The sequence below is a fragment of the Myxine glutinosa genome, chromosome 12 (assembly GCF_964187855.1).
Source record: "Myxine glutinosa chromosome 12, kmMyxGlut1.1, whole genome shotgun sequence".
Lineage (NCBI taxonomy): Eukaryota > Metazoa > Chordata > Myxini > Myxiniformes > Myxinidae > Myxine > Myxine glutinosa.
This window is the reverse complement of record NC_136272.1, coordinates 24394385-24682742: the sequence shown is the minus strand read 5'-3', so window position 1 is coordinate 24682742 and position 288358 is coordinate 24394385. Positions and strand designations below refer to the sequence as shown.

At 46.3% G+C, this 288358-nt stretch overlaps 2 protein-coding genes and 2 long non-coding RNA genes across 8 annotated transcripts in view; 3 read left to right on the top strand and 1 right to left on the bottom strand.

The window, feature by feature from the left end:
- The window catches only part of LOC137438094 (uncharacterized), a 39759-nt gene extending 16714 nt beyond the window's left edge, over positions 1–23045 (top strand). Inside the window, exons 1-4 of one of the 4 annotated variants that reach the window (XM_078766583.1) lie at positions 6128–6342; positions 19361–19469; positions 19578–19704; positions 21880–23045. In XM_078766583.1, the coding sequence (XP_078622709.1) occupies positions 19462–19469; positions 19578–19704; positions 21880–22248 (504 nt within the window). In that variant the 5' untranslated portion in view covers positions 6128–6342; positions 19361–19461 and the 3' untranslated portion in view covers positions 22249–23045. Of the gene's footprint in view, positions 1–6127; positions 6343–19204; positions 19470–19577; positions 19705–21879 lie in introns of those variants that run through there. The other 3 variants (XM_078766581.1, XM_078766582.1, XR_013621058.1) reach the window with 3 other exon arrangements.
- A 41424-nt stretch (positions 23046–64469) lies between these two features.
- LOC144888421 (uncharacterized) lies at positions 64470–65980 on the top strand. Its single transcript, XR_013620997.1, has 2 exons — positions 64470–64669; positions 64782–65980. It is a non-coding gene; the product is annotated as an uncharacterized LOC144888421 (long non-coding RNA).
- A 60896-nt stretch (positions 65981–126876) lies between these two features.
- Positions 126877–128275, top strand: LOC144888420 (uncharacterized). The gene is made up of 2 exons (XR_013620996.1): positions 126877–126951; positions 127064–128275. It is a non-coding gene; the product is annotated as an uncharacterized LOC144888420 (long non-coding RNA).
- A 47-nt stretch (positions 128276–128322) lies between these two features.
- On the bottom strand, positions 128323–272493 carry LOC137438099 (uncharacterized). Of its 2 annotated transcripts, XM_078766580.1 has the most exons (8): positions 272414–272493; positions 267244–267288; positions 267075–267144; positions 256457–256500; positions 253692–253839; positions 226433–226478; positions 216545–216755; positions 215211–216451 (listed from the first exon to the last, which is right to left on the bottom strand). In XM_078766580.1, the coding sequence occupies exons 1-8, from the start codon at positions 272423–272425 to the stop codon at positions 216176–216178; spliced, it is 852 nt and encodes a 283-aa protein (XP_078622706.1). In that variant the 5' UTR covers positions 272426–272493; the 3' UTR covers positions 215211–216175. The 2 variants fall into 2 exon arrangements, with proteins under 2 accessions (XP_078622705.1, XP_078622706.1); XM_078766579.1 differs by lacking the exons at positions 215211–216451; positions 216545–216755; positions 226433–226478 and adding exons at positions 128323–129539; positions 129638–129913.
- Between the last annotated feature and the right edge of the window lie 15865 nt (positions 272494–288358).

The following is a 288358-nucleotide window of genomic DNA, read 5'->3' as shown; positions in this document are numbered from 1 at the left end:
AAGCCGGAGTGAACCATGGTTGGGAATGGACCTTCACTTGATAGGTATGTGAGGGAATATAAATGCCCATACCAGTGCAAATCCATTGGGATATTTCCTCCACAGCCATATCAGGACCAAGACTAAAAGCTGAGGTCCAAGGCACATCAGCAAAAAATGAATGGAATCCATCTCAATCAGCTTTTCCAAACTGAAACACAGTGCAGTGAAAAGGTTGCACTGCAGTTGATAATGAGGAGTAGGAGACACAAACAGAAACAGTGGAATGATCCGAGTTCCCGATTGGAGGCAGAACATCGGCAACACAATCACCGGGGTTAGAACACAGAAAGAGATCAAGCAGGTATCTTCCATCAGAAGCACGGTCAGGAATATGAGTGGGAGAGGAAACAATTTGGGTGAGGTTTTGAGAGATTGAGAAATTATAGGCATTGATACCAGGAGGGTCGGTATTGCGAGAGTGTACCAACCAATCCTTGTGGTGAATGTTGAAGTCACCAAATACCATGATGTGTGCAGAAGGGTGGAGTAAAATAGACCTGTCAATGCTGTCTGAGATTACATCAAGCACGGCACAAGAGGGAAAGGAAGGTGAGCGATACAGAGATATGTTGTTGAATGCAGGAGAGCAAGGCGGAAACACAGAGCACGGCAGAAACACAAACTCGTGGGAGCCACTTTCAAGAGAGTTTTCACGAGCTAAAGGTTTTTTAAGAGATAAATCCTCAACATAGATGCCAAGACCATGAGAAGGAGGGTGATCAAGTCGGTGAAAAATGTAACCAGGTAGCTTGAAAGAAATGGAAGAGATACTACTGTTCAACCGACACTCAGATAGAGTCAGCAGGTCAGGTGAGTTAAGCTGAACAAAATATTGCACAGAAGAAAAGTTTGAGCCACTGACATTGGAAAGTAAATATTAAAAGGATTTGAGCGTCGCTGCGCATGGGCTGGTGGATTAGCATATGCAGGTAGAGATCTGTTATTCTTAAATTGTAGAGCCATATTCATATTCCTAGTGATAGAAATACATAAAACATTGAAAGGGAGTGGACAGGCCAACCAAGGAAGAAGAAGAAAACGAAGAAGGAGAGGACAGTCAAAGTTCCCTCAACAAATTTACAGACCAGTCCAAGACACTCAATAGGGTCCCACAAACTCATGCGAACACATTGTTATAACAATGCCACTCTGATGGCCTCAGTAATGCAACCGAAAATGGCTGCACGGACCACCCCCATGCATGTCCATGGCAGCACAGCCATTTCGACATTTTACACCTGTTGATAGATCGGCCTCTCAGAGTATTACCAAAGAGTTTGGGATCCTTTACTACCAGGCGACCATGACCTGTGTGGAAGTGTAACTCAGTGTAACTTATTGATTGGGACTGGTAACTCATTGATTAGGACTGGTAACGAAGCAGATAGACGATTTCGTAAATGAATGCCAAGAATGTGCACGAACATGGTAATCTCTTGTCCACCTGGTCACAGCCCCAGGCTGGAGCACCCCCCTATTGTTTGGTAAATGGAACTCGCAGCAGGAGGGGAGCGAGCTGGTGCCAGTGGGGCGAGCATGTATGGCCTCGGGGCATTTGCGGAGAAGGGATTAGCGCAACAAGGCCCATATAAACCAGAGCAAACTATGAGTCAGGAGACTTGTCATCAGAACCTCTGCCTGACGGAACGAACGAGTACCAACGAGAAACAGCACCAGGAGATCACCGGCGAACGAAGAGGAACCAACGACTTGAATTACTAGATTCGTTATAGTATTGTGGTTCTTTAATATATTGAAACAAGTGAATTATTAGTTAATAAATCCTTACTTTGTAAAAACTGTCTCAGTCATCGGCGTCTTGTAGATTGTCCATTATTCCCGGACAACTTGGTGGCTACCGTACGTGGATCAAGTGGACATCGCCAAGGTAAGCATGGCTTCTTGTGGATTGACCATTATGATATACGAACCTGTGTATAGTTATTTTGTATGTATATGGAGAAAGTGGTGTTTGGGGCTTCTCCACGCGCTATTGGTGCAGGAGAGCCCTCAGAAGGAAGATATAGATGAGACCTTTTGGCTCCGGTGATGTGCTCGCGACACAGAGATCCATTTGAGTTGGTCTAGGGTGCTGGGTAGTGGATCACAAAGAACCATTGCTGAGCTGGTACTCCCGGGTGCTGTGGCTACTACCCAAAGAACCATTTTTTGTATGATTAAGATGTAACGATCTTAACGATCGTCCGAGGTAACGTCCTACAAAATGTCTGCTCGTTCTTTTTCCTTTGAGTCGTAATCCTGTTGAAATCTCATTTACAAAAGCGGAAGTTAGTACGCCGGGGAATGATCGAGGTCCTTGATGGCAAATCAGGAATAGTGAATAAGCGGACAAAGTCACGGATGGAACGTTTTAAACGATTGTAGCTATTATTCGTGTTTTTTCTCATGATTTCTGTAAAATACGTATTTTTTCTGCGCTGTGTAATTCTTCTGACACGCGCCACTGATGTGCGCGAAGCGAACGAATGTCTGCCTGCATTCGCCTGTGTGATTGAGACTGCGTCTTTGCGAAGATTAGTGCATAGTCACACAAATACGCTGGTTATTAAGGGCCTTGCTGTGAACTGGGAGCGGATGGCCCGTGAGTGCACCATGAGACCATCTGCTTCCAAGTCGTGTAAGGCCGGTACACTCGTTTACACACCCGTACACGTGTAAAGTAGTTTACACTTGTTTTTTTTTGCAATTGCTCAAAGCACGCGACTTGCTCGGCGTGCGACAGGGAGCCGGGAAATGGAGTTATATTTATATATATATATATTTTACCTCATTCCAATTTATGGTATTGCGACAAAACGGCTTATATCTTTGGAACGACTTGTCGGATTTAGACAAATTAAACGGAATTGTGTAGGACGAAAGCCGTGGGTCCAAAGTAAGAAGGAAAAAAAAAAAAAAAAAAAAGGGTGGAGGAGAGGAAAAATTTTTTTTTCAGTTTTCCCGCCATGTCTAAAACTCGTTTGATTACAATATAAATTAATGACAGACAACGCCATCTCATGCCGGTCCAGAATTATTGTGAAAGATGGCGATTGGATGAAAATTGCATACCGACACGCCCTCACTGTCCCTCATTGTCCCTCATGTTCATTCCGGCTACCTGTCTCTTGCTCCCGCTCCTTCCCCTCCCTCTAGTTCCCATTGGTGAACGTTTTGCTCCAACGTTTTGGGAACATTCAAATGTTGGGTTTTGCTAACGTTTCCACAACGTCGCCACAACGTTTCACTTTCGTTGTTGCAACGTTTTGCTCCAACGTTTTGGGAACATTCAAATGTTGGGTTTTGCTAACGTTTCCACAACGTCGCCACAACGTTTCACTTTCGTTGTTGCAACGTTTTGCTCCAACGTTTTGGGAACATTCAAATGTTGGGTTTTGCTGACGTTTCCACAACGTCGCTACAACGTTTCACTTTCGTTGTTGCAACGTTTTGCTCCAACGTTTTGGGGACACTCAAATGTTAAGTAAATCGGATAAGAATTCACGAGTTATTTAATTATTAGCGATTAAGGAAGTACTTATTTAATTAATTACATTTCGTATTACATTACAGTAATTACATTACAGTAATTACCTGAGGTAATTACAGTAATTACAGTTCCGGTAATTACAGTAATTACAGTAATCATTACAGTAATTGCAGTAATCTTATTACAGTAATTACATTACATTAACTCAGGCACCTTTTGAGTAAGGAAGCTGATATTTGGACATGACACTGACCAAGTGATGTGGCTGTCAAGGAAAATTTTGATTTATTGATTAATCATTTAATAAATTAACTCGTTGATTTATAAATGACTTATTTAATTAAAATTCCTCAGAGATACATCTTCGGATGAGATACTTGCAGATTGGTTATGCTATGAGCCAATTGATTAAGGAAAATATTTTGTGATGGCCATATTGGCAATTTCGTGGCCATATTCGTGGCAACTCAGTTAGTGCCACGGCACCTTTAAAATGCATCCCTGCGTTCATTTTTCGATCGATTGAGTTGAAATTTTGAACAATCGGATCTGGACTGTCGTTGTTAACGACTCTAGCACGCACTCGTCCAATCAGGATGGAGCGGTATGGTCTCCGGATCATCACTGCCCGCAGTTTTTAATTAGTTTTACTTTTTCTCTTGGTCATATAATTTTGAAGACATGCATGTCATGATATAGGAAATGTTTGTTCTGTTGAACGGAATAAATGTTGTTTATTTTTTGTGGGTGTGTATTTTTGTGTATTTTGGATATATTTTCACGACTAATTCCAGTTAACATCCTGCAAAATTTGCTCGTTTTCTGGCCGAGTCGAAATTGCGTTGAGTTCCTATGGCATGCGCCATTAAAAGCGCTGTGTAATGGTTGAGCTCCCTTTATTTCGTTTTGGTCATGCGGATGAGCAGACAAAGTGACGAATGCTGCGGCTGGAGCAGTAGAAGCGATGTTTTTTTTAATTGAAATGATGTCATTTAATTCAACGTGGTAGGTGGGCAACACCGCAAAGCATACCTCTTTTAAGGTGTGTTCAAACCCATGAACATTTCAGCAATCAATACGATGCTGAAATGATGTAATTTAATTCAACGTGGTAGGTGGGCAACACCGCAAAGCATACCTCTTTTAAGGTGTGTTCAAACCCATGAACATTTCAGCAATCAATACGATGCTGAAATGATGTAATTTAATTAAACGTGGTAGGTGGGCAACACCACAAAGCATACCTCTTTTAAGGTGTGTTTAAACCCATGAACATTTCAGCAATCAATACGATGCTGAAATGGTGTAATTTAATGAGTAATTTAATGAATAATTTAAGGTGTAATTTAATTGTGTAATATGGTCGACCTTGGGTTTGTTTGGGTTTTGTTGTTTATTTTTTGTGGGTGTGTATTTTTGTGTATTTTGGATATATTTTCACGACTAATTCCAGTTAACATCCTGCAAAATTTGCTCGTTTTCTGGCCGAGTCGAAATTGCGTTGAGTTCCTATGGCATGCGCCATTAAAAGCGCTGTGTAATGGTTGAGCTCCCTTTATTTCGTTTTGGTCATGCGGACGAGCAGACAAAATGACGAATGCTGCGGCTGGAGCAGTGGAAGCGATTTTTTAATTGTTCAATGATTATTCGATATTGTTATGACTTATTGTCAATAGGTATACTAAGTGGCCATGAGGTAGCCTGTTGCTATGTACAGTCTTATTCTATTGTTGATTATACCACATAGCTGTGGTGATAAAGGAAATGTTCGTTTTAAATAGATGATGGTGATAGGACCATGACTATAAAATCATGATGATTATTATGAATGATATCATAGGGTTCAAATGCAGAATGATTGCATGAACTTGGGAAAGAACTTTCAAGCCCTATGGGATAAATTGGGTGTTACAAGCGATGGAGTTTCAAAATTTAGCATGATTGAAAGAATTTTACAGTCTTATTTCAGGAGTTTTACGAAATTTATATTGCCAAGAGATTTTGGGTACTATTAAAAGAAAAATGATGAGATATTTTTCCCAATGAACTTTAATATCTGCCATCCATTTTGGCTGTCTCACGAATGAAGGATGAGTTGCCTTTAGTGGTTGCAAAGAAAATTTGTGGAGACCAGGCAAAATGGGGAAATATGTCAGATATGACCCTAGGACAGGACGGTGATTCATCAATTGACATGAGGTATGAACCAGAGGTGACGACCGATGAGATTCGATCTCAGTCAATGGATGGACCTGTCCTGACATCATTGGGGAAAGGGCTTATGCAAGGAGTCATCCAAAATGATTAATTTGATTTATTGATGAATATTGATGAATTAATTGAAATTGAATAATTGATTGAATTGTTGAGTGATTGAATTTAATTGAATAAATTTAACTGGATAAATTGAATTGAATAAATTAAATTGAATATATTGATCGTTTGATTGATGAAAATGCGGTCTCAAGAAAGAAGCTTTAATATCTTTGTGAGATATTATCAATGTGAAGACAACCTGAGAAAATTGAGCAAGGTGGTGAGTTTATATATAGATATATATGTGCGGTTACCATTGTATGATTTCCCCTTCAACAGAGCGGACACCTGAGGAGTCACCCATTTCATACTGACCCTTTGGCTCATCTGCAAATACTGATCTGTGAGATTGGATTGTGCAAAAGCCACAGGTGAGAGAGATTCTCTGGAAATCACCGTGTGAACAGGTGGAGAGATCCTTCCTGGAAGTACGAGTGAAGCTTTGGAGGAACCTGGAGCAAGCTACAACGCATCCAACGCTACTTTGATAAAAGGTGGAACAAACTCCAGTAGATTTTATTTATAGGACATATAGTACAGGTGTGTACAGGTGCATTCCAAAGCGCAGATCCTAGTAATCTACCTGGTACATTGAGTGAATATTGAGTGTTATTCACATACAGGCAAAATGGGAAATGGAGTCTGCAAGGGTAAACAAGGTCAGCTGGACTTGTCCCAAAGAGGTGCATGCGTCAACCACATGTATCAGCAATATGGTCCACATTCACTTAAAGATTTGGAATCTTGGCATGAATGGACAAAAGGGAGAAAGAAGGAATTCCCCAAGGATGGCACGTTTGACAGGAACACATTGGAAACACTCAGAGAAGAATTAGAAGCAAGAGACAGACAGAAGTTGAAGGTGGATTGGAAACCATTTTATTACTGGGACATCGAGTCTAGAGACAGGGAGACCAAAACGAAAATGGGGGGTGTGAAGAAAGAAATGAAGCAGATACAACATAGGTTGGAAAAGGTATCCACTCAAATGCCTCTTGAAGTTAGCAATGGAAAGCGATCCCAGTCCAGATTGTACCCAGACGCAAGGTCATATGAGATAAATGAACTAGAAGAGGAAACTCCTCCACCCTATCGGCGAAATATTGTATATCAGCCACAGGAAGTACAGGTACCTGTACCTCTACCTGCCGAAGGGCCAGTACAGAGTGAAACGATTGGCTCTAGCCGACAGAAGACAGGTGAAAGCAGTGCCCCAGTTGAGGTAACTACCCCAGAGGGTGCAACTGGAGGACAGGAACCGACTCAAAGTGGGCAAGCAATACAACCAGCTGCAACAACTTCAACATACGTCCCATACCACCATACAAGGAGTAAGGGTTCTGTGATGAATGCCAATCTATCCAACGATCAATATGATCTGCCAATGAACATTCAAAACTTGACTCTCCCACAGGGAGGTTTTGAACAATGTGGCGTTATGAATTTCCCGCAACGGCAATTTCCAGGGGCAAATGAGGAACGCCCAGATTTGATGTATAGACCTTGGCAAATACACCAATTGAAGGCATTACAGAGCCATCAATCAAAACAGATCCACTTCAATTCGCAGAAGAGCTACGATTGATTGTGGAGACGCAATTGCCGACTGTAAGAGACATGGAAATACTCTTAAAGTGGGTAATTCCTAATACCACCACTTTGAAGACATTAATGAGTGAGGCAAACTGGGTACATGCAGTAAATGGAGAATTAGACATACCCACAGAGGCTAAAATGGCACAGATAAATAAATTAATAGAGGCCATACAAAAATTGCCGCCCGTGACTGATTGGAATAAAGTGGTTACGTGCAAACAGAGAACAGGAGAGGATGCTAGTGATTGTTTAGACAGATTGCGAGATGTTTTTCGACTATATTCGGGAATAGACCGGGCACAAATCGACAATGCCCTGAAACCCCTTTTTATTAATGGTCTGTTGCCGAAATTGAAGAGTGAAGTGGAAAGACAGTGTATTATTGCTTGGGAAGGCAAGCCGATGCAAGAAATATTGAATTATGCTTTGCATCATCAGCGAATTCAGGCCAGGAACAGTGCGATAAATGCCGAAAAATTGATGCAACTACAGACACAAGCCCTGATGACTACGAACCAACGCAATAGGTTTTCTATGCAACAACGTAACAATGCAACAGACAACAACTATGAATCAGGAGAAAACCAGAGGTCAGAATGGCAACCCAGAGACCCAGACATGCAACCCAGCAAGACAAGTCAACGAGTGGACATACCAGGTAACGACAGAAACCGGTGTTTCAATTGTAGGAAGATGGGACATTGGAAAAGGGCATGCCCATACCTCAACAGAAGACAATTTCGACAGGGAAACCAAGGACAGGGATACTACCAACTACCACCGCCTCAGCCAACACATAGGGCCCCATTGAGGAACGCCCCAATTAAGGGAGGACCTCAGCAGAATAAATGGTCTGCAACGCCCTTCTGACTAGATCAGAATGACCAAGTGGCAGCACTTCCTTTAATTTCAAGGTCGGCTGCACAGGAACCAAATGTTAATCTGACAGTAGGCGGATGCAAGGCTCCTTTCTTAGTCGATACGGGGGCCACGCGTTCCACGTTGCGACGAGCAGACTTTCCCAATATACCATTGTCAAAACACTATATGACGGTGGTAGGAGTATCAGGGGTTCCCATACATACGCCTGTCACAAAGGAATTACGTGTCCAACTTGGCCCGTTGACTGCACAACATGCCTTTCTTGTGGCATCTGGCGTTCCAGTAAATTTGATGGGAAGAGATTTATTGTGCAAATTGAACTGTACTGTCATATGTAAGAAAAACGGAGTGTATCTAGAAATGCCAGAACATTCCCACGACTTCGTCATTGATATGCTACAAAGCGCAATAGAACCAAGAACACATCGATGGGAAATCAATGATACACAAATGGCAGAACTTTTGTACGATAGTTTTATGACATTGAAGGTTGCAATGCCCAAAGTACAGGAGTGGGTAGACAGCTACTTGATGGACTCTCTGAAATGGCAGACTGATCTTCACTGTACGACATGTCATGACCCTATAGGGAAGGAGGTGTCCTATGCAGAGAAGGTTTCTAGATACCTGGACACAAGGTATGATGTACATATAACATCACTGTGGGTAGGAGAACAGGGAATTGGCATGTCAGTGTCTTTGACGCCAGATCAACAACTCCTGTGGAATCGACCAGAAACAACAACCCCACACGTCACCTTAGCGGTGGCACAAGGATATGAAGCAAAAGATGTTGGAACAATGATTGCAACTTTGAAAGATTGCAAAAACATGAGATACATGGGAGAAATTCAACAAGCCCCACTTTATGACTTAGATGGAGACGGATTTTGCTGGCAGCTTGTAGAGCAGGCGCTTTCTTCAACCTTCATCATGATTGATGAACCAATTAACACTAAAAATGTTGGGCTATACCTACTCAGCTCCGACACCAACGGGGATCCGGACCCACTCGATCAAATACCAACATGCTTGTGGACAACGCATCCGAATGATGTGAGACGGATCAAGAGTGTGGCACCGGTAAGGATCACAGTAGATGATTCTAAGCCACTGCCTAGAAAGCGCCAATATCCATTGAGACCAGAGGCAAAAGCTGGTATTGCACAAGTGATTCGATCATTGGCGGATCAGGGAGTTATAGTTCGCACCGTGAGCATGTGCAACACTCCTATTTTACCTGTGAAGAAGCCAGGCAAGACTACCTGGAGATTTGTACAGGATCTTCGAGCAATTAATGATTGTGTCATCCCAGCCTATCCGGTGGTCCCTAATCCCATCACTGTACTGTCAAGTATTCCAAGCAATACAAAGTTCTACTCCGTGGTGGACTTATGTTCGGCGTTCTTTAGTGTACCCATTCATGAGGATTCGCGTTATTTGTTCGCGTTCACGTACGAAGGCTCACAGTTCACTTGGACTGTTCTACCACAAGGGTACACAGAGAGCCCAACTTTGTTTTCACGTGCTCTACATGAAGACCTCAGCGACATTGAGTTTCCTGGAGGCTCAGTGATGGTACAATATGTTGACGACCTTCTCATATGCTCGACTTCAAAGGAAGCATGTAAACAGGACACTGTTGTGCTACTGACAGCATTAGCAGACAAAGGCCACAAGGCCTCGAGAGATAAGTTGCAATTCTGTAAGGAAGAGGTGAAATACTTAGGACATATTCTGAAAGGAGATACGAGACGACTTTGCCCTGAACGTGTAAAGGCGATCAGGGCACTCCCAAAACCTACAACTGTCAAGCAGATGAAATCTTTCCTGGGGACAACAGGGTTTTGCCATCAGTGTATTGCTGATTATGCATCACTGACTCACCCTCTGCTGGACATCAGCTTACCAAACAGTCCAATTCCTTTGAAATGGACCCCGGAGGCTGAACGAGCTTTTACGACATTGAAAGATACCTTAGCATCAGCTCCTGCTTTAGGACTGCCGGATTATGAAAAAAATTTCTTTCTCTACTCACATGAGAAAGGAGGATTTGCCCAATCGGTGTTGGCGCAAAAACATGGGGGAAAACTGCGCCCTATAGCGTATCACAGCACTCGATTGGATCCAGTAGCACGAGGGTTTCCACAGTGCTTGCGAGCAGTGGCAGCAGCATCATATGCAGTAGAAGCCACAGCTACAATAGTCCTGGGGTGCCCCTTAATTCTCCTTGTTGAGCATGCCGTGGCGACGGTTTTGCTGAAGGCAGGAACACAGCACCTTTCAGCATCAAAGGCTACAACGTATGAACTAGGATTGTTGGCACCGTCAAACCTCACCATTCAGCGTTGCCCAACGCTGAACCCAGCATCTATGTTGCCAACAGAGGAAGATGGTGAGCCCCATGATTGTGCAGAGGTATTGGCACATGCACTAGTGCCTCGCATTGACTTGAAGGACATTCCCATCCCAGACGCAGATCTGGTACTGTATGTTGACGGATCATCATCAAGAGCATTGGACGGTACACTACTGACGGGATATGCAGTATGCACAGATGCTGAGACATGGGAGAGTGGGAAATTACCAAACACTTACTCGGCTCAACAGGCAGAACTGTATGCATTAACTAGAGCCTGTCATTTAGCGGAAAACCAGAGTAACCATTTATACAGACTCCAGGTATGCGCATGGGGTCGTTCATGATTATGGTGCTCTCTGGAAACAGAGGATTTTTGACATCTTCGGGAAGCCAAATAAAAAACGGGAGGTTGATTGCTAGCCTCTTGGAAGCAATCCTTCTACCATCGGCCATTGCAGTGGTAAAATGTGAGGCCCATACACAAGGAAGAGATGAGGTCTCACAGGGAAATGCAAGGGCGGATGAAGCAGCGAAGCTTGCGGCACATTTGGAACAAGACCCGGTGATCATACAGGGACCTGTAAGGGTTCCTGAAAATACCCCGACGCTGCAAGACATCAGCGCTATGCAAGAAGTGGTGGAAGACCGGGAAAAAGAGGTGTGGGTACAGACTGGATGCACATTTGACAAAGAATCTAAATTATGGACTACTCCCGATGGACGTGTTGTCGCCCCTCGCCAATTGTTGCCATGGCTGGTCGTCTGGCTCATGGAGTGAGTCATACAGGTAAAGGAGGAATGTGTGCATCAGTGTTAAAACAATGGTATGCACCTGGGTTTACACTTGTGGCAGAGCAATGTTGTGCTACATGTCAGGTGTGTCAGACGTATAATCCAGGCAAAGGTGAAAAGACTACACCAGGAGCTCATCCCGCACCGTCAGGTCCGTTTGTACATTTACAGATGGATTTTATCCAAATGGAAAAGTGCGCTGGATTTCAGTTTGTCTTAGTGATTGTAGACATGTTTACAAAATGGGTAGAAGCTTACCCTTGTCGACATGCAGATGCCAAAACAGTGGTGAAGATTCTGTTGAAGGACTTCATATGTCGCTTTGGAGTTCCTTGCAGGATTTCTTCTGATCAGGGTATGCATTTCACAGCAGATGTTATTAAGGAATTGGGTAAGACAATGCAGATAAACCTTCATCTTCACTGTCCTTATCACCCCCAATCGGCGGGAGCAGTGGAACGACATAACGGAGTAATAAAGAACAAGCTGGCCAAAATCTGTGCGGACACCAACTTGAAATGGCCAGATGCCATTCCACTTGCACTCCTCGCAATGAGGGCTACTCCCAATAGGAGAACGGGATTATCCCCGCATGAAATCTTGATGGGGAGACCAATGCGGGTACCTCATTCACCTCCCCTGATGATCAAGGAGATGGATATTCACCAGATGGATGATTTGCTGTACTCTTTCTGTATTGAATTGACCAAAATCGTGAAGATGTTTCATTCCCAGGTGAAGGAAGCTTTACCAGAACCTGCAGAGAATGAGTGTCATTCTTTTCAACCTGGAGATTATGTGTACATCAAAATTTTCAAACGAAAAACTGCGTTGACACCACGATGGTCAGGACCACATCAGGTGCTGTTGACAACGCATACTGCAGTAAAATGCCAAGGTAGACCAAGTTGGATTCATGCCTCTCATTGCAAGCGAGCACATGGTGCTAAAGTGGATGGCCCCACAGAAAATGAGGCTGCACCTAGCAGCCCAGCAGAACATTCAGTGGCGGATAAATGATACTCGTGATTTACATTCATTTGAATTACATTTTAACGCCCCTTGTAGTGATTGATTATTTCATCATGTAGTAGTCCTACTTGAGATAGCGACATTTATTTGCCTACATGACATACAATTACCTACTGATATTAGTACAGCATGAGTGATAATGTAGCACAATTACACTCATGATCAAGGGAGTTAGGTGGACCCCGGGATATAAGGGAATCAGGGAAAGGCAAATAATCAGATTGATGTTAAATAATAAGGAATTTTTAGGGATTTTCTTTCATTAACCTGTTAGGAAGTTTATTAGTTATGATGTTGAATTTTATTGACATGTAATTATGTTATAGGTACGGACATATACAAGGGGTAGCTCACATGTTTTACAGATGGATACAGGTGGGACAAAGGGAAACACCTTATCAAGACAAGCCGACCAATCAAGGGAAACCAGAGACTTCTACTTCAGATACTCCTTGAAAATGGTGATATTTATCCTAGGAATGGGTTCTCTAGTAGTGGGGACTCTGTGTTGTATGGATTATTTTGGGGTAATGAGGGAACAAAACGCAACACCAGCAAATGATATACAGATATATGATCATGCGGAACGACAAAAGCAGAAGAGAAGTTTGATGAAGGATAAAGACACACCTTTAGAACCCGATGGATTACACGGGATTAATACTTTTTTACATTTAGCCCATACAAGGGCTGCTATAGCAAATGAAAGTAATTGTTGGATATGTACACAAATGCCGCATTCTAGTGAGATCGGAGTACCATTGGAGGCAGTTCCTTTTGGTTGGGCGGAGTTATGTAGCCGCTTCCCTCACACCCTGATAGCATCAGATTTTAACGGCCAACTGTCCGGGGAAGTGGGATGGCAAAAAGGGGGATATAATTGTAACCAATTTAAGGACAGTTATAGACCTACATATGATAAGAACAAAATGCCCTCTTACATGACCGTCCAGCAGCAAATGACAGGATTAATGTGTATCACCAGACCCCAAACGCCTACGCATAACAGGTCTATGGGAACCTCTAAATGCCACAATTATGGTCACGAAGAAGGCTGGATGAGAACACCTGTCCCACTAGGACCAAATGGCACGAAGGGTTTAGCTTTATATTGGGAAGGCATGTGGGGAATGGACAACACATGGACATATAATAATTTCGTATTTTATATGTGGACACAAGGCATATCCGTATCTTCCCTCGGGATGGTTCGGAACATGTTTTCTGGGGTTTGTGCTTCCACACATGCGCCTGTTAACAAAGTCACCAACGCATATCCTGCATTCTAGGCAGAAAAGAACTATTAGCATGGGGGAATGGATTGGAATGGTAATATTTCCATTTTATGGAACCTGGAAGGCAGGGCGAGAACTCAGGCACATGGCATTGGCTATGGAGAAGTTGGCAAATAAAACAGCTAGTGGATTGGAAAAACTTACAAGAGAGCTGGCAGCAACAAGAACGATGGCATTACAAAATCGTATGGCATTAGATATGCTGTTAGCAGAAAAAGGAGGTACATGTGCAGTCCTTGGTACAGATTGCTGTACGTACATACCTGATGAGTCAGAAGAAATTTATAACATAGCCGATACAATCAGACAAGAGGGAGCAAGATACCATGATTATATAAAAGGGGGTGCCTTTGCATGGTTGGGAAACACATTTGGAGGGGTGGTAGCTAAGATACTCCAATATTTGTTTGTTGGTTTAGTAGTTATATTGGCAATTGTTTTAGTGGTGGCTTGCTTGAAAGCCTTAGTGACGGTGTGTCTGAATAAGGCAACCAACAACACGATGATAACGCATGAAGTGACAAATGAGGAAAGAAATGTGGAACCAGAAAAGGAAGACTTATATGGCGACATAAATACTGAGATTAAAAGATTAAATCAAGTGATGTTGCAAATGAATACAGTAGAATTAAGATAATGGCATAACGACAATGTTATGAGTTGTGTCAATTACAATATCGGTGAACTCATATCACCACGAGTGACACACTGTTAGGGGGAAAAAAAAAAAAAAAAAAAGTGGAGAGGAACAATTTATTTCCTTAGAGTAGTGCTAAAATACCTGCATGAGTTAATTTTTGAACTATATTAACCTGAAAGCAATTGTGGATGCTATTCTTACTTTAGTAGTAAAATACATACCTGATTGAATATTATTTGTGTGACGCATATAAATGAATATAACTTTTTGAATGTTGTAAGGGAAAACAACAAATTGTTGAATGTGAAACTGTCGGAAGATATACATGATTATGCTGATTTCATGGTAAGATGTACCCTATCTGATTCAGTGTGTGTGGAAAGCAGATTCAGATGTGACTGAGCATAAGGATAAGACGAGATCACATTTTGAAGGGAGTGCTAACGGAATTGGGAAGAAGTTCGAGAAAGAAAATTTGTGGCTAAAAAATGAAGTTAATCGTGGCATACACCCTCTTCCTCAAAGAATGATGAAGACATTCTCCCGTGTAACTTGGAGATGAATGCTTACCTTCACCAAGGAAATTTATGTCACCATTTGCCTGGATCACACTGCAACATATGAAAGAAAGGCGATCACTTACTCTTGTTCGAAGGCTTCGAACATTCATCACATCAGAAGTTGCAGGACAACGACATTTTACCTGCAACCTCTGTGAAATGCGGGGACATATGTTATTACTTCACCAACTTCCGGGGAGCCAGCATGGAGCTGCAAACCAATGGCTGTGCCTTTTTACAACAGCTGTGCACGATTCTGCGGGCCACTCCTGGTATGGACCATGGATGACCTGAACACCATGGTCCCAACATCATTGTGGATGCATCCGGCATCCCTGTTCCACATCTTGCTGGCCAATCAACGTCACACCAATACTTGCTGCCCACTCACAATGAGGGAGGAGGCAAGTCGACTACAACTGGGTGAAGGCCTTGTTCAGGAATTACTATGGTTTACAGCAAAAAGTGGCAAGAATGCTACAAGGAGAGCAGGGTCAGTCTATGACTCCGCAATGTTACCACAACAGCGAAATCCTACACGAAGTAGTGCAGGAGCTATGAAGACATTAGGAGAAAATGCTTCATACCTGGATTCAAACACAAGTGATCAGCCCTTCCTTTCAAACAAAGTCAACATTTGTGTGGAGGCAAACGTTTTTGCCAGATGGTGCAGATGCTTTACAAAACTTGAAAATGAAGTGAAATTGTTGTATCTTGGTGATGGTGAAGTGTTGTTTTGAAAAGATATTTGTGATGCAAATGCAATACATTGAACAATATGGAAGGAGCCATGACCAACGAAATGTTTTGTGATTCTTGCAGGATGACGGTGTATGCCTAAGGGAATTTGATTACCAAAGTTATGATTATTTACTTATACTTGTAATGATGTTTACTTGCAGTGATTGATTATTTACTTATACTTGTATTGATGTTTACTTGTAGTGATTGATTGTTTACTTATATTGATGTTTAGATTAATGGTTAATATAAACAAAAACAAAAAGATGAGGGAATTGTGGAAGTGTAACTCAGTGTAACTTATTGATTGGGACTGGTAACTCATTGATTAGGACTGGTAACGAAGCAGATAGACGATTTCGTAAATGAATGCCAAGAATGTGCACGAACATGGTAATCTCTTGTCCACCTGGTCACAGCCCCAGGCTGGAGCACCCCCCTATTGTTTGGCAAATGGAACTCGCAGCAGGAGGGGAGCGAGCTGGTGCCAGTGGGGCGAGCATGCATGACCTCGGGGCATTTGCGGAGAAGGGATTAGCGCGACAAGGCCCATATAAACCAGAGCAAACTATGAGTCAGGAGACTTGTCATCAGAACCTCTGCCCGACGGAACGAACGAGTACCAACGAGAAACAGCACCAGGAGATCACCGGCGAACGAAGAGGAACCAACGACTTGAATTACTAGATTCGTTATAGTATTGTGGTTCTTTAATATATTGAAACAAGTGAATTATTAGTTAATAAATCCTTACTTTGTAAAAACTGTCTCAGTCATCGGCGTCTTGTAGATTGTCCATTATTCCCGGACAACTGCGACATGTTTATTTCCGGTACCCTTCAGAGGCAGAATTCATCAGATCCCACAGGGAGTCACGGACAAGAAAGATGCAAAATAAGTAAGACTAGAAATGATAGAATAGAAGAAAAGAAAGAAGACTAGGATGAAAACAAAGAAGAAAATGAAGACGACTGGCTGGTACCATTCACCTTTTTTTTTTTTTTGTACACTGAATCGAGGCTCGTGAAAGAGCTAACATTTACTTCACAACCAAATCAACCAGACAAACTAGTCCTGCAACAAGGAAAACCCTCTTCACAGGACCACTGAGAAGGTGGGGTGACTAGGCCAGGTGGAAAAATGTATTTTCCTACCCCCAAAAATGTGGGACTACTCTTAGTGTGGCTCCTACCCATTGACCTGCCTGGCTAGGTAAGACCTACCAGGAGCAAAGCTCCCGCCAGTAAAGCCCAAAGGGTCACAGCAGCATGCAAGCCTCCCCACTACGATCAAAGTGATAGTCACAATCGGGGAGGAAAATCCTCATCCTTGCCCGCCTCCTCCTCCTCGGAAACTGTTATAATGGCCTCCAACTCCTCCTCTGGTGTAATACGTTTTAAATGTTGAAATCACACCTTGGTCGAGTGGCTGGATGAGGAAGGTGGTGTTGGGCGGCAGGAAGATCACCTCGACATTCAGGTGAGCCACATCCAGCTCCGCGGGGTGTCCAGGAGTGTTGTCTAGGGGCAAGAGAACCTTGAATGCAAGGTTTTTTTCTGCCATGCACCTCGCCACCTGAGCGATGAAACAATTATGGAACCAGTCCAGTAAGATTGCTGCCGTCACCCAGGCTTTCCTGTTGGCCCTCCAAAACATGGGGCAGAGTTTGCTTGTTCTTGCCCTTGAGAGCACGCAGGTTCAGGGAACTGTACAATGTCATGGATTTCAGCATGTGATCCCCTTTTGCGTTTGCACAGAGGAGAAGAAATACCCGGTGCTTGGCAGCCTTGAATCCCGCTGCTGTCTCCTCGCACTTTGAGATGAAAGTTCTGGAAAAATATGCCAATGAGAAGAGGCCAGTCTTGTCAGTGTTGAACACCTGCTCTGGGAGGTATCCCTTCTTTTCAATCAGCCTTGCGAGTTGAACAGGGAACGCTTTTGCCACCTCGTGGTCTGCGGAGGCACACTCCCCTGAGAGCTTCACATTTTTGAGAATATACCGCTCCTTGAAACGATGGAACCATCCCCTGCTTGCAGTGAATGAAGTCGCTCTACTTATACCATCATCACTCGCCGCATCACTCGTGCTGGCACCACCACGCCAGCACCAGACAGATTATCATAAATTTGTTTGGCCTTTTTGCGAATGAGAGGTCCACTCAAAGTCATATTCTTCTGCATGTTGTCCTCGATCCATATGCTGAGAGCCTTCTCCATCCTTTCTATGTGGACATCCTGGACATGGGTGACCACCTCCGTACTCGATACAGCACTCGCTGAAATATTCACGAATCGCCTTCTCGTTTTTCCGTATGTAGCGAACGTTGGAATCGTTGACGCCATAATGCCTGCCCATAGAGGCTGCACTCTCTCCTCTCAAAAGCCAGTCGAGCAGCTCCACTTTCTTGCTCAGGCTCATCACTTTCTTCTGCCTCATGGTAGTCGATGCATCTCCGGCACTGGTTTTGCACTTGGGAGCCATGGTTGAACGATGAGCAGAGCGAGAGTCAAAAATGCAGGTCAAAGCAACGGGGCGAGAAGAATGATCGAGATCCAGGACACAGTCTGTATGTGTAGGATTGCGAGCATTGTGGGTAGCTGCGGGAGGGGTGAATACCCTGCCCATTTTTTGTGGGGGATGTTATCTGATGATGCCGCATTGAGCCTATCTGCTAATTTCAATAATAGATTTAATGAAGCATTTGCGTTCTATAATTCGTGGGGTTGACATGTTTATGCAGCTGGTGGAACATCCCTCGAAGTGTTTTCATTGTGTAAGATCTATGATGATGATTTACTAGGAATTGCAAACTGTAATAGATTTAATGAAGAGTTTGCATTCTATAATTCGTGGGGTTGACTCTGGTGGGATATCCCGCGAAGCTTGCTTATAGTGCAGCTAAAATTTTCGGCCGCGAAAGCCATGAAAACGCAAAGGACACAGCAGCGAATGTATAAGCAGGTCATGCTCGCGCCTTGTAGATGTTTTTTTTTGCGTATGTCGAGCTGCTTTATGCATGGCTGGTGAAAGATGGGTTTTATAAATACCATATGTCAAGCTCACGACTCGTGAAAAATAATTTTTGCGCCCCTGAAAAACCGCTAATTTGCAGACCATGGCCCTTCTACATATCCGAATAGGACAAAAAACAACCTTGATTTCATGAAGCCGGCCGCGAATAGTGATGTTCACTGTTTATAAACAAACCCACCATATCCGCGCATGCACAGCAGCCTGGTTGGCAAAAGCGCAGTGTTTTCGTTTTGCACAATGGCGTCGCTTGACACACATGTGATCGTTTCGGAGTATTTTAATAGACTTGACACTGTTGCAAAATCTCGGTACAAATCGAAGTTCAGTTAAAGGAATGGTGAGGATATTCTTCTGGGTCCATTTGCATTGAAAGGATGGCAAAACAATCCATCTTGCTGGCCAGATTTGAACTACGGCGATGTGTACACGTACTTGATCGACACACCGGGTATCTACACAAGGGAGTCACTGAAGGCATTCAGGTCACCAGAGGCATACAATTTTTTATTTAAGTGGTCATGTGAAGCCACTGTGGTATCATGCGATCGGGAATGATGTACCATTCTGCTTTATCAAAGGCAAAGTCATACCATCACAGCATCTCAACAACAAACCTCATGAGGCCTGGGTGTGTGTGGGGAAGAAGGAAGCTTCTGTCTACTGTGCACATTGTACATGTATGGCTGGGTGAGTGATAAATATTGCCTTTTGACGTTTGTCAATTACATACATTGTGCAATATTTATGAGTTTTAATTAAACAAAGAATGATGTTGTTATTGTGTGCCCACTCCAGGTTGGGAGAAGTTTGCAGCCACATCGCTGCAGTGCTTTTCAAAATAGAAGCCGCAGTGAAGCTGGGATTAACACAGTCGTCTTGCACAAGTGAAGCATGTCAGTGGAGCAAGACATTCAGAGAAAAGGTACCTGTCCAATATTTTAAAACATTCGTGTTTCAGAGATTTTTTTTTTTTTTTTTTTTTTTTTTTTTGTATACAATATCGAGGCTCGTGAAAGAGCGAACATTAATCACATGAACACACAGAAAGACAAACCGACACATAAAACATATAACATAGGGAGCGGTAGACAAGATGGGGAGAGAGGGGGAAGGACACAAACACAACATGTGAGAGCAGGGACCGAGAGACATGGAGACATCGAGAGATCTGAGAGAGGGCGAGGGCTTTGGGGGGGGGGGGCGTGGGAAGGGGGCAGTGGGAGAGGTATAAAACATATGGACACTGCCAGGACTTCCAGGAAAGAAGTTGGAATTTCAAACAAGGTGGATCTGGGGTGAATTAGCGGGGGTAGAAAAGATCAAGGTTTTGGATGGGGGAAGATAAGAGATGGTGGTGAACAGCTGTTTTAAAGACCTGGAGGGAGGAGTGGGATTGAAGGGAGTGAGGGAGTTTGTTCCAGAGGCGGGAGAAAAGAGGAATGAAAGAGTGAAGGTGAGCCGAGAGCCGAGATTTCGGCAGTTTAACCATCAGAGGGTTGCTGGCAGATCTTGTGCGACCTGTAGGAATATTTGGGGGACAGAGCACAGAGAGAGCTGGGGGTGCAAGGCCGGAGAGGAGTCGGTAGAAGACAGAAAGACCACCTACCTGCCTGCGGTGAGTGAGTGAAAGGCCCTCAGAGATAGCTTCATCGCGGGAGATTCCAATAATTCTGAAAGCTTTGGTTTCAACAGCGTGAAGCCGAGCTAGGTGTGAGGCAGGAGCACCGGCCCATAGGGGAGAACAGTATTCCATTGAGCTGCGGATGAAAGCCTTGTATGTGGTGAGGAGCTCAGGTGTGCCGAGGAAGGACTTCGCACGACGCAGGATGCCCAGTCGGCGACTGGCTTTGGAGGCCAGCTTGGAAATGTGGTTTTCCCAAGAAAGATCATGGCAGATAGTGAGACCCAAAATCTTGAGCGACAGAACTTCTTGGAGAGGATTGTTGAGAAAGTAGATGGGAGGGTTGTCCAGTCGATCTTTTCGGAGAGACATAGTAAGAGTGTGAGATTTGTCAGGATTGAAAGACATGTTCCACTTGTTTGACCAGTCTGTGATTTTGTCCAGGTCTTCAGAGAGTGAGGAGGCAGCAGACTGCCGATCTGAGGGAAGAGGAATGGAGCGGCAGAGAGTGGAGTCATCAGCAAAGAGATAGAGAGGATTTTCGAGAGAGTCAGAGAGATCATTGATGAAGACCAGAAAAAGCACGGGGCCCAGAACACTGCCTTGGGGAACTCCAGCCTGAACAGGAAGAGGAGATGAGAGAAACCCATTCAGGGCCACACGTTGACGACGACTAGAGAGGAAGTCCGCCAGCCATGCGTGGAGATTTCCATGGATACCAAAGGAGGAGAGTTTGGTGAGCAGAGCGGGGTGCCAGACCGTGTCAAAGGCACGTGATATGTCGAGGGAGACAGCTCTAATTTCCTGTTTGGCATTGAGGACCTCCATCCATTGTTGAGACAGCAGAAGCAGCATGTCCAGAGTAGAGTGACCTGGTCTGAAACCAAATTGATGATCAGAGATCAAGCCATTGGAGAAGAGGAAAGATTTCATATCAGAAGCAATGATGGATTCCATGACTTTGCTGATAATTGGGAGAAGGCTGATTGGTCTGTAGTTGCTAGGATCTGTTTTTGCACCTTTTTTGTGCAAAGCGGTGATGTTGGCTGATTTCCAAGCAGATGGCAGTTGACCTTGAGCAAAAGAGAGGGTGAAGAGAACAGAGAGAGGGTGAGATAGAGCAGCAGAGCAGGATTTTAGGACCCGTGGGCTGATGCCGTCGGGTCCAGTTGCAGAATCAGAGTCGAGGGTTGACAGAAACTTTTCCACCTTGTCAGGAGGAAAGGACACGGAGTCCAGGAGCAGCAGGGTACGACTGGGTGTGGTGGGTACAGAGAGGGATGGGTTTGGGACACAAGATTTAGAGGCAAACACAGAGTTGAGGCATTCAGCTTTATATTGTATATTGTTGTATTGTAGATATTGTAGATTATTGTAGATTGTAGATTATTTTATATTGTAGATTATTTTATATTGTTGTATTTTGATCACAGTTTGTTTGACCCTCGTACTATTTGTTTGTACATATTTTTTCAGTTGAACCCCAAGTCTGTGGTTGACTGCAAGGATTTGCTCAAACGTAACCGCCAGAAAGAAGTCAAAACTGTTGTATGCCAGCCCAGACAAACACTCCCTGATTTGGATATGCTAAAATATCTTACAGCTATCTGTCCAAATGCAGCATTTTTTAGCCTCATTCCAAAACTGGACGCCGAAGAGACAGACTCCGCTACTGAAGAGGAAGACGAGATGTATCTACCTGAGCCCCTAACCTCACTGTGCAGGGAGGAGTTTTCCTCTTGGTCACAGTCTGATCTCCAGGCTCCAGATATTCCTTCTCCAGGCTTCTCCAGGCTTCCAGATCCAGATCTCCAGATATTGCAGGTTGACCTCAATAACCTGTGACCAGATTGCACAACTGGAGAAAGTTACCAGGGGTCAGGCTGTGTGTCCTCTCTGGATGGAGCAGAGGAGGGGTCGCATTACTGCGAGTATTGCACATGAAGTTTTCACAAGGAAGTCAACGACTGCACCTGGTCTGCTTGTGAAAAGAATCATGGGCTATGATTCGAGAAATCTAGAGAAAGTGCCTGCTATAAAATGGGGATTAGCCCACGAGTCAAAAGCGAGGGAGGCTTATGTCTGCACAAAGTCAGGGGCTCAGCACAAGAACATGAGTTGCCGACTCTCTGGGCTGGTTCTGGATAAGGACCGGCCATATATTGGAGCGTCTGCGGATGGGATTGTGACATGTGATTGCTGCCAACCAAGGGTGCTTGAAATAAAATGCCCTTACAAACACAGAGATGTCTCTATGCTTGAGGCCGCAAGAAATGATCAACAGTTCTGTCTGGATGTTGATGGCACTCTCAAAGAGTCCCATCCTTATTACACACAGGTGCAACTCCAGATGTTAGTCAATGAATTGCAAGTTGCAGATTTGTGCGTTTTCACAAGCAAGTCATTACATGTTGTGGAAAATATTCCTTTCAATGCACTGTATTTGAATTCTGTTGTGGAAAAATGCCAATCATTCTTTTTGTGTGAACTGCTTCCTGAATGCCTAACACAGAGCTTGGAAGAGAAGGAAGATTAGAACGAGGCAATTCAAAGCACAGAGGAACAGCTATATTGCATTTGATTATTGTGCATGTACATGTTTACCAGTTTTGTATTTATTAAAGTTCCGTTGTCGATCTCAAGTTTGTCATATGAGCTTCCATGCAATAACAAAGCAACATATTTTGTTCAATATAAAATAATTTTTTATTTAAAAAAAATACCAAAAAGGTTCACTGATATGCAAGTGAATACAAGGTCATGCAACAAAGCAAACAGTCTGTCACTGAAATTACAAACATACCATTCATAGATGAATACAATTTTGTACAAACATCAGAAGAGGCTGAATAATCTTGTTTTGTGACCAGTCAACAAATAACAGTGTGATATCTGACTAATCTGGGGTGCAAATTGGTTATCGCTGCTGCTATCATAACCATGTTATCAATGTGTAGCACAAGAGACAGGGGTACAATATTTGCAATTACTTTTAAAAAATTTATTCTCTCCATCACGCGTTCGATGTGTATCCTCACTCCAGCCAACCTTCGAGACATTTCCACCTCCTTCATTGCGAGTTGCTTTTTGCCCCTGGTAAAACTTGGAATGGCTAGACGAGCATCTCTTATTGCCAGTTCTTCTTCGATAAGAAAACCTCTGTCAGCTAAGACTTGGTCGTCATATTCAATGAGATCCAAAAACCCTGACATTTGAGTTATCATTTTGTCTGACACCCTCCCTCCAAATGCTTTCGATATAAATGATACACCCCCAGCTGGATTTATGCCAACTAATATTTTCAGAGTATTGTGATGCTTGTAGTTTGACCAAGTATGTGCCCGCATTGTCAGATTACGAGCCCTCTCACAAAAGATCTCGGTACAATCGATTATTATCACTACATTTCGAATATGATGGTTTAAATACAGAGGGGAGTGTCCGAATAACATCATCCTTTTCAGGCCATCTGACTAGGAAGCATAACTTTTGGGCTATTTCTGGCAATCCATCATTAATCAATTTAGACACCAACGAAGTAGATACATTAAACCTAAAAGCCAAATCTTGAGTGAGTAGACCAAGTCTAAGTTTCATCAATATCGTGAGAAAAATGCATGGTTGTGACAAGACTTTGGACGTGGGTAGCACAGGTGCACAAAGAGCAAGAGCCCACGAAAATACTCCAAAATTTGGGAACACTGTGAAAAAATTTGTTTTCAACTCCGAATTGCCAGTGACAAGAAATTGTTCATTGAATTGTGCTTGTTGCAGTTTAAGCTTCAGTTCTCTGTTTTCCTCTTGGAGCCTCTCAAGTTCCTTGTATAGCATTTTGTTCTCCTTCTGAAGCTCATCACATCGGTCAGGTTCTTTCTGCTGGTCATCACCTGATTGCACAAACAACAAATGGAACGTATGAAAATATTCAAATATTATTAATCAGAAGGGGTTGTTGACACTCAAGGTTGATGATAATTGTACAAACCGTCCCCATTTATTTCTTCAATTGGAGGACTGGTCTCTTCACAAGGGGCAGCTAGAATACTCATGGATAGTTCCAGGAGGATCTCAGCTCCTTGCAACTGATCTGTTCTTGCTCGCTCCCTCTCTTCTTCCACCTTGTTTTTTGTTTCAGCATGCTGCTTAGTACGTAAGTGCCTTTTTTTCTTCTTCACTGAACGCTCCAGCTCTCCATTCTCCATGTACCCCATCAACAAATTAGGAACGAAATCTGGGTCATTGGAGATGTCGTTGGGTTTACCTGAAAGCCAACGAAGCTCTGTTAGAAAACTAAACAAACAAAACAAACCAAAATGACATGCAACTTCTTTTCTTCCGAAAATCAACACAAAGTTAATAACAAAAAAAACTGTAAATGTCACAAACCTGACAAGAAATGTGTACTACAAACACGAGTGTGCGCTGTTGGGTTCCATTGTTTTCTCCGAATGGCATTTATCCAAGCCGATCGTTTGGGTTCTTTCTCTGGAATTCTATAGAAACTTATTCCCGAGTTCTTTTCAAATCTATTTGTGCAATTAACAACACAGCAGCTCACAGGCATTGTCCTTGAAATGGTGTCACACCAATGATCGTACAACTTCACCACTTAGAGACGGCCAGCACGGTTGGTGTTTTGCCAACCAAAACAAAGAGCGTGGTCACGTGATCGGGTACGTGACGTCACGGTAAACATCGCTATACAAAAAAACCCCGCGAATACAAAAAAATCCCGCGAATTGGCAGAACACTTTTCCGCGAATAGAGAAACAGGTTACATTTTATCACCCGTGAATACGTGGATTCCGCGAATAGCGGGGTCCGACTGTACTTGCATTTCCTTAGTATGTAATTAATAGACGTACTTCCATTGCATGAGTACGTAATTAATTGACATAGTTCCAAAAGAACGTAATTATTAGACGTACTGCACTCCTGAACTCCTGAACTCCTTGCTGGTCAGAGTTGTTTTTTTTTACACCTTTCTCAATTTGACTCGTAGTTTTGCCACAATTAGTTCATTAGTCAGGTTCACTATGTTAACAAATATAATTTCGTTCAAAATTTTGGGAGATTAGCAAACCTGTACATTTTTGGAATCACCAGAGCATGGAGAATCCGAAAATCAATGTTGGCATTTGTACAGACACCTGCATGGCCGCCATTTTGGATTTTCAAAATGGCCGCCATAAAATACATATTTTGCGCTATCTCGGCTTCTAGTCAACCGAGAAACTTAATTAAATATGCTAGACCTATGTTTTCTGGGTCAAGGAATCCAACAAAGGCCTCAAAATAGTGCTCAGGATTATAGAAAAGCAACAAACAAAGGTAATTGAAAACCATTGTCTTTATATTTGTGATATAACTGTATTACGTAATACATGATATTGCAAGTCCTTTAAAGTTATAGGTATGGGTTTATAAAGCAAGAGAGCAGCCTTGTTAGTATCAGATTGAACTATAAGTCCTATACACAGGATCGACTCGGTCGATACCGTTCAGCAATATGCTTTTACAGATCTTCATCACTGTCCTGAGTGTCATTTTCGCAAAGGTGTCTATGCAAATGCCAACATTAATTTTTGGATTCCTCATACTCTGAATATTCCAAAAATGTATAGTTTTGCTAATCTCCCAAAAAAATGAACGAAAAAACATAGTGTACCTGACTACATGATCTGTCCCTCAGTCTGTTCCTGGCAGAGTATTGGCAGATTGCACAGCACTTCTCATTTTCTGTCAATTATAATGTAGTCAATCTGATTTTTATGTTGCCCATCAGTTAGGTTCGTGTTTACAGTCTGTACTTGGGTTGTTGAACCAGGTGTTTGCAATTACAAGCTGTCTCTGCATAGAACTCCAGCATTCGCCCCCCTGGCAAATTTTGGATACCAATTCCATGCTTTCTTGCAATCCCTGGTGCTCCTGCTTCTCCAACTTTTGTATTCCAGTCTCCCATAATAATTAAAATGTCAAATTTAGGCACATGGTCTTGCAATCCCTGGTGCTCCTGCTTCTCCAACTTTTGTATTCCAGTCTCCCATAATAATTAAAATGTCAAATTTAGGCACATGGTCTACCATTTCCTGCAACTTTCCATAAAACTCCTCCACATTTTCTTCATCTGCTGCAGAAGCTGGAGTATATACATTGCCTTCAGAAAGTATTCACACCACTTGACGTTTTTCACATTTTGTTGTATTACAGCCAGGGGCGTCGATCGCTATTGAAAAGTCGAGGGACATTTTCTGGGAAAATAATTTTGAAGTGGCTATGAAGAAGATGATTATGTTTTTTTGTCATTTTCATGAATTTGATAAAATCGCATAAATAGTGACCAATTTGAAATCTGATATCAAGTTGAGTTGATGATATATCAGGAAGTCGGAGGACTTCCTATGTAAGAATGACACACAATTCCTCAAAAAAGATAATCTCCCAAGATACAAACTTGTAAACCGAAAAAAGTACCAACCAATCAGTCGTCTGTGGAGGATTTCACATTAAAATAACACTCATTAACCCTTTGTGTGCTGCAACATTTTTTTTTCAAAACTTTCATGAAAACCACATCTTTTTGTCATTTTCAAAAAAATAAATTTCATTTTGTGACAAATCTGCGACAGGAGATTGTGACATAAGTGATTGTGTCATAAGTCGCAAAGGGTTAAACTTTTCGACAGCATGGCTGAACTACAAAATTGACAGAACAAAAATGTCCCGTTTGTAATTCCTCTTTTTAGACAGTGACTCAAAAGTGTGTTAAGCTCAGTACTTTGTTAAAACCTAATTTACTGTATTGTCCTGTCAGCCCGGCAGTTAACGCCGCTGGATGACGAATAGCCGTAACGGTCCTCAATTCCGAGACGTGTAGCCGAAACTGGCGGTTGGTCCGTCACGCTCAAGTGAGGGAACCAAAGCGCTTACCTCAGACAAAAGCCACACAGGTTTATTATCGGGCCCACGGACAAATAAACACACAACAAATTAAATAAACGCCACAATAATTAATGTCATGAAATAAAGCACGGCAATAAAATGAATGTTGGGGTAAAATAAATCCTACTTCGAGACGTCTCCATTCAGACACAAATACATAACAGGGGAATGATAAGATAAAATAAATTGTTTTCTCTGGTCGGCCAGCACTCAGCTTGCTCAACGGGATCATTGAATGAAGTCGGCAGTACAATGTGGCCCGAAGCCACTCGTGTGGGAAACGCACTAGCAATGGCGCAGAGTCGCTCTCCACAGCCCCATGTACGTGAGGTAACTCGTGCGGGCGGTCCTCTTTTGGTCACCACTCCATCCGAAGCACCAAGAGCCCCACAAACCGCCACTAATACCTCTTCCTCACGATCGCAAAAGTTCCACACTACTCTCTCTCAGCACCAGCGCACTGAGCCAGAAGAGCCAGCACCAAAAGCGACCGACCGAGAATAAAGACCAGACTGAGAGAGAGTCTTCCTCTTCCTGCTCTCGAACCTTCGAGCTCTGACATCACTCTGTCCAATCGCCGAGCTCTCTCAAAACACCTGATGGTCTTGCTTGACCAATGACGAAGCTCAGGGCGTGGCCTACCAGTTACGATTCCTTTGGAGGTGGGGTTTAGCCCGATCAGGAATGTTCTGGGTTCTGTCGGCAATTATGCCGGTTATGGTTGGCTCATGGATGGTTGTTGTTATTGTTGACGTGAGTTGTATGACCGGCCTTGTTGAAGTTGTAAAAAAAACCCCCGTCTGACGACACATAAACAACATGAGGCTCCAGTTTCCCGACTTACTACATAGAGTTGTGCCCTACGTGTCCACGGTCCATGATATCCCCATACAATCCTACCTGTGCTATGGTAATTCATCCTCTACTCCACAAACGTAACAGTATTTTACAGTGAGAACGTCCATGACACCTCAACATTTTCATAACATGAGATGATTTCACGAAAGGTAGCTGCAACTGCATATTTACGCTTTGGGAAATGAAGTAATAAAGAGGGGTGGGTGGAACAACGGCTGTCAATCAGCCTGATAGAGGCGGGGCCACAAAACACATTAAACCTTGTGTACGAACTAGAATGTTAGATCGTCTATAAAGTATGTATAGTGCTGTACCATTGCAATGTGAGTACGTCTATAAAGTTTGGACTAGACCATTTACAAACTAGAATGTCACTTATAAACCAGAGAGCATACCTCGGCCAAGGTGAACAGTTTACGTTTTGCATCCCTCCGATAGGTCAGATCTGGATCCGGACCTGACCCAACATCGAATCAGCTTGTTCTTGTCGCCTAACCAACTCATCCAACAAGTTTTGTCATAAGTCGTCCACAACTTTTTGAAACATCATGTTATATATACAGGGTGATCAAAAGGACCCTGTGCACCTACAAGTAACTAGAGAAATACAGGTGCACAGTGACTTTTTGATCACCCTGTACAACACATTTCGGCCGATCTCTCAATGGTGAAGAATCACTTTAAAATTAAATAATACTCATATCTGAATCCAAATTCAGATCGTCACCAAAATCGAATATATTTGTCCTTGTCAGACACCCAACCTGTCCTCCAAGTTTCATCCAAATCCATCCACAACTTTTTGAGATATTTTGTTCACAAACAAACAAACAGGGGTGAAAACATCACCTCATGTGAACATGATCCACCTTCGGTGGCAGAGGGAAAAAAAAAAAAAGGTAGAGAGCTGACAGCTAAAAATGCAAAAGACATAAACATACAAAATTAGAAATCGGGTAAATACCACATGGATGCTCACCTTCCTGCATCTCCCGCACACTCCACCACAACAACCAGATTGTCCGCATACAATATCCTCCCCACAATATCTTTCATGTTGTCCTGCTTTGCAGCTCCATCACCATGATAAACATGAATGGGTGGAGAACTTGCCTCAAACTCATGTTCACACTTAACTCCTCCAACATCCCAGTACCAACCTGAACTCTTCCCTTCATTCCCTTGGACATCCCCCTTCCCCTTCCATATCGGCACAATTAACCCTGTCCTCCACTCCTCTGGAATTGACCCATCTCTTCGTTCACTTCGTTCAACAACTTCATTCACCTGACGCCGACATCTCCTGCTGCAACAATCATCTGAGTACTCACCTCATCACTGTCTGGCGCTCTTCCCTTTTTCAGCCTCTTCAATGCCATCTGCACTTCTTCTTCCATGATCTCCACCAACGCCACTTTTCCCTCCACATAACTCAGTAGCTCCAGCTCCCTGTTTCTTCCTTCCCAGTTCAACAGCTGTTTGAAATATCCTCCCCACACCTTCAATAGTGCACACCTATATGTCACTGGCCTCCCACCTCCATCAGTAATCACTGCCCCCCTTCATGTCCTTGCTATCCTCACCGCTATCACAAGCCACTTTATAGGCCATCTTCCTCCCACCATCCTCTTCCAACTTGTTGTACAGTGTACACCTCCTCTTCCATATCATTGTCAACTTATTCACAGCTCTCTTATTGCTACTTTCTTTTTCTGCCCATACAAGTGCAGCAACCCCACATCCGGTTGCCTCCTTCTATTCTTGATCTTCTCTATCCTCTTCCAAATCTCCTTCTTTTCACCAACTACCTTCACCATTTCCTGTGTCCACCATACCTGGTTTCTATCCCTGGAAGATGCCCCCTTTCCTGGCGTCCTTCCACACAACACTTCTGCAATTCCCTTAAACGCCTCTCCATACTTCAACTCCTCTGAACCTTCCACTTCTTCACCAATTTGCTCAAACCTGACCCCCACGCTCTTCTTGTACTCCCTGCACTTCCCCCACCTAATAACCTTCCGACCCCTGCTCGTAACCTCCCTCTTTTTCTTCATCATCATCATCTTGTCTGGGGAAGTGAAGGTAGTCCTGCAGATCTTCTGGTCTGCACAATGGATAGTACTTGGTTAATTTGGTGGTTGGTGCAGGATGGAGTGCTCATGATTGGTGGACGATCAGTGTAATTGAAAACGCTCATCCCACCAAACCTTGTCTGGGCCCTGTTTGAAAGCTTCAACAAATTGAGCATCCACAACATTCCGGGGAAGAGGGAAAACATATTGAAATGTCGGAGCCTCTCCGGACAGGAAAGTTCACGGAGGGTGGGAATCATCCTTGTACTTGTAGCTCGTCTCTGGACCTTCTCGACTTAATCAATGTCCATCAGGAATCTCGAATCCAGGGAATGTTGCCATACTCCAACAGATTCCTCCATCCAGACTCACAAAGGATCGTTTGATTAGCCCAAATGTTTGGTTGAACTGCCACATTCTCATGGAAGCTCTATTCCCTATCCATGATATTTCAAGGTCGATCTCCTCAATCACTTCCCGCGACTCGACATTCCCCACATGGCACGACTTCCTGATTTTACTGACCAAACACAAGTTTGAAGGAACTGCGCTCCAACGCGAGTCGAAAGAATTTACGCGACCAAAGACGGAATTCGTCCGAGTTGCTTTATTGAAACAAAACAGCTCAGGTATTCTCACAAGCCCGTTTATCGGGCAACAATATATATACACATTTATGTCGGGAAGTTTGCCCGGCAAAAGCTATACCGGGCATGCCCGGGTATCAAGGGCGAGCCTTGGAAAGGCGAGTCTGGACCTGCCCGGGCGTGTTTGGCTGCGGCCTGGCAAGTCGAGGCTGGGCGTGCCCGGGCGCTCTGGGCGAGCACTGGAAAGGCGATAGCGGGCATGCCCGGACGCTCTGGGCGAGCCCTGGAAAGGCGATAGCGGGCATGCCCGGGAAAGACGAGACCGGGCGTGCCCGGGAGGTTCGGGCGTGCCCGGGAACAGTGAGTCCGGGCATGCCCGGGAGAGGCGCGTCTGGCCGTGTTCTGGCCGGTGCAAGGCGATTATGTACATCCAGCGGTAACCGCTACAAGTTGACAATTTATGTTGATTTTGATTGATGTTGACAATTTATGTTGATTTTGATTGATGTTGACACGTTATTTTCTTCATTCTTCACCCTGTTTACGAATGAAACAAATCAGAATCGAATCCTACATTTCAAAATACTCTAAAGTACCGATAAATATCACAACAAGAAGTCGAAGACCGAATTGGAAAACAAATACATCCGCTGACAGGTTCGGGGTGACGACAAATGGGCAACGGGACGGGAGCCGGGAGGAGAGGAAGTGACGTAGCCTACGGATGAGGATTGAGGGGATTGGTCGGTTTGGGTAAAACTCATGACGTTAAATTACGAGTACATTTACACTGTTCCTGATCAGCAACATATAAAAGAACCTGTAAAAAGTGTGCACACAACCCTTCCGGACACTATTGGAGCGGTGTATAAGCTTTAGAGAGTAGCATATTCACAGAGCATTCCGTTTGAGATTCAGACTTTTCGAGCTAAGTTCTTCGGAAGGAAACTGAAATTTTATTTTATTTTTACCTTCCCGGATTCTCCATCGATTATATAACCGAAAAGATAATTCCTGAAGGATTAATAATATTCTTTAAAGGCTCTTTTAAAAAAACATTGACGACGAGGGGAAGCTGACGTCACAGCAATGAACGCATGAGTGGAAGAATTAAAATGTATTAATGCGGTTTCCAGTGAAAAATTAAAAATGGTGGGAACCTTACGTGGGCTAATCTTAGCGCATTTGCTGTAACTGAACAATTATCCGAAAGGCCTCATCTCACCACTGAAGCCCACGGTGCCTCATGTCCAGTCTCGGCAACGGCGGGGATCGAACCCCACACGGGACCAGGTTCTTTCGAATCTGACCGTGCAACTACCGGCTTAGACCATTCGACCACGTCTCCACCGAGTTTAATTGGCGTTTTGATCGGTTTTAACCCCCAGAGGATGTGGGTTTGACTCGGACAGGGGTTTTAGCCCTTTTAACCCCCAGGGGATGTGGGTTTGACTCGGACACGGGTTTTGAACAATGTTTTAGCCCTTTTGTCCCCCGGGAGGGGTGTGGCTTTGACTCAGACATGGATTTTCAACAGGATTTTAGCCCTTTTAACCCCCAGCGGACGTTGGTTTGACTCGGACATGGATTTTGATAGGGTTTTTAACCCCCAGGGAGTGTGGCTGTCGGAGGAATTATAAGCAATATATTGAAGGAGTCCAGACTCCAGCAGAATACGAATAAAGGATGGCAAGGCACAAACTCGTCCGAGAAGATGTTTATTCGTAAAACCAATTCGGGAACACTAAAAAGCCCGTTTATCGGGCTGCCTTATAAAGCAAAACCAGAAAACGAAACCGAAAGCCACGCCTCTCAAGCGAGGCGCGCTTCGGTGGTCACGTGATCCACAGGTGTAGCTCATTATATCCGCACGCGCCGCACGCTTTGGCGGTCACGTGACCAGCCACTCTGGCGCCGTGGATCCCCGCAGGTGACGTCACCGGCTGGAGCAAGGAGATTCTGATGCCGGTCTTGCTTGGGGGACCCATGGGTCGCTACACACGCCCCCCCCCCCCCCCCCCCCAGAATGGACTTGGTCCAGGGAGGTCAACCTGAGAGGGGTCCGGATGACCCGACCAAAACGACCCCTGGCCGGTCGCGGGGGGTGGGGGGGGGTCCGGTGTGGTGCTGGATGGTCGGACGGGGGGTGTAGTGGATGGGGGGCGGCCGCGCCTCGGTGGCAGAGCCAGCCATGGCGGCTGGCCAACGTCCATGTGGGCCGGTTTGAGGCGGTCCAGCGAGATCCGGTCCGCCCGGCCGCCTATGCTGACGATGAAGGACTTGTTGTCCCGGCGTAGGCCCCGGAAGGGTCCGTCGTAAGGTGGCCGGAGCGGCCCCCGGTGCGCGTCGTGGCGCACAAAGACGTACTCCGCCGTGCGGAGTGCTGGGGGGACGTAGGAGTGGGGGTCGCCGTGGCGGGACGTTGGCACCGGGGCGAAATGTTGGGCGGCCTCCTGGAAATCCGTGCGCTGGCGCGCGGCGGACCAGGGGCTGGTGGCGTCGGGCACGAACTCGCCCGGGACGTGGACAGTCTGGCCGTACACCAGCTCGGCGGTGGACGCCTGGAGGTCCTCCTTGGGGGCCGTGCAGAGGCCCAAAAGGACCCACGGGAGCCGGTCGGCCCACATGTCGTCCTGGAGGCCGGCCATGAGTGCGGCCTTCATGGAGCGGTGAAACCGCTCACACAACCCGTTGGCTTGGGGGTGGTAGGCCGTGGTGCGGTGCAGAGTGACTCCCAACGAGCGGGCGACCGCGCCCCAAAGTTCGGACGTGAACTGTGGGCCGCGGTCGGACGAGATGTCCGCCGGTGTGCCGAAGCGCGCGACCCAGGTGGCGATGAACGCCTGCGCCACGTCGGCGGTGGTGGTGGAGGTGAGGGGCACGGCCTCCGGCCACCTGGTGGTCCTGTCCTCCATGGTGAGCAGTTGGGTGAACCCCCGCGATGGGGGCAGGGGACCCACCAGGTCCACGTGGACGTGGTCGAAACGCCGCTCGGGCACGGTGAAAGGAGCCAACGGAGCCAGGGTGTGACGGTGGACCTTGGCCCGCTGGCAGGCTGTGCAGGCGTTGGCCCAGTCGCGGACGTCTCGTCGCAACCCGTGCCAGACGAAGCGTGCCGACACCAGCTTCTGGGACGCCTTCCGGCCTGGGTGCGAGAGGTCGTGGAGGGAAGCGAAAATGCAGCGCCGCCAGGAGACCGGCACGACGGGGCGCGGTCGGCCCTGGGAAACGTCGCAAAGCAGGACCGTGCCCGCGAAGGGGACGTCAGCCAAGCGGAGGCCCGTGTCTGCCACCCTGAGTGCCTGCACCGTGCCGTCGGTGGTCTGGTCCGTCGCCATCAGGGCGAAATCCACGCCGAGGTGGACGGCGTTGGCGCCGGCCCGAGAAAGGCAGTCGGCCACGGTGTTGTCTTTCCCGGCGCCGTGCCGGATGTCCGTGGTGTATTCCGACACGGCGGAGAGGTGGCGCTGCTGGCGGGCCGACCACGGCTCCGTGACCCTGGCCATTGCGAAAATCAATGGCTTGTGGTCGACAAAGGCCGTGAATGGGCGGCCCTCCAGGAGGTGGCGAAAATGGCGGACGGCCAGGTACAGCCCGAGGAGCTCGCGGTCGAACGTGCTGTACTTCAGCTCGTTGGGCAGGAGTTGCCGGCTGAAGAACGCGAGCGGCTGCCAGGCCCCGTTCACCCATTGCTCATGGACCGCGCCCACGGCGTAGTCGGAGGCGTCTGTGGTGAGGGCGATGGGGGCATGGGGTACCGGGTGGGCCAGCAGCGTGGGGTTGGCGAGGGCCCGTTTCGCGCCGGCAAAAGCCACGTCCATATCCGTGGACCAGACGACGTCGTGCTTCGCCGGCTGGCCTCGGAGGGCGGCGTACAAGGGCCGCATGAGTTGCGCCGCTCAGGGCACGAAGCGGTGGTAGAAGTTCACCATCCCGAGGAACTCCTGCAGCGCCTTGACGGAGCGGGGGCGTGGGAAAGCGGCGATGGCCTCGACTTTGGCCGGCAGCGGCACAGCGCCGTGCCGGGTGATGCGGTGGCCCAAAAGGTCGATCGTCGCCGCACCAAAGTGACATTTGGCCGGGTTGACAATCAAGCCCTGCTCGCTGAGGCGGCCGAAGAGCGTCCGGAGGTGGAGGAGGTGCTCGGCTCTGGACGTGCTGGCGACGAGGATGTCGTCCAGGTAGGTGAAGAGGAACGGCAGGTTGCGCAGCACGCCGTCCATCAGGCGCTGGAACGCCTGCGCCGCGTTTTTGAGGCCGAAGGGCATCCGGAGGAACTCAAAGAGGCCGAAAGGTGTGATCAGGGCCGTCTTCGGGATGTCGGCCGGGCGGACGGGCACCTGGTGGTACCCCCGAATCAGGTCCACTTTGGAAAAAATGGTCCGCCCCGCCAACCGGGCGGAAAAATCCTGGATGTGCGGGACAGGGTACCTGTCGGGGGTAGTGGCGTCGTTGAGGCGGCGGTAGTCGCCGCATGGCCGCCATCCGCCCCGCGGTTTCGGGAGCAACGGTGAGGCCCAGGCGCTGCCGGGGCGCCGTACGATGCCGAGGCGCTCCAGCGCCGTGAACTCGGCCTTGGCGACGGCGAGTTTGGCGGGGTCGAGACGGCGAGCCCGGGCGTACACCGGCGGGCCCGTAGTGGGGATGTGATGCTCGATGCCGTGCCTCACCGCGATGGCCGAAAATGTCGGGGTCACCAGTGAAGGAGTCCGCACTCCAGCAGAATACGGATAAAAGGATGGCAAGGCACAAACTCGTCCGAGAAGATGTTTATTCGTAAAACCAACTCGGGAACACTAAAAAGCCCGTTTATCGGGCTGCCTTATAAAGCAAAACCAAAACCAAAACCGAAAGCCACGCCTCTCAAGCGAGGCGTGCTTCGGTGGTCACGTGATCCACAGGTGTAGCTCATTATACCCACACGCGCGGCACGCTTTGGTGGTCACGTGACCAGCCACTCTGGCGCCGTGGATCCCCGCCGGTGACGTCACCGGCTGGAGCAAGGAGATTCTGATGCCGGTCTTGCTTGGGGGACCCATGGGTCGCTACAATATATTATTATACGGTGTTTTCTGAGAAGGAGAGACAGTGGGCGAATTATCGCTTGGTGTCCTTGTGTTTTATACTTCTCCCACCCCCCTTCCCACGCCTCCTCCCCCCAAGCCCTCTCCCTCCCACACATCTGCCTGCTCTCAAATGTTATGTTTGTGTGCTTCCCCTTCTCTCCCCATCTTGTCTTCCGCTCCCTCTTTTTATATATTTTGTTTGTCTGGTTGATTTGTTTGTGAAATAAATGTTAGCTCTTTCACGAGCCTCGATTCAGCATACAAAATTTTTATTTATTTATTTATTTATGTCTCACTGACTCAAGATAGAAATGGTGCACTGTTGTGCTCTTGCAGAAACAATGTCATGGTTCCTTACAAACCAAGCAATGGTAAATTAATTTGTAAAATAAGGGGACATGCAGTCACGTGAAAAAGTAAGTACACCACATGTAAAGTTTTGACTTTTTCAACATATTTTAAACATACAGCTATTTGATCTTCATTTCAACAATATTGATAGATGAAGGTGATATAATATAACAAATATCATAAAACATTTACATTTTGTAGTCCATTGCACAATTTATAATAAACATAAATGCAAATTTCGCATGTGGAAAAAGTAAGTACACCCCTACATTTATCACTACTTCAAATACCTAAAATTAGAATCAGGTGCACCAGCTCAGGTGCAAATGATTAGAGCATCGTCAGAGAGGATCTTGGAGGAACCTGTCTTATTTAAACCTCAGACATTTAGTTTGGTTTGCTCTTTGTTGTTGAAGTGTGTGGCGTCACCATGCCTAGATCAAAAGAGCTCTCTGAGGCCTTCAGAAAGAAGGTTATAGATGCCCACGAGTCTGGGCAGGGATTTAAAAAGATCTCCAAACAATTTGAAATCAATCATTCGACTGTCCGGAAGATCATCTACAAGTGGAGAAGATTCCAAACAAATGCCAACTTGTTCTGGCCAGGCCGCCCCAGCAAGTTCAACCCGAGAGCAGACCGCAAGATGCTGAAAGAAGTTTCTAAGAACCCCAGAATGTCATCACGGGACCCACAGGTAGCTCTTGCCACTGTTGATGTCAAAGTGCGTGAGTCTACCATTAGAAAGAGGCTGCACAAATTTGATCTACATGGGAGGTGTGCCAGGAGGAAACCTTTGCTGTCCAAAAAGAACATCAGGGCAAGAATAAAGTTTGCCAATGAACACCTCGGCAAAGACCAGCACTTCTGGAACAATGTGCTCTGGACAGATGAGTCAAAGGTAGAGCTATTTGGCCACAGCCAAACATGTCTTCATGTCCAGAAGACATGTTTGGCGAAAACCAAAGACAGCATTTGACCACAAGAACCTGATACGAACTCTAAAGCATGGTGGTGGAAATATTATGGTTTGGGGCAGCTTTGCTGCATCAGGGCCTGGGCAGCTCACCATCATAGAATCCACTATGAATTCTTCATTGTACCAGAGGGTGCTTGAGGATAATGTGAGGCCATCTGTCGGAAAGTTGAAGCTCAACCGAAGGTGGACCTTGCAACATGACAATGACCCAAAACATACCAGTAAATCCACCAAGGAATGGCTGGAAAGAAATAAATGGAGGGTTCTGGAACGCCAAGTCAAAGCCCGGATCTAAATCCCATTGAGATGTTGTAGGAGGATTTGAAACGAGCTGTGCATGCAAGAAACCCCTCAAACATCGCACAGCTGAAAGAATTCTGCATGGAGGAGTGGGCAAAAATTTCTCCCAGTCGATGTCAGAGACTGGTAGGCAGTTATAAGAAACGCCTACTTGAGGTTGTTTCTGCCAAAGGGGACAATACCACCTATGGGAGCCAAGGGTGTACTTACTTTTTCCACATGCGAAATTAGCATTTTTGTTTATTTAAATGATACAATGGACTACAAAATGTAAATGATTCATGATATTTGTTATATTATATCGCCTTTATCTATCAATATTGTTGAAATGAAGATCAAATAGCTGTATGTTGAAATATGTTGAAAAAGTCAAAACTTTACATGGGGTGTACTTACTTTTTCATGTGACTGTAGATATAGATATATATTGTTGTGTTATTATGTATTGCCACTGTTGAATTCATAGATATGACTCATTTGTACCGTGTGATGTGTTGTTATTTGAAATCCACTCCTGAAACAGAAGCCACTCCAACCACCCCCACCTTACTGATATTCCTCCTCACACAATCCTCCCATCTCAACCATGGTCTCCCACTTTTCGTGCTGCCTTGTTCCCTCAACGTGTCCGCTCTCTTTGCCATTGTCTCTTCCCCGATCTGCACCAAACGTCCAGCCCATCTCAGCCGTCATTCCATCAATCTCCCCGTCAAGTTCATCTGCACATCAATCTCCTCCCTCTGTTCACCGATCCTCTTTCTATCCACCCTCTTCACTCCCATAATCCTCTTGACTCAGTTGTTCTCGCAAACCTGCAGGCTCTGTTGTTGTCTATCATGCAACTCAACCACCTTGTTTTGTTCAAATACGCCCACAACTTTTTGAGATATCGTACTGTATATCGGCTTTAGCCCGAGCACTCAATGGTAAAGAATCACAAAAAAATTGTCATATCCGGATCCAGATATTCACCAAAATCTAATAATTTCGTCCTTGTCACATTCCCGACCTCTCACCAAATTCCATCCGAATCCGTCCACAACATTTTGTGATATCCTGCTCACAGACAGACAAACAAACAGACAGACAGGTATGAAAACATAACCTCTGACCACCTTTGGTGGAGGAGGTAAAATGTGTTTGGCTTTGCACCACTGCCTTGTGGAAGCCATTATCAGTTTGAACTATGATGGACAGGGGTTAACCGACTCTTGTCTGAAAGGTTCTTTTGGACAAAAAGTGTCCACTCCTTCAAATCATTTTGCCTTTGATCCCTAATTGATGGATTTTTAAAAGGAGACCTTCCTTCCATATTTGTCATAACCTTTTGGATGCCAGAAATACTCCAAATAACGACTCGTGGTTGGTTTGAAGCTTTCCTGATATCATTAGCTAAGCTGATATGGTGAAGAGTACCACGTCCTTTCCTAAACCCACTTCGAAATTTACACAAAAGGTCATTTCTTCCGGAGAAATAAACCAGATGTTCATGACCATCTTCTCCATAATTTAACAGAGGACGGAGGTGAGAGCAACAGGACGATGAGAGGTCGAATTTTTATGGTCTTTTCAAAACTTTAAGGATTGGGTTGATGATGGAATGATTCCAGTCAGGGGGGAGCTTTCCTGTTGACCAAACCTTGTTATATAGTTCGAGAATGACTTTCAACACTATCCTTCAAGTGTTCAAACATTACATCGATTAAGCCTAAGTCACACATCGGTGGATTTGTCGGCGACTACTGGCGACTGGAAAAATCACCACCACCCGCCGACAATCGTAATGAAACCGTAATGGACGGTCTTCTGTAGTCGTGGTTATCCTCCCCAGGTCGGCTGCAGTCGGCAAGAGCCGCAAAGGGGCCAAATATATATTTAAATGTTTAAAAACGGCGCGCTCAGTCGTCCTCAAAAAAGATCCGCCATGCTGTCGTGATGGAACCGCCATGCTGTTGTCGGTATCCGTAATAAGACCGTAAAGCGGCCGCAACCCAGTCGCTCATAGTCTTCCGCAATCGCCCCACCAGCTAGCACGGCAGAGATGCGAATGCCATACGGCCTTCCTGCGGCATCTTCCCGACTACGGGCCGACACTGTTGCGGCTGCATATCGAGTACAGAAGAACTGCCACGTCTCCCCTGCGGCTATGGGAGACTGACGACGACAGCAGTAGGACTAGTGGCGGCCGAGTTACGACTGCCTGGCGACTGCATTACGACATACCACGATTCCATGGCAAGACAGGATGGTGTGAGGGTCTCCGTGGAGTGAGGTCCTGTGGTGCCGACAAGGATATGGCTTTATTGTTTGGACTTGGGACTTTTGGGAACTTTATTTTTGGGACTTTGGTCCTTTGGAAACTTTATTTATGGGACTTGGGACCAGTGGAAATAATTTGTTGGACTTTATTTCCATTCTCTCTCCCTGCAGAAAAGTTTGATTATTACATTACAATGATACATCTTTATTAACTTTCTTATTGTATATCAAACATCTGTATGCTTCATGTCATACATCATTGAAATGAATAAAGTGAAATGTAAAATAGAGAAATAAAGATTAAAAAAGTTGTGTGAATCGTCTCCAATCGCCGGCGGTCTTATTGCAGTCTTGCGGACGTCGGAGTAAACCGCCATCCGGCCCCAATGCAGTCGCCGCGATCCGCCATCGGTCGTAATCTAGCCGCCAGACTGTCGCCACGCTGCCGCCGTGCATCCGCAATGCAGTCGTCGTCGATCTTCAACAGTCGCCATCCCACTCGGGGCATCGTCGCAATGCAGTCGCAATGTGGCCGCCTGCAGTCGCCATACTGCCGCCTGACCATATTTGACCGCCCGAAATCGCCAGTAGTCGCCGAAAAATCTTGATCGCCGGCAGTCGCCAGTAGTCGCCAAAATATCCGCCTATGTGTGACTTAGGCTTTACCTCATCTGTATCAGCGACACTTTTATTTACTTTCTGAATAACTTGTTCTGAACCTCCACAGATGAGGATTGTCTTGTGAGCAATAGTATTTCTAGTATGATTCGTGGACCATCCAATCAAATCTATGACCTAATGACGAAGAGACAACAGTTAGATTGACGGAAGACACCTGACCTCAGGATGGGTTGATACAAGTCCCCTTCGCTTTGCAATGAAATAAAATTCATGGATATCTTCAAGACACTCCATTTTTATCTGTACCTCCGCAGCCCCACAGGATGCCATGGCTATTGAAGTCACCACACCAGAAGAGGACCTCTTTGCACATATTCAGGACCCCCTGGGTCACATTGTAATTTTGTGGTTGACTGGGGCTATGAAAAATTGATAACTGTCATATCTCAATCCAAGCCAAAATTGTTCAAGATATTCAGTTGAAGCCTTCAATTTGAATCCATTTCTCTGAAAGTAATGCCATTGTCGTGGAAATCAACAGGTCCACAACTTTGTCCCACAGGTTGGTTTAATCACAATTAGATCTCTGACATCATCCTGTATAAAATACAATCATGCAATAGATATCAGGATCTTGGCATCATTGTTACGTGGTCCCCTTGGTGACTACCTGGTCTCGGTGACCCCCGGACCGTGAGAGGACCTTCGCCAGAAAGTAGTATTATATATGCGCTTTCGCAACGCAATCCCTATGAATTCCACCCAAGAGAAACTGATGTTCAATGATATATTTCAAGGGTAAGGATATCATACAATTTCAAGGATACAATCACGGATATATTCCCCGAGCAATCAACAACAAACAACCATCAACAATTCCCAATCCACAATCAATTCCCTATATGATTAAGATGGCCATCTTATATATGTGTGTCCCCGTTGGTACTCACGACCCCCTTTTGGTCTCGGTCCCGCACAATGTCTCTGGGCCCCTCCTGACCAAGATGATGGTCGGTGTCGCCGCACTCGGGCGGTTGAACGAACCCCGGGTGGACGTGTTTCCACCGGGCAGGTATCGTACCAGGCACCATGGCTGCAGCCCCTCGTGGCCACCCGACGCGGGTACGGTAAAGCAAGCCAAAAGCCCCACGCCGCTTGCAACGCGTGTTAGGCCCCAACGTGCGACCCGTACGCGTCTTTTTAGACGGTGTCGCGAACGGTGCCAGACGCTGGGTCGGTGCACGGCCACACGACAGTTTGACGTCCACCGGGCAGGTATCCGTCCCGGTAACTCCTCTCGCCAGACGGGCTCGGGAACGCCGCTTTTCCACACGGCTCAATATCAATCCCACCTTTCGTCGGAGCGGGGCGAAGGAAGAAGAATCCTCGTCGCTTTTCTTCCTCGTGTCTTTTCCTCTTCCGTTTCCTGTCTCTTTTTCAGAAGGGCTCCTGACCCTCCAACCACAACAACCCTTAATCTACTACACATTGATAAGCAAAGACCTGAATGGTAATTCACATACATTCACATAAATATGTAACACTCCCCCCCTTCAAGAAAGAAAGTTTGGACCCAGCGAAAACTTTCTTTGCCGGCCAATTTGGATAAACAAACCAGATAACTCAACCCCCCCCCCCCCCCCCACATTATCAGTTCCCCCCGGGCACAGTTATCACTTAAAAATAAAGCAACCACAATTTCACCACAACCCCCCCCCCCAGATTAACTCACTCTGGACTAAGCACCAGCAACGACATTGTCCCTGCCCTTTACATGTTCAATTTCCCGTTGGACTCCTGCCAAGCCAAACTCATCTCATGACCCTCTGACTTTGACTGTCAGTTTCTTGTGAATGAAGGTTAAGGGGTTGATCAAAGATCCAAAGTTAAGCAACTCGATAGCACTTTTTCCGGGAGGCCAAGCCGAGTATTCACTACATGGATGCCTTTAGGAACGTGGAGTTCACGGTTAGTCCGTGCAGGAAAGTTCTCTACATGGGCGCCTTGAGGAACGTGGTGTTCACGGTTAGTCCGTGCATGAAAGTTCACTACATGGACGCCTTTAGGAACGGCGTTCACGGTTAATCCGTGTAGGAATCTTGGCTCGGCGGCTCCGCCGCATTCAGTGCTTCAACTTCTCAGAACTTCCCTAATAATTATGGTGGGACCGCTTGTCCCTGTAGTCCCATGAATAGCGGTCTCCTTCTTGGCCACTACTTTGACAATCCTTCCTTCGGGAGCTGCCGTAACTCAGGGAGCCTCCATAATAATATTGATTGCGGCCACCACCAAAACTACCGCCCAGTTGTCCTCTCCTGTAGACCTCTCGACGCCTACGAAATGCCTTCCCTACTGTTATGGTCCGACCCTCCAAATCCTTGCCATTCCAATTCTTCTCTGCCTCTCTGGCGTCTTTTGTGTTGCAAACGTGACAAAGCCGAACCCTCTTGACTGTTGCGTTTCCCTGTCTCTTACCAACCGCACTTCCACCAGCGGCCCATATCTGTTGAAGACAGAGGTCAGAACTTCTTCCTCTGTTTTGAAGTTCAGTCCCCCTACAAATAACTTGGTACTTTTGTCGCCATCCCGAGCTGGTGTGGTGTTATTTCCCCTGCTGGGCTCTTTACCAACCCTCCGGTTACCATAAACTTGACCCCCGGCCAAATCATTCCCGATAACCACAGATACACCCTCTACAGGAAGCGTGGCTTGTAAACCGACGGTGACCGGTCCTGACACCAAATCGGACTCCAAATGGATGACATGAAGTGGAGCACTAACACCGCCCCCGATCCCCTGTAAACGAACACTACCCCCCCGTTGCCGTCTCCTCAGACCATGGCAAATTGCCTTCAAGCATTAAAGATTGATGTGCTCCTGTGTCCCTCAATATCCTAACCGGTCTCCGGTTAGTCGAGGCTCCATCCAGTGACACAAACCCCTCTGAAATAAATGGTTGGTAACCCTTTTGATGGCGATTTCTCACAATGGCCATTGCATTTGGAGTCGTAATAGTCGGACTCCGCTCTGGGTCTTCCCTTTTCATGCGGTAACAACTGGACATCAAGTGTCCAGGTTTCTTGCAAAAAGCGCAAGTAGGCCCGGAGGAAAAACTCGTGGTCTGCCTCGGGCCCCCCGAAATATAAGTTTGTCTTGGGCCCGCATCCCTCTGATTTCGAACAGGTGGGGTATCCGCGTTGTCCCCATAATCCTCTCGAGGCCACCACCATGTATGGTCGTTCTCCGCGCCTGCTGTTCCCCACCTCCCCTGTGGAGATCTAGGCGAGGGGTTAGGTTCGTGGACCCCTATTCGGTGGGTTAAGGCATAATCATCTGCCATGGTGGCTGCGTCCCACAACTTTGGTACTTTCTTTTCCTGCAGGTACACTTTGATGTCCTCGTGGACACACTGCTGGAATTCCTCCACCAGGATCAAGTCACGCAATGTTTCGAAGTCTTTCCCGACTCCTTTTGACTCACACCACCGATCAAACATGTTTTCTTTCACTCTGGCAAACTCCACATGGGTCTCACTCTCCCTCTTCCTGGCATTCCTGAATTTTTGCCTGTAAGCTTCCGGAACCAACTCATAGGCTTTGAGGATGTGCTTCTTCAGTACCTCATAATCTGCACATTGGTCCATTGGTAGCGCCAAATAAATCTCTTGAGCTTTCCCCACCAGCACACTTTGCACTAGTATGGTCCAGGCCTCCTCCGGCCAGTTTAATTGTCGAGCCACTTTCTCAAAGTGTGGAAAAAATTTCGCGACTTCCTTTTCACTGAACGGTGGAACCAGCCTCACATGTCTGCCCACATCCCAGGTTTTCTGGTTAGGTGTCGACCCCGTCAGCAAGGGTGGTGCCTCTCCCCGTTCTCTCATTAACTCCAGCTCCTTGAATTTAATTTCCTGCCGAAGCTCCATGTCACGTTCCTTTAATTCCCTTTCTGCTTTTCTCTCCTCTGCTTCGAGTTCACTTGCAGCTCTCCTCTCCTCTGCTTGTTTCTCTTCTCTCCTCTCTTCTGCTTTCCTTTCTTCTTCTGCTCTTTCCTTTTCTGCTTTCCTTTCCTCTTCTTTTAACCTTTCCTGGAGTTCTCGTTCCACTCTCCTCTCCTCTGCTTGTTTCTCTTCTCTCCTCTCTTCTGCTTTCCTTTCTTCTTCTGCTCTTTCCTTTTCTGCTTTCCTTTCCTCTTCTTTTAACCTTTCCTGGAGTTCTCGTTCCACTCTCCTTTCCTCTGCTTGTTTCTCTTCTCTCCTCGCTTCTGCTTTCCTTTCTTCTTCTTTTAACCTTTCCTGGAGTTCTCGTTCCACTCTCCTTTCCTCTGCTTGTTTCTCTTCTCTCCTCTCTTCTGCTTTCCTTTCCTCTTCTGATCTTTCCTTTTCTGCTTTCCTTTCTTCTTCTTTGATCCGTTCCTGGCTCCGTAATTGCAACTCCAGTTTCCGGAGCTCAACGTCTTCTGGTTCTTCGGGTAGCCACTCCCAGGCTAACTCGTCCCATGTTCCTAATCCCACCATAGATTGTATCACCGTGGCCTGCAACTCTGCTTTCCTCAAATTAGTTCGGACCTCCAAGTTAAAATATTTGGCCAATTTCAAGAGGTCCGACTTTAGTAACGTTCGGAACTGTGCCTCACTCGGTGTTACCGCAAAGTTCTGTGCCACAAACGCCATGGTGACTATCGTTAACACCTGTTAACCTTCACCCAAGACTTTACCCCAATTTCCCCAAAAATTTTCCAATTAATACTTAATTAATAAATTTTAATTTATAAAAATATTATTTTATTATTTTATACAATTTTAGATCCCGGACGTAGACCCAATTGCGAATCCGCAAATCGTAATTTGGACGAGCCCCCAATTCTGTTACGTGGTCCCCTCGGTGACTACCTGGTCTCGGTGACCCCCGGACCGTGAGAGGACCTTCGCCAGAAAGTAGTATTATATATGCGCTTTCGCAACGCAATCCCTATGAATTCCACCCAAGAGAAACTGATGTTCAATGATATATTTCAAGGGTAAGGATATCATACAATTTCAAGGATACAATCACGGATATATTCCCCGAGCAATCAACAACAAACAACCATCAACAATTCCCAATCCACAATCAATTCCCTATATGATTAAGATGGCCATCTTATATATGTGTGTCCCCGTTGGTACTCACGACCCCCTTTTGGTCTCGGTCCCGCACAATGTCTCTGGGCCCCTCCTGACCAAGATGATGGTCGGCGTCGCCGCACTCGGGCGGTTGAATGAACCCCGGGTGGACGTGTTTCCACCGGGCAGGTATCGTACCAGGCACCACGGCTGCAGCTCCTCGTGGCCACGCGAAGCGGGTACGGTAAAGCAAGCCAAAAGCCCCACGCCGCTTGCAATGCGTGTTAGGCCCCAACGTGCGACCCATACGCGTTTTTTTAGACGGTGTCGCGAACGGTGCCAGACGCTGGGTCGGTGCACGGCCACACGACAGTTTGACGTCCACCAGGCAGGTATCCGTCCCGGTAACTCCTCTCGCCAGACGGGCTCGGGAACGCCGCTTTTCCACACGGCTCAATATCAATCCCACCTTTCGTCGGAGCGGGGCGAGGAAGAAGAATCCTCGTCGCTTTTCTTCCTCGTGTCTTTTCCTCTTCCGTTTCCTGTCTCTTTTTCAGAAGGGCTCCTGACCCTCCAACCACAACAACCCTTAATCTACTACACATTGATAAGCAAAGACCTGAATGGTAATTCACATACATTCACATAAATATGTAACAATCATATAGAAAGGACCGATAATAATAGTCAAAGCAAGCGAGTCTAGCATATAGGTGCGGGTACGTACCATTCAAGACTACGGACTACATGTCATAGTAAATGTCACAGGAGTGGCCACGCGTCGCGGATGTCTCGGGTCTTATAAACGCCCCTCAGTGGCTTAAGCGAGTATCACTCCTGGGTTCAACTTTGGTATAATTTCACTACATTCTCCCCGCCTTTAGAACTATACTGCCGCTAGACAGATTCCAAGCGCGCGTCAGCATTAATTGATTGGGGACGTCATTCCATGTCAGTCGGTCCACCCGTAACGGTCGGGGTGGCGAACTACCCTGCCAGCTCGTGTCCGTAAACTACCGGGTACGGCGTCCCCAAGCCCAGAGTCCACTGCATCGGAGTAGCCGCTGGAGGCAGGTGTCGGAGGGGGCACCTCAGAGCCTTCAGGCAGGGGTGTAGGTGACGACAGAAGTGTCGGCATAAGTTCCATAGAGGATGCTTCGGTAGAGTCCATAGACTCATAGATCGGTTCGTCGATATCTCTATAAGGGTCGATGACCCCACAAGGGGCGAGTTGGCGTACGGAGACAGTGGACTTGCGTCCATCTGCCGTCATCACACGAGCATGCTCGGGATTAGCCTGGAGTACCTGCACCTTATCTACTAAGAGGTCATACTTGCTTGTGCGCACCGCTCGTTTGAGATAGGCCGGCCCCGGCTCAGCGAGCCAGCTGGGTAAAGATCGGATACTACCCGAGCTTCTAGGGTGGTGGAACAGTCTTTCGTGAGGAGTCTGGTTGGTGGCCGTACATAGGAGAGCCCTGATCGAGTTCAGAGCTGCAGGTAGCGACCAAGCCCATTTATCGAGACCCCGGCCGAGGGTCCGGAGGCTTAGCATGACGGCCCTCCATATAATCCCATTGAAGCGTTCGATCTGCCCATTTGCCTGGGGTCTGTACGGTGTGGTGTAACTCGAAGCAACATTATTTTGCAGCAAAAAACCTCTCACCTCCTGAGACAGGAACACCGCACCCCGATCGGTATGCACGTAGGCTGGATACCCAAACATAGAAAACAAATTCTGCAGGCACCGTATGACCGTGGCAGCCGTCATATCCCTGCACATGTAAGCAAAACGGAATCGCGAGTAGTCATCAACGATAGTGAGCAGATAACGAGAGTTGCTCGACTCCGGCAGCGGTCCTTTGAAATCCATTGCCAATCTCTCCCACGGTCTAGTAGCCCTAACCAGCGTCCCCATGGGAGGGTTGTAAAAACGCGGTTTGAGTTCCGCACATATAGCGCAGTCACGGCAGATCCGGCGGATGTCCTCAATCAAGTATGGCATATTACCCCTACGCACAAAATGAGCGAAACGTGCCACCCCTGGATGACACATAGTGTCGTGCAAAGCGCGCAGTCCCTCCAAAGTTACGATCCCGGCGCACGTAGCTGGCCTTGATAAGGCGTCGGCGACCAGGTTATCCTTCCCCGGGCGGTATTTGATGGTGTAGCAGAAGTCGGCGAGTTCGATACGCCAGCGGGTGATTTTCTCATTCTTAATACGTTGAGCATGTAAGGTGTCGTACATGAACGCAACGCTTTGTTGGTCCGTGATGATTTGGAAGCATCGCCCGAGTAAGTACGGTCGCCATCGCCGAATCGACTCGACGATCGCGTACGCTTCCTTTTCGACAGACGAATGCCTCCGCTCAGCGGAGGTGAGAGTCCGCGAAAAGAAAGCCACAGGGCGCACCCCTTGGGAGAGAGTCGCCGCTATCGCATGATCCGAGGCATCACTTTCTAAGACGAAAGATTCGCTCTCGTTGATCGTCGCCACAGCGGCGCCAGCGATGTCGGCCTTAAGGCCCCCGAAGGCCGCCAAGGCCGCCGGGTTCATGGGGAACGTGTCGCAGGCCACGAGGGGGCGGAGCTTCGCGGAGAAATTTTGCACCCACTTCGAATAGTGGGCGAACAGCCAGAGAGCGTGCTTCAGTGAAGCCCGATCGCTAGGCGGAGCCATATCGAGCAAAGGTCACAGACGCTCCTTATCCGGAGAGACTGAGCCATGGGTCACGATGTACCCCAGAAGATCTATCATGCGTGGAGAGTAACGACACTTAGCCTCATTCATGGTTAGGCGATACCTCTGCGCGACCTCGAGGAAGCGCTTCAGATTAGCATCGTGATGCCCCTGGTCATACCCACAAACCGTAAGATTGTCCAGATATACAAAGACATCGGTCAGGTTCTCCTTAGTAACGAGGTCGTCCATAGCCCTCCGAAAACAGGCGACCCCGATCGTTACCCCAAAAGGTAGTCGGGTGAACTGGTATAACCTTTGACCCGATTCAAAGGCAGTATAGATGCGATCAGCCCTAGAGATGGGGATCTGATGATACGCACTACGCAGATCGAGAGTGCTGTAGACGGAGTACTGGGCAACCTGTCGTACTAGCGCGTCCATCCCCGGTAAGGGGTAGGCATCCAGCTGTGTAAAGCGATTAACCGTCTGTGAGTAGTCGATTACCATGCGCCGGCGATGGGCCTCACTTCGCACCACTAAGACCTGGGCCCGCCACGGCGACCGGCTAGGTTCGATAACACCGTCCTTTAAGAGCTGGGCCGTTTCTTCCGCAATGAATTGCGCGTCTGCCCGGGAGTAGCGCCACGATTTTACCGCTACAGGAGTGCAGTCAGTGGTCAGGTTGGGGAACAGCAAAAGAGGCTCAATTTCCATTTTCGCGAGCGCACACACAGCAAGCGTGTCCGTCCCTCCGAACTCCACTTCCAAACGTCCATATCGCTTAATAAAATCGTGTCCTAACAGAATGTCAGCACATAACGCAGGCAAGACCATGAGATGTACATCGGAAAACATGCGTCCGTTTATCACAAGTTTCAATCGACATTCCCCCTTCGTGCTGAGCCTAAGTCCTTGGGAGGCCATGAAGATCCGTCGTGTAGTCCCGAGGACCGGCCACCCATGGTGACGCACCAGCCGCTGATCGACAAAACTATCCGTAGATCCCGTGTCGACTAGGACCCGCGCAAAAATGCCTTCCACCAAGAGCGGAACAATGGCCTGATCAAGGCCGGAAGATCCGGCAGGTATTGTGCCGTCCGAGCGAGAAGATCGCGCCTCTCATGTGGATCCCACACCGGCTGCAGTTTTCTGGGCGTTTGAGTAGCCCGCGGAGGGCCCCGTGCCAAACGCATAGTTGGTCGTGCCGGACCAAGAGCGTGTAGTTCGTACGAGCCGCCGTCAGATGGCGCTCGTGTCACGTGCGAAAGATCACAGTCAATTGTACTTTCATGTGCTCGATCAAGAGCGTGTAGTTCATACGAGCCACCATCAGATGGCGCTTGTGTCACGGGCAGCGTTTGCTGCATAACAGGAGGAGCTTTCAAAGCAGAAACTTGTCGTCTGTTTGAGGAGGGCGTTCGAACGCCAGTCAAGGTCGGTCGCTCCACGGCCGGTCGCGTTCGCGCCATTTGTTTAGGCGGCCCGATGTATCTCACCAAGGACGTGCAAAAAATGCAGCCAGGGGCCCGCGAGGAGGAGGACAGCTCATCAAAGCCGGGTGAGGCGCCCCGCTCTGTGCTCGGTCCGTTGGCTCAGCGATAAGCCCATTCAAGGTCGCGCGAGCTCGTGCGCCCTGCGCAGTCTTCTTGCAGACTTTTGCAAAATGTCCTTTAGTAGAACACAATGGCATATGGCTTCCCGAGCCGGACACGCCGACCTGGGGTGCTGTCGATTGCCACAGAAGTAACACGTCGCGTTTCGTTCAGGCCTTGGCCTGGCTGCGGTAGCTGCTGCCAGGCCGGAATCCGAGTCCACCTCGGGAGCGGCCAGGGGCTCGGCCGTAGTCGAGTCCGCACCCGTATCCTCAGTGGTAGCCCTCTCCGGTCGCGTGAGTTGAGAAGTCCCCGCAATGACCCGTGCGTGGTCATAAGCGGTAGATTGTTCCCAGGCCTCGGTGTAAACGTTGGCCACCCGTAGGGCCTCCGCGAACGTCAGGTCAGCTGTCTCCAAGAGTCTGAGCCTCAGATTTGTAGAGCTGATCCCAAAGACGAAAGCGTCTCGGACAAGATCGTCCTGGAGTTGCTCGTGTGTCCGTACCTCTTGAGCACTGTCCGCGAGAAGGTGTAGCAGCTCCTGGGCGAAGCGATCGATCGACTCGGTCGGCTGTTGACGCCGCGTTGCGAGCAGATGCCTGTTGTACACCACGCTCCGTTTCTTAATGTAAAGTCACTTTAGTTCTGCCATGGCGGCATCGTACGTCGTACATCGTGCGATGCTCCTGTAGACGTGGTGGTCGACTTTGGTCTGCAACACAGACAGCTTCGTTTCAGCGGTGGGAACGGTATCCTGGGCTCCGAACTGGTTCTCCAGCGTTTTGAGCCAGTGAGTGAACTCCGAGCCCGAATCCTCAGCTTGCGGGTCGGCGGCGAGCGTCGGTACATTGATCATCTTGTGCCCCGCCATTTCCGTAGATCTTAATTGTGATTAAATGTCGTGGAAATCAATCAGGTCCACAACTTTGTCCCACAGGTTGGTTTAATCACAATTAGATCTCTGACATCATCCTGTATAAAATACAATCATGCAATAGATATCAGGATCTTGGCATCATATAGAAAGGACCGATAATAATAGTCAAAGCAAGCGAGTCTAGCATATAGGTGCGGGTACGTACCATTCAAGACGATGGACTACATGTCATAGTAAATGTCACAGGAGTGGCCACGCGTCGCGGATGTCCCGGGTCTTATAAACGCCCCTCAGTGGCTTAAGCGAGTATCACTCCTGGGTTCAACTTTGGTATAATTTCACTACAGCCATGTTTAATAAAAACACCACATTCACTTCCATTCCCACAGATTCTATCCCTAACAGGAAGTCGTGAGACTTCCTATGTCGGGATGCCACGGATACCCCATGACGACACAAATCCCAAAGCCTGGTGTTGGCTTAATGGTTAAGGTGGCTGGCTTGAGATCTTATAGTTTGAGCCCCTGTCGTCCCTTGAATCAACACCAGGTGGGTTGACTCAGCCTTCAGCCTGTCATCCTTTCCGAGGTAAAGCAAAGGGTTCCAAACCCAGGTTTGCGACCCAAACTTGAAAAACCCTCTTAAAAATCCCAGTCTTTGGAAAAAGTTTTCTCCGACAAGTCGGACCTCGCTTCTGAACCGCTGTCCTAATTCATCGTGTTTCTAAAGCACAGGTAATGGCTACCTCCTGTGTCCGAGTGCCTTGTATAGTGTATACCTTACCATTCATTCTGACTTCACCAAACTCCTGAACATTTATTGATTTATGTCATGGCTTCGTTGCACTTCCAGCTATTGTCGTTAGGTGTCCTAGCAGCCTTGCTTCAGTGCGACTTATTCCCACTGCTCCGGAGGTCTCTTTCCCAGACGAAGCTGAGAATTTGATGTTATTAAAAAATTATCCGGATTTACGAACTGTCACCCCAAGAAAATGATGCTCCAATGCTTTAAAAATGAGAACGAACTGCTGTTCATTTAACAATGTGTTAGGGTGCCGGGTTGGGATCCTAGGATCCTGGGCTCAAATCCAGGTCATCGCTAAATTAACGCCAGGGAGGTTGACTCAGCCTGTCTTTCTTCTGAGGTCGACAAATTGAGTACCAGCTCACTGGTAATTCCCTATGTGTCGCAAGAGGCGACTAACAAGGTTGGCGACAGGAAGGGCATCCGGCCATAAAACATTGCTTCATAAAGGGGACTACGGTGCCCGAAAAAGGCCAACCCCTGCTCTGCGGGGGGAAATGGCCTCTAAAGGTGGTTCTTCTTTTGGTTCTTCTGTTCATTTAACAATGTATCAGCTTGTTAAGAACCTCAGAACAAGCGTATTTCAGCCTGCTTGGAGGACGAAGACCTTCTTCAACTCAGGGTGCCGGGTATTCATGCTCACAACACTTGCCAAATGAGGGCAGGTGAGAGTGAGCAACCATGGTAGTGGAACCCACAAGAGTCAGTGGAAAACTAAACAAGTCTTTAACCACTCAACCAAACAGCTAACTTGTACATGCAGTGTATCGTTGGATAAAGACAACCTTATTACCCCCATACACCTTTATTCGAACTTGTCAACAGTGACAATCCCAGGTTTCCTTTCAAAATATTATTGTCAATTAATGTAGTGGTACAGAACAACTTGGTCATTTCAAATTATACTAGAACGGCACTCAGTAGAGAGCAAACCTCCGCCACGTTGGCCATATCACTCAATGGTGAAGAATCACTTAAAATAATTAAATAATTCTCATATCCGAATCCATATTCAGACCTTCACCAAAATCGAATCGATTTGTCCTTGTCTGACACCCAACCAGTCCACCAAGTTTCACCCAAATCCGTACACAACTTTTTGAGATATCCTGCTATGTATCGTTTTTGGCCCTATCTCCCAATGGTGAAGAATCACTTAATAATTCTAGTAGCCGGATCCGAATCCGGATATTCACCAAAATCTAATCATTTCGTCCTCGTCACATACGCTACATCTCTGCCAAATTTAGTCTGAATTCGTCCACAACATTTTGAGATATTTTGATCACAAACAAACAGACAGCGGGTGAAAACATAAACTCCATCCACCTTTGGTGGTGGAGGACATATTGTGCTATACTGTATATCATTTTTGGCCCTATCACTCAATGGTGAAGAATCATTGAGAAAAATTATAGTATTTGGATCTTCACCAAAATCGAATTAATTCGTCCTTGTCACAAACTATTTTTTGGTCGGAATCCATCCATAACTTTTTGAGACATCCTGCTCACAGACAGTCAGACAGACACACAGACAGACAGGGTTGAATACATAACCTCCGTCCAGCTTCGATGGTGGAGATAAAGAAGCCAAATAACCAAACTTCTCCATCACAGTCATCTCATTGTTACCCCGAGGGGGCTCATTGCAATGTTCTTTTTACAGCCTAAATGGAGGTTTCATGGCACTACAGAAATAAACTATATGGAGCAATCAGGGATTGTGCACCATCGTCAAGACTTGTTTTGTGTGGTTTATTTTGTGTGGAAAATAAATGGAAGGATTTACTAAATGAACGGTCTAAAATCTAAATAGTCTAAAGGGCAAAGGTCGGAAAAGGTGTGAAAGTGTCTAAAGGGTCTTAAAAGGTCTAAAGGGTGTAATGTCCAGTCTAAAGTTTCTGAATTGCCTCAAATGTATTAAAGGATCAAGTGTGAAGGTCTAAAGGGATCTAACGGGTCTGAAGGGTATAAAGCACAGGCTCCCAAACGTTTTTATCGACGACCCAAAATTTGAAATCGCATTCGCCTCGTGACCCAAATGGTACCGGTACCTCCGATACAAATTGTCAGAGAAAACTCTTTCGACGTGATAAAAATCCCTCACAAATCCAGGTTTTTGTAGGGAAGTTGATAAAGCTGCCAACATTTGAATATGGTATATCGCTGTAATATCAAGCGGCTCATAGTCATCCAAAACCCATCAGAAGGCCCTCGTGACCTAAGTTCAGGTCACGACCCTGGGTTTGGGAACCCCTGGTATAAAACGTCTAAAGGTCCAAAAGGCAAGTTCCAATAGTACATATGTATTTAATAGACATAGACACGGTCGAATAATATGTAATTAATTGATTACTCACGTTCAACATTATGTAATTAATAGACATACTCACATTTCAATAGTATGTAATTGATGGACATGCATTGCTATATTACGTAATTAATAGATAGACTCTCGTTCCAACAAAACTTAATTAATGGACGTAGTACCGTGGGACCCCGCTATTCGCAGGGGATACGTTCCTGGAAAATCCACGAATAGCGAAACCCACAAATAGTGGGGTATTGTTTCAATGGAAAAAGGGGGGATACGTTCCCGAGTCACGAAAATCAGTGAATAGAGAGAACCAAACCGCGAATGGTGAGGCAAAATCCATGAATGGTGAGGCAAAATCCGCGAATGGTGAGGCAAAATCCGCGAATGGTGAGGCAAATCTAGAGAATGTCAACGATAATCCGCGAAGGTCGATGAAAATCCCGTGAATGTATGCCACGGCATTGTTTCAATGGGTAAAAGAGGGATACGTCATAGGTTCCCGGCAGTTCCAGATTCATAGAGCAAACTTTTTAAAGTCTAAAATGTTTTTGACCGCAAATGCACATGATTACAGTTTCACAAAAAATGCTTACAAATAAAAAAACACACAACAACACCAGGTACCATTTCCAGTTTATTGAAGGAATGCGCTTACAGTTAAGTGTTTAACCCTACCGTACCATGAAACTTAAAAAAACCAACAACGCCATCATGTACCAAATTTTTATTTTACAAACACACTCAACTTTCAAATGATGGTGATGGTGATGAATAAAAATCCCATGAATTCCTCGAACTCTGAAGATGACCCAAATGATGGTGCAGCAAAATCGTGCACTGAGGGAGAGGCAGGAGAGGGAGCAGTCGAGGGTGTTGGTGAGGACACTGAGAGGATGGCAGGAGAGGGTGCTGGTGGTGTTGAGGTGGAGGGAGCAGGGTGAAAGAAATGGGTAATGGAGAGCTGCCTGGCAGATTGCCACAGGTTTCGATGCAGCCCTTTGTAGGGGAGAAGCAAATCATCCAAGCTCCTCTTGAACTTGAGGTACCTCTCCATGACTGGGTCAGCATCTTCCAACTTGTCGACAAGCGCCCGCGTGTTATGCAGCAACTCACCCAGGAACTGGACTGTGGGGTTATCCCTCGGCACCTTTTTTTAAAAAAAAAAAAAATTTTTTATGGATATCGCCCCAGACAAGGCATACAGCCACTCCAGGTAAGGGGCTAAGAGAAAGTTAGAAAAATATGAGGATAAAGCAAGACAAAATAATAAAAGTAAATAAAAAAGAACAAGAAAACATCCAAAGACACTGGAAGTAGCAGAGGTCGAGTAAAATGCGATTAAACCTCAAAGATGTAGGAAGTATGAATTGACATTCCTCTCAAAGCAGAATAAATCGTAGGATGATGGCATTCCATTACCATTACATTTACAGGTAGTGAGCGAGACAGCACGAGGGATAAAACTATCTACATATAGTCTAGTAGGAAGACTAGGTCCCCCTGCACCCCCCGGAGATATACTTCTAATCAGTGTTTCTAGATTGGAAAAAATGTGTAGAAAATGACTAGCTATGGCCCCAAGCTGAAAAAATGTCCCACATACCATTTTTATGCAAATTACTGCTGCAAATTTTATGCAAAATTATGCAAATTTTATGCAAATTTTTGATGAGGAGTAGAGTTGAGGGGTCTTTGAGGGCTTCATCGAGGTGCTCTCGGTTGCAAGACTGGGTCATTCTGAGAAGCACAGCAGGGTCAGAGATCATGATGTTCTCCTCCTCAGTGAATCTCTCCATCAACAGCCTCTCCATTGCCTCACACACTGTTTTGAGGCAAAAGAGGGACTTTGCGTAGGCCTTTCCACTGAGAACACCTTTGAGAGATCCACTTGTTACTAGTTGTGCCTCAAAGAGAATCTCTGCATATCCAGAACCACGCATCTTGTGTCCAGTGAGCATCCCGATGTAGTTCATGGATGTGTGGAAGGGTCCAATCGTTACTACATGACTAGCAAATTCATTTGGCCAGCGCCAGATGATGGGAAGGGCTTTCATGCAGACACCCAGATCAAATGTATTCAGGACCCATCTCTGACCCACCTCAGCAGTTGCTGCCTCGGAACGCTTCAGTAGCTCACGAACAACTGCGTTGTCTGTGATCGGTCTGTGCCTGGTGCCTGCATGGCATGGCAATGGCCTGCAGCCTGTGCCTGGGCTAGGGGGTTTCACCTCTGCAACTGGTTCTCCCCCACCCAGCAAATCAACAGTCGACTACTGCACGCCTATCCACCAACCGATCACAGACAACGCAGTTGTTCGTGAGCTACTGAAGCGTTCCGAGGCAGCAACTGCTGAGGTGGGTCAGAGATGGGTCCTGAATACATTTGATCTGGGTGTCTGCATGAAAGCCCTTCCCATCATCTGGCGCTGGCCAAATGAATTTGCTAGTCATGTAGTAACGATTGGACCCTTCCACACATCCATGAACTACATCGGGATGCTCACTGGACACAAGATGCGTGGTTCTGGATATGCAGAGATTCTCTTTGAGGCACAACTAGTAACAAGTGGATCTCTCAAAGGTGTTCTCAGTGGAAAGGCCTACGCAAAGTCCCTCTTTTGCCTCAAAACAGTGTGTGAGGCAATGGAGAGGCTGTTGATGGAGAGATTCACTGAGGAGGAGAACATCATGATCTCTGACCCTGCTGTGCTTCTCAGAATGACCCAGTCTTGCAACCGAGAGCACCTCGATGAAGCCCTCAAAGACCCCTCAACTCTACTCCTCATCAAAAATTTGCATAAAATTTGCATAATTTTGCATAAAATTTGCAGCAGTAATTTGCATAAAAATGGTATGTGGGACATTTTTTCAGCTTGGGGCCATAGCTAGTCATTTTCTACACATTTTTTCCAATCTAGAAACACTGATTAGAAGTATATCTCCGGGGGGTGCAGGGGGACCTAGTCTTCCTACTAGACTAATAGCCTTTCATTCTGCATCTTGGATCAGCTATCGTGTAGGGGGTGCACAGATGGCAAACTGAGTCTTGTGTTGAAACACTCGTACGGGAGGAACCAAGTTAGAAAGTCCAACAGAACATTTGCCATGAAAATATCTGTAGAACAAACCAAGAGTGGCAATCGACCTACGGTGAGAGAGTGGTTGAAAAGTTGAACCCATTTCCACACCAAACAGGTTGACTATGTGTTTCTGGAGCCTATAAAGTAAAGATAAGTGGCAAGCTGGTGCTCCAGCCCAAATGTGACAACAGTACTCCATGAGGGGACATATAGTTGCCCTATACAGGTACAAAATGGCCTCAGGAGGTAAATACCTCTGCGCTCGATAAAGACAACCAACTCGCTTGGAAGCAGTTTTAGCAATACCAGAAATGTAATTATCCCAACAGAGGTTAGAAGACATGTGCAAATCAAGAAGCCGAAGCTCTGATGATTCTGTTAAGGTTGAAGATCCCACGTACACAGAAGGGAAAGACCTGTTTCTAGAACGAGATATGGACAACAGTTTAGTTTTCTTTGCATTGAAGGTTATCGGCCAGTCGTGCCCCCACTTCAACACATTCTCCAAATCATTGTCCAGCGAAACTCCGACCTCATTACGAGTGGCATTGAGGGAATCAGCAGATGTACAGTAGAGTGAGGAATCATCAGCATACATGGCTAGCTGAGACAGAACATTATTAGGAAGATCATTGATATAAACAAGGAACAATGTGGGACCAAGGACAGAACCCTGTGGAACACCAGAATTGATGGAGCAAATAGGAGAAGATTGACCCTCAAGTGCCATCTTCATCTTACGATTTGTAAGGAAAACTGAGATGATTGAATGCATCACTCCAGATACACCATATGACTGAAGCTTGTGGAGCAGACCCCTGTGCCAAACTTTATCAAAGGCTTTTGAGATATACAAAGCAACTAATCGAGCTTTACCCTTGAGTTCCAATGCCCTGTTGATATGATCCGTAATTAAGAATAGCAGCTCACCAGTAGAGCAAGAATAGCGAAAGCCATACTGGCGGTCAGTGAGAAGTTCATTGTCCTCCAGATGGCTGAGGAGTTGTTCATTGATGAAGCATTCAAATACCTTACTTATAACAGGGAGCAGGCTGATGGGGCGATAGTTACTTGGTTCAGAATGCTCATCGGCACCCTTAAAAACAGGGACAACAGAAGCCACTTTCCATGATGAAGGAAACACAGACGCAGACAGGTACAGGTTGAATAGCTTGTCAATAATCGGTGACAGTTCGGGACAACACATCTTCAATACAATCACAGGGATTCCATCAGGACCAGTTGCTTTTGAGGCATCTAGGGTACGAATAATTCTGGCAACCTTAGGAGTGATAAATGGAACAGAAATATCAGAGTCTGTACGAGATGGAAAATCAAGAAGAGGGTATCCCTGATCATTGAGTGTTGAATTAGAAATAAAGTGGTTAGAAAAAGGGTTAGCGTTATCCAGAGGTGAAGTAACAACCTCTGGTCCATGAGAAAGAGGAGGTATAGAAGATTTATTGCGGTTGAGTACACTGTTGGCAATCCGCCAAGTCCCGAGAGCCAAGCCGCTGAGTCGCAATGTTATCGGCTACAGAAGCAGCACATGGCATCCTCAATAACTCTTTTATCGTGGTTACTTGCTTTGTGGAAGAGACATTTGGACTCCAGAGACCCTTGCACATGGTACTGCTTGTAATAGTGGTTGTGATGAGCAATTGCTGATGCACAAGCCGGAGTGAACCATGGTTGGGAATGGACCTTCACTTGATAGGTATGTGAGGGAATATAAATGCCCATACCAGTGCAAATCCATTGGGATATTTCCTCCGCAGCCATATCAGGACCAAGACTAAAAGCTGAGGTCCAAGGCACATCAGCAAAAAATGAATGGAATCCATCCCAATCAGCTTTTCCAAACTGAAACACAGTGCAGTGAAAAGGTTGCACTGCAGTTGATAATGAGGAGTAGGAGACACAAACAGAAACAGTGGAATGATCCGAGTTCCCGATTGGAGGCAGAACATCGGCAACACAATCACCGGGGTTAGAACACAGAAAGAGATCAAGCAGGTATCTTCCATCAGAAGCACGGTCAGGAATATGAGTGGGAGAGGAAACAATTTGGGTGAGGTTTTGAGAGATTGAGAAATTATAGGCATTGATACCAGGAGGGTCGGTATTGCGAGAGTGTACCAACCAATCCTTGTGGTGAATGTTGAAGTCACCAAATACCATGATGTGTGCAGAAGGGTGGAGTAAAATAGACCTGTCAATGCTGTCTGAGATTACATCAAGCACGGCACAAGAGGGAAAGGAAGGTGAGCGATACAGAGATATGTTGTTGAATGCAGGAGAGCAAGGTGGAAACACAGAGCAAGGCAGAAACACAAACTCGTGGGAGCCACTTTCAAGAGAGTTTTCACGAGCTAAAGGTTTTTTAAGAGATAAATCCTCAACATAGATGCCAAGACCATGAGAAGGAGGGTGATCAAGTCAGTGAAAAATGTAACCAGGTAGCTTGAAAGAAATGGAAGAGATACTACTGTTCAACCGACACTCAGATAGAGTCAGCAGGTCAGGTGAGTTAAGCTGAACAAAATATTGCACAGAAGAAAAGTTTGAGCCCCTGACATTGGAAAGTAAATATTAAAAGGATTTGAGCGTCGCTGAGCATGGGCTGGTGGATTAGCATAGGCAGGGAGAGATCTGTTATTCTTAAATTGTAGAGCCATATTCATATTCATAGTGATAGAAATACATAAAACATTGAAAGGGAGTGGACAGGCCAACCAAGGAAGAAGAAGAAAACGAAGAAGGAGAGGACAGTCAAAGTTCCCTCAACAAATTTACAGACCAGTCCAAGACACTCAATAGGGTCCCACGAACTCATGCGAACACATTGTTATAACAATGCCACTCTGATGGCCTCAGTAATGCAACCGAAAATGGCTGCACGGACCACCCCCATGCATGTCCATGGCAGCACAACCATTTCGACATTTTACACCTGTTGATAGATCGGCCTCTCAGAGTATTACCAAAGAGTTTGGGATCCTTTACTACCAGGCGACCATCACCTGCGACATGTTTATTTCCGGTACCCTTCAGAGGCAGAATTCATCAGATCCCACAGGGAGTCACGGACAAGAAAGATGCAAAATAAGTAAGAATAGAAATGATAGAATAGAAGAAAAGAAAGAAGACTAGGATGAAAACAAAGAAGAAAATGAAGACGACTGGCTGGTACCATTCACCTTCTTTTTTTTTTTTGTACACTGAATCGAGGCTCGTGAAAGAGCTAACATTTACTTCACAACCAAATCAACCAGACAAACTAGTCCTGCAACAAGGAAAACCCTCTTCACAGGACCACTGAGAAGGTGGGGTGACTAGGCCAGGTGGAAAAATGTATTTTCCTACCCCCAAAAATGTGGGACTACTCTTAGTCTGGCTCCTACCCATTGACCTGCCTGGCTAGGTAAGACCTACCAGGAGCAAAGCTCCCGCCAGTAAAGCCCAAAGGGTCACAGCAGCACGCAAGCCTCCCCACTACGATCAAAGTGATAGTCACAATCGGGGAGGAAAATCCTCATCCTTGCCCGCCTCCTCCTCCTCGGAAACTGTTATAATGGCCTCCAACTCCTCCTCTGGTGTAATACGTTTTAAATGTTGAAATCACACCTTGGTCGAGTGGCTGGATGAGGAAGGTGGTGTTGGGTGGCAGGAAGATCACCTCGACATTCAGGTGAGCCACGTCCAGGTTCGCGGGGTGTCCAGGAGTGTTGTCTAGGGGCAAGAGAACCTTGAATGCAAGGTTTTTTTTCTGCCATGCACCTCGCCACCCGAGCGATGAAACAATTATTGAACCAGTCCAGTAAGATTGCTGCCGTCACCCAGGCTTTCCTGTTGGCCCTCCAAAACATGGGGCAGAGTTTGCTTGTTCTTGCCCTTGAGAGCACGCAGGTTCAGGGAACAGTACAATGTCATGGATTTCAGCATGTGATCCCCTTTTGCGTTTGCACAGAGGAGAAGAAATACCCGGTGCTTGGCAGCCTTGAATCCCGCTGCTGTCTCCTCGCACTTTGAGATGAAAGTTCTGGAAAAATATGCCAATGAGAAGAGGCCAGTCTTGTCAGTGTTGAACACCTGCTCTGGGAGGTATCCCTTCTTTTCAATCAGCCTTGCGAGTTGAGCAGGGAACGCTTTTGCCACCTCGTGGTCTGCAGAGGCACACTCCCCTGAGAGCTTCACATTTTTGAGAATATACCGCTCCTTGAAAGGATGGAACCATCCCCTGCTTGCAGTGAATGAAGTCGCTCTACTTATACCATCATCACTCGCCGCATCACTCGTGCTGGCACCACCACGCCAGCACCAGACAGATTATCATAAATTTGTTTGGCCTTTTTGCGAATGAGAGGTCCACTCAAAGGCATATTCTTCTGCATGTTGTCCTCGATCCATATGCTGAGAGCCTTCTCCATCCTTTCTATGTGGACATCCTGGACATGGGTGACCACCTCCGTACTCGATACAGCGCTCGCTGAAATACTCACGAATCGCCTTCTCGTTTTTCCGTATGTAGCGAACGTTGGTCGTTGACGCCATTATGCCTGCCCATAGAGGCTGCACTCTCTCCTCTCAAAAGCCAGTCGAGCAGCTCCACTTTCTTGCTCGGGCTCATCACTTTCTTCTGCCTCATGGTAGTCGATGCATCTCCGGCACTGGTTTTGCACTTGGGAGCCATGGTTGAACGATGAGCAGAGCGAGAGTCAAAAATAGAGGTCAAAGCAACGGGGCGAGAAGAATGATCGAGATCCAGGACACAGTCTGTATGTGTAGGATTGCGAGCATTGTGGGTAGCTGCGGGGGGGTGGGGGGGGAATACCCTGCCCATTTTTTGTGGGGGATGTTATCTGATGATGCCGCATTGAGCCTATCTGCTAATTTCAATAATAGATTTAATGAAGCATTTGCATTCTATAATTCGTGGGGTTGACATGTTTATGCAGCTGGTGGAACATCCCTCGAAGCGTTTTCATTGTGTAAGATCTATCATGATGATTTACTAGGAATTGCAAACTGTTTTATTTTTATTTATTTTTTTTTTGTATTTTTTTTTTTATTTTTTTTTTATTTTTTTGTTTTGTATACAAGATCGAGGCTCGTGAAAGAGCGAACATTAATCACACAGAAAGACAAACAGACACACAAAACAAATAACATCGGGAGCGGTAGACAAGATGGGGAGAGAGGGAGAAGGACACAAACACAACATTTGAGAGCAGGGACCGAGAGACATGGAGACATCGAGAGAACTGTGGGAGGGAGAGGGCTTTGGGGGGGAGGCATGAGAAGGGGGGGGGGGGGGGGGGTGGGAGAGGTATAAAACATATGGACACTGCCAAGACTTCCAGGAAAGAAGTTGGAATTTCAAACAAGGTGGATCTGGGGTGAATTAGTGGGGGTAGAAAAGATCAAGGTTTTGGATGGGGGAAGATAAGAGATGGTGGTGAACAGCTGTTTTGAAGACCTGGAGGGAGGAGTGTGAATGAAGTGAGTGTGGGAGTTTGTTCCAGAGGCGGGAGAAAAGAGGATTGAAAGAGTGAAGGTGAGCAGAGAGCCGAGATTTCGGCAGTTTAACCATCAGAGGGTGGCTGGCAGATCTTGTGCGACCTGTAGGAATATTTGGGCAACAAAGCACAGAGAGAGCTGGGGGAGCAAGGCCGGAGAGGAGTCGGTAGAAGACAGAAAAACCACCTACCTGCCTGCGGTGAGTGAGTGAAAGGCCCTCAGAGATAACTTCATCGCGGGAGATTCCAATGATTCTGAAAGCTTTGGATTCAACAGCGTGAAGCCGAGCCAGGTGTGAAGCAGGAGCACCAGCCCATAGGGGAGAACAGTATTCCATTGAGCTGCGGATGAAAGCCTTGTATGTGGTGAGGAGCTCAGGTGTGCCTAGGAAGGACTTCGCACGACGGAGGATGCCCAGTCGGCGACTGGCTTTGGAGGCCAGCTTGGAAATGTGGTTTTCCCAAGAAAGATCATGGCAGATGGTGAGACCCAAAAGCTTGAGCGACAGAACTTCTTGGAGAGGATTGTTGAGAAAGTAGATGGGAGGGTTGTCCAGTCGATCTTTTCGGAGATACATAGTAAGAGTGTGAGATTTGTCAGGATTGAAAGACATGTTCCACATGTTTGACCAGTCTGTGATTTTGTCCAGGTCTTCAGAGAGTGAGGAGGCTGCAGACTGCCGATCTGAGGGAAGAGGAATTGGAGCGGCAGAGAGTGGAGTCATCAGCAAAGAGATACAGAGGATTTTCCAGAGAGTCAGAGAGATCATTGATAAAGACCAGAAAAAGCACAGGGCCCAGCACACTGCCTTGGGGAACTCCAGCCTGAACGGGAAGGGGAGATGAGAGAAATCCATTCAGGGCCACACGTTGACTACGACCAGAGAGGAAGTCCGCAAGCCATGCATGGAGATTTCCATGGATACCATAGGAGGAGAGTTTGGTGAGCAGAGCTGGGTGCCAGACCGTATCGAAGGCACGTGATATGTCAAGGGAGACAGCTCTGATTTCCTGTTTGGCATTGAGGACCTCCATCCATTGTTGAGACAGCAGAAGCAGCATGTCCAGAGTAGAGTGACCTGGTCTGAAACCAAATTGATGATCAGAGATCAAGTGTAATAGATTTAATGAAGCGTTTGCATTCTATAATTCGTTGGGTTGACTCTAGTGGGATATCCCGCGAAGCTCGCTGATAGTGCAGCTAAAATTTTCGGCCGCGAAAGCCATGAAAACGCAAAGGACACAGCAGCGAATGTATAAGCAGGTGTGTATAAGCATGCTCGCGCCTTGTAGATGTTTTTTTGCGTATGTCGAGCTGCTTTATGCATGGCTGGTGAAAGATGGGTTTTATAAATACCATATGTCAAGCTCACGACTCGTGAAAAATAATTTTTGCGCCCCTGAAAAACCGCTAATTTGCAGAACATGGCCCTTCTACATATTCGAATAGGAAAAAAAACAACCTTGATTTCATGAAGCCGGCCGCAAATAGCGATGTTCACTGTTTATAAACAAACCCACCATATCCGCGCATGCGCAGCAGCCTGGTTGACAAAAGCGCAGTGTTTTCGTTTTGCACAATGGCGTCGCTTGACACACATGTGATCGTTTCGGAGTATTTTAATAGTCTTGACACTGTTGCAAAATCTCGGTACAAATCGAAGTTGAGTTATAGGAATGGTGAGGATATTCTTCTGGATCCATTTGCATTGAAAGGATGGCAAAACAATCCATCTTGCTGGCCAGATTTGAACTACGGCGATGTGTACACGTATTTGATCGACACTCCGGGTATCTACACAAGGGAGTCACTGAAGGCATTCAGGTCACTCGAGGCATACAATTTTATTTAAGTGGTCATGTGAAGCCACTGTGGTATCATGCAATCGGGAATGATGTACCATTCTGCTTTATCAAAGGCAAAGTCATACCATCACAGCATCTCAACAACAAACCTCATGAGGCCTGGGTGTGTGTGGGGAAGAAGGAAGCTTCTGTCTACTGTGCACATTGACATGTATGGCTGGGTGAGTGATAAATATTGCCTTTTGACGTTTGTCAATTACATACATTGTGCAATATTTATGAGTTTTGATTAAACAAAGAATTATGTTGTTATTGTGTGCCCACTCCAGGTTGGGAGAAGTTTGCAGCCACGTCGCTGCAGTGCATTTCAAAATAGAAGCCGCAGTGAAGCTAGGATTAACACAGTCTTGCACAAGTGAAGCATGTCAGTGGAACAAGACATTCAGAGAAAAGGTACCTGTCCAATATTTTAAAACATTCGTGTTTCAGAGATTATTTTATATTGTTGTATTTTGATCACAATTTGTTTGACCCTCATACTATTTGTTTGTACATATTTTTTCAGTTGAACCCCAAGTCTGTGGTTGACTGCAAGGATTTGCTCAAACGTAACCGCCAGAAAGAAGTCAAAACTGTTGTATGCCAGACCACAAAAAAATGTCTGGTTGATTTGTTTGTGAAATAAATGTTAGCTCTTTCACGAGCCTCGATTCAGTATACAAAAAAAAAAGAAAAGACAAACACTCCCTGATTTGGATATGCTAAAAGATCTTAAAGCTGTCTGTCCAAATGCAGCATTTTTTTGCCTCATTCCAAACCTGGACGCCGAAGAGACAGACCGCTACTGAAGAGGAAGACGAGATGTATCTACCTGAGCCCCTAACCTCACTGTGCAGGGAGGAGTATTCCTCTTGGTCACAGTCTGATCTCCGGGCAGAGTGTGACCAGCTATATTGCAGGTTGACCTCAATAACCTGTGACCAGATTGCACAACTGGAGAAAGTTACCAGGGGTCAGGCTGTGTGTCCTCTCTGGACGGAGCAGAGGAGGGGTCGCATTACTGCGAGTATTGCACATGAAGTTTTCACAAGGAAGTCAACGACTGCACCTGGTCTGCTTGTGAAAAGAATCATGGGCTATGATTCGAGAAATCTAGAGAAAGTGCCTGCTATAAAATGGGGATTAGCCCACGAGTCAAAAGCGAGGGATGCTTATGTCTGCACAAAATCAGGGGCTCAGCACAAGAACATGAGTTGCCGACTCTCTGGGCTGGTTCTGGATAAGGACCGGCCATATATTGGAGCGTCTGCGAATGGGATTGTGACATGTGATTGCTGCCAACCAAGGGTGCTTGAAATAAAATGCCCTTATAAACACAGAGATGTCTCTACGCTTGAGGCCGCAATAAATGATCAACAGTTCTGTCTGGATGTTGATGGCACTCTCAAAGAGTCCCATCCTTATTACACACAGGTGCAACTCCAGATGTTAGTCAATGAATTGACTGCGTTATCACAAGCAAATCATTACATGTTGTGGAAAATATTCCTTTCAATGCACTGTATTTGAATTCTGTTGTGGAAAAATGCCAATCATTCTTTTTGTGTGAACTGCTTCCTGAATGCCTAACACGGAGCTTGGAAGAGAAGGAAGATTAGAACGAGGCAATTCAAAGCACAGAGGAACAGCTACATTGCATTTGATTATTGTGCATGTACATGTTTACCAGTTTTGTATTTATTAAAGTTCCGTTGTCGATCTCAAGTTTGTCATGTGAGCTTCCGTGCAATAACAAAGCAACATATTTTGTTCAATATAAAATAATTTTTTATTTAAAAAAAATACCAAAAAGGTTCCCTGATACGCAAGTGAATACAAGGTCATGCAACAAAGCAAACAGTCTGTCACTGAAATTACAAACATACCATTCATAGATGAATACAATTTTGTACAAACATCAGAAGAGGCTGAATAATCTTGTTTTGTGACCAGTCAACAAATAACAGTGTGATATCTGACTAATCTGGGCATCTATCTGACTAATCTGGGGTGCAAATTGGTTATCGCTGCTGCTATCATAACCATGTTATCAATGTGTAGCACAAGAGACAGGGGTACAATATTTGCAATTAGTTTAAAAAAATTTATTCTCTCCATCACGCGTTCGATGTGTATCCTCACTCAAGCCAACCTTCGAGACATTTCCACCTCCTTCATTGCGAGTTGCTTTTTGCCCCTGGTAAAACTTGGAATGGCTAGACGAGCACCTCTTATTGCCAGTTCTTCTTCGATAAGAAAACCTCTGTCAGCTAAGACTTGGTCGTCATATTCAATGAGATCCAAAAACCCTGACATTTGAGTTATCATTTTGTCTGACACCCTCCCTCCAAATGCTTTCGATATAAATGATACACCCCCAGCTGGATTTATGCCAACTAATATTTTCAGAGTATTGTGATGCTTGTAGTTTGACCAAGTATGTGCCCGCATTGTCAGATTACGAGCCCTCTCACAAAAGATCTCGGTACAATCGATTATTATCACTACATTTCGAATATGATGGTTTAAATACAGAGGGGAGTGTCCGAATAACATCATCCTTTTCAGGCCATCTGACTAGGAAGCATAACTTTTGGGCTATTTCTGGCAACCCATCATTAATCAATTTAGACACCAACGAAGTAGATACATTAAACCTAAAAGCCAAATCTTGATTGAGTAGACCAAGTCTAAGTTTCATCAATATCGTGAGAAAAATGCATGGTTGTGACAAGACTTTGGACGTGGGTAGCACAGGTGCACAAAGAGCAAGAGCCCACGAAAATACTCCAAAATTTGGGAACCTGTGAAAAAATTTGTTTTGAACTCCGAATTGCCAGTGACAAGAAATTGTTCATTGAAGTGTGCTTGTTGCAGTTTAAGCTTCAGTTCTCTGTTTTCCTCTTGGAGCCTCTCAAGTTCCTTGTATAGCATTTTGTTCTCCTTCTGAAGCTCATCACATCGGTCAGGTTCTTTCTGCTGGTCATCACCTGATTGCACAAACAACAAATGGAACGTATGAAAATATTCAAATATTATTAATCAGAAGGGGTTGCTGACACTCAAGGTTGATGATAATTGGACAAACCGTCCCCATTTATTTCTTCAATTGGAGGACTGGTCTCTTCACAAGGGGCAGCTAGAATACTCATGGATAGTTCCAGGAGGATCTCAGCTCCTTGCAACTGATCTGTTCTTGCTCTCTCCCTCTCTTCTTCCACCTTGTTTTTTGTTTCAGCATGCTGCTTAGTACGTAAGTGCCTTTTTTTCTTCTTCACTGAACGCTCCAGCTCTCCATTCTCCATGTACCCCATCAACAAATTAGGAACGAAATCTGGGTCATTGGAGATGTCGTTGGGTTTACCTGAAAGCCAACGAAGCTCTGTTAGAAAACTAAAGAAACAAAACAAACCAAAATGACATGCAACTTCTTTTCTTCCTAAAATCAACACAAAGTTAATAACAAAAAAAACTGTAAATGTCACAAACCTGACAAGAAATGTGTACTACAAACACGAGTGTGCGCTGTTGGGTTCCATTATTTTCTCCGAATGGCATTTATCCAAGCCGATCGTTTGGGTTCTTTCTCTGGAATTCTATAGAAACTTATTCCCGAGTTCTTTTCAAATCTATTTGTGCAATTAACAACACAGCAGCTCACAGGCATTGTCCTTGAAATGGTGTCACACCAATGATCGTACAACTTCACCACTTAGAGACGGCCAGCATGGTTGGTGTTTTGCCAACCAAAACAAAGAGCGCGGTCACGTGATCGGGTACGTGACGTCACGGTAAACATCGCGATACAAAAAAACCCCGCGAATACAAAAAAAATCCCGCGAATTGGCAGAACACTTTTCCGCGAATAGAGAAACAGGTTACATTTTATCACCCGCGAATACGTGGATTCCGCGAATAGCGGGGTCCGACTGTACTTGCATTTCCTTAGTATGTAATTAATAGACATACTTCCATTGCATGAGTACGTAATTAATTGACATAGTTCCAAAAGAACGTAATTATTAGACGTACTGCACTCCTGAACTCCTGAACTCCTTGGTGGTCAGAGTTTTTGATTTTTTACACCTTTCTCAATTTGACTCGTAGTTTTGCCACAATTAGTTCATTAGTCAGGTTCACTATGTTAACAAATATAATTTCGTTCAAAATTTTGGGAGATTAGCAAACCTGTACATTTTTGGAATCATCAGAGCATGGAGAATCCGAAAATCAATGTTGGCATTTGCACAGACACCTGCATGGCCGCCATTTTGGATTTTCAAAATGGCCGCCATACAATACATATTTTGTGCTATCTCGGCTTCTAGTCAACCGAGAAACTTAATTAAATATGCTAGACCTATGTTTTCTGGGTCATGGAATCCAACAAAGGCCTCAAAATAGTGCTCAGGATTATAGAAAAGCAACAAACAAAGGTAATTGAAAACCATTGTCTTTATATTTGTGATATAACTGTATTACGTAATACATGATATTGCAAGTCCTTTGAAGTTATAGGTATGGGTTTATAAAGCAAGAGAGCAGCCTTGTTAGTATCAGATTGAACTATAAGTCCTATACACAGGATCGACTCGGTCGATACCGTTCAGGAATATGCTTTTACAGATCTTTATCACTGTCCTGAGTGTCATTTTCGCAAAGGTGTCTATGCAAATGCCAACATAAATTTTTGGATTCCTTATACTCTGAATATTCCAAAAATGTATAGTTTTGCTAATCTCCAAAAAAATTGAACGAAAAAACATAGTGTACCTGACTACATGATCTGTCCCTCAGTCTGTTCCTGGCAGAGTATTGGCAGATTGCACAGCACTTCTCATTTTCTGTCAATTATAATGTAGTCAATCTGATTTTGATGTTGCCCATCAGTTAGGTTCATGTTTACAGTCTGTACTTGGGTTGTTGAACCAGGTGTTTGCAATTACAAGCTGTCTCTGCATAGAACTCCAGCATTCGCCCCCCTGGCAAATTTTGGATACCAAGTCCATGCTTTCTTGCAATCCCTGGTGCTCCTGCTTCTCCAACTTTTGTATTCCAGTCTCCCATAATAATTAAAATGTCAAATTTAGGCACATGGTCTACCATTTCCTGCAACTTTCCATAAAACTCATCCACATTTTCTTCATCTGCTGCAGAAGCTGGAGTATATACTGTTACGGATCGCGGTTTAGATGTTATGATGGGCCGAGAGGATGGTCCAACCGCGACCGTTACAGGATCCCCAATTGGCCCGATTCCACCCGACGTTGACCAGATCGCACCACGGATATTCAATTAGGAAACCTCTAAAGCGACCGAAAGAGAAGGAAAAAGAGAAGAAGACAGAGTACGGAGGAAGAACAGATTTATTATACACACACAAGCAAAAAGGAGCAATCAAGTTTATTTACAACACATAAGACGCAGGTGACACAGTGCAAATACTAGCTTATACAGACTTAATTAAAGACCCAGGGACAAGACACACAGAACAAACTCACGTACACAAGAAGGGTGGAGGAAAGGAATGAATGCTGGAAGGAGGAATGGGAAGGTTCAGCTGGGGCAGATGGTTCGGGCTTGATCCCGCACGGGACGTCGGCTGGACCTCGACGGCCACCGATGCCACCGCTATCTGGTCCCCGCGGGGTAACGGGTTGAAGCTGCCTGGTGGAGTCAACGCTGCTTGTGGAGCCAAAGCTGCTTCCCTGGCTCACCTCAGGGCGCGTCTGCCGTCTCTGGCGCAACTGCTGGTAATTAACCTTGAACCTTCTCTCTCTTGGCCCTGGTGTCTCCTCACCACCGACAACTCAACGCAACCAACGCAACCACTGACCCTCCACTGACGACCAACTCACGACTCAATCTCTTGCTTCTTGCGTGCGCGCCTTTTATAGCGCCTCCAGCGATCAAGCCGCCGGCCTTCAGGACACGCCCCTCGGTGTGCTCACCTCGGCCCTGGTTGGTCACGCGACCCTCTGGCTCCGCCCTTGATGACGACGGGCGGGCACGCCTTTCTTCTCCGACCCGAGCGCTTGTTCAATGGTGGTTTTGGAGGGGAGGTAATTGGCAATCGAGGCCCGGCAATGACGGAAGGGGATGTAAAAGGAAATGGAGATTTTGGGGATGGGAATGAAAGGGGATCTATTCTTTTTCACTGGTGCAATGGAGTACTTTACTTAATGGGAGACACAGCCTTACCCTAAAACACAGAATAAGAGATAACTATCAAACAGGGGTATTCTATTATTTGGCTGACGTGTATGCTTGTGGACTAATTATGGGATGCCCTTTCACCTTTACACAGCTCCGGAGGTAGGGGGCCGCAGAATAAACAATAATAATAATAATACAGCACACAATAAAAAAAATACAGTCCTCATCTCCGCAACAATACATTGCCTTCAGAAAGTATTCACACCACTTGACGTTTTTCACATTTTGTTGTATTACAGCCAGGGGCGTCGATCGCTATTGAAAAGTCGAGGGACATTTTCTGGGAAAATAATTTTGAAGTGGCTATGAAGAAGATGATTATGTTTTTTTGTCATTTTCATGAATTTGATAAAATCGCATAAATAGTGACCAATTTAAAATCTGATATCAAGTTGAGTTGATGATATATCAGGAAGTCGGAGGACTTCCTATGTAAGAATGACACACAATTCCTCAAAAAAGATAATCTCCCAAGATACAAACTTGTAAACCGAAAAAAGTACCAACCAATCAGTCGTCTGTGGAGGATTTCACATTAAAATAACACTCATTAACCCTTTGTGTGCTGCAACATTTTTTTTTCAAAACTTTCATGAAAACCACATCTTTTTGTCATTTTCAAAAATATATATTTCATTTTGTGACAAATCTGCGACAGAAGCACACAAAGGGTTAAACTTTTCGACAGCATGGCTGAACTACAAAATTGACGGAACAAAAATGTCCTGTTTGCAATTCTTCTTTTTAGACAGTAACTCAAAAGTGTGTTAACCTCAGTACTTTGTTCAAACCTAATTTACTGTATTGTCCTGTCAGCCCGGCAGTTAACGCCGCTGGATGACGAATAGCCGTAACGGTCCTTAATTCCGAGACGTGTAGCCGAAACTGGCGGTTGGTCCATCACGCTCAAGTGAGGGAACCAAAGCGCTTACCTCAGACAAAAGCCACACAGGTTTATTATCGGGCCCACGGACAAATAAACACACAACAAATTAAATAAACGCCACAATAATTAATGTCATGAAATAAAGCACGGCAATAAAATGAATGTTGGGGTAAAATAAATCCTACTTCGAGGCGTCTCCATTCAGACACAAATACATAACAGGGGAATGATAAGATAAAATAAATTGTTTTCTCTGGTCGGCCAGCACTCAGCTTGCTCAACGGGATCATTGAATGAAGTCGGCAGTACAATGTGGCCCGAAGCCACTCGTGTGGGAAACGCACTAGCAATGGCGCAGAGTCGCTCTCCACAGCCCCATGTACGTGAGGTAACTCGTGCGGGCGGTCCTCTTTTGGTCACCACTCCATCCGAAGCACCAAGAGCCCCACAAACCGCTACTAATACCTCTTCCTCACGATCGCAAAAGTTCCACACTACTCTCTCTCAGCACCAGCGCACTGAGCCAGAAGAGCCAGCACCAAAAGCGACCGACCGAGAATAAAGACCAGACTGAGAGAGAGTCTTCTTCTTCCTGCTCTCGAACCTTCGAGCTCTGACATCACTCTGTCCAATCGCTGAGCTCTCTCAAAACACCTGATGGTCTTGCTTTACCAATGACGAAGCTCAGGGCGTGGCCTACCAGTTACGATTCCTTTGGAGGTGGGGTTTAGCCCGATCGGGAATGTTCTGGGTTCTGTCGGCAGTTATGCCGGTTATGGTTGGCTCATGGATGGTTGTTGTTGTTGTTGACGTGAGTTTTATGACCGGCCTTGTTGTAGTTGTAAAAAACCCCCGTGTGAGGACACATAAACAACATGAGGCTCCAGTTTCCCGACTTACTACATCGAGTTGTGCCCTACGTGTCCACGGTCCATGCTATCCCCACACAATCCTACCTGTGCTATGGTAATTCATCCTCTACTCCACAAACGTAACAGTATTTTACAGTGAGAACGTCCATGACACCTCAACATTTTCATAACATGAGATGATTTCACGAAAGGTAGCTGCAACTGCATATTTACGCTTTGGGAAATGAAGTAATAAAGAGGGGTGGGTGGAACAACGGCTGTCAATCAGCCTGATAGAGGCGGGGCCACAAAACACATTAAACCTTGTGTACGAACTAGAATGTTAGATCGTCTATAAAGTATGTATAGTGCTGTACCATTGCAATGTGAGTACGTCTATAAAGTTTGGACTACACCATTTACAAACTAGAATGTCACTTATAAACCAGAGAGCATACCTCGGCCAAGGTGAACAGTTTACGTTTTGCATCCCTCCGATAGGTCAGATCTGGATCCGGACCTGACCCAACATCGAATCAGCTTGTTCTTGTCGCCTAACCAACTCATCCAACAAGTTTTGTCATAAGTCGTCCACAACTTTTTGAAACATCATGTTATATAGGGTGATCAAAAGGTCCCTGTGCACCTACAAGTAACTAGAGAAATACAGGTGCACAGTGACTTTTTCATCACCCTGTACAACACATTTCGGCCGATCTCTCAATGGTGAAGAATCACTTTAAAATTAAATAATACTCATATCTGAATCCAAATTCAGATCTTCACCAAAATCGAATATATTTGTCCTTGTCAGACACCCAACCTGTCCTCCAAGTTTCATCCAAATCCATCCACAACTTTTTGAGATATTTTGTTCACAAACAAACAAACAGGGGTGAAAACATCACCTCATGTGAACATGATCCACCTTCGGTGGCGGAGGTAAAAAAAAAAAAAAGGTAGAGAGCTGATAGTTAAAAATGCAAAAGTCATAAACATACAAAATTAGAAATCGGGTAAATACCACATGGATGCTCACCTTCCTGCATCTCTCGCACACTCCACCACAACAACCAGATTGTCCGCAAACAATATCCTCCCCACAATATCTTTCATGTTGTCCTGCTTTGCAGCTCCATCACCATGATAAACATGAATGGGTGGAGAACTTGCGTCAAACTCATGTTCACACTTAACTCCTCCAACATCCCAGTACCAACCTGAACTCTTCCCTTCATTCCCTTGGACATCCCTCTTCCCCTTCCATATCGGCACAATTAACCCTGTCCTCCACTCCTCTGGAATTGACCCATCTCTTCGTTCACCTGATGCCGACTTCTCCTGCTGCAACAATCATCTGAGTACTCACCTCATCACTGTCTGGCGCTCTTCCCTTTTTCAGCCTCTTCAATGCCATCTGCACTTCTTCTTCCATGATCTCCACCAACTCCACTTTTCCCTCCACATAACTCAGTAGCTCCAGCTCCCTGTTTCTTCCTTCCCAGTTCAACAGCTGTTTGAAATATCCTCCCCACACCTTCAATAGTGCACACCTCGATGTCACTGGCCTCCCACCTCCATCAGTAATCACTGCCCCCCTTCATGTCCTTGCTATCCTCACCGCTATCACAAGCCACTTTATAGACCATCTTCCTCCCACCATCCTCTTCCAACTTGTTGTACAGTGTACACCTCCTCTTCCATATCATTGTCACCTTATTCACAGCTCTCTTATTGCTACTTTCTTTTTCTGCCCATACAAGTGCAGCAACCCCACATCCGGTTGCCTCCTTCTATTCTTGATCTTCTCTATCCTCTTCCAAATCTCCTTCTTTTCACCAACTACCTTCACCACTTCCTGTGTCCACCATACCTGGTTTCTATCCCTGGAAGATGCCCCCTTTCCTGGCGTCCTTCCACACAACACTTCTGCAATTCCCTTAAACGCCTCTCCATACTTCAACTCCTCTAAACCTTCCACTTCTTCACCAATTTGCTCAAACCTGACCCCCACGCTCTTCTTGTACTCCCTGCACTTCCCCCACCTAATAACCTTCCGACCCCTGCTCGTAACCTCCCTCTTTTTCTTCATCATCATCATCTTGTCTGGGGAAGTGAAGGTCGTCCTGCAGATCTTCTGGTCTGCACAATGGATAGTACTTGGTTAATTTGGTGGTTGGTGCAGGATGGAGTGCTCATGATTGGTGGACGATCAGTGCAATTGAAAACGCTCATCCCACCAAACCTTGTCTGGGCCCTGTTTGAAAGCTTCAACAAATTGAGCATCGACAACATTCCGGGGAAGAGGGAAAACATATTGAAATGTCGGAGTCTCTCCGGACAGGAAAGTTCACGGAGGGTGGGAATCATCCTTGTACTTATAGCTCGTCTCTGGACCTTCTCGACTTCATCAATGTCCCAAATCCAGGGAATGTTGCCATACTCCAACAGATTCCTCCATCCAGACTCACAAAGTATCGTTTGATTAGCCCAAGTGTTTGGTTGAACTGCCACATTCTCATGGAAGCTCTATTCCCTATCCATGATATTTCAAGGTCGATCTCCTCAATCACTTCCCGCGACTCGACATTCCCCACATGGCACGACTTCCTGATTTTACTGACCAAACACAAGTTGACAATTTATGTTGATTTTGATTGATGTTGACAATTTATGTTGATTTTGATTGATGTTGACAAGTTATTTTCTTCATTCTTCACCCTGTTTACGAATGAAACAAATCAGAATCGAATCCTACATTTCAAAATACTATAAAGTACCGATAAATATCACAACAAGAAGTCGAAGAGCGAATTGGAAAACAAATACATCCGCCGACAGGTTCGGGGTGACGACAAATGGGCAACGGGAGCCGGGAGGAGAGGAAGTGACGTAGCCTACGGATGAGGCTTGAGGGGATTGGTCGGTTTGGGTAAAACTCATGACGTTAAATTACGAGTACATTTACACTGTTCCTGATCAGCAACATATAAAAGAACCTGTAAAAAGTGTGCACACAACCCTTCCGGACACTATTGGAGCGGTGTATAAGCTTTACAAAGTGGCATATTCACAGAGCATTCCGTTTGAGATTCAGACTTTTCGTTCTAAGTTCTTCGGAAGGAAACTGATATTTTATTTTATTTTTACCTTCCCGGATTCTCCATCGATTATATAACCGAAAAGATAATTCCTGAAGGATTAATAATATTCTTTAAAGGCTCTTTTAAAAAAACATTGACGACGAGGGGAAGCTGACGTCACAGCAATGAACGCATGAGTGGAAGAATTAAAATGTATTAATGCGGTTTCCAGTGAAAAATTTAAAATGGTGGGAACCTTACGTGGGCTAATCTTAGCGCATTTGCTGTAACTGAACAATTATCCGAAAGGCCTCATCTCACCACTGAAGCCCACGGTGCCTCATGTCCAGTCTCGGCAACGGCGGGGATCGAACCCCACACGGGACCAGGTTCTCTTCGTTCTCTTCGAATCTGACCGTGCAACTACCGGCTTAGACCATTCAACCACGTCTCCACCGAGTTTAATTGGCGTTTTGATCGGTTTTAACCCCCAGGGGATGTGGGTTTGACTCGGACATGGATTTTCAACAGGATTTTAGCCCTTTTAACCCCCAGCGGACGTTGGTTTGACTCGGACATGGATTTTGATCGGGTTTTTAACCCCCAGGGAGTGTGGCTGTCGGAGGAATTATAAGCAATATATTGAAGTTTGAAGGAGTCCGGACTCCAGCAGAATACGAATAAAGGATGGCAAGGCACAAACTCGTCCGAGAAGATGTTTATTCGTAAAACCAATTCGGGAACACTAAAAAGCCCGTTTATCGGGCTGCCTTATAAAGCAAAACCAGAAACCGAAAGCGAAACCCACGCCTCTCAAGCGAGGCGCGCTTCGGTGGTCACGTGATCCACAGGTGTAGCTCATTCTATCCGCACGCGCCGCACGCTTTGGCGGTCACGTGACCAGCCACTCTGGCGCCGTGGAATCCCCGCCGGTGCCGTCACCGGCTGGAGCAAGGAGATTCTGATGCCGGTCTTGCTTGGGGGACCCATGGGTCGCTACACACGCCCCCCCAGAATGGACTTGGTCCAGGGAGGTCAACCTGAGGGGGGTCCGGATGACCCGACCGAAACGACCCCTGGCCGGTCGCGGGGGGTGGGGGGGGGGGGGTCCGGTGTGGTGCTGGATGGTCGGACGGGGGGTGTAGTGGATGGGGGGCGGCCGCGCCGCGGTGGCAGAGCCGGCCGTGGCGGCTGGCCGACGTCCATGTGGGCCGGTTTGAGGCGGTCCAGCGAGATCCGGTCCGCCCGGCCGCCTATGCTGACGATGAAGGACTTGTCCCGGCGTAGGACCCGGAAGGGTCCGTCGTAAGGTGGCCGGAGCGGCCCCCGGTGCGCGTCGTGGCGCACAAAGACGTACTCCGCCGTGCGGAGTGCTGGGGGGACGTAGGAGTGGGGGTCGCCGTGGCGGGACGTTGGCACTGGGGCGAAACGTTGGGCGGCCTCCTGGAAATCCGTGCGCTCGCGCGCGGCGGACCAGGGGCTGGTGGCGTCGGGCACGAACTCGCCCGGGACGCGGAGAGTCTGGCCGTACACCAGCTCGGCGGTGGACGCCTGGAGGTCCTCCTTGGGGGCCGTGCGGAGGCCCAAAAGGACCCACGGGAGCCGGTCGGCCCACCCGTAGTCCTGGAGGCCGGCCATGAGTGCGGCCTTCATGGAGCGGTGAAACCGCTCACACAACCCGTTGGCTTGGGGGTGGTAGGCCGTGGTGCGGTGCAGAGTGACTCCCAACGAGCGGGCGACCGCGCCCCAAAGTTCGGACGTGAACTGTGGGCCGCGGTCGGACGAGATGTCCGCCGGTGTGCCGAAGCGTGCGACCCAGGTGGCGATGAACGCCTGCGCCACGTCGGCGGTGGTGGTGGAGGTGAGGGGCATGGCCTCCGGCCACCTGGTGGTCCTGTCCTCCATGGTGAGCAGGTGGGTGAACCCCCGCGATGGGGGCAGGGGACCCACCAGGTCCACGTGGACGTGGTCGAAACGCCGCTCGGGCACGGTGAAAGGAGCCAACGGAGCCAGGGTGTGACAGTGGACCTTGGCCTGCTGGCAGGCTGTGCAGGCATTGGCCCAGTCACGGACGTCTCGTCGCAACCCGTGCCAGACGAAGCGTGCCGACACCAGCTTCTGGGACGCCTTCCGGCCTGGGTGCGAGAGGTCGTGGAGGGAAGCGAAAATGCGGCGCTGCCAGGAGACCGGCACGACGGGGCGCGGTCGGCCCTGTGAGACGTCGCAAAGCAGGACCGTGCCCGCGAAGGGGACGTCAGCCAAGCGGAGGCCCGTGTCTGCCACCCTGAGCGCCTGCACTGTGCCGTCGGTGGTCTGGTCCGTCGCCATCAGGGCGAAATCCACGCCGAGGTGGACCGCGTTGGCGCCGGCCCGAGAAAGGCAGTCGGCCACGGTGTTGTCTTTCCCGGCGCCGTGCCGGATGTCCGTGGTGTATTCCGACACGGCGGAGAGGTGGCGCTGCTGGCGGGCCGACCACGGCTCCGTGACCTTGGCCATTGCGAAAATCAATGGCTTGTGGTCGACAAAGGCCGTGAATGGGCGGCCCTCCAGGAGGTGGCGAAAATGGCGGACGGCCAGGTACAGCCCGAGGAGCTCGCGGTCGAACGTGCTGTACTTCAGCTCGTTGGGCAGGAGTTGCCGGCTGAAGAACGCGAGCGGCTGCCAGGCCCCGTTCACCCATTGCTCATGGACCGCGCCCACGGCGTAGTCGGAGGCGTCCGTGGTGAGGGCGATGGGGGCATGGGGTACCGGGTGGGCCAGCAGCGTGGCGTTGGCGAGGGCCCGTTTCGCGCCGGCAAAAGCCGCGTCCATGTCCGTGGACCAGACGACGTCGTGCTTCGCCGGCTGGCCTCGGAGGGCGGCATACAAGGGCCGCATGAGTTGCGCCGCTCAGGGCACGAAGCGGTGGTAGAAGTTCACCATCCCGAGGAACTCCTGCAGCGCCTTGACGGAGCGGGGGCGCGGGAAAGCGGCGATGGCCTCGACTTTGGCCGGCAGCGGCACAGCGCCGTGCCGGGTGATGCGGTGGCCCAAAAGGTCGATCGTCGCCGCACCAAAGTGACATTTGGCCGGGTTGACAATCAAGCCGTGCTCGCTGAGGCGGCCGAAGAGCGTCCGGAGGTGGAGGAGGTGCTCGGCTCTGGACGTGCTGGCGACGAGGATGTCGTCCAGGTAGGTGAAGAGGAACGGCAGGTTGCGCAGCACGCCGTCCATCAGGCGCTGGAACGCCTGCGTCGCGTTTCTGAGGCCGAAGGGCATCCGGAGGAACTCAAAGAGGCCGAAAGGTGTGATCACGGCCGTCTTCAGGATGTCGGCCGGGCGGACGGGCACCTGGTGGTACCCCCGAATCAGGTCCACTTTGGAAAAAATGGTCCGCCCCGCCAACCGGGCGGAAAAATCCTGGATGTGCGGGACGGGGAACCTGTCGGGGGTAGTGGCGTCGTTGAGGCGGCGGTAGTCGTCGCATGGCCGCCATCCGCCCCCCGGCTTCGGGAGCAACGGCGAGGCCCAGGCGCTGCCGGAGCGCCGTACGATGCCGAGGCGCTCCAGCGCCGTGAACTCGGCCTTGGCGACGGCGAGTTTGGTGGGGTCGAGACGGCGAGCCCGGGCGTACACCGGCGGGCCCGTAGTGGGGATGTGATGCTCGATGCCGTGCCTCACCGCGATGGCCAAAAACGTCAGGGTCACCAGTGAAGGAGTCCGCACTCCAGCAGAATACGGATAAAAGGATGGCAAGGCACAAACTCGTCCGAGAAGATGTTTATTCGTAAAACCAACTCGGGAACACTAAAAAGCCCGTTTATCGGGCTGCCTTATAAAGCAAAACCAAAAACCGAAACCAAAACCGAAAGCCACGCCTCTCAAGCGAGGCGTGCTTCGGTGGTCACGTGATCCACAGGTGTAGCTCATTATACCCGCACGCGCGGCACGCTTTGGCGCTCACGTGACCAGCCGCTCTGGCGCCGTGGATCCCCGCCGGTGACGTCACCGGCTGGAGCAAGGAGATTCTGATGCCGGTCTTGCTTGGGGGACCCATGGGTCGCTACAATATATTATTATACGGTGTTTTCTGAGAAGGAGAGACAGTGGGCGAATTATCGCTTGGTGTCCTTGTGTTTTATACTTCTCCCACCCCCCTTCCCACGCCTCCTCCCCCCAAGCCCTCTCCCTCCCACTGCCTGCTCTCAAATGTTATGTTTGTGTGCTTCCCCTTCTCTCCCCATCTTGTCTTCCGCTCCCTCTTTTTATATATTTTGTTTGTCTGGTTGATTTGTTTGTGAAATAAATGTTAGCTCTTTCACGAGCCTCGATTCAGCATACAAAATTTTTATTTATTTATTTATTTATGTCTCACTGACTCAAGATAGAAATGGTGCACTGTTGTGCTCTTGCAGAAACAATGTCATGGTTCCTTACAAACCAAGCAATGGTAAATTAATTTGTAAAATAAGGGGACATGCAGTCACGTGAAAAAGTAAGTACACCCCATGTAAAGTTTTGATTTTTTCAACATATTTTAAACATACAGCTATTTGATCTTCATTTCAACAATATTGATAGATGAAGGTGATATAATATAACAAATATCATGAAACATTTACATTTTGTAGTCCATTGTACAATTTATAATAAACATAAATGCAAATTTCGCATGTGGAAAAAGTAAGTACACCCCTACATTTATCACTACTTCAAATACCTAAAATTAGAATCAGGTGCACCAGCTCAGGTGCAAATGATTAGAGCATCGTCAGAGAGGATCTTGGAGGAACCTGTCTTATTTAAACCTCAGACATTTAGTTTGGTTTGCTCTTTGTTGTTGAAGTGTGTGGCGTCACCATGCCTAGATCAAAAGAGCTCTCTGAGGCCTTCAGAAAGAAGGTTATAGATGCCCACGAGTCTGGGCAGGGATTTAAAAAGATCTCCAAACAATTTGAAATCAATCATTCGACTGTCCGGAAGATCATCTACAAGTGGAGAAGATTCCAAACAACTGCCAACTTGTTCTGGCCAGGCCGCCCCAGCAAGTTCAACCCGAGAGCAGACCGCAAGATGCCGAAAGACGTTTCTAAGAACCCCAGAATGTCATCACGGGACCTACAGGTAGCCCTTGCCACTGTTGATGTCAAAGTGCGTGAGTCTACCATTAGAAAGAGGCTGCACAAATTTGATCTACATGGGAGGTGTGCCAGAAACCTTTGCTGTCCAAAAAGAACATCAGGGCAAGAATAAAGTTTGCCAATGAACACCGAGGCAAAGACCAGCACTTCTGGAACAATGTGCTCTGGACAGATGAGTCAAAGGTAGAGCTATTTGGCCACAGTACCAGAAGACATGTTTGGCGAAAACCAAAGACAGCATTTGACCACAAGAACCTGATACCAACTGTAAAGCATGGTGGTGGAAATATTATGGTTTGGGGCAGCTTTGCTGTATCAGGGCCTGGGCAGCTCACCATCATAGAATCCACTATGAATTCTTCATTGTACCAGAGGGTGCTTGAGGATAATGTGAGGCCATCTGTCGGAAAGTTGAAGCTCAACCGAAGGTGGACCTTACAACATGAAAATGACCCTAAACATACCAGTAAATCCACCAAGGAATGGCTGGAAAGAAAGAAATGGAGGGTTCTGGAACGCCCAAGTCAAAGCCCGGATCTAAATCCCATTGAGATGTTGTGGGGGGATTTGAAACGAGCTGTGCATGCAAGAAACCCCTCAAACATCGCACAGCTGAAAGAATTCTGCATGGAGGAGTGGGCAAATATTTCTCCCAGTCGATGTCAGAGACTGGTAGGCAGTTATAAGAAACGCCTACTTGAGGTTGTTTCTGCCAAAGGGGGCAATACCACCTATGGGAGCCAAGGGTGTACTTACTTTTTCCACATGCGAAATTAGCATTTTTGTTTATTTAAATGATACAATGGACTACAAAATGTAAATGTTTCATGATATTTGTTATATTATATCACCTTTATCTATCAATATTGTTGAAATGAAGATCAAATAGCTGTATGTTGAAATATGTTGAAAAAGTCAAAACTTTACATGGGGTGTACTTACTTTTTCATGTGACTGTAGATATAGATATATATTGTTGTGTTATTATGTATTTCCACTGTTGAATTCATAGATATGACTCATTTGTACCATGTGATGTGTTGTTATTTGAAATCCACTCCTGAAACAGAAGCCACTCCAACCACCCCCACCTTACTGATATTCCTCCTCACACAATCCTCCCATCTCAACCATGGTCTCCCACTTTTCGTGCTGCCTTGTTCCCTCAACGTGTCCGCTCTCTTTGCCATTGGCTTTTCCCCGATCTGCACCAAACGTCCAGCCCATCTCAGCCGTCATTCCATCAATCTCCCCGTCAAGTTCATCTGCACATCAATCTCCTCCCTCTGTTCACCGATCCTCTTTCTATCCACCCTCTTCACTCCCATAATCCTCTTGACTCAGTTGTTCTCGCAAACCTGCAGGCTCTGGTATGAAAACATAATAAAAAAACATATAAAAACATATAAAAAAACAGGTATGAAAACATAACCTCTGACCACCTTTGGTGGAGGAGGTAAAATGTGTTTGGCTTTGCACCACTGCCTTGTGGAAGCCATTATCAGTTTGAACTATGATGGACAGGGGTTAACCGACTCTTGTCTGAAAGGTTCCTTTGGACAAAAAGTGTCCACTCCTTCAAATCATTTTGCCTTTGATCCCTAATTGATGGATTTTTAAAAGGAGACCTTCCTTCCATATTTGTCATAACCTTTTGGATGCCAGAAATACTCCATATAACGACTCGTGGTTGGTTTGAAGCTTTCCTGATATCATTAGCTAAGCTGATATGGTGAAGAGTACCACGTGTTTCTTAAACCCACTTCGAAATTTACACAAAAGGTCATTTCTTCCGGAGAAATAAACCAGATGTTCATGACCATCTTATCCATAATTTAACAGAGGACGGAGGTGAGAGCAACAGGACGATGAGAGGTCGAATTTTTATGGTCTTTTCAAAACTTTAAGGATTGGGTTGATGATGGAATGATTCCAGTCAGGGGGGAGCTTTCCTGTTGACCAAACCTTGTTATATAGTTCGAGAATGACTTTCAACACTATCCTTCAAGTGTTCAAACATTACATCGATTAAGCCTAAGTCACACATAGGTGGATTTGTCGGCGACTACTGGCGACTGGAAAAATCGCCACCACCCGCCGACAATCGTAATGAAACCGTAATGGACGGTCTTCTGTAGTCGGGGTTATCCTCCCCAGGTCGGCTGCAGTCGGCAAGAGCCGCAAAGGGGCCAAATATATTTTTAAATGTTTAAAAACGGCGCGCTCAGTCGTCCTCAAAAAAGATCCGCCATGCTGTCGTGATGGAACCGCCATGCTGTCGTCGGTATCCGTAATAAGACCGTAAAGCGGCCGCAACCCAGTCGCTCATAGTCTTCCGCAATCGCCCCACCAGCTAGCACGGCAGAGATGCGAATGCCATACGGCCTTCCTGCGGCATCTTCCCGACTACGGGCCGACACTGTTGCGGCTGCATATCGAGTACAGAAGAACTACCACGTCTCCCCTGCGGCTATGGGAGACTGACGACAACAGCAGTAGGACTAGTGGCAGCCGAGTTACGACTGCCTGGCGACTGCATTACGACATACCACGATTCCATGGCAAGACAGGATGGTGTGAGGGTCTCCGTGGAGTGAGGTCCTGTGGTGCCGACAAGGATATGGCTTTATTGTTTGGACTTGGGACTTTAGGGAACTTTATTTTTGGGACTTTGGTCCATTGGAAACTTTATTTATGGGACTTGGGACCAGTGGAAATAATTTGTTGGACTTTATTTCCATTCTCTCTCCCTGCAGAAAAGTTTGATTATTACATTACAATGATACATCTTTATTAACTTTCTTATTGTACATCAAACATCTTTATGCTTCATGTCATACATCATTGAAATGAATAAAGTGAAATGTAAAATAGAGAAATAAAGATTTAAAAAGTTGTGTGAATCGTCTCCAATCGCCGGCGGTCTTATTGCAGTCTTGCGGACGTCGGAGTAAACCACCATCCGGCCCCAATGCAGTCGCCGCGATCCGCCATCGGTCGTAATCTAGCCGCCAGACTGTCGCCACGCTGCCCCCATGCATCCGCAATGCAGTCGTCGTCGATCTTCAACAGTCGCCATCCCACTCGGGGCATCGTCGCAATGCAGTCGCAATGTGGCCGCCTGCAGTCGCCATACTGCCGCTTGACCATATTTGACCACCCGAAATCGCCAGTAGTCGCCGAAAAATCTTGATCGCCGGCAGTCGCCAGTCGTCGCCAAAATATCCGCCTATGTGTGACTTAGGCTTTACCTCATCTGTATCAGCGACACTTTTATTTACTTTCTGAATAACTTGTTCTGAACCTCCACAGATGAGGATTGTTTTGTGAGCAATAGTATTTACAGTATGATTCGTGGACCATCCAATCAAATCTATGACCTAATGATGAAGAGACAACAGTTAGATTGACGTAAGACACCTGACCTCAGGATGGGTTGATACAAGTCCCCTTCGCTTTGCAATGAAATAAAATTCATGGATATCTTCAAGACACTCCATTTTTATGTGTACCTCCGCAGCCCCGCAGGATGCCATGGCTATTGAAGTCACCACACCAGAAGAGGACCTCTTTGCACATATTCAGGACCCCCTGGGTCACATTGTAATTTTGTGGTTGACTGGGGCTATGAAAAATTGATAACTGTCATATCTCAATCGAAGCCAAAATTGTTCAAGATATTCAGTTGGAGCCTTCAATGTGAATCCATTTCTCTGAAAGTAATGCCATTGTCGTGGAAATCAACAGGTCCACAACTTTGTCCCACAGGTTGGTTTAATCACAATTAGATCTCTGACATCATCCTGTATAAAATACAATCATGCAATAGATATCAGGATCTTGGCATCATATAGAAAGGACCGATAATAATAGTCAAAGCAAGCGAGTCTAGCATATAGGTGCGGGTACGTACCATTCAAGACTACGGACTACATGTCATAGTAAAGGTCACAGGAGTGGCCACGCGTCGCGGATGTCCCGGGTCTTATAAACGCCCCTCAGTGGCTTAAGCGAGTATCACTCCTGGGTTCAACTTTGGTATAATTTCACTACATTCTCCCCGCCTTTAGAACTATACTGCCGCTAGGCAGATTCCAAGCGCGCGTCAGCATTAATTGATTGGGGACGTCATTCCATGTCAGTCGGTCCACCCGTAACGGTCGGGGTGGCGAACTACCCTGCCAGCTCGTGTCCGGAAACTACCGGGTACGGCGTCCCCAAGCCCAGAGTCCCCTGCATCGGAGTAGCCGCTGGAGGCAGGTGTCGGAGGGGGCACCTCAGAGCCTTCAGGCAGGGGTGTAGGTGCCGACAGAAGTGTCGGCATAAGTTCCATAGAGGAAGCTTCGGTAGAGTCCATAGACTCGTAGATCGGTTCGTCGATATCTCTATAAGGGTCGATGACCCCACAAGGGGCGAGATGGCGTACGGAGACAGTGGACTCGCGGCCATCTGCTGTCATCACACGAGCATGCTCGGGATTAGCCTGGAGTACCTGCACCTTATCTACTAAGGGGTCGTACTTGCTTGTGCGCACCGCTCGTTTGAGATAGGCCGGCCCCGGCTCAGCGAGCCAGCTGGGTAAAGATCGGATACTACCCGAGCTTCTAGGGTGGTGGAACAGTCTTTCGTGAGGAGTCTGGTTGGTGGCCGTACATAGGAGAGCCCTGATCGAGTCCAGAGCCGCAGGTAGCGACCAAGCCCATTTATCGAGACCCCGGCCGAGGGTCTGGAGGCTTAGCATGATGGCCCTCCATATAATCCCATTGAAGCGTTCGATCTGCCCATTCGCCTGGGGTCTGTACGGTGTGGTGTAACTCGAAGCAACATTATTTTGGAGCAAATAACCTCTCACCTCCTGAGACAGGAACACCGCACCCCGATCGGTATGCACGTAGGCCGGATACCCAAACATATAAAACAAATTCTGCAGGCACCGTATGACCGTGGCAGCCGTCATATCCCCGCACATGTAAGCAAAAGGGAATCGCGAGTAGTCATCAACGATAGTGAGCAGATAACGAGAGTTGCTTGACTCCGGCAGCGGTCCTTTGAAATCCATTGCCAATCTCTCCCACGGTCTAGTAGCCCTAACCAGCGTCCCCATGGGAGGGTTGTAAAAACGCGGTTTGAGTTCCGCACATATAGCGCAGTCACGGCAGATCCGGCGTATGTCCTCAATCGAGTATGGCATATTACCCCTACGCACAAAATGAGCGAAACGTGCCACCCCTGGATGACACATAGTGTCGTGCAAAGCGCGGTCCCTCCAAAGTTATGATCCCCGCGCACGTAGCCGGCCTTGATAAGGCGTCGGCGACCAGGTTATCCTTCCCCGTGCGGTTTTTGATGGTGTAGCAGAAGTCGGTGAGTCCGATATGCCAGCGGGTGATTTTCTCATTCTTAATACGTTGAGCATGTAAGGTGTCGTACATGAACGCAACGCTTTGTTGGTCCGTGATGATTTGGAAGCATCGCCCGAGTAAGTACGGTCGCCATCGCCGAATCGACTCGACGATCGCGTACGCTTCCTTTTCGACAGACGAATGCCTCCGCTCAGCGGAGGTGAGAGTCCGCGAAAAGAAAGCCACAGGGCGCCCCCCTTGGGAGAGAGTCGCCACTATCGCATGATCTGAGGCATCACTTTCTAAGACGAAAGATTCGCTCTCGTTGATCGTCGCCACAGCGGCGCCAGCGATGTCGGCCTTAAGGCCCCCGAAGGCCGCCGGGTTCATGGGGAACGTGTCGCAGGCCACGAGGGGGCGGAGCTTCGCGGAGAAATTTTGCACCCACTTCGAATAGTGGGCGAACAGCCCGAGAGCGCGCTTCAGCGAAGCCCGATCGCTAGGCGGAGCCATATCGAGCAAAGGTCACAGACGCTCCTTATCCGGAGAGACTGAGCCATGGGTCACGGTGTACCCCAGAAGATCTATCGTGCGTGGAGAGTAACGACACTTAGACTCATTCATGGTTAGGCGATACCTCTGCGCGACCTCGAGGAAGCGCTTCAGATTAGCATCGTGATGCCCCTGGTCATACCCACAAACCGTAAGATTGTCCAGATATACAAAGACATCGGTCAGGTTCTCCTTAGTAACGAGGTCGCCCATAGCCCTCCGAAAACAGGTGACCCCGTTCGTTACCCCAAAAGGTAGTCGGGTGAACTGGTATAACCTTTGACCCGATTCAAAGGCAGTATAGATGCGATCAGCCCTAGAGATGGGGATCTGATGATACGCACTACGCAGATCGAGAGTGCTGTAGACGGAGTACTGGGCAACCTGTCGTACTAGCGCGTCCATCCCCGGTAAGGGGTAGGCATCCAGCTGTGTAAAGCGATTAACCGTCTGTGAGTAGTCGATTACCATGCGCCGGCGATGGGCCTCACTTCGCACCACTAAGACCTGGGGCCGCCACGGCGACCGGCTAGGTTCGATAACACCGTCCTTTAAGAGCTGGGCCGTTTCTTCTGCAATGAATTGCGCGTCTGCCCGGGAGTAGCGCCGCGATTTTACCGCTACAGGAGCGCAGTCAGTGGTCAGGTTGGGGAACAGCAAAAGAGGCTCAATTTCCATTTTCGCGAGCGCACACACAGCAAGCGTGTCCGTCCCTCCGAACTCCATTTCCAAACGTCCATGTCGCTTAAGAAAATCGTGTCCTAACAGAATGTCAGCACATAACGCAGGCAAGACCATGAGATGTACATCGGAAAACATGCGTCCGTTTATCACAAGTTTCAATCGACATTCCCCCTTCGTGCTGAGCCTAAGTCCTTGGGAGGCCATGAAGATCCGTCGTGTAGTCCCGAGGACCGGCCACCCATGGTGACGCACCAGCCGCTGATCGACAAAACTATCCGTAGATCCCGTGTCGACTAGGACCCGTGCAAAAATGCCTTCCACCAAGAGCGGAACAATGGCCTGATCAAGGCCGGAAGATCCGGCAGGTATTGTGCCGTCCGAGCGAGAAGATCGCGCCTCTCGTGTGGATCCCACACCGGCTGCAGTTTTCTGGGCGTTTGAGTAGCCCGCGGAGGGCCCCGTGCCAAACGCATAGTTGGTCGTGCCGGACCAAGAGCGTGTAGTTCGTACGAGCCGCCGTCAGATGGCGCTCGTGTCACGTGCGAAAGATCGCAGTCAATTGTACTTTCATGTGCTCGATCAAGAGCGTGTAGTTCATACGAGCCGCCATCAGATGGTGCTCGTGTCACGTGCAGCGTTTGCTGCATAACAGGAGGAGCTTTCAAAGCAGAAACTTGTCGTCTGTTTGAGGAGGGCGTTCGAACGCCAGTCAAGGTCGGTCGCTCCACGGCCGGTCGTGTTTGCGCCATTTGTTTAGGCGGCCCAATGTATCTCACCAAGGACGTGCATGCAGCCAGGGGCCCGCTAGGAGGAGGACAGCTCATCAAAGCCGGGTGAGGCGCCCCGCTCTGTGCTCGGTCCGTTGGCTCAGCGATAAGCCCATTCAAGGTCGCGCGAGCTCGTGCGCCCCGCGCGGTCTTCTTGCAGACTTTTGCAAAATGTCCTTTAGTAGAACACAAATGGCATATGGCTTCCCGAGCCGGACACGCCGACCTGGGGTGCTGTCGATTGCCACAGAAGTAACACGTCGCGTTTCGTTCAGGCCTTGGCCTGGCTGCGGTAGCTGCTGCCAGGCCGGAATCCGAGTCCACCTCGGGAGCGGCCAGGGGCTCGGCTGTAGTCGAGTCCGCACCCGTATCCTCGGCGGTAGCCCTCTCCGGTCGCGTGAGTTGAGAAGTCCCCGCAACGACCCGTGCGTGGTCATAAGCGGTAGATTGTTCCCGGGCCTCGGTGTAAACGTTGGCCACCCGTAGGGCCTCCGCGAACGTCAGGTCAGCTGTCTCCAAGAGTCTGAGCCTCAGATTTGTAGAGCTGATCCCAGAGACGAAAGCGTCTCGGACAAGATCGTCCTGGACTTGCTCGTGTGTCCGTACCTCTTGAGCACTGTCCGCGAGAAGTTGTAGCAGCTCCTGGGCGAAGCGATCAATCGACTCGGTCGGCTGTTGACGCCGTGTTGCGAGCAGATGCCTGTTGTACACCACGCTCCGTTTCTTAATGTAAAGTCGCTTTAGTTCTGCCATGGCGGCATCGTACGTCGTACATCGTGCGATGCTCCTGTAGACGTGGTGGTCGACTTTGGTCTGCAACACAGACAGCTTCGTTTCAGTGGTGGGAACGGTATCCTGGGCTCCGAACTGGTTCTCCAGCGTTTTGAGCCAGTGATTGAACTCCGAGCCCGAATCCTCAGCTTGCGGGTCGGCGCCGAGCGTCGGTACATTGATCATCTTGTGCCCCGCCATTTCCGTAGATCTTAATTGTGATTAAATGTCGTGGAAATCAATCAGGTCCACAACTTTGTCCCACAGGTTGGTTTAATCACAATTCGATCTCTGACATCATCCTGTATAAAATACAATCATGCAATAGATATCCGGATCTTGGCATCATATAGAAAGGACCGATAATAATAGTCAAAGCAAGCGAGTCTAGCATATAGGTGCGGGTACGTACCATTCAAGACGACGGACTACATGTCATAGTAAATGTCACAGGAGTGGCCACGCGTCGCGGATGTCCCGGTTTTATAAACGCCCCTCAGTGGCTTAAGCGAGTATCACTCCTGGGTTCAACTTTGGTATAATTTCACTACAGCCATGTTTAATAAAAACACCACATTCACTTCCATTCCCACAGATTCTATCCCTAACAGGAAGTCGTGAGACTTCCTATGTCGGGATGCCACGGATATCCCATGACAACACAAATCCCAAAGCCTGGTGTTGGCTTAACGGTTAAGGTGGCTGGCTTGAGATCTTATAGTTTGAGCCCCTGTCGTCCCTTGAATGGTGGGTTGACTCAGCCTTCAGCCTGTCATCCTTTCCGAGGTAAAGCAAAGGGTTCCAAACCCAGGTTTGCGACCCAAACTTGAAAACCCCTCTTAAAAATCCCAGTCTTTGGAAAAAGTTTTCTCCGACAAGTCGGACCTCGCTTCTGAACCGCTGTCCTAATTCATCGTGTTTCTAAAGCACAGGTAATGGCTACCTCCTGTGTCCGAGTGCCTTGTATAGTGTATACCTTACCATTCATTCTGACCACCAAACTCCTGAACATTTATTGATTTATGTCATGGCTTCGTTGCACTTCCAGCTATTGTCGTTAGGTGTCCTAGCAGCCTTGCTTAAGTGCGACTTATTCCCACTGCTCCGGAGGTCTCTTTCCCAGACGAAGCTGAGAATTTGATGTTATTAAAAAATTATCCGGATTTACGAACTGTCACCCCAAGAAAATGATGCTCCAATGCTTTAAAAATGAGAACGAACTGCTGTTCATTTAACAATGTGTTAGGGTGCCGGCTTGGGATCCTAGGATCCTGGGCTCGAATCCAGGTCATCGCTAAATTAACGCCAGGGAGGTTGACTCAGCCTGTCTTTCTTCTGAGGTCGACAAATTGAGTACCAGCTCACTGGTAATTCCCTATGTGTCGCAAGAGGCGACGAACAGGGTTGGCGACAGGAAGGGCATCCGGCTATAAAACATTGCTTCATAAAGGGGACTACGGTGCCCGAAAAAGGCCAACCCCTGCTCTGCGGGGGAAAATGGCCTCTAGAGGTGGTTCTTCTTTGGGTTCTTCTGTTCATTTAACAATGTATCAGCTTGTTAAGAACCTCAGAACAAGCGTATTTCAGCCTGCTTGGAGGACGAAGACCTTCTTCAACTCAGGGTGCCGGGTATTCATGCTCACAACACTTGCCAAATGAGGGCAGGTGAGAGTGAGGCACCATGGTAGTGGAACCCACAAGAGTCAGTGGAAAACTAAACAAGTCTTTAACCACTCAACCAAACAGCTAACTTGTACATGCAGTATATCCTTGGATAAAGACAACCTTATTACCCCCATACACCTTTATTCGAACTTGTCAACAGTGACAATCCCAGGTTTCCTTTCAAAATATTATTGTCAATTAATGTAGTGGTACAGAACAACTTGGTCATTTCAAATTATACTAGAACGGCACTCAGTAGAGAGCATACCTCCGCCACGTTGGCCATATCACTCAATGGTGAAGAATCACTTAAAATAATTAAATAATTCTCATATCCGAATCCATATTCAGACCTTCACCAAAATCGAATCGATTTGTCCTTGTCTGACACCCAACCGGTCCACCGAGTTTCACCCAAATCCGGACATAACTTTTTGAGATATCCTGCTATGTATCGTTTTTGGCCCAATCTCCCAATGGTGAAGAATCACTTAATAATTCTAGTAGCCGGATCCGAATCCGGATATTCACCAAAATCTAATCATTTCGTCCTCGTCACATACGCTACATCTCTGCCAAATTTAGTCTGAATTCGTCCACAACATTTTGAGATATTTTGATCACAAACAAACAGACAGCGGGTGAAAACATAAACTCCATCCACCTTTGGTGGTGGAGGACATATTGTGCTATACTGTATATCATTTTTGGCCCTATCACTCAATGGTGAAGAATCATTGAGAAAAATTATAGTATTTGGATCTTCACCAAAATCGAATTAATTCGTCCTTGTCACACACTATTTTATGGTCGGAATCCATCCATAACTTTTTGAGACATCCTGCTCACAGACAGTCAGACAGACACACAGACAGACAGGGTTGAATACATAACCTCCGTCCAGCTTCGACGGTGGAGATAAAGAAGCCAAATCACCAAACTTCTCCATCACAGTCATCTCATTGTTACCCCTAGGGGCCTCATTGCAATGTTCTTTTTACAGCCTAAATGGAAGTTTCATGGCACTACAGAAATAAACTATATGGAGCAATCAGGGATTGTGCACCATCGTCAAGACTTGTTTTGTGTGGTTTATTTTGTGTGGAAAATAAATGGAAGGATTTACTAAATGAACGGTCTAAAATTTAAATAGTCTAAAGGGCAAAGGTCGGAAAAGGTGTGAAAGTGTCTAAAGGGTCTTAAAAGGTCTAAAGGGTGTAATGTGCAGTCTAAAGTTTCTGAATTGCCTCAAATGTATTAAAGGATCAAGTGTGAAGGTCTAAAGGGATCTAACGGGTCTGAAGGGTATAAAGCACAGGCTCCCAAACGTTTTTATCGACGACCCAAAATTTGAAATCGCATTCGCCTCGTGACCCAAATGGTACCGGTACCTCCGATACAAATTGTCAGAGAAAACTCTTTCAACGTGATAAAAATCCCTCACAAATCCAGGTTTTTGTAGGGAAGTTGATAAAGCTGCCAACATTTGAATACGGTATATCGCTGTAATATCAAGCGGCTCATAGTCATCCAAAACCCATCAGAAGGCCCTCGTGACCTAAGTTCAGGTCACGACCCTGGGTTTGGGAACCCCTGGTATAAAAGGTCTAAAGGTCCAAAAGGCAAGTTCCAATAGTACATATGTATTTAATAGACGTAGACACGGTCGAATAATATGTAATTAATTGATTACTCACGTTCAACAGTATGTAATTAATAGACATACTCACATTTCAATAGTATGTAATTGATGGACATGCATTGCTATATTACGTAATTAATAGATATACTCTCGTTCCAACAAAACTTAATTAATGGACGTAGTACCGTGGGACCCCGCTATTCGCATGGGATACGTTCCTGGAAAATCCACGAATAGCAAAGCCCACAAATAGTGGGGTATTGTTTCAATGGAAAAAGGGGGGATACGTTCCCGAGTCACGAAAATCAGTGAATAGAGAGAACCAAACCGCGAATGGTGAGGCAAAATCCATGAATGGTGAGGCAAAATCCACGAATGGTGAGGCAAAATCCACGAATGGTGAGGCAAAATCCATGAATGGTGAGGCAAAATCCGCGAATGGTGAGGCAAAATCCACGAATAGCGAAACCCACAAATAGTGGGGCATTGTTTCAATGGAAAAAGGGGGGATAGGTTCCCGAGTCACGAAAATCCGTGAATAGAGAGGACCAAACCGCGAATGGCGAGGCAAAATCCATGAATGGTGAGGCAAAATCCGCGAATGGTGAGGCAAAATCCGCGAATGGTGAGGCAAAATCCGCGAATGGTGAGGCAAATCTAGAGAATGTCAACGATAATCCGCGAAGGTCGATGAAAATCCCGTGAATGTATGCCACGGCATTGTTTCAATGGGTAAAAGAGGGATACGTTATAGGTTCCCGGCGGTTCCAGATTCATAGAGCAAACTTTTTAAAGTCTAAAATGTTTTTGACCGCAAATGCACATGATTACAGTTTCACAAAAAATGCTTACAAATAAAAAAACACACAACAACACCAGGTACCATTTCCAGTTTATTGAAGGAATGCGCTTACAGTTAAGTGTTTAACCCTACGGTACCATGAAACTTTAAAAAACCAACAACGCCATCATGTACCAAATTTTTATTTTACAAACACACTCAACTTTCAAATGATGGTGATGGTGATGAATAAAAATCCCATGAATTCCTCGAACTCTGAAGATGACCCAAATGATGGTGCAGCAAAATCGTGCACTGAGGGAGAGGCAGGAGAGGGAGCAGTCGAGGGTGTTGGTGAGGACACTGAGAGGATGGCAGGAGAGGGTGCTGGTGGTGTTGAGGTGGAGGGAACAGGGTGAAAGAAATGGGTAATGGAGAGCTGCCTGGCAGATTGCCGCAGGTTTCGATGCAGCCCTTTGTAGGGGAGAAGCAAATCATCCAAGCTCCTCTTGAACTTGAGGTACCTCTCCATGACTGGGTCAGCATCTTCCAACTTGTCGACAAGCGCCCGCGTGTTATGCAGCAACTCACCCAGGAACTGGACTGTGAGGTTATCCCTCGGCACCTTATTTTTTTTGAAAAAAATTGTTTTTATGGATATCGCCCCAGACAAGGCATACAGCCACTCCAGGTAAGGGGCTAAGAGAAAGTTAGAAAAATATGAGGATAAAGCAAGACAAAATAATAAAAGTAAATAAAAAAGAACAAGAAAACATCCAAGACACTGGAAGTAGCAGAGGTCGAGTAAAATGGGATTAAACCTCAAAGATGTAGGAAGTATGAATTGACATTCTTCTTAAAGCAGAATAAATCGTAGGATAATAGCATTCCATTACCATTACATTTACATTACATTTACAGGTAGTAAATTCCAGAGCGAGACAGCACGAGGGATAAAACTATCTGCATAGCCTTTCATTCTGCATCTTGGATCAGCTGTCGTGTATGGGGCTGCACAGATGGCAAACTGAGTCTTGTGTTGAAACACTCGTATGGGAGGAACCAAGTTAGAAAGTCCAACAGAACATTTGCCATGAAAATATCTGTAGAACAAACCAAGAGTGGCAATCGACCTACGGTGAGAGAGTGGTTGAAGAGTTGAACCCATTTCCACACCAAACAGGTTGACTATGTGTTTCTGGAGCCTATAAAGTAAAGATAAGTGGCAAGCTGGTGCTCCAGCCCAAATGTGACAACAGTACTCCATGAGGGGACGTATAGTTGCCCTATACAGGTACAAAATGGCCTCAGGAGGTAAATACCTCTGCGCTCGATAAAGACAACCAACTCGCTTGGAAGCAGTTTTAGCAATACCAGAAATGTAATTATCCCAACGGAGGTTAGAAGACATGTGCAGATCAAGAAGCCGAAGCTCTGATGATTCTGTTAAGGTTGAAGATCCCACGTACACAGAAGGGAAAGACCTGTTTCTAGAACGAGATATGGACAACAGGTTAGTTTTCTTTGCATTGAAGGTTATCGCCCAGTCGTGTCCCCACTTCAACACATTCTCCAAATCATTGTCCAGAGAAACTCCGACCTCATTACGAGTGGCATTGAGGGAATCAGCAGATGTACAGTAGAGTGAGGAATCATCAGCATACATGGCTAGCTGAGACAGAACATTATCAGGAAGATCATTGATATAAACAAGGAACAATGTGGGACCAAGGACAGAACCCTGTGGAACACCAGAATTGATGGAGCAAATAGCAGAAGATTGACCCTCAAGTGCCATCTTCATCTTACGATTTGTAAGGAAAGCTGAGATGATTGAATGTATCACTCCAGATACACCATATGACTGAAGCTTGTGGGGCAGACCCCTGTGCCAAACTTTATCAAAGGCTTTTGAGATATCCAAAGCAACTAATCGAGCTTCACCCTTGAGTTCCAATGCCCTGTTGATATGATCCGTAATTAAGAATAGCAGCTCACCAGTAGAGCAAGAATAGCGAAAGCCATACTGGCGGTCAGTGAGAAGTTCATTGTCCTCCAGATGGCTGAGGAGTTGTTCATTGATGAAGCATTCAAATACCTTACTTATAACAGGGAGCAGGCTGATGGGGCGATAGTTACTTGGTTCAGAATGCTCATCGGCACCCGTAAAAACAGGGACAACAGAAGCCACTTTCCATGATGAAGGAAACACAGACGCAGACAGGTACAGGTTGAATAGCTTGTCAAGAATCGGTGACAGTTCGGGACAACACATCTTCAATACAATCACAGGGATTCCATCAGGACCAGTTGCTTTTGAGGCATCTAGGGTACGAATAATTCTGGCAACCTTAGGAGTTATAAATGGAACAGAAATATCAGAGTCTGTACGAGATGGAAAATCAAGAAGAGGGTATCTCTGATCATTGAGTGTTGAATTAGAAATAAAGTGGTTAGAAAAAGGGTTAGCGTTATCCAGAGGTGAAGTAACAACCTCTGGTCCATGAGAAAGAGGAGGAGTAGGAGACACAAACAGAAACAGTGGAATGATCCGAGTTCCCGATTGGAGGCAGAACATCGGCAACACAATCACCGGGATTAGAACACAGAAAGAGATCGAGCAGGTATCTTCCATCAGAAGCACGGTCAGGAATATGAGTGGGAGAGGAAACAATTTGGGTGAGGTTTTGAGAGATTGAGAAATTATAGGCATTGATACCAGGAGGGTCGGTATTGCAAGAGTGTACCAACCAATCCTTGTGGTGAATGTTGAAGTCACCAAATACCATGATGTGTGCAGAAGGGTGGAGTAAAATAGACCTGTCAATGCTGTCTGAGATTACATCAAGCACGGCACAAGAGGGAAAGGAAGGTGAGCGATACAGAGATATGTTGTTGAATGCAGGAGAGCAAGGCGGAAACACAGAGCAAGGCGGAAACACAAACTCGGGTCATTCCATGTCAAATCATCAAAGAATCTGCCGTCATCTCTCAGATTTTTGTAAAACTTTGGGAACCAATTGGGACCCATGAAAAACAGCTAGAACTCAAATATTTTTGCTAACAGCCTTTTAATTAGTGAGATACAGGTTAACGAACTTTGGACTAATTAGCGCGATGTCGCAAATTCAAATGGCCATATCTCTAAAAGTATAACACCTAGAGAGCTGGTTTTGGTGTCATTTTAAAGGTATTTTCATGCCCTATAAATTTGTCTGGGCAACATTTTCCTACCTCCAATCACAAAAAAGTTATCACAAAATATAAACTTCAATGTCAGCCATGATTGTCAGCCAATCATTCTTTTTGTGTGAACTGCTTCCTGAATGCCTAATACGGAGCTTGGAAGAGAAGGAAGATTAGAACGAGGCAATTCAAAGCACAGAGGAATAGCTATATTGCATTTGATTATTGTGCATGTACATGTTTACCAGTTTTGTATTTATTAAAGTTCCGTTGTCGATCTCAAGTTTGTCATATGAGCTTCCATGCAATAACAAAGCAACATATTTTGTTCAATATAAAATAATTTTTTATTTAAAAAAAATACCAAAAAGCTTCACTGATACGCAAGTGAATACAAGGTCATGCAACAAAGCAAACAGTCTGTCACTGAAATTAAAAACATACCATTCATAGATGAATACAAATTTGTACAAACATGAGAAGAGGCTGAATAATCTTGTTTTGTGACCAGTCAACAAATAACAGTGTGATATCTGACTAATCTGGGCATCTATCTGACTAATCTGGGGTGCAAATTGGTTATCGCTGCTGCTATCATAACCATGTTATCAATGTGTAGCACAAGAGACAGGGGTACAATATTTGCAATTAGTTTAAAAAAATTTATTCTCTCCATCACGCGTTCGATGTGTATCCTCACTCGAGCCAACCTTCGAGACATTTCCACCTCCTTCATTGCGAGTTGCTTTTTGCCCCTGGTAAAACTTGGAATGGCTAGACGAGCATCTCTTATTGCCAGTTCTTCTTCGATAAGAAAACCTCTGTCAGCTAAGACTTGGTCGTCATATTCAATGAGATCCAAAAACCCTGACATTTGAGTTATCATTTTGTCTGACACCCTCCCTCCAAATGCTTTCGATATAAATGATACACCCCCAGCTGGATTTATGCCAACTAATATTTTCAGAGTATTGTGATGCTTGTAGTTTGACCAAGTATGTGCCCGCATTGTCAGATTACGAGCCCTCTCACAAAAGATCTCGGTACAATCGATTATTATCACTACATTTCGAATATGATGGTTTAAATACAGAGGGGAGTGTCCGAATAACATCATCCTTTTCAGGCCATCTGACTAGGAAGCATAACTTTTGGGCTATTTCTGGCAACCCATCATTAATCAATTTAGACACCAACGAAGTAGATACATTAAACCTAAAAGCCAAATCTTGATTGAGTAGACCAAGTCTAAGTTTAATCAATATCATGAGAAAAATGCATGGTTGTGACAAGACTTTGGACGTGGGTAGCACAGGTGCACAAAGAGCAAGAGCCCACGAAAATACTCCAAAATTTGGGAACCTGTGAAAAAATTTGTTTTGAACTCCGAATTGCCAGTGACAAGAAATTGTTCATTGAAGTGTGCTTGTTGCAGTTTAAGCTTCAGTTCTCTGTTTTCCTCTTGGAGCCTCTCAAGTTCCTTGTATAGCATTTTGTTCTCCTTCTGAAGCTCATCACATCGGTCAGGTTCTTTCTGCTGGTCATCACCTGATTGCACAAACAACAAATGGAACGTATGAAAATATTCAAATATTATTAATCAGAAGGGGTTGCTGACACTCAAGGTTGATGATAATTGGACTAACCGTCCCCATTTATTTCTTCAATTGGAGGACTGGTCTCTTCACAAGGGGCAGCTAGAATACTCATGGATAGTTCCAGGAGGATCTCAGCTCCTTGCAACTGATCTGTTCTTGCTCTCTCCCTCTCTTCTTCCACCTTGTTTTTTGTTTCAGCATGCTGCTTAGTACGTAAGTGCCTTTTTTTCTTCTTCACTGAACGCTCCAGCTCTCCATTCTCCATGTACCCCATCAACAAATTAGGAACGAAATCTGGGTCATTGGAGATGTCGTTGGGTTTACCTGAAAGCCAACGAAGCTCTGTTAGAAAACTAAAGAAACAAAACAAACCAAAATGACATGCAACTTCTTTTCTTCCTAAAATCAACACAAAGTTAATAACAAAAAAAACTGTAAATGTCACAAACCTGACAAGAAATGTGTACTACAAACACGAGTGTGCGCTGTTGGGGTCCATTGTTTTCTCCGAATGGCATTTATCCAAGCCGATCGTTTGGGTTCTTTCTCTGGAATTCTATAGAAACTTATTCCCGAGTTCTTTTCAAATCTATTTGTGCATTTAACAACACAGCAGCTCACAGGCATTGTCCTTGAAATGGTGTCACACCAATGATCGTACAACTTCACCACTTAGAGACGGCCAGCATGGTTGGTGTTTTGCCAACCAAAACAAAGAGTGCGGTCACGTGATCAGGTACGTGACGTCACGGTAAACATCGCGATACAAAAAAACCCCGCGAATACAAAAAAATCCCGCGAATTGGCAGAACACTTTTCCGCGAATAGAGAAACAGGTTACATTTTATCACCCGCGAATACGTGGATTCCGCGAATAGCGGGGTCCGACTGCACTTGCATTTCCTTAGTATGTAATTAATAGACGTACTTCCATTGCATGAGTACGTAATTAATTGACATAGTTCCAAAAGAACATAATTATTAGACGTACTGCACTCCTGAACTCCTTGCTGGTCAGAGTTTTTGATTTTTTACACCTTTCTCAATTTGACTCGTAGTTTTGCCACAATTAGTTCATTAGTCAGGTTCACTATGTTAACAAATATAATTTCGTTCAAAATTTTGGGAGATTAGCAAACCTGTACATTTTTGGAATCATCAGAGCATGGAGAATCCGAAAATCAATGTTGGCATTTGTACAGACACCTGCATGGCCGCCATTTTGGATTTTCAAAATGGCCGCCATAAAATACATATTTTGCGCTATCTCGGCTTCTAGTCAACCGAGAAACTTAATTAAATATGCTAGACCTATGTTTTCTGGGTCAAGGAATCCACCAAAGGCCTCAAAATAGTGCTCAGGATTATAGAAAAGCAACAAACAAAGGTCATTGAAAACCATTGTCTTTATATTTGTGATATAACTGTATTACGTAATACAAGATATTGCAAGTCCTTTGAAGTTATAGGTATGGGTTTGTAAAGCAAGAGAGCAGCCTTGTTAGTATCAGATTGAACTATAAGTCCTATACACAGGATCTACTAGGTCTATACCGTTCAGGAATATGCTTTTACAGATCTTCATCACTGTCCTGAGTGTCATTTTCGCAAAGGTGTCTATGCAAATGCCAACATTAATTTTTGGATTCCTCATACTCTGAATATTCCAAAAATGTATAGTTTTGCTAATCTCCAAAAAAATTGAACGAAAAAACATAGTGAACCTGACTCCATGATCTGTCCCTCAGTCTGTTCCTGGCAGAGTATTGGCAGATTGCACAGCACTTCTCATTTTCTGTCAATTATAATGTAGTCAATCTGATTTTGATGTTGCCCATCAGTTAGGTTCATGTTTACAGTCTGTACTTGGGTTGTTGAACCAGGTGTTTGCAATTACAAGCTGTCTCTGCATAGAACTCCAGCATTCGCCCCCCTGGCAAATTTTGGATACCAAGTCCATGCTTTCTTGCAATCCCTGGTGCTCCTGCTTCTCCAACTTTTGTATTCCAGTCTCCCATAATAATTAAAATGTCAAATTTAGGCACATGGTCTACCATTTCCTGCAACTTTCCATAAAACTCCTCCACATTTTCTTCATCTGCTGCAGAAGCTGGAGTATATACATTGCCTTCAGAAAGTATTCACACCACTTGACGTTTTTCACATTTTGTTGTATTACAGCCAGGGGCGTCGATCGCTATTGAAAAGTTGAGGGACATTTTCTGGGAAAATAATTTGGAAGTGGCTATGAAGAAGATGATTATGTTTTTTTGTCATTTTCATGAATTTGATAAAATCGCATAAATAGTGACCAATTTAAAATCTGATATCAAGTTGAGTTGATGATATATCAGGAAGTCGGAGGACTTCCTATGTAAGAATGACACACAATTCCTCAAAAAAGATAATCTCCCAAGATACAAACTTGTAAACCGAAAAAAGTACCAACCAATCAGTCGTCTGTGGAGGATTTCACATCAAATAACACTCATTAACCCTTTGTGTGCTGCAACATTTTTTTTTCAAAACTTTCATGAAAACATCACATCTTTTTGTCATTTTCAAAAATATATATTTCATTTTGTGACAAATCTGCGACAGGAGCACGCAAAGGGTTAAACTTTTCGACAGCATGGCTGAACTACAAAATTGACAGAACAAAAATGTCCCGTTTGTAATTCCTCTTTTTAGACAGTAACTCAAAAGTGTGTTAAGCTCAGTACTTTGTTCAAACCTAATTTACTGTATTGTCCTGTCAGCCCGGCAGTTAACGCCGCTGGATGACGAATAGCCGTAACGGTCCTCAATTCCGAGACGTGTAGCCGAAACTGGCGGTTGGTCCGTCACGCTCAAGTGAGGGAACCAAAGCGCTTACCTCAGACAAAAGCCACACAGGTTTATTATCGGGCCCACGGACAAATAAACACACAACAAATTAAATAAACGCCACAATAATTAATTTAATGAAATAAAGCACGGCAATAAAATGAATGTTGGGGTAAAATAAATCCTACTTCGAGACGTCTCCATTCAGACACAAATACATAACAGGGGAATGATAAGATAAAACAAATTGTTTTCTCTGGTCGGCCAGCACTCAGCTTGCTCAACGAGATCATTGAATGAAGTCGGCAGGACAATGTGGCCCGAAGCCACTCGTGTGGGAAACGCACTAGCAATGGCGCCGAGTCGCTCTCCACAGCCACATGTACGTGAGGTAACTCGTGCGGGCGGTCCTCTTTTGGTCCCCACTCCATCCGAAGCACCAAGAGCCCCACAAACCGCCACTAATATCTCTTCCTCACGATCGCAAAAGTTCCACAACGCTCTCTCTCAGCACCAGCGCACCAAGCCAGAAGAGCCAGCACCAAAAGCGACCGACCGAGAATAAAGCCCAGACTGAGAGAGAGTCTTCTTCTTCCTGCTCTCGAACCTTCGAGCTCTGACATCACTCTGTCCAATCGCCGAGCTCTCTCAAAACACCTGATGGTCTTGCTTGACCAATGACGAAGCTCAGGGCGTGGCCTACCAGTTACGATTCCTTTGGAGGCGGGGTTTAGCCCGATCGGGAATGTTCTGGGTTCTGTCGGCAGTTATGCCGGTTATGGTTGGCTCATGGATGGTTGTTGTTACTGTTGACGTGAGTTGTATGACCGGCCTTGTTGAAGTTGTAAAAAAAACCCCCGTCTGACGACACATAAACAACATGAGGCTCCAGTTTGCCTACTTAATACATCGAGTTGTGCCCTACGTGTCCACAGTCCATGCTATCCCCATACAATCCTACCTGTGCTATGGTAATTCATCCTCTACTCCACAAACGTAACAGTATTTTACAGTGAGAACGTCCATGACACCTCAACATTTTCATAACATGAAATGATTTCATGAAAGGTAGCTGTAACTGCATATTTACGCTTTGGGCAATGAAGTAATAAAGAGGGGTGGGTGGAACAACGGCTGTCAATCAGCCTGATAGAGGCGGGGCCACAAAACACATTAAACCTTGTGTACGAAGTAGTATGTGAGATCGTCTATAAAGTATGTACAGTGCTGTACCATTGCAATGTGAGTACGTCTATAAAGTTTGGACTACACCATTTATAAACTAGAATGTCACTTAAAACCAGAGAGCATACCTCGGCCAAGGTGAACAGTTTACGTTTTGCATCCCTCCGATAGGTCAGATCTGGATCCGGACCTGACCCAACATCGAATCAGCTTGTTCTTGTCGCCTAACCAACTCATCCAACAAGTTTTGTCATAAGTCGTCCACAACTTTTTGAAACATCATGTTATACAGGGTGATCAAAAGGTCCCTGTGCACCTACAAGTAACTAGAGAAATACAGGTGCACAGTGACTTTTTGATCACCCTGTATAACACATTTCGGCCGATCTCTCAATGGTGAAGAATCACTTTAAAATTAAATAATACTCATATCTGAATCCAAATTCAGATCTTCACCAAAATCGAATATATTTGTCCTTGTCAGACACCCAACCTGTCCTCCAGGTTTCATCCAAATCCATCCACAACTTTTTGAGATATTTTGTTCACAAACAAACAAACAGGGGTGAAAACATCACCTCATGTGAACATGATCCACCTTCGGTGGCGGAGGTAACAAAAAAAAAAAGGTAGAGAGCTGATAGTTAAAAATGCAAAAGTCATAAACATACAAAATTAGAAATCGGGTAAATACCACATGGATGCTCACCTTCCTGCATCTCCCGCACACTCCACCACAACAACCAGATTGTCCGCAAACAATATCCTCCCCACAATATCTTTCATGTTGTCCTGCTTTGCAGCTCCATCACCATGATAAACATGAGTGGGTGGAGAACTTGCCTCAAACTCATGTTCACACATAACTCCTCCAACATCCCAGTACCAACCTGAACTCTTCCCTTCATTCCCTTGGACATCCCCCTTCCCCTTCCATATCGGCACAATTAACCCTGTCCTCCACTCCTCTGGAATTGACCCATCTCTTCGTTCACTTCGTTCAACAACTTCGTTCACCTGATGCCGACTTCTCCTGCTGCAACAATCATCTGAGTACTCACGTCATCACTGTCTGGCGCTCTTCCCTTTTTCAGCCTCTTCAATGCCATCTGCACTTCTTCTTCCATGATCTCCACCAACTCCACTTTCCCCTCCACATAACTCAGTAGCTCCAGCTCCCTGTTTCTTCCTTCCCACTTCAACAGCTGTTTGAAATATCCTCCGCACACCTTCAATAGTGCACACCTCTATGTCACTGGCCTCCCACCTCCATCAGTAATCACTGCCCCCCTTCATGTCCTTGCTATCCTCACCGCTATCACAAGCCACTTTATAGACCATCTTCCTCCCACCATCCTCTTCCAACTTGTTGTACAGTGTACACCTCCTCTTCCATATCATTGTCAACTTATTCACAGCTCTCTTATTGCTACTTTCTTTTTCTGCCCATACAAGTGCAGCAACCCCATATCCGGTTGCCTCCTTCTATTCTTGATCTTCTCTATCCTCTTCCAAATCTCCTTCTTTTCAACAACTACCTTCACCACTTCCTGTGTCCACCATACCTGGTTTCTATCCCTGGAATATGCCCCCTTTCCTGGCGTCCTTCCACACAACACTTCTTCAATTCCCTTAAACGCCTCTCCATACTTCAACTCCTCTGAACCTTCCACTTCTTCACCAAGTTGCTCAAACCTGACCCCCACGCTCTTCTTGTACTCCCTGCACTTCCCCCACCTAATAACCTTCCGACCCCTGCTCGTAACCTCCCTCTTTTTCTTCTTCATCATCATCTTGTCTGGGGAAGTGAAGGTCGTCCTGCAGATCTTCTGGTCTGCACAATGGATAGTACTTGGTTAATTTGGTGGTTGGTGCAGGATGGAGTGCTCATGATTGGTTGACGATCAGTGCAATTGAAAACGCTCATCCCACCAAACCTTGTCTGGACCCTGTTTGAAAGCTTCAACAAATTGAGCATCCACAACATTCCGGGGAAGAGGGAAAACATATTGAAATGTCGGAGTCTCTCCGGACAGGAAAGTTCACGGAGGGTGGGAATCATCCTTGTACTTGTAGCTCGTCTCTGGACCTTCTCGACTTCATCAATGTCCATCAGGAATCTCGAATCCAGGGAATGTTGCCATACTCCAACAGATTCCTCCATCCAGACTCACAAAGTATCGTTTGATTAGCCCAAGTGTTTGGTTGAATTGCCACATTCTCATGGAAGCTCTATTCCCTATCCATGATATTTCAAGGTCGATCTCCTCAATCACTTCCCGCGACTCGACATTCCCCATATGGCACGACTTCCTGATTTTACTGCCCAAACACAAGTTGACAATTTATGTTGATTTTGATTGATGTTGACAATTTATGTTGATTTTGATTGATGTTGACACGTTATTTTCTTCATTCTTCACCCTGTTTACGAATGAATCAAATCCGAATCGAATCCTACATTTCAAAATACTCTAAAGTACCGATAAATATCACAACAAGAGGTCGAAGAGCGAATTGGAAAACAAATACATCCGCCGATAGGTTCGGGGTGACGACAAATGGGCAACGGGAGCCGGCAGGAGAGGAAGTGACGTAGGGTACGGATGAGGCTTGAGGGGATTGGTCGGTTTGGGTAAAACTCATGACGTTACATTACGAGTACATTTACACTGTTCCTGCTCAGCAACATATAAAAGAACCTGTAAAAAGTGTGCACGCAACCCTTCCGTACACTATTGGAGCGGTGTATAAGCTTTACAAAGTGGCATATTCACAGAGCATTCCGTTTGAGATTCAAACTTTTCCTTTGAAGTTATTCGGAAGGAAACTGATATTTGATTTTATTTTTATTTTCCCGGATTCTCCATCGATTATACAACCGAAAAGATAATTCCTGAAGGATTAATAATATTCTTTAAAGGCTCTTTTAAAAAAACATTGACGACGAGGGGAAGCTGACGTCACAACAATGAACGCATGAGTGGAAGAATTAAAATGTATTAATGCGGTTTCCAGTGAAAAATTTAAAATGGTGGGAACCTTACGTGGGCTAATCTTAGGTCATTTGCTGTAGCTGAACAATTATCCGAAGGGCCTCATCTCACCACTGAAGCCCACGGTGCCTCATGTCCAGTCTCGGCAACGGCGGGGATCGAACCCCACACGGGACCAGGTTTCTTTTAGAATCTGACCGTGCAACTACCGGCTTAGACCATTCGACCACGTCTCCACCGAGTTTAATTGGCGTTTTGATCGGTTTTAACCCCCAGAGGATGTGGGGTTGACTCGAACACGGGGTTTGACTGGATTTTTAACCCCAGGGTATGTGGGGTTGACTCGAACACGGGGTTTGACTGGAATTTTAACCCCAGGGTATGTGGGTTTGACCGAACACGGGTTTTGATCGGGGTTTTTTTTAGCACTTTTAACCCCCAGGGGATGTGGGTTTGATTCGGACATGGGTTTTGATCGGGGGGGCTTTTTTTTTTTAGCCCTTTTAACCCCCAGGGGATGTGGGTTTGACTCGAACACGGGTTTTGACTGCTTTTTAACCCCAGGTGGATGTGGCTTTGACTCGGACACGGGTTTTGATCGGGGTTCTTTTTTAGCCCTTTTAACCCCCAGGAGGGGTGTGGCTTTGACTCGGACATGGATTTTGAACAATGTTTTAGCCCTTTTATCCCCCAGGAGGGGTGTGGCTTTGACTCGGACATGGATTTTGAACAATGTTTTAGCCCTTTTATCCCTCAGGAGGGGTGTGGCTTTGACTCGGACATGGATTTTGAACAGGCTTTTAGCCCTTTTAACCCCCAGGAGGGGTGTGGCTTTGACTCGGACATGGATTTTGAACAATGTTTTAGCCCTTTTAACCCCCAGGAGGGGTGTAGCTTTGACTCGGACATGGATTTTGAACAATGTTTTAGCCCTTTTATCCCCCAGGAGGGGTGTGGCTTTGACTCGGACATGGATTTTGAACAATGTTTTAGCCCTTTTATCCCCCAGGAGGGGTGTGGCTTTGACTCGGACATGGATTTTGAACAGGCTTTTAGCCCTTTTAACCCCCAGGAGGGGTGTGGCTTTGACTCGGACATGGATTTTGAACAATGTTTTAGCCCTTTTAACCCCCAGGAGGGGTGTAGCTTTGACTCGGACATGGATTTTGAACAATGTTTTAGCCCTTTTATCCCCCAGGAGGGGTGTGGCTTTGACTCGGACATGGATTTTGAACAATGTTTTAGCCCTTTTAACCCCCAGGAGGGGTGTAGCTTTGACTCGGACATGGATTTTGAACAATGTTTTAGCCCTTTTATCCCCCAGGAGGGGTGTGGCTTTGACTCGGACATGGATTTTGAACAGGCTTTTAGCCCTTTTAACCCCCAGGAGGGGTGTGGCTTTGACTCGGACATGGATTTTGAACAATGTTTTAGCCCTTTTAACCCCCAGGAGGGGTGTAGCTTTGACTCGGACATGGATTTTGAACAATGTTTTAGCCCTTTTATCCCCCAGGAGAGGTGTGGCTTTGACTCGGACATGGATTTTGAACAACGTTTTAGCCCTTTTATCCCCCAGGAGGGGTGTGGCTTTGACTCGGACATGGATTTTGAACAATGTTTTAGCCCTTTTAACCCCCAGGAGGGGTGTAGCTTTGACTCGGACATGGATTTTGAACAGGCTTTTAGCCCTTTTAACCCCCAGGAGGGGTGTGGCTTTGACTCGGACATGGATTTTGAACAATGTTTTAGCCCTTTTAACCCCCAGGAGGGGTGTAGCTTTGACTCGGACATGGATTTTGAACAATGTTTTAGCCCTTTTATCCCCCAGGAGAGGTGTGGCTTTGACTCGGACATGGATTTTGAACAATGTTTTAGCCCTTTTATCCCCCAGGAGGGGTGTGGCTTTGACTCGGACATGGATTTTGAACAGGCTTTTAGCCCTTTTAACCCCCAGGAGGGGTGTGGCTTTGACTCGGACATGGATTTTGAACAATGTTTTAGCCCTTTTATCCCCCAGGAGGGGTGTGGCTTTGACTCGGACATGGATTTTGAACAATGTTTTAGCCCTTTTATCCCCCAGGAGGGGTGTGGCTTTGACTCGGACATGGATTTTGAACAATGTTTTAGCCCTTTTATCCCCCAGGAGGGGTGTGGCTTTGACTCGGACATGGATTTTGAACAGGCGTTTAGCCCTTTTAACCCCCAGGAGGGGTGTGGCTTTGACTCGGACATGGATTTTGAACAATGTTTTAGCTCTTTTATCCCCCAGGAGGGGTGTGGCTTTGACTCGGACATGGATTTTGAACAATGTTTTAGCCCTTTTATCCCCCAGGAGGGGTGTGGCTTTGACTCAGACATCGATTTTGAACAGGATTTTAGCCCTTTTAACCCCCAGCGGACGTTGGTTTGACTCAGACATGGATTTTGATCGGGTTTTTAACCCCCAGGGAGTGTGGCTGTCGGAGGAATTATCAGCAATATATATTATTATACGGTGTTTTCTGAGAAGGAGAGAGTGGGCGAATTATCGCTTGGTGTCCTTGTGTTTTATAGTTCTCCCACCCCCCCTCCCCCTTCCCACACCTCCTCCCCCTTCCCACGCCTCCTCCCCCTTCCCACGCCTCCTCCCCCCAAGCCCTCACCCACACATCTCCCTGCTCTCAAATGTTATGTTTGTGTGCTTCCCCTTCTCTCCCCATCTTGTCTTCCGCTCCCTCTTTTTATATATTTTGTTTGTCTGGTTGATTTGTTTGTGAAATAAATGTTAGCTCTTTCAAGAGCCTCGATTCAGTATACAAAAAAATATATATATATTTTATTTCTCACTGACTCAAGATAGAAATCGTGCACTGTTGTGCTCTTGCAGAAACAATGTCATGGTTCCTTACAAACCAGGAAATGGTAAATTAATTTGTAAAATAAGGGGACGTACAGTCACGTGAAAAAGTAAGGACACCCCACGTAAAGCTTGGACTTTTTGAACATATTTCAACATACAGCTATTTGATCTTCATTTCAACAATATTGATAGATGAAGGTGATATAATATAACAAATATCATAAAACATTTACATTTTGTAGTCCACTGCACAATTTATAATAAACATAAATGCAAATTTCGCATGTGGAAAAAGTAAGTACACCCCGACATTTATCACTACTTCAAATACCTAAAATTAGAATCAGGTGCTCCAGCTCAGGTGCAAATGATTAGAGCATCGTCAGAGAGGATCTTGGAGGAACCTGTCTTATTTAAACCTCAGACATTTCGTTTGGTTTGCGCTTTGTTGTTGAAGTGTGTGGCATCACCATGCCTAGATCAAAAGAGCTCTCTGAGGCCTTCAGAAAGAAGGTGAAAGATGCCCACGAGTCTGGGCAGGGATTTAAAAAGATCTCCAAACAATTTGAAATCAATCATTCGACTGTCCGGAAGATCATCTACAAGTGGAGACGATTCCAAACAACTGCCAACTTGTTCAGGCCAGGCCGCCCCAGCAAGTTCAGCCCGAGAGCAGACTGCAAGATGCTGAAAGAAGTTTCTAAGAACCCCAGAATGTCACCACGGGACCTACAGGTAGCTCTTGCCACTGTTGATGTCAAAGTGCACGAGTCGGCCATTAGAAAGAGGCTGCACAAATTTGATCTTCATGGGAGGTGTGCCAGGAGGAAACCTTTGCTGCCCAAAAAGAACATCAGGGCAAGACTAAAGTTTGCCAATGAACACCGAGGCAAAGACCAGCACTTCTGGAACAATGTGCTCTGGACAGATGAGTCAAAGGTAGAGCTATTTGGCCACAGTACCAGAAGACATGTTTGGCGAAAACCAAAGACAGCATTTGACCACAAGAACCTGATACCAACTGTAAAGCATGGTGGTGGAAATATTATGGTTTGGGGCAGCTTTGCTGCATCTGGGCCTGGGCAGCTCACCATCATAGAATCCACTATGAATTCTTCATTGTACCAGAGGGTGCTTGAGGATAATGTGAGGCCATCTGTCGGAAAGTTGAAGCTCAACCGAAGGTCGATCTTGCAACATGACAATGACCCTAAACATCTATCTATAATTCCACTAATCTCTGTGTGTGTGTGTGTGTGTGTGTGTGTGTGTGTGTGTGTGTGTGTGTGTGTGTGTGTGTGTGTGTGTGTGTGTGTGTGTGTGTGTGTGTGTGTGTGTGTGTGTGTGTGCGCGTGCGCGCGCGACCGCTGTTTCTCGACAACTACCGGTCCGATATACTTGAAACTTGCCAGGTATATTGCTGGGGACCCGAGGATGTGCCTTTTCAAGGTTTCATATTAATCGGACAATTACTTACCGAGCTATGTCCAAAAAACGATTCAACCAATCAGAGCAGCGAGCTATCGCGTGTGCCGAACGTGGCGAACACACTCTGCCTCGGATGGCACATTTGAGAGCGTATTCATTTATTTCCCGTCGGCAAACTATGTTGGCGCTATGTTGGCGTTAAACTATGTTTTAAAACTAATTACAACTAATTTGCGATTCTTTCGCTTTGCGATGCGATTGCGTTAAACTCGCTCGGGCGTTAAACTATGTTTTTAAACTAATTTGCGATTCATTCGCTTTCCTGCGCATTTGTGCACGCGATGGCGATTTCTTTACCAAACTCCGCAAGCCGTTAGCTTTGGACCAAACCATTTCATGTAAATAGAGGGGGGGGATTGTCACCGTACTCGCAAGCCGTTCGCTTTGGACCAAACCATTTCATGTAAATAGAGGGGGGGGGGGGGGGGGGGGATTGTCACCGTACTCGCAAGCCGTTCGCTTTGGACCAAACCATTTCATGTAAATAGAGGGGGGGGGATTGTCACCGTACTCGCAAGCCGTTCGCTTTGGACCAAACCATTGCATGTAAATAGAGGGGGGGGGGATATACTTTTAGATATATATATAGTACGGGCATGCCCTAGTACCAGTAAATCCACCAAGGAATGGCTGGAAAGAAAGAAATGGAGGGTTCTGGAATGGCCAAGTCAAAGCCCGGATCTAAATCCCATCGAGATGTTGTGGGGGGATTTGAAACGAGCTGTGCATGCAAGAAACCCCTCAAACATCGCACAGCTAAAATAATTCTGCATGGAGGAGTGGGCAAAAATTTCTCCCAGTCGATGTCAGAGACTGGTAGACAGTTATAAGAAACGCCGACTTGAGGTTGTTTCTGCCAAAAGGGGCAATACCACCTATTAGAGCCAAGGGTGTACTTACTTTTTCCACATGCGAAATTTGCATTTTTGTTTATTTAAATTATTCAATAGACTACAAAATGTAAATGTTTCATGATATTTGTTATATTATATCACCTTTATCTATCAATATTGTTGAAATGATGATCAAATAGCTGTATGTTGAAATATGTTGAAAAAGTCAAAACTTTACATGGGGTGTACTTACTTTTTCACGTGACTGTAGATATAGATATATATTGTTGTGTTATTATGTATTTCCACTGTTGAATTCATATATATGACTCATTTGTACCGTGTGATGTGTTGTTATTTGAAATTCACTGCTGAAACAGAAGCCACTCCAACCACCCCCACCTTACTGATATTCCTCCTCACACAATCCTCCCATCTCAACCCTGGTCTCCCACTTTTCGTCCTGCCTTGTTCCCTCAACGTGTCCGCTCTCTTTGCCATTGTCTCTTCCCAGATCTGCACCAAACGTCCAGCCCATCTCAGCCGCCATTCCACCAATCTCCCCGTCAAGTTCATCTGCACATCAATCTCCTCCCTCTGTTCACCGATCCTCTTTCTATCCACCCTCTTCACTCCCATAATCCTTTTTTTTTCTTCTTCTTCTTCTTTTTTTTTTTTTCTTCTTTTTTTTTGTATACAAGATCGAGGCTCGTGAAAGAGCGAACATTAATCACACAGAAAGACAAACCGACACATAAAACATCGGGAGCGGTAGACAAGATGGGGAGAGAGGGGGAAGGACACAAACACAACATTTGAGAGCAGGGACCGAGAGACATGGAGACATCGAGAGATCTGAGAGAGGGCGAGGGCTTTGGGGGGGGGGGGGGCATGGGAAGGGGGCGGTGGGAGAGGTATAAAACATATGGACACTGCCAGGACTTCCAGGAAAGAAGTTGGAATTTCAAACAAGGTGGATCTGGGGTGAATTAGCGGGGGTAGAAAAGATCAAGGTTTTGGATGGGGGAAGATAAGAGATGGTGGTGAACAGCTGTTTTAAAGACCTGGAGGGAGGAGTGGGATTGAAGGGAGTGAGGGAGTTTGTTCCAGAGGTGGGAGAAAAGAGGAATGAAAGAGTGAAGGTGAGCAGAGAGCCGAGATTTCGGCAGTTTAACCATCAGAGGGTTGCTGGCAGTTCTTGTGCGACCTGTAGGAATATTTGGGGGACAGAGCACAGAGAGAGCTGGGGGTGCAAGGCCGGAGAGGAGTCGGTAGAAGACAGAAAGACCACCTACCTGCCTGCGGTGAGTGAGTAAAAGGCCCTCAGAGATAGCTTCATCGCAGGAGATTCCAATAATTCTGAAAGCTTTGGTTTCAACAGCATGAAGCCGAGCTAGGTGTGAGGCAGGAGCACCGGCCCATAGGGGAGAACAGTATTCCATTGAGCTGCGGATGAAAGCCTTGTATGTGGTGAGGAGCTCAGGTGTGCCGAGGAAGGACTTCGCACGACGGAGGATGCCCAGTCGGCGACTGGCTTTGGAGGCCAGCTTGGAAATGTGGTTTTCCCAAGAAAGATCATGGCAGATAGTGAGACCCAAAAGCTTGAGCGACAGAACTTCTTGGAGAGGATTGTTGAGAAAGTAGATGGGAGGGTTGTCCAGTCGATCTTTTTGGAGAGACATAGTAAGAGTGTGAGATTTGTCAGGATTGAAAGACATGTTCCACTTGTTTGACAAGTCTGTGATTTTGTCCAAGTCTTCAGAGAGTGAGGAGGCTGCAGACTGCCGATCTGAGGGAAGAGGAATGGAGCGGCAGAGAGTGGAGTCATCAGCAAAGAGATAGAGAGGATTTTCAAGAGAGTCAGAGAGATCATTGATGAAGACCAGAAAAAGCACGGGGCCCAGAACACTGCCTTGGGGAACTCCAGCCTGAACAGGAAGAGGAGATGAGAGAAACCCATTCAGGGCCACACGTTGACGACGACTAGAGAGGAAGTCCGCCAGCCATGCGTGGAGATTTCCATGGATACCAAAGGAGGAGAGTTTGGTGAGCAGAGCGGGGTGCCAGACCGTGTAGAAGGCACGTGATATGTCGAGGGAGACAGCTCTAATTTCCTGTTTGGCATTGAGGACCTCCATCCATTGTTGAGACAGCAGAAGCAGCATGTCCAGAGTAGAGTGACCTGGTCTGAAACCAAATTGATGATCAGAGATCAAGCCATTGGAGAAGAGGAAAGATTTCATATCCGAAGCAATGATGGATTCCATGACTTTGCTGATAATTGTGAGAAGGCCGATTGGTCTGTAGTTGCTAGGATCTGTTTTTGCACCTTTTTTGTGCAAAGCGGTGATGTTGGCTGATTTCCAAGCAGATGGCAGTTGACCTTGAGCAAAAGAGAGGGTGAAGAGAACAGAGAGAGGGTGAGATAGAGCAGCAGAGCAGGATTTTAGGACCCGTGGGCTGATGCCGTCGGGTCCAGTTGCAGAATCAGAGTCGAGGGTTGACAGAAACTTTTCCACCTTGTCAGGAGGAAAGGACACGGAGTCCAGGAGCAGCAGGGTACGACTGGGTATGGTGGGTACAGAGAGGGATGGGTTTGGGACACAAGATTTAGAGGCAAACACAGAGTTGAGGCATTCAGCTTTTTCACGTGCGGAGTCAGCTGTGTAGCCGTTTGAGGTAAGGGAGGGGATGGAGGGGGAACAAACACCAGAAACTGATTTGACCAGACGTCACCAGGATTTGGAAGAGGGAGACAGATAAGAGAGTTCGGTCTTGAGAACGGAGAGATATTGTTTCCTGGCACTCCTGAGGGTGGACACACACTTGTTTCGGGCTTTGTGAAAGGAAATGAGATTTCCTTCCGTTGGATTTGCTTTCCAGGAGACTAAGGCAAGTTGTTTCTGGGCAACAGCCTCACCACAAGATTCCGTGTACCATGGACGGGAGGAAGGGTATGACAACTGAAGACGAGATGGGATAAATCTGTGCATGAGAGAGAGCAATTTACTTTGGAAGAATTCCCAGGATGAGTTGATGTCAGAGGTGGTAGAGATGGGAGACCAGTCCAGATGATTGATGGCTGCTTGAAGACCGTGCCAGTTGGCCTGAGTGAAATGCCAGACTCGTCGACGCTGAGCAGGCTCCCTGAGGATGGTCAGAGGGATGTCCACTTTAACAAGGACATGATCAGATGATCCGATTGGAGCAGAAGAAGAGCAGCAGACATTTTCAGGGAAGTTAGTCATAACCAAGTCCAGAAGAGAAGATGTTCCGTTGACTGAGATCCGGGTCGGGAAATTGACAGATTGTGTCAGTCCCAGTGAGTCGCAGAAGTCCTTTGCTGAGGAGCCATGGCTGGTGAGAGAGGTACCCACACCCAGCCAACTGGCATGATGACAGTTGAAATCACCACATATGAGGAAGAGGGAGTTGGGATGAGTAGATGGAAGTTGGTCCATATTTATCAGACAGCGAGATGTAGATGGAGTCATCACTGTTTGGTGGACGGTACAACACACATATGAACAAGAGGTGGGAGCGAAGGGGAAGCCGTAGCCAGAGGTATTCCTGGGGGTGAGGTGGAGAGAGTGCAGTGCAGGGCGAGTGAGGAAGAGAGTTTTTGATAAAGATAGCAACCCCGCCTCCAGGACGAGGCTCAGGTCTATCATACCGGAGGAGGGAGTAGCCCGGGAGAGATACTAAGGAATCAGAGACATCATAAAGGAGGAAAGTTTCTGTTAAGCAGATCACGTCAGGTTTGACAGAAGCAACCTGTATGGAGAGATCAGTTAAGTTTGAACGAAGGCCCCGGATGTTTGAGGTCCATACCGTTAATGAAGAGGAAGGGGGAGCATCAGATACAGAACAGGGGGGAGGAGGGGTAGGGTAAGATGTGGAAGAGGTGGAAGAGGTAGGGAGAGCTGTTGAAGGTGTGTCAGAGATTTCAGAATAGCTCGGAGAAAGGGAAGGATGGGGCGGACAAAAGGTTTGATGGTGATTGGGTGAGGCACAATGAGGTGTTATTTGAGGAGGGGGAAGAGCGAGGCAGAAGGTTGGGGGAGATGGAGGTGAGAGTTGGAAGGGGGAAGAAACGGGGAGGACGCTTTGAGGAGGGGGAGTGAGAGGGGGGAAATTGAGAAGCAATAAGGGTGGGGAGATTTGAAGGGGAGGGGTGAGGGGGGAGTTTGGGAGGGAAGGGACAAGGGGAGGGATTTGAAAGGGATGGGATATGGGGGAGATTTGGAGGGGAGGGGTGAGGCAGGAGTCTAGGAGGGGAGGGGTGAGGGGGCGTCTTGGCGGGGAGGGGTGAGGGGGTAGTTTAGGAGGGAGGGGGCAAGGGGGGAGATTTGAAAGGGATGGGTGATGGGGAAGATTTGGAGGGGAGGGGTGATGGGGAAGATTTGGAGGGGAGGGGTTATGGGGAAGATTTGGAGGGGAGGGGTGAGATTGGATTTTAGAAAGTGTACGATTTATGGGAAACGAACATTTATTGCAAAATGAGTTTCTTGTGACCTTCGAGTTAAAAATACATTTAAGGACGCTGGATGGAGGATGGAGTGCAGGAGAGTTTAGGGAATGTAGAAAAAAGGCACTATAGGAGATGGATATTTTTTTTGGGATGAATTGATTTGGTGAGCAAGTCGAAAGCAGCCTTTTAAAGAAGAAGAAGAAAAAGGTGTTATAAAATATGACGGAATACATAACTTGAGGGGAAAGTGTAAACATTGAAGGTTAATAACTGTGAAAACTATCTGGGGAAATGGGGGAGAAACACGTGGTCGAAGAACGAACGAACGAATAAGAATGAATAAACGAATGAGAACAGAGAAGGAAATGTTTTTTTTTTTTGTTTTTTTTTGAGTTGAGATTTACACAAGGAAGTAGGCTATGGGTGAAAAGACTGGGAATACAGAGAACGAAAGTTATTGGATCACAAACGACGGGCCGCTGAGAGAAAAAAAAGCCTCAAGGTTGTACAGTGTACACTGTACAAGGCCTCAAGACACGACACGAATTAACACGATTTTCAATACAGGTGTGAAAGATTTGCACCGAAAAATCTTCGTCGGGACACAATATACGTACAACACCATAAATAAATACAGTTTTAACGAAAATACAAATGGGAACAATCACTTAAGTTCGATTTCAAATCGTTCGCGACGCGGCAAAGGCCTTGCTCGCGACACGGCAAACAGACGATCAATTTATGAAAGATAAACACCGAGAAACAACCAAAGTTGCACACAATAACTTCACACACCGAAAGATAAATACAGTTTCGACAAAATACAATTGTCTTGACTCAGTTGTTCTCGCAAACCTGCAGGCTCTGTTGTTGTCTATCATACAACTCAACCACCTTGTTTTGTTCAAATCCGCCCACAACTTTTTGAGATATTGTACTGTATATCGGCTTTAGCCCAAGCACTCAATGGTAAAGAATCACAAAAAAATTCTCATATCCAGATCCAGATATTCACCAAAATCTAATAATTTCGTCCTTGTCACATTCCCAACCTCTCACTAAATTCCATCCGAATCCGGCTACAACATTTTGTGATATCCTGCTCACAGACAGACAAACAAACAGACAGACAGGTATGAAAACATAACCTCCGACCACCTTCGGTGGAGGAGGTAAAAACTGTTTGGATTTGCACCACTGCCTTGTGGAAGCCATTATCAGTTTGAACTATGATGGACAGGGGTTGGCCGACTCTTGTCTGAAAGGTTCTATTGGACAAAAAGTGTCCACTCCTTCAAATCATTTTGTCTTTGATCCCTAATTGATGGATCTTTAAAAGGAGACCTTCCTTCCATATTTGTCATAACCTTTTGGATGCCAGAAATACTCCAAATAACGACTCGTGGTTGGTTTGAAGCTTTCCTGATATCATTAGCTAAGCTGATATGGTGAAGAGTACCACGTCCTTTCCTAAACCCACTTCGAAATTTCCACAAAAGGTCATTTCTTCCGGAGAAATAAACCAGATGTTCATGACCATCTTCTCCATAATTTAACAGAGGACGGAGGTGAGAGCAACAGGACGATGAGAGGTCGAATTTTTATGGTCTTTTCAAAACTTTAAGGATTGGGTTGATGATGGAATGATTCTAGTCAGGGGGGAGCTTTCCTGTTGACCAAACCTTGTTATATAGTTCGAGAATGATTTTCAACACACCATCCTTCAAGTGTTCAAACATTACATCGATTACCTCATCTGTATCAGGGACACTTTTATTTACTTTCTGAATAACTTGTTCTGAACCTCCACAGATGAGGATTGTTTTGTGAGCAATGGTATTTATAGTATGATTCGTGGACCATCCAATCAAATCTATGACCTAATGATGAAGAGACAACAGTTAGATTGACGGAAGACACCTGACCTCAGGATGGGTTGATACAAGTCCCCTTCGCTTTGCAATGAAATAAAATTCATGGATATCTTCAAGGCACTCCATTTTTATCTGTACCTCCGCAGCCCCACAGGATGCCATGGCTATTGAAGTCACCACACCAGAAGAGGACCTCCTGGGTCACATTGTAATTTTGTGGTTGACTGGGGCTATGAAAAATTGATAACTGTCATATCTTAATCCAAGCCAAAATTGTTCAAGATATTCAATTGAAGCCTTCAATTTGAATCCATTTCTCTGAAAGTAATGCCATGTTTAATAAAAACACCACATTCACTTCCATTCCCACAGATTCTATCCCTAACAGGAAGTCGTGAGACTTCCTATGTCGGGATGGCACGGATACCCCATGACAACACAAATCCAAAAGCCTGGTGTTGGCTTAACGGTTAAGGTGGCTGGCTTGAGATCTTATAGTTTGAGCCCCTGTCGTCCCTTGAATCAACACCAGGTGGGTTGACTCAGCCTTCAGCCTGTCATCCTTTCCGAGGTAAAGCAAAGGGTTCCAAACCCAGGTTTGCGACCCAAACTTGAAAAAACCCTCTTAAAAATCCCAGTCTTTGGAAAAGGTTTTCTCCGACAAGTCGGACCTCGCTTCTGAACCGCTGTCCTAATTCATCGTGTTTCGAAAGCACAGGTAATGGCTACCTCCTGTGTCCGAGTGCCTTGTATAGTGTATACCTTACCATTCATTCTGACTTCACCAAACTCCTGAACATTTATTGATTTATATCATGGCTTCGTTGCACTTCCAGCTATTGTCGTGAGGTGTCCTAGCAGCCTTGCTTCAGTGCGACTTATTCCCACTGCTCCGGAGGTCTCTTTCCCAGACGAAGCTGAGAATTTGATGTTATTAAAAAATTATCCGGATTTACGAACTGTCACCCCAAGAAAATGATGCTCCAATGCTTTAAAAATGAGAACGAACTGCTGTTCATTTAACAATGTGTTAGGGTGCCGGCTTGGGATCCGAGGATCCTGGGCTCGAATCCAGGTCATCGCTAAATTAACGCCAGGTAGGTTGACTCAGCCTGTCTTTCTTCTGAGGTCGACAAATTGAGTACCAGCTCACTGGTAATTCCCTATGTGTCGCAACAGGCGACTAACAGGGTTGGCGACAGGAAGGGCATCCGGCCATAAAACATTGCTTCATAAAGGGGACCACGGTGCCCGAAAAAGGCCAACCCCTGCTCTGCGGGGGAAAATGGCCTCTGAAGGTAGTTCTTCTTTTGGTTCTTCTGTTCATTTAACAATGTATCAGCTTGTTAAGAACCTCAGAACAAGCGTATTTCAGCCTGCTTGGAGGACGAAGACCTTCTTCAACTCAGGGTGCCGGGTATTCATGCTCACAACACTTGCCAAATGAGGGCAGGTGAGAGTGAGGCACCATGGTAGTGGAACCCACAAGAGTCAGTGGAAAACTAAACAAGTCTTTAACCACTCAACCAAACAGCTAACTTGTACATGCAGTATATCCTTGGATAAAGACATCCTTATTACCCCCATACACCTTTATTCGAACTTGTCAACAGTGACAATCCCAGGTTTCCTTTCAAAATATTATTGTCAATTAATGTAGTGGTACAGAACAACTTGGTCATTTCAAATTATACTAGAACGGCACTCAGTAGAGAGCATACCTCCGCCACGTTGGCCATATCACTCAATGGTGAAGAATCACTTAAAATAATTAAATAATTCTCATATCCGAATCCATATTCAGATCTTCACCAAAATCTAACCATTTCGTCCTCGTCACATACGCTACATCTCTGCCAAATTTAGTCTGAATTCGTCCACAACTTTTTGAGATATTTTGTTCACAAACAAACAAACAGACAGGGGGTGAAAACATAACCTCCATCCACCTTTGGTGGTGGAGGACATATTGTGCTATATATCATTTTTGGCCCTATCACTCAATGGTGAAGAATCATTGAGAAAAATTATAGGATCTGGATCTTCACCAAAATCTAATCATTTCGTCCTTGTCACACACTATTTTTTGGTCGGAATCCATCCATAACTTTTTGAGACATCCTGCTCACAGACAGTCAGACAGACACACAGACAGACAGGGTTGAATACATAATCTCCATCCAGCTTCGATGGTGGTTTTTCCCCCCCTTTTTTAAGGCCATTTTCCTTGCTGGAGCACGGATTAGCCTTGCGGGCCCCATCACGATCATCATGGTTTCCTTTTTGAGGCAATGTTTTTATGGCCGGATGCCCTTCCTGACGCCAACCCTTTAGTCGCCTCTTAGGACACGCAGGGATACTGTGTACCTATTCTAAACCGGGGCACACACCGGCAGATTCAAGGGAGATAAAGAAGCCAAATCACCAAACTTCTCCATCACAGTCATCTCATTGTTACCCCTAGGGGGCTCATTGCAATGTTATTTTTACAGCCGAAATGGAGGTTTCATTACACTACAGAAATAAACTATATGGAGCAATCAGGGATTGTGGACCATCGTCAAGACTTGTTTTGCGTGGTTTATTTTGTGTGGAAAATAAATGGAAGGATTTACTAAATGAACGGTCTAAAATCTAAATAGTCTATGGGGGAAAGGTCGGAAAAGGTGGAAAGGTCTGAAAGGAGTGAAAGTGTCTAAAGGGTCTTAAAAGGCCGAAAGGGTGTAATGTCCAGTCTAAAGTTTCTGAATTGCCTCAAATGTATTAAAGGATCAAGTGTGAAGGTCTAAAGGGATCTAACGGGTCTGAAGGGTATAAAGCACAGGCTCCCAAACGTTTTTATCCACGACCCAAAATTTAAAAACACTTTCGCCTCGTGACCCAAATGGTACCAGTACCTCCGATACAAATTGTCAGAGAAAACTCTTTCGACGTGATAAAAATCCCTCACAAATCCAGGTTTTTGTAGGGAAGTTGATAAAGCTGCCAACATTTGAATACGGTGTATCGCTGTAATATCAAGCGGCTTATGGTCATCCGAAACCCATCAGATGGCCCTCGTGACCTATGTTCAGGTCACGACCCTGGGTTTGGGAACCCCTGGTATAAAAGGTCTAAAGGTCCAAAAGGCAAGTTCCAATAGTACATATGTATTTAATAGACGCAGACACGGTCGAATAATAGGTAATTAATTGATTACTCACGTTCAACAGCATGTAAGAAATACACATATGTACTCACATTTTAATAGTACGTAATTGATGGACATGCATTGCTATATTACGTAATTAATAGATATACTCTCGTTCCAACAAAACTTAATCAATGGACGTAGTACCGTGGGATCCCGCTATTCGCGGGGGATACGTTCCTGGAAAATCCACGAATAGCGAAACCCACAAATAGTGGGGATACGTTCCCGTTTCCGATATGTTTCAATGGAAAAAGGGGGGATACGTTCCCGAGTCATGAAAATCAGTGAATCGAGAGAACCAAACCGCGAATGGTGAGGCAAAATCCATGAATGGTGAGGCAAAATCCACGAATGGTGAGGCAAAATCCACGAATAGCGAAACCCTCAAATAGTGCGGCATTGTTTCAATGCAAAAAGGGGGGATAGGTTCCCGAGTCACGAAAATCCGTAAATAGAGAGGACCAAACCGCGAATGGCGAGGCAAAATCCATGAATGGTGAGGCAAAATCCGCGAATGGTGAGGCAAAATCCATGAATGGTGAGGCAAATCGAGAGAATGTCAACGATAATCCGCGAAGGTCGATGAAAATCCCGTGAATGTATGCCACGGCATTGTTTCACTGGGTAAAAGAGGGATACGTTGTAGTTTCCCGGCGGTTCCAGATTCATAGAGGAAAATTTTTAAAGTCTAAAATGTTTTCGACCGCATATGCACATGATTACAGTTTCACAAAAAATGCTTACAAATAAAAAAACACAACACCAGGTACCATTTCCAGTTTATTGAAGGAATGCGCTTACAGTTAAGTGTTTAACCCTACCGTACCATGAAACTAAAAAAAACAAACAACGCCATCATGTACCAAATTTTTATTTTACAAACATACGCAACTTTCAAATGATGGTGATGGTGATGAATAAAAATCCCATGAATTCCTCAAACTCTGAAGATGACCCAAATGATGGTGCAGCAAAATCATGCACTGAGGGAGAGGCAGGAGAGAGAGCAGTCGAGGGTGTAGGTGAGGACACTGAGATGGTGGCAGGAGAGGGTGCTGGTGGTGTTGAGGTGGAGGGAGCAGGGTGAAAGAAATGGGTCATGGAGAGCTGCCTGGCAGATTGCCGCAGGTTTCGATGCAGCCCTTTGTAGGGGAGAAGCAAATCATCCAAGCTCCTCTTGAACTTGAGGTACCTCTCCATGACTGGGTCAGCATCTTCCAACTTGTCGAGAAGCGCCCGCGTGTTATGCAGCAACTCACCCAGGAACTGGACTGAGGTTAGACCTCAGCACCTTTAAAAAATTTTTTTTAATGGAAATCGTCCTAGACAAGGCATACAGCCACTCCAGGTAAGGGGCTAAGAGAAAGTTAGAAAAATATGAGGATAAAGCAACACAAAATAATAAAAGTAAATAAAAAATAACAAGAAAACATCCAAGACACTGGAAGTAGCAGAGGTCGAGTAAAATGCGATTAAATCTCAAAGATGCAGGAAGTATGAATTGACATTACCATTGACATTACCATTGACATTATGAATTAGGAAGTATGAATATCTTCAAGCAGAATAAGTCGTAGGATAATGGGATTCCATTCCCATTACATTTACATGACATTTACAGGTAGTGAATTCCAGAGCGAGACAGCATGAGGGATAAAACTATCTGCATAGCCTTTCATTCTGCATCTTGGATCAGCTATAGTGTATGGGGCTGCACAGATGGCAAACTGAGTCTTGTGTTGAAACACTCGTATGGGAGGAACCAAGTTAGAAAGTCCAACAGAACATTTGCCATGAAAATATCTGTAGAACAAACCAAGAGTGGAAATCGACCTACGGTGAAAGAGTGGTTGAAAAGTTGAACCCATTTCCACACCAACCAGGTTGACTATGTGTTTCTGGAGCCTATAAAGTAAAGATAAGTGGCAAGCTGGTGCTCCAGCCCAAATGTGACAACAGTACTCCATGAGGGGACGTATAGTTGCCCTATACAGGTACAAAATGGCCTCAGGAGGTAAATACCTCTGCGCTCGATAAAGACAACGAACTCGCTTGGAAGCAGTTTTAGCAATACCAGAAATGTAATTATCCCAACGGAGGTTAGAAGACATGTGCAGATCAAGAAGCCGAACCTCTGATGATTCTGTTAAGGTTGAAGATCCCACGTACACAGAAGGGAAAGACCTGTTTCTAGAATGAGATATGGACAACAGTTTAGTTTTCTTTGCATTGAAGGTTATCAGCCAGTCGTGCCCCCACTTCAACACATTCTCCAAATCATTGTCCAGAGAAACTCCGACCTCATTACGAGTGGCATTGAGGGAATCAGCAGATGTACAGTAGAGTGAGGAATCATCAGCATACATGGCTAGCTGAGACAGAACATTATCAGGAAGATCATTGATATAAACAAGGAACAATGTGGGACCAAGGACAGAACCCTGTGGAACACCAGAATTGATGGAGCAAATAGGAGAAGATTGACCCTCAAGTGCCATCTTCATCTTACAATTTGTAAGGAAAGCTGAGATGATTGAATGCATCACTCCAGATACACCATATGACTGAAGCTGGTGGAGCAGTCTCCTGTGCCAAACTTTATCAAAGGCTTTTGAGATATCCAAAGCAACTAATCGAGCTTCACCCTTGAGTTCCAATGCCCTGTTGATATGATCCGTAATTAAGAATGGCAGACCACCAGTAGAGCAAGAATAGCGAAAGCCATACTGGCGGTCAGTGAGAAGTTCATTGTCCTCCAGATGGCTGAGCAGTTGTTCATTGATGAAGCATTCAAATACCTTACTTATAACAGGAAGCAGGCTGATGCGGCGATAGTTACTTGGTTCAGAATGCTCACCGGCACGCTTAAAAACAGGGACAACAGAAGCCACTTTCCATGATGAAGGAAACACAGACGCAGACAGGTACAGGTTGAATAGCTTGTCAAGAATCGGTGACAGTTCGGGACAACACATCTTCAATACAATCACAGGGATTCCATCAGGACCAGTCGCTTTTGAGGCATCTCGGGTACGAATAATTCTGGCAACCTTCTCAGGAGTGGTAAATGGCACAGAAATATCAGAGTCTCTACGAGACGGAAAATCAAGAAGAGGGTATCCCTGATCATTGAGTGTTGAATTAGAAACAAAGTGGTTAGAAAAAAGGTTAGCCTTATCCAGAGGTGAAGTAACAACCTCTGGTCCATGAAAATGAGGAGGTATAGAAGATTTATTGCGGTTGAGTACACTGTTGGCAACCTGCCAAGTCCTGAGAGCCAAGCCGCTGAGTCGCAATGTTATCGGCTACAGAAGCAGAATATGGCATCCTCAATAACTCTTTTATCATGGTTACTTGCTTTGTGGAAGAGACATTTGGACTCCAGAGACCCTTGCACATGGTACTGCTTGAAATAGTGGTGGTGATGAGCAATTGCTGATGCACAAGCCGGAGTGAACCATGGTTGGGAATGCACCTTCACTTGATAGGTACGTGAGGGAATATAAATGCCCATACCAGTGCAAATCCATTGGGATATTTCCTCCGCAGCCATATCAGGACCAAGGCTAAAAGCTGAGGTCCAAGGCACATCAGCAAGAAATGAATGGAATCCATCCCAATCAGCTTTTCCAAACTGAAACACAGTGCGGTGAAAAGGTTGCACTGCAGTTGCTAATGAGGAGTAGGAGACACAAACAGAAACAGTGGAATGATCCGAGTTCCCGATTGGAGGCAGAACATCGGTAACACAATCACCGGGGTTAGAACACAGAAAGAGATCAAGCAGGTATCTTCCATCAGAAGCACGGTCAGGAATATGCGTGGGAGAGGAAACAATTTGGGTGATGTTTTGAGAGATTGAGATATTATAGGCATTGATACCAGGAGGGTCGGTATTGCGAGCGTGTACCAACCAATCCTTGTGGTGAATGTTGAAGTCACCAAATACCATAATGTGTGCAGAAGGGTGGAGTAAAATAGACCTGTCAATGCTGTCTGAGATTACATCAAGCATGGCACAAGAGGGAAAGGAAGGTGAGCGATACAGAGATATGTTGTTGAATGCAGGAGAGCAAGGCGGAAACACAGAGCAAGGCGGAAACACAAACTCGTGAGAGCCACTTTCAAGAGAGTTTTCACGAGCTAAAGGTTTTTTAAGAGCTAAATCCTTAACATAGATTCCAAGACCATGAGAAGGAGGGTGATCAAGTCGGTGAAAAATGTAACCAGGTAGCTTGAAAGAAATGGAAGAGATACTACTGTCCAACCGACACTCAGATAGAGCCAGCAAGTCAGGTGAGTTAAGCTGAATAAAATATTGCACAGAAGAAAAGTTTGAGCCCCTGACATTGGAAAATAAATATTAAAAGGATTTGAGCGTCGCTGCGCACGGGCTGGTGGATTAGCATAGGCAGGGAGAGATCTGTTATTCTCAAATTGGAGAGCCATATTCATATTCATGGTGATAGAAATACATAAAACATTGAAAGGGAGTGTTCAGGCCACCCAAGGAAGAAGAAGAAAACGAAGAAGGAGAGGACAGTCAAAGTTACCTCAACAAATTTACACACCAGTCCAAGACACTCAATAGGGTCCCACGAACTCATTGTTATAACAATGCCACTCTGATGGCCTCAGTAATGCAACCGAAAATGGCTGCACGGACCACCCCCATGCATGTCCATGGCAGCACAACCATTTCGACATTTTACACCTGTTGATAGATCGGCCTCTCAGAGTATTACCAAAGAGTTTGGGATCCTTTACTACCAGGCGACCATGAACTGCGACATGTTTATTTCCGGTACCCTTCAGAGAGGCAGAATTCATCAGATCCCACAGGGAGTCACAGACAAGAAAGATGCAAAATAAGTAAGACTAGAAATGATAGAATAGAAGAAAAGAAAGAAGACTAGGATGAAAACAAAGAAGAAAAAGAAGACGACTGGCTGGTACCATTCACCTAGTCCTGAAACAAGGAAAACCCTCTTCACAGGACCACTGAGAAGGTGGGGTGACTCGGCCAGGTGGAAAAATGTCTTTTCCTACCCCCAAAAATGTGTGACTACTCTTAGTCTGGCTCCTACCCATTGACCTGCCTGGCTAGGTAAGACCTACCAGGAGCAAAGCTCCCGCCAGTAAAGCCCAAAGGGTCACAGCAGCACGCAAGCCTCCCCACTACGATCAAAGTGACAGTCACAATCGGGGAGGAAAATCCTCATCCTTGCCCGCCTCCTCCTCCTCCTCGGAAACTGTTATAATGGCCTCCAACTCCTCCTCTGGTGTAATACGTTTTAAATGTTGAAATCGCACCTTGGTCGAGTGGCTGGATGAGGAAGGTGGTGTTGGGCGGCGGCAGGAAGATCACCTCGACATTCGGGTGAGCCACGTCCAGGTTCGTGGGGTGTCCAGGAGTGTTGTCGAGGAGCAAGAGAACCTTGAATGCAAGGTTTTTTTCTGCCATGCACCTCTCCACCTGAGCGATGAAACAATTATTGAACCAGTCCAGTAAGATTGCTGCCATCACCCAGGATTTCCTGTTGGCCCTCCAAAACATGGGGCAGAGTTTGCTTGTTCTTGCCCTTGAGAGCACGCAGGTTCAGGGAACAGTACAATGTCATGGATTTCAGCATGAGATCCCCTTTTGCGTTTGCACAGAGGAGAAGAAATACCCGGTCCTTGGCAGCCTTGAATCCCGCTGCTGTCTCCTCGCACTTTGAGATGAAAGTTCTGGAAAAATATGCCAACGAGAAGAGGCCAGTCTTGTCAGTGTTGAACACCTGCTCTGGGAGGTATCCCTTCTTTTCAATCAGCCTTGCGAGTTGAGCAGGGAATGCTTTTGCCGCCTCATGGTCTGCGGAGGCACACTCCCCTGAGAGCTTCACATTTTTGAGAATATACCGCTCCTTGAAACGATGGAACCATCCCCTGCTTGCAGTGAATGAAGTCGCTCAACTTATACCATCATCACTCGGCGCATCACTCGTGCTGGCACCACCACGCCAGCACCAGACAGATTATCATGAATTTGTTTGGCCTTTTTGCGAATGAGAGGTCCACTCAAAGGCATATTCTTCTGCATGTTGTCCTCGATCCATATGCTGAGAGCCTTCTCCATCCTTTCTATGTGGACATCCTGGACATGGGTGACCACCTCCGTACTCGATACAGCGCTCGCTGAAATACTCACGAATCGCCTTCTCGTTTTTCCGTATGTAGCGAACGTTGGTCGTTGACGCCATTATGCCTGCCCATAGAGGCTGCACTCTCTCCTCTCAAAAGCCAGTCGAGCAGCTCCACTTTCTTGCTCGGGCTCATCACTTTCTTCTGCCTCATGGTAGTCGATGCATCTCCGGCACTGGTTTTGCACTTAGGAGCCATGGTTGAACGATGAGCAGAGCGAGAGTCAAAAATGCAGGTCAAAGCAACGGGGCGAGAAGAATGATCGAGATCCAGGACACAGTCTGTATGTGTAGGATTGCGAGCATTGTGGGTAGCTGCGGGAGGGGTGAATACCCTGCCCATTTTTTGTGGGGGATGTTATCTGATGATGCCACATTGAGCCTATCTGCTAATTTCAATAATAGATTTAATGAAGCATTTGCATTCTATAATTCGTGGGGTTGACATGTTTATGCAGCTGGTGGAACATCCCTCGAAGCGTTTTCATTGTGTAAGATCTATGATGATGATTTACTAGGAATTGCAAACTGTAATAGATTTAATGAAGCATTTGCATTCTATAATTCGTTGGGTTGACTAGTGGGATATCCCGCAAAGCTCGCTGATAGTGCAGCTAAAATTTTCGGCCGCGAAAGCCATGAAAACGCAAAGGACACAGCAGCGAATGTATAAGCAGGTCATGCTCACGCCTTGTAGATGTTTTTTTTGCATATGTCGAGCTGCTTTATGCATGGCTGGTGAAAGATGGGTTTTATAAATACCATATGTCAAGCTCACGACTCGTGAAAAATAATTTTTGCGCCCCTGAAAAACCGCTAATTTGCAGAACATGGCCCTTCTACATATTCGAATAGGAAAAAAAACAACCTTGATTTCATGAAGCCGGCCGCGAATAGCGATGTTCACTGTTTATAAACAAACCCACCATATCCGCGCATGCGCAGCAGCCTGGTTGACAAAAGCGCAGTGTTTTCGTTTTGCACAATGGCGTCGCTTGACACACATGTGATCGTTTCGGAGTATTTTAATAGTCTTGACACTGTTGCAAAATCTCGGTACAAATCGAAGTTGAGTTATAGGAATGGTGAGGATATTCTTCTGGATCCATTTGCATTGAAAGGATGGCAAAACAATCCATCTTGCTGGCCAGATTTGAACTACGGCGATGTGTACACGTATTTGATCGACACACCGGGTATCTACACAAGGGAGTCACTGAAGGCATTCAGGTCACTCGAGGCATACAATTTTTTTTAAAGTGGTCATGTGAAGCCACTGTGGTATCATGCAATCGGGAATGATGTACCATTCTGCTTTATCAAAGGCAAAGTCATACCATCACAGCATCTCAACAACAAACCTCATGAGGCCTGGGTGTGTGTGGGGAAGAAGGAAGCTTCTGTCTACTGTGCACATTGACATGTATGGCTGGGTGAGCGATAAATATTGCCTTTTGACGTTTGTCAATTACATACATTGTGCAATATTTATGAGTTTTGATTAAACAAAGATTTATGTTGTTATTGTGTGCCCACTCCAGGTTGGGAGAAGTTTGCAGCCACGTCGCTGCAGTGCATTTCAAAATAGAAGCCGCAGTGAAGCTAGGATTAACACAGTCTTGCACAAGTGAAGCATGTCAGTGGAACAAGACATTCAGAGAAAAGGTACCTGTCCAATATTTTAAAACATTCGTGTTTCAGAGATTATTTTATATTGTTGTATTTTGATCACAATTTGTTTGACCCTCATACTATTTGTTTGTACATATTTTTTCAGTTGAACCCCAAGTCTGTGGTTGACTGCAAGGATTTGCTCAAACGTAACCGCCAGAAAGAAGTCAAAACTGTTGTATGCCAGACCACAAAAAAATGTCTGGTTGATTTGTTTGTGAAATAAATGTTAGCTCTTTCACGAGCCTCGATTCAGTATACAAAAAAAAAAGAAAAGACAAACACTCCCTGATTTGGATATGCTAAAAGATCTTAAAGCTGTCTGTCCAAATGCAGCATTTTTTAGCCTCATTCCAAAACTGGACGCCGAAGAGACAGACCGCTACTGAAGAGGAAGACGAGATGTATCTACCTGAGCCCCTAACCTCACTGTGCAGGGAGGAGTATTCCTCTTGGTCACAGTCTGATCTCCGGGCAGAGTGTGACCAGCTATATTGCAGGTTGACCTCAATAACCTGTGACCAGATTGCACAACTGGAGAAAGTTACCAGGGGTCAGGCTGTGTGTCCTCTCTGGACGGAGCAGAGGAGGGGTCGCATTACTGCGAGTATTGCACATGAAGTTTTCACAAGGAAGTCAACGACTGCACCTGGTCTGCTTGTGAAAAGAATCATGGGCTATGATTCGAGAAATCTAGAGATAGTGCCTGCTATAAAATGGGGATTAGCCAACGAGTCAAAAGCGAGGGATGCTTATGTCTGCACAAAATCAGGGGCTCAGCACAAGAACATTAGTTGCCGACTCTCTGGGTTGGTTCTGGATAAGGACCGGCCATACATTGGAGCGTCTGCGGATGGGATTGTGACATGTGATTGCTGCCAACCAAGAGTGCTTGAAATAAAATGCCCTTACAAACACAGAGATGTCTCTACGCTTGAGGCCGCAATAAATGATCAACAGTTCTATCTGGATGTTGATGGCACTCTCAAAGAGTCCCATCCTTATTACACACAGGTGCAACTCCAGATGTTAGTCAATGAATTGCAAGTTGCAGATTTGTGCGTTTTCACAAGCAAGTCATTACATGTTGTGGAAAATATTCCTTTCAATGCACTGTATGTGAATTCTGTTGTGGAAAAATGCCAATCATTCTTTTTGTGTGAACTGCTTCCTGAATGCCTAACACGGAGCTTGGAAGAGAAGGAAGATTAGAACGAGGCAATTCAAAGCACAGAGGAACAGCTATATTGCATTTGATTATTGTGCATGCACATGTTTACCAGTTTTGTATTTATTAAAGTTCCGTTGTCGATCTCAAGTTTGTCATGTGAGCTTCCGTGCAATAACAAAGCAACATATTTTGTTCAATATAAAATAATTTTTTATTTAAAAAAAATACCAAAAAGGTTCCCTGATACGCAAGTGAATACAAGGTCATGCAACAGAGCAAACAGTCTGTCACTGAAATTAAAAACATACCATTCATAGATGAATACAATTTTGTACAAACATGAGAAGAGGCTGAATAATCTTGTTTTGTGACCAGTCAACAAATAACAGTGTGATATCTGACTAATCTGGGCATCTATCTGACTAATCTGGGGTGCAAATTGGTTATCGCTGCTGCTATCATAACCATGTTATCAATGTGTAGCACAAGAGACAGGGGTACAATATTTGCAATTAGATTTAAAATTTTCAATTTCTCCATCACGCGTTCGATGTGTATCCTCACTCTAGCCAAACTTCGAGACATTTCCACCTCCTTCATTGTGAGCTGCTTTTTGCCCCTGGTAAAACTTGGAATGGCTAGACGAGCACCTCTTATTGCCAGTTCTTCTTCGATAAGAAAACCTCTGTCAGCTAAGACTTGGTCGTCATTTTCGATGAGATCCAAAAACCCTGACATTTGAGTTATCATTTTGTCTGACACCCTCCCTCCAAATGCTTTCGATATAAATGATACACCCCCAGCTGGATTTATGCCAACTAATATTTTCAGAGTATTGTGATGCTTGTAGTTTGACCAAGTATGTGCCCGCATTGTCAGATTACGAGCCCTCTCACAAAAGATCTCGGTACAATCGATTATCACTCTACATTTCGAATATGATGGTTTAAATACAGAGGGGAGTGTCCGAATAACATCATCCTTTTCAGGCCATCTGACTAGGAAGCATAACTTTTGGGCTATTTCTGGCAACCCATCATTAATCAATTTAGACACCAATGAAGTAGATACATTAAACCTAAAAGCCAAATCTTGATTGAGTAGACCAAGTCTAAGTTTCATCAATATCATGAGAAAAATGCATGGTTGTGACAAGACTTTGGACGTGGGTAGCACAGGTGCACAAAGAGCAAGAGCCCACGAAAATACTCCAAAATTTGGGAACCTGTGAAAAAATTTGTTTTGAACTCCGAATTGCCAGTGACAAGAAATTGTTCATTGAATTGTGCTTGTTGCAATTTAAGCTTCAGTTCTCTGTTTTCCTCTTGGAGCCTCTCAAGTTCCTTGTATAGCATTTTGTTCTCCTTCTGAAGCTCATCACATCGGTCAGGTTCTTTCTGCTGGTCATCACCTGATTGCACAAACAACAAATGGAACGTATGAAAATATTCAAATATTATTAATCAGAAGGGGTTGCTGACACTCAAGGTTGATGATAATTGGACTAACCGTCCCCATTTATTTCTTCAATTGGAGGACTGGTCTCTTCACAAGGGGCAGCTAGAATACTCATGGATAGTTCCAGGAGGATCTCAGCTCCTTGCAACTGATCTGTTCTTGCTCTCTCCCTCTCTTCTTCCACCTTGTTTTTTGTTTCAGCATGCTGCTTAATACGTAAGTGCCTTTTTTTCTTCTTCACTGAACGCTCCAGCTCTCCATTCTCCATGTACCCCATCAACAAATTAGGAACGAAATCTGGGTCATTGGAGATGTCGTTGGGTTTACCTGAAAGCCAACGAAGCTCTGTTAGAAAACTAAAGAAACAAAACAAACCAAAATGACATGCAACTTCTTTTCTTCCTAAAATCAACACAAAGTTAATAACAAAAAAAACTGTAAATTTCACAAACCTGACAAGAAATGTGTACTACAAACACGAGTGTGCGCTGTTGGGTTCCATTGTTTTCTCCGAATGGCATTTATCCAAGCCGATCGTTTGGGTTCTTTCTCTGGAATTCTATAGAAACTTATTCCCGAGTTCTTTTCAAATCTATTTGTGCAATTAACAACACAGCAGCTCACAGGCATTGTCCTTGAAATGGTGTCACACCAATGATCGTACAACTTCACCACTTAGAGACGGCCAGCATGGTTGGTGTTTTGCCAACCAAAACAAAGAGCGCGGTCACGTGATCAGGTACGTGACGTCACGGTAAACATCGCGATACAAAAAAACCCCGCGAATACAAAAAAATCCCGCGAATTGGCAGAACACTTTTCCGCGAATAGAGAAACAGGTTACATTTTATCACCCGCGAATACGTGGATTCCGCGAATAGCGGGGTCCAACTGCACTTGCATTTCCTTAGTATGTAATTAATAGACGTACTTCCATTGCATGAGTACGTAATTAATTGACATAGTTCCAAAAGAACGTAATTATTAGACGTACTGCACTCCTGAACTCCTGAACTCCTTGCTGGTCAGAGTTTTTGATTTTTTACACCTTTCTCAATTTGACTGGTAGTTTTGCCACAATTAGTTCATTAGTCAGGTTCACTATGTTAACAAATATAATTTCGTTCAAAATTTTGGGAGATGAGCAAACCTGTACATTTTTGGAATCATCAGAGCATGGAGAATCCGAAAATCAATGTTGGCATTTGCACAGACACCTGCATGGCCGCCATTTTGGATTTTCAAAATGGCCGCCATACAATACATATTTTGCGCTATCTCGGCTTCGAGTCAACCGAGAAACTTAATTAAATATGCTAGACCTATGTTTTCTGGGTCAAGGAATCCAACAAAGGCCTCAAAATAGTGCTCAGGATTATAGAAAAGCAACAAACAAAGGTAATTGAAAACCATTGTCTTTATATTTGTGATATAACTGTATTACGTAATACATGATATTGCAAGTCCTTTGAAGTTATAGGTATGGGTTTGTAAAGCAAGAGAGCAGCCTTGTTAGTATCAGATTGAACTATAAGTCCTATACACAGGATCGACTCGGTCGATACCGTTCAGGAATATGCTTTTACAGATCTTCATCACTGTCCTGAGTGTCATTTTCGCAAAGGTGTCTATGCAAATGCCAACATTAATTTTTGGATTCCTCATACTCTGAATATTCCAAAAATGTATAGTTTTGCTAATCTCCAAAAAAATTTGAACGAAAAAACATAGTGTACCTGACTACATGATCTGTCCCTCAGTCTGTTCCTGGCAGAGTATTGGCAGATTGCACAGCACTTCTCATTTTCTGTCAATTATAATGTAGTCAATCTGATTTTGATGTTGCCCATCAGTTAGGTTCATGTTTACAGTCTGTACTTGGGTTGTTGAACCAGGTGTTTGCAATTACAAGCTGTCTCTGCATAGAACTCCAGCATTCGCCCCCCTGGCAAATTTTGGATACCAAGTCCATGCTTTCTTGCAATCCCTGGTGCTCCTGCTTCTCCAACTTTTGTATTCCAGTCTCCCATAATAATTAAAATGTCAAATTTAGGCACATGGTCTACCATTTCCTGCAACTTTCCATAAAACTCCTCCACATTTTCTTCATCTGCTGCAGAAGCTGGAGTATATACATTGCCTTCAGAAAGTATTCACACCACTTGACGTTTTTCACATTTTGTTGTATTACAGCCAGGGGCGTCGATCGCTATTGAAAAGTCGAGGGACATTTTCTGGGAAAATAATTTTGAAGTGGCTATGAAGAAGATGATTATGTTTTTTTGTCATTTTCATGAATTTGATAAAATCGCATAAATAGTGACCAATTTAAAATCTGATATCAAGTTGAGTTGATGATATATCAGGAAGTCGGAGGACTTCCTATGTAAGAATGACACACAATTCCTCAAAAAAGATAATCTCCCAAGATACAAACTTGTAAACCGAAAAAAGTACCAACCAATCAGTTGTCTGTGGAGGATTTCACATTAAAATAACACTCATTAACCCTTTGTGTGCTGCAACATTTTTTTTTCAAAACTTTCATGAAAACCACATCTTTTTGTCATTTTCAAAAATATATATTTCATTTTGTGACAAATCTGCGACAGAAGCACGCAAAGGGTTAAACTTTTCGACAGCATGGCTGAACTACAAAATTGACAGAACAAAAATGTCCCGTTTGTAATTCCTCTTTTTAGACAGTGACTCAAAAGTGTGTTAAGCTCAGTACTTTGTTCAAACCTAATTTACTGTATTGTCCTGTCAGCCCGGCAGTTAACGCCGCTGGATGACGAATAGCCGTAACGGTCCTTAATTCCTAGACGTGTAGCCGAAACTGGCGGTTGGTCCGTCACGCTCAAGTGAGGGAACCAAAGCGCTTACCTCAGACAAAAGCCACACAGGTTTATTATCGGGCCCACGGACAAATAAACACACAACAAATTAAATAAACGCCACAATAATTAATGTAATGAAATAAAGCACGGCAATAAAATGAATGTTGGGGTAAAATAAATCCTACTTCGAGACATCTCCATTCAGACACAAATACATAACAGGGGAATGATAAGATAAAAATAAATTGTTTTCTCTGGTCGGCCAGCACTCAGCTTGCTCAACGAGATCATTGAATGAAGTCGGCAGTACAATGTGGCCCGAAGCCACTCGTGTGGGAAACGCACTAGCAATGGCGCTGAGTCGCTCTCCACAGCCCCATGTACATGAGCTAACTCGTGCGGGCGGTCCTCTTTTGGTCACCACTCCATCCGAAGCACCAAGAGCCCCACAAACCGCCACTAATACCTCTTCCTCACGATCGCAAAAGTTCCACACTACTCTCTCTCAGCACCAGCGCACTGAGCCAGAAGAGCCAGCATCAAAAGCGACCGACCGAGAATAAAGACCAGACTGAGAGAGTCTTCTTCTTCCTGCTCTCGAACCTTCGAGCTCTGACATCACTCTGTCCAATCGCCGAGCTCTCTCAAAACACCTGATGGTCTTGCTTGACCAATGACGAAGCTCAGGGCGTGGCCTACCAGTTACGATTCCTTTGGAGGCGGGGTTTAGCCCGATCGGGAATGTTCTGGGTTCTGTCGGCAGTTATGCCGGTTATGGTTGGCTCATGGATGGTTGTTATTATTCTTGACGTGAGTTGTATGACCGGCCTTGTTGAAGTTGTAAAAAAAACCCCCGTCTGATGACACATAAACAACATGAGGCTCCAGTTTCCCGACTTACTACATCGAGTTGTGCCCTACGTGTCCACGGTCCATGCCATCCCCATACAATCCTACCTGTGCTATGGTAATTCACCCTCTACTCCACAAACGTAACAGTATTTTACAGTGAGAACGTCCATGACACCTCAACATTTTCATAACATGAGATGATTTCACGAAAGGTAGCTGCAACTGCATATTTACGCTTTGGGAAATGAAGTAATAAAGAGGGGTGGGTGGAACAACGGCTGTCAATCAGCCTGATAGAGGCGGGGCCACAAAACACATTAAACCTAGTGTACTAACTAGAATGTTAGATCGTCTATAAAGTATGTACAGTGCTGTACCATTGCAATATGAGTACGTCTATAAAGTTTGGACTACAACATTTATAAACTAGAATGTCACTTATAAACCAGAGAGCATACCTCGGCCAAGGTGAACAGTTTACGTTTTGCATCCCTCCGATAGGTCAGATCTGGATCCGGACCTGACCCAACATCGAATGAGCTTGTTCTTGTCGCCTAACCAACTCATCCAACAAGTTTTGTCATAAGTCGTGCACAACTTTTTGAAACATCATGTTATACAGGGTGATCAAAAGGTCCCTGTGCACCTACAAGTAACTAGAGAAATACAGGTGCACAGTGACTTTTTGATCACCCTGTATAACACATTTCGGCCGATCTCTCAATGGTGAAGAATCACTTTAAAATTAAATAATACTCATATCTGAATCCAAATTCAGATCTTCACCAAAATCGAATATATTTGTCCTTGTCAGACACCCAACCTGTCCTCCAAGTTTCATCCAAATCCATCCACAACTTTTTGAGATATTTTGTTCACAAACAAACAAACAGGGGTGAAAACATCACCTCATGTGAACATGATCCACCTTCGGTGGCGGAGGTAAAAAAAAAAAAAGGTAGAGAGCTGACAGCTAAAAATGCAAAAGACATAAACATACAAAATTAGAAATCGGGTAAATACCACATGGATGCTCACCTTCCTGCATCTCCCGCACACTCCACCACAACAACCAGATTGTCCGCAAACAATATCCTCCCCACAATATCTTTCATGTTGTCCTGCTTTGCAGCTCCAACACCATGATAAACATGAATGGGTGGAGAACTTGCGTCAAACTCATGTTCACACTGAACTCCTCCAACATCCCAGTACCAACCTGAACTCTTCCCTTCATTCCCTTGGACATCCCCCTTCCCCTTCCATATCGGCACAATTAACCCTGTCCTCCACTCCTCTGGAATTGACCCATCTCTTCGTTCACTTCGTTCAACAACTTCGTTCACCTGATGCCGACTTCTCCTGCTGCAACAATCATATGAGTACTCACCTCATCACTGTCTGGCGCTCTTCCCCTTTTCAGCCTCTTCAATGCCATCTGCACTTCTTCTTCCATGATCTCCACCAACTCCACTTTTCCCTCCACATAACTCAGTAGCTCCAGCTCCATTTTTCTTCCTTCCCACTTCAACAGCTGTTTGAAATATCCTCCGCACACCTTCAAAAGTGCACACCTCTCTGTCACTGGCCTCCCACCTCCATCAGTAATCACTGCCCCCCTTCATGTCCTTGCTATCCTCATCGCTATCACAAGCCACTTTATAGACCATCTTCCTCCCACCATCCTCTTCCAACTTGTTGTACAGTGTACACCTCCTCTTCCATATCATTCTCACCTTATTCACAGCTCTCTTATTGCTACTTTCTTTTTCTGCCCATACAAGTGCAGCAACCCCACATCCGGTTGCCTCCTTCTATTCTTGATCTTCTCTATCCTCTTCCAAATCTCCTTCTTTTCACCAACTGCCTTCACCACTTCCTGTGTCCACCATACCTGGTTTCTATCCCTGGAAGATGCCCCCTTTCTTGGCGTCCTTCCACACAACACTTCTGCAATTCCCTTAAACGCCTCTCCATACTTCAACTCCTCTAAACCTTCCACTTCTTCACCAATTTGCTCAAACCTGACCCCCACGCTCTTCTTGTACTCCCTGCACTTCCCCCACCTAATAACCTTCCGACCCCTGCTCATAACCTCCCTCTTTTTCTTCATCATCATCATCTTGTCTGGGGAAGTGAAGGTAGTCCTGCAGATCTTCTGGTCTGCACAATGGATAGTACTTGGTTAATTTGGTGGTTGGTGCAGGATGGAGTGCTCATGATTGGTTGACGATCAGTGCAACTGAAAACGCTCATCCCACCAAACCTTGTCTGGGCCCTGTTTGAAAGCTTCAACAAATTGAGCATCGACAATATTCCGGGGAAGAGGGAAAACATATTGAAATGTCGGAGTCTCTCCGGACAGGAAAGTTCACGGAGGGTGGGAATCATCCTTGTACTTGTAGCTCGTCTCTGGACCTTCTCGACTTCATCAATGTCCCGAATCCAGGGAATGTTGCCAGACTCCAACAGATTCCTCCATCCAGACTCACAAAGGATCGTTTGATTAGCCCAAATGTTTGGTTGAACTGCCACATTCTCATGGAAGCTCTATTCCCTATCCATGATATTTCAAGGTCGATCTCCTCAATCACTTCCCGCGACTCGACATTCCCCACATGGCACGACTTCCTGATTTTACTAACCAAACACAAGTTGACAATTTATGTTGATTTTGATTGATGTTGACAAGTTATTTTCTTCATTCTTCACCCTGTTTACGAATGAAACAAATCCGAATCGAATCCTACATTTCAAAATACTCTAAAGTACCGATAAATATCACAACAAGAAGTCGAAGAGCGAATTGGAAAACAAATCCATCCGCCGATTGGGTCGTGGTGACGACAAATGGGCGACGGCAGGAGAGGAAGTGACGTAGGGTACTGATGAGGATTGAGGGGATTGGTCGGTTTGGGTAAAACTCATGACGTTAAATTACGAGTACATTTACACTATTCCTGCTCAGCAACATATAAAATAACCTGTAAAAAGTGTGCACGCAACCCTTCCGTACACTATTGGAGCGGTGTATAAGCTTTAGAAAGTGGCATATTCACAGAGCATTTCGTTTGAGATTCAAACTTTTCCTTTGAGGTTCTTCGGAAGGAAACTGATATATTTATTTTTTTCCCCGGATTCTCCATCGATTATATAACCGAAAAGATAATTCCTCAAGGATTAATAATATTCTTTAAAGGCTCTTTTTAAAAAACATTGATGAGAAGGGGAAGCTGACGTCACAGCAATGAACGCATGAGTGGAAGAATTAAAATGTATTAATGCGGTTTCCAGTGAAAAATTAAAAATGGTGGGAACCTTACGTGGGCTAATCTTAGCGCATTTGCTGTAACTGAACAATTATCCGCAAGGCCTCATCTCACCACTGAAGCCCACGGTGCCTCATGTCCAGTCTCGGCAACGGCGGGGATCGAACCCCACACGGGACCAGGTTCTTTCGAATTCTGACCGTGCAACTACCGGCTTAGACCATTCAACCACGTCTCCACCGAGTTTAATTGGCGTTTTGATCGGTTTTAACCCGCAGGGGATGTGGCTTTGACTCGGACATGGGTTTTGACTGTGTTTTTAACCCCCAGGGGATGTGGGTTTGACCGAACATGGGTTTTGACTGCTTTTTAACCCTAGGTGGATGTGGCTTTGACTCGGACACAGGTTTTGATCGGGGTGAAGGAGCTGTGGCTCCCACGTCGATCGAAAGAATGGACGCGACAAAAAGCTTGAATTCATCTGAGCTGCTTTATTCGAATCAAACACTCAGGCACTCTGGGAAAAACGTTTTACGGTCAGCAATATATATCTATTCCGCCAGGGGGTTTGCCCAGGCCTGGCGCCAGGGGGCGTGGCCCCGCGTCCCGGCTGCGGCCTGGCAAGTTGAGGGCGAGCCTGCCCGGGCGTCCCGACCGAGGCCTGGCAAGTCGAGCGCGGGCCTGCCCGGGCGTCCTGGACGAGCCCGGCCTGGTGATCGCTCCGCGTCCTTGATAGGTGCAAAGCGATTGTGTAATCCCAGCGGCAGCCGCTACACACGTCCCCCCAGAATCGACTTGCACCGGCAGGGTCAACTTGAGGGGGGTCCTGATGACCCGGCCGAAGCGACCCCTGGCGGGTCGTGGGAGGGGGTCCGGTGAGGTGGTGGGCGGTCGAGTGGGGGGCACCGTGGACGGGGGGCGGCCTCGCCGCGGCGGGAGGGCCACCCGTGGTGGGTGGTCGACGTCCACGTGCGCCGGCTTGAGGCGGTCCACTGCAATCCGGTCCGACCTGCCGCCGATGTCGATGACGAACGACTTGTCGTCCCGTCGCAGCACCCGGAAGGGCCCGTCGTACGGCGGCTGGAGTGGCCGCCGATGTGCGTCGTGACGCACAAAAACATACTCCGCGGTGCGGAGTGCTGGGGGGACGTAGGACTGGGGGTCACCGTGGTGGGATGTCGGCACGGGGGCAAACCGTCGGGCGGCCTCCTGGAGGTCCGAGCGCTGGCGAGCTGCGGACCAGGGGCTGGTAGCGTCGGGCACGAATTCGCCCGGGACGCGTAGCACCTGGCCATAGACCAGCTCGGCGGTGGATGCCTGGAGGTCCTCCTTGGGGGCCGTGCGAAGGCCCAAAAGGACCCACGGCAGCCGGTCGGCCCAACCGCCGTCTTGAAGGCCGGACATGAGCGCGGCCTTCATGGAGCGGTGGAATCGCTCGCACAACCCGTTTGCTTGGGGGTGGTAGGCCGTAGTACGGTGGAGCTTGACCCCCAGGTTGCGGGCGACCGCGCCCCACAGCTCGGAGGTGAACTGTGGTCCGCGGTCTGACGAGATGTCCGCCGGTGCGCCGAAGCGGGCGACCCAGGTGGCGATGAAGGCCTGCGCCACGTCGGCGGTGGTGGTGGAGACGAGGGGAACGGCCTCCGGCCACCTGGTGGTCCTGTCCACCATGGTGAGCAGGTGTGTGAACCCTCGTGATGGGGGAAGGGGGCCCACCAGATCCACGTTGACGTGGTCGAAACGTCGTTCGGGCACGGTGAAAGGTGCCAGCGGGGCCTGGGTGTGTCGGTGGACCTTGGCCCGTTGGCAGGCGGTGCAGGCGCTGGTCCAATCGCGGACGTCCCGACGAAGGCCGTGCCAGACGAAACGCGCCGACACCAGCTTCTGGGAAGCTTTCCGGCCCGGGTGGGAAAGGCCGTGGAGGGAGGCGAAGATGCGGCGTTGCCAGGTGACGGGCACGATGGGGCGAGGCCGGCCTTGGGAGACGTCGCAGAGCAGGACAGTGTCCGCGCAGGGGATGTCGGCCAGGCGGAGGCCCGTGTCCGCCGCCCGGAGGGCTTGCACCGTGGTGTCGGTGGTTTGGTCCGCCGCCATAAGCGCAAAATCCACGCCCAGGTGGACCGCGTTCGCGCTGGCCCGGGAAAGACAGTCGGCCACGGCGTTGTTTTTGCCGGCGACGTGCCGGATGTCCGTGGTAAACTCCGACACGGCGGAGAGGTGGCGCTGTTGGCGGGCCGACCATGGCTCCGTGACCTTGGCCATGGCGTAAACCAACGGCTTGTGGTCGACGAACGCCGTGAAAGGTCGGCCCTCCAGGAGGTGGCGGAAATGGCGGACGGCCAGGTGTAGACCGAGGAGCTCCCGGTCAAACGTGCTGTATTTGAGCTCGTTCGGCCGGAGCTGCCGGCTGAAAAAAGCGAGTGGCTGCCAAACCCCGTTCACCCATTGCTCATGTACGGCGCCCACCGCGTAGTCGGAGGCATCCGTGGTGAGGGCGATGGGAGCGTTGAGCACCGGGTGAGCGAGCAGTGTTGCGTCGGCGAGGGCCCGCTTTGAGCTTTGGAAGGCCGCATCCATTGCTGCGGACCAGGCGATGTCGTGCTTGGCCGGCTTGCCCCGGAGGGCTTCGTAGAGGGGCCGCATGAGTTGAGCAGCGCGGGGCACGAAGCGGTGATAAAAATTCACCATTCCCAGGAATTCCTGCAGGGCCTTTATGGTGCGGGGACGCGGGAAAGTGGTGATGGCCTCGACCTTGGTTGGCAGCGGCACAGCCCCGTTCTTGGTGATGTGGTGGCCCAAAAAATCAACGGCCGTCGTGCCGAAGTGGCATTTGGCCGGGTTGACGATGAGGCCGTGCTCGCTGAGGCGCCCGAACAGTGTTCGGAGGTGGAGGAGGTGCTCGGCCCGGGACGTGCTGGCGACGAGGATGTCGTCCAGGTAAACGAAAAGGAACGGCAGGTCACGCAGCACGCCGTCCATCAAGCGCTGGAACGCCTGAGCCGCGTTCTTGAGACCAAACGGCATCCGCAAGAACTCGAATAAGCCGAACGGCGTGATGACTGCCGTTTTAGGGACGTCGGCCGCCCTGACAGGTACCTGGTGATATCCCCGTATGAGATCAATTTTCGAAAAAATGACCCGTCCCGCCAGGCGGGCGGAGAAGTCTTGGATATGCGGGATCGGGTACCTGTCGGGTGTTGTAGCGTCATTAAGACGGCGGTAGTCGCCACACGGGCGCCATCCACCCCCCGGCTTTGGCACGATGTGCAGTGGCGAGGCCCACGCGCTATCGGAGCGCCGCACGATGCCGAGGTGCTCCAACGCGTCGAATTCGGCCTTCGCAACGGCAAGCTTGGCTGGGTCGAGGCGGCGGGCCCTGGCGTAGACCGGCGGGCCCGTGGTTGGTATGTGGTGCTCGATCCCATGCCGTACTGCGACGGCCGAAAACGTCGGCCGCGTGAGGGCCGGGAACTCCGCGAGCAGGCGAGCAAACTCGTTCGCCGCCGGGACGGTGCATGCCAGCTCGGTCGGCGCGGAGCTGCTCAATGTGCATACCAGGGAGCTGAAGGTTTCAGCGTTGATTAAACGACGCCGTTGGACGTCCACCAGCAGTCCGTGTGCGCAGAGGAAGTCGGCGCCTAGCAGAGCCATGGGCACGTTGGCGGTTACAAACGTCCAAGCAAAGCGTTGGCCGCCGAAGCAGAGGGTGACGTTGCGCGGGCCGAAGGTGCGGATAGTCGATCCGTTGGCCGCAACCAAGGAGGGGCCGCAAACCGCGGATTGCCTGTCCTGGTCAGAGGCGGGCATGACGCTCACTTGGGCGCCGGTGTCGCACAGGAAGCGCCGTCCGGACGCTTTATCCGTGATGAACAGTAAGTTGCCCGTGTGACTGTGGCCGGCGCTCATGGCAGGTAGTGAACGCCGGCCTGGCCGTTTCCCGACCCGCCGAAGGTGCACGGGGGTCGGCATGTCCGGGCCTTCTGTCCGAACCTGGCATGATAGGAACACCACGCTTGGTCGGGTGGAGGCTTCGGACGTCGTGCTGGACGTGGTCGGCTCGGTATAGCGGCCGCCAATTGCGTCGGCAGTTCGGCCGTCGAACGCGCCGGGTGCTCGGGCGCCATGGATGGTGCATCAGGCGGCGGCGGGTCCCATGTCGCCGCTGCGATGCGCTGTCCCGCGGCGGAGATTTTGTCGGCTTCTCTGGCAAGGGCCCGGGGATCTGTGATCGTCGTGCTTGCCAGGGCGAGGCGTACCGGGTTAGGCAGCTGACGGAGGAACAGCTCCCGGAACAGGAATGCCGGAGAGTGCTCGCCGAGCAGCGAAAGCATGTAGTCCATTCGCTCGGAAGGGCGCGTGTCGCCGAGCTCAGGCAAATCGAGCAGGCGCCGTGCGCGTTCCGCCGCTGGGAGGGCGAAAGCATCGAGGAGAAGCTTCTTAATCGCGCCGTATTTGTCAGCGGCTGGCGGGCTCTCGAGGAGGCTCAGGGCGCGGGCTGCGGTGGCCGACCCGAGCGCAGCGACCACGTGGTGGAAGCGGGTGTCGTCCGCCGTGATGCCCCGCAGGGCGAACAGGGACTCCGCTTGTGCGAACCAAACCGCCGCGTGAGCCTCCCAGAAGGTAGGCAGTTTAAGGGCGACTGCCGTGTCCATGTCGGTAGGTCACCAATGAAGGAGCTGTGGCTCCCACGTCGATCGAAAGAATGGACGCGACAAAAAGCTTGAATTCATCTGAGCTGCTTTATTCGAATCAAACACTCAGGCACTCTGGGAAAAACGTTTTACGGTCAGCAATATATATCTATTCTGCCAGGGGGTTTGCCCAGGCCTGGCGCCAGGGGGCGTGGCCCCGCGTCCCGGCTGCGGCCTGGCAAGTTGAGGGCGAGCCTGCCCGGGCGTCCCGACCGAGGCCTGGCAAGTCGAGCGCGGGCCTGCCCGGGCGTCCTGGACGAGCCCGGCCTGGTGATCGCTCCGCGTCCTTGATAGGTGCAAAGCGATTGTGTAATCCCAGCGGCAGCCGCTACAGGGGTCCTTTTTTAGCCCTTTTATCCCCCAGGAGGGGTGTGGCTTTGACTCAGACATCGATTTTGAACAGGATTTTAGCCCTTTTAACCCCCAGCGGACGTTGGTTTGACTCAGACATGGATTTTGATCGGGTTTTTAACCCCCAGGGAGTGTGGCTGTCGGAGGAATTATAAGCAATATATATTATTATACGGTGTTTTCTGAGAAGGAGAGAGAGTGGGCGAATTATCGCTTGGTGTCCTTGTGTTTTTATCGTTCTCCAACCCCCCCCCCCCCTCGCTTGGTGTCCTTGTGTTTTATAGTTCTCCCACCCCCCCCCCTCCCCCTTCCCACGCCTCCTCCCCCCAAGCCCTCACCCACACATCTCCCTGCTCTCAAATGTTATGTTTGTGTGCTTCCCCTTCTCTCCCCATCTTGTCTTCCGCTCCCTCTTTTTATATATTTTGTTTGTCTGGTTGATTTGTTTGTGAAATAAATGTTAGCTCTTTCACGAGCCTCGATTCAGTATACAAAAAAAAAAAAAATTTATTTTATTTCTCACTGACTCAAGATAGAAATCGTGCACTGTTGTGCTCTTGCAGAAACAATGTCATGGTTCCTTACAAACCAGGCAATGTTAAATTAATTTGTAAAATTAGGGGACCTACAGTCACGTGAAAAAGTAAGGACACCCCATGTAAAGCGTTGACTTTTTCAACATATTTCAACATACAGCTATTTGATCTTCATTTCAACAATATTGATAGATGAAGGTGATATAATATTGTTGCGGATATGGGATTTGCATCCATCCATATCCGCTTGTAAATAATCCCCTATTTCCTCAATACTTCCCAACTATCCCCAATCCCCCATTCCCTAGTCCCATTTTCTGTAAACAACACTCTGTAGACCGGACCTCCCCCTATTTCCCCCATTAAATGTCGTGCCCAGGTTCACCGCATCTCATGTAAGACAACTATAGGACATCTTGCTAGTTATTCTTAATCTATGTCAGTTAAGGACTCGTTTCCATTCATTCTGACCCTTCGTTGCACCAGAATGTGATTGTATGGCACCGTTAGGAAGTTTAGGACCTCCCAATACCTCCCCGCAGCTCTTCCTCACGGTTCAGCAACAACAACAACAACAGCAACGGCAGCGGTGTGCACAGGGAGTGCGCGTCCTCACTCCGGCTTGGTTGGTAGGGGGTGTTGGGAGGGCACGAGGCCTTCCCAACGAGCCGCCATCGAACATGTGCTCGACGGGGTTACCAAATAGGGGCTCCCTGTCAGCTCCTCGTCAAGGGCGGAGCCCGGTAACCCCCGCACCCAATGGAAGCGGCGGACCGGCCCCAGGGGGGCGGAGCCAACCAGCCGAGGGCGTGTCACTCCCCGCTGAGCATGCGCAGGAAGAGGGAGGTGACGTCAGATGCGCGCTGAGCTTGGAGCAAGCAAGACGTACCCTCCGAGCGCTGTGAAGCCTCCCCGCATCTCTGGACTGGACCGTGCTTTATCCTGTCCCCGAGCCAAGGTGCACCTTGTGCTATCGACTACCTGTCCCTTCCTGCCATCAATCCCTGTATAAGTCAGCCTTGTTCCGTTTGTCTGTGGTCTGTCTGGGATAAGATAAGACTGTAATTAAGTGCCCATCTCTTCTGTGTCTTTTACCTCACCCTGCCGTGTAATCTACCCCCTTTTCTCCACCACTGTAATTATACCCTCCTCCGGAGGTCTTGAGAACTGTACCCCTTGCGTCGTTTCATCTATCCCAGTCGTTGTGTCCTTTCCATCATTGATTTAGCATAGCGCGATGTGGTCAACGTCTGGGTGGAATCGGGGTCTAGTCGGGGAATAACTGTTCGGTCGCGGTCATACCAACCGCTCGGTCAAAATAACATCTAAACCGCGTCCGTAACAATATAACAAATATCATGAAACATTTACATTTTGTAGTCCATTGCACAATTTATAATAAACATAAATGCAAATTTCGCATGTGGAAAAAGTAAGTACACCACCCCGACATTTATCACTACTTCAAATACCTAAAATTAGAATCAGGTGCACCAGCTCAGGTGCAAATTATTAGAGCATCGTCAGAGAGGATCTTGGAGGAACCTGTCTTATTTAAACCTCAGACATTTAGTTTGGTTTGCTCTTTGTTGTTGAGGTGTGTGGTGTCACCATGCCTAGATCAAAAGAGCTCTCTGAGGCCTTCAGAAAGAAGGTTATAGATGCCCACGAGTCTGGGAAGGGATTTAAAAAGATCTCCAAAGAATTTGAAATCAATCATTCGACTGTCCGGAAGATCATCTACAAGTGGAGACGATTCCAAACAACTGCCAACTTGTTCAGGCCAGGCCGCCCCAGCAGGTTCAGCCCGAGAGCAGACCGCAAGATGCTGAAAGAAGTTTCTAAGAACCCCAGAATGTCATCACGGGACCTACAGGTAGCTCTTGCCACTGTTGATGTCAAAGTGCACGAGTCTACCATTAGAAAGAGGCTGCACAAATTTGATCGACATGGGAGGTGTGCCAGGAGGAAACCTTTGCTGCCCAAAAAGAACATCAGGGAAATACTAAAGTTTGCCAATGAACACCGAGGCAAAGACCAGCACTTCTGGAACAATGTGCTCTGGACAGATGAGTCAAAGGTAGAGCTATTTGGCCACAGTACCAGAAGACATGTTTGGCGAAAACCAAAGACAGCATTTGACCACAAGAACCTGATACCAACTGTAAAGCATGGTGGTGGAAATATCATGGTTTGGGGCAGCTTTGCTGCATCTGGGCCTGGGCAGCTCACCATCATAGAATCCACTATGAATTCTTCATTGTACCAGAGGGTGCTTGAGGATAATGTGAGGCCATCTGTCGGAAAGTTGAAGCTCAACCGAAGGTGGATCTTGCAACATGACAATGACCCTAAACATACCAGTAAATCCACCAAGGAATGGCTGAAAAGAAAGAAATGGAGGGTTCTGGAACGGCCAAGTCAAAGCCCGGATCTAAATCCCATTGAGATGTTGTGGGGGGATTTGAAACGAGCTGTGCATGCAAGAAACCCCTCAAACATCGCACAGCTGAAAGAATTCTGCATGGAGGAGTGGGTAAAAATTTCTCCCAGTCGATGTCAGAGACTGGTAGACAGTTACAAGAAACGCCTACTTGAGGTTGTTTCTGCCAAAGGGGGCAATACCACCTATGGGAGCCAAGGGTGTACTTACTTTTTCCACATGCGAAATTAGCATTTTTGTTTATTTAAATGATACAATGGACTACAAAATGTAAATGATTCATGATATTTGTTATATTATATCACCTTTATCTATCAATATTGTTGAAATGAAGATCAAATAGCTGTATGTTGAAATATGTTGAAAAAGTCAAAACTTTACATGGGGTGTACTTACTTTTTCATGTGACTGTAGATATAGATATATATTGTTGTGTTATTATGTATTGCCACTGTTGAATTCATAGATATGACTCATTTGTACCATGTGATGTGTTGTTATTTGAAATCCACTCCTGAAACAGAAGCCACTCCAACCACCCCCACCTTACTGATATTCCTCCTCACACAATCCTCCCATCTCAACCATGGTCTCCCACTTTTCGTGCTGCCTTGTTCCCTCAACGTGTCCGCTCTCTTTGCCATTGTCTCTTCCCCGATCTGCACCAAACGTCCAGCCCATCTCAGCCGTCATTCCATCAATCTCCCCATCAAGTTCATCTGCACATCAATCTCCTCCCTCTGTTCACCGATCCTCTTTCTATCCACCCTCTTCACTCCCATAATCCTCTTGACTCAGTTGTTCTCGCAAACCTGCAGGCTCTGTTGTTGTCTATCATGCAACTCAACCACCTTGTTTTGTTCAAATACGCCCACAACTTTTTGAGATATCGTACTGTATATCGGCTTTAGCCCGAGCACTCAATGGTAAAGAATCACAAAAAAATTGTCATATCCGGATCCAGATATTCACCAAAATCTAATAATTTCGTCCTTGTCACATTCCCGACCTCTCACCAAATTCCATCCGAATCCGTCCACAACATTTTGTGATATCCTGCTCACAGACAGACAAACAAACAGACAGACAGGTATGAAAACATAACCTCTGACCACCTTTGGTGGAGGAGGTAAAATGTGTTTGGCTTTGCACCACTGCCTTGTGGAAGCCATTATCAGTTTGAACTATGATGGACAGGGGTTAACCGACTCTTGTCTGAAAGGTTCTTTTGGACAAAAAGTGTCCACTCCTTCAAATCATTTTGCCTTTGATCCCTAATTGATGGATTTTTAAAAGGAGACCTTCCTTCCATATTTTGTCATAACCTTTTGGATGCCAGAAATGCTCCAAATAACGACTCGTGGTTGGTTTGAAGCTTTCCTGATATCATTAGCTAAGCTGATATGGTGAAGAGTACCACGTCCTTTCCTAAAGCCACTTCGAAATTTACACAAAAGGTCATTTCTTCCGGAGAAATAAACCAGATGTTCATGACCATCTTCTCCATAATTTAACAGAGGACGGAGGTGAGAGCAACAGGACGATGAGAGGTCGAATTTTTATGGTCTTTTCAAAACTTTAAGGATTGGGTTGATGATGGAATGATTCCAGTCAGGGGGGAGCTTTCCTGTTGACCAAACCTTGTTATATAGTTCGAGAATGACTTTCAACACTATCCTTCAAGTGTTCAAACATTACATCGATTAAGCCTAAGTCACACATAGGCGGATTTGTCGGCGACTACTGGCGACTGGAAAAATCGCCACCACCCGCCGACAATCGTAATGAAACCGTAATGGACGGTCTTCTGTAGTCGTGGTTATCCTCCCCAGGTCGGCTGCAGTCGGCAAGAGCCGCAAAGGGGCCAAATATATATTTAAATGTTTAAAAACGGCGCGCTCAGTCGTCCTCAAAAAAGATCCGCCATGCTGTCGTGATGGAACCGCCATGCTGTTGTCGGTATCCATAATAAGACCGAAAAAGCGGCCGCAACCCAGTCGCTCATAGTCTTCTGCAATCGCCCCACCAGCTAGCACGGCAGAGCGAAGGATGGATGGTGGGTCGCACCCTTATGGACACTCATGGGCCATGTTGGCGTTTCGACTGCTCGGCTTTTCCCGATGACCCGATTACCGGAGGTGCGGAGCTGTCGTGGCCACAGGTAGTTGTGTAGTGATACTCACCGTCGATGAGGACCCACATACCTGCCAGTATAGTGGGGAGAAAAGTGAAATTTGGTGAAATTTGGTAGGCCCAATGATAAATTTTGGGATTGTGAAGGGTGGATGGCACTTTTGGACCTGACCAACCGGTAATTACCTGCACATCAAGGTTGGGGTGAGGCCTTGATGTTTACTGTCCCAGGCTCCAGGACTTGCTATGTAAATTGGGGGACATGTAATTTGGAGTTGGGGGCGGGTGAGAGTGATGACATGGCCGGTGAGGGGATTGGAATGAATGCCACAAAAGTGTCTTGTGGGTGGCGTTTGTTTATGTGTTGAGGTGATGTGTTTTTATGTGGTCGTGAGGTTGGAGATAATGTATGAGTGATTATTGTGTTTTGGAAATATGTGGTTAACTGTGAATAGGATTTCACATGAGGCAGGTCATGGCACAACTTTTTGTTGCATCTGCTCGGAATTGTGTTGGAGAATTGAATGGCAGCGGGGGAGTAAATGTGTTTTTGCGATTTTGTGGGTGGGGAAGGTGTGTGTGTGTCTGCAGGTGCAGATCAAGCTCTGAGGAGCTATGCCTGCGGCCCCCCTCTGCGGCAATTACCCCTGGCAGCCAGTGGTATCTGGAAATTCTAGCTTGTCAGTGGAGGGTCTGTTTGGGCGCCGTGAGGTAAGGGAGACTCCCGATGACCCGTGTAGCTGCGCTGAAGCAGGAGGCCACGGAGGAGCCTGGGGCGTGGAGACCCTCACCGGTGGGGTAACGCCGAAAGGGCTGTTTGGCTGTCATGGGGCCAAGAGGTAAAGGGGGGGACGGGGGGGGGGGGGGGACAAACTTGTGAGTCAAGTGACTTGTTTTTGGGACTGCGGGCACCACAGCCTGAAGCGCCCCCACCATCTTACTTGTGCGGTACCTCCCCGCTGCCTAGTTGAGAGAAATGATGCACACACATGAATATGACATCTGTGCCATGGTCCTGCAGCTGGGTGTAATAAGTACGTGCTGGTAATGATTTTTGTGTAATGATGAGTTTTGGAATGAGTATGAGTGGTTAAGGGTTTGTGTTGTATGAATGAGGGTGAAATCCACCGAGCTATGTCACTCACCTGTAACACCTGGACAGGGCCCGCAGAAATTTAGGGGTGTATTGGGATGGCCCAACAGATAAGGTTGCGTCTTATGGGATCCATAGGGGGACGCGGTCTGTAGAGTGGGGTTGTACAAATGTTTATTGGAGTTTTGAATTTTTTGGTTAAGGTTAATGTTGGTGGTTAAGGAAGATTTTGAGTGTTGTTTGTTCCTTCCCTCTGCAGGAACGACGAATTCTAATGAAATGTACATAACTACATATTTGATTGCATGGTTGTTAAGGGGATTAGCATGTTAAGGAGAACAGGTCGGAAGCTCCGGCTCACTTCCCACAGCCCTCCTGATTTGTTTCATAGGTTAATTAAGTGTGAGACAGTAAGTGTTAAGACTGGAATGGTAGCGCCTGCAGTGAACCGAGCAGGAGCTATGGTTCCGGGCTGTGTTATGAATTTGGGCTGTGTTATGAATTTGGGGAGAGGAATATCTAGAGCCAGATAGATCTGTACAGGTAATTATCTGACTGTCGTGATAGGGAATCTACCTGTAATAAGTTCTATGTTTAGTCCGGTTTGTCGGGATAAGCTGTATTGGTGTCCCCGCTACGAGGGAGCAGGGCGTGCTAAATAGTGCAGGGATTATGAATAAGATAAGATTCCTTTGTTCGTCTTTTTCCCCTTGTCGCCAAACCTTTGTCCCTGATGGCAACGCACTCACATAAACACTTAGATAGGTCCTCAGTGCCCAACAGTAATTAAATTCCCTTCCCTTACAAAGACTGTGGAAGACAAACAGGCAACGGCCACGTACAACACCGGCATGGACGTCAGACACCGGGCAGGCTGGGAGCCACGCCCAGGAGGACTGTGATTGGTTGGCGCGGAAGGCGCGAACCTTGAGCGAATCAGTGCGGAAGGCACGAGGAGGTTCGGCAGATGACGGGAAGCTAAGAGGCTCTGGTTGGTAGCGCCAGAACTGACGTGACATGCCAGGTTTCAAAAGGACTCGCTGGCGGGCTTCTCTCTTCGCTTCGCTCTGGGGGATTTGTCGTGCTAACGGTTCGTGCTTGGTATTTGGTCGTGCTGAGACTTGGCGCTTGGTATTGAGTTGTGCTGGCCCTTCGCTTGTCGATGTTCGTCCTTGGCCCTTGGCTCTTCATCTTGAGAGGTCCTGGTGGTCGTGGGTTCGCCATCTTCATGGTGCTTGGAGCGGTGCTCGGTCCTTTTGGTGCTGTGAGCGAACGGACCTCTTGGGCGGTCGACGAGGAGCCTGGAGTGGGGCGTTGGCTCGGGGCCGAGCAGAGCGTGGGTGAAGCAGACGGAGGGTTCCCTCACGCCGGAGACCGGGGGGCCGCGGTCAGACGACTGCGATCTAACTCGGACGACACACTGCAGACTACCTACAAATAAGCTCGCATTCACCATTACATGACGAGACATTTCTTTTCATAATCCATTTTCCTTTGTGGCGTGTTTTTTTTTTTTGTATACAGAATCGAGGCTCGTGAAAGAGCTAACATTTATTTCACAAACAAATCAAACAGACAAACAAAATATATAAAAGGAGGGAGCGGTAGACAAGATGAGGAGAGAAAGGGGAGGCACACAAACACAACATTTCAGAACAGGGACATCGGGAGATGAGTGGGAGGGAGAGGGCTTGGGGGCGGGATGGGTGGGAAGGGGGGGGGGGGAGGGTCGGAGAAGTATAAAACACAAGGACACCAAGGACTTCCAGGACAGAAGTTGGTATGGATTTGGGGTGAAACTAGCGGGGGTAGAAAAGATCATGGTTTTGCATGGGGGAAGATAAGAGATGGTGGTGAACAGCTGTTTTAAAGACCTGCACGGAGGAGTGGGATTGAAGAGAGTGAGGGAGTTTGTTCCAGAGGCGGAGAAAAGAGGAATGAAGAAGTGAAGGTGAGCAGAGAGTCTTGATTTTGGCAGTTTAACCATAAGAGTTTTGGCAGATGACTCGTGGTGGTCCCTCTCGGCTCTCCCCCCGTTGGTATTTTTGTGCACATAAGATTGTTCACGGTTCTGTTTAAATATTATTTAAATATGTATAACCTTTCCCCTTCAGTGTTTTACTCAGTGGTATTTTACAACACGCTGTTTTTCTTCCTATTTAAAAGGCTTTTCTCAATTTCCTCTCCAACTCATTCCACCTCAAAAAAAAGAAATTCAATATCTTATACGTCTCCCTCACTACATGGTCTAAATTCACATTCATTCCATCCCTCCTCCATCATTCTGAACCGGATTGCTAACTTGAAAATCACAACAAACCCAATTTGTTTTCAATGTTCGTCTTTCATTAATCATCCACTTTCTAAACTCCCTCTTGCATCTCCCATCCAAATCCCTCCCCTTGCACCTACACTCCTAAACTCCCCCCTTGCCCCGCCACTCTTAAACTCCCCCCCTGCCCCTCCACTCCAGAACTCCCCCCTTGCCCTTCCACTCCTGAACTCCCCCCTTGCCCTTCCCCTCCTAAACTCCCCCCTCACTCCTCCCCTTCAAAACTCCCCCCCAACCCCTCCCATTCAAATCTCCCCCCATACCATTCCTCTCCAATTCTCCCTCCTCCCCCCTCCTCCTCAAAGCTGCCTCCTCCCCACTTCGTCTCCCTTCTATCTCATACCTCCACCCCCCCAACCTTCTTCTTTCCTCTGCCCCCCCCCCCAAACAACCCCTCACTGTGCCTCATCCCTTCACCTTCAAACCTTTCATCCTCCTCATCCTTCCCTTTCTTGGAACTCTTCTGCAATCGCTGACACACTAACAACTGCTCTCCCTACCTCCCCCTCTCATCCTTCATCTTACCCTACTCCTCCCCTCCCCTGTCCTGTACCCGATGCTCCCCCTCTCTCTTCATTAACGGTATGGACCTCAAACATCCGGGGCCTTCGCTCAAACCTGACTGATCTCTCCATACAGGTTGCTTCTGACAATCCAGACTTGATCTGCTTAACAGAGACTTTCCTCCTTCAAGATGTCTCTGATTCCTTAATATCTCTTCCTGGTTACTCCCTCCTCCGGTATGATAGACCTGAGCCTCGGCCTGGTGGTGGGGTGGCTATCTTTATCAAAAACTCTCTTCCTCACTCTCCTTGCACTGCCCTCTCTCCTCCTCACCCCCAGGAGTACCTCTGGCTACGGCTTCCTCTCCGCTCCCACCTTTTGTTCATATGTGTTCTGTACCGTCCCCCAAACAGTGATGACTCCATCTACATTTCACTGTCTGACAACATGGACCAACTTCTATCCACTCATCCCAACTCTCTCTTCCTCATATGTGGTGACTTCAATTGTCATCATGCCACCTGGTTGGGTGTGGGTTCCTCTCTCACCAGTCATGGCACCTCAGCAAAGGACTTCTGTGACTCACTGGGATTGACACAATCTGTCAATTTCCCGACCCGGATCTCAGCCAATGGAGTATCTTCACTTCTAGACTTGGTTATGACTAACTTCCCTGCTAATGTCTGCTGCTCTTCTTCTGCTCCAATCGGTTCTTCTGATCGTGCTTGTCAAAGTGGACATCTCTCTGGCCATTCTCAGAGAGCCTCCTCCGCGTCGACGAGTCTGGCATTTCACTCAGGCCGACTGGGACGGTCTTCAAGCAGCCATCAATCGTCTGGATTGGTCTCCCATCTCCACTGCCTCTGACATCAATTCTTCCTGGGAATTCTTCCAAAGCAAACTGATCTCTCTCATGCACAGATTTATCCCATCTCGCCTTCAGTTGTCTTACCCTTCCTCCCGTCCATGGTACACTGAATCTTGTGGTGAGGCAGTTGCCCTGAAACAACTTGCCTTTGCCTCTTGGAAGGCTAATCCAACTGAAGGAAATCTCAGTTCCTTCCACCAAGCTCGGAACAAGTGTGTGTCTACCCTCAGGAGTGCCAGGAAGCACTATCTCTCCTCACTCAAGAATGAACTCTCAAACCTGTCTCCTTCCTCCAAATCTTGGTGGCGTCTGGTCAAATCCGTTTCTGGTGTTTGTTCCCCCTCCATCCCGTCCCTTACCTCAAATGGCCACACAGTTGACATCGCACGAGACAAAGCCGAATGCCTCAACTCTGTGTTTGCCTCAAAATCCTTAGTCCCAAACCCATCTCTCTCTGTTCCCACCTTTCCCAGTCGAACCAAACTGCTCCTGGACTCTGTGACCTTCTCTCCTGACAAGGTGGAGGAGTTTTTGTCAAACCTCGACTCTGATTCTGCAACTGGACCAGATGGCATCAGCCCACGGGTCCTAAAATCCTGCTCTGCCGCTCTATCTCACCCTCTCTCTGTTCTTTTCACCCTATCTTTTGCTCAAGGTCATCTGCCAGCATCCTGGAAATCAGCAAACATTACCGCTTTACACAAAAAAGGTGCAAAAACAGATCCTTGCAACTACAGACCAATCAGCCTGCTCCCAATTATCAGCAAACTCATGGAATCCATCATTGCTTCAGATATCAAATCTTTCCTCTTCTCCAATGGCTTGATCTCTGACCATCAATTTGGTTTCAGACCAGGTCACTCTACTCTGGACATGCTGCTTCTGCTGTCTCAACAATGGATGGAGGTCCTCAATGCCAAACAGGAAATCAGAGCTGTCTCCCTTGACATATCACGGGCCTTTGATACGGTCTGGCACCCAGCTCTGCTCACCAAACTCTCCTCCTAAGGTATCCATGGAAATCTCCATGCATGGCTTGCGGACTTCCTCTCTGGTCGTAGTCAACGTGTGGCCCTGAATGGATTTCTCTCATCTCCCCTTCCTGTTCAGGCTGGAGTTCCCCAAGGAAGTGTGCTGGGCCCTGTGCTTTTTCTGGTCTTTATCAATGATCTCTCCGACTCTCTGGAAAATCCTCTCTATCTCTTTGCTGATGACTCCACTCTCTGCCGCTCCATTCCTCTTCCCTCAGATCGGCAGTCTGCAGCCTCCTCACTCTCTGAAGACCTGGACAAAATCACAGACTGGTCAAACAAGTGGAACATGTCTTTCAATCCTGACAAATCTCACTCTCTTACTATGTCTCTCCGAAAAGATCGACTGGACAACCCTCCCATCTACTTTCGCAACAATCCTCTCCAAGAAGTTCTGTCGCTCAAGCTTTTGGGTCTCACTATCTGCCATGATCTTTCTTGGGAAAACCACATTTCCAAGCTGGCCTCCAAAGCCAGTCGCCGACTGGGCATCCTCCGTCGTGCGAAGTCCTTCCTCGGCACACCTGAGCTCCTCACCACATACAAGGCTTTCATCCGCAGCTCAATGGAATACTGTTGTCCCCTCTGGGCTGTTGCTCCTGCCTCACACCTGGCTCGGCTTCACGCTGTTGAATCCAAAGCTTTCAAAATCATTGGAATCTCCCGCGATGAAGCTATCTCTGAGGGCCTTTCACTCACTCACCGCAGGCAGGTAGGGGGTCTTTCTGTCTTCTACCGACTCCTCTCCAGCCTTGCTCCCCCAGCTCTCTCTGTGCTCTGTCCCCCAAATATTCCTACAGGTCGCACAAGATCTGCCAGCAACCCTCTGATGGTTAAACTGCCGAAATCTCGGCTCTCTGCTCAGCTTCACTCTTTCATTCCTCTTTTCTCCCGCCTCTGGAACAAACTCCCACACTCCCTTCAATCCCTCTCCTCCCTCCAGGTCTTTAAAACAGCTGTTCACCACCATCTCTTATCTTCCCCCATCCAAAACCTTGATCTTTTCTACCCCCACTAATTCACCCCAGATCCACCTTGTTTGAAATTCCAACTTCTTTCCTGGAAATCCTGGCAGTGTCCATATGTTTATACCTCTCCCACCCCCCCCCCCCCCCCCCTTCACATGCCTCCCCCCCAAAGCCCGCTCCCTCCCACTGATCTCTCGATGTCTCCATGTCTCTCGGTCCCTGCTCTCAAATGTTGTGTTTGTGTACTTCCCCCTCTCTCCCCATCTTGTCTACCGCTCCCGATGTTATTTGTTTTATGTGTCTGTTTGTCTTTCTGTGTGATTCATGTTCGCTCTTTCACGAGCCTCGATCTTGTATACACAAAAAAAAAAAAAGAAAAAAAAAAAAGAGGGTTGCAGCCAGATCTTGTGCGACCTGTAGGAGCTGGGGACAGAGGGGACAGAGCCCAGAGAGAGCTGGGGGGGCAAGGCCGGAGAGGAGTCTGTAGAAGACGGAAAGACCACCAAACTGCCTGCGGTGAGTGAGTGAATGGCCCTTCGAGTTAGCTTCATCGTGGGAGATTCCAATGATTCTGAACGCTTTGGTTTCAACAGCGTGAAGACGAGCTAGGTGTGAGGCAGGAGCACCAGCCCAGAGGGGAGAGCAGTATTCCATTGAGCTGCGGATGAAAACCTTGTATGTGGTGAGGAGCTCAGGTGTGCCAAGGAAGGACTTCACACGACGGAGGATGCCCAGTCGGCGACTGGCTTTGGAGGCCAGATTTGAAATGTGGTTTTCCCAGGAAAGATAATTTTCCCATAGTTAAGATGTGAATAGATAAATGGGGGTATGATATGCCTGATTTAGGGTATAATTGATCTTTTTCAATAAACTTAGAAGACCTACATGATTTTAAAGTCTCGTAAAGAAGGATATTATCCGCTTGGTGAGGATAAGGAGTTATGTGGAAGTACAATTAGCAAACAACAAATACATGATTTCAAGAATAGAAAATTATATGATGGCAAAACAATAGTTTATATGACAAAGAAGGAAGGCAATGAGATAAATATAGAAAGCCGAGGAATACAAACCGATTTGGTAGTGGGAAGATGGGGTGGTATTACCTGTCATAATATTGTTATGAATTTGGGTAGAGGAATATCTAGAGCCAGATAGATCTGTATAGGTAGGTAACTCGACTGTCGTGATAGGGAATCTATATGTAATAAGTTCTATGTTTAGCCGGATGTCGGTATAAGCTGTATTGGTGTCAACGTAGGTGTACAACGTAGGGGCACCACTTGAGCGGGTGGCAGTAGATGTGGTGGTGCTCCTGCCAGCCACCCGCCGAGGGAACCGGTACATTATGGTGGCAATGGACTACTTCACCAAGTGGCCAGAAGCCTACCCATTGCCCAACCAGGAGGCCCGGCCGGTAGCTTAAGTTTTAGTTGAGGGATTCTTCTCCCAATTTGGCGTTCCAAGGGAGCTACACACCGGCCAGGGCCGGAACTTTGAATCCACTCTCCTGCGGTCGGTGTGCGAGCTCCTCCAAATTCATAAGACCAGGACGACCCCCATTAGGCCTCAATCGGATGGGATGGTAGAGAGATTTAACCGAACATTGTTTACCCAATTGGCCCTCTTTATATCCGAGAACCAACATGATTGGGATGAGCACCTCCCCTTTATACTGATGGCACACCGGACCGCACAGCATGCGACCACTCGGTGCACCCCCGCCTTGTTGATGTTCGGTAGGGAGATGCGAGTCCTCACAGATTTGTTGATGGGACCGTCACCAGAGGAACCGGGTGAAGCATCTGTGGAAAGTTATGCAACCAATTTGAAAAAGAGCATGGAAAAGGCTCACGAATTTGTGAGGAAGCAAATTGGCTTGGCTTCTTCGCATATGAAAACACGGTATGACGCTTGGGCATACACACCTCGGTTCCTTCCCGGAGACCTTATTTGGCTCTACTGGCCCCGGAGGTGGAAGGGGCTGTGCCCAAAACTCACCTCACCCTGAAAGGGCCCCGGGGTGGTTATTCAGCAGGTGACTGATGTGGTGTTCAAAATTCAGATGGACCCGCATACCCTTCCACAGATAGTTCACGGGGATAGATTGAGCTCCTCCATGGGTCGGGAGGCTCCCGGGTGGATTGGAAGGGTGAGGGGGAAATTAGGTATGGTGGATGGCACTCTTGGACCCGACCAACCTGCAATTACCTGCACATCAAGGTAGTGGTAAGGCCTTGATGTTTACTGTCCCAGGCTACAGGACTTGCTTATTAAATTGGGGACATGTAATTTGGAGTTGGGGGCGGGTGAGAGTGATGACATGGCCGGTGAGGGGGGATGGAATGTGTGCCAGAGAGTCTTGTGGGTGGCGTTTGTTTTTGTGTTGTGGTTATGTATTTTTATGTGGTCGTGAGGTTGGAGATACTGGATTGAGTGATGATTATTGTGTTTTGAGAAATATGTGATTCAAATGTGAACCGGGATTTCACACAATGGCAGGTCATGGCAACTCTTGTAACACCTTTTGAACCATCTCTGGAAACGTGTTGAGAATTGAATAGCAGCGGGGGAGGAAATGTGTTTTGGGGATTTTGTGGGTGGGGAAGGTGTGTGTGTGTCCGCAGGTGCAGATCAAGCTCTGAGGAGCGATGCCTGCGGCCCCGCTCTGCGGCAATTACCCCTGGCAGCCAGTGGTATCTGGAAATTCTAGCTTGTCGGTGGAGGGTCTGTTTGGGTGCCGTGGGGTAAGGGAGACTCCCGATGACCCCTGTAGCTGCGCTGAAGCAGGAGGAGACGGAGGAGCCTGGGGCGTGGAGACCGTCACCGGTGGGGTAACGCTGAAAGGGCTGTTTGGCTGTCATGGGGCCAAGAGGTAAAGGGGGGAGGGGGGGGGCAAACTTGCGAGTCAAGTGACTTGTTTTTGGGACTGCGGGCACCACAGCCTGAAGCGCCCCCACCATCTTGATTGTGCGGTACCTCCACGCTGCCTAGTAGAAATGAATGCACACACGTATATGACATCCATGCCATGGTACTGCAGGGGGGGGGGGGGGGGGGGTGAAACAAGTAAGTGCTCCATTGATTTAAGTGTTGTGATGACTTATGGAATGTGTATGAGTGGTTAAGGGGTTGTGTTGTATGAATGTGGGCGAAATCCACCGAGCCATGTCACTTACCTGTAACACCTGGACAGGGCCCGCAAAAATTTAGGGGTGCATTGGGATGGCCCCACAGGTAAGGTTGCGTCTTGTGGCATCCACCGGGGGATGTGGTCTGTAGACTGGGTTTGTACAAATGTTTATTAGAGTTTTTAATTTTTTAATTTTTGGTTTAGGTTAAGGTTTGTGGTTAAGGTAGGGTTTTTTGCGTGTTGTGTGTTTCTTCCTTCCACAGGAACAACGAATTATAATCATTGTACATAGTTGTTAAGGGGATTAGCATGTTCAGGAGAACAGGTAAGTTGCTCCGGCTCACTTCCCAAAGCCCTCCTGATTTTTTTCATAGGTTCATTAAGTGTGAGACAGTAAGTGTTAAGACTGGAATGGTAGCGCCTGCAGTGAACCTTGCAGGATCTATGGTTCCAGGGGGGTGGCGGGGGGGGGGGGGGTGGGAGCTGGGTTTTGAATTTGGGTGGAGGAATATCCAGAGCCAGATAGATCTGTATAGGTAGGTAACTCAACTGTTGTGATCGGGAATCTATATGTAATAAGTTATATGTTTAGCCGGATGTCGGTATAAGCTGTATTGGTGTCCTCGCCACGAGGGGGCGGGGCGTGCTAAGTAGTACAGGGATTATGGATAAGATTCCTTCGTTTGTAGTTCCCTCTGTCGCCAATCCAGTGTCCATTATGGCAACGCACTCATATAAACACTTGGATAGGTCCTTAGTGTACACATTAAATAATTCCCCTCCCTTATCACAACGACTTTGGGAAACAGGGAGGAAGCCAGATCGAGGCACCGCCGCATAGGCCGCAGCCAGCCACACCACCAGCTGGCCTAGCAACGAGTCTCGTGGCAAGCAATAGCCATGCCCAGGGAATGGGTGATTGGTTGGGGCAAAGCACTCGGCGAATGGGAGAAAGCCAGCGGAGTGCGAACATTCTAGAGGGCGAGGGCTGCCGCGCTGGTTGGAGGAAGGAAAGACTGACGTCACCGGGCGGGTGATAAAACTGCCGACTCACCGGCATTGAGCCCTCTTCCCTGGCCCTTTCCGTTTCTGTCTCTCTCTGTGCTTCCCTGAAGTTCTCTTCGTGCTTCGTGTTGGAGATCGGCCCCTTCGTGTGGAGATCGCTAGCCCTGCATTGGACTTTTGGTGCTTTTGGTTTGTCGTGGTGCTCAGTGCTTTTTGGTGCTTTTGGTGCTACGAGCGAGGCTGGCAGGTGCAGCGAGGCGCTCGGTGAAGCCTGACAGCACGCGAATGAGGGGCGCATCAAGGCCTACTTCCCGCTGACTGGAGCCGCGGTCGGATGACTGCGCTCGAAGCCGGACCCACCTTGACTGCAGACTACAGACAGATAAGCACGCACCACATCTTACACAAATCAAAGACGGACAGTTATTTTATTAATTAATTCCATTGTCTCGTTTCTGAAGTGAGTTGTGAGGACGTCCCAATTTAGAATTTGATTTTATCGGCGCGTTCCTTGTTCTCAGGTTCCGTTCAATAAATCATTATTTTTGTACATTTTAACCCAGATTTTCTCTTGGAGACGGCATGAAGCTGGAAGGTGTGAAAACATTTTGCTACCTCGGAGACATGCTGAATGGAGAAGGTGGATCAGACTCGGCAACGGTTGCTAGAGTGAGATGTGCATGGAAGAAGTTTCGGGAACTGAGTGGCGTGCTGATGAGGAGGGGAGTGTCGTTGAAGCTGAAGGGAAAGGTGTATGCTGCATGTGTGAGAAGTGTTTTGATTTATGGGAGCGAGACATGGGTCATGAATGTAGAGCAGCATCATAGGGTGGAAATGCGAATGGTTCGGTGGATGTACGGAGTATCGTTGAGAGAGAGGAAGACAAATGATGAATTGCGAAAGATGATGGGAATAGAGCCTGTGATTGATGCTGTGAAGAGGAACAGGTTGAGATGGTTTGGTCATGTGTTGAGGAAGGATGAAAGTGACTGGTTGAGAAGAGTGATGGAAATGAATGTAGAAGGAAGTAGAGGACGGGGAAGACCGAGAAAGACTTGGCTAAAGATGGTGGAAGAAGAAATGCGGGCAAGGGGGTTAACAAGGAGAGAAAAAAAAAAAACACCTTTAGAGGCCATTTTTCCCTGCAAAGCGGGGGTTGGCCTTTTTCGGGCACCGTGGTTGTTGTTGTTTTTGTTGGGCCCCTTTTTGAAGCAATGTTTTACGGCCGGATGCCCTTCCTGCCGCCAACCCTGTTTGTCGCCTTTTTACGACAAACAGGGAATGACCAGTGAACTGGTACTCAATTTGCCGACCTCGGAAGGATGACAGGCTGAGTCAACCCCCCTGGCGTTAATTCAGCGATCGACCGGGATTCGAACCCAGGATCCTAGGATCCTAAGCTGGCACCCTAGCCGCGAGCCCAACACGAGGCTCAGGGTCCGAGAAGATTGTAAGTTTATTAAGCCCCGAAGAGCAGGAATGGCCTGTATGCCGATCCAGGGGTTAACAAGGAGAGATGGAGAAAATAGGGCAAAATGTAGAAGATTGTCATGGGGACCGCAAGGCTAACCCCCGCTCTAGCAGGGAAAATGGCCTTAAAATGCATGTTGTTGTTGTTGTTGTTAACCCGGATTTTCGTTTGAGTTAATTTCCTCCAGGATCGGAGCTGCGGTCGGATCTACAGGTACGCGCTTGCTGCTTCTCCCTCTTCATTCTTCCTCCCGTGCTTTTATAGCCGAATCCGTATGTGATCGTCGCCTCCATTAAAGCCGTTCGGTCCTCCGCGGTCCTACGGTGTTAACTGAAGGGATCGCGCGACAATATTAATCTCACATATTTTTCTGATACATAAATGGCAGGGAGAAGACTATAAGAGAATTCTAATTTTTGTATTCAGGGATACCTATAAGAAAAGGGTGCTCGGTTTTACATACCTTATGAATTGAAACATATACATGGGAATTTTGTAATTAAGAACTGGCCTTATACTGATATTGCTGAACCCACAAATGGAGACTTCATTAAAATATTAAATAAAAATGAACTTCTCAAAGTTATGAAATATAAAACTCTTTTAGAAATCATCAACAAATCTTATTGGTATCCTATTATGAGAAAAATAATTACAGATACAAGAATATCTCAAAATCCAGATGAATATATGTATGATATTATTTGGGGCTCAAACTCAAGGGTAGCAAGGGATGAGGAAGGAGTTGAAGAAGAGAGGGAGAAAAGAGAGAAGGAGGAAAGAGAGAAAAAAGAGAAGGAAGAGAGTGGGAAAAAGGAGAGGGGAAAAAGAGAGAAGGAGGAGTGGAAGGAAAGAGAGAGAGAGGAAAAATATAAAAAGATGGAATTCAGTGAGATTTATAAAAGATTGAAGGTATTACAGCAAATAAATCAAACTCAACGCACTGAGGAGGAAAATATAGAAATGAAAAGTCCAATGGAAATATTAGTTTCAAGAAAAACTGTTCCATCACTTTCAGGGGAGGAGATTTAAATGAGAAATTGGCGATAAAGAAGAAGAAGGAAAAGATTATGTGGTTGATGATGTTGGTGTTATTGACTTTAGTTAGTTTTATCTATCTATAATTCCAGTAATCTCTGTCTGTACGTCTGTACGTCTGTACGTTTGTTTGTTTGTCTGTGACCGCTGTTTCTCGACAACCACGGGTCCGATATACTTTTAACTTGCCAGGTATATTGCTGGGGACCCGAGGATGTGCCTTTTCAAGGTTTCATATTAATCGGACAATTACTTACCGAGCTATGTCCAAAAAACGATTCAACCAATCAGAGAGCAGCGAACGATCGCGTGTGCCGAACGTGGCGGGCACACTCTGCCTCGGATGGCACATTTGAGAGCGTATTCATTTATTTCACGTTTGCAAACTATGTTGGCGTTAAACTATGTTTTACAACTAATAAAAACGAATTTGCGATTCATTCGCTTTCCTGCGCGTTTGTGTACGCGATGGCGATTTCTTTACCAAACTCCGGAAGCCGTTCGCTTTGGACCGAACCATTGCATGTAAATAGAGGGGGGGGATTGTCACCACTCGCAAGCCGTTCGCTTTGGACCAAACCATTTCATGTAAATAGAGGGGGGGGATATAATTTTAGATATATATATATAGTACGGGCATGCCCTAGTCTATCTATAATTCCAGTAATCTCTGTGTGTTTGTTTGTTTGTACGTTTGTACGTTTGTTTGTCTGTGACCGCTGTTTCTCGACAACCACGGGTCCGATATACTTGCAACTTGCCAGGTATATTGCTGGGGACCCGAGGATGTGCCTTTTCAAGGTTTGAAATTAATCGGACAAGTACTTACCGAGCTATGGCGATTTAGCCGTTCGCCGTTCGCTTTGGCGTTGCGAATGGACCAAACCATTGCATGTAAATAGAGGGGGGGGTTCTGTGGTCGTTGCGAATGGACCAAACCATTCATGTAAATAGAGGGGGGGGGGGGTTCTGTGGTCGTTACTGCCACGTGGTTTCAAAGTTTTTTTTTGTTGTTGTTGTTTGCACGCATGTTTTTTTGCACCCACGTACGGGCACGCCCTAGGATGTTTACACACACACACCCCTACACAAATTTTTTTTTTTTTTTTTTTTTGGCAAGGAACGGGCACCCACGTACGGGCACGTCCTAGCTTATATATAGTACGGGCATGCCCTAGTCTATCTATAATTCCAGTAATCTCTGTCTGTCTGTCTGTACGTTTGTTTGTCTGTGACCGCTGTTTCTCGACAACCACGGGTCCGATATACTTTTAACTTGCCAGGTATATTGCTGGGGACCCGAGGATGTGCCTTTTCAAGGTTTCATATTAATCGGACAATTACTTACCGAGCTATGTCCAAAAAACGATTCAACCAATCAGAGAGCAGCGAACGATCGCGTGTGCCGAACGTGGAGGACACACTCTGCCTCGGATGGCACATTTGAGAGCGTATTCATTTATTTCACGTTTGCAAACTATGTTGGCGTTAAACTATGTTTTACAACTAATAAAAACGAATTTGCGATTCATTCGCTTTCCTGCGCGTTTGTGCACGCGATGGCGATTTCTTTACCAAACTCCGGAAGCCGTTCGCTTTGGACCAAACCATTGCATGTAAATAGAGGGGGGGGATTGTCACCACTCGCAAGCCGTTCGCTTTGGACCAAACCATTTCATGTAAATAGAGGGGGGGGATATAATTTTAGATATAGATATAGTACGGGCATGCCCTAGTTTGTAAATAAATGGAGGAGAGAGTGAAGGCATTCCTAAGGATTCTTTATGGTTTAAAAATCAAGATAGAAATGTATATGTTGAAAACCAAAAAGGTTTTCGTACTCTGTCGGAATTTTTCTCATAAATAAATGAGTTATTGTGTTAAATGTAAAAAGAAAACTAATACGAAAAATATATCGGATGTTAAAGGTAAAAATAATAGAGTTTATGAAAAGGGGATATGTTTAGTGTGTGGCTCTAAAAAGTGTCAATTCATTTCTAAGCATAAAAGTGGGGGAGATAATTTTTGTTTTTTGCTAATAAACAAAAGTTTTTGTCAGGGAGTAAATTTACAACAACTGGAATTCCAGGGGAATTACACCTTCTGGGGTATTCTTTCTGTGGTCCAGGAACAAACTTGGATAAAAGATTAGATGAGGCTGACAATCCTAAACCTTGGTCTAAAGTCTAAACCAAGTATGATCAATGTATGATTAATGTATGATTTGGCTTAATATGATTATGATATGATTAATGTATGATTTCATATTAATGTATGAAGTCATTAATGTATGATTACTTTTACAATAACTTAAGGAAGATATATCAAAATGATGTTAATCTCCTTTTTATGGATGCAGATAGTTTTATTTTGAAAATTGATACAGAAGATGTGTGTTGAGATATGATTGATGATTGATGTATACGATACAAGTAATTACAAGCCGGGTGATAAGTTGTTTTCTTCAAAAAATAAAAAGGTTATTGGAAAGTTTAAGGATGAATTGGGGAGTAAGGTAATGAGTGAATTTATAGGATTGAGGTCTAAGGCTTATGCTTATAAATATATTGATAATAATATTGAAAAGAGTGATAAAAAGTTGAAAGGAATAAAGAAAAATGTTATTAAAGAAACAATAAACTTTGAAAATTATTATAATTGTTTAACTTTAAAGAAAGAAGAGTTCAGAAAAATGAATACGATAAGAAGTTATAAACATCAATTATATACAGAGGAAGTAAATAAGAAGGCATGAGGAGCTTTTGATGATAAGAGGTTTATTTTGGAAAATGGAATTGATCGTGTCCCTTATGGGTATAAGTATTAAGATAAATATAAGTGATTCGTGGGCCATTTCTGGCCCGTGGAATAAATATCTAAGATATATTGTTGCGAATATGGCATTTGGCCTCCATATCCGCTTGTAAATATTCCCCTATTTCCCCAATACTCCCCAACTATCCCCAATCCCCCATTCCCTAGTCCCATTGTCTGTAAACAACACTCTGTAGAACCGACCTTCCCCTTTTTCCCCCATTAAATGTCGTGCCCAGGTCCACCGCATCTCACGTAGACAACTTTCGGACATCTTGCTAGTTATTCTTAGTCTATGTCAGTTAAGGACTCGTTTCCATTAATTCTGACTCTTCGTTGCACCAGAATGTGATTATATGGCACCAGTAGTGAGTTTAGGACCTTCCCATACCTCCTCCCATCTTCTTCCCCAAACAACAACTACAACAACAACTACAAAAACAACTACAACAACAACTACAACAACAACTACAACAACAGAGGGGCGCGGCGCGGCGTGCGGGGAGTGTGCGTCCTCACACCGGCGTGGTTAGCCGCCATTGCCCATGCGCTCCACGGGGTTACCACGAAGGGGCTGGCTGTCAGCTCCTCGTCAGGGGCGGAGCCAGTAACCCCCCCCCCCGCACCCAATAAGAAGGGCGGACCGATTCCATCTGGGGCGGAGCTAACTAGCCGAGGGCGTGTCACTCCCCGCCGGATATACGCAGCCACTTACCGGACGTGACGTCAGATGCGCCCCCAGCTTGAGAAGACAATCACCACATCCGAGCGCTGCGACCTCCCCGCATCTCTAGACCGGACCGGGTCGATCCTGCCCTGAGCCCAGGTGCACCTGGAGCCATCGATTCTGCCTTTCCTTGCCATCAATCCCCGTGTGAGTCAGTTTTTGTCCTGTTTATCTGTCGTCTGTTGGGGCTATTATAAGAGTGTGTCTAAGTGCCTGTCTTTCTATGCTGTCCCTCTCATTCCTGTAATCTGACCTTCCGCCCTAATATAACCTCCTCCGGAGGTCTTGAGAACTGAACCCTTGGTGTCGTGTCATTTTAATCCCAGCCGTTGTGTCCTTTTCCATCATTGATTCAGCGTAGCGCGACTCGGCAACGTTCGAGTATAATCGGGTAACTTGTGCGGACACGGCGGCCATTCCGCTCGGCCCACCATAACATCAAAGTCGTGTCTGTAACAATTGGTGTCGAGGAGTGGAATTCGGACCCGGGACTAAATTTATTAGGCCCAAATTTTGGAACACCAATTGTACCACTAGGGTAACAATTGGTGTTGGGGAGGTAGAATTCGACCCGGAGCGCGTTTCCCGCTCGAAATTATAACGGCGAAATTTGAATTTGTTTTACGAAAATAAAAACCCGAATTTTGAAAGTCGCGCTATGGCGGATCAAGACAGCTGGGGTCCGGTAGGGGAGAGTGAGGCAGGGTCGGTCCAGGACCAAATTGAGGGACGTGAGGAGAGCGAAGCAGCGAGGGTAGCAGACGCGCAAAATGGCGCCTCGCTGGTCACCGCGCCCGCGACCGTGGCAGCGCCCCTGGTGGATTCGAACCTTTTCCTCCTGCAAATGGGGGCCCTTATGGAGAGGCTAGAAGCAAAAATGGGGGTAATGAATAACCAAATGGGGGTAATGGGAAACGAAATGGGGGTAATGAGGGACGAAGCGAGGGGAACCGATGAGGGGTTAGACAATAATTTTAAGGGTTTAGACAAGAAATTTGGGAAGTTAGACGACAAATTTGAGGGGTTAGACAACGGGATAAAAGAGGTGAGAAATGGGTTAATGGGGGTAGAAAACAGAATGGCCGCTCAAGAGAATCAAATGGAAGGGATGCAAAAGGGGTTAGAGGGGGTAGAAAATAGAATGGCTGCCCAGGAGAATCAGATAGAGGGAGTGAAAAATGGGTTAGAGGGGTTAGATAACAGGATGGAAGGCAAATTGAGGGACATGAGGGACCAAGCGGAAAGGGAAGTTAACCAAATGGGGCAGCAGATAGAGGGGGTCAGAATGGGGGTAGAAACCAAACGATGCTCATAGGGAGGAAATGGAGCAGATGAGGGTGGCATCTGGGCAGGAGATGCAAGTGATGGGAGAGGAGATCAGAAGAGGTGTGAGTGAGGAGGTCGGAGGAGTGCGCGAGGAGGTGAGGCACTGTAAGGAGCGCATGGAGAAGGAGGTGAGAAAGGGGACTGTAAAATTGCAAAGTGGTATAGAGGAGTTGACGCTGGGAGTAGAGCAGCTGACGGTGGGACAGACGGAGTTAGTGGAGCAGGTTCAAAGGAACACTGCGGTATTAGGAGGGTTAAAAGCGACACAAATCGACATAAAAAACGACTTGATAGCGACAAAGAGGCAATGTCAGATGGTACGTGAGGGACTGACAACGAGGTTGGACGAGGTGATAGAGGTAATAGAGACGAAGGACCGGCAGGTGAGGACGCACATGGAAACGGTCAAGGTAGCCTTGGAGGACGAGCTTGAGGAGACGTACCGGGGAATAAAAGAGGTGAAGCAGAAATTAGAAGAAGTGGAAGAAGGGATGAGCGAAATTAAGAAGCGACGGAGAGGGGATAAGAAAGAGATAAAAGAGGAGATAAAAGAATTGGTCCAAAGTCTGTGTTCGGATCGTGATGATGTGCTCATTAACCGGATGAGGGATTCGCAGGTGATGGAGGAGAAGCGAAGAGGAAGAGGACCCGGTGTAAGTGGTGACCAATATGGTCGTGCGTATGATGCGCCAGGTGATTTGATAAGCTTGGGGGTCGAGATGGACCCGGGTGTTCGTGAGAGGCCGTGGGTGAAGTGTGCGAAAGGTCTGGTGTGCGAAAAAGGAGGTGTGCAAGAAAGTCCGACTCTGGGGTGTGTGAGGAAAAAGTGCGTGCCAAGGAGTGAGGGTGCTGGCGAGAGTGAGTCGGTCGTAGCGCGTGTGCGAGGGGGCACATGGAAGCGCGGTGTGGTGAGTGTTACAGAGGGTGTGACGGGAGAGTGTGCACGAGAAAGGTGTGTGACGGACGGGTGCATGGGGAAAGAGTGCGCTGTCAAAGGCAAGGAAGAATGCACACCTGTGGTGAGTGTTACAGAGGGTGTAACGGGAGAGTGTGCGCGAGAAAGGTGTGTGACGGACAGGTGCATGGGGAAAGAGTGCGCTGTCAAAGACAAGGAAGAATGCATGCCTGTGGTGAGTGTTACAGAGGGTGTGACGGGAGAGTGTGCACGAGAAAGGTGTGTAACGGACAGGTGCCTGAGGAAAGAGTGCGCTGTCGGGAGTAAGGGTGAGTGCGTTGTCAAGAATGGAGGTGAGAGTAGTGAGAGTGACAAGGAGCATGAGTTGGTTGTGACAGGTGAGAAAGGATGCACACCTGGAATGGTAGAGCGTGAGTGGGAATGCACGCTGGAATTGGTAGTGAGGCATGTGGTTGGGTGTGCGAATGAGGGCACACCTGTGATTGTCACAGAGGAGGTGACCGAGGAGGGGGCGCGAAGAGGTGTGTTGGTGAGGTGTGCTACCAACGAATGTGTGCCAAAGTGTTCGGTGGTCAGGTGTGTGACCAAGGCTGTGAGTGGAATGGGTGTACCTGGGTGTGTAAGGAAAGGTACGAGGAGCATGGAAACGGCTGGATGTGTGAGCAAGGAACGGGCTGCGGGGTGTAAGCATGCAGGTGAAGCATCGACGTTACACGGGTTAGAGGTTAGGTCGACTTTTAGCCGAATCGGGCCCTCGGTGCGTGCTGGGCCTCGCTTTGAACGGCCGCGTCCGTGCTCCACTAGGCGGAGCGGGCGGCTGGATAGGAAGGGTCATCATGGCGACCACTTTTTGGTGAGGCATTCCGGCAGGCCGAGATCGAGCCATGGGATGGCTCCGTGCCGAGATGGTGCGTGGGATCTCGGCCCGGGTAAACCTCCTTCCCTGCACCGAATGCGGGATGTATCCAGCCGCTGGCACAAAACAACCAGCATTCATTGCTTGGCTTTACGAAGCCGGGCTTTGGACAGGAATTGGCGCACCGAGAGGCATTAGTGAGTAGACTGGGTGATGAGGTTAGTGTTTTGGCCCCAAAATTAGAGAAAAACAAAATTTGATGATTGGCAAGGGATTGGCAGTAGTGATTGGCAGATGATGGGTAGTGATTGGCAAATTTTTAATTTGTTGAAATTTGATGTGCCAAATTGGTAGTGAGCGATAGGCCCGGTGGGTAAGGGTGGCATCCCTGCCACCCTTCCCATGGTGGGGGCAAAGGAGCAATAGCTTATGGGGTGTATGGCAGTGAAAACTAGCCCGGGTGGGTTAGGTTATATTGATAGGGATCTAGCGAAGATGACATTAGGTGACGTTAAGTTTAGTTAGTGACTGATACCTGTAGTGGGGACGCAGGTAGATTAGTATGGATGATAATGACGAGGGAGCGCAATAGTTTAAAGGGACGACTGGGAAGCGCAAGTTTCAGAAGGGAGTAGTTAGCTGAGATGATGCCGTGTGTGTGAGGATTGAACAGGTGTGATTGCACAGGTGTGCAACTGGACAGGTGTGTGGAGCAGTGTGTGAGTAATGAGTGTTGTGGATCAGCGCGAATGCGCTTGGGGAGAGAAGGGTGCAGGTGGCACCAGGTGTGAGAGCACAGGTGTGCAAGTACAGGTGTGTGGGGAGAGTTGGAGTAAGTGGTACGGAGTGGTGTGCATGGTGCGAAGGTGTGAATGGGGGAAGAGTGGACCCCCATCACGGATACCCGGGGCGGGTAGTGTAAGTGTTAGGTAGAGGGTACAGGTAAATTGTGGTTGGATATTGGCATTTGTGGTGCGGTTGCAGAATGGTATTGTGAATGGGTGCATTAGTGTTGTGGAAATGGCTGGGCGTATAGCCTGTTAGTGTGTGTAGTTGGTTGGGCACTCCACCACTGTGAGGATGTCGGCCAGGTGAGGCCGCAGGTGGGCTCTGGGAGCCGTTAGTGTCAGTGGGTGCCTGAGGATCCCGGGTGTGGATCGGGTAGCCCAGTGCCAGAGAGGGCACCGAGTGGGGAGAGCGCCAGAGGGCCTTCCCCAGGTAGTTAGGTTAGGGTAAGGAGCAGGTAAGCTCGGAGGCAACTGCAGTGGTGGAGGTGTGCAGGTGGGTAGACCCACTGGGAGAGGTACACGCCACAGCCCAGAAATTGTGCGAGGGCACCGGGAGATGAATCGGGGGAGTGAGACCCCAAATTGAAAAGCACCACAGTTTGGCCAATGGGAATTGGTTTTTAGAACCCATAGTGTAAGAGGGCCAATGGTTTGGCCGGAGAAAGACCCCGGGTAGTGTAAAGTTGTTAAAGTCATTTAGGAAATAGTTAGGATTGATGAACCTGTCGCACCATACGCAGCCACTTGCCTGTGGTGATGATGATGACTCCACACCTGTGTTTTCTTTGTTCTGTGTGCAGGAAATGAGAATTGCTGTTGGATTTGTGAGACGCATCACGACGTGGATGAGACATTGGGGTGATTCCATCTCTCCCTCCCTTGGAGGGACTGATGATGAATTGGTCATGGCAAATTTTGATGTGCAGTTGGAGATGGCAAATTTTGATGAGAGTTGAAAATGGCAAATTTGATTGGTTAGGAGGGAGAGAAGACGAATTTGGTATATGGGAGGAACGGGGAAGACAGTAGGGATGTTTGTTGATTTGTAAAGTAGATGTTTATGGGTAGTGTTGTGTTTTGTGGATACAGTAAGGGGTAAGGGAGGGGCCATGTAGGTTACCTGGTGGGGGGGGGGGGGCGTACGGTAGGAACGTACCTGTCTCACCTGGTTCCCATGTGCCCCCAGTGTGCATTACCTTGCATTGCGTGCACTTTTGCGCCCTTACCACCTTACTCACTTGTCTGCTTCTTTTGTCTCCCACCTCCGAGGATCTGGTTTTGGGGCAGAGAGAGAGGAGAGAGAGGTGCTGGCTACGCAGTTGTGGGCCTGCACTTTCGCTGCTTGCTGCCTGGATCGATACACCATATGGACCGCAATGTTGGTGGCCACCCACAATGGACCGCAGTTCTTTTGCGGCCAAGCACCACCCGTGGATGGACCTATGGGTCAACATGGCACCTATGCCATACAAGGTGAACCACTAACAGTTGGCCCCCTGACGGCCACAATAAAGAAATGGACGCGGTTGGCGCCTTTCTTTATTTTTTTGAAAGAGGCGAGAACACCAAGTGCACCACACGAAGGCAAGACCAGCGGCAGAACATCGGCCGGCTGTGACACCACCGGTGATTCATAAACACTTTATTGGTGCACCGGATGGTGCTGACTGTGTTATGGGGTGGTGCTTTTCGTGCTGGGAAAGGGTGCTCTGCACGTTATTAAAGGCCGTAGGCCACAGAGCACTCGTGGGTTGGTGTATCGATGCTGGCATGCGTGCTCTCTCTATGCATAACATCTGCATGTGTCCCTCCAAAAACAGGTCCTGGATCGTAGTGTAAATATCAGCGTAGTCTTGTAAATAATGCTCCCTACCGGCTGTATGTTTAGTTTACGAATTCTTTCCGGATTCGGTTATCCTGTGGGTGTGTTTCTGTGAGGAGAAGGGTGCAACGTCGCAGGGGGACATATTTACTCATTTGTGAATATCTGTAAAACTGTCGCACTCAGGGTAGAGTTAATAGTAGAGGGAACTACATCTGCGTGCCACACTAAAGTAGGTAAAAATTTATCGGGTCGGGACGCCCCGAGGGTAGAGAAGGGTGCAATGTTGCGAATATGGCATTTGGCCTCCATATCCGCTTGTAAATATTCCCCTATTTCCCCAATACTCCCCAACTATCCCCAATCCCCCATTCCCTAGTCCCATTGTCTGTAAACAACACTCTGTAGAACCGACCTTCCCCTTTTTCCCCCATTAAATGTCGTGCCCAGGTCCACCGCATCTCACGTAGACAACTTTCGGACATCTTGCTAGTTATTCTTAGTCTATGTCAGTTAAGGACTCGTTTCCATTAATTCTGACTCTTCGTTGCACCAGAATGTGATTATATGGCACCAGTAGTGAGTTTAGGACCTTCCCATACCTCCTCCCATCTTCTTCCCCAAACAACAACTACAACAACAACAACTACAACAACAACTACAACTACAACAACAACTACAACAACAGAGGGGCGCGGCGCGGCGTGCGGGGAGTGTGCGTCCTCACACCGGCGTGGTTAGCCGCCATTGCCCATGCGCTCCACGGGGTTACCACGAAGGGGCTGGCTGTCAGCTCCTCGTCAGGGGCGGAGCCAGTAACCCCCCCCGCACCCTATAAGAAGGGCGGACCGATTCCATCTGGGGCGGAGCTAACTAGCCGAGGGCGTGTCACTCCCCGCCGGATATACGCAGCCACTTACCGGACGTGACGTCAGATGCGCCCCCAGCTTGAGAAGACAATCACCACATCCGAGCGCTGCGACCTCCCCGCATCTCTAGACCGGACCGGGTCGATCCTGCCCTGAGCCCAGGTGCACCTGGAGCCATCGATTCTGCCTTTCCTTGCCATCAATCCCCGTGTGAGTCAGTTTTTGTCCTGTTTATCTGTCGTCTGTTGGGGCTATTATAAGAGTGTGTCTAAGTGCCTGTCTTTCTATGCTGTCCCTCTCATTCCTGTAATCTGACCTTCCGCCCTAATATAACCTCCTCCGGAGGTCTTGAGAACTGAACCCTTGGTGTCGTGTCATTTTAATCCCAGCCGTTGTGTCCTTTTCCATCATTGATTCAGCGTAGCGCGACTCGGCAACGTTCGAGTATAATCGGGTAACTTGTGCGGACACGGCGGCCATTCCGCTCGGCCCACCATAACATCAAAGTCGTGTCTGTAACAATATATTTTAAAAAATAACCACCTTTAGAGGCCATTTTTCCCCGCAAAGCGGGGGTTGGCCTTTTTCCGGAACCGTGGTTGTTGTTGTTTTTTGGTCCCCTTTTTGAAGCAATGTTTTACGGTCAGATGCCCTTCCTGACACCAACCCTTTTTGCCGCCTTTAACGACAAACAGGGAATTACCAGTGAACTGGTACTCAAAGATAAGATAAATATATAAGTATAAGTGATAAGATAAATATGTAAGTGGTAAGATAAATATATCAGTGATAAGATAAATATATGTGATAAGATAAATATATAAGTGATAAGATAAATATATAAGTGATAAGATAAATATATAAGTGATAAGATAAAAAGGGGGGTTAGGGATTTTAACGGGCTACCACCACCATTTTTGTAAAAAATTTTTAATTTTACTAATATATAAATGATAGAACCAAGCATTAACCAAACTAAAGAGTGGAGGTATATACAGCCTTGGTATATAAATGGAAAAACCCGGTGTGTACCCCGGTTTAGAATAGGTACCTTGCGTGTCGTAAGAGGCGACTAAAAGGGTTGGCGTCAGGAAGGGCATCCGGCCATAAAAAAAACATTGCCTCAAAAAGAGAACCATGACAATTACGACTACATATGGGCAGGATACAGCCCGAAGTACCCCGTGGGGGACCCCACTCCCTCTCGTCAAAACTCAAGGTGGGGAACCTGATCGAAGCAAGGGTGGAAATCATTCCATTTATGACGACGAAACGTCTGATGCCCGACGTGGAGATCGGTTTCTGAGATTTGGGACATGGAATGTAGGGACAATGACAGGGAGATCAGGAGAAGTGGTGGAAGTATTGGTCAGAAGAAGAGTGGACATATGTTGTGTGCAGGAGACTAGATGGAAGGGAACTGGTGTGAGAATGGTTAAGGGTAGGCAGGGACAGAAATACAAGTTTGTGTGGCAAGGGTGCCCGGAGGGCGTGAATGGTGTTGGTGTCCTGTTTTCTGAGGGGTTTGTAGACAGTGTGGTGAGTGTGATTAGAGTGAGTGAAAGGTTGATGATGGTGAAAATGATGATTGGAAAGCTCTTGGTGAACATCATCTCGGGATATGCTCCGCAGGTTGGTCGGAGCGATGAAGAGAAGGACAAGTTCTGGTGTGCTATAGAGAAGCTGATGGAAAAGGTGAAAGATGAGGAAGTTGTTGTGGTCGGCGGACACCTAAATGGACATGTGGGAAGGAGTATGGACGGTTTTGAGGGAGTTCATGGGGGTTACGGATATGGTGTGAGAAATGGAGAAGGTGAAAGGATTTTGGAGTTTGCTGATGGAGCTGATTTGTTGATTTGTAATACACAGTTCCAGAAAGAGGATAATAAGCTTGTTACATACACGTCATGTGGGTCGACGACAACCGTTGACTACCTGCTGGTGCGTAGGCGATATAGGGGGCACCTCCGGGACACAAAGGTGATCCCGGGGGAGGAGGCTGTTTCACAGCACCACTTGGTTGTCTGCGACATTAGGGTGAAAGGTGCGAGGAGAGCTCAGCGGGTGAAGTACCAACCGAGAATGAAGGTGTGGAGGTTGAAAGAGGTGACAGTGAGGGAGGCATTAAAAGAGAGGCTGAGTATGGTGGAGGATGATGTGGTTGAGCTTGAAAGTGGTTGGATGTCAATGAAAGATAGTCTGTTGGGAGCTGTTGGTGAGGTATGTGGATGGACAAAAGGACCACCGAGGCACTCGGAAACATGGTGGTGGGATGATGAAGTTGGAAAGAAGATTGACGAGAAGAGGAAGAAGTTCAAGGAGTGGCAGAAGGCGAAGGGTATGGGGCAGAAAAGGCAGAGCATGAAAGTTATAAGGCAGCCAAGAAGGCTGCAAAGAAAGAGGAAGCAAAGGCACAGGAGGCATGCAGGAAAATGTTCGGAGAACGCTTGGATTCGGAAGAGGGTCAGAGAGCGGTATTCAGGATTGCAAAGCAGATAGCGAAAGAGAGGTGTGATGTGATGGGGGTGAGTTGCTTGAAGGATGAAGTGGGTCAAATCGTTGTGGACCCAGATGGAATTAAAGGAAGATGGAAGAGATATATGGAAATACTGTTGAATGCAGAGAATGAATGGGATGGCAACATAGAGAGTAACCCAGTTTTAGGACCGGCAGAGAAGATAACCGAGAAGGAAGTTGAGGAAGCGATAAAAGCAATGAAGAGTAGAAAAGCGGGAGGGCCGACGGGAGTTGTGGGAGATATGTTGAAGGCAGCGGGAAATTGGGGTGTGAAGAAAATGACTGAGATCTGCAATCTGGTGGTGAAAGAAGGCCGCATTCCAGTGAATTGGGAACTGAGTACCCTCGTCCCTCTATACAAGGGGAAAGGTGACCCTCTGGACTGTGGCTCGCATCGAGCGATAAAGTTATTGGAGCATGGAATGAAGGTATTGGAAAGGGTGTTGGAGAGGAAGAAAGTGAACATTGACGAAATGCAGTTTGGATTTATGCCAGGAAGAGGAACGACAGACACGCTTTTTATTGTGAGGCAGTTGCAGGAGAAGTATATGGAGAAGAGGAAGAAGTTGTTTCTTGGGTTTGCTGATCTGGAGAAAGCATTCGATAGGTTCCACGTGAAGTAGTGACATGGGCATTGAGGAAGTTTAGGAGTGGAGGAATGGTTGATCAGAGTAGTGATGGCAATGTACAAAAGAGCGCGCCCAGCTGTTAGGATGAAGGACGGGAACAGTGGTGAGTTTGAGGTGAAGGTTGGGAGTGCATCAGGGGTCGGTACTAAGTCCACTACTATTTGTAGCTGTGATGGAGGTGCTGGCTCAGAACGTAAAGGAGGGTTTACCGTGGGAGTTGTTGTATGCAGATGATCTGGTGTTGATTGCAGAAAGTATGGATGGACTGAAGGAGAAGATGAACAAGTGGAAGGAATGTATGGAGACAAAAGGTCTGAAGGTGAATATCGGAAAAACGAAGGTGATGGCAAGTGGTAAAGCATGTGGTGAGGTGGAAAGAACTGGGAAGTGGCCGTGTGCTGTGTGCATGAAGGGTGTCGGAGTGAATTCCATTCAATGTACAATGTGCGCTGAGTGGGTTCATCAAAAATGTAGTGGTTTGAGAGGGTCATTAACCAGTGTGGCAGCTACATTCAAGTGTAAGGTGTGCACAGAGGGAGCTGCAGATGGAGGAAATGTTGAGTTGGATCTTGGAGATGGGGTGAAGCTGGAAGGTGTGAAAACATTTTGTTACCTTGGAGACATGCTGAATGGAGAAGGTGGATCAGACTCGGCAACGGTTGCTCGAGTGAGATGTGCATGGAAGAAGTTTCGGGAACTGAGTGGCGTGCTGACGAGGAGGGGAGTGTCATTGAAGCTGAAGGGAAAGGTGTATGCTGCATGTGTGAGAAGTGTTCTGATTTATGGGAGTGAGACATGGGTAATGAACGTAGAGCAGCAACGAAGGCTGGAAAGGGTGGAAATGCGAATGGTTCAGTGGATGTGTGGAGTATCGTTGAGAGAGAGGAAGACAAATGATGAATTGCGAAAGATGATGGGAATAGAGCCTGTGATGGATGCTGTGAAGAGGAACAGGTTGAGATGGTTTGGTCATGTGTTGAGGAAGGATGAAAGTGACTGGTTGAAAAGAGTGATGGAAATGAATTTAGAAGGAAGTAGAGGACGGGGAAGACCGAGAAAGACTTGGCTGAAGATGGTCGAAGAAGAAATGCGGGCAAGGGGGTTAACAAGGGGAGATGCAGAAAATAGGGCAAAATGGAGAACATTGTCATGGGGACTGCAAGGCAAACCCCCACTCTTGCAGGGAAAATGGCCTTAAAATGCCTGTTGTTGTGTTGTTGTTGTATAGAAATGGAAAACATCATGAATGTGAGAAATATCAAATAAGTATTATTGAAGAAATAATAGGGGTAAGAGTAGATAAAACAAATCAGCGAATAAATTTAAATACGAATAAGTTAGAGGGCCTAAGAGGCAACATCCTTGAGTGGACTGAAAACTTTAATGGTTGCCAAGAGATTGAGGGGAAAATAATTTACGATAATCTCAAAATGGTATGTGGTTCGGGAGGGGGTCAGACAACGTCATTAAGAGAAGTTTATCACTTCATATCAGCTCAACGGCGATACCTAAACCGGGAGTTAAATTCTTATATAACATATGCAAATATTCTAGATGGTGATTGTTCTTCTAAGAGAATTGTTATTACCTAAAAATGAAACACAAATATTCGTTGGGTCTCTGCAAAAGAGTATCATGAAAAATGGGGGGAGTTAACAAGTTAAATGCAGGAAGAAAAAGGGTGTAATTTTTCAAGCCTGGCATGCCTGGGCAAGGTTTAAGGAAAGTGGGCGGGGCTTAGTAAAAAAAGTGGGCGGGGCTTAGGAGGGAGTTTAGGGGGTGCAATTGAATGAGAGAAAAAGGGGTGTAATTTTTCAAGATAGGTGGCTTGAGTCAATAAGTTTCCATACTTTTCCCCATTGGCTTCAATGTTAAATTTGAGGTGAGCTAGAACCTATGAGTAGTAGTTAGGTCGATTGAGGATTTAATATTTGCAAATAGGTTGTCCCAAAAGAAGGTGAAATCTGGTTGAAAATCTAGTGAGTTATTAAGTTTTTTAGCTCTTTCCCCATTGACTTCAATTTTAAATTCTATGTGTTTTAGTAGTTGGTAAATTAGCTTCGTAAAAAGTGGACACAATTTTTTAAGAGAAAAGGGGGTGTAATTTTATGAGAGAAGGGGTGTGAGTCAATAAGTTTTTCCCTTTTTCCCCATTGACTTCAATGTTAAATTTAATGTGTCCCAGACCCACCCCGTTGTCCCCCTACTCAACGACCAGGGGAGGGGAAGAATCATATTAAACTAAAATAAATAAATAATAATAATAATAAAATATTAATAAATAATAAATAATAAATAATTATTAAACATGAAGTCCGTGAATCCACGTCGGCTTGAACACATAGCTTAGATTTTCATTGACGGGGGAACAAGACGCAGCGGAAGGTTGAGGGGACAAAATATGAATATGAAGAATGGTTCGGTGGATGTGCGGAGTATCGTTGAGAGAGAGGAAGACAAATGATGAATTTCGAAAGATGATGGGAATAGAGCCTGTGATGGATGCTGTGAAGAGGAACAGGTTGAGATGGTTTGGTCATGTGTTGAGGAAGGATGAAAGTGACTGGTTGAAAAGAGTGATGGAAATGAATTTAGAAGGAAGTAGAGGATGGGGCGTAATAAATAAAACAAGTAAATAGACACTGTGATGGAGTAGTTAGGTCGATTGAGGATAAATTTTAACTTAAAAATTAAGCATATGTGAATTAATCTGCATCAGTTAATACTAGGGCATGCCCGTACTATATATCTATCTAAAATTATATCCCCCCCCCCCCCTCTATTTACATGAAATGGTTTGGTCCATTCGCAAAGCCAAAGCGAACGGCTTGCGAGTACGGTGACAATCCCCCCCCCCCCTCTATTTACATGAAATGGTTTGGTCCAAAGCGAACGGCTTGCGAGTACGGTGACAATCCCCCCCCTCTATTTACATGAAATGGTTTGGTCCAAAGTGAACGGCTTGCGGAGTTTGATAAAGAAATCGCCATAGCTCGGTAATTAGTTTTAATTAGTTTTAAAACATAGTTTAACGCCAACATAGTTTGCCAACGTGAAATAAATGAATACGCTCTCAAATGTGCCGTCCGAGGCAGAGTCTGTTCGCCACGTTCGGCACACGTGATAGCTCGCTGCTCTCTGATTGGTTGAATCGTTTTTTGGACATAGCTCGCTAACTACTTGTCCGATTAATATGAAACCTTGAAAAGGCACATCCTCGGGTCCCCAGCAATATACCTGGCAAGTTTAAAGTATATCGGACCCGTGGTTGTCGAGAAACAGCGGTCACAGACAAACACACAGACATACACACATACACACACACACACACAGAGATTACTGGAATTATAGATAGATGATGTTAATTAATTAATTAATCATCCTCGAACTTAAAAATTATTTTAATTAAAAATTAATTAAAATTTAATTTAAAAATAAACTAAAATTTAAAATTAAAACTCTAATTTTAATAAACAGTAAATAGACACTCCCACCCGCAACCTCCGCTCTGCTGGCGCCAACCTCCTGTCGCCCCCCCCCCATCCGGACCAAATTCAGATCCTGGGGGGACAGGGCCTTCTCCATCGCTGCTCCCACCCTCTGGAACTCACTACCTCACACCATCAGAGACTCCTCCTCACTCACCACATTCAAAACATCACTCAAGACCCACCTGTTCAACACTGCATTCAACATTTAACCCACAGCATTTAACCCCTGACTATCTCTGCTCCTTCTCCTTCCTTTTGCTTTGATTATTTACCTATTGATTTTTGTCTTTTTGCACTTGTTTTTTGTACCTTGTCAAAGCGTCTTTGGGCTTCTTGAAAAGCGCTATATAAAATAAATGTATTATTATTATTATTATAACCTGTGACGGTTCTTTCGGAGAGAGGTAGCGAGAGCTTGGGATCTGTCAGGATTGAAAGACACATTCCAAGTGTTTGACCAGATGGTGATTGTATCAAGACCAGAGAAGAGGGAAGAGGCTGCTGTCTGCCAATCAGAAGGCTGAGGGATGTCATCGTACAGGGTGGAGTCATCAGGAAATAGACAAAGAGGATTTTCCAGAGAGATCATTGATTAATATCAGGAATAGGACTGGGCCCAGAAAACCACCTTGGGGAACTCCAGCCTTGAGAGGGAGAGGAAATGAAAGGATCCATTGAGAGCCACACGTTGGAGAACAGGAAGTGCAGGTGGAAGGAAATGCAAGTAGATTGACATCGCTGTGGAGCGGAAAAATAGTTTTTGTTTCTTTATTTTTTGAAGTAGAAGGGGAAACAACGTAATTTTGAGGAGGTAGAAGTAAAATATTTTTGGGAAGAAAGAAGCAAAGCAAAAAAATATAATATTTGGGAAGATTCAGCTGCAGATTCCATCAACGTGTGTGAAAATCCCCGAACCGAAAGTTAAAACCTGACAAGATTTCTGGGTCAAAGGTCATGTGACCTCTGATGTTTGAGGTCCACACAGTTCAAGTTAAAGTAGCAGATTCTCATTACCTCAACAACTTGTCAACTGCTGAAGGGTTAACAGAAATTTTGGGTTCAAAAGGTCAAATACCTGAGGTCAAGTGCCCTAAAATTGAAAATCTGTGTTACTGCAATAACCTCTGAACCTCTCAAGAGATTTAAACCATAGTTGACACACGTGTAGACTGAAGTAGAACAATTAACTGATGCAGTTTTAGATTGAACAGGTCAAAGGTCATGCACCTTTTTGAAAAGCATTTTGAAGACCATATCTCATGTTAGAAGCATCTGATGTTGTCTCCATTATACTTACATCTGTCTCTTCCCTCTTGAGCTCTCACTCTGAAGGGACCGCTAATTTATCACGTGACCTTTAATTGATATCACATGTATTAACAGTAGGTTGTCATCTGGCATGGGTGGAATCATATCCATTGATGCGTTTGCGTCTCCATAAGGAAGACCAACGGAAGTCTCCATAATTTGCAATTATTTTGCAGGCACGTCCGAGCCGAGCCGAGTTTCGCAAGCACAAGCCTCGGGGAAGCTCAAGGGTGAAGAGCAGACAAGAATGAAGGTAAAGTTTGCTTGCACAACCAACCAGACTGCGTTCTATACACCTCCCAAAGCTCCACGTGAGATGATTTTGTTTGTCACACCACCCACAGGAGGGAAGTTGCCAAACGTTCGTCGAGATGCTTCAATCATTTAAACAGCAGACAACTGTGATCCTGGATAAAATGATATCCATCTCCATTGCCAACGACCAGATGAGGTTCTTCTTCTTCCTCTCTACACCCACTGTCTACTTGGTATTACTCGTTTGTAACGGAACACTAGAGATCAGCAGAATATCCAAGGGTCGGTGAACCCCCGCCTGAGTCTTGAAAAGCATTATTTATTAATCTCACCGATGTCATGATTGAATTTGTCATTGTGAAACGTTCAGGTTGTTGTTGTGACCAGTGTTTTCCCCAGATATTGTATAAGACAGGCGTCCCGATACACGACGAGTAGCGACAGGTTGCAATTTGACGCCATTTTGTTTCCATCCGTAATGACCGTTGGCAGCATTGATGGTCAAGTCTTTATCCAATAAGTCGCTGATGGGTTGCGGGTACGTCTCAGGTAAGTTTTGTTCCAGCCACCCCCATGGAAGAATGCAAACTTGGGATCCTGTGTCCCACAACACCTTTACACCCACACCATCGAGTTTACATTGCATGAGACATTGAGTACCAACCAGTTTGATCAGAGATTGTTCTACCTTTGGCTTTATTTTGTACACATTTCTCTTCATAGCTGCCACGTCTACCTGTCGCCTCCCATTTGCAGTGACTGCAGGAGGATCACTGGCATGCTTGATGGCCTTACATATGGTGCCGTGTACTGCCAAATGTTGGCGTTGGCATGTGGCAGAGCAAAAATAAACACTTTTACAGGAAGAACACTGAAGGAGATGGCAATCCGATTTGTCACATACAATACATGCTGGGGACTCCTTATTACCAGTGGTCACTACCTGTCCCCTTGGTGTGACCCGTTCCTGTTTCCCTGACCTTGTCCCTTGGGGCAGTGAGCTTTAACATGATCCCCAGCCCCACATCTCCAACGATGTCTACAACGTGCTCCAGTGTGTTTATACCTGCAGCAGCCACTTCTTGATTGGACTTTCCTTGAGTCACTTGTGTGTATTATTTGTCTCAATTCAGCAATCTCTGCTCTTTGCTTCTCAACTTCACTGTCCATAGTTCTTTCCTTTTGTTTCTTGCCTGATGTGATTTTGTCTGAAGCTTTAGGAAGGTCAATGCCATTCAGTCTCGCCTCATGGCCTACTTCCATCTTTCGTTGTCTCTCCTTTTCCCTCACAACTGAGTGCATCATGGCATGTAAAAGCTCTTCATCTTTGGTTGATGTACTTCCCAATAGAGTTTTCAGTTCAAATCGAATTGTGTCGCTCATCAGCCCTGTTTATAAAGCATGGCGAAACACCGAATTCCCAAAATTTGCGTCATATTGAAGTACTGACTCTTCCTCCCGGGACACAAATAGGATTTTTTTGACGTAGATCCAGCAACCATGTGAGGAATTGCTGGTGTCCCTCCTTCCCACTCTGGATAGCGTTACCCAGCGATCTCATGGATTAAAGCTTGCTGCTGAGCAACACTCTGACGACCCATCCTTCTCACTTGTTCCTGAAGATATGTAGTCATTGACGTGAACAGAGCACATCCTCCATCTTCCTCTGTTTCTTCATTGGCAATAAAACGTAAAATAGAATCAATGACTTTGGAACGATTACTCAAATCAGCATCCACGATTATATATTGTTGCGGAAATGAGGATTGCATTTTTTTTGATTGTGTGTGTTGTATTGGAAATTGCTGTGTAACATTGTTGATTATGGCCCCTCCTGCCTCCAGAGTTGTGTAAAGGTAAAAAGGGCGTCCCGGTAGTTAATTCCATGAAACACCACATTGAAGGACACTATAAGACCCTTGTTCAGTAGTTTATATCCTTATTATGTGTTTTGGGGTAAGGCCTTGTCGTCCATTAACATGACACTCCATTGCACCAAGTGAAAGAGATAGATTCCCTTCATTCCCATTCCCAAAAACCTCCATTTCCCCTTTCGTCGATTGCCATTCACATTGCCAACCAACAATTGCCGCCATTGACCACGAGGCAGGGTTGGGGAAGAAAGGCGGGTCCCCACCTCGTCATAGAGGGGAGGAGTGAGTCAGCCCCACTCAACCAACCACGAACAAGGGGTTGGACTTGGAGAGGGTGTGGAGAGAAACATCAAGGAGGTTCGCGAAGGTTGAGGGGCGGGGCCTATATAACCCGCCGCGGGACGTTCCCCAAGAGATGAGCTGAGAAGACAGATGAGCTGAGAAGAGAGATGAGCTATGACAAGAGCTGAGTTGTGAGGTCCAAAAGCAGAGATCATCCAGGGAAGCGCAAAAGCCTGCTATTCGTCACCTTGCTCGCCAGCGGCAGCATCCACAGCAGCAACACTCGACAGCCGTTTGGGGCCTGGACGGCGGTTTTGAGCAGGGCCGCAAGGGGACGGCGGCTGACGAACGCGCCGATCGTGCTGCCAGCTCCGGACCTTCCTCTCCTTTCCAGCCAATCCTGCCTGCAATTTCCCCATTCGTGTACGTGAGTTTGTTCTGTTCGTTCTGTCCTGGGTAGTCAATTAAGTCTGTATAAGCGAGTAATTTGCACTGTGTCACCTGCTTTTTCATGTCCCCTGTAAATAACCGTGACTGCTCTTTTTGCTTGTGTGTGTGTAATTAATAAAACCTGTTATTCCTCAGTACGTCTTCTTCTTCTTCCTCTTTACATTCGGTCGCTTTAGAGTTTTCCACATTGAATATCTGTGGCGCGATACGGCCAATGTTTGGGTGAATCGGGGAAACTGTTAGGTCGAGGGGCCTCCGCTCGGCAAACATACCATCCTTAACCGCGGAGCGTAACAATATATATATATAGTAGGTTGCTCTGCGTTAGTGTAGGTTGGTTGTGTGTGGTTTTTTGGGGGGGTTTTTTTTTTTTTTACTTACGATTATTATTTCTTATTTTGTTTATATGAGTGAGTGGGTGAGGGTGTGTGTTTTTGCATGAACTAATTTTTGCATGTGTGTGTTTTTGTATGTTGAGTGGTGTATGTTGTCAGAGTAGGTGGTTGGTTGGTGTTGTGTGTGTATGGGTGTGTATGTGTGTGTATGAATGATCTGGTGTGTTTTGTTGGTGAGTGGTGAAGGGTATAAAGGTGGGTGTTTGAGTGTTCCACCATGTTTGTTTGGTGCTGTGGATTCTGGATGTGGAGGTGGTGTTGTTGTAGTCTGCGTTCGCACTAGCTGGCGGTGGGGACATGTACGCATCCAGGTGTAGTTGCTGCATGTGGATGTGCATGTGCCCCTGCTGGCCCACCTTAGCTGACCGTATCGAGGTTGAAGGGCCGAAACGGGATGATGCTGAGGACCTCGACTGAGGACCCGGTCAGTGCGGCACACTTGTGACCAGGTGTGTTTTGAACTTATATATATTGTAACGGTTTTGAGAAGTGTAACGGGTTTTGAGAAGTGTAACAATTTTGGAGGAAGTGTAACGAATGTGAAAACGTTACAATGTGAACGTTACAAAAGTATGGTAACACCCTGGTAATGTAAATAATGGTCGCAGCCGTCCTCCTAGTTAATTCCATGAAACTTACACGCAGGCCACGATATATCTTTTTAAATAGTGTATTTCCTTATTCTATGTAGGCTAAATATGTGTTTCCCACTAGATTGACTTTGCATTGTATCAAACAAAATAAGCGTAGGCCCTTTCAATTCCCAAATCATCTCCGCTCTCCAAAGTTCCTTTCAAAAGGGTGCGAGTTGTGTTGAATCCCGCAAGCCGCCATTGCCCATGTGCTAATCTCGGAGAAGAAAGGCGTGTCTCCACCTCGTCATAGAGGGGAGGAGTGAGCCAGAGGGTCGCATGGCCAATCAGCACCGCGGTGAGCGACCCGGTGGGCGTGCCCTCGCAGCCGGCGGCTTGATTCCGCCCCGAGTTATAAAAGCGACTGTAAGGGACTGCTTCAAGAGATGACCTGGGAGATGAGCGAAGAGGCGACACCAAGAGGAGCGGTGAGATGCGAAACGCTCCAAGCCAAAGAGGAGAGGTACTCGGAAAGGAAACCAGCTTTGGAGAGACGCGCTGAAAGGAGGGAGACGGCTCCACCAGAAGGAGAGGAGCAGGTGTGCCGAGCCAGCGCATGACGTCTACAGCAGCGGATACGTGACGGAGGGTTTTCCCGCCAAAAGCGCGAGGAATTGAGAGCTGCTGCCTCCGACCTTGCCTCCCTCTCCAGCAATCCACCTCAAGCCCTACCTGCCTGCAATATCCCCCGTGTAAGTGTGAACGTCGTCTGTCCTACTCGTTGTCTTGGGATTAAGTAAATTGAATAGAATAAGCTAACGATGCACTGTGTGACTGCTTTTTCCATCCATTGCTTGTAAATAATTTTGGTCGCTCTTTCTTTTTGCTTGTGTGTGTATAATAAATCTGTTCTTCCTCCGTACTCTGTCTTCTTCTCCTTCTCTTTCGGTCGCTTTAGAGGTTTCCCGATTGAATATCTGCGGTGCGATCTGGTCAACGTCGGGTGGAATCGGGTTCTAATCGGGGAGTAACTGTTCGGACGCGGTACTACCAACCGCTCGGTAAAATAACATCTTTAAACCGCATCTGTAACAATTGGTTGTCAGGAGTTGGATTCGGACCTGGGACTAAATTTGTAGGCCCAAATTTTGGAACACCAATTGTGTTATTAAGTAACAATTGGTGTTGAGGAGTGAGATCGGACCCGAAGCGCGCTTAACGCGCTCAAAATTACAAGCTGCCGAAATTTATTTTGTTTTATAAAACCCGAATTTTGAGATCGCGCCATGGACAATCAAGGCGATCGGATGTCGGTGGGGGAGATAGACGGGTTAGGGGTAACCCAGGACTTAGGGGAAGAAAGGGAGGAGGAGAGCAATGAGGCGGTTGAGGGAGTATCAGACGCGCAAAGTGGCGTCCTCGCGCACGTGGGTGTAGCGGCACCAAATTTTGCCGCGCCCGCGACCGTAGCAGCGCCGTTGGTGGATTTGAACCTTTTTTTTATACAAATGAAGGCCCTTATGGACAAGAATAGCGAAGAAATGGAAAGCAGAATGATGGGGGTAATGGGGAACCGGATGGATGCTCAGAGTGAGCAATTGGGGGTAATGAGGGATGAAGCGAGGGGTACCGGTGAGAAGTTAGACAATAATTTTGAGGGGTTAGACAACGGGATAAAAGAGGTAAAGAATGGGTTAACGGGGGTGGAAAATAGAATGGCTGCCCAGGAGAATCAGTTAGAGGGGGTAAAAAACTGGGTTAATGGGGTTAGAAAATAGGATGGAGGACAAATTGCGGGAGATAGGGGAGCAATCTGCCCGAGAAATCAAACGAATGGGGAACCAGATAGAGGAGGTGCAAATCGGGTTAGAAAGTAAACTGGATGCTCAGAGGGATGAATTGGGACAGATGAGGGTGGCATCTACAAAAGAGATGGAGGAGATGAAAGAGGGGATACGACGAGGTGTGAGTGAGGAGGTTTCGGGGCTACGCGAGGAGGTAAAGCGAGGTGAGAAGCGTATGGAGAAAGAGGTGAGAAATAATACGGCTAGGTTACAGGGGGGAATAGAAGATCTGACGGAGGAGGTGGAACAGCTGACGGAGGGACAAAAAGAACTAGTGGAGCAGGTTCAAAAGAACACTGCGGTACTAGGAGGGTTAAAGGCGACACAAAAAGAAATTAAAAACGAATTAATAGCGACACAGAGGCAATGTCAGATGGTACATGAGGAACTGACAATGAGGGTGGACGAGGTGACAGAGATAATGGAGACGAAGGACCGAGAGGTGAGGATGCACATAGAGACGGTCACGGTAGCCTTAGAGGACGAACTTGAGGAGACGCACCGGGGAATAAAAGAGGTGAAGCGAAAATTAGAGGAAGTGGAAGAAGAGGTGAGTGAAATTAAGAAGGGACGGACAGAAACTAAAAGAGAAATCCAGGAGGAGGTGATGGAATATGTGCAAGGTCGGTGCTCAACTCATAATGTGATGCTCACTAACCAAATAAAGAGTTTGCAGGTGGCAAAGGAGGTGCGGAGACGAGGTACGGAGGTGAGTGGCAATGTATATGATGTGAGGAAAGCTTCAGTCGGCTTGGGGATTGGTTTGGATCCGGGTGTTCGTGAGAGGCCGTTGGTGAAGTGTGCGACAGGTCTGGTGTGCGAAAAAAGAGGTGTGCGAGAATGTCCGACCATGGGGTGTGTGAGGAAAAAGTGCGCGCCGACCAGTGAGTGTGCTGTCAAGAGTGAGTCGGTCGTAGCGCGTGTGCGAGGGAGCACATGGAAGCGCGGTGTGGTAAGTGTTACAGAGGATGTAACGAAAGAGTGTGCGCGAGAGGATGCGCGAGAAAGGTGTGTAACGGACAGGTGCATGAGGAAAGAGTGCGCTGTCGAGAGTAAGGGTGAGTGCATTGTCAAGAGTGGTGGTGAGAGTGGCACGGAGCGTGAGTTGGTTGTGACAGGTGAGCGAGGATGCACACCTGGAATGGTAGAGCGTGTGTGGGAATGCACACTTGAGTTGGTCGTGAGGCACGTGGTTGGGTGTGCGAATGAAAGCACACCTGTAATTGTCACAGAGGAGGTGACCGAGGAAGGGGCGCGAAGAGGTGTGTTGGTGAGGTGTGCGAGCGACGAATGTGTGCCAAGGTGTTCGGTGGGCAGGTGTGTGACCAAGTCGGTGAGCGGAATGAGTGTACCGAGGTGTGTAAGGAAAGGTACGAGGAGCATGGGAACAGCTGGAGGTATGAGCAAGAAAGGGGTAGCGTATGCTTGGAAGCATGCAGGTGAAGCATCGACGGTGACCGGGTTAGAGGTTAGAACGACTTATAGCCGAATCGGGCCCTCGGTGCGCGTCGGGCAGCTTCGCGTGCCGTGAGGACCAGCGGGGATCCGAACCACGGCGGTTTCGAAAGAACCGCCATACGCGATCCACGCTGTGCCTCGCTTGGAACGGCCACGTCCGGGCTCCACTAGGCGGAGCGGGCAGCCCGATAGGAAGGGTCGTCATGGCGACCACTTTCTATTGAGACGTGCCGGCAAGTCGAGATCGGGACATTGGATGGCTCCACGCCGAGGTGGTGCATGGGATCTCGGCCCGGGTAAGCCCCCGTCCCTGCCCCGAATGCGGGACGTATCCAGCCGCTGGCACAAAACGACCCGCGTTCATTGCTCGGCTGTACGAAGCCTGGCTGTAGACGTGAATTGGCGCACCGAGAGGATGTAATAAGTACACGGGTGAGGAGGATAGTGTTTTGGCCCCGAAATTAGAAAAAGGCAAAATTTGATGATTGGCCGTAATGATTGGCAGATGATGGGTAGAATTGGCAGTAAATGGAAAATTTTTGAATTGGTTGGAATTTGGATGAGCCAAATTTGTAGTGGGAGATGCCCGATGTGGTGGGATGGCAACTCTGTCATCCCTCACAGTGGGGCAAATGCGCTATAGTTTATGGGGTTGATGGCAGTGAAAACTAGCCCGGGTGGGTTAGGATATTGTTAGGGATCTAGCGAAGATGACATTAGGTAACGTTAAGGTTTAGTTAGTGACTGATACCTGTAGTGGGGACGCAGGTAGTTTAGTGTGGATGATAATGACGTGGGAGCGCAATAGTTTAAAGGGACGACTGGGAAGCGCAAGTTTCAGAGGGGAGTAGTTAGCTGAGATGATGCTGTGTGTTTGAAGATTGAACAGGTGTGATTGAACAGGTGTGATTGCACAGGTGTGCAACTGAACAGGTGTGTGGAGCAGTGTATGAGTGAGTGAAGGTGATTGCGTGTTGTGTTGACCAAATGGTCCAGGAAGAAAGGAGGGTGCAGGTGGCACCAGGTGTGAGGGCACAGGTGTGCAACAACAGGTGTATGTGGCTGTGTGGAATAAATGGTAGTGTGGAATATCTGGAGTATTGGAATGGATGGGCGTGGAGTGAGAATGGTGGAAATTGTGGAGTGGAGTGGATGGTGCGAAGGTGTGAATGGAGGAAGAGTGGACCCCCATCACGGATACCCGGGGCGGGTAGTGTAAGTGTTAGGTAGAGGGTACAGGTAAATTGTGGTTGGATATTGGCATCTGTGGTGCGGGTGAAAGAATGGTCTTTGGATGGGTGCATTAGTGTTGTGGAAATGGCTGGGCGTGTAGCCTGTTAGTGTGTGTAGTTGGTTTGGGCACTCCACCACTGTGAGGATGTCGGCCAGGTGAGGCCGCAGGTGGGCTCTGGGAGCCGGAAGTTGTGGATGGGGCCCGAGGATCCGGAGGACGGACCCGGGTAGCCCAGTGCCAGAGGGCACCAAGGGGTGACAGAGCCAGGAGAGGGCCTTCCCCAGTTAGTTAGGTTAGGGTGAGGAGCTAGGTAAGCTCGGGTGGCAACTGCAGTGGTGGAGGTGTGCAGGTGGGTAGACCTGCTGGGAGAGCTACACGTCGCAGCCCAGAAATTGTGCGAAGGCACCGGGAGATGAATCGGGGGAGTGAGACCCCAAATTGAGAAGCACCACAGTTTGGTCAATGGGAATTGGTTTTTAGAACCCATAGTGTAAGTGGCCAATGGATTGGCAGGGAAAGACCCCGGGTAGTGTAAAGTGTGTTAAAATCATTTAGAGGATAGTTAGGATGAAGGATCTCCTCGCACCATCTGCATCCACTCACCTGAGGTGACAGGTACTCCACACCATGCCATGTTTTATTATTTTTCATTAATGCAAATGTTTGGATTGTGAGACGCATCATGACGTGGGTGTGACATTGTGCGTAATTCCATCTCTCCCTCCTTATGAGGATTGATGATGAATTGATGATGGCAAATTTTTGAAGTAGAGGGATTGTGGAGACGAATTTGGTAAAGGGAAATATGGGGAAGACGTGACAGTAGTGACGAATTGGTAATGTGTAGATTTTGTACATATGGGGTAAGGGCAAGGGTAGTGTAGGTGACAGGGGGGTGACGTACGGTAGGGACGAGCTTTCTCACTTCGCCCTCCGTACGCATTTCGCCTTGCATTGCCTTATTGACGTGTACCCTTGTGACCTTACCCCTCGCTCAATTGTCTTCCCCCCTTTTGTCTCCCACTTGAGGACCTGTGCGCCATTGGGTGCCGAGGGGAGCGTGCGTGAGGTGGCCATTGTGCGCACGAGATTCCCAGAACCAGCATGCATTGCGTTGATGTACCACTTTATGGACCGCTGTTCTGCGGCCAAGTACCACTTGATGGACCCCAGGTTCTGGGGCAGGGCACCTCTGTTGGAGACCGGCCATAGTGGCCAGGGAATCTTGCTTGCGGACCTTGGTAAGGTGGCACCTATGCCAAACAGGTGGACCACCCTTAGTTGGCCCCTGAGGCCCTAAATAAAAAATGAACACACGTTGTGCTTTTTTATATTTCCAAGTAGGCCGCATGAAGCCAGAAGACGTCGGGAAGAACATCGGCCCAGCAGAGAAAGAGAAGACCACCACCAGTTGTTTTGTTGTGTTTATTATGAACCATGGTGACTGCGCACCGAGTGGTGCTTTTGGTGCTTTGTGGTGCTTGTGGTGCTTTTGGTGCTTTTGGGTGCTTTGGTGGTATTGGTACTGGTGCATCGATGCAATGCGTGCTGTCTCCTCCCTCCCAACAGGAATTTCTTTTTCTTGTTCCCTAAAAAGAAAAAAAAAAAGAAAAAAAAAAACACAGGTCCTGGGTTCCGTTGTAAATAAGAAATCACGTCATTGTAAATAATGCTCCCCACCGTAAATGTATAGTTTGAGAATAATTCCGTAATTCGGTTAGCTGTGGGCTTGAGTCTGTTAGACAGGGTGCAATGCAATAGGGGGACATACTTATTTGTGTTTTAAAATTGTCACACTCAGGGTCAGGTTAATTGTAGAGGGAATTACACCTACGTGTCACACTAAGTTAAAGTTTTGTAGGCCCGAGGACGGGCCTGAAGAAAGGAGGGTGCAGTGTAACGGTTATGAGAAGTGTAACGGGTTTTGAGAAGTGTAACAATTTTGGAGGAAGTGTAACGAATGTGAAAACGTTACAATGTGAACGTTACAAAAGTATGGTAACACCCTGGTAATGTAAATAATGGTCGCAGCCGTCCTCCTAGTTAATTCCATGAAACTTACACGCAGGCCACGATATATCTTTTTAAATAGTGTATTTCCTTATTCTATGTAGGCTAAATATGTGTTTCCCACTAGATTGACTTTGCATTGTATCAAACAAAATAAGCGTAGGCCCTTTCAATTCCCAAATCATCTCCGCTCTCCAAAGTTCCTTTCAAAAGGGTGCGAGTTGTGTTGAATCCCGCAAGCCGCCATTGCCCATGTGCTAATCTCGGAGAAGAAAGGCGTGTCTCCACCTCGTCATATAGGGGAGGAGTGAGCCAGAGGGTCGCATGGCCAATCAGCACCGCGGTGAGCGACCCGGTGGGCGTGCCCTCGCAGCCGGCGGCTTGATTCCGCCCCGAGTTATAAAAGCGACTGTAAGGGACTGCTTCAAGAGATGACCTGGGAGATGAGCGAAGAGGCGACACCAAGAGGAGCGGTGAGATGCGAAACGCTCCAAGCCAAAGAGGAGAGGTACTCGGAAAGGAAACCAGCTTTGGAGAGACGCGCTGAAAGGAGGGAGACGGCTCCACCAGAAGGAGAGGAGCAGGTGTGCCAGCCAGCGCGTGACGTCTACAGCAGCGGATACGCGACGGAGGGTTTTCCCGCCAAAAGCGCGAGGAATTGAGAGCTGCTGCCTCCGACCTTGCCTCCCTCTCCAGCAATCCACCTCAAGCCCTACCTGCCTGCAATATCCCCCGTGTAAGTGTGAACGTCGTCTGTCCTACTCGTTGTCTTGGGATTAAGTAAATTGAATAGAATAAGCTAACGATGCACTGTGTGACTGCTTTTTCCATCCATTGCTTGTAAATAATTTTGGTCGCTCTTTCTTTTTGCTTGTGTGTGTATAATAAATCTGTTCTTCCTCCGTACTCTGTCTTCTTCTCTTTTCCTTCTCTTTCGGTCGCTTTAGAGGTTTCCCGATTGAATATCTGCGGTGCGATCTGGTCAACGTAGGGTGGAATCGGGTTCTAATCGGGGAGTAACTGTTCGGACGCGGTACTACCAACCGCTCGGTAAAATAACATCTTTAAACCGCGTCTGTAACAATATATAATTATATTTATATATATTGTTACGTTTGTATGGGTAGGGGGATGAAATACCTTCGTAGAGATAGAATCGTATAACTTAGCCTGTTCCGAGTGTCCCGAAGAAGAAGAACCCATCTCGATGTACGTAAGTAGAGTAGAATGTCCGGGTAAGATTGTATATGTGTCTACATACGAGGGGTGGAGCTATGCTAATTAGGTAGTGTTTAAGGATAAATCCCCGGTGTTTAATTTGTTCCTGTGATCTTCCCTCCGCCTTAATTACAATTAAAAACCCTGCCAAACAACAACTATAACAAATGGACCCATTCGCTCACCATGCCGCGAGGGCTAACCAACACCCAGCACATTTGCCGATCGGCATGTAAATCCCGCCTCACGACCAACGACGTCATCTGAACATTCCCGAACAGCGACTGGACTCCGCCCCCGACGACTCGTAACGGAGAGGCCACGCCCCGGCCTTCGTGATTGAGTAGCGCTCTGTGATTGGAGAGAATGTGACGTCATAGTGGAACATTCGAGAGCTGAAGGAAAAGAGAAGCTGTCGCGCCATCTTGCTCTTCTGGTCCTGGCCTCAATAGTGCAGGGTCGCTTTTTATATCACTCTCCCTGTGCCTTTGGCGGAGATGGCCGCTCTAATCCCAATAATTCCTTGAACTTTGAGGGTGACCCAAATTATGGTGCAGCAAAATCGTGCACTAAGGGAGAGCCAGGAGAGGTAGGAGAAGGTGAGGAAGCTGGTGAGAATGCTGGTGAGAATGCTGGTGAGGTTGCTGAGAGGAACGTAGGAGAGGGTGCTGGTGATCTTGAGGTGGAGGGAGCAGAGCTGATGAAATAGGTGATGGGGAGCTGCCTGACAGATTGCCCAACTTTTCGATGCAGCTCTTTGTACGGGAGAAACAAATCATCCAAGGCCCTCTTGAACTCGAGGTCCCTCTCCACAACTGGGTCAGCATCTTCCAACTTGTCGACCATCTCCCACGTGTCCTGCAGCAACTCGCCCAGGAAATGGACTGTTAGGTTGGACCTCGGCACCTCTTCCTCATTACTGCCCGCCTCCGCCTCCTCCTCCTTGGAAACCGTTGGAATGGCGTCCAACTTGTCCTCGATCAGCGGGTTCAGGGAACGGTTCAGCATCATGGTTTTCAGCATGAAGTCCCTCGTCTGCGTGTTCTCCTCGATCCATATTCTGAGGTCTTTTCCATCCTTTCCATGTGGACATTCTGGACATTGGTGACCACCTTTGTACTCGACACAGTGCTCGCTGAAGCTTTTTTTCATGAATGGGCTTCTCCTTCTTCCGTATGTAGCGAACGATGGATTCGTTGATGCCATAATGCCTTCCCACAGAGGTCGCACTCTCTCCTCTCAAAAGGCGGTCAAGCAGCTCCATTTTCTGGCTCAGGCTCATCACTTTCTTCTGCCTCTTGGTCATCGACACATCTCCGGCACTGGTCTTGCGATTGGGAGCCCTTATTGAACGATGAGCAGAGCGAGTCAAAACCACATGTCTAAGCACGAAGTGTTTTCATTGTGTAACATCCCTGATAATGCTTTACCGTAAATTGCAATCTGTAATCGATTTAATGAAGCATTTGCATTGTATAATTCGCGGAGTTGACTTGTTTACACATCTGGTGAGATATCTCGTGAAGGTCTCTTATAGTGCTGCTAAAAGTTGCACCCGCGAAAGCCATGAGAACGCAAGTCACACAGTAGTCAATGTACGGTACAGTGCTATACTGTATAAGCAGCTCATGCTCACAGCTTGTACATAAATGCTTGTATAAGATGTTTTTTGTGTATGTCTACCTGCTTTTTGCATGGCTGATAAAAGATGGGTTTTATAAATGTGTCAAGCTGGCGGCTCATGAAATTGCTTTTTGCGCCCTTGAAAAATCACTAATACGTGGAACATAGCGACAAATAGGGAAACAAAAACCGTGAATACGTGGAACATGGCCTCGAATAGGGAAAACGAAAACTGCGATTTCCTGGAACACAGCCACAAAAAGAAAAAACCGGCGAATTCGCCGAACACAGCCGCAAAAAGGAAAAAAAACTATCATTTCGTGGAACACAGCCGCAAAAAGATAATACCCGCAAATTCGCCGAACACAGCCGTCAAAAGAAAAAAAAACTGTGATTTTGTGGCACAAGGCCGCAAAAAGAAAAAACCCGCGAATTCGCCGAACACAGCCGCCAAAAGAAAAAAACTGTGATTTTGTGGCACAGAGCCGCAAAAAGAAAAAAACCCGCGAATTCGCCGAACACAGCCGCCAAAAGAAAAAAACTGTGATTTCGTGGCACACAGCTGCAAAAAGAAAAAACCGGCGAATTCGCCGAACACAGCCGCCAAAAGAAAAAAACTGTGATTTCGTGGCACACAGCCGCAAAAAGAAAAAAACCCGCGGATTCGCCGTACACAGCCGCCAAAAGAAAAAAAACTGTGATTTCGTGGAACACAGCTGCAAAAAGGAAAAACCTGCAAATTCGCCGAACACAGCCGCCAAAATAAAAAAAAAGTGATTTCGTGGCACACGGCCACTAGGGTGCATCAAACGCCCAACTATTTTTAAAAAGATGTTGGATTGATCTGTCCCAAATTTTATTTTGTTCCAATCATAAAATAAAGTTGCTATGCAAAATTTGGTAAGGTTTGGACATCATCTTCTGGGTCCACCTCACCATTTCATATTTTGAGTTGGATCATATCAGATCTCATAGACTGATCATATCAGGATATGATCAGTCTATGATCATATCAGATCTGATCATATCAGGATCAGACTCATATCAGAGTTGGAAATTTGACACGCAGCTGTTTTGAGGCCCATAAATAAAAATGAAAGGATTGACTGATTGCTACATATAATAACTCTTTGTAAAGGTATTATTGTGCTCTGTAGCAATATATCATCATCATAGGGATAGGGATACAATTCATTTATATACAAATAGTCAAAATAATGATTTTTTTCAAAATATGGATATAAAGCTAAATGAAGAGTATTTTTAAAATATAATATATAAATTAAAGAATATCCTGAATGTTGTAGTAATCTGGTCTTTACAGAGATCTTTTAACGAGACAAGATGATTAAAACAATTATTAGGCTATACTCTAATAAAATTGGATAATTGATTTATTTGTTGTACATAATTATGAAATGACATTATTGTTACTAATACTACCTTTTTCTTTCAGATAAAACAATGGATGGCACAGTAAAGAAAGCATCTGTTGCAACAAGAGAGTCCACCAAGGTGTTTGGTCTTGGAAGTGCCATAACTGAACAAGATTCCCAGATCAATGGCACCAGACTTCCAACTTGTTTACAAGTACTACGTTGTTTCATGTGGCACACGGAAGATGGCAAACTTGAGTGACGCTCTCGGTGGGAATCAGCAAAGCTTGTACTGCAGAAAGTGACACCATTTTATGGCAAGGCTAATATTCCTATCATCTCTGAACGCAAGGCTATTGAGAAAATTATCAAACTTGCAGATGATAATTCCAAGCTTAGATCAATCCCTATCAACCGAAGAACAACTCCAGCAAGCATCACAAAGGTGAATCAAATGGAGATGAAATTTATGGAGACATTTCCCTTGTGGCCCAATGATGCTAGTTCTCACATCAAGAATCCTGAAGACTTAGCATTCCTGGAATCTATGAAGACAGATCGCTGTGCAACATTTGGCTGCCAAGATAAACTGTTGGCAGATAAGATGCAGTGTAAAGTGAACCGCAAGGAAAAAGAATCAGAGAGGCGAGCAAGTTTGGAGCTGGAGTTCAACATAAATACTACAACCACTGTGTATAATATTAGTGACAGTGATGAAGAAGTAACTCTTGGACCTTCAACAAGCACACCAACAACCTCAAGAAGTCATCATCGTTTAGTTAGACCTGGCACATCAGTTTTCATTCCACATGACATCCTGAAGAGGCCCAGTCTTGTTTCACTGGCAACAAGGATGAAGATGACACCAACCCAACAGGCTGCTGTCACAGAAGCTTTATTGAAGAAACAGGAGGGGATGTAGCGAAGGTGTCAACATCATATGCTACAACAGATAAATCAAGACGCAAAATTGGACAGCATATTGCTACTACCTGTAAGGACAAATGGATACCTCCGATGCTTGCTACGATGCACTGGGACTCAAAGCTGCTTCCATGCTTAACTAACCAAAACACTTTTGAAGAACGCCTGGCTGTGCTTTTGGGTTCTCAAACTGATATGAAGCTGCTGGGTGTTCCATCCTACAAGCCTGGAACAGACCGTAAATCTGGAGATATAATTGCTCAGCTGACTATTAACCTACTTGAATCATGGAACTGCCAAGAGAATGTTGTCAACTTGACATTTGACACAACTGCATCTAACACCGGCCACATCAGTGCAGCTTGTGTAACAATTCAACAACGGCTTAACAAAGCTCTTCTGTGGTCAGGCTGCAGACACCACATTGGTGAAGTCATTCTTACGCACATTTTTACTGATCTTAAAGTTGAAGCATCTAAGTCACCAGATATCTTCCTCTTCTCAAGGTTTCGCAAGAACTTTGAAATGTTTCCACACACATTCAATGAACCACTTTCACGATTTGATCCATCTCAACTAAATGAAGCAGCAACAAGTTTGACAAGTGACTGGCAAAATAATGTTCTCAGACTTTGTCACACCGAGCAATCTCTAAGACGTGATGATTATTTGGAATTTGTTGATCTGTGTACTGTATTCCTTGATGGTGAAGTAGCTGAACATCAAATAACCTTCAAGCGTCCTGGTGCACTGCATAAAGCCAGATGGATGGCGAAGCTCCTCTACTCAATTAAATTATGTCTCTTCGAAAAACAAATCGCTGATCTTCCAGCAGGTACAATTACCACAGAAAAACAAGTGCCAAAGATCAGAGAATTTGTCACGTTTGTCACTCTAGTATACAGCTCCTGGTGGATGACATGTACCTCTGTCACCGATGCCCCATGGAATGACCTGCAGCTCATCTCCAAACTGAAACAGTATGAAGCTGTCAATGCTGGAATCTCAAGAAGTGCCCTGAAAGCCTTCAAACGACATCTCTGGCACCTCACAGAAGAGATGGTTCCACTTGCCCTCTTCAGCTCAGTTGTTCCTCATGACCATCGCCGTGCTCTGGCAGACAGACTTCTGGAGGTTCAGCCAGATTTTCCAGTAACCAACCCACAAGGACGGTTTGGTACTGGGTTTGGAAAGCCCAGATTTCCTGATGACTTGACTGAGAAGACCACTCTGGCTGATTTTGTTGGACCAGATTCATGGTACCTATTTCATCATCTGAAGCTTGACTGGGCATTTCTAGTTACCGATGTTCAAGAATGGACTAACTCTGCAGCCTACCAGACATCATGGACTAATGTTGAAGCCTTGAATGTGGTGAATGACTCTGCAGAAAGGGGAGTTAAGCTTAGCTCTGACTTCCTTTCAGCAGCCAGAAGTGAAGACAACTACCAAAATGTGCTACAAGTTGTTGAGCACAACCGCAAGGAGGAACCGAATCTTCGAAAGCGAGCAGCTCAAGAATAAACTGTCAGAAATATCCATGAAAACTACAGTATCTTTGTTTTGTTTCTATTTTCATGTTCATCCATAGTCAGATGTACTCGTATTAAGATGATAAATGCTAAGATTGTGTATATATGATTCTACTGTAATAAAAATTATATCATTCTGGTATCTATAATACTGTAACGATTTTGAGAAGTGTGTAACGAATTTGAGAAGTGTAACGGTTTTTGAGAAGTGTAACAATTTTGGAGGAAGTGTAACGAATGTGAAAACGTTACAATGTGAACGTTACAAAAGTATGGTGACACCCTGTTAATGTAAATAATGGTCGCAGCCGTCCTCCTAGTTAATTCCATGAAACTTACACGCAGGTCACGATATATCTTTTAAATAGTGTATTTCCTTATTCCATGTAGGCTAAATATGTGTTTCCCACTAGATTGACTTTGCATTGTATCAAACAAAATAAGCGTAGGCCCTTCCAATTTTCCCAAAACCTCCCTTCCATTTGCCTTCCGCATTTTGGGCGGTTTTCTTCAACCACCACTGGCCACGAGGTAGGGTTGGAGAAGAAAGGCGTGTCTCCACCTCGTTATAAGAGGGAAGGAGTGAACCAGCCCTAACGGCCAATCAGCACCGCGGTGAGCGACCCGGTAGGCGTGCCCTCGCAGCCGGCGGCTTGATTCCGCCCGAGGTGATAAAAGCGACTGTAAGGGACTGCTTTATCAGAGGCCTTGGGAGATGACTTGTGAGAGGCCTTGGGAGATGACCTGGGAGAGGAACGAAGAGGCGGCACCAAGAGGAGCGGTGAGATGCGAAACGCTCCAAGCCAAAGAGGAGAGGTACTCGGCAAGGAAACCAGCTTTGGAGAGACGCGCTGAAAGGAGGGAGACGGCTCCACCACAAGAAGAGGAGCAGCTGTGCCGAGCCAGCGCGTGACGTCTACCGCAGCGGATACGCGACGGAGGGTTTTCCCGCCAAAACCGCGAGGAATTGCGAGCTGCTGCCTCCCGACTTTGCCTCCCTCTCAAGCAATTCACCTCAAGCCCTACCTGCCTGCATTATCCCCTGTGTAAGTGTGAACGTCCTGTCCTGCTCGTTGTCTTGGGGTTAAGTAAAAATGAATAGTGTAAGTTAACGATTCGCTGTGTTACTGCTTCTTCCATCCATTGCTTGTGTGTGTATAATAAATCTGTTCTTCCTCCGTATTCTTCTTCTTCTTTTTCATTCTCTTGCGGTCGCTTTAGAGATTTCCCGATTGAATATCTGTGGGGCGATCTGGTCAACGTCGGGTGAAATCGGGTTCTAATCAGGGAGTAACTGTTCGGACGCGGTTAAATACACCACCGCTCGGTCAATATAACATCTAAAGCCGCGTCTGTAACAATACATATGATTATACCAATAAAATCATGATTTTGACTATTTGTGTATAAGTGAATTATATCCCTATCCCTATGATGATTATATATTGCTACAGAGCACAATAATACCTTTCCAAAGAGCTATTGTATGTAGCAATCGGTCAATGCTTTCATTTTTATTTATGGGCCTCAAAACAGCTGCGTGTCAAATTTCTGACTCTGATACTACCGACTCAAAATCTAATTTGCTGAGGTGGACCCAGAAGATGATATCAAAACCTTACCAAATTTTGCATAGGAACTTTATTTTATGACTGGAACAAAATAAAATTTGGGACAGATTGTTTTCTTGACATAGGGGCGTTTGATGCACCCTAACGGCCACAAAAAGAAAAAACCCGCGAATTCGCCGAACACAGCCGCAAAAAGAAAAAAAAAACTGTGATTTCATGGAACACAGCCGCAAAAAGAAAAAACCCGCGAATTCGCCGAACACAGCCGCCAAAAGAAAAAACCCGCGAATTCGCCGAACACAGCCGCAAAAAGGAAAAAAAACTGTCATTTCATGGAACACAGCCGCAAAAAGGTAATACCCGCAAATTCGCCGAACACAGCCGCCAAAAGAAAAAAAAACTGTGATTTTGTGGCACAAGGCCGCAAAAAGAAAAAACCCGTGAATTCGCCGAACATAGCCGCCAAAAGAAAAAAACGGTGATTTCGTGGCACACAGCCGCAAAAAGAAAAAACCCGCGAATTCGCCGAGCACAGCCGCAAAAAGAAAAAAAAACTGTGATTTCATGGAACACAGTCGCAAAAAGAAAAAACCCGCGAATTCGCCGAACACAGCCGCCAAAATAAAAAACTGATTTTGTGGCACACAGCCGCAAAAAGAAAAAACCCACGAATTTGCCGAACACAGCCGCCAAAAGAAAATAAACCGTGATTTCGTGGAACACGGCTGCAAAAAGAAAAAAACCGCAAATTCGCTGAACACAGCAGCCAAAATATAAAAACCGTGATTTCGTGGAACACAGCCGCAAAAAGAAAAACCCGCAAGTTCGCTGAACGCAGCCGCCAAAATAATAAAAACCGTGATTTTGTGGAACACAGCCGCAAAAAGAAAAAACCCGCGAATTATCGGGACATTTTTCCGTGAATAGAGAAACATGTCGCATTTTTTCAACTGCGAATATGCGTATTCCGTGAATAGCGGAACCGGGAATAGCGGCGTCCGACTGTATTTAAAAAATGTTATGTTATATATTTTATTTATTTATTGTATTCATTGTAAATCATATTTGTATCATCATAATCATTTAAATGTGCGTGTAAATCATATTTGTATAATAATCATTTAAATGTGCGTGTAAATCATATTTGTATCATCATAATCATTTAAATGTGCGTGTAAATCATATTTATCTATCTTTGGTAACATATTTATAATGGTAACATGTCGGTTTGGGTTATGTGTTTCTCCCACTTGGGTGTTGTTCATCTCAGTGTGCACAAGGATCCGAGTGACTCAAGACAGCAGCAGTCGTCCAACCCCAGAAAAGCAGCCGGGGTGTTAGTAAAGAACATACCTGTGGAGATGAGTGATGTACGTTTTTGTAGCACCTAGACTTTTTCGTTATATCAATAACCATGTTTACTGTGTTTCGTATTTTTAAAGATACCACCATCAGCTCCTTTTTCATCAAACTGACAAAATTTTCATCAAAGTAGCGGCTCCTCCTGCAGAATGTTTCATGCAAATTATGATGTCATATTTCACGTGGTACGGGCGCCATCTTGGAAAAACCGAAAAAGTTTGCACCTCTATATCACTGAAACCGCTGCATGGAAATAAATTAAACGTGGCTCATTGTAAAGTGCTCTCCATGGAGAATAACATATGTTAATGCTGATGTCACAAGTGCCTCCATTATGACTTCATAATTCGACATGGGCATTGAGGAAGTTAGGAGTGGAGGAATGGTTGATCAGAGTAGTGATGGCAATGTACAAAAGAGCGCGCACAGCTGTAAGGACGAAGGACGGGAACAGTGGTGAGTTTGAGGTGAAGGTGGGAGTGCATCAGGGGTCGGTACTAAGTCCACTACTATTTGTAGCTGTGATGGAGGTGCTGGCTCGGAACGTAAAGGAGGGTTTACCGTGTGAGTTGTTGTATCCAGATGATCTGGTGTTGATTGCAGAAAGTATGGATGGACTGAAGGAGAAGATGAACAAGTGGAAGGAATGTATGGAGACAAAAGGTCTGAAGGTGAATATCGGAAAGATGAAGGTGATGGCAAGTGGTAAAGCATGTGGTGAGGTGGAAAGAACTGGGAAGTGGCCCTGTGCTGTGTGTAGGAAGGGTGTCGGAGTGAACTCCATTCAATGTACAATGTGCGCTGAGTGGGTTCATCAAAAATGTAGTGGTCTGAGAGGGTCATTAACCAGTGTGGCAGCTACATTCAAATGTAAGGTGTGCACAGAGGGAGCTGCAGATGGAGGAAATGTTGAGTTGGATCTTGGAGACGGCGTGAAGCTGGAAGGTGTGAAAACATTTTGCTACCTCGGAGACATGCTGAATGGAGAAGGTGGATCAGACTCGGCAACGGTTGCTCGAGTGAGATGTGCATGGAAGAAGTTTCGGGAACTGGGTGGCGTGCTGATGATGAGGGGAGTGTCGTTGAAGCTGAAGGGAAAGGTGTATGCTGCATGTGTGAGAAGTGTTATGATTTATGGGAGCGAGACATGGGTAATGAACGTAGAGCAGCAACGAAGGTTGGAAAGGGTGGAAATGCGAATGGTTCGGTGGATGTGTGGAGTATCGTTGAGAGAGAGGAAGACAAATGATGAATTGCGAAAGATGATGGGAATAGAGCCTGTGATTGATGCTGTGAAGAGGAACAGGTTGAGATGGTTTGGTCATGTGTTGAGGAAGGATGAAAGTGACTGGTTGAGAAGAGTGATGGAAATGAATGTAGAAGGAAGCAGAGGACGGGGAAGACCGAAAAAGACTTGGCTAAAGATGGTGGAAGAAGAAATGCGGGCATGGGGGTTAACAAGGAGAGATGCAGAAAATAGGGCAAAATGGAGAAGATTGTCATGGGGACCGCAAGGCTAACCCCCGCTCTAGCAGGGAAAATGGCCTTTAAAATGCATGTTGTGTTGTTGTTGTATCATAATGTGCGTTCTTGTGAAGAAAGACTGGAATGCAAGAGGGGAGTTTGTAATCATTACAACTTTCATGAGCTGGACCTCTATATTTACCTGTAAGATGATAATGGTCTCTAACCTTTTCATTTTCATCAATTTTCTCATCACAAATTTGACATATATTATTATCTCTAAACATAATTTTCTCTTTTTTTGTGAAGCACATTGGTGGTATACTGGTTTTTTTCATTATTTTAGACAATCAAACACAATCCCTTTCCACTCGCCTCGCAAACTCCTCTGAATCATCTTCTCCTTTATAAAGTTCTAAGTTGTATTTATCACCTACGGATGATTTGATATAATAACAGAAACCACAAGGAGTATGTTTTTGATATTTACTCATGTAAGACCCTTTAGGGTCTGGAGAAGCAGTATCTACTGTTTCAAGGATACTTTCAAAGTCAACATATATCACGAATTGATGTTTCATAGTTTTGTTGAAATCTTCGAATGATACATTTGAACCTTGCCCCAGCATATTAATTTAATAATATTAATTATGGTGGATTTATGTACGCTACATATTCATATATATTATATGTTTGCTACAGTATTTTGAATGCTTGTTTATTCTTTCTTGAGTATGAAAGAAGTTAAGACAATGCTTACAGGGGTATGTTTTATTAGCTCTATTACACACTTGTGAAGTGGTTAATCTTGATAAATTTTTGATGTAAGCATAATGTGAATTTTCTTCCAAATTATAATATGAAAGGTCAATATGAGTTTCATCATTTTTATAATTATTAGAATGTTTCAAAATCTGAATTTTGTTTCTATCTGTTAATCTAAATACATGAACAGGTAGATTATTCATCTTTTCAAATTTAGGAATATCTTTTAATGATATTGGGAATTTAAAATCTTTAACATTTAGCGTATTCTCATATTTCTTATAACGAGATACTCTTTCTTGATGCTTATTTTGAGGATAAAGGTGGGCGAGAATATACCATAGGAAACATTTATTATCTTTGTTTTGAATATTAAAAACCACCTTTTTAGGTTTTATATCCTCTGGAAAATCAATGTAAGAAGAAGCTTTAAGAGGGTCTGATTTTAAAAGGGGGAAAACCTTGGAAAATTATTTTAGTAATAATAAATCCACGACCTACAAGTGTATTATCTGCATCCTGTTCCTGTTTTACAAGCTCACCATATACACCTGATGATAAGAAATCTTGGACTAATGTGATAAAGTGAGGGGGTGTTGTTAAATTTAACTATCTGCTTACAATTGAATTTTATAAAGAAGGACATATAGTTAATATGCGAATGGATAAATGGCTGTATGATATGTTTGATTTAGGGTATAATTGGTATTTTTCGATGAACTTAAAAGACCTATATGATTTGAATCGGTCTAGTAAAGAATACTATTGTCCGCTTGGTGTGGATAAGGAGAAATGTGGAAGCACAATTTGCAAACAACAAATACACGATTTCGAGAATAAAATAGAAATGATAGCAAAGGGATAGTTTATATGACAAAGAAGGAAGGAAATGAGATAAATATACAAAGCCGAGGAATACAAACCGATTTGGTAGTGGGAAGATGGGGCGGCATTACCTGTCATAATATTAATCTCATGTATATTTCAAAAACATAAACATTTTAATATAAAATGGCAGAAAAAAGACTTCAAGAGAATTATTATTTTTGTATTCAGGGATACCGACAAGAAAAGGGTGTTAGATATTACATTCCTTATGAATTAGAAAATAGATATGGGATTTTTGGAATTAAGGATTGGCCCTATACAGATATTGCTAAACCCACAAATAGAGACTTGATTAAAATATAAAATAAAAATCAACTTCTCAAAGTTATGAAATATAAAACTTTTAGAAATTGTCAATAAATCCTATTGGTATCCTATTATGAGAAAAATAATTATAAATACAAGAATAGCTCAAAATCCAGATGAATATATCTATAATGTTCTTTGGGGAGATGCTTTAAAGTTTAAGGGTAGCAGGGATGAGGAAGAGAGGGAGAAAAAGGAGAATGAGGAAAAGGAGAAGGAGAAAAGGTTTAGGACGAATGGGAGAAGGTTAAGGAGGAAAGGGAGAAGGTGAAGGAGGAATGGGAGAAGGTTAAGGACGAATGGGAGAAAAAGGAGAAGGAAGAGAGGGAGAAAAAGGAGAAGGAAGAGAGGGAGAAAAAGGAGAAGGAAGAGTAGGGAGAATGTGTGTTGTGTTGTACCGTCCACCAAACAGTGATGACTCCATCTACATCTCGCTGTCTGATGATATGGACCAACTTCTATCTACTCATCCCAACTCTCTCTTCCTCATATGTGGTGATTTCAACTGTCATCATGCCAGTTGGCTGGGTGTGGGTACCTCTCTCACCAGCCATGGCTCCTCAGCAAAGGACTTCTGCGACTCACTGGGACTGACACAATCTGTCAATTTCCCGACCCGGATCTCAGTCAACGGAACATCTTCTCTTCTGGACTTGGTTATGACTAACTTCCCTGAAAATGTCTGCTGCTCTTCTTCTGCTCCGATCGGATCATCTGATCATGTCCTTGTTAAAGTGGACATCTCTCTGACCATCCTCAGGGAGCCTGCTCAGCGTCGACGAGTCTGGCATTTCACTCAGGCCAACTGGCACGGTCTTCAAGCAGCCATCAATCATCTGGACTGGTCTCCCATCTCTACCACCTCTAACATCAACTCATCCTGGGAGTTCTTCCAAAGTAAATTGCTCTCTCTCATGCACAGATTTATCCCATCTCGTCTTCAGTTGTCATACCCTTCCTCCCGTCCATGGTACACGGAATCTTGTGGTGAGGCTGTTGCCCAGAAATAACTTGCCTTCGTCTCCTGGAAAGCAAATCCAACGGAAGGAAATCTCATTTCCTTTCACAAAGCCCGAAACAAGTGTGTGTCCACCCTCAGGAGAGCCAGGAAACAATATCTCTCCGTTCTCAAGACCGAACTCTCTTATCTGTCTCCCTCTTCCAAATCCTGGTGGCGTCTGGTCAAATCCGTTTCTGGTGTTTGTTCCCCCTCCATCCCCTCCCTTACCTCAAACGGCTACACAGCTGACTCTGCACGTGAAAAAGCTGAATGCCTCAACTCTGTGTTTGCCTCTAAATCTTGTGTCCCAAACCCATCCCTCTCTGTACCCACCATACCCAGTCGTACCCTGCTGCTCCTGGACCCCGTGTCCTTTCCTCCTGACAAGGTGGAAAAGTTTCTGTCAACCCTCGACTCTGATTCTGCAACTGGACCCGACGGCATCAGCCCACGGGTCCTAAAATCCTGCTCTGCTGCTCTATCTCACCCTCTCTCTGTTCTCTTCACCCTCTCTTTTGCTCAAGGTCAACTGCCATCTGCTTGGAAATCAGCCAACATCACCGCTTTGCACAAAAAAGGTGCAAAAACAGATCCTAGCAACTACAGACCAATCAGCCTTCTCCCAATTATCAGCAAAGTCATGGAATCCATCATTGCTTCGGATATGAAATCTTTCCTCTTCTCCAATGGCTTGATCTCTGATCATCAATTTGGTTTCAGACCAGGTCACTCTACTCTGGACATGCTGCTTCTGCTGTCTCAACAATGGATGGAGGTCCTCAATGCCAAACAGGAAATTAGAGCTGTCTCCCTCGACATATCACGTGCTTTCGATACGGTCTGGCACCCCGCTCTGCTCACCAAACTCTCCTCCTTTGGTATCCATGGAAATCTCCACGCATGGCTGGCGGACTTCCTCTCTAGTCGTCGTCAACGTGTGGCCCTGAATGGGTTTCTCTCATCTCCTCTTCCTGTTCAGGCTGGAGTTCCCCAAGGCAGTGTTCTGGGCCCCGTGCTTTTTCTGGTCTTCATCAATGATCTCTCTGACTCTCTCGAAAATCCTCTCTATCTCTTTGCTGATGACTCCACTCTCTGCCGCTCCATTCCTCTTCCCTCAGATCGGCAGTCTGCTGCCTCCTCACTCTCTGAAGACCTGGACAAAATCAGACTGGTCAAACAAGTGGAACATGTCTTTCAATCCTGACAAATCTCACACTCTTACTATGTCTCTCCGAAAAGATCGACTGGACAACCCTCCCATCTACTTTCTCAACAATCCTCTCCAAGAAGTTCTGTCGCTCAAGATTTTGGGTCTCACTATCTGCCATGATCTTTCTTGGGAAAACCACATTTCCAAGCTGGCCTCCAAATCCAGTCACCGACTGGGCATCCTCCGTCGTGCGAAGTCCTTCCTCGGCACACCTGAGCTCCTCACCACATACAAGGCTTTCATCCGCAGCTCAATGGAATACTGTTCTCCCCTATGGGCCGGTGCTCCTGCCTCACACCTAGCTCGGCTTCACGCTGTTGAAACCAAAGCTTTCAGAATTATTGGAATCTCCCACGATGAAGCTATCTCTGAGGGCCTTTCACTCACTCACCGCAGGCAGGTAGGTGGTCTTTCTGTCTTCTACCGACTCCTCTCCGGCCTTGCACCCCCAGCTCTCTCTGTGCTCTGTCCCCCAAATATTCCTACAGGTCGCACAAGATCTGCCAGCAACCCTCTGATGGTTAAACTGCCGAAATCTCGGCTCTCTGCTCACCTTCACTCTTTCATTCCTCTTTTCTCCCGCCTCTGGAACAAACTCCCTCACTCCCTTCAATCCCACTCCTCCCTCCAGGTCTTTAAAACAGCTGTTCACCACCATCTCTTATCTTCCCCCATCCAAAACCTTGATCTTTTCTACCCCCGCTAATTCACCCCAGATCCACCTTGTTTGAAATTCCAACTTCTTTCCTGGAAGTCCTGGCAGTGTCCATATGTTTTATACCTCTCCCACCGCCCCCTTCCCATGCCACCCCCCCCCCAAAGCCCTCGCCCTCTCTCAGATCTCTCGATGTCTCCATGTCTCTCGGTCCCTGCTCTCAAATGTTGTGCTTGTGTCCTTCCCCCTCTCTCCCCATCTTGTCTACCGCTCCCGATGTTATATGTTTTATGTGTCGGTTTGTCTTTCTGTGTGATTAATGTTCGCTCTTTCACGAGCCTCGATCTTGTATACAAAAAAAAAAAAAAAAAAAAAAAAAGAGAGAAGGAGGAAAGGGAGAAAGAAGAGAGTGAGAGGGAGAAGGAGGAAAAATATAACAAGACAAGTCAGGAGACGACGATGGTTCACGAGCGAGCGGTATTATCTGTTATGAGACTAGTTAGCTACACAATACCAAAAATTTGGTTCGATTCCGACAACTTTGAAAATTTGACCTTTGTGACCTTGAAATGTCAAAACGAAGGTTACTGACCTTGAAATGAGATAGAAAATAATGTATAGTCAGTTATGAGGTTAGTTAGCCACAGCATACTGAAAATTCGGTTCGATTCTGACAACTTTGAAACTTTGACCTTTGCGACCTTCAAAGGTCAAAGGTCGAGGATTCTGAAATTTGTTGGAAATCTTGTATTTCATTATGTATGTGCTAATATAAGATGTACGACATTTCACCATATCAGGGGTGAAAAACCATCAAAAATCGACTTTTCTAAATTTCATGACCTTGTGACCTTGACCTTGGGGCGTAAATGAAAAATCGAGCTCAGTGGGGCTAGACACATGACATTGGCCGAAACCAAATATCGAAACCCCTGTCAGATTCCACCAAACCCCTCGGAGAAGATGTAGCTTGAAATCGATTACCCCCTAAAAAGACATCTTTTTCGGGTGTGGCTCCGCCCACAATGGGCGCAATATGCCCACTCTATGCAGGACACAACTAGATCATGATATCAACCTCCCACCCAAGTTTCATCAAAATCGGATGATATCATCGGGTAGTTATGCTGCGGACAGACAGACACACACACAGACAGATGCACACACATGACGAATATAGTGGTCACTTGATAACTCGTGAACCAATGAGCACCGATGAGCTTAGTAAAAGATCTGGGGTACTGGGAAGAAAACACCCACGCACTGAGGAGGAAACTAAAGAATACGTAAGTATGATGAATATATTGTGGAGGAAACTAATGAATACATAAGTATAGCGAATGTATTAGTTAGAATAACTAACATCGAACAGCAACGCCTGGAGTCTAGATGTCAAATAGGACTTATGAAATAAAGAAAAATTGAAATTAAAATAAAAAACTAAAATATATAATTCACAAATTATATATTTCTCAAAATAATTGGAAATTGAAAAATAGAAAATAAAAAAAATTTGCGAAAAATGAAAAATTTGAGAAAATAAAAAAATTGAAAATGAAATTTAAAAAAATTTGGAAAAATTGAAAAATGAACCATGTTTTTGGACCATGTTGAACCATGTTGAACCACATCGAACGAACCATGTTGAACCATAGTGGACCATGTTGAACCACATTGAACCATATTGAACCATGTTGAACCATCGTTGGGACACAGTGGGCCAGAAACAACAAAACAATACTACTCAGGCCTACAGTGGCAGACATTATGGGCCTCCAAGTGTCACTTGTCACTTCAACACACCTAAAAGAGGTAAAGTAAAGAGGTAAAGATTTAGACTTGAGTAAACCATCAATAAGATTGATGTTTAGAGCTTTTGGAAAAATATAATTTAAAAAATTAACCTGGGAGTGCACCATGGCAATGTTAGCCCAAATGGCCTCATTCCCCTGTTTAAGGTCGGTTTCTCCTTAGTCTCTTGTTGTCGAGCATTCTGCTGTCATTCTGCTTCTTTAATGTGTGCTTTCTTTGTTTGTTTGGATGGAGATGTATTTCTGACAAGGAAACGTTTTCTCGTTTGTGGCATTTGTTCTGGAAAATAATTGAGGACAATAATGGAAAAGGAGAGGATGAATCGTGACAAAAATATTGCGGACAAACAGAGAAACGGACAAACAAGGGAAGCAGGTAGCAATGAGTGGTAGGGCAGAACCCAAGGGGTGGACAATATGGATGCATAATATTGTAAATAAAATCGAAACACTGCAATCCCTTTGTCATGACTGCAAAGTTACTGGATTGAAGCGGTGTATGGTTGGTTCATTGTTGACTCGAAAATAGAATAAACCGGTGTCTCAATGTAATCTCTTCACTTCCCAAGGCGACAGCAGCTTAGAGACTGAGAGTACTTCAAAATAATATAATACTTACATTAATTGCTACTGGTATCTCCACCAAGATCATACTATCCTCTAAAGTCTAAAGTATCAAACAAGACTGGCCACGCCGCTGTTAGACTTTCGGACTTGTTTTCTTTTTAATTTATGGTAACTTGTGTGTGTGTGTGTGTGTGTGTGTGTGTGTGTGTGTGTGTGTGTGTGTGTGTGTGTGTGTGTGTGTGTGTTTTTTCTGTCTCTCTCTCTCCCACAGATGCCTCCCCTGTGGGTAAGTAGTGGATTTGTGTTTTTGACATTATTTCTCGATTCCATGGGCAGTCTAACTTTTCAGTCATTTGGTGGGGTGCTTGGGCCTTGATATCCCAATTTTATTCCATCGGTGTCAAAACACGGACGGAGCTCTTCTTTTGTCATCCCTCACTCAACTCAACTTCGTTGAACTCATTATGGATTCGTATTTTGGGACTATTCCTGTTTTTACCGTTTGCTGACATTTTTTTTGTCTCAGTTTGGATGGTAGTGTTGCTACTGTATACAATCAGAGTTGTCCTCACAATTCTCAAGGGCGTCTTCTACAAGTACGTGTGGATAACTTATGCATTCTTTGCAATCGAACTTGCAATTGCAATTTTCGGCGCCGCCTCCTACTTCTGCATGCCTTGTCGGAAAAGGTTGTGGTGAGTCCTGCAAATGTAGTTTACATACATCCAGCTTGTATTTCAGATGTTTCTTGTTGCATTCGTATGTAGGTAGTGACGACTGCTCAAGGTGAATTTGTATGAAGTGTGTGCACGTGCCATTAAATTTGACCTTTTGGTATTTTTTCTTTTTCATTTTGCAAAGACAGTCCAAAAGATGTTCAAACGAATCTTTAAAATTTTGCTTGGGTTTGGCCTCCCACCGTGTGTATTTATCGATTATATTTTGTACAATCTTTTGCACTCTTCTTTTTAAATTTTTTTTTTCAGGTTGTCCGTCTGTGCGTCCATCCGTGCACATGTGTAGGTTTTCGTTCCTCCGATAACTTAAGAACGGCTGAAGGGAACAAAGTCAAACGTGGTACAAGTAAGTATAATGATTTAAAGATAACCGGAATCGATTATGGGGTCAAAAGGTCAGAGGTCCCATTAGGTTAAAAAAAATATTTTTCCAGGCTAACTTGTGAACCAGACGCGCTTTTCCAGGCTAACCAGACGCGCTTTTTATTGTAAGGCAGTTGCAGGAGAAGTACATGGAGAAGAGGAAGAAGTTGTTTCCTGGGTTTTTTGATCTGGAGAAAGCATTCGATAAGGTTCCACGCGAAGTATTGACATGGGCATTGAGGAAGTTAGGAGTGGAGGAATGGTTGATCAGAGTAGTGATGGCAATGTACGAGAGAGCGCACACAGCTGTAAGGACGAAGGGCGGCAACAGTGGTGAGTTTGAGGTGAAGGTGGGAGTGCATCAGGGGTCGGTACTAAGTCCACTACTATTTGTAGCTGTGATGGAGGTGCTGGCTCGGAACGTAAAGGAGGGTTTAGCGTGGGAGTTGTTGTTTGCAGATGATCTGGTGTTGATTGCGGAAAGTATGGATGGACTTAAGGAAAAGATGAACAAGTGGAAGGAATGTATGGAGACAAAAGGTCTGAAGGTGAATATCGGAAAAACAAAGGTGATGGCAAATGGTAAAGCATGTGGTGAGGTGGAAAGAGCTGGGAGGTGGCCGTGTGCTGTGTGCAGGAAGATGTCGGAGTGAACTCCATTCAATGTACAATGTGCGCTGAGTGGGTTCATCAAAAATGTAGTGGTCTGAGAGGGTCATTAACCAGTGTGGCAGCTACATTCAAGTGTAAGGTGTGCACAGAGGGAGCTGCAGATAGGAGACATGCTGAATGGAGAAGGTGGATCAGACTCGGCAACGGTTGCTACTCAGGCATGGAAGAAGTTTCGGGAACTGAGTGGCGTGTTGACGAGGAGGGGAGTGTCGTTGAAGCTGAAGGGAAAGGTGTATGCTGCATGTGTGAGAAGTGGTATCATTTATGGGAGCGAGACATGGGTAATGAACGTAGAGCAGCAACGAAGGCTGGAAAGGGTGGAAATGTGAATGGTTCGGTGGATGTGTGGAGTATCGTTGAGAGAGAGGAAGACAAATGATGAATTGCGAAAGATGATGGGAATAGAGCCTGTGATGGATGCTGTGAAGAGAAACAGGTTGAGATGGTTTGGTCATGTGTTGAGGAAGGATGAAAGTGACTGGTTGAGAAGAATGATCCAAATGAATGGAGAAGGAAGTAAAGGACGGAGAAGACCGAGAAAGACTTGGCTAAAGGTGCTGGAAGAAGAAATGCGGGCAAGGGGGTTAACAAGGGGAGATGCAGAAAATAGGGCAAAATGGAGAAGATTGTCATGGGGCCTGCAAGGCTAACTCCCGCTCTGGCAGGGAAAATGGCGTTAAAATGCCTGTTGTTGTTATTTTGTTTTCTAGCGCGGTGTCATAAGGAACACAGGAAAAGATGACAAAGGCAATTACTAACAGGGAATTAATTACCCATAATCCCTTGCTAATTAACAAGCCCCACCCCTCTGATGGGGATGAAGATACAAGCTTACCCGACATCCAGTCAACACAAATTTCCTACTTATTATACATCGAGGTTTCTTCTTCTTCACGACAGTCAGAGCACACTACCTATGCAATCTACCTGGACTAAGGTATCCCTACCCCATCAAACATAACAACCTATTATTATGTAAAGAAAAACGGATTACATTATGGGGTCAAGAGGTCAAAGGTCAGAGGTCCCATTCGTTAAATAAAATTTTCTTTCCAAGCTAACTTGTGAACCAGTGATGGAATTTAGACCAAACATGGTATAAGTGTAATACTTAGGCAGTTGAGACCGAAAAATAGGGCGTATCGTTCATTTTTTCAGGAAAGCACCAAATTTGGCACAGATGTAGTGTGGACCTATACAATTGTTTTCCTGAGGGGCGCCCAAATATTCAGAACCCCTGGTGGCCGCCATATTGAATTTCAACATGACCACCCTTTTTTCCATTTTCCTTGAATCTCTCACAGTATTTTAGGTAAAATTTCAATTCCAAGTGATACACATTGTTTTATTGGTCTCTGATAACAATGAAATGGTATTAATTAATCAAAGTTACACACAGTTGCAGTTTTAACTTAAAATATTGTGGGCACTTGAAAGGTGGAGGCTCTCGCACAGACGCGTAGTACTACAACCACTGTCCATCGCAGTCACACAGTGATGTGCAGGGCAGATTTGCCCTGGAGCATTTACAGTTGCCTTTACAGGCCGACTTACAATGGCAGCTTGTAAGCTCTGAACATGCCTCCAGTATCAGTGGTATTGTGGTCCAAATTGGTGTCCAAGAAGTCCCTGTTTTCATCCAGCCCCAATCAGCTGGTGATGGAAGTTCTGGGTAGGGCACAAGTGCCTGACTCCATGCATGTCCAGCCTGAAAACATGCACGTTTTAGGTGTTGTTCGAAGGCGTCTGCTGTTGGGGGAATGTGATCAATTGTTCTTGCCTTCTTCGTGAACAAGTGTCGGCGCATGTCATTCACTGTCTTTTTATCGGTAGTCCGGTCATAGAGGATGGCAACATATCTTTCTATGCTCTGTAGTTCCATAGTATTAGCGTCCACTGATGGCCTATAAGCGAGAGCATGAAAGGTCTGGGTGATGCTGGGGTATGCCTCCCAAGCCTTCCAGGCTGTCTTTTTCCCAATTTGGGCAAAAAATGACACTGTGTCACAGCCAGTGAAGGCATGAAATAATGGCAAAGACTCAGACTTCCTACGGCCAAGGCCGGTGGCAATTTTATGGATGGCAAGGTAGCGGTAGCTTTTACCAGTGCCAATGGCAATCCAGAGTTCCTCCACACCGTGTGACTGGTAGGTAAAGTAGTGTGCTATTGCCAAGACCACAATATCAGAATCTACAGTTCGAATTCATACCCGTTTTCTCCCCCTTTTCACAGCGCCCCTCAGGGTTTAATTTTAATTTCAAAATTTCTGAATTTTTGGGCGCCCCTCAGGAAAACAATAATTGTATAGGTCCATACTGTATCTGTGCCAAATTTGGTGCTTTCCTGAAAAAATGAATGATGCTTCCTCTTAACTACCTAACTATAAATTATGATGCAAAGATGAAGTTATTACATTTTGATGCCAATATCGGCGTCAAAGATGGGCGTTCTAGTTTCTTCATGAAACGTTTACCCAGAACAGGAGAAAGTGCTTTGTCCACACTTGGCTGAAAGCTAAGTTAATTCATACATGTCCTGAAAAGCAAAAAGGTACTGACTTGAGAGAGCAGTATTCATTGGCGAATTTGGTTGAATGACGGCACGAGCAACAGGAGAGTGGGCGAAACTCGATGGAGAGCAGCCGCCGCTTGTGGGCATCTGTGTGAGAATGGGCAGCGCAAGCGGTCTACCAATGAGCAAGTGAGCGGCCATCTCAGGTGAACGTGAGACAGGCAACTAAGCAATCCTCACTTGTAAACGCGCTGAGTGAGCAGCCATAACGAGAGCGGGGCGGGTGGGCGAGTGGCCATGAAGAGGGCAGGTGGACTAGGGGCCATTGTGTGGAAGTGGGCAGACATTGCGATGATCAGAGTTGTAGCCGTAGTCCGATGACTGATGGCCAAATGTTTACGAGAGCTTGACACACTGGATCAAAGCTTCAAACTTTGCACACACATTGCGAAGGTCTTTAGGAAATATTCTGGAGTGGGATGCCTGGGCTGGGTGGTTTCGCTAAAGGTCAGGTGAAAGTTAAAGGTCACATACCAGAGGAAACTCATCTGGGAATTCTTCCAAAGTAAATTGCTCTCTCTCATGCACAGATTTATCCCATCTCGTCTTCAGTTGTCATACCCTTCCTCCCGTCCATGGTACACGGAATCTTGTGGTGAGGCTGTTGCCCAGAAACAACTTGCCTTCGTCTCCTGGAAAGCAAATCCAACGGAAGGAAATCTCATTTCCTTTCACAAAGCCCGAAACAAGTGTGTGTCCACCCTCAGGAGAGCCAGGAAACAATATCTCTCCGTTCTCAAGACCGAACTCTCTTATCTGTCTCCCTCTTCCAAATCCTGGTGGCGTCTGGTCAAATCCGTTTCTGGTGTTTGTTCCCCCTCCATCCCCTCCCTTACCTCAAACGGCTACACAGCTGACTCCGCACGTGAAAAAGCTGAATGCCTCAACTCTGTGTTTGCCTCTAAATCTTGTGTCCCAAACCCATCCCTCTCTGTACCCACCATACCCAGTCGTACCCTGCTGCTCCTGGACTCCGTGTCCTTTCCTCCTGACAAGGTGGAAAAGTTTCTGTCAACCCTCGACTCTGATTCTGCAACTGGACCCGACGGCATCAGCCCACGGGTCCTAAAATCCTGCTCTGCTGCTCTATCTCACCCTCTCTCTGTTCTCTTCACCCTCTCTTTTGCTCAAGGTCAACTGCCATCTGCTTGGAAATCAGCCAACATCACCGCTTTGCACAAAAAAGGTGCAAAAACAGATCCTAGCAACTACAGACCAATCAGCCTTCTCCCAATTATCAGCAAAGTCATGGAATCCATCATTGCTTCTGATATGAAATCTTTCCTCTTCTCCAATGGCTTGATCTCTGATCATCAATTTGGTTTCAGACCAGGTCACTCTACTCTGGACATGCTGCTTCTGCTGTCTCAACAATGGATGGAGGTCCTCAATGCCAAACAGGAAATTAGAGCTGTCTCCCTCGACATATCACGTGCCTTCGACACGGTCTGGCACCCCGCTCTGCTCACCAAACTCTCCTCCTTTGGTATCCATGGAAATCTCCACGCATGGCTGGCGGACTTCCTCTCTAGTCGTCGTCAACGTGTGGCCCTGAATGGGTTTCTCTCATCTCCTCTTCCTGTTCAGGCTGGAGTTCCCCAAGGCAGTGTTCTGGGCCCCATGCTTTTTCTGGTCTTCATCAATGATCTCTCTGACTCTCTCGAAAATCCTCTCTATCTCTTTGCTGATGACTCCACTCTCTGCCGCTCCATTCCTCTTCCCTCAGATCGGCAGTCTGCTGCCTCCTCACTCTCTGAAGACCTGGACAAAATCACAGACTGGTCAAACAAGTGGAACATGTCTTTCAATCCTGACAAATCTCACACTCTTACTATGTCTCTCCGAAAAGATCGACTGGACAACCCTCCCATCTACTTTCTCAACAATCCTCTCCAAGAAGTTCTGTCGCTCAAGATTTTGGGTCTCACTATCTGCCATGATCTTTCTTGGAAAAACCACATTTCCAAGCTGGCCTCCAAAGCCAGTCGCCGACTGGGCATCCTCCGTCGTGCGAAGTCCTTCCTCGGCACACCTGAGCTCCTCACCACATACAAGGCTTTCATCCGCAGCTCAATGGAATACTGTTCTCCCCTATGGGCCGGTGCTCCTGCCTCACACCTAGCTCGGCTTCACGCTGTTGAAACCAAAGCTTTCAGAATTATTGGAATCTCCCGCGATGAAGCTATCTCTGAGGGCCTTTCACTCACTCACCGCAGGCAGGTAGGTGGTCTTTCTGTCTTCTACCGACTCCTCTCCGGCCTTGCACCCCCAGCTCTCTCTGTGCTCTGTCCCCCAAATATTCCTACAGGTCGCACAAGATCTGCCAGCAACCCTCTGATGGTTAAACTGCCGAAATCTCGGCTCTCCGCTCACCTTCACTCTTTCATTCCTCTTTTCTCCCGCCTCTGGAACAAACTCCCTCACTCCCTTCAATCCCACTCCTCCCTCCAGGTCTTTAAAACAGCTGTTCACCACCATCTCTTATCTTCCCCCATCCAAAACCTTGATCTTTTCTACCCCCGCTAATTCACCCCAGATCCACCTTGTTTGAAATTCCAACTTCTTTCCTGGAAGTCCTGGCAGTGTCCATATGTTTTATACCTCTCCCACTGCCCCCTTCCCACGCCCCCCCCCCCCCAAAGCCCTCGCCCTCTCTCAGATCTCTCGATGTCTCCATGTCTCTCGGTCCCTGCTCTCAAATGTTGTGTTTGTGTCCTTCCCCCTCTCTCCCCATCTTGTCTACCGCTCCCTATGTTATATGTTTTATGTGTCGGTTTGTCTTTCTGTGTGATTAATGTTCGCTCTTTCACGAGCCTCGATATTGTATACAAAAAAAAAAAAAAAAAAAAAAAAAAAAAAAGAAAGTGCAAATCGGCTGGACTAAAACTGACGATGGCAACTGCAGACCCTTTCCTTCATGCAACAGACTTAACCAGGACACGAAATTCCCTTCAGGTAACTGTGCCATCACTAGCCAACCTGCAGAGAGATGCCTAGTGACTTTTGAAAGGCCACCATGACGGGCAGCTCAGGGCAGAAGAAGCCTTTGCTGAGTGGAAGAAATAAATGAGTGCTAAGGGTCCCACATTGGAGTACTGGGACCAAAACCCCATCAGCCTTGAACTTTGCGAAGAAAAGTCCTTCCATGCCTTTAGTGGATCTGATACGACATCATAATTCAACGGCAGGGAAAAAAGAGTCATCTTGGGAAGCACGGAAGGTATTTCCTTCAGCTACTGAAGGTTCAAATTCCCTGGCCCTCGCTTCAACTTCATTGAGCAATTCATTTGCATCATCTGACAGCTCAACTCAATGTGGAAAAGTCAATGATCCGAGGAAGCAAGTCTTTGCAACGTCAAGACGCAACTGACGTCAAACCTTCCGTAACCACTTCCGCAAGCACAGGCTCGTATGGAACACGTGAATCGGACATTATACCAAGTTGCCATCTGGCTGGACTAAGGAGGACAGCAGGTGTAGTCCGGGAGCCCAGGGGGAAAGCCTGCCTAGCTAGAAAGTTAACCAATTTTCATGTATATAGCAATGGTCCATGTGCATGTCCATGTAAGGAAATGGACCTCTGCTGGGCACATTCTGGTGGGTGTGGTCAGAAGGGCCATTAGAAAGGGACCCCAAAATTGAACTAGATTAGCTCTGTGAGTTAACCTGATGAAACCGACTGGAAAATGTTCGGCGTAGTCCCGGGTATCATGAATGGCCACTGCCAGACATTTCAGTGATGGGTCGTGCCCGCCAGATGCCCCCGAATGCCCCCACCAGCAAAATCGAGCTAGATCAGCTCATGAGTTAACCCTGTGAAACCTACTGGAAAATGTTTGGCGTCGTCCCAGATGTCATGAATGGCCACTGCAAGACATTTTCAGTGGTGGGTTGTGCCCGCCAGATTCCCCCGAATGTTACCACCCCAAAATTGAGCTAGATCAGCTTGTGAGTTAACCTCATGAGAATAAAATTGAGAATAAAATACTGTGGAATAACAGCAACATAACTTTTGAAAATCAGATGTTTTATTTCAAGTCATGGGAAAAGCAGGGATTTGTAAGGTATAACGCGTCATTTGTCGTGGGTATTGTAAAGACGCTGACGTTATCTGTTAAATGTAATACGTTGCCGAAACTATTATTTCCCTTTAAGTTCGTAAAATTAAAGAAAGCGTTTCCGATATTATGGTTGGATAAATTGCGTACTGCTGAAACAGGTATGGATTAATCAGGGGAACAGTTTATAGAAATGTCAACTGGAGATGCTATCAATGTTTTAAACATCAAAACAAAACACTTATACTCATTGATTGTGGAGAAAAAAAACAACAAAAAAAGATAGAACCTGATGTATTTAATCTTTGGCAACAACGATGAGCTTTGGTACAAAAACACAACGATGTGCGTTGGTACTAAAACGCATGCAAGAGCTCTTTAACACGAGTTGAAATCTGAACTGATATTATATTTGAACAAGAAACCAAACGAAAGAAATGACAGAAGCCAGGTAGAAAGATTGTTTGACATGCTATGGCACAGAGTTCGATTTCATTTGTCTGTACATTTATGTTTTGTAATGTGATTATCATATGATGAAAAAAATTAAGTCCCTCGAATGAGGCAAAGAAAGAAAGAAAACAATGAATGGCCACTGGACATTTTCTGTGGTGGAGTATGCCTGCCAGACACCCAGAACCCCCCTCCCCAACTCCAAAATACAGAACTAGATCTGAGCTCATGAGTTACCAATCCCGATGAAAGTGACTGAAAAATGTTCAGCATAATACTGTATAGCCCACATGAATGACCACAAGCAGATGTCAGCCATTCATTCAAACAAATTTCAAATTCTCTAGAGTTGTCTCCTATCAGTAATCCCCGTCTTCCTTCTCTGATTCCGAGTCTTCACTCCATGCTTCGCCATCTGAATCTCTCAATAATCCATCAATACTTTCTACTTCCAACTCTGACTCGCTGTCACCTACGACCTCCATGTCCTCTGCGTTGTTTCTGCCATTCGCTGCCTGGTATGCCTGGTATGGCTGGCCCTTCAAACCAGGTTGGCTTCAGGATGTTGTCATTCACAGACCATCCACAGTCGGTTGGTGACAAACCGTCCCCAGGAGATGCTGTCACGGCATGTGTCCACAATGCTGTTACATACTGCGTTCGTCGAATCTTCATGTCAAGGGTCCGACGAGAAGGTGGCATCAGGGCACAGTCGATCCGTTTGATGTTTGCCAGTGGATTCTCCTGAAAGTCAATGAAAGGCATGATTAGAGCTGCTCTAAGGTATTCTGATTTTATAATGATGATCATATTCTCAGTTTCTCGTGCCTTAGTTACCTGAGCAACTTTGCCAGTCATTTGCATGAGTTTGTTGAACCATGCTTCATCGACATCTCGAGTCTTGCTTTGTCCGTACATGCGGCAGACAAACTCTGATGCGACGTCCGGATCAACATTACCATCCACCTCACCCATACTGATGAAGAGGTTGACGTAGCAGCCAGTTTTGTCCTTCTCTACGAGGTCGAGGGGTTTACTTTTGCCTTTCCTGAAAAATCAAGTACAAATTCCAAATGTAACCATTCAACCACTGCTCCAATGATTTTACTTTAATAGAGACATCTTATTGAAACGCAAATATCTTGTGCCTCAGCTTCCGAGCTCAAAGGATGGCTGAGATATCGCCCGGACAAATAAACAAGAAAACAAACAAACAAACAAACAATCAGAGTGAAAACTGAGTACTCCCTTTCAGCGTGCGTCACTGAAATCTCGCGAGATCACCGCGAGATCACGGCGAGGTCACGTCTTTTCGAAGCTGCTCCATGCGCTCACGCTCTCGAAGCTAAGTGATCTATCACAATCGTGTTTTTGTCGAGACTGTATCTATCTTTCGGTGTGTGTACCTATAGCGTATCTTTTGGAAAATTTTCGGTGCTAATTTTTCGTACATGTATACACAATCGTCGGTTAATGGTATCGAGTATTCTGCGGCCTAGTACTCGTAGGCTTAGACTACCGTACCGTCTCCGACCTTGTGGTTTTTTTCTCTCAGCGATTCGTCGAATGCGCTAATTATTTTCGTTCTCTGTTTCGTACCAGTCGTTCACCCCGTACCTCCTTGTTAATATCTGTACTCACAAAAAAAAAAAAAAACCCCAAAATTTTTTTCCCTTCCCAGGTCTTATTCGTTTATTTGTTGTTCTTTTTGTTCGTTCGTTCTTCGTTCGCGATCACGCGGCTAGAAATGTATAATCTCTCCCCTGAACAACTATTTTCTCTCATATATTATAACACCCTTTTCTTCTTTTCCTACAAAAGGATGCTTTCGTCTTGCTCACCAAATCTATTCATTCCAAAAAATATATATAATACCATCTCTTACAGTTCCTCCTTTCGACATTCCCTAAACTATCCAGAACTCCACCCCTCCTCCAGTGTCCTCAAACGTATTTTTGACTCGAAGGTCTCAAACTCATTTTGCAAAAAATGTTCGTTTCCCATGAATCGTACACTTTTCAAAATCCAATCTCACCCCTCCCCTCCAAATCCTCCCCATCACCCATCCCTTTCAAATCTCCCCCCTTGCCCCTTCCCTCCCCTCCCTCCTAAACTCCCCCCACACCCCTCCCCTCCGAGACTCTCCCTCGCTCCTCCCCTCCTAGACTCCCTTCTCACCCCTCCTCAAAGCATCCTCCCTGCTTCTTCCCCCTTCCAACTTTCACCTTCATCTCCCCAAACCTTCTGCCTCGCTCTTCCCCCTCCTCAAATAACACCTCACTGTGCCTCAGCCAATCTCCATCAAACCTTTTGTCCGCCCCATTCTTCCCTTTCTCCAAGCTATTCTGAAATCTCTGAAATCTCTGACACACCTTCAACAGCTCTCCCTACCTCTTCCTCCTCTTCCACATCTTACCCTACCCCTCCCCCCCCCTGTTCTGGACCCGATGCTCCCCCTTCCTCTTCATTAACGGTATGGACCTCAAACATCTGGGGCCTTCGCTCAAACTTGACTGACCTCTCCATACAGGTTGCTTCTGACAAACCAGATGTGATCTGCTTAACAGAAACTTTCCTCCTTCATGATGTCTCTGATGCCTTGTTATCTCTCCCAGGTTACTCCCTCCTCCGGTATGATAGACCTGAGCCTCGTCCTGGAGGTGGGGTTGCTATCTTTATAAAAAAACTCTCTTCCTCACTCGCCCTCCACTGCCCTCTCTCCACCTCACCCCCAGGAATACCTTTGGCTACGGCTTCCCCTTCGCTCCCACCTTTTGTTCATATGTGTGTTGTACCATCCACCAAACAGCGATGACTCCATCTACATCTCACTGTCTGATAATATGGACCAACTTCTATCTACCCATCCCAACTCTCTCTTCCTCATATGTGGTGATTTCAATTGTCACCATGCCAGTTGGCTGGGGGTGGGTACCTCTCTCACCAGCCATGGCTCTTCAGCAAAGGACTTCTGCGACTCACTGGGACTGACACAATCTGTCAATTTCCCGACCCGGATCTCAGTCAACGGAGCATCTTCTCTTCTGGATTTGGTTATGACAAACTTCCCTGAAAATGTCTGCTGCTCTTCTTCTGCTCCAATCGGCTCATCTGATCATGTGCTTGTCAAAGTGGACATCTCTCTTACCATTCTCAGAGAGCCTCCTCAGCGTCGACGAGTCTGGCATTTCACTCAGGCCAACTGGCACGGTCTTCAAGCAGCCATCAATCATCTGGACTGGTCTCCCATCTCTACCGCCTCTGACATCAACTCATCCTTGGAATTCTTTCAAAGTAAATTGCTCTCTCTCATGCACAGATTTATACCATCTCGTCTTCAGTTGTCATACCCTTCCTGCCGTCCATGGTACACGGAATCTTGTGGTGAGGCTGTTGCCCTGAAACAACTTGCTTTCGTCTCCTGGAAAGCAAATCCAACGGAAGGAAATCTCATTTCCTTTCACAAAGCCCGAAACAAGTGTGTGTCCACCCTCAGGAGAGCCAGGAAACAATATCTCACCATTCTCAAGACCGAACTCTCTTATCTGTCTCCCTCTTCCAAATCCTGGTGGCGTCTGGTCAAATCTGTTTCTGGTGTTTGTTCCCCCTCCATCCCCTCCCTCACCTCAAACGGCTTAACGGCTGACTCCGCACGTGAAAAAGCTGAATGCCTCAACTCTGTGTTTGCCTCTAAATCTTGTGTCCCAAACCCATCCCTCTCTGTACCCACCGTACCCAGTCGTACCCAGCTGCTCCTGGACTCTGTGTCCTTTCCTCCTGACAAGGTGGAAAAGTTTCTGTCAACCCTCGACTCTGATTCTGCAACTGGTCCTGACGGCATCAGCCCACGGGTCCTAAAATCATGTTCCTCTGCTCTTTCACTCCCTCTTTCTGTTCTCTTCACCCTCTCTTTTGCTCAAGGTCATCTGCCATCTGCTTGGAAATCAGCCAACATCACCGGTTTGCACAAAAAAGGTGCAAAAACAGATCCCAGCAACTACAGACCAATCAGCCTTCTCCCAATTATCAGCAAAGTCATGGAATCCATCATTGCTTCAGATATTAAATCTTTCCTCTTCTCCAATGGCTTGATCTCTGATCATCAATTTGGTTTCAGACCTGGTCACTCTACTCTGGACATGCTGCTTTTGCTTTCTCAACAATGGATGGAGGTCCTCAACGCCAAACAGGAAATTAGAGCTGTCTCCCTTGACATTTCACGTGCCTTCGATACGGTCTGGCACCCTGCTCTGCTCACCAAACTCTCCTCCTTTGGTATCCATGGAAATCTCCACGCATGGCTGGCGGACTTCCTCTCTGGTCGTAGTCAACGTGTGGCCCTGAATGGGTTTCTCTCATCTCCTCTTCCTGTTCAGGCTGGAGTTCCCCAAGGTAGTGTTCTGGGCCCTGTGCTTTTTCTGGTCTTCATCAATGATCTCTCTGACTCTCTTGAAAATCCTCTCTATCTCTTTGCTGACGACTCTACTCTGTCGCTCCATTCCTCATCCCTCAGATCGGCAGTCTGCAGCCTCCTCACTCTCTGCAGACCTGGACAAAATCACAGACTGGTCAAACAAGTGGAACATGTCTTTCAATCCTGACAAATCTCACACTCTTACAATGTCTCTCCGAAAGGACCGACTGGACAACCCTCCCATCTACTTTCTCAACAATCCTCTCCAAGAAGTTCTGTCGCTCAAGCTTTTGGGTCTCACTATCTGCCATGATCTTTCTTGGGAAAACCACATTTCCCAGCTGGCCTCCAAAGCCAGTCGCCGACTGGGCATCCTCCGTCGTGCGAAGTCCTTCCTTGGCACACCTGAGTTACTCACCACATACAAGGCTTTCATCCGCAGCTCAATGGAATACTGTTCCCCCCTCTGGGCTGGTGCTCCTGCCTCACACCTTGCTCGGCTTCACGCTGTTGAGGCGAAAGCTTTCAGAATCATTGGAATCTCCTGCGATGTAGTCAACACCGAGGGCCTTTCACTCACTCACCGCAGGCAGGTTGGTGGTCTTTCTGTCTTCTACCGACTCCTCTCCGGCCTTGCTCCCCCAGCTCTCTCTCTGTGCTCTGTCCCCCCAATATTCCTTCAGGTCGCACAAGATCTGCCTGCAACCCTCTTATGGTTAAACTGCCAAAGTCTAGGCTCTCTGCTCACCTTCACTCTTTCATTCCCCTTTTCTCCCGCCTCTGGAACAAACTCCCCCACTCCCTTCAATCCCACTCCTCCCTCCAGGTCTTTAAAACAGCTGTTCACCATCATCTCTTATCTTCCCCCATCGAAAACCTTGATCTTTTCTACCCCCGGTAATTCACCCCAGAGTCCTTGCAGTGTTCATATGTTTTATTCTTCTCCCACCTCCCCCCAAGTCCTCCCGATGTCCCTGCTCTCAAATGTTGTGTTTGTGTCCTTCCCCCTCTTCCCCCTCTCTTTTGTGTCCTTCCCCCTCTCTCCCCATCTTGTCTGCCGCTCCCCTTGTTTTTTGTGTTTTGTGTGTCGGTTTGTCTTTTTGTGTGATTAATGTTAGCTCTTTCACGAGCCTCGATCTTGTATACAAAAAAAACAACTGCCGAGCCCCCTTTCGGTGCCCAGCAATGACGATTTGCAATGCCTGGAGATGGCATAGGAAAGGTGCGGTGTCCAACAAACAAACAGAGTGAAAACTGAGTACTCCCTTTCAGCGTGCGTCACTGCCGAGCCCCCTTCGGTGCCCAGCAATGACGATTTGCAATGCCTGGAGATGGCATAGGAAAGGTGCGGTGTACAATAAATCAAAAATAGCCTTTGCAGCTAAATCACCTGGTCATTGGCATGTCCAAATATCAGCTTCCTAACTCAAAAGGTGCCTGAGTTAATGGTCAGAAGAGAAAGGAAATTTGATTAATTAGATAAGTACTTAATTAATCGCTAATAATTAAATAACTCCTCAAATAATTGATTAATCAAAAAACAAAAAATACCGTTTTTGCAATACCGTTTTTGCAAAAAAACAATGCAAGACATGCCATTTCAGGGTAAGTGATTGTAAAGTTTCTTTCATATTTTCATTGATCAACCTAATCCACCCTCTTGCTTGGTGATGACGTGAATGGGAATTTTCATGTAAAACTACTTGACTGATAAAATAACATTTCGGAACATCATTTTCTGAATTGTTTGCTTCATTGAGATACCTTCTGTCTCAATGAGAAGAGGAAGAAGTTGTTTCTTGGGTTTGTTGATCTGGAGAAAGCATTCGATAGGGTTCCACGTGAAGTAGTGACATGAGCATTGAGGAAGTTAGGAGTGGAGGAATGCTTGATCAGAGTAGTGATGGCAATGTACAAAAGAGCGTGCACAGCTGTAAGGACGAAGGACGGGAACAATGGTGAGTTTGAGGTGAAGGTGGGAGTGCATCAGGGGTCGGTACTAAGTCCGCTACTATTTGTAGCTGTCATGGAGGTGCTTGCTCAGAACGTAAAGGAGGGTTTACCGTGGGAGTTGTTGTATGCAGATGATCTGGTGTTGATTGCAGAAAGTATGGATGGACTGAAGGAGAAAATGAACAAGTCGAAGGAATGTTTGGAGACAAAAGGTCTGAAGGTGAATATCGGAAAAACGAAGGTGATGGCAAGTGGTAAAGCATGTGGTGAGGTGGAAAGAACTGGGAAGTGGCCATGTGCTGTGTGCAGGAAGGGTGTCGGAGTGAATTTCATTCAATGTCCAATGTGCGCTGAGTGGGTTCATCAAAAATGTTGTGGTTTGAGAGGGTCATTAACCAGTGTGGCAGCTACATTCAAGTGTAAGGTGTGCACAGAGGGAGCTGCAGATGGAGGAAATGTTGAGTTGGATCTTGGAGACGGCATGAAGCTGGAAGGTGTGAAAACATTTTGTTACCGAGGAGACATGCTGAATGGAGAAGGTGGATCAGACTCGGCAACGGTTTCTTGAGTGAGATGTGCATGGAAGACGTTTCGGGAACTGAGTGGCGTGCTGACGAGGAGGGGAGTGTCGTTGAAGCTGAAGCTGAAGGGAAAGGTGTATGCTGCATGTGTGAGAAGTGTTATGATTTATGGGAGCAGGACATGGGTCATGAACGTATAGCAGCAACGAAGGCTGGAAAGGGTGGAAATGCGAATGGTTCGGTGGATGTGTGGAGTATCGTTGAGAGAGAGGAAGACAAATGATGTATTGCGAAAGATGATGGGAATAGAGCCTGTGATGGATGCTGTGAAGAGGAACAGGTTGAGATGGTTTGGTCATGTGTTGAGGAAGGATGAAAGGGACTGGTTGAGCAGAGTGATGGAAATGAATGTCGAAGGAAGTAGAGGACGGGGAAGACCGAGAAAGACTTGGCTAAAGATGGTCGAAGAAGAAATGCGGGCAAGGGGGTTAACAAGGGGAGATGCAGAAAATAGGGCAAAATGGAGAACATTGTCATGGGGACCGCAAGGCTAATCCCCGCTCTTGCAGGGCAAATGGCCTTAAAATGCCTGTTGTTGTTGTTGTTGTTGTTGTATTAAGATACCTTCTCTGATTGCAGAATGTTACAAACCTCAGAGCTTCACTATTATGAGAAGTAAATTCCATAAATACATTTTTAGGAGTGGAAAAAATTGTAACAAGAGAGACTTGCTTTTCACACATCGATTTTGAAAATTACTCAAGGAAAAATATATATATTTGTGGAAATTCGTGTCAAGGTGGAGAAATGACTTTTGTGTTTAATGGTCAGTGTTGATCAGAAATAGTGCTGTGAATGTAGCAGAGGAAGCTTTTTTGTTTGTTTTTTTAAGGCAAATACCTCAGGTAATCTTTTTGTTAATTGGGGAAGGCCGGGACAAGAGGGTGGGAAGGGGGAGATTGTGGTGTGGAAACTGTGAAACTACCTTTTTCCTTTTCTTTTCCGGAAATGTTTGTCAATAGTTTAATATTGAACAGAAACTAGCTTTGGCTTTATAAGATGAGGTTGCTCATGGTATTTGTGATGCAAATTTTGTTTATGTGCCATTGGATAATTGGAGAAGTATTTTGTCATTATTGGTATGTTCAACTGAAGTTAATTGATGTTGTATTATTCTATTTCTTACATCGAGTTGGTAGTCCTATTAAAGTGTGAAATATGTCATTTGCAGACGCAGCTCCTTCAAGGACGGTTAGAATGCACCCAGAACTACCATGAAGGTGTTTTGAATAATGTTAACTGCTCTGAGATCCTCTCATTCCGACCTTTCTCAGAGGATGGACAAGGAGTGCGAAGCAGAGTGGAAGTTACATTAAACCTTAAAGGAAGCAGGCGAAGCATCACTATCAAACCAGGTCTTTGGGCACACCTTATACAATTACCTACAAATTTGAATTCAATGTGCAATCCTTGTAAGACGAAAGCTGATGATGGCATACGACTTTGTTTTTTTGTTTTTTTTTATTGGATAGAGGGCCTACTTTTCCCTTTAGGATTGTATAAAAAAAACAGTTGCACTCTCTGCATCTGTCCAGTTCTGAGAGTGATTCTGCAATGTTTTAATTGTCCACAGACCAAATTTGCTGATGTTTGGATAAATTATGCAGGAATATTCAAATTATGACGAAAGGCACACATCCATTAACACCAAAATAGTTTCTATGACTATCTAAAGTCACCTTTTGAATCCGACCAACCCAAGTTGCGTCATTGCCACGTGTCATGTCGAAATCTTCCCTACTAAGGGTCAAATTCATCAATGTGGCCAAAAGAAGTCATGGTATAAATGTTTATCCTTGTCGCCATGTTATGAATATGGGGTGTGCTCAGTTCCCAAGTTTATTGTCGAGCACTCGCTGGCCTGGTGTTGGCTTAGCGGTTGGGGGGGGCTGGCTTGGGATCCTAGGATCCTGGGTTCGAATCTTGGTCGATCGCTGAATTAACACCAGGGGGGTTGACTCAGCCTGTCATCCTTCCAAGGTCGGCAAATTGAGTACCAGCTTGCTGATAATTCCCTGTGTGTCGCAAGAGATGACCAACAGGGTTGGTGGCAGGAAGGGCATCCGGACATAAAACATTGCTTCAAAAAGGGGACCACGGTGCCCGAAAAAGGCCATCCGCTGCTCTGCGGGGGAAAATGGCCTCCAAAGGTGGTTCTTTTTTTTTTTCTTATTCGCCAAGTGGCGAAAGTACTCAAGCAAGCACTCCATTCAAAACCGTTGATAAGGAACGGCTGGCATGGTAAGGGCTAGCTAGCTGCTTGGTAACTGAACATACCCCTGGATACATTGGCAGTATACAGTATAAATACAAAATGCCATAAAAAGGACGGTTTTTTAAATTAAAGACTTCAAATATTAATCACAAGTATTGCAGGTCTCAGTAGAATGACACCCTATTCTACGGAGGTATTAATTAAGACGACAGTGCAGAATGAGGGATGACAACCTTGCTTACATAAATACACCTATAGTTATAAGAATCGCTAATTTCTTAACTTTTACAGATTTCACTCCAGATTTTGTAGGTTATTTAGTCCACCATAGTACGGCAGATAGGTGAAATATTTGGGAGAATTGTGACTTTGATGATACAAGCACGAGAGTTGGCACACAGTTAGAGTATGCCCCTAAGGAAGATATTTGGCTTAAGGGCCATCGCAGATTTGTCCTGTGACAACAATGGCGGCCATTTTTCAAAAAAGGACAAATCTGCGATGGCCCAAGAGCCAAATATTTTTCTTAGGACATACTCTGACTGTGTGCCAAATGCCATGCTTGTATCACCAAAGGCACAATTCCTGCACCTATCTGCCATACCACCAGCTCCAATCCTCAAATCAGAACACAGATTTTGATTGTGAACTTTAATTAGTCTGTGGGAGGTCATTGTGGAAAATTGCATCAAATAATGCATAAAAGCACTCCATGCTCCTAATTTGAAAACTATAGCACCTACAAAAGTGATGTATGCAGTCATTTGTAAGGATGAAGATCAGACATTCAATGTTGTGAGTGAGAAAAGTGAAAAAAAAAAAAAAGAGAGTTTAATCATGCAGAAACCACTGCGGCCTGTTCCAAGGCAAGGCAATTTTGAACTGGCCGAAATAAAGCTTAAGACCCCTGGAAGGGATAGCACGCTGACCAAGGATAAAGCCTGCTTTTGTTTTAATTTAACGAGCTGGTTAATTATCTCCAAAAGGCATGTTTAAATTAACACAAACATCCATTTTTCTTTCATGCGCTCCCTTGAAGTTTCCTTATTATGCATGCAAATCTTTGGGCCACTAGGTTTCATGGTTTTGGAGTTATGTAGGAGACATACACACTAACTAACTGACTGACTGACTGACTGACGCACATTCTCTTTTATTACCATAGATAATAGATATGCAATTACTGCAAAACTGGAGGTTTTTGGAAGCAGTAAAAAGGTGATTTGTGTTCGACAGTGTTCAAGTATAAAATTCAATTTAAATAAAATAAGGATTTTAAAAGTCAAAAAAAAAAATCCGGAAGTTTACCGCGATTGACGCAGTGTCTTTTACACCACCTTACTTAAACTTATTACACTATAAATATTTAAAATAAATACTGATCGTTTCACAATGGTTTTCCTCACCAAGTTCATTTAATCGATTGATTTATAGCCAGGGCTCAGTCGATGCTTCTTAAGGCCTTTATTTACGGTTTTAAATGGCAAAAAGTAGAATTAAGGCATATTTCATGAAAGAGGTTCTCAAACTTTTTGGAAGACTCTCATTCCTTACAAATATACCTGTTCAATCCTTCTTGCTTAGGCCCCACATGGACAGATGTCAATCCTAAAAACACACATGAGCACATTTTGATACAATGCCAAAAATATTTGGCCCAGTTGCATAAAATTCCCTTATCCTTAAAGTTTTCTAAAAAAAAAACATTTAAAAAGAAAACGAAATCTAGAAAGTTATTTACATTCCATTTATCATGAATGTGATTGAATCAACTTTTCAATTGTAGCATTTAGTAACCTTCTACATAAGAGAGATGTCTGTGACAGTGACATCGGAACGGCCAGAGAGACGGGTGTGAAGGTCCTCTTTAAAGGCGGAACGGTCGATGGCACGGATGTTGCGGGCAGTGATGAAGGTGGGCTGAAGACTAGGAACAGCAATACTCAGGTGGCTGGTGACACATAAGTGGTCCGAGGCGATAGCGCAGGTCACTGACGTGGACTGCACCAACTGATCATCGCATCTGTGCACTGACCAATCCAGGATGTGTCCTTTAACGTGTGTAGGTTGGGAGACAGACCGAGTCTAAAAGTAGAAAGGAGGTCGATGATCTTTGAAGTGAGAGGATGTTGTGGTTGGTCGTAGTGGACGTTGAAATCTCCAAGAATTGAGACGAAACCAGGAAGAGTATTGCAGTGGTCGAGCAGATTAGGAAGCTGGGTCACGAACATAGTCAGTAAGCTTGTTTTTCCGGTTAGGTGGAGGTCGGCAGAGGCAGAAGAAATGAAGTGTTTTCTGACAGAGTGAAGGTGACATGGGCTAGCTCGTTTGGATGAATGGTCGAACGAAAAAGTCGTGGTGAAGGAGACAAAGGGAGAGAAGTTGTCGCTGTCAATAACAGTCACGCCCCCCCCCCCCCCTGGAGGAGCGAGGAAATGACTGCAGGGTGTATCTAAGTGGGGTGAGATCAGCACACCTCACTTCGTCGCCACTGGGTCGGAGCCAAGTTTCGGTCAGAAAAAACACGTCGATATCGTTATCTTGAATAAAAGAGGTAATTTCGGTTCGCTTTTCAGGACTACTTACAGACTGAGCGTTGAATAAGGTGAGATACAGGTCAGAACGGTGTTGTTTTGGTGCTGTGTATGTTCTACAGGGATAGATGAGGTTATTGAAGTTGACAGGGGACACTTTTTCACAGGAATTATTAAAATGTGTGCCCGGCCGTCGCTGGTCGCGAAGAGAAATCGCAATCTGTATTTTTCTCTGCTTTCTTCTCCCGCCTCGCTTTGTGCGTTTTCTCTGGAGACCAACGCCGATTTCAAGTTCTCTAAGGCCTGAGACGAGTCCAGGAGACAATTGAGTGGTGTTGTTTAAAGACAAAAGTTTTGCCGAGTGTAGCGAATAGGCCTCGAGATAGAGGAGTTAGAGCGGATGGTCGAGCTTGGTACATGCAGCGGTGCGTGCAGAGGTGGGGCGGGCGGTGGGACGAGTGATGGGGCGAGCGGTGGAACGAGCATTGGAACGAGCGATGGGGCGAGCGGTGGAACGATCGATGGGGCGAGACGGGAAAAGAACTGTCTTGTTGAGAGGCGCACACCGGGGCCGCGTGAGGCGCAGCGAAAAAACATGGCGGGTACTCACAGTTCGAAATTGTCAACTTGGTGGCGAGTAAAAACCAAAGTACTGCAAATCTCATGGGCAGACACGCCGCCAGAAGCCAGGAAACGAAACAGGGATCCATCACAGTCATTCACACAAAGCACAACACGACAGCACACGCTATATCCAACGGAATCAATCAAATACAAAGGACGACCGACCCAGCTCAGCCTGCTAGGCGAGTGACCCGGAAGCAGAATTTTCGACAAGGACACTATGGGGATCTTTAACATCCATGAACTGATGTCAGCAGATGGAACCCCAAGTTTAAGGGCTGACATACACATACACAATGATGAATCAAATCACCCTGCCTGTGAAACACCAGGAAAGCAGTTTAAAGCTGGGTCATGATTCAAACCCAGGCTCGACAGCTTCAAAGCGAGTGTGTGTATCTTTAGGCCATCCTGCCAGCCCACATACACACGATTCCTGCTGTCACATCGAAGTTAGATTGGTTCAACCGCATTGAGGTACAATTAGATGCTCTCCACTTCTTTGTGATGTGATGTGTGCCAAATGCCATGCTTGTATCACCAAAGGCACAATTCCTGCACCTATCTGCCATACTACCAGCTCCAATCCTCAAATCAGAACACAGATTTTGATTGTGAACTTTAATTAGTCTGTGGGAGGTCATTGTGGAAAATTGCATCAAATAATGCATAAAAGCACTCCATGCTCCTAATTTGAAAACTATCGCACCTACAAAAGTGATGTATGCAGTCATTTGTAAGGATGAAGATCAGACATTCAATGATGTGAGTGAGAAAAGTGAAAGAAAAAAAAAAGAGAGTTTAATCATGCAGAAACCACATCACATAACTTTGTGATGTCAAATAAACGTTCTTGATATGATTAGTACTGTCATATTGAGGATACATCCTTGATTAGTGATATTTCAGAGGTTACATACTTCATTTGTGATATTTCAGAGGTTACATCCCTGATTAGTGATATTCCAGAGGACACATCCTTGATAACCTTGATTAGTGATATTTCAGAGGATACATCCTTGATAACCTTGATTAGTGATATTTCAGAGGTTACATCCCTGATTAGTGATATTCCAGAGGACACATCCTTGATAACCTTGATTAGTGATATTCCAGAGGACACATCCTTGATAACCTTGATTAGTGATATTTCAGAGGTTACATCCTTGATTTGTGATATTTCAGAGGTTACATCCTTGATTAGTGATATTTCAGAGGATACATCCTTGATTAGTGATATTTCGGAGGTTACATCCTTGATTAGTGATATTTCAGAGGATACATCCTTGATTTGTGATATTTCGGAGGTTACATCCTTGATTAGTGATATTTCAGAGGACACGTCCTTGATAACCTTGATTAGTGATATTTCGGAGGATACATCCTTGATTAGTGATATTTCAGAGGATACATCCTTTGTTAGTGATATTTCAGAGGATACATTCTTGATTAGTGATATTTCAGAGGTTACATCCTTGATTAGTGATATTTCAGAGGATACATCCTTTGTTCGTGATATTTCAGAAGATACATCCTTGATTAGTGATATTTCAGAGGTTACATCCTTGATTAGTGATATTTCAGAGGATTTTTTTTTTTTTTTTTTGTATACTGAATCGAGGCTCGTGAAAGAGCTGACATTTACTTCACAAACAAATCAACCAGACAAACAAAATATATAAAAAGAGGGAGCTGAAGACAAGAGAAGGGGAAGCACACAAACATTTGAGAGCACACATTTAAGAGCAGGGAGATGTGTGGGAGGGAGAGGGCTTGGGAAGGGGGGGGGGGGGGGGGTTGGGAGAAGTATAAAACACAAGGACACCAAGGAATTCCAGGACAGAAGTTGGTATTTCAAAAAAGTGGAATTGGGGTGAAATTAGCGGTGGTAGAAAAGATCAAGGTTTTGGATGGGGTAAGATAAGAGATGGTGGTGAACAACTGTTTTAAAGACCTGGAGGGAGGAGTGCGATTGAAGAGAGTGAGGGAGTTTGTTCCAGAGGCGGGAGAAAAGAGGAATGAAGGAGTGAAGGTGAGCAGAGAGTCTTGATTTTGGCAGTTTAACCATAAGAGGGTTGCAGGCAGATCTTGTGCGACCTGTAGGAATATTTGGGGGACAGAGCCCAGAGAGGGCTGGGGGGGCAAGGCCAGAGAGGAGACGGCAGAAGACGGAAAGACCACCAACCTGCCTGCGGTGAGTGAGTGAAAGGCCCTTCGAATTAGCTTCATCGCGGGAGATTCCAATGATTCTGAATGCTTTGGTTTCAACAGCGTGAAGACGAGCTCGGTGTGAGGCAGGAGCACCAGCCCAGAGGGGAGAGCAGTATTCCATTGAGCTGCGGATGAAAGCCTTGTATGTGGTGAGGAGCTCAGGTGTGCCAAGGAAGGACTTCGCACGACGGAGGATGCCCAGTCAACGACTGGCTTTGGAGGCCAGATTTGAAATGTGGTTTTCCCAGGAAAGATCATGGCAGATAGTGAGCCCCAAAAGCTTGAGTGACAGAACTTCTTGGAGAGGATTATTCAGAAAGTTGATGGGAGGGTTGTCCAGTCGGTCTTTTCGGAGAGACATCGTAAGAGTGTGAGATTTGTCAGGATTTAAAGACATGTTCCACTTGTTTGCCCAGTCTGTGATTTTGTCCAGGTCTGCAGAGAGTGAGGAGGCTGCAGACTGCAGATCTGAGGGATGAAGAATGGAGCTACAGAGAGTAGAGTCATCAGCAAAGAGATAGAGAGGATTTTCAAGAGCGTCAGAGAGATCATTGATGAAGACCAGAAAAAGCACAGGGCCCAGAACACTGCCTTGGGGAACTCCAGCCTGAACAGGAAGAGGAGATGAGAGAAACCCATTCAGGGCCACACGTTGACTACGACTAGAGAGGACGTCCGCCAGCCATGCGTGGAGATTTCCATGGATACCAAAAGAGGAGAGTTTGGTGAGCAGAGCGGGGTGCCAGACCGTATCGAAGGCACGTGATATGTCAAGGGAGACAGCTCTAATTTCCTGTTTGGCATTGAGGACCTCTATCCATTGTTGAAAAGCAGAAGCAGCATGTCCAGAGTAGAGTGACCAGGTCTGAAACCAAATTGATGATCAGAGATCAAGCCATTGGAGAAGAGGAAAGATTTCATATCTGAAGCAATGATGGATTCCATGACTTTGCTGATAATTGGGAGAAGGCTGATTGGTCTGTAGTTGCTGGGATCTGTTTTTGCACCTTTTTTGTGCAAAGCGGTGATGTTGCCAGATTTCCAAGCAGATGGCAGATGACCTTGAGCAAAAGAGAGGGTGAAGAGAACAGAGAGAGGGAGTGAAAGAGCGGAAGAACAGGATTTTAGGACCCGTGAGCTGATGCCGTCAGGTCCAGTTGCAGAATCAGAGTCGAGGGTTGACAGAAACTTTTCCACCTTGTCAGGAGGAAAGGACACAGAGTCCAGGAGCGACTGGGTACGGTGGGTACAGAGAGGGACGGTTTTGGGACACAAGATTTAGAGGCAAACACAGAGTTGAGGCATTCTGCTTTTTCACGTGCAGAGTCAGCCGTGTGCCCGTTTGAGGTGAGGGAGGGGATGGAGGGGGAACAAACACCAGAAACAGATTTGACCAGACGCCATCAGGATTTGGAAGAGGGAGACAGATAAGAGAGTTCTGTCCTGAGAACGGAGAGATCTTGTTTCCTGGCTCTCCTGAGGGTGGACACACACTTGTTTCGGGCTTTGTGAAAGGAAATGAGATTTCCTTCCTTTGGATTTGCTTTCCAGGAGACGAAAGCATGTTGTTTCTGGGCAATAGCCTCACCACAAGATTCCGTGTACCATGGACGGGAGGAAGGGTATGACAACTGAAGACGAGATGGGATAAATCTGTACATGAGAGAGCAATTTACTTTGGAAGAATTCCCAGGAAGAATTGATGTCAGAGGCGGTAGAGATGGGAGACCAGTCCAAACGATTGATGGCTGCTTGAAGACCATGGCAGTTGGCCTGAGTGAAATGCCAGACTCGTTGACGCTGAGGAGGCTCTCTGAGAATGGTCAGAGAGATGTCCACTTTGACAAGCACATGATCAGAAGAACCGATTGGAGCAGAAGAAGAGCAGCAGACATTAGCAGGGAAGTTTGTCATTACCAAGTCTAGAAGAGAAGATACTCCATTGGCTGAGATCCGGGTCGGGAAATTGACGGATTGTGTCAATCTCAGTGAGTCACAGAAGTCCTTTGCTGAGGTGCCATGACTGGTGAGAGAGGAACCCACGCCCAACCAGCTGGCATGATGACAGTTGAAGTCACCACATATGAGGAAGAGAGAGTTGGGATGAGTGGATAGAAGTTGGTCCATGTTGTCAGACAGTGAAATGTAAATGGAGTCATCACTGTTTGGTGGACGGTACAACACACATATGAACAAAAGGTGGGAGCGAAGGGGAAGCCGTAGCCAAAGGTATTCCTGGGGGTGAGGTGGAGAGAGGGCCGTGCAGGGCGAGTGAGGAAGAGTTTTTTATAAAGATAGCAACCCCCCCCCCCCCTCCAGGACGAGGGCTCAGGTCTATCATATCGGAGGAGTGAGTAACCTGGGAGAGATACCAAGGAATCAGACAGAGACATCATGAAGGAGGAAAGTTTCTGTTTAGCAGATCATGTCTGGTTTGTCAGAAGCAACCTGTATGGAGAGATCAGTCAAGTTTGAGCGAAGGCCCCGGATGTTTGAGGTCCATACTGTTAAAGAAGAGGAAGGGGAAGCATCGGATACAGAACAGGGGGGGGGGGGGAGCGGTAGGGTAAGATGTGGAAGTGGTAGGGAGAGCTGTTGAAGGTGTGTCAGAGATTTCAGAATAGCTTGGAGAAAGGGAAGAATGGGGCGGACAAAAGGTTTGGTGGTAATTGGGTGAGGCGCAGTGATGTGTTATTTGAGGAGGGGGAAGAGTGAGGCAGAAGGTTGAGGGAGATGAAGGTGAAAGTTGGAAGGGGGAAGAAGCGGGGAGGACGCTTTGAGGAGGAGGGGTGAGAGAGGAGTCTCGGAGGGGAGGGGTGTGGGGGGAGTTTAGGAGGGAAGGGGCAAGGGGGGAGATCTGAAAGGGATGGGTGATGGGGAAGATTTGGAGGGGAGGAGCAAGGGGGAAGATTTGAAAGGGATTGGTGATGGGGAAGATTTGGAGGGGAGGGGCAAGGGGGAATATTTGAAAGAGATGGGTGATGGTGAAGATTTGGAGGGGAGGGGCAAGGGGGTGGATTTGGAGGGGAGGTGTGATGGGCAAGTTTTGAAGGGGAGGGGTGATGGGGAAGTTTTTGAGGTAAGGGGTGATGGGGAAGTTTTGGAGGGAAGGGGTGATGGGGAAGATTTGGAGGGGAGGGGTGAGATTGGATTTTGAAAAATGTACGATTAATGGGAAACGAACATTTCTTGCAAAATGAGTTTCTTGAGGCCTTCGAGTCAAAAATACGTTTGAGGACGCTGAAGGATGGGTGGAGTTCTGGAGAGTTTAGGGAATGTATGAAAGAGGCACTGTAACTGTAAGAGATGGATTTTTTTTTTTGGAATGAATAGATTTGGTGAGCAAGTCGAAAGCATCCTTTTATAGAAGAAGAAGAAGAAAAAGGTGTTATAGTATATGACAGAATACAGTTCTTCAGGGGACAGTTGAAACATTTTTTAACGACGTGAACACGTGATCACAAACAACGTGGTCGAAGAACGAACGAACAAATAAGAACGAACAACGGATAAGAACAGAGAAGGGAATATATATATATATATATATTTTGAGTTGAGATGAAAACAGAGACAGAGACAGAGACCGAACGTGAAACGTGAAAAATAGAGACCGAAATTAATTGCGAGCGCAATCGAAGAACCGCTGAGACAGAAACAAAGCCTCAAGCAAGCCAAGGTAAGACACGGAAGCCTACTAGTACTACACTAGGCCTCAGAATACGCGACACGAACTAACCGACGATTCTGTACACAGGTATGAAAAACCAACACCAAGAATACTATTAAAGAGACACCAATAGTTACACAAACCGAAAGAAAGATACAGTTTCGACAAAAACACAATTGCGAAAAGTTACTTAACTTCGAAAGCGTGCGCGCGTGGACAGCGTGCCGTGACGAGAAGAGACTTTGAAGAGATTTAAAACGTTAGACAAGTGGTCGATGGTCGGGGAAGTTAGGGGGAGAAGAGAAAATCGAAGAAATAAGCAATACAGCGAAGGAAAGAACTTAAATTCACAGAACACCTATGGGGGTAGGGAAGCCAAGAGAAACCAGGCCGTGCACGCGGTGGGACAGAAAACGATTAAATTATACAAAAGTTTGCAAGAATTGCAAATCAATACCAACTGGAAAACACACTGCAACACACATGCACAATAAAAAACGAGTAGAAATTGAAGAAGACATGAATGGAAAAAATACTATAACTTTTGCTGCAGTGCAGAGGTCGAAGACGCTTCCTTGCTCCAGGGACCGGAAACGGAAGTCCTAATACATCCTTGATTCGTGATATTTCAGAGGTTACATCCTTGATTTGTGATATTTCAGAGGATACATCCTTGATTAGTAATATTTCAGAGGTTTCATCCTTGATTCATGATATTTCAGAGTTTACATCCTTGATTAGTGATATTTCAGAGGATACATCCTTGATTAGTGATATTTCAGAGGTTACATCCTTGATTCGTGATATTTCAGAAGTTACATCCTTGATTAGTGATATTTCAGAGGACACATCCTTGATTAGTGATATTTCAGAGGACACATCCTTGATTAGTGATATTTCAGAGGACACATCCTTGATTAGTGATATTTCAGAGGACACATCCTTGATTAGTGATATTTCAGAGGACACATCCTTGATTAGTGATATTTCAGAGGACACATCCTTGATTAGTGATATTTCAGAGGACACATCCTTGTGTTACATATTTATGTGAATGTATGTGAATTACCATTCAGGTTGCTTATCCGTGTGTATTATATTAAGGGTTGTTGTGATTGGAGGGTCAGGAGCCCTTCTGAACGGAAGTGGCCGGAAACGGAAGTGACCGAAAACGGAAGGAAAAGACACGAGGAAAAAGGACGAGTTTTTCTTCTTCCTCGCCCCGCTCCGACAAAAGGTGGAATCGACCTTGCGCTGCGTGGAAAACAGCGGCGTTCCGAAACCTGTCCGGCGAGAGGAATTCCCGGGACGATACCTGCCCGGTGGAGACGTCAAGTTGACGTGGGGCCGTGCATCGACCCCGCGTCTGGAATCGTTCGCGGCACCGTCCAAACAGACGCGTGCGGGTCGCACGTTGGGGCCTAACGCGCCTTGCAAGCGGCGTGGGGTTTGGCTTGCTCTACCGTACCCGCTCCGCGTGGCCACGAGGGGCTGCAGCCACGGTGCCTGGTACGATACCTGCCCGGTGGAGAAACGTCCACCCGGGGTTCGTTCAACCGCCCGAGTGCGGAGACGCCGACCAGTAGCCGTATCTGGGTCAGGAGGGGCCCAGAGACATTGTGAGGAGCAGAGACCGAAAGGGGGTGTGAGTACTCACCGGGACACACATGGATAAGATGGCCATCTTAATCATAGGGAATTGATTGTGAATTGGGAATTGGTGATGATTATGTATGGTTGATTGCTCGGGGAAAATCTCCGTGGTTGTGTCCTTGAAATATTGTTGATGGTTGTGTCATTGAAATTGTTTGGTATCATTACCATTGAAATATATCCGTGAACGTCAGTTGTTTCTTGGGTGAAATTCATATGGCTTGCGTGGCGAAAGCGCATATATAATACAGCTTTCTGGCGAAGTTCCTCTCACGGTCCGGGGGTCACTGAGACCAGGTATTCACCGAGGGGACCACGTAACAGAATTGGGGGCTCGTCCAAATTACGATTTGCGGTTTCGCAATTGGGTCTACGTCCGGGATTTAAAATTGTATAAAGTAATAAAATAATAATTTTTATTAATTAAAATTTATTAATTAATTATTAATTGGTAAAAAAAAAATTTGAGAAATTGGGGTAAAATCTTGGGTGAAGGTTAACAGGTGTTAACGATAGGCACCATGGCGTTTGTGGCACAGAACTTTGGGGTAACACCGAGTGAGGCACAGTTCCGAGCGTTGCTAAAGTCGGACCTCTTGAAATTGGCCAAACATTTTAACTTGGAGGTCCGAACTAATTTGAGGAAGGCAGAGTTGCAGGCCACGGTGATACAATCTATGGTGGGATTAGGAACATGGGACGAGTTAGCCTGGGAGTGGCTACCCGAAGAACCAGAAGACGTTGAGCTCCGGAAACTGGAGTTGCAGTTACGGAGCCAGGAACGGATTAAAGAAGAAGAAAGGAAAGCAGAAAAGGAAAGAGCAGAAGAAGAAAGGAAAGCAGAAAAGGAAAGAGCAGAAGAAGAAAGGAAAGCAGAAAAGGAAAGAGCAGAAGAAGAGAGGAAAGCAGAAGAGAGGAGGGAAGAGAAACAAGCGGAGGAAAGGAGAGTGGAACGAGAACTCCAGGAAAGGTTAAAAGAAGAAGAAAGGAAAGCACAAGCAGAGGAAAGGAGAGTGGAACGAGAACTCCAGGAAAGGTTAGAAGACAAAAAAGCAGAGGAAAGGAGAGTGGAACGAGAACTCCAGGAAAGGTTGGAAGAGAAAACAGCACAAGAAAGAACCGAGGAAAGGAGAGTGGAAAGAGAACTCCAGGAAAGAAGAGAAAAGGAACAAGCAGAGGAAAGGAGAGCTGCAAGGGACCTCGAAGCAGAGGAGAGAAAAGCGGAAAGGGAATTAAAGGAACGTGACATGGAGCTTCAGCAAGAAATCAAATTCAAGGAGCTGGAGTTAATGAGAGAACGGGGAGAGGCACCACCCTTGCTGACGGGGTCGACACCTAACCAGAAAACCTGGGATGTGGGCAGACATGTGAGGCTGGTTCCACCGTTCAGTGAAAAAGAAGTCGCGAAATTTTTTCCACACTTTGAGAAAGTGGCTCGACAATTAAACTGGCCGGAGGAGGCATGGACCATACTCGTGCAAAGTGTGCTGGTGGGGAAAGCTCAGGAAATTTATTCGGCGCTACCAATGGACCAATGTGCAGATTATGAGGTACTGAAGAAGCACATCCTCAAAGCCTATGAGTTGGTTCCGGAAGCTTACAGGCAAAAATTCAGGAATGCCAGGAAGAGGGAGAGTGAGACCCATGTGGAGTTTGCCAGAGTGAAAGAAAACATGTTTGATCGGTGGTGTGAGTCAAAAGGAGTCGGGAAAGACTTCGAGACATTGCGGGACTTGATCCTGGTGGAGGAATTCCAGCAGTGTGTCCACGAGGACATCAAAGTGTACCTGCAGGAAAAGAAGGTACCAAAGTTGTGGGACGCAGCCACCATGGCAGATGATTATGCCTTAACCCACCGAATAGGGGTCCACGAACCTAACTCCTCGCCTAGATCTCCGCAGGGGAGGTGGGGAACAGCAGGTGCGGAGAACGACCATACATGGCGGCGGCCTCGAGAGGATTATGGGGACAACTATGATACCCCACCGGTTCGAAATCAGAGGGATGCGGGGCTTGCGGGCCCAAGACAAACTTATAGTTCGGGGGGCCCGAGGCAGACCCCGAGTTTTTCCTCCGGACCTACTTGCGCGTTTTGCAAGAAACCTGGACACTTGATGTCCAGTTGTTACCTCATGAAAAGGGACAACCCAGAGCGGAGTCCGACTATTACAACTCCGAATGCGATGGCTAGCGTAAGAAATCGCCATCAAAAGGGTTACCAACCATTTATTTCAGAGGGGTTTGTGTCACTGGATGGAGCCTCGACTAACCGGAGACCGGTTAGGATATTGAGGGACACAGGGGCCCATCAATCTTTAATGCTTGAAGGCATTTTGCCATGGTCCGAGGAGACGGCAACGGGGGATAGTGTTCGTTTGCAGGGGATCGGGGGCGGTGTTAGTGCTCCCCTTCAGGTCATCCAGTTGGAGTCCGATTTGGTGTCAGGACCGGTCACCGTCGGTTTACAAGCCACGCTTCCTGTAGAGGGTGTATCTGTGGTTATCGGGAATGATTTGGCCGGGGGTCAAGTTTATGGTAACCTGAGGGTTGGTAAAGAGCCCAGCAGGGAAAATAACACCACACCAGCTCGGGATGGCGACAAAAGTGCCAAGTTATTTGTAGGGGGACTGAACTTCAAAACAGAGGAAGAAGTTCTGACCTCTGTCTTCAACAGATATGGGCCGCTGGTGGAAGTGCGGTTGGTAAGAGACTGGGAAACGCAACAGTCAAGAGGGTTCGGCTTTGTCACGTTTGCCAGCACAAAAGACGCCAGAGAGGCAGAGAAGAATTGGAATGGCAAGGATTTGGAGGGTCGGACCATAACAGTAGGGAAGGCATTTCGTAGGCGTTGAGAGGTCTACAGGAGAGGACAACTGGGCGGTAGTTTTGGTGGTGGCCGCAATCAATATTATTATGGAGGCTCCCTGAGTTATGGCCGCTCCCGAAGGAAGGATTGGCAAAATGGTGGCCGAGAAGGAGACCGCTATTCATGGGACTACAGGGACCAGTGGTCCCACCCTAATTATTAGGGAAGTTCTGAGAAGTTGAAGCACTGAAGGCGGCGGAGCCGCCGAGCCAAGATTCCTACACGAATTAACCGTGAACGCCGTTCCTAAAGGCGTCCATGTAGTGAACTTTCATGCACGGACTAACCGTGAACTCCACGTTCCTCAAGGCATCCATGTAGTGAATGCTCGGCTTGGCCTCCCGGAAAAAGTGCTATCGAGTTGCTTAACTTTGGATCTTTGATCAACCCCTTAACCTTCATTCCCAAGAAACTGACGGTCAAAGTCAGAGGGTCATGAGATGGAGTTTGGTTGGGCAGGGACAATGTCGTTGTTGGTACTTAGTCCAGAGGGAGTAATCTGGAGGGGTTGTGGTGAAATTTTGGTTGCTTTATTTTTAAGTGATAACTGTGCCCGGGGGGAACGGATAATGTGGGGGGGGTTGAGTTATCTGGTTTGTTTCTCCAAATTGGACGGCAACGAAAGTTTTCGCTGGGTTCAAACTTTCTTTCTTGAAGGGGGGGAGTGTTACATATTTATGTGAATGTATGTGAATTACCATTCAGGTTGCTTATCCGTGTGTATTATATTAAGGGTTGTTGTGATTGGAGGGTCAGGAGCCCTTCTGAACGGAAGTGGCCGGAAACGGAAGTGACCGAAAACGGAAGGAAAAGACACGAGGAAAAAGGACGAGTTTTTCTTCTTCCTCGCCCCGCTCCGACAAAAGGTGGAATCGACCTTGCGCTGCGTGGAAAACAGCGGCGTTCCGAAACCTGTCCGGCGAGAGGAATTCCCGGGACGATACCTGCCCGGTGGAGACGTCAAGTTGACGTGGGGCCGTGCATCGACCCCGCGTCTGGAATCGTTCGCGGCACCGTCCAAACAGACGCGTGCGGGTCGCACGTTGGGGCCTAACGCGCCTTGCAAGCGGCGTGGGGTTTGGCTTGCTCTACCGTACCCGCTCCGCGTGGCCACGAGGGGCTGCAGCCACGGTGCCTGGTACGATACCTGCCCGGTGGAGAAACGTCCACCCGGGGTTCGTTCAACCGCCCGAGTGCGGAGACGCCGACCAGTAGCCGTATCTTGGTCAGGAGGGGCCCAGAGACATTGTGAGGAGCAGAGACCGAAAGGGGGTGTGAGTACTCACCGGGACACACATGGATAAGATGGCCATCTTAATCATAGGGAATTGATTGTGAATTGGGAATTGGTGATGATTATGTATGGTTGATTGCTCGGGGAAAATCTCCGTGTTTGTGTGATTGAAATATTGTTGATGGTTGTGTCATTGAAATTGTTTGGTATCATTACCATTGAAATATATCCGTGAACGTCAGTTGTCTCTTGGGTGAAATTCATATGGCTTGCGTGGCGAAAGCGCATATATAATACAGCTTTCTGGCGAAGTTCCTCTCACGGTCCGGGGGTCACTGAGACCAGGTATTCACCGAGGGGACCACGTAACACTTGACTCATGATATTTCAGAGGACACATCCTTGACTAGTGATATTTCAGAGGACACATCCTTGACTTGTGATATTTCAGAGGACACATCCTTGATTAGTGATATTTCAGAGGACACATCCTTGATTAGTGATATTTCAGAGGACACATCCTTGATTAGTGATATTTCAGAGGACACATCCTTGACTCGTGATATTTCAGAGGACACATCCTTGACTAGTGATATTTCAGAGGACACATCCTTGACTAGTGATATTTCAGAGGACACATCCTTGACTAGTGATATTTCAGAGGACACATCCTTGACTCGTGATATTTCAGAGGACACATCCTTTACTAGTGATATTTCAGAGGACACATCCTTGACTAGTGATATTTCAGAGGACACATCCTTGATTAGTGATATTTCAGAGGACACATCCTTTATTAGTGATATTTCAGAGGACACATCCTTGATTAATGATATTTCAGAGGACACATCCTTGATTAGTGATATTTCAGAGGACACATCCTTGATTAGTGATATTTCAGAGGACACATCCTTGATTAGTGATATTTCAGAGGACACATCCTTGATTAGTGATATTTCAGAGGACACATCCTTGATTAGTGATATTTCAGAGGACACATCCTTGATTCGTGATATTTCAAAGGACACATCCTTGATTGGGGATATTTCAGAGGACACATCCTTGATTAGGGATCAGAGGACACATCCTTGATTAGGGATCAGAGGACACATCCTTGATTAGGGATATTTCAGAGGACACATCCTTGATTAGGGATATTTCAGAGGACACATCCTTGATTAGTGATATTTCAGAGGTTACATCCTTGATTTGTGATATTTCAGACGTTACATCCTTGATTTGTGATATTTCAGAGGAGACATCCTTGATTAGGGATATTTCAGAGGACACATCCTTGATTAGGGATATTTCAGAGGACACATCCTTGATTAGGGATATTTCAGAGGACACATCCTTGATTAGGGATATTTCAGAGGACACATCCTTGATTTGTGATATTTCAGACGTTACATCCTTGATTTGTGATATTTCAGAGGAGACATCCTTGATTAGGGATATTTCAGAGGACACATCCTTGATTAGGGATATTTCAGAGGACACATCCTTGATTAGGGATATTTCAGAGGACACATCCTTTATTTGTGATATTTCAGAGGTTACATCCTTGATTTGTGATATTTCAGACGTTACATCCTTGATTTGTGATATTTCAGAGGAGACATCCTTGATTAGTGATATTTCAGAGGTTACATCCTTGATTCGTGATATTTCAGAGGTTACATCCTTGATTAGTGATATTTCAGAGGACACATCCTTGACTAGTGATATTTCAGAGGACACATCCTTGACTAGTGATATTTCAGAGGACACATCCTTCACTAGTGATATTTCAGAGGACACATCCTTGACTAGTGATATTTCAGAGGACACATCCTTGACTAGTGATATTTCAGAGGACACATCCTTGACTAGTGATATTTCAGAGGACACATCCTTGACTAGTGATATTTCAGAGGACACATCCTTGACTAGTGATATTTCAGAGGACACATCCTTGACTAGTGATATTTCAGAGGACACATCCTTGACTAGTGATATTTCAGAGGACACATCCTTGACTGGTGATATTTCAGCGGACACATCCTTGATTAGTGATATTTCAGAGGACACATCCTTGACTCGTGATATTTCAGAGGACACATCCTTGACTAGTGATATTTCAGAGGACACATCCTTGACTCGTGATATTTCAGAGGACACATCCTTGACTCGTGATATTTCAGAGGACACATCCTTGACTCGTGATATTTCAGAGGACACATCCTTGACTCGTGATATTTCAGAGGACACATCCTTGATTAGTGATATTTCAGAGGACACATCCTTTATTAGTGATATTTCAGAGGACACATCCTTGATTAGTGATATTTCAGAGGACATATCCTTTATTAGTGATATTTCAGAGGACACATCCTTGATTAGTGATATTTCAGAGGACACATCCTTTATTAGTGATATTTCAGAGGACACATCCTTGACTAGTGATATTTCAGAGGACACATCCTTGACTAGTGATATTTCAGAGGACACATCCTTGACTAGTGATATTTCAGAGGACACATCCTTGACTAGTGATATTTCAGAGGACACATCCTTGACTAGTGATATTTCAGAGGACACATCCTTGACTAGTGATATTTCAGAGGACACATCCTTGACTAGTGATATTTCAGAGGACACATCCTTGATTCGTGATATTTCAGAGGACACATCCTTGATTAGTGATATTTCAGAGGACACATCCTTGACTTGTGATATTTCAGAGGACACATCCTTGACTAGTGATATTTCAGAGGACACATCTTTGATTAGTGATATTTCAGAGGACACATCCTTTATTAGTGATATTTCAGAGGACACATCCTTGATTAGTGATATTTCAGAGGACATATCCTTGATTAGTGATATTTCAGAGGACACATCCTTGATTAGTGATATTTCAGCGGACACATCCTTGATTAGTGATATTTCAGAGGACACATCCTTGACTCGTGATATTTCAGAGGACACATCCTTGACTAGTGATATTTCAGAGGACACATCCTTGACTCGTGATATTTCAGAGGACACATCCTTGATTAGTGATATTTCAGAGGACACATCCTTGATTAGTGATATTTCAGAGGACACATCCTTGATTAGTGATATTTCAGAGGACACATCCTTGACTCGTGATATTTCAGAGGACACATCCTTGACTCGTGATATTTCAGAGGACACATCCTTGACTCGTGATATTTCAGAGGACACATCCTTGACTAGTGATATTTCAGAGGACACATCCTTGACTAGTGATATTTCAGAGGACACATCCTTGACTAGTGATATTTCAGAGGACACATCCTTGACTAGTGATATTTCAGAGGACACATCCTTGATTAGTGATATTTCAGAGGACACATCCTTGATTAGTGATATTTCAGAGGACACATCCTTGATTAGTGATATTTCAGAGGACACATCCTTGATTAGTGATATTTCAGAGGACACATCCTTGATTAGTGATATTTCAGAGGACACATCCTTGATTAGTGATATTTCAGAGGACACATCCTTGATTAGTGATATTTCAGAGGACACATCCTTGATTAGTCATATTTCAGAGGACACATCCTTGATTAGTCATATTTCAGAGGACACATCCTTGATTAGTGATATTTCAGAGGACACATCCTTGATTCGTGATATTTCAGAGGACACATCCTTGATTAGTGATATTTCAGAGGACACATCATTGATTAGTGATATTTCAGAGGACACATCCTTGATTAGTGATATTTCAGAGGACACATCCTTGATTAGTGATATTTCAGAGGACACATCCTTTATTCATGATATTTCAGAGGACACATCCTTTATTCATGATATTTCAGAGGACACATCCTTTATTCATGATATTTCAGAGGACACATCCTTTATTCATGATATTTCAGAGGACACATCCTTTTTTCGTGATATTTCAGAGGACACATCCTTTATTAGTGATATTTCAGAGGTTACATGCTTGATTAGTGATATTTCAGAGGTTACATCCTTGATTAGTGATATTTCAGAGGTTACATCCTTGATTAGTGATATTTCAGAGGTTACATCCTTGATTAGTGATATTTCAGAGGTTACATCCTTGCTTCGTGATATTTCAGAGGTTACATCCTTGATTAGTGATATTTCAGAGGTTACATCGTTGATTCGTGATATTTCGGAGGTTACATCCTTGATTAGTGATATTTCAGAGGTTACATCCTTGATTAGTGATATTTCAGAGGTTACATCCTTGATTAGTGATATTTCAGAGGTTACATCCTTGATTCGTGATATTTCAGAGGTTACATCCTTGATTAGTGATATTTCAGAGGTTACATCCTTGATTAGTGATATTTCAGAGGTTACATCCTTGATTTATTTCTATTTCTATTGATTAGTGCTATCAGATGAAGATTTTCCTTGGTGGATTAACGATCAAGGTAGCTGGCTTGACGTCTTAAGGTCCTGTGTTTGAGCCCCTGTCGTGCCGTTGAATTAACACCAGGGGGGTTGATTCAGCCTGTCATCCTTCCGAGGTTGGCAAAATGAGTCCCAGCTGACTCGTAATGAGGACACTGCATCAGCGACACAGCCATGCCCCCAGAAAATGATCCAGCCAAGCAAACACAGGCTGAATACGAATAAATAAAATAAACCATTAATGTGCTGCAGATGACCAATACCCGTTGGACAGAGGTGTGAGTGATGTAAGTGGAACTGATGTGGTTGAAGTGCATCCTTTTCAAGCATCTCATCTCATCACCAAAACCCCTTTTTAATTACCAGAAGGCGCCGGTTAGAATCTTCCTTGTTCCGGAGCGGCTGTTGAACTTCTTTGGTGGTGGAGATATCATGTGCTTCCACTGCATCAATTCATTTTTCGTCTCTAAGTTTTACTAAGGTTTGAATCCTTCTACCACCTCATACCATGTACATTTGCCCATTGTCTACTCGATGTCAGTGGAATTCCCATAAAAATTCATGGCTGTCTCCTACTGTCTCTCTCCTGTATGTGGTTCATGTGAAGTTTATCCATGGGCCTTGTATCGAAATTTAAAAAGGCATCTATTTCTGTTTGTAATATTCATATGAAAACACTATCATTCCATGAAACCTTCCCTTTGGTGTTTTTATTAACTCAACTGGACTATGTCCAGCTGAGTTTTTGTCATCACCCAGTGTCCGTCTGTCTGTCTGTCGTCTGTAAACAATTAGACGTCTTCGCTCTTACTTACTTACTGCGTCGAGCTTGCTCGGCATTCCATGACACGTTTCTTCCATTCATCTCTGTCACTCATGGCATTAGGTAGTTCGTTATCCAGACACCCAGTATCATTTGTAAGCTGATCGATATATGTTTTCGCAGGTCTCCCTGGTGCCTGTTTGCCATGAGTTGGTAACCAAAGTAAAACATCGCTTGCGAGCTCATCTTTGTTTCTCCAGCAGTGCCCAGCGAATCTTAATCTACGTTGACGTATGGTTACACTGATTGGTGGGATTTTTGCATACAATTCATATTTTGTGGGGTGCTCTTTCCATGAGATGTTAAGGGCTGCTCTGAGCATGCGAGTGTATGCACCATCCAGGGCCTTTTCTAGTGATGATGTCAAGGTCCATGTAATTGCCCCATATACAAGAACTGATTCAACAGCTGCTCTAAAGAAGTTTCGTTTCAGCTCTATTGGAAGCGCAGATTTCCTATGGGGGTAGGGAAGCCGAGAGAAACCAGGCTGTGCACGCGGTGGGACAGAAAACGATTAAATTATACAAAAGTTTGCAAGAATTGCAAATCAACACCAACTGGAAAACACACTGCAACACATGCACAATAAAAAACGAGTAGAAATTGACGAAGACACGAATGGAAAAAATACTATAACTTTTACTATAACTTTTAGAGTCTACGCTCTAAAAGTCACAAATATTGATTAAATTTGATGAAACTTGTTATGCAGCATCTTTAAGACAAACTAGTTTGGGATTGCATTTGGGCATTGCACGCCCAAAAATGGGCACGGCAGGGTGGCCATATTGAAAAATCAATTTTTGTTATATTTTTTTAGCACATATAAACGATATAATTTGTGGTTCTATTATGCATATTCTAACCATATTGATATCGACAAGTTGAATTCAGGTTCCCTGGAACCTCTAGTTTGATGTCCCAAACTCCTTATAGGGTGTTGGTGATGCCAAATCGTTTTTTTGGCAAGGGTTATACTAGATGGTTTGCCTTTGCCTTACCAGTGTTGTTTATCCATGCTCTATCCTTGTTAAATGCTGAGCATTAGCAAGGAAGCAGCGCACATCATTTTAAAAAATCTTTGGTTTGGCTCGGCCGGGATTCGAACCATTGACCTCCCAGACTCAGGGCGGACGCTCTAACTGTTGGGCCACCAAGTCTGGTGTACCATATTATGGGTATACACAATGTTAATACAACAACATAACAACATGCATTTTCAGGCCATTTTCCCTGCAAGAGCGGGGGTTAGCCTTGCGGTCCCCATGACAATCTTCTCCATTTTGCCCTATTTTCTGCATCTCTCCTTGTTAACCCCCTTGCCCGCATGTCTTCTTCCACCGTCTTTAACCAAGTCTTTCTCGGTCTTCCCCGTCCTCTACTTCCTTCTACATTCATTTCCATCACTCTTCTCAACCAGTCACTTTCATCCTTCCTCAACACATGACCAAACCATCTCAACCTGTTCCTCTTCACAGCATCAATCACAGGCTCTATTCGCATCATCTTTCGCAATTCATCATTTGTCTTCCTCTCTCTCAGCAACACTCCGCACATCCACCGAACCATTCACATTTCCACCCTTTCTAGCCTTCGTTGCTGCTCTACATTCATGACCCATGTCTCGCTCCCATAAATCATAACACTTCTCACACATGCAGCATAATAATAATAATAATTCATTTATTTTGTATAGCGCTTTTCCAGAAGCCCAAAGGCGCTTTGACAGAGTGGCAAACATAATGCATAACAATACATGAAAACAACAATTGCAAAAAGACAAGAATCAATAGGGAAATATTTAAAGCAAAAGGAGGGAGAAGGAGAAGAGATAGTCAGGGGTTAAATGCTGTGGGTTGAATGTTGAATGCAGTGTTGAACAGGTGGGTCTTTAGTGATGTTTTGAATGTGGTGAGTGAGGAGGAGTCTCTGATGGTGTGAGGTAGTGAGTTCCAGAGGGTGGGAGCAGCGATGGAGAAGGCCCTGTCCCCCCAGGATCTGAATTTGGTCCGGATGGAGGGGGTCAGGAGGTTGGTACCAGCAGAGCAGAGGTTGCGGGTGGGAGTGTGTCTGGAGAGGAGGTCAGCCAGGTAGGATGGGGCCAGGTTATGGAGGGCTTTGTATGTCAAGAGGAGGATTTTGTACTGGATTCTCTGGGGGATGGGGAGCCAGTGAAGCTTGTAAAGGACGGGGGTGATGTGGTCACGGGTCCGGGAATGGGTGAGTAGACGGGCAGCGGAGTTCTGAATGTATTGGAGTTTATTGGTGATTTTTGAGGGTGAACCATAGAGGAGGCTATTGCAGTAGTCCAGACGGGAGGTGATGAAGGCGTGGATGAGGGTTTCTGCAGCCGTGGAGGAGAGGGATGAGCGGAGACGGGCAATGTTTTTCAGGTGAAAGAAGGCTGACTTTGTGATCTGTTTAGTGTATTTGTCGAAGGAAAGGGTTTGGTCAAAGATGACGCCAAGATTCCGGATGTGAGGGGAGGTGGATACTGGGATACCGTCGATGTTGAGGGCAAAGTTATGGGTGGATTTTGTGAGCGTTTTTGAGCCAATGATGATTATTTCAGATTTATCACAGTTAAGCTTGAGGAAGTTGATTTGAAGCCAGGATTTTATTTCAGTGATGCAGTTTGTCAGGATAGAGTGGGTGTCGGTGGAGACGGACTTGGTGGAGATGAAAAGCTGGATGTCATCGGCGAAGCAGTGGAATTGGAGACCATGACGGCGGATTAAGTGACCGAGCGGGGACAGGTAAAGGATGAAGAGGAGGGGGCCAAGAACTGAACCTTGGGGGACACCTTGGGGGAGGGGAGCAGTGGGGGATTTGCAGTTATTGATGGAGATGAACTGGCATCTGTCAGAGAGGTATGATTTAATCCAAGAGAGGGCAGTGCCGGTAACGTTAAAGGTGGATTCAAGTCGGGTGAGGAGGATAGTGTGATCGATGGTGTCAAAGGCAGCGCTGAGGTCGAGGAGGACGAGAATGTTGAGGTTGCCAGCGTCAGAGGAGAGGAGAAGGTCGTTGGTGATTTTGAGGAGAGCAGTTTCAGTACTGTGGTTGGACCGGAATCCGGATTGGAATGTTTCATACAGGTTATTGGCAGAGAGATGATGTTTGAGTTGAGTGGCTACAGCGCGTTCCAAAACTTTTGACAGAAAGGGTAGGTTGGAGATGGGTCTGAAGTTGTTTAGGGTGTCAGGGTGTAGACCAGGTTTTTTTAGAATGGGGGTAACAGCAGCAATTTTGAGGGAAGGTGGGACGATGCCTGTAGACAGGGAGGAGTTTATTGTTGCAATGATAAGTGGAGAGAGAGCAGGGAGGGAGGCTTTGACAAAGCTGGAGGGGATGGGGTCAAGAGTGCAGGTGGCAGTTTTCATTCCTATGAGGAGTTCAGAGAGGTCAGTAGGGGAGATTGGGGAGAACCGAGACAGGGGATGGCAGGACAAGGGGGGGCAGGTGGTTGGAGGGGGAGCGGGTGCGGCGGTGGTCAAGCTGTTGTAGATGTTGTCAATTTTGCGTTGGAAGAAAGAGAGGAAGGAGATGCAGTTGTCTACTGTGAATGACTGGGTGGTGGTGTTCAGGGGGCGGAGGAGTTTGTTTATTGTTGAGAAGAGTGCTTTTGGGTTTCCGGAGCCAGAGTGGATAATTTGAGAGTAGTAGGCAGAGCGGGCGTGGGAGAGGGCATCTTTGTAGTGTTGTAGGTGGTCCTTGTAGGCTTGGGAGTGAACTGTGAGACCCGTTTTATTGCGGAGTCTTTCAAGTTGGCGAGCACAAGTTTTCATCAGGTGGAGTTCAGGGGTAAACCAGGGAGCAGAATGGGTGAAAGAAACTGTTTTGGTTTTTACAGGCGCAAGCTGGTCAAGGCAGGAGGAGAGAGTGTGGTTGTAGTAGTCAGTGAGGTCGGAAGGGGTGTGGAGGTCAATGAAGGGAGAAGTGGACATTTTTTCAGAGAGGGTGGATGAGAATGAGGTAGGTGAAAGAGCGTTTAGCTTACGGAAGTTGATTGTGCGATAATGCCTTGGTGTTGGGGCGGGGATGTTGATGGTCAGAGTGATGGCTAAGTGGTCAGAGAGGGTGAGGTCGGAGCCATAGAGATGGTGCAAATTTAATCCAGTGGAGCAGACAAGGTCCAAAATGTGACCACGGATATGGGTAGGAAAGTCGACATGTTGAGTGAGGTTAAAGCAGGTGAGTAAATCAGTGAAGTCAGTGGTTATTGTGGAGTCAGTGGAGTCCATGTGGATATTGAAATCACCAAGGAGGAGGATTGAGGGGGAGAGGGAACATAGCTGGGTCAGAAAGTAGGAGAAGTCAGACAGGAATGATGGGTGTGGTTTGGGAGGGCGGTAGACGACAGCCATGACTGACTGCGTGCGACCAGAGAGTTTTAAAGCCAGGTGTTCAAATGATGGAGCAGATGAGATGGAGATGAGGTTGGTCTTGATGTCTTGACGGTGGATAACGGCAATTCCACCACCTCGGCCCTCCGAGCGTGGTTTATTGACGTAGGAATATCCATTGGGTGTGGTGAGGTTGAGTGTGTAGTAGTCCAGAGGTTGTTGCCAGGTTTCGGTGAGACAGAGAAAGTCCAGTTTGTTATCCAGGATGTATTCGTTCAGGATGAGGCATTTGTTGTTGAGGGACCGGGTGTTGAACAGGGTGAGCTTGATGTTGTTTTGAACAGCAGGGATGAATTCAGGTGATTTAGCCAGGGTTCGTAGGCAGGAGGTGCGATCGTGTGCGTTGCTGTGACCAGGTGCGCTGGGACGAAGAGTGAGAGTGTGCTGAGCCGACCAGAGGACGGGGATGGAGTGACCTGATTGCAAATAAACAAACTTACGACCGGAGCCACGGTGAATGTACCTGGGTCGTCGGAGGAGTCCATTTGATTTGATGGCAGAGATGCATGATGGGGTGGAGCAGGTATTGAGCAGAAGAAGCCTTGTGGCGGAGTACCTCAGAGCCATGCCAGGCAGGAGCGAAGGGACGAGTACGAGGCCAAGGTCGAGGAGGCAAAGCGGCAAACGCAGCGGCAAACGACTGCAGCCGCTAATCAAGACCACAGCGGCAAACAGCCACCGCCGCAAACGGGAGCGGGCCTGAGGAAACAGTGGAGGAGCCGGGCAGGCGAAGCCAGGAGCAGAGCCGGGACCGAGCAGAGGGCAGACCCAACGGTCAAAAATCTGCCACGACCACCAGAAAAGCAAACTATGTACAATGGCCCAGTCGGAGAAGCGGCGAACAAGTAACGCCAGCGTCCTCTCCAGACCGGACCGGAAGCGGAAGCATACACCTTTCCCTTCAGCTTCAATGACACTCCCCTCCTAATCAGCACGTCACTCAGTTCCCGAAACTGCTTCCATGCACATCTCACTTGAGCAACCGTTGCCGAGTCTGATCCACCTTCTCCATTCAGCATGTCTCCGAGATAGCAAAATGTTTTCACACCTTCCAGCTTCACGCCGTCTCCAAGATCCAACTCAACATTTCCTTCATCTGCAGCTCCCTTTGTGCACACCTTACATTTGAATGTAGCTGCCACATTGGTTAATGATCCTCTCAGACCACTACATTTTTGATGAACCCACTCCGCACATTGTACATTGAATGGAGTTCACTCCGACACCCTTCCTGCACACAGCACATGGCCACTTCCCAGTTCTTTCCACCTCACCACATGCTTTACCACTTGCCATCACCTTCGTCTTTCCTATATTCACCTTCAGACCTTTTGTCTCCATACTAGTGCTGTCAACCGATCCGAGACCGGGACGAAATCCCGGCGGTTTCGGCTTTCGAGACGGTCTCGGGATGGTCCCGAGATAAATTGACTGACGCAATTTTTCGGTAAAAAAAATCCCGGTTAAAATTCCAACTTCTTGCAGATATTTTCCATAATAGAGGCATTTATTGAGCCTTGCTTTCATTACTCTGCTTCTGCACAAGCATCATTTTTCGCAAGTGCAGCTGAACTGGCACAAACGATGATAGATAAAGTAAACTCGCTGTTCCAGGATTTTCCCCTTGTCAACAAACAATGCGCTGCAAACATGCCGCTGCGCGATCGCAATGACCCGCCGCTGCGGCTCAACTTCAGCTGAGATTTATGGGCTGTGGCTGGCGCGGCGAAGCGAAAAATACTTTGATAACGAGAGGGGAAAAAGAAAAACAAATCCCGCCCGACCGAGAGCTGGGCAGTATCTTGGCGCAGGTTGTTGAAGCCTAGCGAGCGAGTAAATAATTCGACTCGTAAATAGTTGGTACTTTCAAATAATTGACGTTGGTTGAGATTTATTTCAAATCCCACATAATGTGTTGATGACTTGATGTTTACAGTTTGTCGTTTTTCATTGCTGTACATAACTTAAGTCATATTTATAAGCCTATAATGCATTTCGGATTGTACACGTAATATATAAAGTACACTATTTCCTGACATCGCTTTTCGCTCTGCTTTATGTTGTCATTATCCATCGTGTTGGACTGAAAAAATGAGTTTAATGTTCGTTTTGTATGAATTAACTTCAAGATCCCAGAATGAGTTCACATTCAAACTTTTCAATGGCTTTTTAAGTTAATTTGTTTCTATCTTGGTGTTTAAGATAACGAATATGATAAGACAGCATGGCGATAACAATTGTGAAGATAAGGACTCGGGCCTGGGGGGGGGGGGGGGGGGGGGGGTTTGGTTTGACGGTTTGAAGTTTTGTATGAATTTTGGTTTGACGGAGTTCCACCAATTAGGTTGCACATCACGCGCAGGCCTCCGAGTTCCACCAATTAGGTTGCAGAACGTGCAGTCTCGACGCTCGTCACCTGTTGCTCGCTGCAGCATGCCCACCACAACATTGCCCAGGCCCAACATAAACAGCGACCTTGCGCAATGCCACGATTCCCACGAACAATAAAGGAGACATAATCACAGCGAAAACACAATTTCCTTGTACGGCAGGAACTTCTGAAAATGTCTGCCGTCGTCCTGGTGGGGCTTCCCAGGAATTCAGGTAACGCAGTCCGGTTGATCAAAGCATGGGCTCGGATAACTTGGGTGCCTTATCAGTCGACAATTGTTAAAACACGTGAACATTCGATGAAAGGCGTTATTTCGCATTGTTAGTTTCAATTTCTGGAATAAGGGGTCGGTATATTCGATCCGTCCACCAAACGGCTATCAACGGGTTAAACAAAAAATTGTACATTCCGATTTGAGTTGAGGCACGCAACGCTGCGTCATTATAGCCCGCTTAACGGAACTATTAAAAAAAAAGTAACATGCACATGTGCGCAGCAGCAGGACGCGGCAACTATTGAACTTTCATGAATATCGAACGGTCGTACGTGTCCGCGCGCGAGCTACGAGAACGCTTGACATGCCCGATCACAACTCACAAAATGATAATGAAACTCCAACCGGGACTCGAATATGCCTGGGCAGAAACATTTTCTCCCTTTCTGACATTCCGAGCAAGAAATTACACGACAATACAAACTGTGATGAGATAACCCGGTCCCGGTGAGATAATTCAACAAAACTTTCATGGAAGATATACATGTTATTGTTATTAGGCTTCATCGGGGATTCACGATGAATGGGTTGCTAAACTTATGGGTAGTGGGACGTGCGTCAGGTCGGTGAGCACGCTATATTGAACGCTTAGCGTTAGCGGTGGCCGATCATCTGCATGTAGGCGGTGTATTTTATTTCATCCCGGTAAATGGAAGCTAAGTCGGAATTTAAGTACTCAACATCAGAAATGAATTTTTTTCATTGTTGTTTATATATTGTAATGAAATTCCATTATTTTTGAAGCCTTATTTTTTTTATGTATTACTTTGTCAGGAACCGAGCCGATCCGAGATCCCGTTATGAAAATTGAAAATTTATCGAGACGGTTCCGAGACGGGATTTTGAATCTGGCTAACGGCACCACTCCATACTTTCCTTCCAATTGTTCATCTTTTCCTTCAGTCCATCCATACTTTCCGCAATCAACACCAGATCATCTGCATACAACAACTCCCACGGTAAACCCTCCTTTACGTTCCGAGCCAGCACCTCCATCACAGCTACAAATAGTAGTGGACTTAGTACCGACCCCTGATGCACTCCCACCTTCACCTCAAACTCACCACTGTTCCCGTCCTTCGTCCTTACAGCTGTGCGCGCTCTTTTGTACATTGCCATCACAACTCTGATCAACCATTCCTCCACTTCTAACTTCCTCAATGCCCATGTCAATACTTCGCGTGGAACCCTATCGAATGCTTTCTCCAGATCAACAAACCCAAGAAACAACTTCTTACTCTTCTCCGTGTACTTCTCCTGCAACTGCCTCACAATAAAGAGCGCGTCTGTCGTTCCTCTTCCTGGCATAAATTGTTAATAAAACATTCATTTAAGACAATGATGATGAAATGCTGAATTCATTGGGATGTTTAAACATTGATCTCTTTGTTTTAGACTGAGGGTGCAACATAAAAATGTTCATTATGGTGAGTCTGCTAAACATGTGTCGGTGAGGCCCCACATTAACCAATTTTGGCACTGGCTGGTGGAGGTCAAAGATCCCATTGTGAAGGGTGCCATGGAGTCTTTGATATCCACCAGGAAGTGCTAGCAGATGGGATACCCAACATGACGTCCTTTGAGGGACAACACATTAATTGATCTTGCCTGCAAAGCACCGTGGTTACAATTGCTAGTTGGGTCAGGATTCGGACCCAGACCAGCAGCTCAAAATTAAACATGCCACCTTTTTATCATCTTCTTCTTAAACAGTAATAAAATGGATAACTCACCCATTGAAGCAAGAGCTTGATTTAGCTCCGGTCCTTCTATGGTCCCGCTACGATCGACATCGATGCGTATGAAGTGCTGTTTCCAGCCATTCAGAGCCGTCGACAGGTTCTTGAACTCTTCAAAACCCATTGATCCAGAGTAGTCTTGCTGTTTGAACCTCGATAAGGAACAACAGTGTAATTTGTTTGCACTCATTCGTTACAATACATAGCTTACTTTGGCTCACTAGTAAATACCAGTTCCCTCTGTGAACATAACTCGGTGAAGAACGAAGCTAAGCTGTGCAACAGTCATTATTTGTGAGATTTGGGTATGTTTTCCTGAAGAAAAAAAATGGCACTTTCTGTTTTAGGTCATGATTGGAGATTATTGTCCCAGCTGTACAGGCGAAAAATATAAGTGCACTCCCCATTCTTGTGGGGTGGTGTTTCCCCTTGCCATGGTGTCTGGGTGCTCCCAGAAAGTATACAAAATTTGGTGGAGATTGGCCAGCACTTTTTTGTCCCCTGTCGCACCACGGAGCGAAAGGAGGACTATGGTTTTTCCCTCCGTACGTGTGTGCGTGCGTCTGTCCGTCCGTGCGTGTGTGCGTAAGTCTAATTCTAATTTGGTGTGTGGGTGCAACCCACGTCAAAATCCAAGATGGCCGCCGCCATGTATGTCTGAACCTTGTGAGTGGAATATCTTGAAAAATAAGCGAAGTACCAACTTCTAATCTGGTGTGTGGGTGTATCTAGGCATAAGGAAGAACGCTATTGAAAATTGGGTCGCCACGTCAAAATCTAAGATGGCCGCCATCATATATATGTCTGAACCTTGTGAGCGAAATATCTTGAAAAATAAACGAACTAGTAACTTAATCTGGTGTGGATGTATCTACGCATAAGGAAGAACGCTATTGAAAATTGGGTCGCCACGTCAAAATCTAAGATGGCCGCCTTGCGTCTTCCACTTTGTCAACTCACTTCACTGACGGGGGACCGAGGCGTAATGCTTGTTTTCGATGATTTTCAGACATATACATTCTCGGAGAATTGCATTTTCAGGAAGTCACTTGGCTTCTGATGTAGGGATGGTACAGACACTCCATAGGTTTAATACAACACAAATCCTCCAAAAAAAAATCAACTAAGATGCAAACTTACTGCATAAACCTATAAGATTTGTCAACTTACTGTATAAACCCACCAGTCGTGTGTAGAGGATTTCACATCCACTAGCACTCACGAAACTTTTGGACTGAGCTACAAAACTGACTGACTAAAAATAGCCACTTTGTAATTAGTCTTCTTTCTCTTTTCTGACAGCCTAACTCAAAAATGGTTTAAGCATCGGATTTGGTATAAACACGAATTGACTGCATTTTATAGTGCAAATGTCCATGATGATTCAAGTTTTTCATAACTTGATAGAATTTCATGAAAATTAGGCATAAGTACCCATCGGAATATGAAGGGAAAAGAGGAGTGGGTGGGACAACCACTGTCAATCTGCTTGGTGGGGGCCGGGTTGTGGCGACAATTGCCCGAGGGCCAATCGCAACTAGGTGGGTGTGGTTAAAGGTGAAGTATTATGTACAGTCTGACGACCATTATTGCCAGATGTACGATAATTATCACATGCATGACGGCATGTGCACGGAACAGAGAGTGTGTATGTGCACTGAGTCCAGGAAACTTCCATCCATAAAGCTTGCACGCACGCAGCCATGCAGTTTGTCGTCGACTTGTCATCGTTGAGGTGTGGCAGACCTTAAATGAAGTTGTTGAGTAAAAATGCACATGCATTTTTAAAAGTACAGCAACAAGTGATACAAACTTTTTCTAATGTAAAAGGATGTCGGGATGGTATGTCAAAACGTGTGTAAACAAGGTATGGATGGTCACAACAAATGAACATGTCCCTCCATCTTTCTTTGAATAATGGTTGTTGCCTGCAAATGGCACAAAACATCACTCCTCTATTTGGGTTCATAATCCCTTGAAAATGCGAGGTGAATCGTGTGTGTGTGTTGTTGGTTGTTATTTTCATGTGCAGGTTTCAAAAGGTGGAACGGAGTCCGACAAGGACTCAAAGTATCCACCATTGTTTGTGTGTGTGTTGTGTGCTAACTATTTTATATTTCACTGGTCAAATTCATACATGTAAACAATAAACATACACTATCATTGCAAACGGATGCAGGGACGCACAGGGTACAACCATTATTCAGAAAAAGGGATGGTTTCACATGATCATTTATTGTGACCATCCCTATCTTGTTTACATGTTTTGGCATACCATCCCAACATCCTTTGACATAAAAAAAAAGTTTTCATTAGTTGTTTTATTATACTAGGATTGTTGATAATTGCATTGGAGTTTGACCAGAATAATTTTGGACTGTCTTGCCATGCTTTCTTACCCATACAAGATAATTAGGGCACAGGTCAAGGCCACTTGACCAATCATGCCTGTGCTATATCCACATTCAAATTGTCCCACCTAATGGGACAAACCATAATTCTACAGGTTATCTCAAGCAGATATGCCGGGCAGTGTACTTATCTTCATGAAGCGGAGCAAGGATTATTTTGACAACGAAAGGCAGATGGGATTGCTCCCATTCTGTTCGCATACATACCAAGTACAGCATTTTCTCCAATGCAACTCTTCCTATTGGCACCACATCAGAACAACAGATCTTAGAGTCTTTACGGGAACCAATGACGAGGCTGTTTTTAAGTGAGAACATCGAGTGTCCGACCACTCTACAAAAGGATACGTCAAGCATGGCCAACATGAGCTTGCAAGTCTCTAAGGAAAATGCTGTAAAGAAAGGTTCATAGAGAAAAAGTCAATAAACACTTTCACCACATTCATTTGAAGAATGAATGAGGTACATTTTTACATTGCTTTCATTCAAGCTTGCAAACTTGAAGTGATTAGTTTCACCACTGTATTTTCTGGCCACATTCAGGAAATATTGTATTGTCAGGACTGTATCGATATTTTTCTGGGCAGCGAGCAGGATAGTCTAGGCCAGTGGTCCCTAACCTATGGTCGCGACCCAAATGAGGGTCGCGGTGGTGTTCCTGAGGGTTGCGGGACGGTCTCAAAAAAAGACATATAACAGTATTATAAGGGGATTACTTCACATGCCACAATATGAAGGATTATTGAAATAGTAATTAAAGTACAATAGTTGTGGATAATATAGCATCTGTTATGTTTGGAATCCACGAGTTATAATTCACATGTAATCTATGTTTATAATTCACATGTTATCATTCATATTGTTACGGAAACGAGGACGGCGCTCCCCCTTAGCAAGGGGGGGGGGTTAATCCCCCTTCTATTTGCACTGGCCGTCTCCGATCCCGAAGCTACCCCGCTCTCCTGTGGGGCGGGATTGGCCGAAGCGATTGGTCAAGGGATTCCCGTACACCCCCGCCAATCCCTCCACAAGGCAGGTGGGTAACTCCGCTCGAAACCATGGACAAGATGGTATTTTGCTGAGCGGTTTTAGCAGCCTGCTTGTTCGAGCCGTTAACAGAGAACTAACCCGATTCATAAGCGTTAGCCGAAATCGCACCACAGGTACTCAATGGGGAAATCACAAAGACGATCGGATGGGAAAGAAAACCAAAGTGAAGGAACAGATATTTATTAATTATTTACACAACCACAATCAAAGAGAAGAGAAAGAAACTAAAGTAATTTACAGAAGAAGAAGAAGAAGACTGCAATTCCGAGCTTATCGACACAGGTTTAACTTATACCCCAGACAACACAGAGGACAGACGACGAGCAGACTCACACGACTGGGGGACGAAAGGAATGACAGAAGGTTCGTTCAGGTGGCGAGGTTCCGTTCCGACCCACGACTCTCTCTGTCTCTCTCTCTGTCTCTGTCTCTGTCTCTCTCTCTCTCTCTCTCTCTCTCTCTCTCTCTCTGTCGGAAACACTGGGATTTTCCTCTCCAGATCCTCTTCCTCCTCGTACCTCAAACCCAGCTCCAGCCTTGAACCAACTCAGCAGCACGTACCCAGCTCTCGTACCAGCTCTGAACCAAAATCCAGCTCTTGAACCAACGCAGCAGCACGTACCCAGCTCTCGTACTAGCTCTGAACCAAAATCCAGCTCTTGAACCAACGCAGCAGCACGTACCAGCTTTTTTGTGTGCGATCGTCGCACACATATCTCAAGCGGGGTCGTGACACGCCCTCGGCCGTTTGGGTACCGCCCCCGTGCTCTGTTTTGTGGCCTTATATGGCAATGCCACGATCTTGTAACCTTATTTGGGCATGGAGCTGAACAGCCCCGCCCCCGTGGCGAGCCACGGGCTTGTCTCTTCTCGGCGACCCCACCCTTCTTGTCCAAACAGAGCACGGAGCACATGTTCACAATGGCGGCGAACGCCGCTTTCAAACCAGGGCCAGTTGAGAGGGCGCGCACCCCACGCTTGTCAAGCTGTTTTGCACGGAGAGAGAGAGAGTTTTGCTGGGAAATGAAATCCTTGAAGGGGACCTATCTTATTTGATTCGGTGCAATGCAATGAACTAGTGGAAAAACAGAGCCTTCTACCGACATATAATAAAGAGATAACTATTTAGAAGGTCCTATGATTTTCTACGTGTGTGCGATGGACTCACTAAGGGGACGACCTTTGATCTTTACAATTAATGGAGGTATTTACAAAGAATTATTACATTATTTGCAGAGGGTGATATTTACAAACAATTACCAACGTGCAGGATTCTCAAATCTGCAACAATATGTATGGGAAACGGAAGTGACGGTTGGTTTTGGAGAGTGGGAGGAGCTAAGGAAAGACAGGGGTTTGGAGGCCTCATGGGCATGCTGTGCTGCGTTGAGATTTCGGATTGAACCGTTGACGTTACCATCAAGTACGTTTCGGGTAATTGCTGGATAAAACAGCATCCATATACGCCTAATGCCCTAATATAATAATGTTCGCGTCCGTTCACGTCCAATACTCGTGCGTCAAGCAGACCAGCAAAGAGCCTGTTGTGAAGTAGCACTCTTATCTGAATGCGATATTATAGATGGCGCTGTAATTTTAGCATTTTGAGCTTAATTATCGAATGCACTGTTTATATTCGTTAAATGTTTTTATTTAAATTAAAAATGTTTGATATTTATACATTCATAACTTCCAGATGAGTTGTATAAGCATGATTTTTTTGAAATACGGCTTCACCGAGATGAGAGAAAAATCTGGGAATGTCCGACCTCAGTGTGTTCAGTGCCTGCAAGTCCTCACCAATGAATCTATGAAGGAAAACAAATTGAAGCGTCATTTGCATTCAGTTCATCCAAATTTTGGTGAAAAGCCACCGAGTTACTGGGAGAACAAAGAAGAACAGATAAAACGAAGTCGGATTGATGCTCCCTCGAGTTCAGCCTTTTCTCTGGAGAAAGCTTTCTTGGCATCCTTTGAAGTGGCGTGGTATATTGCAAGATGCAAAAAGCCCCATAACATCGGAGAGGAGCTGGTGAAGCCAGCAGCAGTGGCAATGGTGAAAACTGTTTGCGGAGCAGATGTTTCCAAGAACATTGATTCGGTTTCTTTCTGATAATAGAAATTGATGTATGTGGACATCTGATCAACCACTTTCTGATAATAGCATCAAACGTAATTGATCTCATTTCAGATGATTTTTTGGCTCAACTGATTGTGGCACTGAAAAAAACAGAAAAATTTTCATTGCAGACGGGTGAATCAGTCGACATTGCAGGTGACGCTCAACTTATGGTTTTTGTAAGGTACAGAGGAGAAGACGACATTCTGGAAGAATTTCTTTTCTGCAATGCCCTGTCAAGTACCACCACTGGAGAAGACTTCTTTATTATGATGAATAATTTTTTCAAGAAACATGATTTTGACTGGTTGAATTGTTTGGCTGTGTGCACTGATGGAGCTCCATCTATGATGAGAAGTCGTTTGAGTTTTGTTACTCGTGGTAAAGCAGAAAACCCTGATATATTACAATACTTCACTGTTTCTTAAATCGGGAAAACCTTGCCACTCAACGTTTTCAACCGGACCTACATGTAGTTCTCAATAATGCCATCCAAATTGTGAATTTTGTCAAGGCCAGGGCTCTAAACTCACGTATTTTCCATAAAATGTGTGAAGAGATGGGATCACATCACCAAGTCTTGCTGTTCCACACTGATGTTCGTTGGCTCTCTCGAGGGAAGATTCTCGGAAGTTATTTCACTAAAAACGGGAATTTAATTTTTTTTACGTGAGAAGAGACATTCACTGGCAGAGTGCTTTAGAGATGCTGCTTGGCTGGCAAAGCTTGCCTATTTGAGTGACATCTTCATGCACCTGAATGAACTGAATTCAGACATGCAGGGCTGCAATCATACCATGGTGGACATTGGTGAAAAAATTGCCTCATTCAAGAAAAAGCTTGCTCTTTGGAGAGAAAAAACTGGCTAAAGGAAAAACGGCTGCCTTTCCAGAACTGAGTGCTTTGCTGGAAGATGCGTCGGAAATATCCCTTGTTGACGTCAAAAGTATTTTCGAAGATCATCTGAAGAACCTTCAGGAAGAAATGGACAGGTATTTTCCAGAAAACGTCGACCTCAAGAAGCAGTTGGATCAGAAATGTGTTCAATGTGAACGTCAGTGAAGTCGGCGAAGATATTCCGGTATTTCAAGAAGAACTTGTCATTGTTCACAGTTGTATTTTGTCGAAACTGTATTTATCTTTCGGTGTGTGAACCTATAGTGTGCCCATTGGAAGTTTTTTGGTGTTTATCTTTCATAAATTAATCGTTTCTGTTTGCCGCGCGTGTGTGCGGCCTTGCCTCAGGCTTCCACCGTCGAAGTTTGTTCCTTCCTTCGCTCTTTTTGCTCGGTTTTTAGATTTTCCCTTCTCCCCCAAACTTCCCCGAACATCTACTCTTTGTCTAACGTTGTAACCCCCACCCCCACCCCCCAAAAAAAACAACAACAAAAAAATTATTTCCCTTTCTCCTCGTGTGCTTTTGTCCCATCGTGTGCGTCTGTCCACGTGCGCTGTCTTGCCCCGCCCCCATTATCACCTTGCCTTCCACCTTTTGCCCTGTTCAAGTGACTCGTGGTTGTCCCTCAAGGCCCTCTCCCCATTGGTATCCCTGTGAATACAAGACTGTTCTTCACGGTTTTGTTTAAATATGTTTAAACTTTCCCCTGCAGTGTTTTAGTCAGTGGTTTATTACAACACATTGTTTTTCTTCCTATTTAAAAGGCTCCTTTCAATTTCCTCTTCAACTCATTCCATTTCAAAAAAATATTCAATCTCTTATAATTCTTTCTCACGACATGCTCTAAATTCTCATTCATTCCACCCCTCCTCCATCGTTCTTAAACGGATCGCTAACTTAAAAATCACAACAAACCCAATTTGTTATAAATGTTCATCTTTCATTAATCATCCACTTTCTAAACTCCCCCCTTTCCCCTCCCCTCCAAATTTCCCCCCTTGCCCCTCCCCTCCAAATCTCCCCCCTTACCACTCCCCTCCAAATCTCCCCCTTGCCCCTCCCCTCCTAAACTGCCCCCTTGCCCCTCCCATTCAAAACTCCCCCCCAACCCCTCCCCTTCAAATCTCCCCCCCAACCATCCCTCCCAAATTCTCCCCCCTCCCACCTCCTTCTCAAAGCTGCCTCCTCCCCACTTCGTCTCCCTTCGATCTCATACCTCCACCTCCCCCAACCTTCTACTTTCCTCTGCCTCCCCTCAAACAACCCCTCACTGTGCCTCATCCCATCACCATCAAACCTTTCGTCCTCCTCATCCTTCCCTTTCTTGTAACTCTTCTGTCCTCTCTGACACACTATCAGCTGCTCTCCCTACCTCCCCCTCTCATCCTTCATCTGACCCTACCCCTTCCCTCCCGTGTCCTGCACCCGATGCTCCCCCTCTCTCCTCATTAACGGTATGGACCTCAAACATCCGGGGCCTTCGTTCAAACCTGATTGATCTCCATTCAGGTTGCTTCTGACAATCCAGACTTGATCTGCTTAACAGAAACTTTCCTCCTTCAAGATGTCTCTGATGCTTTCATATCTCTTCCTGGTTACTCCCTCCTCCGGTATGATAGACCTGAGCCTCGTCCTGGTGGTGGGGTGGCTATCTTTATCAAAAACTCTTCCTCACTCTCCTTGCACTGCCCTCTCTCCACCACACCCCCAGGAGGACCTCTGGCTACGGCTTCCTCTCCGCTCCCACCTTTTGTTCATATGTGTTCTGTACCGTCCTCCAAACAGTGATGACTCCATTTACATTTCGCTGTCGGACAGCATGGACCAACTTCTATCAACTCATCCAAACTGTCTCTTCCTCATATGTGGCGACTTCAACTGTCATCATGCCAGCTGGCTGGGTGTGGGTTCCTCTCTCACCAGCCATGGCACCTCAGCAAAGGACTTCTGCGACTCATTGGGACTGACACAATCTGTCAATTTCCCGACCCGGATCGCAGTCAATGGAGTATCTTTTCTTTTGGACTTAGTTATGACAAACTTCCCTGCAAATGTCTGCTGCTCTTCTGCTCCAATCGGTTCTTCTGATCATGTGCTTGTTAAAGTGGACATCTCTCTGGCCATTCTCAGAGAGCCTCTTCAGTGCCGGCGAGTCTGGCATTTCACTCAGGCTGACTGGCTTAGTCAGGCTGACTGACTGGCTTAGATGCAAGCAGCCATCAATCATCTGGACTGGTCTCCCATCTCTACTGCCTCTGACATCAATTCTTCCTGGGAATTCTTCCAAAGTAAACTGCTCTCTCTCATGCACAGATTTATCCCATCTCGTCTTCAGTTGTCTTACCCTTACTCTCGTCCATGGTCCACTGAATCTTGTGGTGAGGCAGTTGCCCTGAAACAACCTGCCTTTGCCTCTTGGAAGGCAATCTCGGTTCCTTCCACCAAGCTTGGAACAAGTCTGTGTCTGCCCTCAGGAGTGCCAGGAAGCACTATCTCTCCACACTCAAGATTGAACTCTCAAACCTGTTTCCTTCCTCCAAATCCTGGTGGCATCTTGTCAAATCCGTTTCTGTTGTTTGCTCCCCCTCCATCCCCTCCCTTACCTCAAATGGCTACACAGTTGACACCGCACGTGACAAAGCCGAATGCCTCAACTATGTGTTTGCCTCAAAATATTGTGTCCCAAACCCATCTCTCTCTGTTCCCACCTTTCCCAGTCGAACCCAACTGCTCCTGGACTCTGTCCTTCTCTCCTGACAATGTGCAGAAGTTTTTGTCAAACCTCGACTCTGAATCTGCAACTGTACCAGACGGCATCAGCCCACGGGTCTTAAAATCCTGCTCTGCCGCTCTATCTCACCCTCTCTCTGTTCTTTTCACCCTCTCTTTTGCTCAAGGTCATCTGTCAGCATCTTGGAAATCAGCAAACATTACCGCTTTACATAAAAAGGTGCAAAAACAGATCCTTGCAACTACAGACCAATCAGCCTGCTTCCAATTTTCAGCAAAGTCATGGAATCCATCATTCCTTCGGATATCAAGTCCTTCCTCTTCTCCAATGGCCTAATCTCTGATCATCAATTTGGATTCAGACCAGGTCATTCCACTCTGGACATGTTGCTTCTGCTGTCTCAACAATGGATGGAGGTCCTTGATGCCAAACAGGAACTCAGAGCTGTCCCACTTGACATATCACGTGCCTTCGATGCGGTCTGGCACCCAGCTCTGCTCACCAAACTCTCCTCCTATGGTATCCATGGAAATCTCCACTCATGGCTTGCGGACTTCCTCTCTGGTCGTAGGCAACGTGTGGCCCTGAATGGATTTCTCTCATCTCCCCTGCCTGTTCTGGCTGGAGTTCCCCAAAGTAGTGTTCTGGGCCCTGTGCTCTTTCTGGTCTTCATCAATGATCTCTCCGACTCTGGAAAATCCTCTCTGTCTCTTTGCCGATGACTCCACCATCTGCCGCTCCATTCCTCATCCCTCAGATCGGCAGTCTGCAGCCTCCTCACTCTCTGCAGACCTGGACAAAATCACAGACTGGTCAAACAAGTGGAACATGTCTTTCAATCCTGACAAATCTCACACTCTTACGATGTCTCTCCGAAAAGACCGACTGGAAAACCCTCCCATCTACTTTCTCAACAATCCTCTCCAATAAGTTCTGTTGCTCAAGCTTTTGGGTCTCACTATCTGCCATGCTCTTTCTTGGGAAAACCACATTTCCGAGCTGCCCTTCAAAGCCAGTCGCCGACTGGGCACCCTCTGTCGTGCGAAGTCCTTCCTTGGCACACCTGAGCTCTTCACCACATACAAGGCTTTCATCCGCAGCTCAATGGAATACTGTTCCCCCCTCTGGGCCGGTGCTCCTGCCTCACACCTTGCTCAGCTTCACGCTGTTGAAACCAAAGCTTTCAGAATCACTAGAATCTCCTGCGATGAAGCTAACTCTGAGGGCCTTTCACTCACTCCCCGCAGGCAGGTTGGTGGTCTTTCTGTCTTTACGGACTCCTCTCCGGCCTTTCTCCCCCAGATCTCTCTGTACTCTGTCCCCCTAATATTCCTTCAGGTCGCACAAGATCTGCCTGCAACCCTCTTATGGTTAAACTGCCAAAATCTTGGCTCTCTGCCTCTTTCATTCCCCTTTTCCCCCGCCTCTGGAACAAACTCCCCAACTCCCTTCAATCCCACTCCTCCCTCCAGGTCTTTAAAACAGCTGTTCACCACCATCTCTATCTTCCCCCATCCAAAACCTTGATCTTTTCTATCCCCGCTAATTCACCCCATATACACTTTTTTTGTAATCCAACTTCTTTCCTGGAAGTCCTTGCAGTGTTCATATGCTTTATACCTCTCCCACCTCCCCCAAAGCCCTCCTCCTCCCACATTTCTCCCAATGTCCCTGCTCTCAAATGTTGTTTGTGTCCTTTCCCTCTCTCCCCATCTTGTCTACCGCTCCCCTTATTTTTGTGTTTTATGTGTCGGTTTGACTCTTTGTGTGATTAATATTAGCTCTTCCACGAGCCTCGATCTTGTATACAAAAAAACCCAGGAAAATCAAATGCAGAAGCAACGCTTTGAAAAGCTCCCGTATTCGAAATTTTTCACGCAACTTGAGGATAAGTCCATTCTGACTCAGGAGGCTGAAAAAGCTCTTCTCCATTTTCAAACAATATATCTCTGTGAACAAGGATTTTCAGGTCTTGTTGCAATCAAGACTAAAGCAAGGAAGTGGACCCACGTGGATCCTCAGTATGACTTGCATTGTGCTCTGTCCATCAACATAAAACCAAACTTAGAGGAGCTTACCCAGAAAATGAAGCAATATCAGGTAACCACTGAGAAATTATTCGTGTGATAAAGTCTCATTTTCCTTTTAAATTTGTTTTTCATTTTGTCCAATTAAAAACTCTTTGAAAATCATTTTGTGTTGGTAATTAATGAATCAAAACCATGTGAATAAACACTATCAAAATGATAGGTCATTAACACCGTGTACAGCATTCAGGGTCGCCAGACCAGGACAAGATTGTATGCAGGGTCGCCACCAAAAACATTTGGGAACCACTGGCCGAGGCCCTGGAGGTATGTGCACTCAACTCTGAGCCATCTTGCCTGGGTTCGCTTTAAACTTTTCTCACATAAATCAGCTTTGTCATGGGAGATTCCAATTCCAGTGATCTTGAATGCCTTGACTTCCACGGCATCAAGTTGAGCAAGGTATGAGCAGGGGCACAAGCCCAGAGGGGAGAGCAGTGCTCCATCAAGCTGTGGATGAAGGCCTTATAGGTTGATAGAAGCTCAGCTGGGGACCAAGGAAGGACTTCATTTGACAGAGGATGTGCATTTGGCAAACTGGTTTTGGAGGCCAATTTTGAAATGTGCTTTGCTCAAAAAAGATGATGGCTGATAGTAAGACCCTAGAGTTTGAGTGACTGAATTTCTTCAAGAGGCTTGTTAAGAAAGTAAATGGAGGGGTGGGAAAGGGTTTGCTTTATGGTTGTTTCGTAGAGAGAAAGAGTGAGTGTGAGATTTGTCAGGATTGAAAGACATATTCCAAGTGTTTGACCAGCTTGTGATTTTTTTTTTTCAAGGTCTGAAGAGAGGGAAGAGGCAGCAGCCTTCCTGTCTGAAGGATGAGGGATGGCACACAGCAGAGGGTGGAGTCATCAGCAAATAGATAAAGATGTTGAGAGCGGCACGTTGATTATGAGAGTAGAGGAAAAATCATCAGCCATGTGTGGATTTGGCTTTGGATGCCATCGGCCGAGAGTTTGGAGAGCAAGGTGGGATGCTGGACTCCATCGAAAGCTCCAGATATGTCCAGAGAGACAGCCCTGATCTCATGTCTCATATCGAGGGCCGACATCCATTGTTGGGAGGAGTACGAGCAGCATGTCCAAGGTGGAGGGACCTGGTCAGAATCCAAAATTCGCGATTTGAGATGAGGCTGTTGGAGAAAAGTAAGGATTTTATGTCAACTGTGATGATGGATTCCATGACTTTGCTGATGATGGGAAGTAAGGTGATTGTTTTTTGCACCTTTTTATGTAATGTGGTGATCGTGGCTGTCTTCCCAGCAAATGGAAGATGACCTAGGTCCTAGGGCAAATTATACAGTGAAACGAGCAAAAAGAAGTTGTGCAAGATCAGTAGAGCAGAGTTTTTGGACATGAGCTGACACCATTCGATCCAGTTACAGAATCGAGGCTAAAGGTTGTCAGAAACTTCTCTACCTTCTTAAGTGCAAAAGACACAGAGTCCAGGAGCAGTTTGGTGTGACTGGGTAGGTTGGGTACAGGGAGCGAGGGGTTGGGGACACAATATTTGGAAGCAAACACATGATTGAGGAATTCGGCCTTTTCATGAGTGGAGTCGGTTGTGGTGCCATTTGAAGGGATGGAAGGGGACCATACACGAGTTGACAAGGCGCCACCAGGTTTTGGAGGGAGACAAGTTTGAAAGTTCATTCTTGAGATTGGACATATGTTATTTTCTGGCTCACCTGAGAGAAGACACTTGTTTTGGGCTTTGTCGAATGATCTGAGGTTGCCTTCATTCGGATTAGCCTTCCAGTAAGAGAAGGCAAATTGTTTCAAAGCAACTGGCTCACCATGAGGTTCAGATTCAGAGAAGGGTAGGATAGCTGAAGATGAGATCGGATGGATCTCTGCACAAGAGAGGGCAGCTTTCTGTGGAAGAATTTTCAGGCTGAGTAAAGCGTTTGTGGGGGGTGGGGGAAACGTTTGTGCTCTTTAATGGACGCTGACTCCTCATCGGTGCACATTTTACAATACGACTTATCTCCGGGAAACATGGTGGACTGGAAAACTATGTGGATCTGGAAACATGCCTGATGGGAAATGTAACATCAAATAAATAGCCCTATTGACACTCACGCTTGTAGTTGCCCGAGATTCCTGAACTAGTGAGACTACGTTGTAGCTCTTCAGCATCAATTTGTCCATCCTGTCACAACAGCAACACAATTATTACCACCATGCTTCAGCTGAAATAAGCAATTTGCTAACCAGGAGTTCAGCTCCCTAGGTTGAAATAAAAAATTACCTGGCCAGCCACAGCTGAAAAATAGATCCAAAGTGGGTCAGCTCCCTGTGGATACAGACACAACGGAGTGTGTGAGGGAAGGAGAAGTGGTGTCACAAGTTATCATTTGATTATCTGAAATATGTAAACACAACAGTAATAAACTTTCTGGATCTCAATACACAGGATGTGGATTTATTTATTTCTTTATATATATATATACAGACTTGGCATTTAATATGGAATTTTTTTTTGTGGGGGTGAACTTACTTTTCAAGATGTCTTAAAACCAAAAGTTCATTGGAATTATGTTGAAATTATTCTAGATTTTGTTAATGTGACCTTTAAAAGAAACAAAAACCACATTTGACATTTCGAAACAAATAAATTGATCCTTGAAAGTGATGTAAACTAATATCGAACTCAATTCATGGACAGTACTGTGTTAAACTTCTGTACGTTTTCCAGAAGTATCTCTTTATTTTGCACATTAGCCAAAAATTTTTTAAACAAAAACAAAAGTTAAATTACGACTGGGATTACGGACAGTAAAATTACAGTTCAGTACTTCGTGCAACCCCCACGAGCATTCAGGAGAGCACGTACACGTTGAGGCACGTCAAATATTTGATAGCACGTCAAAAATAGCACGTCAAAAATAGCACGTCAAAATATTGTGTGCCAAACCCATCTCTCTCTGTTCCCACCTTTCCCAGTCGAACCCAACTGCTCCTGGACTCTGTCCTCTCCTGACAATGTGCAGAAGTTTTTGTAAAACCTCGACTGAATCTGCAACTGGACCAGATGGCATCAGCCCACGGGTCTTAAAATCCTGCTCTGCCACTCTATCTCACCCTCTCTCTGTTCTTTTCACCCTCTCTTTTGCTCAAGGTCATCTGTCAGCATCTTGGAAATCAGCAAACATTACCGCTTTACATAAAAAGGTGCAAAAACAGATCCTTGCAACTACAGACCAATCAGCCTGCTTCCAATTTTCAGCAAAGTCATGGAATCCATCATTGCTTCGGATATCAAGTCCTTCCTCTTCTCTAATGGCCTAATCTCTGATCATCAATTTGGATTCAGACCAGGTCATTCCACTCTGGACATGTTGCTTCTGCTGTCTCAACAATGGATGGAGGTCCTCGATGCCAAACAGGAACTCAGAGCTGTCCCACTTGACATATCACATGCCTTCGATGCGGTCTGGCACCCAGGTCTGCTCACCAAACTCTCCTCCTATGGTATCCATGGAAATCTCCACTCATGGCTTGCGGACTTCCTCTCTGGTTGTAGGCAACGTGTGGCCCTGAATGGATTTCTCTCATCTCCCCTGCCTGTTCTGGCTGGAGTTCCCCAAAGTAGTGTTCTGGGCCCTGTGCTATTTCTGGTCTTCATCAATGATCTCTCCGACTCTGGAAAATCCTCTCTGTCTCTTTGCCGATGACTCCACCATCTGCCGCTCCATTCCTCATCCCTCAGATCGGCAGTCTGCAGCCTCCTCACTCTCTGCAGACCTGGACAAAATCAGACTGGTCAAACAAGTGGAACATGTCTTTCAATCCTGACAAATCTCACACTCTTACGATGTCTCTCCGAAAAGACCGACTGGAAAACCCTCCCATCTACTTTCTCAACAATCCTCTCCAAGAAGTTCTGTTGCTCAAGCTTTTGGGTCTCACTATCCATTAGCATTTTTTCCACTAAAGCTTCCATTAGCATTTTTTGACGGCCACAATTATTCCGATCTTCTTGCAGGGTCGACTGGTGAATGTTTTTAGCCCAGTTTTTTCATGAACTGGTTGACCAGGCCTGGTGTTTGACAAGGTGATTATGGCAGGAACTTGGCCTTTGTTTAGGGATAACTCGCCTACTATTCACAAAAAACAGTGGGATATTTAGCTTTCACCAACTAATTCTAGCAGATGGGACACCCAGTTTAACGTCCATCTTTCTGATGCAATGCCCTGCTTGAAAAACACCAAACCAACAGTTTATAGTCAGGTCATCAAACAGACTCCACAGCTCAAAGGTAAGTGCACTCACGACCTCTGCTTCATCCTGTCATACTTGTTAAATACGATATTGAGGGTCACCATGATTGTACGCACAATGTGCTGAAAAATGAGAAAAATAAAATCGAGAAAAAACAAGGATGCAAATCCTCATCGAAGAAACAGCCCCCAATAACACTTTAAACTCCAAAGCCAGTCGCCGACTGGGCATCCTCCGTCGTGCGAAGTCCTTCCTTGGCACACCTGAGCTCCTCACCACATACAAGGCTTTCATCCGCAGCTCAATGGAATACTGTTCCCCCCTCTGGGCTGGTGCTCCTGCCTCACACCTTGCTCGGCTTCACACTGTTGAGGCCAAAGCTTTCAGAATCATTGGAATCTCCTGCGATGTAGTCAACACCGAGGGCCTTTCACTCACTCACCGCAGGCAGGTTGGTGGTCTTTCTGTCTTCTACCGACTCCTCTCCGGCCTTGCTCCCCCAGCTCTCTCTGTGCTCTGTCCCCCCAATATTCCTTCAGGTCGCACAAGATCTGCCTGCAACCCTCTTATGGTTAAACTGCCAAAGTCTAGGCTCTCTGCTCACCTTCACTCTTTCATTCCCCTTTTCTCCCGCCTCTGGAACAAACTCCCCCACTCCCTTCAATCCCACTCCTCCCTCCAGGTCTTTAAAACAGCTGTTCACCACCATCTCTTATCTTCCCCCATCGAAAACCTTGATCTTTTCTACCCCCGGTAATTCACCCCAGAGTCCTTGCAGTGTTCATATGTTTTATTCCTCTCCCACCTCCCCCCAAGTCCTCCCGATGTCCCTGCTCTCAAATGTTGTGTTTGTGTCCTTCCCCCTCTTCCCCCTCTCTTTTGTGTCCTTCCCCCTCTCTCCCCATCTTGTCTGCCACTCCCCTTGTTTTTTGTGTTTTGTCTGTCGGTTTGTCTTTTGGTGTGATTAATGTTAGCTCTTTCACGAGCCTCGATCTTGTATACAAAAAAAAAAAAAAAAAATGGGCTGTCGAGATTTACATTTAAATATATAAATAAATAAATGTTGGGGAAAAGGAAAACGTATATAAATAAAAAATTCAATGTGGTATGTCCATAGTGGTCCTGGTAAAGTGTATATAAATAAATAATTGAATGTGGTAGTTGTCCTGGTAATGTGTATCAATAAATTAATAATTCAAGGTGGAATGTTGGTAGTCGTCCTTGTAAAGGGTATATATATATATATATAATATATATATATATATATCTATCTATAATTCCAGTAATCTCTGTGTGTCTGTGTGTGTGTGTGTGTGTTTGTCTGTGACCGCTGTTTCTCGACAACTACCGGTCCGATATACTTGAAACTTGCCAGGTATATTGCTGGGGACCCGAGGATGTGCCTTTTCAAGGTTTGAAATTAATCGGAGAAGTAGTTACCGAGCTATGGCGATTTAGCCGTTCGCCGTTCGCTTTGGCTTTGCGAATGGACCAAACCATTTCATGTAAATAGAGGGGGGGGGGGGGGGGGTTCTACCGTACTCGCAAGCCGTTCGCTTTGGCTTTGCGAATGGACCAAACCATTTCATGTAAATAGAGGGGGGGGGGTTCTGTGGTCGTTACTGCCACGTGGTTTCAAAGTTTTTTTTTGTTGTTGTTTGCACGGATGTTTTTTTGCACCCACGTACGGGCACGCCCTAGTCTATCTATAATTCCAGTAATCTCTGTGTGTGTGTGTGTGTGTCTGTGTGTGTGTGTGTGTGTTTGTCTGTGACCGCTGTTTCTCGACAACCACGGGTCCGATATACTTGAAACTTGCCAGGTATATTGCTGGGGACCTGAGGATGTGCCTTTTCAAGGTTTCATATTAATCGGAGAAGTAGTTACCGAGCTATGTCCAAAAAACGATTCAACCAATCAGAGAGCAGCGAGCTATCACGTGTGCCGAACGTGGCGAACAGACTCTGCCTCGGACGGCACATTTGAGAGCGTATTCATTTATTTCACGTTGGCAAACTATGTTGGCGCTATGTTGGCGTTAAACTATGTTTTAAAACTAATTTGCGATTCATCGTAACTGCGATATGCGACCTTCCGGACAGTCAAATGAGGACGTCACTTCCGGACTTACGGATAGTTATAGTGACGACGTACTGATGCTGAACGTGGCGAGCAGACGCTGCCTCGGACGGCACATTTGAGAGCGTATTCATTTATTTGACGTTGCAATCTGTGTTGATTGTTGTAAGGTACGATCGATTGTAGTACACGTTTATAATAACTCTGCCCATACAGGCCCGATTAACTGCAGCGCCATCCGAGCTGCGGCGTCGCGACGATACATTCATTGTACGGTCACATCACGCACTTACGGGCACGCCCATGGGCCCATGGGCCCATGGGCACGCCCAGACATTTTTTTTTTTTTTTTTGGCAAGGAACGGGCACCCACGTACGGGCACGTCCTAGTATGTATAATTAAAGGTGTTATGTAGGGGTGCGGTGATTGGGGTTATTGGACGGACGGAATAACCACATCCAAATGTAAACCCCATGCGGGATGAGGCCTGGTTGGGTCTAAAGAAAAAGGAGTTTTTGGGGATGGAAATTGTTAGGTTTGGGGAGCGTGGGAGTCATGGTGAAAGTAAATGGGAATGGGAAGGGTCATGCATCGGCGCATTTTGGAGGGAAAAAGATGAGATAAAAATGTTCTGCTCTTTTTAACACGTAATAAATAAAAGGTCCTTTGATAATCACTTATAGTTAATACTATTTGGGTCATAAAAATAAAGCTTCTATTAGTAGTTTTACATAACCGTAAAACAACAACATTATTATAATTGATAGAAGAATTCCGTGCGCAAATATAAAACCTGATTGAGCATAACCCGTGCTTTGCTTGGAATTTGGAAAAGGAAGAGCACAAGCGGGTACACGGAGGGAGTGGGGATGGGGGGGGAAGAGGTTTCCCCAAGGGGACGATGGGAGCAGAAGCGGGTATATGGAGGGGGTGGGGATGGGGGGGAAGAGGTTTCACCAAGGAGACGATGGGAGCAGAAGCGGGTATACGGAGGGGGTGAGGGAGGGGATGGGGATGGGGGGGCATGAGGTTTCTTAAAGAAGATGCAGCACAGTCAGGTGGGTTTGGGGGGCACGAAGTCTCCCAAAGGAGACGATCCGTCGATCGATAACTCACGCATGCCGACATGGCTGCACAACAACTCGTCCTGGCAAGTGGGTGTGCCGGGTGTGCTGCGCACGCACTCAGAACCACACCCTCATTCGATCGCTAATAAATATATAATGGATTTGTTCTTAATCCAATCCTTGCTTGGTATTTGGAGACCGATCCACCTTATTCACTCATTCGTTATTGTCGTTCAGCTCTCTAATTGTAATCCTATTACAAATTTAAAAAATAATCACACGTGAACAAAATTACCAGAGACATGTTCGAAATCGTTGACGTCTCATCATCTCATGTGAAATGAAATGTTGCTCAACCAGCCGGACCGACTCAACCACCTCTTCCCAACCGTGCCATGAATCTTCCCAACATACTCCTCCCAGTCTTGATTGTTTCAAAAAGGAGAAACCAAAGAGAAAACGTTTTTAATTCTGTATTATTCAGTCAAAAGTCTTACTTTCAGTGCTGAAACAGCGAGGTATAGGTGTCGAGCAGCAAATATCATTGCGTGCATATGTGGCACGTTTTTCATATATTTGCCCAGTTTGCCCCTCATAGTGGGGCGGATATGTGACAAAAATGGATGACATGTTCACTTGTGGCAGAAAGCATGAAACTTTGTATACCTATCTTTTAAAGCATGTCGATTTTAAAAAAAGTGTCGGAAACATGGCTTGAAATTGGAAAGATTTGTTTACATATTCAAAGCATGTAGATTACAAAAAGTGTCTGAAACATGACCTGGAATTGAAAATTGTCTGCATGTCATTTAAAGCGTGCAGATTTAAAAAAAGGGTCGGAAACGAGTCCTGAATTGTACCGCTGAATATACATATTTGAGCCAATTTTGTCATATTATTTGAATACATGTTTTTACATATAAATTTTGATGAGTACCCTGTCTGTTTTATGAATACCAACTATACTGACCCAATTTATTCGAGATATTGCACACTTAAATAATCTGATGTAAAAACTGTACTTGATGAGTAATTTGTTGGAATAAATAGGTATTAATTACTGCATATGCCTCGATTTAAACCCAATATGCACATGATGCACCTTCTTAAAATATTTTAGCTCATAACATGGCCCGCAGGCTTTTAAGGGAACGCTCCCATGCCAGATTCTTCAAGATTTCCATGCACCTGTGAAACGACCTGACCTTCCAAGTTCCTTCAAGGGCAATGATGAACTCTCCGAATCTGATAAGTGATAACACAGAAGAAAAGAAGCTCACTGGCATTGCGTGGTCAATTGGACGTCTTAACCTTGAGGTCAAAGACAACCAGGTTGCTCGCATCATCTCCCATCAATTGCAGACCATGCCTTCTTGGAGTGCTAGTAATGCCGTCTGGACAGATGAAAAAGTTCCACTCAAGCAAGTAGCATTCCTACCTGTTCTGCCATATCCCGTCACATTGTATAGTGCTGTGTACACACAGATGAAGAATCTGGTAGCTATATGCTCACAACTGGTCCAGGACAAGCTTTCCGTTTATGCAGATGAAAAGGTGTACTGTATGGCTAAGGAGATCCAGCTTCTGCGACCAGCGGAATTCAAGAGTCTCGTACTATGTCTTGGGACATTCCACACAGTCAAGACTTTGCTAAAATGCACTGGAAAGAGTTTACAAGGAAGTGGTGCAGAAAATGTGTGGCTAGAAGCTGGAGTGTATGGGCCAACGGTGATCCAGAACTCTATTCTCAATGCAGGACATTACAGTCGTTCACTGGATGCGCAAAAACTCCCAGCTGAATCAATACAACGCCTGCTGTACAAGGAGTTATTTGCGGATAAAGGAGTCGAAAACTATTCTCATGAACTAGAAATTCTAGATCAGCTTAAGAAAAGCACAGCCAGTGGAAATGTATCAGAGAGTCTGAAGCTCTTGGAGCAGTTCCAAATGTCCTCTTCAAAGCTAATCGATGATCTGAAGACTTTCATCAAGACAAGATCATCCACAAATGAGAACTTACAATTCTGGTGTCAGTTCCTGAAACGACATGAAATATCTCTTGATGTGTTGCGAGCTGACCGAGAAGGATTATGGGACTTACATCTTGATACAATGCAACATGCCCTCTATGAGTTTGCTGCTTGTGACTCAACTAATTACCTTCCCTGGGGCACAGTGTACGTAGAAGATGCAAGGAGTCTGCCTGAAACAGCACCATCTGTCTTCAGGAACTTCTGTGAGGGTCATTCCTTCTCAATTAAGGACAAGCCTGGTCGCTTCACAGCAGTTGGTGGTGATCAAAATCTTGAGCAGACTATCAACCTCTCATCAAAGTGCAGTGATGGAAAATAATCATTGATTTAGAGTCATTTCAAGTATAGCCGTTAGGTTTTGGTGGCCATTTTGGACGCCATTGTGGATTTTTAGGTTACATGATAACTCAACCAAATGAACCACTGTATTATTATAGCCGGTGAAGCCGGTGTTGTGAATGAACGCGTACGTATTATGTTGAAAAGCCAGATTTTGCTGGATCCCTTGAGAATTTCGAAGCTTTGACGCACCAAATCGCTCAATGGAGGCCGCCATCTTGCAGATGCGGAAGTATGCATAACAAATTGAAAAAAGTTCAATAGGACTTTGTTTCACCCGTTTTTTTTTGATTCACAATCTTATGCACCTCTAATATGTAATTAAAATACTTTAAGACCAACCTCGGCCCGCACGGGTCTGGTTATCTTCAACGAAAATAGTCACCAAACACCGGAACCAATGAGATTCGAGCATTTGGAAAAATATTTCAAAAATCAAATCACTCAATGGAGGCCGCCATCTTCCGGATGTGGAAGTATGCATAAAAGAATTGCGAAAAAGTTCAATAGGAGTTTGTTTCACCCGTCTTTGTTTGATTCACAATCGTATGCACCTCTAATTTGTAATTAAAATACTTTAAGACCAACCTCGTTCCCCGGGCCCACACAGGCCCTGGTTATCTTCAACGAAAATCGTCACCAATTACCGGAACCAATGAGATTCGAGCATTTGAAATAATATTTCAAAAAAGCTTTTTACCACATTTCGGACGCTGAAAACGGCGTCAAATATTCTAAAATTGATGAAGAATAATTTTTTTGAAATCTCGCGGCCGTCGGGGATAGTTTTTCACGGCCGGAAATATCCGAAGTTGAGACGGAATTCACCGAATTAATCAAGAAGGAAATTTTATAAATTTTAATCTCATCCAGAATGCAAATGGTGTCATTTTGAACTAGGTACGGTACCTACTACACCTACCAACTACCTAACTACTGATGCCATAGTGATGGGTAAAATAGCGGCAAGAGGCTTTGGCTTCGCCGGCTCATTGCGGCTTTGCAGTCGGGTACTAGTACTCTCATCATTGGATTCCTTGGCCTTAAATGCATGAGTATAACCACAAACATCAAGCGTCTATGTGTTTTGATGACTGATATATGGACAACTGCGATTTTGAATGGCGGCCATTTTGAAATTCAAGATGGCTGCCCCAAACGAAGTAGCCAATGTAATTGTTATTGGTCTTATTGAGTTCGTTGACCCTGAATACATCGGTTTAGGCACCAATATCATGTCTCTATGAGTCTCACAGACCAAGATATGGTCAAAAGTAATACTTATGGCTGCCATTTTGAAAAGCGCCCTCTGTAGCAAAATCTATACAGATTTGGGCTTGTCACCCAAATTTTTTTGAAAGGTCTTGGTATGTACAACAATAAAATCATGCGTGACTTTGTGCTTTTGCGATGGCCACGAACTCCCCCCGAGAGCCAGGAGTAGTAAAAATTGTTGTATCGCCATTACATATGACGAGCAACGGTACCCGTCCTAAGGCTGGTTAAAAAAAAATTCCTGTTTATCATCGCCGCCCGCCCCATAAAGGTTGTCCGCTCCTAAAAATCTTTTCTTTTTTTTTCGCGCGTGAAGTCAGTACAATCCGTTTCCTGTGTTGAGGAGCTGAGGTACCACAGATGAGTCATATCCTATATGCAGTACCTGCAGTAAGAGTCGTACTGCCGAGAAGAGGCCCACTCGGAAGTTCAAGAAGTAGTTGGTATTCTGCAGGAGAAGCCAAATATCATCGGCAAACGGGAGAGCCTCACGTGATAATTATTGCTGTGGATTCCTAGTCAAAAATTAAACGAGTCCTACATTACATGTGGTAGTAGGTGATGATAGATACATGAATAAACGGCAACCAACATTCTCTTGGTGTTGAACTGTACTCAACATGTATGAGTGCTATCATAGCAGTAGCTGCTGATTGATAGATACATCTATGAGTGCTATCATAGCAGTAGCTGCTGATTGATAGATACATATATGAGTGCTATAATAGGAGTAGCTGCTGATAGATAGATACATCTATGAGTGCTATAATAGCAGTAGCTGCTGATAGATAGATACATCTATGAGTGCTGTAATAGCAGTTGCTGCTGATATATAGATACATCTATGAGTGCTATAATAGCAGTAGCTGCTGATAGATAGATACATCTATGAGTGCTGTAATAGCAGTAGCTGCTGATAGATAGATACATCTATGAGTGCTGTAATAGCAGTAGCTGTTGATAGCTAGATACATCTATGAGTGCTATAATAGCAGTAGCTGCTGATAGATAGATACATCTATGAGTGCTATCATAGCAGTAGCTGCTGATATATAGATACATCTATGAGTGCTATAATAGCAGTAGCTGCTGATAGATAGATACATCTATGAGTGCTATAATAGCAGTAGCTGCTGATATATAGATACATCTATGAGTGCTATAATAGCAGTAGCTGCTGATAGATAGATACATCTATGAGTGCTATCATAGCAGTAGCTGCTGATATATAGATACATCTATGAGTGCTATAATAGCAGTAGCTGCTGATAGATAGATACATCTATGAGTGCTATCATAGCAGTAGCTGCTGATATATAGATACATCTATGAGTGCTATAATAGCAGTAGCTGCTGATATATAGATACATCTATGAGTGCTATCATAGCAGTAGCTGCTGATTGATAGATACATCTATGAGTGCTATAATAGCAGTAGCTGCTGATTGATAGATACATCTATGAGTGCTATAATAGCAGTAGCTGCTGATTGATAGATATGTAGCGACCCATGGGTCCCCCAAAGCTCGAGACCAGCAACAGAATCTCCTGGCCCAAGCCGGTGACGTAACCGGCGGCCAAACCGCGGCGCCGAGGTTATAATCCTTTGCACCTGTCGGTCACATGACCACCAAAGCGTGCCTCGCCTGAGAGGCGTGGCTTTGGTTCTGATGTATGCTTTTTGGTTTGGAAATATATATGCGAACCCGATAAACGGGCTTTCAGAGTTCCCGAGATGATTATACAATAAACATCTTCTCGGACGAGTTTGTGTCTTGTCCGTCACTTCGTCCGTCTCAAGCAGGAGCGCTGCTCCTTCACTGGTGACCCCGAGTTTACGACACGCGATGGACACGGCAGTGTCCCTCAAACTGCCCACTTTCTGGGAAGCACATGCCGCTGTCTGGTTCGCTCAGGCGGACTCCCAGTTCGCCCTGCGTGGCATTACGGAGGACACCACGAAATACCATTACGTGGTCGCCGCGCTCGGCTCCGTGACCGCCGCCCGCTGCCTGAGCCTCCTCCAGAGCCCGCCCGCTGACGGCAAGTACGACGCCATCAAGGCACTTCTTCTGGGCGCTTTCGCCTTCTCCCCGGGTGAACGCGCACGACGCCTGCTCGACCTTCCTGAGCTCGGCGATACGCGCCCGTCCGAACGTATGGACTACATGCTCGCGTTGCTCGGCGAGCATCCCTCGGATTTTCTTTTCCAAGAGCTTTTTCTCCGCCAGCTCCCGGCCCAGGTCCGGGTCGCCCTGGCAAGCACGACCATCACGAACCCCCGCGACCTCGCCAGGGAGGCCGACAAGATCGATTCGGCAAGCCAGCTCGTCTAGGCTATGAGCCAGACCCTCAAATTTTCGACATTATGCTCAATCAGAGGGAGGATGGCTAACAGTTATTTTTGGCAAGGCCAGGGACCCTAGTGCTGAAAAAAATGTGATAGCAGTGTGAAACTCTTAGCCGTATCTGTGTTATCATCACATTTGTCAGACCACCCCAATAACGCTTTCGGTAATTTTTCCGCCTAAGATTTAGGGGGTAGGGTTCGTTTTGGGGCTTTCAAATAATATCTCCTATATGTATCAGTTAGTGTTGTATACCAGGTGAAAGGTAATTGAATTATCTTTCACATGATGTATAGAAAGTGCCTGTGTGATATATAGTAACCTCTTTATGATCATTAAAACATAATTATTTCCGCCAACCCTCAAAAATGTATCACAAAATCCCCAATGAAAACAAAATTAGGCAAAAATTCAGTTTGGCGGATATTAAATGAATTTTTGAATTTGAGAAACACACAGTATGATTAAAGTCAAATTTGGGCCTTAAATCTCATACACCTTGATAAAGATGAGAAAATCCAATATACAGTAGTTGCTGTAACCATGACCTAAAATCCATAAATGTATATCTTTCCGCTCTTATGATATATTGATTTACATTTTACGATTTTTGACCGACAGCATGTATATAGTTTGTATACCATTATTGGTCTAAAAATAGTATATATAATATTGGGATTTCAGCCATATATAGGCCAAAAAGTACTGAAATTGGTGTCAGAAATGTCTAATTCTAAAAATATGAAGGCATTATGACCAAACTGTATGTGGTGTTCTTGAATATACCACAGACGTATGATGCATGTGATGATTAACCTACTCCATGTATATGTATGTATCCTGATGTACCCTAACTTGGCGAGATAATTTACATCATATTCATGCAAACGTTTTTAGTCTTGTAGTGTTGTATGGTTCTCTTATATTACCAGCTATACATAAAGTAAACCAAAGGAAAACAATGTACTTTCTATTTAAGCAACATATATTTATAGACATCATACCATAAAGTACACGAGTTATCAATTCAGCGTACACCATATTTGTTACACATATGTACATGATCTTTCTCCATACAGTTCTACAATTCAGAAGTTATCCTCGTCATCGTCGTCGTCTTCTTCATCGTCTTCTGCCGAACTGTCATCACTCTCACCATACACTCTCTGGTTGTCACATGTGGTGAGTTTGCACATGTCTGTGCACTTCAAACCACTGGCTATGCAGACACACATGGGTAGTGTGCATCTTTTCGAACAGGTGCATGCCAGTAAATCCAGAACCGCCTGTGGTGCGGGCTGTCCTTGCATCCAGTCGACTGCCAGCTGCACGCGACCATCCTGGGTATCCCAGTGCCATCCTTTCCCGATTGGACTCGGTACTGCTGGATCCATCTTGAGACTCCTCTTCCAAATAGCGGCTTGATAGTTGGCTCGCTGTGCATGTTTGGTTAAGCAGTCTTTGCACGGAGGTAGCTGGTGACTGTCGATCTCTCCCCTCTTGGCACAGAACAGGTGATATCTCAAGTCATTCACCTTCACTGTCCCCGACTTCGGTGCGTACATGAGACAAGTGAAGTTCTCCAATTTATCCATCAGTTCCTCACTGACGTCCCAGTCCTCTCCCAGCTGTGTACATGCATCCTGCACATCTTTGTTGGTTCTGATGAGTTTTAGTGCAGTCAGTTTTCCTCGTCCAGCGAACGTGCTGACTGTGTCGCATCCGGTATAGGCATGCATTCCAATTAGGGCCTGGCATACATTTGTGCCGACTGACTTTCCTATTTTCCCTATGTCTAGGATTTTAGCCCTTGCTTTGGTGCCACATTTCTGAAACAACTTGGCATGAATCTTGGTATGAAATGCCAAGCCAATGACAAGTACGTCGGTGTCATCTGAGCTAATAAGCACAGACTGGTATCCATGTGCGGCAGCATGGGCAGCATGCAAGAACAGACGACCATCTGCTTCCTCGTGTGTGCTTTCCAGGGCCACTACTTCTTGGCTAGCATCAGATGTGATCTGATAACACTTGTCATCGCATGTTACAAAGAGAACCTTTCCCTGTAGGCGTCTGATGTACTCTGGTTTCTTCCACTCTTCGACCAGGAACATGATAAGATTTGACTTGTTCCCAACATAGCTGAGAAACTTGCGCCATTGCCTTACAATTTGAGATGCCGTGATGTTTTTCAGCTCAAGTCCAAGTTCTTCCCCCCTGGTTAACCGTTCGCTGTTTTTGATGGAAGTCTCCTTGTAGGTGTCAAAGACGACATCGATCCTCTGGCTACTGCATCCATCCTTCAGGGCCATGGATAGGACAATCATGGCCACTTCGGCAAATGTAGTTTGATCACCTGCCACCTTCTGTATAAGGAGCATCCCGTCAATAATTGTTGCCGAATTGTCGGGTATCCTTTCAGCCGGGGTCACAGTCCTTTGCAAGGCCGTGGCTAGGGCAGCTTTGTTGGTTTTCCGTAGAAGGCCTTCGGGTGTCGCCAGGGCCCATGACAAGGGACCTAGAGGATGAGATAGCACATCTGCCATGTGAAGATCTCGGCCCTGTGCCATCACGATAATTCTACCAAATAGAGCTCTGTCTGCTTGAAGAATTACTGCCCTGCCATTGCTTCTGCATTCCTTCTTCTTAGTGAGGTTGCTGAAAGTCTTCAGCTTGTTCAGTTGCAAAGGGTCGTGGAATTTCTTGATTGGTGGGTTGCTCTCAAGTCGCTCGATCTTGAAGTTTGTGTAGCACTTGTGTCCGACTTCCCATGCTTTCTCCAGATCCTTGGCAATATTTGGAGGGGCTGCGCATGCGGTGGAAATACTGATGAGAGAGCTGGCCATAGTGAATGGGTTCACCCAACTCTGGATCAGAGTTATCAGTGATGATACAGCGTCCTCATCTTTCTTGATCCGTGTTTGCTGCAGATCCGCGTGTTGTACGTGTGTGTTGCTCACATTCACCATTTCCCTCATCTGGCGGAGAAACGCACTCCTGTGTTCGGATGTGACATAGTAGCGCTTCACTGCTCCAGATTTCAAGTTGAACCTGGTAGTGCCACCTGGTGTCTGTGTGTCTTTGTTGACAGTGACCTCAGTAGTTTGGTCAACTGGAATGCGTCCAAACGGATTGCTTTTTGACATTTGAACTGAGAAGTACCCATCCGAGAATGCTTGGAAGATGCCAGGGTGCTGCGTTGGAAGGTTTGTCATTTGTGCGTAGTATGCTGATAAATACCGTGCATAGTTGATTTTGTCGTGTGCGAAGCACCAAGGAATCATGGCTTGGATAGCAGATAGATGTAATGGCCAATTACCTTCTCGGGAAGCGCGCAGTAGAGCAAGCAAGACCGTTTCAACGATATCCACGTACGACATCCAGAATGACGACAATTCACCATTATCATGACGAAGGTGATGCAGGAATTGCTTCCAAACAGCCTGAACTTCTTCACACGATTGATCTTCCAACAGGTTGTTCCACTGGCTCTCATCTTGTCCCAATTCAGCAACTTCTGCTAACAACGTAGTGACCGTCTGTGTTGCCTCTGGTCGCATCTTTTCCAACCAAGGGAGAAATTCAATCCACGCAAGCCTCATGAATGCTTCATAGATGCTCTTATGTACACGGACTGCTCGGTTGTACATCTTCCCCTCCATAACCCGATTGAGTGAGCCTTCTGCGACGATTCCTCTTTCGATGCAAAAGTCTCTAAGACCAGCATCTTGGAAACGAGCACCAAGAATCGACATCACATTGCAGATTGTGTGGAACGTGCCGAGGCGAAGTACGATGTTAGCATATGTGTCTGTGTGTTTCCAGACGATCTCGGCAGCCTTAGCATACAGGGCCTGATCCATGACGACGACGATGTCCTGCAAGTGTAGGATCTGTCGGACGCTTTCAGACTGCTTCAAGATTTCTGCGACTGTGGACATCTCTGTAGCTGGTGCATTTATTGTAGGCATATATCTAACAATATCCTGAGAGACGCTGATAGATGCCCTGACGGTGATGTTGAATCCTGTCCAACTTGGTGTTTTTTGTGTTACTGGGTCCACCTGACGGGCAATGACCCAAAGAAGATTCTTGATTTGAGCAACTTCCATAGCCATCTTGTTTTCCACTGCAGCTGTTGATAATGTTTGTAGTGGATGAGGCCCAACACGTTCACCTGCAATGTAGACAGGCAGTGTTTCTTCTGTTATGCAGACTGTTCTTTGCTTGAGCTTCTCGATCTTTGGAAGTGGCTCCTTTGGAAGGCGTGGTCCATACATTTTGGCCTGCACTGCAATGCCATTGACTCGATGTGTTGTTCCTTTCCCGGTCAGCGTCTCTTCCAGTCTATCAATGTTATCCCATGCCAAGTTTGTGAATACATACGGCTGGATGCTGCTTGGTAGGACTGTTTGCTCATTTAAGTTTGCTGCAAGTTTTTGAAGACATAGTGCAGTGTCATTTTCCTCCAGTTGAGTGTAGGTTATTGCATGTCCAAGATGGTTCAATGTGCGAATTAGTTCTACGTTCCCTGTGAGAGTCTTAACTGCATATGGGAGCAACATGTGTTTCGGAGGCTTTTGTTGTCCACAGCTCACTGCATAGATAATGTCCTGGCTGAAAGATTGCATCAGCATGATGACCCTGTTTGATGGAAGCTCGTTTTCCGGATCTCCAGTCAAGAGGCCAAGCATAAAGCGCTGGAGATAGACGGGAACGACGAAAGAGTCATTGTCGACGTCGGCTGGATGATAGGGCCATGGAGTTGGTTTGTTATCCTTCCTTATCATCGATCTGATGTGTGTCGATGTCTGATCAATGACTTTGGACATGTTTGATGATTTCCCTTTCCAAATGCTCAGTTGTTGTTTAAGTGTTTGTATTTCTTTGACAGCATCTTGTAGTGTTACATTATCAGGTACGACAATCAGTTTTCCACTGTTGTCTTGAAAGATGTGAACGCTATTTCCAAGATCAGTTTCCAGTTTCCGTGCGAGGTTTTTTCTTGTAGCAGTTCTTATCCCATGCAACCCTCTTGATGTCATTATCGATTGTAGGTGCTCTACCAGCGTTGTCATCCTAACAATTTCCTTATTCGGGATTATATGGTTCCGGATGTATACTAGCAACTCATTGTATGCTTCTTCTTCAGTGTAGTCAGATTCGTTTGTGGCGGCCGTGTTTCTGTCATGTGCATCTTTAGTGCTTGGTCTCGTGTAACTTCTGTAGCAAGAGAAATGGTATCGTGCTTCAGCTGCCACAATGTCTCTACTTGTGGCAGCCATGATTTTCGTGTCACATTTACGCACGGCGCTGTTTCGCAGTGTTTCATCTGCTCTCAGATCAACAGCCTTGCTCAACTTTTCACGGGATGACGTTCCCTTGCACCACTTGGTCTTTCCACAGAATATACAATCCGGTTCATAGATGCGTGATTCCGAAGATGCCCTTCTGGCTTGTCTCTTGCTCGCTGAACATGTTGCAGCAGCATCGTCGGTTAAATTGGATTCAGCTTTTCGTTTCAGTGCTTCCAAATCTCGCTTCATGGTGAACACGCTCCTGCACTGGCTGTGGTAGAATACTCGGGGAATCTCCTTCTCTGGCAGCGACTGAGCAAGGTCGAGAATGGGTGCATGGTTCCGTATTTTGGCCGCATCCAGCAATGTAGTCCACGAATCAAATGTTTGAGGGCTTATGAGCGGATCTTCTGGTTTGACATCTAACGATAGCTTATGAATGATACAAACGTCCTTGGGAACTTTCTGAGTGATCGCAATCTCCATTGCAAGTATTTGTTCAATTGTCTATCTGCGGTACACTCTGTTTTACCACCACCAATATCACCACCACCGTCTCACCTGGAAAGACACATAATATCGAATGAGACCACCACCACCACCACTACTACAAATTAGCATCAGTTGCTATAGTTGCTTAAAAATGTATTCTGCACCAACAAATCTACAAAGAGAAATACATTAGATGTCGTGCACCGCTGTCATGGTTGCAAATCACCTAAAATATAATGAAAATATTGACATTGATGACAACATTCGTATTAGCATGTCTACACATATTGCATTGAATTTCATAGCACATCATGATCATATGTGTGAGGATATTGACTCTAATTATACTGTATGTGTGTCTCAAATCGAAACATACCTTTTACATACCTTTTGATTTTTGCCTATTTTTGTTCCTAAAATTGGGGATTTTGTGATGAAGTTTTGAGAGTTGGTGGAAATAATTATGTTTTAATAATCATTATAAAGAGGTTACTATAGATCACACAGGCACTTTCTATACATCATTTGAAAGGTAATTCAATAACCTTTTACCTGATATACCACACTGGCTGATATATACACGTGATATTATTTGAGAGCCAAAAAACTAACCCCACCCCCTAAATCTTAAGCGGGAAAAATGACCCGAAAAGCGATAAATGGGTGATCTGACAAATGTGATGATAACACAGATACGACTAAGAGTTTCACACTGCTATCACATTTTTTTCAGCACTAGGGACCTTGGCCTTGCCAAAAATAACTGTTAGCCATCCTCCCTCTGATTGAGCATGGTCGACCCCTCGGCTCATAGCCTAGTCGGAGCGGCGAGCCAGCTCGTCGGGGTGGCTGCCGGGAGCCCGCCCGCCGCCCAGTCGGCGCCCGCGGTGCAGTTTCCCGCCTACCCGCCCGACGCCCGCGACGCAGCTTCCTTCCCGGAGGCCGCCGGGCCGGCGCGACTGGCAGCGGCGACGCCGCGTCGCCCGGTCCCGACGCGTCGACCGGAGCCCCCGCCAGACCCGGCCTGGTGTTATTTCCACGCCAGGTTCGGGCGGCAGGCCCGATCATGTCGACCCCCGTGCACGTTCGGCAAGTCGGGAAACGGTCGGGCCGGCGCTCACTACCAGCCATGAGCGCCGGCCGTTCCGGAAACCTGCTATTCATGGCGGACCAAGCGTCGGGGTGGCGTTTTCTCTGCGACACCGGTGCTCAGCTGAGCGTCATTCCCGCTTCGGCGGAGGACAGGCGGGCTGCCATTTGCGGCCCCTCCTTAATCGCGGCCAACGGCTCCGCCTTTCCGCACCTTCGGCCCACGCACCGTCGCCCTCCGCTTCGGCAGCCAGCTCTTTCACTGGGAGTTCGTGACGGCGGACGTCCCCATGGCTTTGCTCGGGGCCGATTTCCTTTGCGCCCATGGGCTGCTGGTCGACGTTAAACGTCGGCGTCTCATCAACGCCGAAACTTTCAGCTTGCTGGCATGCGCCTTGAGCCGTTCCGCGCCCACCGAGCTTTCCTGCGTCCTCCCGTTGGCAGACGACTTCGCGCGTCTCCTCGCGGAGTTCCCGGCCCTCACGCAACCGACGTTTTCGGCCGTCGCGGTGCGTCATGGCATCGAGCATCACATTCCCACTACGGGCCCGCCGGTGTACGCCCGAGCTCGCCGTCTCGACCCAGCCAAACTCGCCGTCGCCAAGGCCGAGTTCACCGCGCTGGAGCGCCTCGGCATCGTGCGGCGCTCCGACAGCACCTGGGCCTCGCCGCTGCACATCGTCCCAAAGCCGGGGGGCGGATGGCGGCCATGCGGCGACTACTGCCACCTCAACGACGCCACTACCCCCGACAGGTACCCCGTCCCGCACATCCAGGATTTTTCCGCCCGGTTGGCGGGGCGGACCATTTTTTCAAAAGTGGACCTGATTCGGGGGTACCACCAGATGCCCGTCCGCCTGGCCGACATCCCGAAGACGGCCCTTATTACACCTTTCGGCCTCTTCGAATTCCTCCGGATGCCCTTCGGCCTCAAAAACGCGGCACAGGCATTCCAGCGCCTGATGGACAGCGTGCTGCACGACTTGCCCTTCCTCTTTACCTACCTGGACGACATCCTCGTCGCCAGCACGTCCAGAGCCGAGCACCTCCTCCACCTCCGGACGCTGTTCGGCCGCCTCAGCGAGCACGGCTTGATCGTCAACCTGGCCAAATGTCACTTTGGTGCGGCGACGATCGACCTTTTGGGCCACCACATCACCCGGAACGGCGCCGTACCGCTACCGGCCAAAGTCGAGGCCATCGGCGTTTTCCCGCGCCCCCGCTCCGTCAAGGCGCTGCAGGAGTTCCTCGGGATGGTGAACTTTTACCACCGCTTCGTGCCCCGAGCTGCGCAACTCATGCGGCCCTTGTACACCGCCCTCCGCGGCCAGCCGGTGAAGCGCGACGTCGTCTGGTCCACGGACATGGACGCTGCTTTCACCGGCGCGAAACGGGCCCTCGCCAATGCCACGCTGCTGGCCCACCCAGTACCCCATGCTCCAATCGCCCTCACCACGGACGCCTCCGACTACGCCGTGGGCGCGGTTCATGAGCAATGGGTAAACGGGGCCTGGCAGCCGCTCGCGTTCTTCAGCCGGCAACTCCTGCCCAACGAGTTGAATTACAGCACTTTCGACCGCGAGCTCCTCGGGCTGTACTTGGCCGTCTGCCATTTTGGCCACCTCCTGGAGGGCCGCCCGTTCACGGCCTTTGTCGACCACAAGCCATTGATTTTCGCCATGGCCAAGGTCACGGAGCCGTGGTCGGCCCGCCAGCAGCGCCACCTCTCCGCCGTGTCGGAATACACCACGGCCATCCGGCACGTCGCCGGAAAGGACAACGCCGTGGCCGACTGCCTTTCTCGAGCCGGCGCCAACGCCGTCCACCTCGGCGTCGATTTCACCCTGATGGCGACGGACCAGGCCACCGACGGCACGGTGCAGGCGCTCCGGGTGGCGGACACGGGCCTCCGCTTGGCTGACGTCCCCTTCGCGGACACGGTCCTGCTTTGTGACGTCTCCCAAGGCCGACCTCACCCCGTTGTGTCGGTCACCTGGCGGCGTCGCATTTTTGCTTCGCTCCACGGCCTCTCACACCCGGGCCGGAAGGCGTCCCAGAGGCTGGTGTCGGCATGTTTCGTCTGGCACGGGTTGTGACGGGACGTCCGCGACTGGGCCAACGCCTGCACACCCTGCCAGTGGGCCAAGGTCCACCGTCACACCCAGGCTCCGCTGGCTCCTTTCACCGTGCCCGAGCGACGTTTCGACCACGTCCACGTGGACCTGGTGGGTCCCCTGCCCCCATCGCAGGGGTTCACCCACCTGCTTACCATGGTGGACAGGACCACCAGGTGGCCGGAGGCCGTGCCCCTCGCCTCCACCACCACCGCCGACGTGGCCCAGGCGTTCATCGCCACCTGGGTCGCGCGTTTCGGCGCACCGGCGGACATCTCGTCGGACCGCGGCCCACAGTTCACGTCTGAACTGTGGGGCGCGGTCGCCCGCACATTGGGCGTTACCCTGCACCGCACCACGGCCTACCACCCCCAGGCCAACGGGTTGTGTGAGCGATTCCACTGCACCATGAAGGCCGCACTCATGGCCGGCCTCCAGGACGACGGCTGGGCCGACCGGCTCCCGTGGGTCCTTTTGGGCCTCCGCACGGCTCCACAGGAGGACCTCCAGGCGTCCATTGCCGAGCTGGTGTACGGCCAGGCCCTCCGCGTCCCGGGCGAGTTCGTGCCCGACGCCACCAGCCCCTGGTCCGCCGCGCGCCAGCGCATGGACTTCCAGGAGGCCGCCCAACGTTTCGCCCCGGTGCCCACGTCCCGCCATGGCGACCCCCAATCCTACGTCCTGCCAGCACTCCGCACGGCGGAGTACGTCTTTGTGCGCCACGACGCACACCGGGGGCCGCTCCGGCCACCATGCGACGGACCCTTCTGGGTCCTACGACGGGACAACAAGTCCTTCGTCGTCAGCATCGGCGGCCGGGCGGACCAGATTTTGGTGGACCGCCTCAAGCCGGCTCACTTGGACGTCGGCTAGCCACCACGGCTGGCTCTCCCATCACGGCGCGGCCGCCGCCCGTCCACTGCACCCCCCGTCCAGCCACCCGCCACCACACCGGATCCCCCCGCGACCAGCCAGGGGTCGTTTCGGTCGGGTCATCCGGACCCCCC

Bases quoted from the DNA above. Each gene is read 5' to 3' on its own strand.
- LOC137438099 (XM_078766579.1), bottom strand. The intron at 267,145-267,243 runs GTAATTTTTTAT...CTGTTGTGACAG, and splicing joins TTTCAGCTGTGGCTGGCCAG to GATGGACAAATTGATGCTGA. The intron at 256,501-267,074 runs GTGAGTGTCAAT...CTTTCTTTACAG, and splicing joins AATCTCGGGCAACTACAAGC to CATTTTCCTTAGAGACTTGC.